Genomic DNA, 282862 nt, shown 5'->3' on the forward strand with positions numbered 1-282862 from the left:
AAATGATAGGGAAGGAGAGAGGACATTGAGATGAGATGGACTCAAACTTGTGCTAAATATGTTACGTATGCATCCAAAGCAACTCACAAATGACAAAGTCTGTCTGTCTTTTAGTGGCAGCTCGAAGCTCAGGAATACTGTCCCAGTGCAAAGTTGGTGTTGGTCGGCTGTAAACTCGACATGAGGACAGACGTCAACACCTTACGAGAACTGTCCAAACAGCGGCTCATACCTGTCACACATGAACAGGTGAACACACACTCGCACAAAAAAGGATTGTGTGTTGTAAAATTACTGTTTACCATAGCTGCTACAAGAAAGAGCATGAGAGAGAGAGAAAGAGATTTTAGCCTTGACATTAAATTCAGCTTTTGCTGTCATTTATACAAATATTACTTTAATAGCAAACTACAGATGAGAAAATAGTACAGTTTTGCTAAACAAATAAGCAAAATGCTATCATATTTCATATTAGTTTCTTTCTTTCTGCTGTTTCTTTTAGGGGAGTCTACGAGCTCGTGAGCTGGGCGCTGTAGCGTACGTCGAATGCTCTTCCCGCATGTGCGTGAACAGCGTGCGAGACGTCTTTCACATCACCACTCTTGTGTCCGTCAGACGTGGCCCCGCCCCTAGCCTCAAAAGAAGCTCCTCACGGCGCACTCTCAAACGCATGTCTAATCAGCCTCTAATGCCTGTCAGCTCACAAGCCACGCCCCTCGAACCCGCCCCAACCCTGAGGGAGGACAGAGCCAAGAGCTGCACAATCATGTAGCCCAAAGCACGCACCAAAACGCACACCTGGACATGCACACTCAGCCACAGTGGTGCGTATGAACTAAGACGTGTGCAATGTATTGTGTGTTTATGGGACATTGAGGGTCATATGTGACCCACAGGACTGTACAGTTGTGCGATATACATTATACAGAGGAGTTCTATTTATTAACTGTATCTTCTTGGCCTTTATTTTTATCATTGTGGTGTTACGTAGCAGACCTCAAAGCAAAGAGAATCAAAAGAATAAAAAAAGATTTGGAATTTTAATGCCTGGACAGCTTTTGTTTTGATAGTTACAAAAGTACTGTGGTCAACAGCTATAAGATAAGGCTAATGGAAATCAGCTATTCTGCGTTCGTGTTTAAAATGTTTTTTACGTTGGTGTCTGAAAATCATGCGAGTATTTTTCATAGTTTTTGTGGACCGTTTTTTAGTATAATACTGTCATTGTGTCATTTTCCCTTTTGGGACACACCTCTCTAGAGATCACAGATCTGTCACAAGCTCATTTGCATGGAACTAAATCACTGGAATCCTGAGAATCTTTTGCCAGCATTAGCAATGATGAGCATTAGCTTTAGCAAAACAAAGACATCTGTGACGTTTGCTGTTCACTCTTTTTAGAACAATCAGTCATGCTTTGGGACATCACAAAGACATCATTCACACTATAGAGGAACGCCAACGCGAATGGTAGACATTGCCATTTAGTATGTATATAAAGGAACTGTTCACCCAAAAATGAAAATTCTGTCTTCATTTACCCACGCTCTAGTTGTTCCAAATCTGTATAAATGTCTTTGTTCTGATGAACACAGAGAAAGATATTTGGAAGAATGCTTGTAACCAAACAGTTCTTGGCCCCCATTGACTACCATAGTAGGTAACATTGCTTTATAAATGTCTTTGTTCTGTTGAACACAAAAGAAGATATTTTGAAGAATGTAGGAAAGCAAACAGTTGTGGGGCACTTTTGACTACCATTGTAATTGTTCTCTAGGGTTTTCTAAAATTCTCCTGCTAACTTTTTAATGTCTTCATGGTTTGATTCCTCCGGATCTCAGCGACTTGCTCCTCCCACTCTGCTGTGCAAATAACTTGTCTGAATTCAAAACATTACTCAAAATTCACCTATTTTCAGATTGTTATTTCTCTTAAGGTGTTTTCTGTTGCTCTGATGTTTGCCTTTATTGTAAAGCATCTAGCTCTGGAAAGGCGCTATATAAATAAAACATATTATTGTTATTATTATTATTATTATTAGGGTGAGTAAATGAAGACAGAATTTTTATTTCTGGGTGAACTATCCCTTTAACTTCAATTTCTCTTGGAAACTAAGAGAGTCAGATTGGTGGATTAAATACAAGTTTAATTTTATAAACAGAATTTGGATCATGCTGTTGTTTATCATATAAAGTACTTTCAAAAAATGGTCTCAGTTACATTAAACACTTCATCATGATCTTGTAGTATAATAAATCTAGTTAAACTGATAACAATTACAAAATGTGCAAAGAAAACAGAAAAGGGACCAACAGGAAAGACACTCAAGCCACAAAAATATTTAAAAATGGTTAAATCCTCCACATGTGCTTTAGGAATGTTTACTGTAAAGAATGTTTTTATTTCCCTCTGTGTTATAAGAGTTGCTCTCCGTTTCTATTCTAATAAAGCCATAATCCAAACTCAGTGAGGACCAACTCAAGAAATCCGGCTTTGTACAAGATACAACTGTAGTCATTTCTGTATGTAAATTCTCTTGGAGGCAGTCAGATGCACAAAAAACACCACGGCTTCGTTTATCAGCAACATGCAGTCATTGCCAAGGCAACTGTGTACAGCCTTTGTGACATCATAACTAGTCTAGTCTAGTGTGTGGAGAATGCTGTTGCCGTGGTTTCTTAAAGCTCAATGAAAAGTCCATCTGTTTGACGAAAGACACACGCACAAAAGTCACGCATCCAACCCTGTATATAGTGACAGTGTTAGAATTGTGTGCGTGTGTGTGTGTGTGTGTGTGTGTGTGCGTGCGTGCGTGCGTGCGTGTGTGTGTGTGTGGCTGGCAGTTAGTCATCGTATGCTTTCTGAATATTCAAAGACACTTTCCACCTTCAAAGACCTAACTAGTAGAATGTAGAATGTGAAATTGCACATTTCCAAAGCAAATACTATAGAAATTCAGATTCAGTCACGTGTATGTTATCCCTGGACCACAAAACCAGTCGTGCAGGGGTATATTTGTAGCAATAGTCAACAATACTCTATATATGGGTCAAAATTATGGATTTTTCTTTAATGCCAAAAATCATTAGGATATTAACTAAAGATCATGTTCCTACTGTAAATATATAAAAACTTCATTTTTGTGAGTGGAAGCAGCAAAATTGCAAACAAAAATGGCAAGAAACACGCCTACAAACTTCTCTCGCTGCTGCCCGCTATTTGGGAATTACCCACTCAAGTTTGGTATCTATGTAAAGCTTAGAATTTCAGCTTTCGGGTTCATCTACTCTCCGCAATGTCTTGACAGTGGTATGCCAATAAAAAATCTGTTTTATCTTAGTAACTGCCTGCTACAGTGCCTCTGATGGACAACCGTATAGGCGATTTTCTCAATATTTGATTTTTTTTGCACCCTCGTGATTCCAGATTTTCAAATTGTTGTATCTCAGCCAAATATTGTCCTATCCTAACAAACCACACATCGATGAAAAGATGATATATTTAGCTTTCAAATGATGTATCGATCTCAATTTTAAAAAGTTGACCTGTATGTCTGGTTATGTTGTCCAGGGTCACATATAAACGCTTGAAGTGTCTTAAAAAGTCCCCATATTAAAACCAGAAATCACCTACTGTACAGTCCTTGTGGGGAAAGACTAAATAAACATAATAAATAATGTTGTATTGAAAATGCTGACACTGTATGAAAAATATTAGCTCAGTATAAAAACAATATCAGTCGATGGAAGGTCCTCACCGCGGCAGATCGTGTTGAATGACAAAGCGCCTCCTTTATCTGGCAGAAACCACACGAACAGACAACAAGAATAAATTAATAACAGGTGCGACAGAAAAAACAAACAATTTAAATATGAAATCCTTGTTGACAAGGTGACGTGTTGTTCATCCGTGCTCTGATTGTTTATGAGTCCGTCTGTCTGTTCTGCCACTGAATATCATTTTAAAGTCACGCTCTTCAACTGTAAAGTATGATGCTAGCTATTTGTGACATCTGCTGAAAATATAACTTAAACCAGCTTATTGTGCTTTGCTGGTCTCCCAGTCCGGTGTCCCTGAGAAGTGCTCAAAACCCTTTTAAAACTATTTAAACAGACCAGCCTTGAGGACCAACCACCTCAGGCTGTTTTTCAGCAGGGTTTGTTCGCACGCACTTGTGATTTGTGACAGCTGCCATCGTGACTGTGTGTCTGTGGGGGTGTGTTTTGATTTAGCATTGTCAAAGAAACACACATTGGCCAGATTGAGGGCTACTAACACGAGTGATCTAAGCGAGTCTGTAAGCACACTTTACCCTCTGCGCGTGTCCACACACCCTTACAGTGTTAAGTAAATAATAAACACCCGCTTTGGTGTTGCCTAGGAGACTTTCTGCCAATATTCGTCTGTGTGCGTGTATGTGTGCCTTGACATTACAGATCAGAAGCCGAATGACGGATGAGAATGTTCATGTATTTTCCAGATGGATTTCTGCTTCTGTATTTCTCGGCATGGAAAGGTTTATTGACGTCACCCAGACAAGAGACTAAACTGTTTTGTAGAACGAGACCAGATCTGAAGAACAGACAAGAGAAACATTCACATACACAAAAACACTGTCCGCATTCAAAAGCAAATATTTAGACTTCCTCTTTGCTTGTTTGCCAGTGTTGTCGCAGTGGCATGATTGGTTAAAGGTGAAGGTTCAGTGAAATTCTTCATGCTGGCTGTTAACAGTCTGAGGTCTGGTTCAGATCAGACACGAGTCAAGGGTTATAATCCTTCTGTTTGAAGGTGTCAATGAAACCGAGGTGCTCTAGTCTCACCCTTAGACAAATACTAAAGGTTAGTTCACTTAAAAAATGTATATTTCCTGTTAATTCACTCGTGTAAAAAATACAATATGAACTGAAGAATCATGATATGACCCTTACAGAACAAAAATATATGGGAATTGCTGGAAAACATGCAATATATTTCTAATTATACAACAGTTCTTTCTGGTTCTCGAATCTCGCAAATTTAAAAGAAGTGACGGTTTGGAATTAGTCAGGGAGGTTTGTTTAACTGTTTTGCTGGGCTGGAATTCCTGCGGAAGAAAGTAATTTCCCATTTCCTTTAAAAACCGTAAGGTTTTAAAGACACTCCGATGTTGTTTCTGATTTATCTACACACTTGTGCCATCGAACTGTTATATAAATGCCATACCGCTCTCGTAGTCATGTGATGGGGCTCTATATCAACAATTTTATTTAAAAAATAGATTTGAAATGGATGCCTTAGACCAAATTAAGCGTTCTACAACAATTTCTTCATGAAGAAAAAGCAGCCAGGGTGAGACCTCAAAAGATGATACAATTATTTATTTTACATGATTTTAGTCACAATCCCACACTTTAATGTGTCCTCCATAGTTTTGATGAGTTAACTATTATTAAAGGTGTAAAAATCTAAATAAGTGTTTTTTTGACTGGTACTGTAGGCTGTATTATTTTTGACAAATTTTTGACTGGTACTGTACATTAAACTATTTAATATATCGACAGTTAATATATAGAAAAATATATTTTCTTTTCGTAATACAGTAGTAATGCCCTTACGTTAAACATGCACAGCTTCATTCATTTTATATAGCTCAACCAGACTCCATGAATGAACTGTACAGTAGGTTGTCTTGGATTTATAAGTTACACAAATGTATACAATGAACACACAATGTGAAGAGTGACTCCCATATCTCAACAATGTGGTGATACACACACAGCGACTGACGTGCGCCTGAGACCAGTTTGAATGCAACTGGAGAGAGCGTCGTGTCCATCATGGCTCCCAGCCAATCAAATGCCCCATGCCAGGTGATTGACACAGCGGGCGCATCCCCACATAGGCAAACACCTGCTGATATACAATATGTCATCCTGTTCCTCGGAGAGCAGAAGAAAAATGACGCTCATTCACACATCAGACCTCTCGTCTCACTTCATGTTCACTCTGTTTGCTCATCTAGCTTTCACACACACATACAGTGCATCTGCCTGTAAATCTCTGTGTGGCAAAACCCAATCACCGGGGAAATTAAAGAAACTCAGTCAGCCTTTACACCTATGCATGATCACAGCTTGAATCATGCACCCATATCAGTGTTTTTTCTTACCGCACATTCTTTTCCAATGCACGCTCAATCATATTTACCCTGCACTAGCCCCTAATTCAATCACAGCAGGTTATTTCTGTTTGCTTTAGATAATAGCCTACTCTTGAGGCAAACAGAAAGAGACAGACACAGTGTGCAGTGTATAGTGATGCAGACCGGCAACCACTGCAGCCTGAGGGCAGTAGCCGACGTAATACTAATGTACACATTTATCTGCCCTGGGACAATAAAAACATTTACTGTCACCCCCTCCGTCTCTCTCTTTGCTGATAAACAGCAGACGGTGTGTGCAGTGCGATGCAGTGGTCTGGTTAGGCAGCTTATGTTGACAAAGCATCTAATCTAAGCTCGTTTTTTGCCCCTTAAAGTCTGGGGAGCCGCCTCTTACAGATGCTGTGTGTAATTTGCAATATAATATGCACGACTGTCTTCAGAGGTGTATAAAGACCTTACATGTTGAAACGTTATGTTTTTATGACTTTAGTATGAGCTATTTCTATCTACATGCACCGCAGGTCCCAGTTTCATGTTTTAAGGAGTTCTGCAAAACAGAACTGATTATAAGAAAGTATATGCAATTTAAGTATTACTTGCAAAAACATCATTGGCAAACACCAACTGAATAGCCATCAATGCAAAAAGATGCTTTTGCAACCAGATGGTGTAATTATAACATCCACCAGCAGGGGCCAAAAGGGCTCGTCGACATACTGTGTACAGGGTAAAACACACACTTATTTCAATAATACCAGCCAGGTGGTAAAGACATTTTATTCGTGGTATTAAAAATAACTTGAACATTTAAGGTAAAAAAATCCCACTACTACAGTAATAAAAAGCAAAAGCAATGTTAATACTGGACTAATATCAAAAAAAGGCACTTGATGCCCATCATTCTCTCTCTCCCCTCTCAATACAAATCTGTATTCATAAAATCCTCTCAGCTGAGCTGTTGTTTGCCACTTCACTGGAGGAAACCACATCTATTCATCTTTCTCTCTTTGTCCTCATTTCTCTCATTAGATGTTGTCCATGTTTCTGTGGTTGTGTGTTTTATGCATGCAACTGTCCCCGTATAAACTGTCAATGAGCTTGTTGGAGCACAAACAACATCATTCTCTGTCACAAACACACACCCGCATGGGGCCGCTTCAGGAAAGAGTGTAATTAACATAATCTATCCTATTCATGCTCACACGCTTCTCTTTGTTTAAATTAAATGGACAACAACCCTTTGCATCACCATTGAGAGCCACATACAGTACACACACATCCCTGTAGTATAAAGAAGAACCAGATATGAATGATATTAAGATGTTGATATTTGTCGTTTTGATTACTGTCTGTTAAGAAAATAAATTTGGTTTCAATACCATTATGAACCATCAGTTGTTTACCATTGAAACCATTACAAAACTCTTTTATGTAGTGTGTTTTCGGCCTCATTCTAATAGTTCTGTTGATTCCCATCGGCTAGATAACATCCTACCCAACACATTTACATTTATTGCATTTGGCAGACGCTTTTATCCAAAGCGACTAGCATTGCATTATTCTATACATTTGTTTCTAAGTATGTGCAATCCCCTGGGATCAAACCCACGACCTTGGCGTTGTTAGCGCCATGCTCTTACCACTAAGCTACAGGAAAGCAACACATTACCAGAGGCCCACGCAGACAGAATTACAGTTTCCATTAAAACCCAAAACAATTCCCATTGTAACCATTAAACCCATTCAAATATCTTGGATGTTTTTCATCACATTATTTAACCCAATTTTGTGTGTGTTTCCATTTGCTGGTTAGAAATATAGGATGACATACAGCTGCGGAAAGCAGCATTTCTAGATGTACTGCAGCCATTCCAGTCCCGTGTTTGTTGAATTTTAAGAAAATCAGGACCTGACCTCAGGAGTGACAAAGCCATCCAACAGCAATGTGAAAGACTGAAAGACACGACACATGAAAACTATTATAAAAGGTCATCACATAAAAACATTTTTTCCTAAAATACATGTACAGATATCACTATTGTATGCTTATAAGTGAATGTGAACTATTTGAGGTCTGAAAAAATACAGAGCATCTTTTCTGGTTTTTTGACCTGTTTCTCCAGTTTTCATTTTCTGCAAAAAGTGCAAATTCAATATTGTTAGTAGTTCACAGAATGAAACAAAAATAATCATTTCTTACATTAAGAAAAACTGAAAATAATTTTGAAATGGTCTCCTAATTTTTTCCACGGCTGTAGGTGAGAAACATATTTTGGACTGATTGGTCTATATCTAGGCAGCTTGATAATCAAATGATATGAGTTGCCGTGTCCTTGAGCTTCATTCAAAGTGCACTCTATGCTTTGGATGGGAAAAACATTTTCCAAATGAATATGAATAAATGCACTCAGCACTTTTCTGTGAACCTATACACTGCTGAAACAGGCATTTCTGTTTGATTGGTTTTGAGATCAGGGAATATAGCACTGACACACGGCCATTAAGATAGACAGATCTAAAATGAACTGTCACTCAAATGAGATGATGTGCTGTTAACACCAGTATACACACAACCTTTTAAGGTTATGTAGTAACATTTCCTAAATGAAATGACTTTCATACAAAGATCATGATATTTATGAGCCTAACATGTAGGTCTTCAAATATTGAGGCCCTTTTAAAACATTTTGACGTTCATTCACGGTATACACTTAAACATGCCCTGGTAATATTCAAGAGCATACTCTGCCCCCTAGCGGCAAACGTTGTTTAGCACAACTGTTTCAGCACGGTTTCACTTGCATTTTTGTTCTGTACAGTTTACATATCTATTCATCCATTCGTTTAATAAACTAATTACATGTATCCAAAACTATAACCAACCAGTCACACAAAACTGTGTCTTCATCACATAACTCTATGACTACAAGAAACGTTCACCCCAGCTTCAAATCCAAAATCTTTTAAACAAATATCGCATGGCATAACCATTTTTATGAAAAAATAAAGGTTAGGGTTATTGTCAAAACAATCATTTCAGTCACATAGCAAACATATCCTTTATTCATTTTTAAAGCAAATTCATTAAACAAAATATCCAAAACAAACAAAAGCGAACATTTGAATCATCTTCACAGGGACTTAAGTTATTTCCTTCCAGTAAAAAATGCGTTTCATATAACTCGACTAGTTTATGTTCAAAACCAAAAAAGAAAAAACCAAGTGATTTATAATTGCAGAATCACATGGCTGTGTGCAATATGACGCTAGCCATGAGTGACATCATAGTCCAAATTTTCATGTAATATTCAGGGGTGTACCATCTGCATGAAAATACAGTCATGTATGTTATTTTATATATGGTTGTAGCAAATTGGTCTGTAATTTCAGGTCATATGTGATATTATGCTTTTTCTGTAATTAACCGTACGGTCATATTTAAAAACATCAACAGTGAGCAAATAAAATGTTACCAATGAATAAAAAGCCGAAGTGCTAAACTGGTGGCACATCTACTCTCAAACAACGTCTCTCTATCAGAATAGACAAATGAAACTAATGGTGAGCAATCATAATGGGTAATGTTTTCTGAGGCTTGCAGTTACGAGCTTCTCCCAGAAACATGGGAGATCTAGATCTGGTCTAGTATACAACCACCCAGAACAACCTAGCAAGCACATAACAACACCCTGACAAATGACAATAGCCCACAGCACCCTAACATTGTGAGTTTGGCATCGGCAAGCACCCCTCACATGATTAGAAATGTATAGTCTTGTGGGTTTCCAAACACAGAATGGCTAGACAGGCTATATATTGTTCCTCAAAAGCATGTGAAGCAGTACTGTGCTTGTTTTCTAAACCATTGTGACCAACATGTGACATTTACACATTAGTAATGTTGACAATTGATTTCTTTGGCAAACAGCACAGCAATAAAATTCACTTAGACATTGTGCAAATATCAAGTAGGGGGCAGTATTTTCCTTACAGTCCCAGCGGTTCCAGTAACTCCTGCTTACTTAAAGTCCATTTCTCATCCAAACTCCACCTTTTACTGTCTCCTCGTGACTTCTCCTCTATCACCCTATTTAAAAAAACATTTAAAATCTTCACCATTCCTCTCTCTCTCTCTCTCTCTCTCTCTCTCTCTCTGTGTGTTCTGATTGGTTCCAGATCTCTTCTACTAGCTGACTCAACATTCCACAGCTGGCCACAGCACTGTCACCTAAAGGTCTTGCCAAGAAAAGGAAAGAAACAGTTGCGAACCATCAAGAATGAGAGGATTACGAGATGTATTTAAGGCTCGTTTTGATGCACTTTCATCAATTTCTGTCCACGTTTACTTCTGTTTCCACTGTTTTGCACCTCTAAACTTTAACAAAGTTTGATTTGATTTTTAATACTTATACTTTTGTGAGGGACCTGGCTTCTGACCCAAAGAAAAGTGTCCTGATGAACACAGATAAAGATATTTGGAAGAATGCTTGTAACCAAACAGTTCTTGGCCACCATTGACTACCATAGTAGGAAAAATGACAATGGTAGTCAAAACTGTTTGCTTTCCTACGTTCTTTAAAATATCTTCTTTTGTGTTCAATAGAACAAAGACATTTATAAAGCAATTTTTCCTACTATGGTAGTCAATCGTGGCCAACAATGGTGTGTTTATTTCGCTATAGTTTGATGACAAAACTGTCCCCAAAAATCTGACAAAACATCACTTTATGGATGTCGTTTTAAAAATGTCAACATTTTTAATAAAAATTGCATAGTTTAATATGTAGGTTTTATAATTGTGATGTTTCCCCAGTCATCTAGCTAAGTGTGTGTATGTGTAATATGGAAATGCAATAATATTTTGGAGAGAGTTTGGCACCTAAGGATAACTATAGTTTGACACAAAAATGATCTCAGGATGTGGAAAAACACGATTACAAACTGTACCTCCATAACCAGATAAAACAAAAGGTAAAACAAAAATGAACTGTAACTGTTGTTGCATCCCACACTAGCCAATCCACACAGTTCCTCTGAGATGATGATGGTTAACAGAGGTTTAGATGGGGTGTGGTCTGTGAGTACTGAATGGACGTACCTTTGGATAAAAGTCATCAGCTGCGCTCTACACAGCTCCTCGAATGTCTTAAAAAACCAACAATGTAAATTTTCTCAGTGAGTTGCTGCCTTTGCAGTTTTTCCTCAGATATTCAGTTTGAACACATACAGCATTATTCTCCCTGTTCGTTCAGCTCCATGTCCGAAACAAGAATGTTTTTCTCCGTTTCTTCTGAGGGGGCGGAGTTGGTGCGGCTGTATCGAGCCCCCTCATAGGAACCTGCGGAGCCAAAGCTCTGCCTACGATACAGATAAATCCCACCCACCACCAGAGCAATCAGAAGAAGCGCTGCAACCAAAACCTGAATTAATACATGGAGACTGTTCACCCCAGCTGGAAAAGAGAGAAAATAACAACTTTAACAGACGTTTTCATTTGACAGACCAATTTGAAACATGTCTCAAGATGACATGTATGAACTTACATTGAACTACAGGATCTGCTGTGGGTCCTGCTGAAAATAAAACAGCGAACAAAGAGAAAAGTTGGACTCAGGGTTGTTTATGTAAGTACTTTACATGCCTCTAACAGGTGTGACTTCTCATACCTCGTGGCCGTTTACAGATGACACCATGCGTTCTGTTTTTGCAGGATCCGGGTCTCCAGAGACCTGTGTTGCTCTGAACCCAGAAGCAGCTGTTGGCAGACAGCATGCTTAGATTCGCATCTTGCTGCTCCCAGTTAGTGTAATCCACCGCTGCACTATCCGACCACTCCAGACCACCTCCTGTACAACCACACACATACAGCTTTGGACAAATCACATTTTGGGATCATTTAAGGAAATTAAGGTTATTGGTTAAAAGTTCCTGCCTTTGGAGTTAAAGGTCATTCCGAGCCAAGCGCCTTGGGCTTGTTCTTGAAAACTTTGCATGTGTTCCCACACAAAACCGTTTTCGTTTTCATCCACTATTGACAACAGCTTAGCTCCCACTGTGAGAAAGAAAGCTCTTTTTTAATGTATTGAAAACAGCCATTTTGGACATCCGAGTTTTCTAAAGGCCAGCTATGAAATAAAAAATAAAAATAAAAATAGAGAGACGCAAAGCATCTACATAAATGATGTGTGTACTTCACTGTTTTAATAAACACATTTGTGTGCGTTTTGGGGAAGATGTTACCTTTGCTACAGGTGCGCATGGCCTCATGTTTCAGCTGCAGTTCATGGAGGACGAATGAGTAGCATTGATTTCGGAAAGGAATCCAGGACCAGTTGCCTACAGGCTGTGGGCAAAAACCTGGATACTTCCACTTGTGGTCTATTGTTCTCTCTGATAGAGACAAAACAATACAAAAATAAATGTTATTTCTAATCATGTTTTTAAGACTTAAAATGTATGGAACTGAGTTAGACTTGGAAATGGAAGTTATGTAAGCGCATTGCATTGTGAGATATTTAACACTGTAAACTGTGGTTGCATACGGCACATTTTAGAAAAAGGTATTTTATGCATACATAATGTGCAAAAATAGCATGCCATTGTGAAGCAATGTTATTTTAATTAAAACAAAACAAAAATCTGTTTGCTGAAAAATCTAATGAAATAGTGGACTAATTATCATTTAAAAAACTTAAAGAATACAAAAATGTGAAAATTTAAACTGTACATAAATTTGAATTTTAAACTGAAATAAGTTTAAGCTGAGGCAATAAAATGATTAACTGAAAATAAATAAAAATGAAATAAACATAAAATATGCAAACCTTAATAACAACATGAAAAATAAACAGATAACAAAATGACAAAAGCACATAAGGTAAATATTAAACTAAAATGAACATAAAAGCTACAAAAATAAAAAATATACTTCAAAAAGTTAATAAACCTATAATAAAACTGAAAACAAAACCAGAATTGTTTAAAAAAACATACTGTAATATTTTCTTACCAGTGTTAATTTCACAAATGGCTGCATTTAGTTTCATATTACAAGCAGCCACACTCCATTGGCCCTCGGTGGTCATGTGACCACATCCATACATATTATTGGGCTCTCCATCCCGCCAGTCACTGAAAGCAATCTCCTCTTCACCCAACCACGTGTAGCTCCGCCCCTAATAATACAACAAGGATTTGTTGCAACTTTGACATGTTCAGTGAAGTGACACAGCTTAAAATCATACAACACAATGTCACTTACGCCATCGTTGTGTAACGCAATCCAGGCTGGTTTGTGGACAGCGTTGAGGAGGAGGGTGAGGTAGGCATGTTGCCGAGGGTCCCGTGCTGCAGCCAGTGTTCCATTAACAGATTCACACACCTGCAGAGCCGCGTGCCAGTCAAGACGCTTCTGCAAGACCCGGTACTGAACGCCATCGAACTGCAACGGACCATTTAATGCTGGAGGTAGTGGGTCCTTACCCGAAGGAAAGCCAGGGTCTAGAAACAAAGATTTGCTGTTGTAAGCATGATTGAAATCAAACTTCGATGCACCTAATCTCATAACTAGACAATGACAGCAACAAACTATGCAACTTAACAGTTTTCTACTAGGGTTTCTTTGAAAACTGTTTCAGTGTGGCTTTTGTGGTAGGCTCCGCGTCTATGCCCTTATCCTCTGGCAGGCTCTGAGGTTCAAACACAAATCCGTTAAGCCGTTGGACAGGGATTCACGCCAGTAATATGGTAAACTCATTTCGCTCCGAGTCATTCTGGTAGAAATACCATGCACATTTATGACTGCTTGGAAAAGTGAGATGTTTCCCCACCTTTGTCCTTCATGCAGATGAAGCCGTGTTTCTCTGCTTCACACTTGCGAGATGCCCACGTGCCCATCATCCGGTGAGGACTGCCATTCAGGAGCAGCACGCAGTTACCCTGATGACACAAACACGTGCATGTTGACCACAAAGAGGGAGAGTAGGAGAAGGAGCTACAACAGACAGTCACGCACAAGCTGATACGAACAAACAAACAAACAAACAAACCAAAGAAGACAGATGCAGTTGTTCATTAACGAAAGTTTGTTTGTTCAATCATTCTTGAACTATTAAAGCAGTACCGGGCTTTTATTTTGTTTGTTGTCCACTGGTTCTCCCGGGGCCCAGTTAGTATAGCTGAGTAGTCCAGGTTCAAACCACCTAAACTGAGCTTGGGATTCTGAGGTAAGCCCCACCCACACATGAAAACTGCTGTTGGGTAGCAGGGTAACAAGGAATGCTGTTTTAGGAAAAAAGAGAAAAAAAGAAGTTCCTTTGTTTTTAATAATACAAGCTAACACAACACGAAGCCCATATGTTTTTACGGTGCACACATGCTTTACCCTGCACTATATGATTTGGCACTGTCACTATCATGGCTCCTTGTGTCAGGCAGGCCTTAGAGGCGGAGTCCCAGGTGCTACGACTCGACAGCTCCTCCCCAAACGTCTTATAACACTGTTGTCATGAAAACAAGAATAAGACAAGAAAAAATAACAAAAAATGTTGAAATAAAATGAATGCTGATACATGAATATTAGTGCTGCACCGGAATTTCGGCTGCCGAAAAAAGAAGAAAATAGGCCAAAATAAAAGCCGAAATATCTGACGCCCCCGCCCATCCCTTCAGTGCTTGCGCTCACTCTAGCTTTTATCAAAAGACGATCATGCAAGCCCACCGTAACAATGGCTAAAACTAATAAATAGAACAAGAAAAGCTCAAAACCAGCGGACAGAAAATGACACGCATGCTCTGTGTGATGCCTGCCTTTATGTTTCTTTATTGTCGGAGATCAAGCGCATTGACTCGTGCGCGTTTTAAAGCTGAGGTTTAAACGCAACAGATTCTTCACATATTGATGTGAATGAACAGCGGAACGATCTGCCAGTAACTAATGATGTAGCTCACATGGACTGCCATCCGACAGGTGCTGATATCACTGAAGCTCCTTTAAAGCCTGTTTACACGAACAGACTCTGTTGTTCTTGTTTTCATTAAAATGAGTGTGCACCATATATAAACTTCTTGTATCTAGCTTGACGCATATAATACTTCTAGAACTACAATGTTTAGATGGTTGGTAAAAAAAAGTTATATTTGATTGTAACAACCAAGTAAGAATAATATATTTAGAATCGTTTTAAAATATTTTCTTTTTAATTTAGTGGTTTACGTGTGTGTGTAATTAATACAATTATATAAAAACTATTTTAAAAAGTTTTTTAAAGTCATTTTCAATTTCGGTTTACGCCCAAGTGCATCCTGAATTTGCGGTATCATTTCAGCCCAGAATTTTCATTTCGGAGCATCACTAATGAATATATACAATATGGCTGTACAAAATGAAATTATATATAGCTGCTGTCCTTCTGAAACCTCGTATCTCTAAATTTCCCGTTTTTTTTTGCCATGAAACGTTATTATTCACCCTTTAGGTTTGTCGCTGGGTTTTGCAAATATCGAACCAACGGAAAGTTGAATTGAAAAAGTGATTGTCAACTTCAACAACACAGTATTAAATCATTTAAAAATGATATGCTCTCCTACTTGTAAGTCGCTTTGGATAAAAGCGTCTGCCAAATGAGTAAATGTAAATGTTAAAAGCAGTGTTTTTTCCATTCCCCGAAAAACAGCGAAATTGGACATACAAGGTTTTGGAAAGACAGTAATGCTTTTTAGAATACAGCTTCTAAATGAAAAAGATGGGGAATTATAGTAGCCTTCAGCCTTGCAAATCCTCTCATAATACTTTGCTCTAGTGAAACAGTATAATTGTGTAATAAAGCTGAGTGAAAATGTGTTTCACCTTGTGTTGGAAAGGGCTCCATCCCGGAGGGCAGCCGGCGGGTTTGAGTGGAAGAGAGGGTGTGGGAGGGATCGTACCAGTCACATTTACCCTTTTACACACAAATGGAAGATCGACATGACACTTCTGATCAGACCACTCGCCTGAGGGAAAATAAACACAGAATTCACTTCTGAATCAACAACTTCTCTTACTCCACAAATGATTCCCTAATATTACTGTATAGTATACTTTTGTTCATTATATGGCTCACTGGAATACTTGATTCTGATTGGTCGGTTGTGACATCCGATGTACCAGTACTTTCCTCATCCCAGGTTTGAATTTGTAACAAATAAGTGAATAGAATATCTCAAATCAATGTTTTGCGTCCAATGATTGCGTCCACATGGTTTTGCATTAAGCACTACATCCAGTCAGTATAAAGCAAATGATCAAACTCAGTTTATGTCAAATCAAAGTAAAGAGGTGTGTAAATGTAAGTGTAAACAATCAAACCTTTTGAGGCAGAGACCTGGATGCATTTGGGCTCTTTGCTGATTGGTCGAGGCTGTCCTAGCCCCCAGGACACGTAGTTGAGCACAGAGTGATCAGACCACCTAAATCGCCCATCGCTTTTGAAAGTATGTAGCCCCATCCACCATAGGTCATCTTCTTTGCGGGACATCTGGAAAGAGTTACATTTTATAATTTTCACGTATTGTTGCTTTTTGCCCGCTGTCTGCAACCCAATCAGACCAACCAACAGACATGCGTCTGATTTTTTCTTAGAGAAAAGTATGTGACTGCGTTATGCATGTCTTTACCTTGCGCAGAGTGTCGACCAAAAACTGATTCTCTCCAGGAGAGTGCACGGAGACCAGAGAGGCGTCAAACCAGGAGCAGATCCTCTGAGCTTGGTCCCACGTGGAGCGATGTTTCGAGAGTTTATACTGAGCTTCCTCAAAGATGACCCACTCTAAACCAGCGTCTACAAACACACACAACCTTAAATTACATTCAAAATCATATTTAACTATCCGTTTCTATAGGTGAAAAAGATAGCATTGACAAAGATAATTGTGAGCATTACCTTCATTGTTTTCGGGTTCCTCTTCCACCTTCCCTGCAACACACAAATAAAGATTTACAGACTGTTCAGAAATAATGTACAACCTGTAGGCATGTGCATTTGTTACCTTTTGGTATTTCACAGATCCAGTCGAGCTCAGATTCACAATGTGACACCAGCCAGTTGGTATCAGCCATGTTTGCTGCTCCACACTCAGCAGACCCATAATTCCCCCTGCCAAAGTTCTGATAGGTCACCTGAAACAGCGGGGTGATACCATTATTCAGCGGTGGTAACAGCTGACAAAACAATGGTACTTTTATATAAGTTAAAGCAGTAAATGATTTCCAGATTTACATATGTTACTCTAATGTAGTTTCTATGGTTTTGCTATAGTCATTTTTCGTTTATATATATGGACTTCTACTACAATAAAATACTGATTAAATTCAAAGAAATGTAAAAAACTCACAGCTGATCCATCACTCCATGTCCAGCTGTCGCTATTCCGGCGAGAAATCCCGATCCACAGCCAGTGCTGCTCATGATCCTCTGCCTCCCTGCCCACACAGCCAATCCGAAAGTGTTACTGTTAGTCACTCATCAAATCAAGGACATAAGCTAAACCATTTAGCCAAATGACGATGCTAAAACTTGCTAATTTTAATTTACTTGCTACTTTTTTAATTTAAAGGTACAGTGTGTAGTTTTTTTAGAGGATCTATTAACAGAAATGCAATATAATATACATAACTATGTCTTCAGAGGTGTATAAAGATCTTACATAATGAAGCGTTATGTTTTTATTATCTTAGTCTGCGCTATTTCTGTTTATATACACTGCGGGGTCCCCTTGCATGGAATTCGCCATGTTGTTTCTACAGTAGCCCTAAACGGACAAACTGCTCTACAGAGCGTGTTTGGTAAATATGTTATCTCCTTCAACAAAGAAGCAAAAATGTGACAACATCTTAGTCCTGTGTCAGCCGTCGTAGTGCTTCGAAAGGGAACGGGAAGGGGTGGAATGAGCCAGCAATTTGCAACCTCACCACTAGATGCCGCTAAATTCTGGTGTGGTCAAATAGTCCCACACACATACCCAAATGCTTCATGGAGAATCTGGAATACAAAAGCCTCCTCGTCCGGCGTGCCGAAGCTGGCGAGCTGAGCTCCATGTTTCTGGCAGAACCTGTGAGCTTGAATCCAAGTCAACCTCTTCTCCAACGCACCTGCATGAAAGACCTACGAAAGCACAGGGATGAGGTAAGCGCACACCCGAACACAAATAAAAACAGACATGTGAATACACGCGCACCTTGAAGCAATGACGGAGAGCATTGGTGCTTTTCCAACCCGATGGGCACGCTCCTGTCAGGGAGGGCGTGGGTTTGGGAACAGGGGGGCTGGGGACGAAAGTCGAGTCCGAGTTCTGTTTGCAGATGTATTTGGAGCGGATGCTGGCACAATCCTTTACCTCCCACAGCCCCATGGCCTGACCGGCCACCATCACCACACAACCACCTTTTATCTGCGCTGCGAGACCAGAGAGCAGGACATCAGGCAGATACATGATTAGGTATAAAAAGTGCATTTAGGGCAGTGGTTATCAAACTTTTTCTTTGTAAGGCCCCCTTTGTGTTAAGTGCATCGCTTTGCTGCCCCCCATATAAAGACGTATAATCTTAAACTTAGAATTTTAATTAAACCAAATACATTCAGTTATACAATGCTGGAACCTCAATTCTTTTGGTTGGTGGTGTCATTTTTCTGATGTTTGATTGCATAAAATCTATGATAAATTTCTATATTTCATAAAATGCCACAAAATCTGTGGCCCCCTGGTTCCATCTTGGGGCCCCCAGGGGGCCACGGCCCCCAGTTTGAGAACCACTGATTTAGGGGAATCTACTTCTTACTTTTGAACATCTCGAGTGTGTGTGTGTTTCTGTACCTGGCTCATCTCTGTTCCAGTTGGTGTAAGTGAGCTCCTCTCCTGTGATCCAGTGGAACGGGCCGGTGCTGTTCTCATTGTACAGCCCCATCCAGAACTGATCGTCAGAGCGTCCTAACACCAGACTGCTCACAAAAGCCTGCTCAAATCTGAACACATACACATTTAGGACTTCATTTAGACACAGAGTTTACATTTCTGAAAGCATAGAAAAATACAAGTGGTGAGGCTTGTGTCAGTACCTGTTATTAATAACGACAAGCGTGGCATTATTGCTATTGCACATTCCTTTGGCATCGTTAAAAGTTAAAGATTCTTCTCCAACTTTGAAACAGGAAGGACTGTGCCACCTCCAGCCCTGAGAAAGAGAGAGATTTTAATGTATTATCACGCAGGTTTGAGACGTACTGCATTATAAGATCGTTTAGGATGACGTAAACAACGCTGGTCCTGAAGAACTTCCCGTTTCAGTTTTTAACACTACACAAACGTTTGAACAAAAAACAACCAATAGAACATTTATAACCGAATCAAAATGTTAAACTAATACAGTGCAATTCAAATTTTATTACATACATAAGATGTAAAAATAAAATAATTAAGAATGAAACCGGAAGTGCCTCTGGACAAGTGTTTATATCTTGCAATATGGTCTATAGAGTTTGAGATGCTGGTTTGATCTCGGCCAGCTGTTCAACCGCAGACTTAAAGTGGCGGTGTGTATTTTGTTCATTAAAAAATCTTTACAATTCTCCCATTTCAATTTATGTGAAAAAATCACAGACATTTCTCGATCACATTTCGGTGCTGCTTGCACCAATAGACAACTACGTCCACCATGATTTCATACAACAACACAAGCTTATGTTGCTATACCAGCTAGAACAGCACCAAAACCGACTGTTTGACTTTATGAGCCCAAACCTATGCTAAAAAGAGCAAATTAAAATATTCACAATACGAACACACACAGTGACACAGATATTTGAAAGGAATGTATTCGGTTTACACATCAGCACTTGGCAGGAGGCAGTAACTGGAGCCGTCTGCCAGCTGTCTGCTCTAGCGTTGAACAACAACAAGACAGATGTTCCTTATACTTGTGTGACAATATTGGAATCACAATCGCAGCTTCAGAAGGATTAATATTAGTCATAAAACTAAATTTGCTATTGCATATCCTTGTTGGTGTAACATCTGATCTAATCTGTGGACGCACTTTCCACTTTTCCAGTATTTCCAAAACATTGGATGGGCAAGCGCAAATTTTCTCAAATGATATAAAATCTAGTTCAAAAATCTTTTCACGTTAACATCCTCTGTTTAAAACGTCCTGATTCAACATTTTGTTTGTGACACCATGCAGAAATTCACTGAAAAAAAAACACGGAAAAAAATAAGAAACCATTCCAAATTTTCAATTAATCAGCATTTCTAGATGAATTGGGGCCATTCCAGTCCAATGTCTGTTGAATTTCAAGAAAATCAAACCTCAGGATTGACATAAAGTCATCCAACAGCAATGTGAAAGACTGACAGCATGACATAAAAACTGTGATAAAAATCCAGGTTGTCACCTAAAAAAATATTTTTTTTAACTTTGCCTAAATACAAATATTACTGTTCTATAGCATTAAAGTGAATATGAACTTGTTTTCTTAGCGGTATTGAGGTCTAAAAAAATGCAGAGCATCGTTTTTGATATTTTGCTCTTTTTCTCCAGATTTCATTTTGTGCAAATAAATGCAAATAGAAACAATATTTTTGTTCACAATTTGGGAGAAATATTGTTAGTAGTTCACAAAATGAAACAAAAATGATCATTTTACCTAAACACATATCGATAAATAGTAAATTCAGAGCAACTGAAAATGGTCTTTGAAATGCTCTCTTCGTTTTTTCTGCGGCTGTATACGCGTGTTATTACGAAACCCTTTTCATTTCGTAAAAATAACTGTTTATCTTGTTTTAGTTTTCACATTAAACAAAGTTAAACAGTTTTTACATTTTACTTTCAAACACTACATTTAAAAAAAAAACGAAATACCTTCAAAATGCTGAAACTCACCCAGTGCACAAAACAAACTTCAAATGTTTGGTGCTCACTTAACAAATGGTTCTAAGAGTGTGTGTGTGTGTCAGACACCAGTGTTTACTGTATGCTTGTGTCAGGTCTGGGTCTACTGACCACATCTGGAGTTTGAACAGCATGACACAGCAGTGGCTGTGAATAGAGTCTTTATGCACACAGAGAGACAGAAAGTGAGAGAAAGAGCAGGCGAGAGAGACAGCAAGTATGTGGGTGGAGAAATCCAGCTAAACATTTCCAACCAGAACACTAGAGGAGCTTCAGAAGATAAAACAAAGATAATAATCAGAGGATTAAAACTAATTAAAAAGGGATAAGGTACAGAAATAAAAAGCTAGAGATTGAACGGAAAGAGTGAATTACCCGTTTACAGCCGTGATCCTCTATGTGTTCATCGGTTTTCTGTCCATTTTTCTTACAGATCGAAGGTAAAGAGTAATTGCATGGGCTATCGTTCCAACGCCCCTCCTACAAACACACACACATAGAATAAAGGGTTGTCATTATGAAGCGATGGCAACAGAGATGCCATTCTTTAAAGATCAGGGCCCAGTTGCGTAAACTTAGCCGCTAAGTTAAGATAGGACCAATCAGTCTTACTTTTCATATTTCAATTAGCCCAATCAACCTTTTTATGTAACTGATTTAAAGAAGGTATTACCAGTCTTGAAGAAAAAAATTAGATGACTAACTTCTAAGACTAGTCTAAGCAGTTTACGCAACCGGCCCCAGATCTATAAAGGATAAGACTCAACTCACAGGTCCCCAAATGGTGACACAATCCTCATTGACGCTTCGGAAGTTGTTGGGCTCAAACGGGTGCCAGTAGGTGAAGATGACCGGAGTGCGATCCGTCCACTCAAAGTTCATCTGCATAACTGTATCATGCAGACCAATCCACAGCTCCTCTATATCTGACAAACGGGAAGAGAGACGTACGGTGACAACTTTGACATGTGAGTCAATGAATGTTTCCATATACTGAGGAAAATCTGTGATTTTATATCTAAGCGTACCTCTCTTCATATGCTTGGTAATAAATTCAAGCTCCGGGAGCGTGTGGATGCTGACAAGGTTAGCCTCCATCTTCTGACACGTTTTGTGGGCGGAGTTCCAATCCAGGTTATCTGTGTTCAGCCAATAGCAGCCCGCCTGGAAGTTCTGCCAGCCCACATCGCACTGGTAACGCCCATCGTCTGCCCAAGAGTCTATTACATACAAAAACATATTCATAAATGCATACAGACAAAGAGACATACTATATTTCAGACATAAGAAATAAATGGAAGTGTAACTCCAAACAGCTGTGACATTGCTGTGTGCATCCATATGTGAACCACAAGCACACATACCCGTGGTGAAGGGGTCCAGAGTCGCGTTGGGCCGTTTCTTGCAGATGTAAGGCAGAGCAACTGAACAGTCCCGGTTGTGCCAGCGACCCTGAGCATCAGTACTGATCACCCCACAATTCTCCTCCTCGTCATAGCTCGGCATATCTGTAACATACATACTCACTAGATAAAAATACATCACTCCAACAGTAAGGCAAGACACTATATTATTGTTATTGTTATATATTCCAAAACTTGTCTCCTAACAAGAACCAGTAGGGAGGTAGTTCGTTAGAAATGAAAATACAGTTTCAAAAACGTCATGGTAGGTGTGGCTATAAAAGGGTGTTGCCTCACCTGCTTCCCAGTTTAGATATTTCAAGGGGGCGGAGTCAGCCCACTGCCAGCCACCATTGAGGTCAAGATCATTCAGACCCATCCACAGGGTGGAGCTGTACCCAGTTAGCAAACCTACAGTACACACAGACTTTATAAACACATTCCACAACAAAAGTGATGTACATTATACATACTTCTGCTTCGTTATGCATTTTATTTTTCTCTACCACAATTGTTTAAATGATTTTTTGACACAAAAATAAGAACTGATTCATTCACAGCTCACTAGAGAGCAAACACCCAAGTGAGTAACAAGTTAACATGGCTTTAAAAGACTTTAAATATAGCGCACAAATCACATGGGCTATTTCTGGTGAGGGTTTTTGTCTTTTTAGAACTCCAAAGAAAAAAATGTTCATCATGCACTGTGTGCGAAGAAAAGTACTTTAATTTTGTGTGTAAATTTTTTTTTTTTTCATTTAAATTCAAGTTTTTTAAAGGCATTTCTGTGCCACTATATCCAGACAAGTTTCAAACACTCCTTCCATTTGTCATTGGTCAGTCAAACAAATATTCCTGCCTCGAATTGGTTGAATCACTGTTGTTATGTCTGGTCCAGACTTTCATTTAATACACCAAATGACATCAGACATACGTTACCTCTGACAGCACAGAAATGACACACTACACCTTTAATGTAATGAACATTAAAGCATCATCATATATTTTATTTCTTGCTTCTCACCATTGATATAGATTTGTTCTTCTAATTTAGTGATGCTGAGCAGGTCTGCTCCCTGCTGGTGGCAGCTGGTCCGTGCTTCACTCCAGGACAGTGTGGCTTGAAAGTTGAACTGGTAACAATTATCCATCAAAGGGTTTATGTCCCAGAAAGTCTCACAGCCAGCACCTTTGACAAAAAGTGAAAGAAAACAGACAGACAAATTTACAATATGATAACACATATAATCTCGCACGATGAACTTTGTGATTTTACTAAACCAGGTCTACATATGACACGAGGCTGACTTTACTTTTCACTGGACAGAATCCCCAGCGCTGGTCTTTTCCATAATCATGGGTAGTAGCACACCAATGGAAGCCATCCTCCCTGCCCACGCTAGTGCAGCTGTGGAACCACTGACCATCGTACAGGAAGGGGAAATAACATGGACTGCCGTGAGAGTTTCCCTGGATGGTGTAGATTTCTGTGGAGAAGCAAGTGAACTTAATTCCCAGAATGCATAGAATTTGAAAAATGCATTTTCTTCCTTGTTCATCTCTTTCTATAACTTGGTAAAATAAGCTTGTTTAGGGAAAAGGTAAGCACATTTACAGTCATATCTGATAGAACGTCTTGTCTGTGGAATAAATTATCAGAGAAAATAAAAAAATACATGGGAAAATATAAAACAATGCATTAAATAATACATTTCCATATATCGGAACCAAGTGCTTATATTTTTGAATATATGAAAAAGACAATTTCTTAGGTATTATAGAAGCAACATAAACGCAACACCATCTTTGCAAGGCAACTATATGGTTAAAAGGATAAAAAAATCAAAGATTAATCATAAAAGAAGTTTTGATGTACAAATATTCAATGACAAGATTTTAGAATGGAGTCAGTGGAAGAATTTTTACCTTTAATCTTCAGTTTAAGACTAAAATGGTCTACAATGGAGCCTGAATGTGAAAAGGTTCAGGCTGAATTCATTGCAGAACGTTTTCAAGACAAACGTCAAGACATGCTTTGAAGTTGGTTGGACAAAGCCTTACTCAAAAGTTTAAAGATGTTTAAAGTCTGAAGGTTGCACAGGCTTTATGTACTGTAAAGACTTTAAGATCTGTACAATGGGATCAGACAGACAGAGAGAAAGACATGCTGTATAGATAGACAGCGAGACAGACTAATCAGACAGACAGTTGCAGTACAGTGCTGTTAAAGGCCAGCGGTGAAGCATTGAATTGAATGCCTTTGTCATAATCATAGTCTCCCGTCCTTAACTCCACTGCCCCTCTTCCCTCTTTGCATTTTCACACTTTCTTCCTCTTCGTTGCCCCTCTGATGGAATGCAGCTGTTACTATAGAAACCCCTAGGCATTCTGACTGTATAGATTAGCTTTCGGTTAACAAAGACGGAGAGAGAAAGCGTGTGAAGAAAAAGAGGATTAGGTATAGGAAAAGCTGAGAGCACATTTCTGCCAGAGGAACGGAGTGTTTCTGAAGTTCGGAGATATGGAAAAGTAGGACACTCAATAAAAACAAACACATCTTGCATATAAATACTCTGAGAACTTTCAAAACGCACACAGCTTATTCTTGAATACACACACACTCGGATCTGTGTTTGCATGATGTCACTGGCAACTGTTTGTCAAGAACACTTCAAAAGCGATATGCTTCAGCACTGAGACCAGGAAACATCAAAGAGGAGGAAAATATGCTGCGAGGTAAATCAATCTGATCCACAAATAGTGCAGACTAGTGATAATAATTGAACAGTTCTCCCTTTGAATACACTATAATACAATAATAAGTATATTAAATAATAAATATTAATTCCTTAACAACTCCATTAATTATTCTGTAAGTATGATTTTGAGAATACTTGAGTACTCAAAAACTTATTATGAGCTTTGACATTATATATATAAAGTAGGGTTGTCAACGATTAATCGCGACTAATCGCATTTATAAACGTTTGTGTTTACATAATATATGTCTGTGTACCGTGCATATTAATTTTTTATTCATAAAAACATACACATACATGCATAAATTTCAGAAAAAATCTAAATTAATAAACAAGTATATATAATTGATAAATTATTGGTAAATATAAATAAATACATGTTAAAAAAATTCCTAAATATGTATTCATTTATGTGTATGTTTTTATAAATACAAAATGTATATGCACAGTACAGAGACATATATTATGTAAACACAAACCTTTATTCTGGATGCGATTAATCGTTTGACTGCCCTAATATAAAGAAATCCTTAATCATTGTAAATCAAGTATACTGCAATTTAATTACTAAATGCATCATGAATGACTGATTTCAGAAGTACATTTACAACCACGAGACAGGTTGTCTGATGCAATTCACTGTACACAAGCACAGGAGAGACTTTTAATTTGCTTTTTGGTACGTAGCCAATCTGTACAAGTTTAGTGTTGCTCACTGCCAAAAATCCTGTTGAATAAAAAAATGTAGCCTAAATATCACTGAGGTCCAGAGGACATGTGGGTATTGCCTCTGTCTGGAATACCTTTCTGTATTTTCTATACTTTCTATAATTCTAAAGCAGAAATCCCAACACTGTTACATAAGCTGACCTTGGTAGGACTTGGCACAAAGGTCCTGATTGTCGCCATAGACTCGCCACCCTGACTTTTGGTGTGTGCCGATGACCGTCACGTTGCCACCGCTGAGGACCAATTTAGGGGCGGGCAAGTACGTTTCGAGCGTATCCAGGAACCTGCTGCAGCTCCAGGTCCAGCGGACTCGCGGGGGCTCATAATCACACCGGAACACGCCCAGCGGAGACCTGTTGCCCAGTGAGCTCACGTTGCCGACGGTAATTCCAAGGCAGAGGGAGGAGCCCATGTTGAAGAGCCGCCCTCTGGTGACCCATTTCCAAAGCTGCGATTCATCCGTGCAGGAAGAGGACATGTACAACACGTGATCTCGTACCCCCAAGCAGCCCTGCTCCAGCTCATGGAAAAACGCGAAAGTGTTCGATTCATCGGAATGGGCTGTGGCAGAGAAAGAGAGAGAGAGAGAGAGATTAGCTGAGTTCCAATACCCCTAAAATAGCACACAATCAATAGCCATGGCAATGTCTGCTTTGACTGCTGTGGTTTTTGTTTTCTGATGGTGTTTTGATACCAATAAACATTTACATCGGTCTGTAGCCAATATCCATCGAAATCGCAATGCCATCTGTTTTCATTGTGTATTATTACTAGAGCAGAATAAGCAAACCTGTTTTGATTCCCTTTCACCAACTCGCATGTTCAACAAAAAAATAAGTAATTCATAGCCAACACAAGCAAAGCACAAACCCAGCATAAACCAACCCGCAGTTTCTTTGTTGTTGAGTGGTTTTATGTGCATTGACTTGCAGTGATTGGTAAAAGCCGATTTACTTTTAGCAGAAAAATCATTTCTAAAAGGAAACCTGGGGTTTTGGCTTATTGTTTATAGTGTGCATGCTTTGTTTATGGCTTTACTTCTGATCTGTTTTTATCTCTCATGGTTTGGTTTTGGACTAAGTCTAACTCCAAAAACATCGGTAGTAATTTACGAAAACAAACCCCTTACTGGAATGACCTGAGAGAGAGCCGTGACATTTGACAATATGGACCATGTAAAAATTTGAGACAATGCATTGAATTACTTCATTATTACCCTAAAGTGGTTATGATAAAATATATTTTCTGTATATTTATATATGCTCTCTTTTTATACCTCAATTCTTGCTCTTTTTTCTCACTCTCTCCTTCCTGCAGGGGGAACGCACAGTTATGACCAAAATTCGGAGTCACAGAGTGAGTAAGAGAGAGAGAGTGAGAGAGAGACCAAAACTTTATAAAAACGGGCAGATAATGGGAAATGGGATTAACCCCAAAAACAAACAGTTTGTTCTCCTGTATTCTGAAAGCTAAAGAAAGCCAGAGAGACCCTGGGAGAGTTTCTGTAAATCCTCAAGCAATGCTTAAAAATACTCTTCCATTATCAATAAAACATTGAAGCATTACATAAAAAAATCTGTTCGGTTTGTGAAATTTGATTGGAAAACATTAGACTTGCTGTTTAGAAATGTTACATCTTCAATTGTAAAACAATAGACTTGCTGATTGTTTATGCTAGTTGAATGTGAGCGGTACACGATCATAACAAATAGCAATATGGGATACGGTTTAAGCCGATTTTTACTTCTGCGTCGGACTACGGCGTAGGTCTGACGCAGAACCATAATTTGGTCTTTAGGTAACCTAACTTGTAGTTACTCTGGCTATACACTACCACATATATCCACGACCACTATAAATCATAATAAAGGCTGTTGATTCAAACTCATTGCACAAAAATAATTGGAAGTTACAGTAGATATGAGAAGTGGAATAGCGTTGCTTATTTGTAGAATACCCTGAATTGATGTCATCAGTACGGTCCTATGCACTCATCTCACTGCTGTGTCCTGCAGCTGAGAATCATGTCTGATTAACATCACGTTGCAAACAAGTCCAGAGCCTGGCAACAGAATACCTATGGAAAAATCCTAAATCAAGTTTAACTAGCGAGACGTTAAATAATAAAGGCTGAAAATGATCCAGCTATTTTCCACGAGCCTTCCACTTACTAATGAAAAGCAATCGTGACAAAGCGGGATTAAAACAATTCTCTCTTTCTATGTTTTTCAGCCTCTCTCTTTCCTTAAATCAAACGGAATAAGTTTGGGACATCACGTGACCTGAGTGAGCCACGTAATTGGTGGGGGTAAGACCCTGGGGAGAATGATGGGAGGTACAGAAATGTGGTTACATAAACATCAAAGAGTTTGTCAACCAGCCTCTGACAGATAAAGGGCAAAGCATAAATTAGTCATTGGATTTTAGCAAGCTCAGACATTTCCTGAGCGTCTTCTAAATGTCTTTGTTTTGTGTGAACCCTTGGTAGGTCACGCTAACAGACCCAGAGCAGTGAAGCCAAGCATTTTACACTGCAGACCAGGTAAAAAGAAACAAATGAAATAGATGTTAAGCTGATGTGGCGTAGTGGTTAGGGCTTGAACCAAAAGGTTAGTTCAATACATGCAAGGAGAGCCAAAAGATCATCATTATTGTACCCTATACTAAGTTTACTACCCTAAAGGAGTAATTCACCCATATATGTATACTTTTGTTTTACAAAATAAATAAATAACTATAAATAAATTTATATATTTAAATAATTTAATATCCAAATATAGTTTCTCTCACGATTCAAGAAAAGTTTCTGCGAAATGAGAACTATGGCATAGAAAATATATAAAAAATAACTAAGCCAACTGATCGAAGATGGTCAGTAAACAACATGTAAAAACAGCATGCAGCAGAAATAACAAAAACTAAGTGTTTTAGTGTCAGTAAAACAACTGCAAAGCAGCAGAGCTTGAGAATTACAAAAACAGACAAACACAAATGTTTTCTATGATACATTACGGATACTGAAAGGGGCTATACAGTGTATTTAAAGGTTGTCAGACATAGTTATTGAGTAGCCTTAAACCTTACAGGAAGAAGCTTTTTCAGTCTGCGGTTTTGGCATGAACATTTTTAACCTTTTTCCAGATGGCAGATGAAACCACTCTATGGATGATGCTGCACAGTCCTGTGAATTCACTTAGATCGCTGAGAATATAATGTTGATGTTGACATTGATACGACTAGTGTGGGTGAAATGAGTCTTTTCATCACTATCAATGGAATGTTTCATTAAAAAGTTTTTCTATGGGTGTACAGTGGTCTAAATACTCGAACAGAAGGTTTGATGCAAGACTTCACGTCTGGTTAGCATGCAAACACAAAGTCAAAACAATTGGCCAAACAGCTTTAGCCTGACAGATAATATTGTATGACAAAAACAGATATACTTGACAGGATCATTTACCGGATATTCATAAACAACTAGGCTATTTCACACTTTATGGAGGTAACTTATGCACATTCTTCCAGCTACTAACAATGCCAACATATAAGAAACCATATAATGTCTTCTAAATTTGGGATACAAGCCCCTAGAAATAAAAAAAATAGAAGAAACAGACTACGAAGGGCTTAGAACCCTGATTTTAAGCTACCAAAGCTAAACTTTTATTATTACAGATGCTTTTTGTTTATCTGTCACTTTCAAGAGGAGAGAGCGTGAGAGAGAGAGAGCGAGAGAGGGGGATTACAAGCCAGCTGGGAGACAGGGAGAAGAGAGAGAGTTGAAAGGGGGAGCAAAGGAAGGGTACAGAGAGAGGTCAGAGTTAGATGATCCTTTTGTTCTGTAAACACAGTGATTGACCAACACACCAGAAATTCAGGCTGGGCATTTGTTTCTTTTAGCTCCTGCTACTGCACTGTCAATCCAGTCAGGACTGTGACCTAAAATCTAACCCCAAGCAAAACAGGTCTAATTCGAGGATTAGGTAAAAACAACATTTGTTCAGTTTTAAGGTATTTTGATATTCTGTATCCTCATGGGAGTCTGGGATTCAGAAATGCATTTTGTAGTCTGTGGAGGACACAAAACGTGAGGATGAAAAACACTAAAGGATGCTGTTAAAAAAACAAGCAGAATGTTTTGATTATTCTCTAAACACTATGATGAATTTAGAGACGCAAATGCAAAATCTGTTATTTGGTTAAACTGGTTTCAGTGTTTTGTGTAGTAACTGTATTTTCTAAACACAGAGGCTTTTCCCAGTTGCTTGGAATTCATAGATAGTAGTGTTGAAAAATATTGTATTGACATGATTTCTGCACACAAAATATTTTGTATCAAACACTAAACATTGAAAATATGTGAGATGTCCCTCAGCTTGCAACTAGGCCTACATCAATTTTCTCCCGTCAAGTGTTAGATGTAGTATTCTTTTCTCACATCTGACATGTGTACAACAGCTTACTGTTCCACTAAACGACTTCTTTCTTTTTAATAGGTCCTTGCAGTTCCTGACACATAGGTGCAAAAACATCTCGTTTGTCTGGCTTGGATGAACTGTGAAGTTGTGAGAGGCACTAAAAACGATAAAAGACCACCGAGACGGCGGTCAGTTGTCAGCTGCGACTCGTTATTGTGCAACCGGATATTTAGGGCACATCTGCTCGCGGGGGGTGCAAATAAAGCGCAAGAGAAGCCAGGTTAACAGAGCGACGCGAAGCTAACATCTGCCAACAAGCATTACAACTGCCACCTTATAACCGACCTAAAACTGTCCCATTACTTACAAAAGTAAGTTACTCTATAAAACATAAAAGCGACCAGAGCACTCCCCTCCCCCGTTCTCCCTTCCTCCCTCACATCTGGTTCCACTCAAGAGTTTGGACTTTCGTGGCATTCCTTCACATCGGTGCGGCCACAGAGCCAACACAACACCACGACGCTCCCAAAAAGCGAAGTCTTCACGTTATTAACATAATTTTACGCATGTGTATGAACAAAAAGGCTGCAGTTGCATAAAGGCGTAAGGAAGGGATTCATAATAAACCGTAAAAAACGTGTCTTACCTGAGTGCGCGGTGCTCCACTCCAGACTTAATAGAAGAAATAAATATAAAGTGCATTTGCAAACATTTATCCACGCGCGCTCCTGGTGCCCGTCGTCGTGATGATGCATGCCTGCAGAGCGGAGAGGTGAAACGGAAAGAAAAACAACGGATTCCTCTTCTCGTTAAAAAGAGAAGCAGGAACGGATGGATTGTGTCAGATGGGATGTGTGGAGCTGTGTGCGTGGACTGAATGAGCGCCGCAGACCGTTCACTTTCACTGGACACGCACACACTCACACGTCCCAGGGAAGGGAAGTGAAGGAAGGCGGAGAAATAAGTTTGAATGACTACCCGACACCCAGGATGTGTTCAGCTCAGAGAATGCAACGCAAGTCTGGAGCTTTGGGCTCTCAGGGAACGGCATCGACGTGTGCAATTGTTCGTTTTGTGCATTTATATTTCATTTGCATATTTTCTTTACAATTTATATTGAGATAAAAACGCAAGGACAAAACGTGCATGAGTTATCTAGCGGGCGCCTTTTTGCAAAGCGACGTAAATGCGGAACATCAGAAGTAATTTAAACTTTCTATAAAAAATGACTGTGGTTTTAGCGTAATTTAAAATAACCTACATTATTTAAAAACAAAGCTAACCAGCGAATTTAAATATACATTTGCATATTTGGGAGATGCATGCATTTAAATGTAATTATACCATGGTCTGTTTGAATACTTGATTCTGATTGGCTGGAAGGTGTGCATTAAAACCGTTTAACGCAGGGGAAGTTAGTCAGTTTGATTGCATTTGAAATTAACTGACACAAATAACTGCCATTACCTGTCTGGTCAAAAATTACACTATAAACATCAATTACAGCTTTAACTTGGCAAATTACTATGGTATAAGCGGGATAAACCACAGCTTGCCGTGCATTAAAGTATTTTATACCATGGTCTTTTTGAATACTCGATTCTGATTGGCTGGAAGGTGTGCATTAAAACCCTTTAACGCACAGGTAGCTCCAGTAAGTTTGATTTCATTTGAAATTTAACTGACAAAATCACTGTAATTTTCACCTGTTTGATCTAAAATTTCACTGTAAACATCAATAAAAGATTTTAAATTGGCAAGTGACCATAATATAAACGGGATAATCCACAGCTAGCCGTGCGTTCCACTTCGCGTCGGGTGGTTCTTGGCCTCCACGTCGTGCATTAAAACCCTTTAACACACGGCTAGCTGTGGATTATCCCTTACTTAATGTACTTCGCAGATGCAACCACCTCCACATCGTGCATTAAACCCCTTTAATGCACGGCTAGCTGTGGTTTATCCCTTACTTATTCCAAATATTATTTTTGTCTTTTTTTCTGCTAGATTATTAAAAGGTAGGCTACGTACTGACGTTCCGCGTTTACGTCCCTTTGACGCCTGACAACACGTTCGTTGTTTAAACACGTTTAGCATTGCATGAGGCGTGTATGGCTCATGCAAAATTTAATATTTCGCAATCCTCACAGAAAAATGATTCAGACAGGGAAGCATCTGATAAATGAACTGCTTCAAAACTTATGCAGGAGAAACTGGCTTTGTTTCCTAGCATCTGCTTATTGCCAGTATGAGCACAAATTAGACTGTCTAGTCTCCTCTCGCATCCTTTTCTCTGCAGTCAATTTCTTCTGTCATATATGTGGCAGGAGAATACTGTAATTAATTTAGACAGCTATGTAACAATCCTCAGATTATTAAAGACTATTTTGCATTGCACGACATGTTCCTTGTAACCTAATCATGCAACAGACCACTATGACTGGATGAAATAGTTTGGCTTTGGACCGTTAGACAGGCCTGGTGTGGTAAAGCAATCAGCCACAGGATCAAGCTATTGCTTGCCTTAGGATTTGTCCAAAACAACCCCCAAATCCTAAATCTACTGAGTGCTGATATTGAATGTCTTCCTTATGGCTGGAATACACTACAAGACTTTTAAAATCTGATCAGATTTTTTTAAACTACATTCACTTGCAGACTTTTTGAAAGTTTCAGATAGAAACACACCAACTGATCAAATCTGCAGACTGGCACAGACTTTCTGCAACAAGTCCAGACTGAAAATCTGGATCAAAAGTCGTGTGGTGTATTTTAGCCTTAAACTGTAAAGGGTAGATTAATTTTTGATAATAAATGTTATACCTGTAGCTGGAAAATTTGAACCAGAGAACCAGGTATGCTGCTCCTGTTTGTGACAAGAAACATTACATACAGAATGCACTCATTCCTTTAACTTCTATACAGATGGTTAGATTATCTGAAGACTGTACAAAACCAGTGAAATGTGAAAAGTTTATTTGCAAGAAAAACAACTCTATTTGAACATTTTTTTAAAGTAATGTTTTTATTATGTTGTGTTTTTGTAAATTAGCTGTATTTTTATTGTTATTATTACTTAATCAAAACTACCCAACTGGAGTTTGATTGATATTAAGCGAAATTGCACACTAAAAAAATAGCAAAACAGTCCACAAAAAACAAGATTTTTGAAATAAATTTAAAAAACGAGTTCTCTGTTTTTGCAAATAAACTCTTCATTTGTAATTATTTTTTGTAATTATTATTCCCCATCAATTTAAACAGGTGTTGAACACAATTCAACAGCCAATGCACATGGTTCAGCTTCAGCACGAATGGGTCAATGATTCATTCAGGTACCCATCCAATCTGTTCCTGATTGAAATGGAAATTTTCGGGTTTCAAAACCTATTTCCAAGCACTAAATACTGAACAGAAACACCCACATTTTCTCAAATGTCACAATCCACAAGTATCAGCGTAATAGTTTGATTGTGACACTTCTTCCAGCAGAATTCCAATTGAATTTTACTAAACACGGTCTACAAGGTTTGAACCAGAGCCGTTGAAATACAGAGTTACGACACTGCCATAGACTTCCATATAAGAATGCGGAAGTGCTGGTCTTTGCACATACAATCCGAAATTTTCGTATACGTTATTTCGTATTCGTCATCCTAAAAATTCGTCACGGACAGAAACGTTGCACACTGAGTCCGATGCGTATTTATTAATCCGTTGCGAAAAAAATCGCAAAACAATACAAAATGGAGTCTTCAAGCAGTGATGACGATTTTGTTGTCCTCTCTCTTCTTCAAAAGAGAAAAATAAAGAGGAAATATTGAGTCCATCCAGTCCGGGTTGCGTAACGAGGAAGAAGAGTTCCACCTCCTTATCATGGAACTGCGCGATTATCCTGACCGATTTCAAATTTACTTCAGGACGTCAGTTGCTCAGTTTGACGCTTTGCTAGCGATACTGAAGCCACATATTATAAATAAGACCACCAATTTCCGTGAACCAATTGATCCTGAACAGAGACTGGCAGTATGTCTAAGGTGTGGACACACGCGCGCACACACTCGCACCATGTGGCATCAGACGAGTTTTATAGGGACAATAGCCAAAACACCTTTGAAAACGATTCCTACGGATGCGAAAAACGCAGAAAATCGAACCCAGTCCGAAATTTTTTATGACGGACGAAAATATCGGAGGCAGTGTGTAAATGTGATTGACACAACGTGAGGTCGTATTTATTTTTTAACGTCCGAAATTTTCGGACGCAGATTTCGGACTCAATGTGCAATGGGCTTAACTCGGGTTATGGAGCGACCAATTGTTTCAAACACTGCACTTAAGCCCATTCATTTCAGCGTCTCCCAAACTCATTTGCTGTAAAGTTGGTGAAATAATTTCATGTTTATACAGATTAAATATCTTGCATTCATAGATCTTATATTCAAATTACTCCTCAGACAAAATGCTGCTATAAATGTCGTCAACGTAGTAATCAGTGTACACAATGTGCTAATATATTTAGCAAATTTTATGCAAATATAGTTGCTGTTGTCTGTCCCGCTAAAATCCATTAAAATATGTTGACAGCACGGATTTGTTTGGAACTATTGAGCGCTCAATGAACCACATGACCACACGGCGGCATGAACAAGTGTCGTAACTCTGTATTTCAACGGCTCTGCTTTGAACCAACAGATAATACAGATCCAGCTTTACTAAGGAACCGGAACAACACAGAATCTGCATTGCATTCTGAATCCAATCAAAAGCACACATATCTACTTTTTAAAGCATTGTAAGTGAGGCAAGAAGGAAGCAAAATATGAAATAGATTAAACTAGAAATATGGAGGCCACAGATTAAATGCCAAACCAAAAGTAACAACAAAAAACTGTCTTTAGGGCTCATTTAAAAACACACCTTCAACTTCTACACTTTTTGCACTAGGTTTTTGGTGGCGTTTTTATTTTATTGGACTTCTGCATCTATTTGTCAGGTGTGGATTCATTTTTTACTTTTCAAAACATTTTCATGTGTAAAAAGCACACATGTAAATTACAGCAAAGTTTTGATTACCATTTTAGGTCAAAACAAAAATAAACCTGAACAGCCAAAACTCTTATATCAAGAGATGCAAGAACAGCCATTTCAAGGAACAGTTCACTCAAAGATTTAAATTCTTTATTATTTACTCACCCTCACGTCATTCCAAACCTGCATGACTGACTGACCTCTGCAAAAAACAAGATAATCTGTAGAACATAGTTTTCAAACCTACAGTACCACTTACTTTCATTTCACAAACACAAAATCGCCGAAACATTTATCAAAGTATATTTTGTGTTCCACAGGAGACAAGTCATATTCAGGTTTTGAAAAACATGAGTGGAAAATAAATTTCGGATTTTTATTTTGGGTGGACTTTTCTATTAAAAGCCTTTTAAATTAAACATTTCAAGCTTTTGCAATTGCATCAAGTTAAATGGAGGACAAATGAACCAGACAACACAATATTTATAACCAATAGTATTTAATGAGCATTCCCAGTTCTGCCCTGTACCTCTGAAGTAGCTCCACCCCCTCTGTAGAGAGCTTTCCCACAGTAAACCGGATCCGGCAACCTGCCATTTCACCAGATCTAAACATGTATGAATCCATGTATTTTTGAATGCATGTGTATCTGTGTTTCTAAGCAAGGAACAAATTAATTCAAGAAAAATTCTCATTTTGAAATGTTAGATTCCGTTCAATTACACAAAGACAAACAGAACATACTTGGGGCCATCGGTTAGCATCGCTAAAATAACCTAAGAATACGCTCCCTAAAAATGCGCTTTCAAAACAGCATAAAGCAAAAATAAAAGAACATCTCAAGTCGAACAGCACCACCTACTGGTAGAGCTCAGCTTTGGTCATAGAACAGGAAGGGGGCAAGACACTAAGACAAACATCTCCAGATACAGCTAGACCTTTCATTACTCACGCAGTACAAATATCTGATTCCCAGCACATAAGATTAGCTTACTTCAAGGTCCAGCGATGCTGAATCAGGCTCATCAGCATTTATTATTTCATCAGACAACAGTTTTGATTAAAATGAAACATGAACTCGTTGCCATTATTGCTTCTATAAGTTTAAAGATCTCAAGGCAAAAGGAGGAGAGAGAGAGATGTGCTGGGACGAGCTGTGTTGTCACAATGGCATCTCCAGGTTCTTCAGGAATATCGTATGAAGAATATCAGAATGCACAGGCGTATCCCATCAATTAAAACATCAATTGAAAAATCAAGCTGACCTCATTATAATGTGTCCGTGTGAGTGTGCGCGCATTTGTGTTGTGGGGTGCAGGGCAATATACCAGTCTCTCCACCTGTCTGAGCAACTGCAGTTTTGGCCATTTCACTCTCACAGGCAACACACCCTTCCTCTGGCTCCCTCTAAGGAGTGCTTTTCACTCCGCACCATCAAAAAAAAAAGAACCACCCCCCAGACTCCTAGGAGGGGAAGAAGGGTGGAGGGGGATGCGTCTCGTCTTCATTCCTCTCAGTTCCCTTCCTCCTGCTCCCTTGCTTGGCAGGTCGGGGTCAGGCTCCCCTTCCAGTGGACTTTAGAGAGGGGCGGAGCAAAAGCACCACTCCCTCTCTTCCAATCAAAACAAGCGAGGATGGGCGGGACGCTCAATTTGAGGCGCTGCTGTTAGAGGAGCTAGAAGTGGAGGCGATGGCCATGCTGGAGTTACCCGTGCCAGCCACTGATTTACGTATGTGCGGGAGGAGGTAGGGATCGCTGGCCAGCTGGTGAACGTCAATACGATCCTCCTTACGGTACACCAGACATCTGCGAACGAAGGCCTAAGGTAGAGAAGAAAAAAAGCCAAAATGCATTACATTGTCACATTCATTAGATAGAGTTTAGCCTATGAAAGTAATATCAAAAAAGCATGAAGATACAGGTTCATATTACATTGCAGATTTAATGCATGAGTTTAGCAACACATCAATAAGGGAATAAGAAGCACACTGCAGAAATACCTTGGCCTCGGGTGAGACTCCGGGTTTGGGAGGAAACTGCACCTCTGTGGCTTTGAGAATAGTGTTCTCCTGCAGGATGTCTTGCTGGGACTGGTTATGACCGAACGGCTGTGTGGAAAGACAAAAATGGAGTAATGAGTAGACAAAGAAAACCTTAAACGTTTCAATGGACAGACAGATGTCACAGTGTCACTTACCTTCTTCCCATAGAGGCACTGGTAGAAGATAACACCAACAGACCAAACGTCCACTTTGTTAGAGATCTTGGGTGGCTCTTTTCCAACCACAAAGCATTCTGGGGGAAGATACCTGGACCACCGAAAGAAATGTTCAGTTTGAGGAGAGCTCAGTGAACTTATATTTATCTTTTCCCTTAATCAATCAATTCTGGTAATGACAATAAGTGCACATTCACTTACCAGTACGTTCCCGCCCCCTGTGATGTCAGCTCCATGCCATCCACCCCATAGTTATCGTCGTCCATAATCTTAGACAATCCAAAGTCTGTAATTTTGATCTCTCCACATGCTGTGCCATTGACTAGCAGGATGTTACCTAGCCAAACACAGGGGGTCTTGGGTACATTCATCTTGGGTGACATCCCGTTCATGCAGCGTAACAGGTAGATCATGTGGTCATGGCCTTAACTCCCATGTGAATCAACATATCAATAAAAACCTCTGGGTTTGTGAGTGTTATACCTGGTTTGAGGTCGTAATGGATGACCGGTGGGCGGATTTCATTTAGGTACTTGAGGGCGTTGACGACTTGCATGATGATGGATCGAGCCTCTTTCTCTGACATAAGCTTGTGTTGCTTCAGGTAGAAATCCAGATCGTTCCCCTCACAGTACTCCAGAACAGTGCAGAATCTAGACACAAGAAAGCATTTGCCTGATGTTATGTCACATTTAGCAGGTTTAGCTATCTGTTCACTTTAAAGAGTTACAGGGAAAAGAAAACAGAACAGATCAAAGTACACATTTGAACAAATATTGGGGAAAAAAGGCTTTACAAAATGACCACATTTACATTTCAACAAGACCAAGAATACTCACGAGTCAGTATCCAGGGAGAAATAGTCATAGAGTTTGACTATTCTGGGGTGGTCTAGCTCCTTATGAATCCTATATTCTCGACATGCATGTCTGAAACATTAAGTCCATTTCAATTCAAAAACAGATTCATGGTTTAAGACTTTTACTAGAAAGACTTTTGTCTACAATAATGCAGTGACCAATAGCGAATAAGAGTGGTAGAGGCATTGCATTGGACTTACTTGTGATAGTTCTCTTTCTTCTCATCCCTCCAGTTTTTATTAAGCTGGTGAATCTTCACAGCCACATACCTCTGTTCAGTCAAATCAAACGCCTACAGAAAGAGAGGTTATAAAAAACATGCATAGGAAAGCCTTAGCATAAAATCAAAGCAACGGCCATTATTTACCATCACAGATCTTGTCTCACCTTATAGACCTCACTGAAGCCTCCTCTTCCCAGCAAATGCAGGAGCAGGTAACGGTCATTTAATGTGGGATGATCTTTAAACCTGTCAGAGACAGTCACATCATTGAGGTAACAGATAAAACTCCAGGTTCAAACACCAAATAAACTTCCCTCTAAAACTACAACCATTGAGGATCTAAATGTAGCAGAATGCTTCGTAAAAAGCAAGTGACACCAGTAAAGGAAGGTACTTTGAGATTACATACTGGGAATTATCTTCATTGTGGATTCTCTTGAGCTCTCGGATGTGAAGATTACGCACACGCTCTAACCGTTCCAACTCCACCTGAATCTCAGCTTCCTCCTGTCACACACACCACAGACATAAAGATCAGCTACCATGACAATGTGAATTTTATCACATGCTTAATACGAAGACAAGCATACCTTCTTCAGGTGGCCGAGTCTCAGTTTGAAAATTTCTTCCTGCTCGTGGTATTCTGCTAACGATAACCTGAGAGCACATCGAAAAACAATATATAACCAGAACGACAATAACTTCAAAACCCCTGAAAGCCCAGCAGAAAGCAAGCTTACATCTCGTTCTCTGCACCGTTGCTCTTGCTCTTTCGTTTGTTGGGTTCCAGGTTTGGGGGAGGAGTCTGATTGGCGTTGGGTGGCTTCTTCTTCAGCAGTAGTTTCCTCTGCCTCTCGATGTCCTCTCGCTGAGAATTCACTCTCTCTTGTTGTCTATATATAAAGAGAGCAAATTATGATTAATTACGTGCAACATTTAAACTATTAAAATATGGCAAGCTGTCAAGAGTGACTATATAAATATGCAAAAAGGTTTCTTTAAAATCAATGGGCTTTATCAAGACAACATGTCAGCTATGTCTGGAGGCATTCAAACGTCTAGAAAAGGTATGTGCGCACACAGAAATCCCGAAAGCGGCACATTCATACAACACAATCCTCAAAAGCTTCATGATTACATTTATGCGCATACATGAGGGGCGTGAAACTGACCAGATTCTGCAAGTGTGTGTATGCAACATTGAAGTTTGTGTGTGTACATACTTGACTAGATTCTGAAAGGCATAGCCATCTGTCCACTGCTCGGTGAAGGACGCTCCATGTCGCACAGTGGTAAAATGGCCCAGACGCAGGCGGTCCTGCATGCTCTTTTCCCTGCATGCAATTTTCTCCTGCTTGGACTGAGGAACACCCACAATTTAGGAACGATGTAAAATGCACCAGAAACATCAACCTCTGTATATTCACATGCACAAGCACATCCAACTTTTGAAGACACCATGAAAATCAAGACTTTGTAAAAACAACCATGACATTTATCCTTAAAATAACTTTAAGGCACACATTCACACCACTGGCACGTATACAAACGCATTAACTTTGTGATCTCATCACACAGGCACCTTTTCAATAAGCAGTTTCTTGCTCATGGTCACACATTTGTTGAGTCGTTCTTTACATCGTTCCAGCATTTTCTGTTGCTCGTCGATCTGTCTGCGCAGGTCGCAATTCATCTGCAAAACACAACCCCCCCAACATGAGTGCTGCATTCCCCAATAGCTCAAAATAAAACCTGTCACAGGTAACTTTCATTTCAGTTCCCTTGTTGTGAATTGTTGGCCATTATAGCACATTTATAACTTACTGTGTTTATCAAAGTACATACCCTGAGCAGATCATCAATACGTCCCTCTTTCTTTTCCAGATCTGAACTCTTACTGCTCTCCAGTGCTGCTAACTTCTCCATTGTCAACTCCGACTAAACCAGCAAATAAAAGTGAGGGATGGGTTAGAGAAAATACATTGTGTCTGCAGGTGTGCTGTGTAGGTCTGTAGTAATGTTGTGTTACCTGTGTGGTTCGGTGCTGCATGTGTGTAGAGGCCGACTTGTGGAGACAGGAGGAGTGGTCTGTGTTTGCCGAGCTGATGGAGGAGGGGCTTCCTTGCTGCACCTGTCAATCAAAAACACATTTTCATCACACAGTTCGAGAAGGTCACTGGCAATTCTACGGGGTCAATCAGCTGTACAAGAAATACAAGCCTATAATAAAGCCAAAAATGCATTTTAACAGGTACAATAACAGTATTTAATTAGTTAACTTAAATATTTTTTAAATAATTGTTTATTATGAAATCTTAAAGGGGTCATATGACACGGCTAAAACGAATATCATCATTTGTTTAAGATGTAATGCAATGTGTATACACGATTTAAGGTTAAAAAACGCTGTATTTTCCACATACCGTGTATGTTTGTACCTCCACTTTGCCCCGCCTCTCTGAAGCGCGCAGATTTTTCACAAAGCTCAACGCAAAGGTGTGCTATGATTGGCCAGTTAACCAGTGCGTAGTGATTGGTGGAATACTGCAAGCGTGTGACGGAAATGTAACGCCTCTTACCATATTTGGAACATCAGGTTCTAAAGCAATTGTACTGACAGGTACGCCCACCTTACTTGCGTATACATTTGGGTGATCTTAGTCAACTCATACCACGAACTGACGTAGATTTGTGGGGGTGTGGTTACACGAGGCGTTTCAGGCAGGTCTGGTTGAGTATTCGCTTATATATAGAATACAACTTTTGTTCCCACACTTTAATTTTGGCAATTTTACGTGTCTAATACATGCATGGGCAACTTATAACACACCAAAGACACCAAAAAACACGTATTCGCGCCATATGACCCCTTTAAAGTGTTCACAATTTGTGATATTGTGACACTATAGAAATCTTGTAGTGCGGGCTACATCAGATCAGTGAAGGAAAAAAAAGGGTCAAGTGGAAGAAGGCTCACAGCAGCAGGAGGGTTTGAGAGAGAGTGTTGAGGCGAAGAGCGTACCACTGGAGGAATACCACGTGCTGGGCTAGTGCCAGTACCACTGCCCCCTGCAAACTGGATGCAAACAAAGCCATTAACTATTAAAGCTTGATTTAATCGCTTATGATTAAATCACAAGTTAGTGTGCCAGCTTTAAAATGGCTGTTAATGTGTTAATTGAAATAAAATCAGCTGATCACAGACACAGATAAGAAACAAACGCACACTAGCCTACCTCAAAATAATCACTGATTTTGTGTCCTCTTCCTCCTTTGCCTAAGAAAAAAAAGCTTCCTATATTAGGAGAAAAGCCACTCTGCAACATTCATAAAATAGCTGCAGAAGACGGTCATTCTGGTTTTACACTATTTGCTTTTACATGGACCAATGTAATCTCATTAAAAGTCCAATCCGAATGAAAACGCTCCATATAAACACGTCGATCAGATTAAAAATGCCCAAGCCGATTGAAATTTCAGTCGGATTGTAATGGGTGGTTTATGCCGTTTGTAATCCGCTTGATAGGACATGTAAACACTTGATCAGATTTAAAACCGAAGTAGGAAGTTGTGCGCATGTGCAAAGACGATGCTGGCTCATGCAGACGTAAGGGTGTATCACGCACAGAACGGAGCAGCTGCTGCAAAAGAAACCAAAAACCATAAATCTGACAAAGCGGTACAAATATTCATATGCTTGTCATCTCTAAATGAACATATTAATGTTTCTATGCATTTAAAATGTCTTAACTGTTTCCCTGAAGTGAGTTTTTAACCACAATTTCTCAGTTCCTTTTTAAAACATGATACATTTGCAGATGTACAAACATACTGTAGGCTAAAATATCTAATCATAAAATTTCATTTATATTCGTAGTAGGCTACTGAACATTTATTTGATTTATCGTTTACTTACATGTGCTTTGGAAGGATTAACTGTTTTTACCATGGTAAGTCGCTGTAAAGACCTTGCTTCATTGAATGATAATGATATTTTACGTTTATGAATTGTACATTATTATGCTGGTGTCTGTGATATAAAATAAACACATCTGTGCTTACAACATTGAGTAGCCGTTTTGTGAATATTACAATGACACCCGCGTCCACCGCGCCCGTCTCTGTTTACCGTTAATGCTGATATATGAATCCGCATATTATCACTTCTAAAGTTCGGTACTAGCTGTTGCTAAACATTTATTTTAATTACTGTTTGCCTGCAGACGCTCTGGTCGGTCTTGGTAGTTTTGTCATGGTTTTATACCATGGTAAAACCGCATCAGATGTGCTCGTGCTTCATTGGCACGAGACATTACTCTGCCTTTATAAACTGTAAATTTTTTTCGTGCCGTTTGTAAAATAAAATATACACAACATGTGCTTTAAAACACTGTTTTAGTGTGTATTTAGGTAGGGATGTAACGATTCACCGTGAGCCGGTTGAAAATCGGTTATAATGAGTGACGATTCAATTCGGTTGAGGCTTGAACTGAATCGCAATACATTTTTTGAACAGCAGGGGCCGCTATTTTCACTGCAAACCTAAACGTGGATGCTGATATTTCTTAAATGCAAAAAAATCCAAGAAAAGCACAGACAGTATTAGTTTGTTTATATTAAAGAGACTTTTTCTATTATTAATTTGTTATAAAATCGCAGTTTACTTTTGTTATTTGAAATAAAACATTATTTTATTATGCAAAGAAACGTAAAGCATTTAAGAAATAATGCAAGGGAAGTTGTTCATTTCTAATTTGTTTCAACTCATTTTTTTTAAATAAATCGTGAGTAAATCGTGAATAAATTGCATCGTGAGATCAGAATCGTGAATCGCATCGCATCGTGAGCTGAGTGAATCGTTACATCCCTATATTTAGGTGAACACTTGTGCAGTGTGCGCATGTCAGCAGATTATATCGGATTTTAAGTTTGTCATGTAAACACGCACATCAATCAGATCACTTAATTTACATTTCATGTAAACACTACATTCAGATTGCACAATCTGATTAAATTCAATCCGATGTGTTCATGTAAACGCAGCTAATGTGGATGGAATGTAAAAGACTGACATCAGAACTAGCGCTGAGCGATTAATCGAAATCGAATCGCGATGTGAGACGTTGCGATTTGCTAATCGCAAGAGGCTGCGATGTGGAAGCGATGTGAAAAATATGAAACGCGTCTGTTCCAAGCCCGCTTTGAGTGGCATTCTTGCTAACCAACTGAGTGAGCACACCTCCGTTATGCCTAATCAGCACTGCCCTAGCCAACTGCGTAAAAGTCCGTCATTAAAAAAACAAACAAACAGAAAGCAGGAGAGACAGAGTGTGTGTTATGGCATCTGCAGAGACAGATCGATCATATTAGGCAATAAATACTAAATAAAATTCCAATTCAGAAAACCACACACACAGCCTGTGTCATACTCGCACGTCTCTGCCCCGCGTTGCGCGTATCACAGACGAGCCGTTTAAACTTGACGCGCACACACAGCCTGTGTCATACTCGTGCATCTCCCGCATCTTGCGGACGAGCCGTTTAAACTTGATGCGCACACACAGCCTGTTTCGTAATGAACGTTTATACATTTATAGTACTTGAGTCCGGCTCCACACTGCAAGTCTCCACAAGTGCATCTGGCAATATGGACGAGGCTTGACGCACGCGCGCACCCTGTGTCAACTCACGCCTGGCTCTGCATTTCAAACCAACGTAAATTCTATCCAACTGTTTTGCTAATTTCACTTGGATGAAATTAAACATTCAGCACATTTTCTACTTGTTTTAAAAAATCCCACATACTTAAAAATGAATAAATCCGCCTCTGTAACCTATGAACTATTTTAATAATTCACTAACACGATAGAAAATGTTATGGATTTAAAGGTTACAATGGGAGTTGTATTTGTTTTAATGGAAACTACAATAGTGTACACTGGTATTTGGATTCTATTGGTGTGATGTAATCTGGAAGTTGGGAACCAATTGAACAACAATAAATCCTATTTGAATAATGCCCAAAAACTTTGGAATTTTGTAATGGTTTTTATGGAAACAATTAGAATTTCTGTAATGTTTTTTTTTTGTTTTCTTTCAGCAGGGTAACTATACCCATACTGTGCTCCACACAACAATATTGAGCTGAAGCTTGAATTAGAAAAAATTTAATCGCAAATCAAATAGCAATCGCAATGTCTGTCAAAAAGAATCGCAATTAGATATTTTCCCCAAATCGCACAGCCCTAATCAGAACATTATGCTGCTTTCATATCTACTTCCACCATGCCAACTACGATACACAAATCAACTCACCCTGGTTGTCATATGGGTCTCCTTTCCTTTTCCGTGTTCTCTGGTCATTGGATTTCTTCTCGGGCGTCTGGGGAGAAAGAAAAAGAATCCATGACATCATCTCATTCCACAACCTCATTCATTCCTCAGTTCCAAATGTTTCCATTGAAATGTTCAAGGCAACAGCCTCTTGCAACCAGAAACACTAAGAGACCAACATCTGTAAACTAAACAGATACACGCCTTAAGATCTGCACGTGACTGTTTTACCACTGCTTAACATTACAAACACCAACTAAAATGTTTTTGGACAAGGTAGATGATGACCTTCATTTATTATTCTTTGTGAATCATACTTTTATCTCTGACACTGTAAAATATTTTTTTCAAGGCTTCACTAAATATATGCTCAAAAATGAGTGAATTTGAAACAGGATGTCTGTTTGGCCAAACAATGGTTGACACTAGCAATTGACCTGCAGTAATAAATAGCGCAAGTAAATCCAGGAGTTAAAGGAGCCATTCTTTTGCTGTTTTTGAAGCTTTGATTATGTTTTTTGGGTGTTTAACAATGGATGTTCATGTTTCTGTTTTCAAAAAACACTTAATATTTCAAGTCTATTGTTCACCGCTGTCCCTCTTCTAACAAAACGACTGGATTTCGTCCGGTCTATATAAAATCCCTCCTTCCAAAACGCTCTGATTGGTAATGCTGACCATGTCTGTCATGATTGGTTCCCCGCTTAGAGCATGTGTCTGAAGATGTCCCACCCATACCATATCAGCGAGCTTACGCTTCTCAGGCTGTTGTGATTGGTCAGTCACCCTCTCAGTGCACATGTATTCATAAGCTTTGGCTTTTAGCAATAAACAGTAACAATGGCGTCAACTTCACTTCAACAGTTAAACACATGCGGATCGATCGAAGTGTAACGGAGGTCTGCTAGTGCATGTGCAAACGTCAATCTTTGTTAGAGATCGCGATTTTTCCCTACTATGGTGAGGGAAATGACACCGGACCGATTGGGTCAGACTGGTTATATTAATTAAAACTAATAACAGAAGCGTTAGTTTTGCCTTTTTATATTCGACCTAAGTTGGATAATAAAACAAGCAGATTGACTAGGATACATTTGCAAGCAGGACTTCAAAGGACGTTTCATAGAAGTGTTTTAGAGGTATGCGCACACATACACACAATATCAGTGTGTTACACAGAACAACTTTCACAGCCGATGTTGAAGTCATGGTAGCTGTTATTTGACTGTTGGTTATCTTAGAATGTGTGTATCTGATTCTTATTACCAGCTGTAGGACTGGGATGAAAGTGAAAGTCATTAATTGCGCAGCTCAGTCAAATGTTTACAATCTCTGATAACCAAACACTACTCCAGCGGCTCTTCCTCTTCTCTAAGGAAGGCCTCTCCCCTTTTTTGACATATTCCTTTGGGGGGAGGTTTTTCAAAAACTCGGAATAGTGACAATTTACCCGGGAAGTATAGGGCTGTAGTCCGATTCCAGCCGTTCTCTGTAGTCCTTGAAATGCGAATTCTGTTAAAGACAATATCTCGCTTGGCGTTGAACTTTATCATTTTGCAGATATTGTTTATGCTCTAACAGCAACATTACACACTAACTGAAGTTTGAAAATTGGCATCACAGGAAATGGCCAGCTTAAAAAAACAAAAAGGAAACAGCCTTTTCTACTTAACACTGCTGGGTGAAGTAAATGAAACATAGAGCCAAATTAATAATTTGAACATCGCACTTCAAGACGGACCTCCCTGACTCAACATAAAACATGACAGCTGACAATTACATCACTTACTCTAGACAAAACACATGCATCCTTTTTGGAAGTTTGGAAATCAGCCCTGTGATATCAGAACAGCTTTACATCACAAGCACCAAATTAGTACTAACCTCCAGCTCTTTGTCACTGAGAGAGCCCACGCTGCAAAGGCTCTGGTTAGATGACTCATTTTGTCCAGAACCCTGCGGAGAGGAAGGCAAATAACTAGACTTTTTGAAGGAAATGCCTGTGTTTAAAAGGCTGCAAAATGTCTAAAATCTTAAACTTAAATACATAACTTTTTAGAGTTTCAAAATCATTTCGTTTTTGCAAAGCATTGTAATATGCATATTGCGACATGCACATTTGCATTATTCCAATATATCTTGCAGCTCTAATGTAACTAAAGTCTGAGAGTGACAGATGCTTGACATTCTGGTCATGTTAAAACCCTCCACAATCCAATAACGCAGTCATAAATACTCTCATGCTGTGCACCTAGACATTTCTTAAACATTCACAAAGAGAATGCAACCAAGTATTTTTTCAGGGGTTCTCGAATACTTAAAACAACAACCACATTAAATTTCAAGCAGTGCAATCTGTGTTTATTAAATAAAGAGATTGTGACTGAAATGGGACATTATACACTGCTCCAAAAAATTAAGGGAACACTCAATCATCACAGCATAACACCAAGTCAGTTAACCTTCAGGAATATCAATCAACCCGGTAAGGATGCATAAGTGATTGTGAACCATTTTTACTTGTTTTGGTGCTAATAAAAGTGACAACGGGTACACTGGAAAGGCAACAGCAAGGGTGGTTTGGGGAGGATGATCCTTAGAGGGTCTCACAGACCTCCACGTGCCATTAAGTATCAGGGTGAAATCCTCAGATCTATTGTCAGATCTTATGCTAGTGCAGTGCAGAGCCCTCCAGGTGCATGATAATTCTTGCCCTCATGTGGCCAGAGTCTGTACACAGTTACGGGATGATGAATGCATTGATGCCATTGACTGGCCTTCATTTTCCTCAGACCTAAATCCAGTTGAGAACCTCTGGGATCTCATGTATCCGAAGCAGTCAAGTAGCGCCATTGACTGCCCAGGAGCTCAAGCATGCTCTGATCCAAGTCTGGGAGGAGATCCCCCAGGACACCAGTATGCCCAGACATTGGTGGGAGTTCATATGAGCAGGGGGGGGGGGGGGGTTGTGGGGCATGCATATTAGCCTACTGACTAACATTTTGAGTTACTGTTATGAAATTCAAACAAGTTGAATCAGACAGTATTTTAATTGTTTTACAGTGTTTTTACTGTAATTCCTTCCCTGAATGAGCTTTCATTGCTCATTGTCACATTACTTTGTTCTTAGAACATCATGCAAAGTATAGTGAAGAGTTTTAACCTGGATATTTTGTTCATTGAGATCTAATACAGTGTGATTTAGGTGTTCCCTTAAGTTTTTTGAGCAGTGTATTTTCTAAAGGTCTTGATGGGATAAACACAAACCTTGCATTCACAGGGTCAATTTATTCCGCAAATTGCATCCTAATTCAGTGAATACATGACAGAGAATCCGATAGAAATGTCAGCAGCAGACGTTTAGTCTGTCACCCTTCGTCCAATTTTAATCTCATTAAATCTGATAGACCTCCAACAAATGAGAGCAAGAATTCAGCAAAAATAATTGGTCAGTGTGACTTCCTGTACCAAAATAAGAGCTGTTCTCAAGGGGAGCTGTCTTAACTTAGCAAGCAGATCTCTTTTTGGCTAAAAACGCTCGACTTCAAAATGACAAGTATCAGCTTTTGTGGAAATGGCGGAAGACAAAGGCGTTATTCAGAGAGCAAAAGCAGTGAGGTCAGGGAGAGGAAAAAATGTACACTTAATTCATGAATGCAGACAGGCACAGGGCCTAAGAAAACATACAAATGAGTGCTGGATTAAAGAAGGGAAAGACAGAATGATGCCACAGACGCAAGGATGGACGGATGAGGTTGGATGTGCAGGAATTAGGAATTATCATAAACGAATAGAAATCGGGGCAATGAGGCAGAACTATTTCAGCATGAGACCGGACAGACCTTGGCAACTCCGACTCCAGTGAAACGCGCCTCAAGCAGCTCCTGCCTGCGAGGATCCAAGCTGTGCAATTCCTCCATCATGGCTGCAAAAGAGAGGAAGAGTTTGCATTACATTATGTAGCCATAGCGATGTTGCCAGATTGACAAGACAGTAATGTGTGTGACATGTTGAGTCATATGTACCTAGTAGCTTACATGTTTCCAAGATCATTCTGAGACTGAGTCACCCCCCTCATACCCTGACTACCAGTTTACTCATTAGCTCACTCCCACCCAAAGCTATATCCTACAGACAATCAACGGCAACAAAAAAAACATGCAAAATCTTTAGACTGTCTGTCCAAACACAACGTGTACACTACAAATCACTACGGTTTAGTCAATCAATCAGTTCAGCTTTGATAATTGTTTGACTAGAAAATAAAGGCAATTAGCGCAAAAGTCAATAGAAAATGTATATTATATGGCCTGGTGATATGTCTGAAGTAAAATAAAACACTCTGAAACCCTGGATTTCCCCATTCAACAAGACGAAGTATTAAAACATTAGAGCTTTTACAGAGTTATGTTTTAGTTTAACGTTAGTTCACACACATCTATTGCACGTCCAAAATGTTTTTAAACAAGCAATATATAAAAAAAGACAATAATAAGTAACCATTTATAGTATATTGTTTAATCTAAGAGGGTAACATGATGAATTAGCATGGTTATTAAGATAGCATCCTAGCTACATCACTGGTGTGTGGCTGACTAAAGTAATCGGCAACTGAAAGAATATCACAACAAATAACATTATATAAAAAATATAAACGGTAAAAACACAATAAATATCAACTAAAATTGTCTTTCAGTCTCGATTTACCCATGTGTTTTGCGTCTATTGTCTGTTGTTCCCCGCAGCACCGAAAAATAACGTACTCTTCTAGCCTGCTTAAACATGCACACTTGTTTTACCTCTGATATCGCTGTTCTTTCACCGCCTTGCTGATTAATTCAATCACTTTTCTTCGACCGTTCTCCTCTTGTGGTCTCCCGACTCGCCCTTCCCGCCTCAGCCCGACATTTCAGCGCTAGGCCTCAGTCGAATCCACGACCCTCGCCCGCGCTTAGTGCCTGTAATGTCGTTAGGGGACGCCAGCTCCGCGTCCTACTGTGGGCCGAGGATTGCGAGACCTCCGAGGCCTTGATATGGGGTTTGATCTCCCGAACCCGCCTTTCTCCGCTGGCCTCTTCGATGTCAATTTTCTTCCAGATTTAAGACATGTGGCACTTCACAGCAGATTTTCGCCTACAGATTTCCCCTCCCAAGTTAATCACAACGAAATGAATCAATCTTGATGTTTTTTTCGGATATCAGTTTATCTTGTTTGTCTTCGTTACTTCGGGTCAGCACCGAACCGGGATCGAGTCCTGGAATGATAAAATTGCTCTATAAATTCCGTTCCACCCGAACACCACCTTTGGGATTTCAGATGATGTAGATTAAAAGATTCCAATTAGATTCCTTAATTCAGAATCGATTCGGTTCTCATTTTTTGCAATGTAAACAATAATCGGTAAATCTCATATTTTCTCGTGAGATTGTGTAAGATTTTTCTACCTTTCGACCACGCCCATATCCACTGTTCAACACACGAGTGAAACCCTTTAACATCATTTGTGTATTTTTTTTAACATGGTCTAAAAATATTAACTTTACAATATAAAGATAGCCCATTGACAACTGCATTGTACAGTGATTGTACCAGATGGTAATAATTTTATATGTGCCATGGTTTTGCTATGGTAGTCAAAACTATTTTACAATAAAACCATAGTATAATGATACTTATTTTGATGTTGATGTTTGGGAATCACTATTCACTTTGAATTGTGTGCAGGTGAGACTTAAAATCAACTGAAGACATGAAACTGGTAACGTTTAGACACATACTGTATAGGCAATGAACAAAAATGTTAACTTTAGACAGTGGTTCAAATAGTATTTTATTATCATCATTAGGACGATAAAGCTTTAAATAATATCAGATTAGAGTGATGTCACAACTGACGAGAATGATTCAATTATGATTTGGGGGAAACTAGCTTTAAGTCTATTCATATCATGTACTCAGATTCAATTACTGCATAATTTACAATCTCTAAAAAAAATACATGAATATGTGTATAAACCTTATAATCAGCATAAAATTGTAAAAAAACTGATGAAAGTAGTAAGAGAGCTGCCTCTGCGAGGCTGTTACTTGTTTAACACCATCCTCATTTATTATAAGATTAAAATCTTGAACATCTATAAAAACATCAGTCAATGTCATGGTCAGGCAGTTAAGAGTCCACTGGTGCGTTGTAGGAACAGAAGCCCTCCACCAGCCTTTCTCAGTAGACTGCATAAGATCGAGTCTCATTTCACTTCCATGTATTCAGCATGGTGGTCCATTCAAACCAAATATGCACGTCTCTAAACTGTTGCTAAAATTGATGTCACAACATGACAACATTCTTATGGGACAACACAGTCAAATCTCACCACAACATCTTCGATTTTAAGAGGGTGCCAAAGCCTTGCGATACTTGCATTGCACCCAAACTCTGTACATAGTCAACTGCTTCCCTCTGTTCACTTGCAAGCGCCGGTCAACCATGTTCTGCACCTTTTCCAAGCCAGCACTAGAGAAAAGATCATGCAGCTCATCTGCAAGAGGACGAAATATCATGAAACCAGCCAAAGAGGCTATAGAACGGTTGTCCTATGGTGTAAGAAAGTACAACACAAGCTTAAACATGCATTTACCTTGCGTGAAAAAGTAGACGCGTGTTCCATCTCCTCTAACATAAAAATGTTCAGACAAGCACCTCCCTAAATAAGCAAAGAGCAAAAGTATGCAAATTGCATCTATTGTGCATTCCGGTTGTAAGACACAGACAATAACAAACAATTGACGTTTTGAATGATGAACAAATATGCCAAAAAAATCTAAATGTACCTTTTTTGAAACGAAGCTGTGCCATGTCGTAGCGACCATAGTCTCTGAGTAAAAGCACTCCTTCTGGCTTTAGCAATCCTGCTAATCTATTAATAGCATTCTGCATCCTGGAAGAAAGTATGAATTAAAGTATCGCCTGTATTTACAATATATTTACAACAGATATACACATTTTTATCTCTAAAAAAATTGTAAAAACTTTGTAAACATATAGCATTTCTCATATAACTTATATAATTTCCCTCACTATTTTAAGTTGCTCTGGATAAAAGCATCTGCTAAATGCACTTACTTCTGAGGATGCAGAGCAGAGAGCACAAATATGAGGACGATGACATCCAGGCTCTGGTCTGGCATTGGATACTCTGCGGACTCCTCACTCATGTCATGGACAAACGCATGGCAGTGCGCTGGGTCGTATTCTGGATTCGACTGCCACAAAATACATGGGAAAAAAGCATAAAACACTTAGATTATTGACTAAATATCAAAGAAATATTTTGTTTCTCCTCACTTACTTTGACAAGATCTATAGCTGTATTAGAGAAGTCACAACAGTAAACAAAGAGTCCTGGGTCACTACAATGCAAAAAAGTAAAAATGTTATCTGAGTGAGAGACACCAATGTGGACAGAGAGTTAGTTTATACCTAGATTCACTCACTTGTTAGTTTTCAAGATGGGAAACACTGTATTGCCAACTCCACAGCCTACCTGAAAATTCCAAAACATTGAAAAAAAAGCGAAAATGTGCTTTAGAAGTTGGGTGTTTTCACAAAAATCATTTTAGTATTTCAAACTGCTTTGACTACCAGAGACATTTAATCGCAAGCTGCTTCGAAACTCACCTCCAGGATCCGATAAGATGATGAGTCTCCAGGAAATGTACATTTACTGTGAGGCGAGGATAGATGTTCACCATTTAATAAATGCATGGGTTCATTATTTGTGGTTTTCTTCTCTTCTGTGTTTTGTAGATGCTTTTGTTGAGGGGCCAGCTCAGGGAACTCTGTAAACAGCCAGTGGCGATCCTTGAAGAATCGGTTCTCATGAATAGTGTAGAAATCATTCCAGTATTCATTGGCTCTGCTGTCAAACTCCTCTGAAGGAATGGTACCAACAAACAGAACATTAAGCAATAAAGTTACCAAGAAGCAGCTTAGAATAAGACTGTTTTACTGTTAAGACCTGGTGTTAAAAGGTCACCTACATTTATTCAGTATACTCTTGAAGTAAATATGATAGATGTTCATACCTTGTTTTTCTGCAGGGATAGGCTGGCTGTTTTCCTGCACTTTTTTCTGGGCTGCAGCTTCCTGCTCTGCTGACCACTCCACGTTATCCCTACAGCAGATTAACCAATCAGATGTCAGCAAAATGGACCTTTAAATCATACAACACCGACGCGAATAACTACTGCTACATAACGTTACTTGTAAACAACATTTACAGAAACAGTAGCCATGCACTTATGTTTCAATGATGTAACTGAATACATTCTGTTATCTGTAAATGGTAATACATACTCGAAAGGTTCTCCATAAATGACAAACTCATTGGATGCTCAGACAACATCAGCATCACAGGGTATGAATGAGAGAGACTCACCACGCGTTGTGCTGAAACACCTGTCGCGGGTCTGTCAGGAAACGAGTGCCGAACTGCGGTCGTTTCTGGACGTCAGAGAAATTCTCCACGGGTCCATCAGAAGCTTCGGACACGTTTTCCGCGGAGGAATGCTCAGCAGCTACAGCAGCCGCCATGGTCACGCGAACCGGATGCACATGGTAGTTGAGTGTAACTCTCCGCCCACTTCAGCGGTTCATCAGGGAAGATCGCCATCTATCGACCTTTATTAGACACTGCGCATAGGCTGTCAGTATCGATAGACTGCTAATGAACAATTGAAGGGACGGTTCACCCAAAAATGACAATTCTGTCATCATCTGCTCACCCTGATGTAATTTCATACCTGTATAAATGATTTCTTCTGATGAACACAGACAAAGATATTTGGAAAAATGTTAGTAATTTTCAGTTCCGGGACATCATTGACTACAATAGGAAACAATAAATGTTATAGGTTTGTTTTTCTAAATTCTTCAAAACATCTCAGTTTGTGTTCAACAGAACAACAATTATTTTCCTACTATGGTAGTGGATGATGTCCCAGAACTGAAAATTGCTAACATTCTTCCAAATATCTGTGTTCATCGGAACAAAGACATATTTAGGTTTAAAACAACCTGGGGTGAGTAAATGATGACAGCGTTTTCATTTTTTGGGTGAACTGTCCTTTTAAATCGAAATAATTCTTAAACTTGCGAACCCACACATATTGATAAAATGTATATCTGTTAATGCACTGTACGTTGCTTTGAATCAAAACGTTAAATCCATTAATGTATATATTTAAATTAAAGCGTCTGCCAAATCCATAGGCCTGTATAACTTGCTGCTATTTATTTATGTAAAACACAATAGGAGAAGATTGAAGAATGTTTAAGCCGCTCTTTTTTTTAAATGACCTTAGTTAAAAAAAACCAAAGCATCGCGTATTGCACGATCTGATACGGGCAATGATTATGTTTGATAAATCAACACGTGACATTTATATTAATTTCCTGGATAGCTATTAATAATGTTTCAAATAACAACATGGAAACTCATGTTCAACTGCTGCCATGGAAACTACACTTCCAGCCACAAGAGTTCGGAAAAATCCAGAAAAAAAGTGCACGTCAGTATCTATGGCAACAAAAGTTTCCGAAGCAAGACATGTTGATACAGAATATGTCAACCAATAATGTGTTGTGGCCATTTATATTATTTTTTATATTTTTAAGCCGCGTATTTTCAATTATGCTGATACGGAAGGAAATTATGGCAAGGAAATCATTTTTCTAATTCACAAGGTAATTCACATAGGAATTTTTTTTTCCAATGGGTTTTGACACTTTATGCTTTAATAAAACCAGCTGTGGTTGATAGATATCTGGACTGTTGGTGATATGATCATTATGTGTGCCTGAGTGCATGACAGCTCCCCACATCAGAATCCTCAGGGCGCTGAAAATAGACTGTCAGTCTGTTATTATGTAACATATAGCTTCTTGATTCAATGGCTTTCTGATTTCTTCTGGATTCACAGTTTTTCTGCATGCATGAACCAGGGGTTCAGAGTGACTCAGAATAACATTTGACCGCTTCTTGTCACATAACCTGTTTCTGTCTTCCCTGCTGCACTCTTCTTACCTGGTTCTTTAACACTGTAATAAATGGATCCTCAATGGAATCTTTATTTTACCTCACTTTTACTTTTTGTGAATATGTAGTAATATGTACCTCCTAAGTGATTTACTTTTTGCAATTAACACAAGGTGGAAGATAGTGACTGAATTGATGTTTTTGCATAATAATAAAAATAATATTATTGCATAACGTTTTCTATAAGCTTGCATAAAGGTTAGAAGCATAGGATGTGCATGTGAGGAAAATGTGGATTTATTGTAGATCATAAAACATAAAAACTGCAGTAGGAGATTTAAAATTGAAATGTTAAAAGAGAATAAGTTTCATTATCATGATATGATCATTGTGAAATGCATGATCATCAATCACAGATTCAACATAAAACAGTTTAATGAAGCAAACATGTAAAACCATTCAGTTCAATTCAAAACATGAGCACATGTAAAACATAAAACCGCAGTCACATACATGTTATGACATTTAGTTATGATGAAAGTACTGCAGCACAAACAGCTCGAGGTAGGAAAAGAACAAAAAAAATCATTCTCTCTTAGAGTTTTTGGTTTGAGCTTCTCAGGATGTAATTTGTTTTATTTTTAAAATGCTTTTCTCACCACCATTCTGTTGAAGCCAGATTTGAGCACAGATAAAGTGTGTGCTACTGTTGCATGCAAAGTTACATCGAGGTCACTGATAGCCAGAACCCCCGCAGAACTCCTTAGTTGCATTCAGATGAATTTGTTCATTATCGTCTTACCTTTTGACTATACTTTATTAAATTCTTACACCCTATTCTCATACCAATGCTCTTCCTGTTTTTCACATGAATACAGAATGTGTACAGTATATGTTTACGTTTTCATGCATAGCTTCTGAAAATAGCTTTAAAATATTTTTGTCATGAATTCCAGAAAAATACTTCTGATACAACACAGTACCTCCCCAGCCAAACCGGTGAATTTGACCAAACACATATAAGTGTGTGCGTTAGTGTGAATCTTGTGGAGAATGTTTCACAACATGTCACAACATGTTACATGTAACAGTGTCTCTCTCTGCCCTCGCCTGACCTGCTTCTATCAGATACAGGAAAGACTTTCCGCTGGCAACTTGATGATGCAAGTTTAAAATGTATTATCAAATTGATACCAGCAGTGCAAAACAAAAACAAAATAGTGCTGGAAGGTGCTCAGTCATACCAATTCCACAACAGCTTTCATATCATACGATACACAAAAATTAAATTTTTAAAACAATAATTTTACACATATATCTATTATATGAATCTTACATGTATGATATATTTTTATCATCACAGTGGGAAAATAAAGCACAACAGATTACAACAGAGTGAACCTCATTCATAATCACTATGGCAACAGTTGCAGAAGAGTTAACTAAAACTCCAAAAATAAGCGCATGTGTTGGATTATGTGAATCTGATTGCCTGACACAAGTTCTAAGGGTGTCGATTAATTTCGTTTTGTCATGTTCTTTATGAATTTATTATAAAGTTCAGCTTGAGCTGTTTCTAAGCAACATTTTAAATAAAGACATAGGAAGGGGTAAATAGGGAAGAATGTATGTAAAATGTCATGAGATGCACTAAATTTGCATCTCAAAAATGAGTGAAATGACTGACTTTGGAGCAGTGAATTATTATTTTAAAATGTTTCAGTTCAATCTTATAAGTCCACTAAAACCTCTAAATCCATTTTCATGGAGAAAAACCCTGATGTGATAATGTCAGATAATTGTGAGATGAACTTTGAGATGTGATGTCATTCCTTATTGCCACTATATGCCACATTTTGGAAGGTGCTGGTGGCTCCTTTGTAGAGCGGATTATTAGCCTATAAAAGAGAAGAGTGATCTTCATTATTGCTTAGATACTAAAAGTGATACTTGTGGCTAGATACCTGTGAGTAAAATACAATGTTCATATGCATATGCTTTCCCACAAGCATTCTAATACAGTATCTGTACTTCCCACTATGTCCACTTGGTGTCGAGATGGCGTTGAATGATAATAAATTAGATCACTGTATGGGTTAAATGTGTAACATTTGATCCTCCTTGCAAGAAGAACCCAACATTTGAAGAAAAAGAGAAAAGAGGTTTTCAGTAGGCTATATATTAAATCTATATTAATATGTTTTAATATAAACATTTTAAACCTTGGACTATTATAAAATTGTCTAAGCTCAGTGGAATATTACAATAGTATCTTAGTTTTTGTTTTGTAATGATTATTTTTTATGAAGTGTCCAAAAAAAACAATGACGCTGTTTATGTCTTTTTGCAATATCTTGCCACACCTATAGTAAAAATGTTCTGGTACCTCTATCAGCGATTGTGTCATTCTACCTTAGCTTAAACACGGCTAGACTGTGCATGCTGAATTTAAAGTCTTGCACAATATCAGAAAAAAAACAGATTGTGAAATGATATTGCAGTTTTTTAAAAATTGGATTACACATTGAATGTGGCAAGTATCAGTTAAAATGTTAAAACAAACATGTTGCAAAACTCTAACCACAGTTCTCTACATTAGACACGCCCATTCTAAACTTGTGTTTGTTTTGTCTTTTACTATTCATCCCAACATCAAATACAATGTTTTGAAATATATACTGATTGTGCACATTACTGTATATTGCTAAATACTTCGTGTTTTTGTGTATAGTTACTATGCAAAACCACAGTTAAAAGCATGATGTTTTTCAAGTTTTGTGGTTGTGAGTGTGAAGAGAAAAGAAACTGAAGTAAGTGTGGGTTAGGGGGCAACTTACCGCTTCCCACTTAGCCTTGGCTTTCTCCTCCTCAAACTTAGCAAACTCTTGGCGGTCATGAACGGTGATCAGGAGCTTCCACACCAAGAGAGCAGCCAGTCCAAGCAACAGAATAGCACCAACTACAGACAGAACAACTACCAGGACATCAGGACCCTTTGGACACTCTGTAAAAACATAACAGGACCAACAAAGAGAATGACAAGAATCCTTTGTTTTTATAATTTATAAGACAACTTCTTTGATTTGGTTGTTCTCACTTAAACAAACAGATTGAATTCTGGTTCACAGAAATGACACATGTAATATCTAAATATGTTTAGTTGCATCTGCCCACATGAATACAGAATGTGTACAGTATATGTTTACGTTTTCATGCATAGCTTCTCAAAATAGCTTTAAAATATTTTTGTCATGAATTCCAGAAAAATACTTCTGATACAACACAGTACCTCCCCAGCCAAACCGGTGAATTTGACCAAACACATATAAGTGTGTGCGTTAGTGTGAATCTTGTGGAGAATGTTTCACAACATGTCACAACATGTTACATGTAACAGTGTCTCTCTCTGCCCTCGCCTGACCTGCTTCTATCAGATACAGGAAAGACTTTCCGCTGGCATCTTCATAATACTGGAAGTTCTGCACACAGTCATCCTCATCTTTGTAGCTGCAGTTCACTGAGTTCTTCTCACGAAAGACTGCAGAAAACAGACGAATCAGAAGATAAACAAAACTTGTGTTTCCTTGAGAAAACACTGCCATTCAAAATGCATTTGTTGATCTACAGTACAAAATCACATGTGAAAACACTTCTAGGTCACTTCTAGCTCACTTTAGGATGGCTTTCTTGGTTTGAAAAAACATGAAAAGTTAGATGAAGACAAGAGAGAGTAAGAAGAGAGAAAGTAAAAAGAAGAGGAGTGAGAGGAAGAGGCGCACCCATTTTTTTTTCATTACAAGAACAAGCTTTACTAAGTTTATTGTTCCTTCAAATGTACCATCTGAAAATATGGTAAGGAGATACTATATGATGGGGATTGGTTGGATGTTGGCATTGTAGGTTACAGATTTTCTGGTTTGGAGAAGAGATTACCCAGCACATCCGCCGGCACAATCTCATCTCTGCAGATGTTATTGCAGTTCTTCTCAAACAGATCTCCTCTCTTGTAGTGTTTACACTCCACACACTCCCTGCAGTTACACACATAGACAAACAACATACACTTGTATAAACACCTGCAAATATTTTTTTCTTTACATCTTATAACTTTTCATTAAAAGTCTCTCGTTTCTTGGATTGTTGCCTTAATAGTCTGATATCTGGTTCCTCTGACGTTTAAGAAAAATATGCAAAAGTCAGATATTTCAAAAGAGACTCAAACATTGCTTATGAAATTATTCCATGATCAAATTATTTCATTTGTATCATCATCATTTCATTGAAAATTCCTCCTAGAAATTATAGGAAAAACATGTGACAAAATGTATTTATAGAAACAGAACTATAAAGGAGTTCCAATGATTATTTATGAATAAATAACAGATCCTACAGATATCATCCTCACCTAAATATAAAAAACCCAAACAAACTGAAATATATACTTGCGAAACTAACTTTTTGATGGTACAGGCATCTGGGCAGGTGGGACACTTCTCACAGGTTAAGCCATAAGCTCCTGGTTGGGTGCACTCACAGACACCACACGAGCAGTGGCCCCGGCCACTACAGAGCAACCCTCCACTCCCTATACAGGTGTCGGTGCGGGTCGAACAGTTACAGATCTCACCAGACCACCCTGAGTTACACTGACATGACCCACAGTTGCACTCGCCATTACCTAACAGAGACAACACATGTGCATTAACAGACCTAGGAAAATCATTTGAGGACATATGTGAAAGTGATTGTAAAGATTTTTAATCAAGTTACCTAGATTTTGAAGGGAAGAGCTCATCCAAAAATAAAAATTCTTAAGTCCTCAGTGACTCACACATGACCTTAGAAAGAATGCCAGAGGTGGACAGTAGCGAAGTAGTTTATTCTATCTATTTGTACTTTATCAGTGTTTATACTTACCAATTGCATTTAACAATTACACTACATTACACTACACTGTGAAGCGTAATATCATATTTTTACTCCACTACTCCCCATTGGCCACCATTGACTACCAAAATTACAATGCTAGTCAAAAGTGCCCCAGAATGGTTTGCTTTCCTACGTTCTTCAAAATATCTTCTTGTGTGATCGACAGAACAAAGAAAATGACAAAGAAATAGAAGGGTGGCCAAGAAGTGTTTGGTTACAAGCAGTCTTCCAAATATCTTTCTCTGTTAATCAGAACAAAGAAATGTCTACAGATTTGGAGCAACTTGAGGGTGAGTAAATGATGACAGAATTTCCATTTTTGGGTGAACTATTCCTTTAACTCATTTGAACTGCTTTTATGGTGGGTTTTGGTCATTATTTTGAAAAGCTTAGTCTTTGTTATTAAGGCTTAAAATAAAACCCCATAGCATGTCTTAAGTCAAACACTTAAAATCCACCTTTGTATGAGGAGCTTGCAGCAAGAGTTTGCATTACTAAGTGATTTTAAACCAGTTTGGCCACTTGTTTGTGTGTGTTGTATGTCTCTAGCATTTATACCCAAGGGGCACACTAAATAAAACAGCGGCACTCTGCATCCGTGTTAATGTTTAACCAACAAAATACATATTTTAAATTTTAAATAAAGCATTGTAAAATACTGTACTCGCTGCGACTGATACAAATTTAGAGCTAACATTTTTGCCACTACAATTGCCTGTCTCCCCTACTTTAAATCTACAAATCTAGCATAAATCCAGCATATCTGTTTGGCTGTGAATGTGGATGACATAACCTAATATGGTGAAACACATTGGTGAGATGAGAGTGAGATCATTGGGTAAAGGACAAGTACAAAACGCAATGTATAATCCTCCCAAACATGCCATTAACAACAACTATAATCACATTGTGCTCTGTATTTCAAGAATTCCTATCCTTACCTGAACACAACTCTCCTTTAGAACGAAGACAGCTAAAATCATCACATTCACAGTATGGGCCCCAAACCTTCCCAAAATCACTCGAGCGACAGGCACACTGGCCACACACGCAGTCTCCCCGCCCATTACAGGCCGGTGTCTCCGGGTTAGGGCTACACCTGTCTTGCTGGGTGGGCTTATATTCGCCCTCGGAACACTCGCATCGGGAGCCCAGTCGGCCCGGATCGCACAGACACATGCCACACTCTAAGGTTCCGTTGCCATGGTGACAGAAGGGGCTTGCGGGTTCAGAGGACTGCTGACATGTACAGTCGCACTCAAATTCAACAGTGACCTCAAGAGTATCTTTGAAGCCCATTGTTTTTACAGTGAAGGTTCGGTTCTTCTCTTTGGGACAGCCGTGAAGTTTCGCTTCAATGCTGAATGAGACCTAAAAGAGACAAGCGAATACACATCTTGAACTACAAAACAAACAGTGTTTGAAGTGATTGTGGAGAATATTTGAACCTCCAATACTGTCTAATGGCAGGCTAGTTTCAGTTAGTTCAAACTTTATGAATTATGAAGTTGCATTAAGTTTAGAATTTAATTGAGTCACTAAATTACCAAATGAGTAAAACATCAGGTAAGCTGACCTTATCCCCAATTTTGACTCCGGCACAGGATCGGACACCAGCAATGACTTCTCCATCCAGACAGGTTGCGTTGATGAACAGCGATAACTCATCCGGAACATCCAACAGCTCCAGCTCAATCTTGGACCTGATTTTCTACAAAACCAATGACTATAGAATGATATCTGAATCACAGAATGATACCTGAACACTGCAATATAAAAAGTTGCATTATGTTTTCTTTTTAAAACAAGTTAAACCTATTCTCAACAAAACTAAATTAATGGCATAGTTCACATGAAAACAAAAAAAAGATGTCAACACAAAAGAAGATATTTTGATAAATGTTTTTGCGTCCATACAAAGGATGTTCAATTAACAGAGTTCGGGGGGAGCAGATAATCAGCTCGTCTGATCCCCTATCAGCATCCACAGCATCTACCCTATCAGCTCAAGCAAGCTCTCCTATAAATAGACAAAGCTGTCTTGCCTGCGTTCTCTCCTCTCCTCGAGCCCGCTTCTCCCGCAGGAACACGGGGGGTGCGCTCTAGGTTTGGGCTCTAGCTCTGAGCCCGCTCCCCGGACAGCACGCCAAATACGCATACCATTTTCTACCCTTGCTCTATTGTTATTATCTGCATATGGGAACTCGTGAAGGGAAGTCAATGGGGGCCAGTGTTGTTTGGTAACCATCATTCTTCAAAATATCTTCATTTTGGGGCGAACCATCCATTTGACATAAGATTTAAACAGCCATTGTGTTCACAGATTAAAAGCACAGAAAACAGTGACAAGTAAAAAATAGAACCATTATATTACAATATATAACTACTAACTTACTGCATAAGCATCTAGAATAAGTTGAACGACATTTTCGGAATTTCTAGATAGTGTCCCCACTGCAGAACCAGGAATCAGCTCACTTTAATTCTGTAACAAGGCAGAAAATATGACAAAATATTGCATTCATAGTCTGTGTGTATGTTGTATATGGACGTGAGATGTATGTAATGTATGTGTTAAATAAAAATGCATAAACTCACACGATACAGTGACACAATATTACTGGTTACAGCGAAGATGAGTTTGACATTATTCTCAGATATCTTGTCTGTGATTAGACCAAGTGAAGGATAGTCCTACAAAACACACACTTTTAAATATCAATGTATTTCATTATATATTAATATATCAAAACATATATATATATATAATATATATAAGGTCGCTCTTAGATGTTTTTATAATTTGTATATTGTATGTATTCTGTAGACTGACCAGTATAGTGGACATGTCATATTCATTGTTTTTGTTGATATAGCATTCCCCATCATGAGGCTGGACAATTCCAGCGAGTCTGGCTTCCAGAGCCAAATGACTCCTATCATCACTAGCGAAGACCAGCAAATGAGAGGCATCAGGCCTCCAACCAATTTTATCCTGGATGAGAAAGAGTGATGATTATCTGCTTTTCTGATGTATTTCCAATGAACATGTTTGCATGTATTAGAAATACAAAATACAAGAAATGTATGATGAGAGCTTGAGACAGAACTTAAAACCACACAAGTGTGTGAGAGTTGACACCTGTGTAGAACCTTGTTTAAATCTTCTGTTTAATTTTTTGTTTAATTTGTACAATGTGTGTGTGTGTGTGTGTGTGTCACCTTGCATACGACTGCTTGCAGTATAGCATCAAATCCTCCTTCTGGAGCATCTCTATTTCTGGACACTTTCTGTTTATTCACTTCCTCTGTGAATCGTTCCACCTGCTCCGTCAGCGACAGCACATTGTGATAGCCAAATTGCGGGGGGCAGGTATCATGACTCCTATATCAACAGAAACACAGCAGGTTCTCATATGGTCCGCTACTAGCAAAGGTGAAATTAACACAACTTTGGCTTACTTGTAGCAAGGGTTCGTGATGATTTTTTCGGGGTAAATGTACATATAAGGTGAGAGAGGTTTGTCTACAAAAGCTCCAAACCCCATTCGTAGATTACTGGTGACACTGCCTAAAGCACGAGGCAGGTCACTGCCCAGAACAAAAAGCTTCTGCAGGTCATCTTTCATGGTGCTTGTCATATCCATCAGGTAGTAGAGGTCAACGGGGTAATCGGCTACTTGCTTTACATTGACGGTGAAATGCTTTGAATCGCCTTAAATAAAGGTGGAAGAGAATATGGAAAGAAATATGGAAGAAATGTAAGTCTATTATACTAATCAAAGTGGATAGATAAATGCACAGTTTTCATTAAAAATAGATTAAATAAATTGGAATTGGGAAATATGAATATACAGTATATGTATAATGTATGTGAAGCACAGACCTGGCCTGAGTGTCAGATGTATTTTTTGTGGTTGCATCTGCACGATGTCACTCGCTGAGCCCCACGCCCTGTCACTTAAGGCGAGGTCCTTTAGTATCTTAATGCTACTAACTGGAAACTCAATGAACTTAACACCACAACCAGACTGAATGAGACTGGCCCTCAGATCACAACGGGACAAACTGGACACCCCCTTTCCAAAGGTCTGACACACACATTGTGAGACAGTGAGATGATTCAATGAGCCACCTTAATTAAACTTTAATGGACATTTATGTCTATGCACATGTTTGTTTGTTTGTTTGTTTGTGTATGTGGGTATTTGTTACCTCCTGAGAACACCAGGCACAGGTAGGATGGATAGACAGACATTCTTTACAGGTACTCACTCCTCTAGAAGTGCAAATGTTAGAGTCTGGAAACATGACCAAACTCTTACACATAATTCATCAGGATTTTGGTTAATGGTGCAGTTGTTAACGGTTCTCATGAATTGCATTGCACAGACAATATCAAAAGATCAACTTACCCACAGCCGTGGAAACTAGTGCTACAGACATCCAAACTTGCATCAACGTAACTCTCATTTTAACAAATCCAAAGCTACGGGCCAAAGAAATAACAGCCTCCTGTTGTGGTAGTTTTCTGCCTCCACTCTGGCTAATTTATGGATGTTCAAATGGATGTTCAAAGTGGGAGTGGAAACTGTCATTCCGAGGCATGTTACAACAGATGACCTAATGCTTTTTCAGCACTTTGCGATCTCGTGTGTTTCTGAAATGTGTGGCCCCTAGGCAGGATGAAACTTACCAAATAAATACTAAATGAAGGTTTGGCTCCCTTCATTTTTTTCCAACAGTAAACACCTAATTTAATAAAGTTAACATACCATTAAAATAAATAAACTGAAATGTTTAGAAATAGTCTCTTACCCTCCATATTTGCAGTTTTATAGAAGTTATTCCATTTCAGCTTAAGGTCCTGTTAACCCTGTGGTTTAATGTGTTTTCAAAGTGTTGATTTTACTGGATATTTAGTTCAAGACGCATATTTTTGATCTGTAACTGCCGAGTATTTAATAATTGTTTAAACACTTGCCACTTCCTCAGGCACTATACTGAACAAGGTGTTTAGCACCATCTATTGGTAATATGTTTGCATTACACAAGCACGTCAAAAGCTCACTTCTACACGAGATGATTTTTGTCTGATGTAATTTATACTTCTGAAGAAATATAAATATGTATGAATAATATATTTTATATTATGTATTTCTTTTTTTTTACATTTATAAATTTTGTGTTAAAGCAGGAACTGACATAGTAATAAAACTATGCAACTGCTCAAAGGCATCGAAATAGATACAAATAAATTAAAATTCAAAAGTATTAAATCAGAAAAACGTATGTACATTTAAAATAAAGTAAAAAATAACATAAAGAGCATTAGCCACAATTCTTTACATAACCGTCCAGCGCTGACACATGCAAGGTTGACAGATTCATTACTTTTACAATTAAATATTTTATAAATCTGGTCTAAATGTTAGCCCAGTCAAAGTATCTGTCTGTCTCACAATCTTCTCACTACTCACTACTTCTCTCGTCTTCATTTTACAGTCCATTAAAAGACCCGTGGGACTGGAGGAAAGACACAGTTGAGTTTTTCTCTGGATAAAATAAGTGTTGTCCATGTATGAGATCTCAGAAACCTTTTTACACTTTATGTTTTGGTTCTTTCTCTTTTTCGTACACAGAATGTTACTTACTGTTCCTGATGTTGTGCCAATCATAAGATGAGTAGGCCTAACGATTATTTTAAGAGGTGTGAAGAAGAAACTGGTTCTACACTGTAAAAAATGATTTTTTGAGTTTGTAAATAAAGCTAGCATTACTTGAGTATGTTTTACAAGCAAGTTGTATTTAGTCTTTCTACTTTAAAAGGTTGCATTTAATTCAATGTGATACTTGAGGTTCTTTTGTAATTATTTGTGTTCTAATACATAAGTACATTTAAATGAAAATGCCAAGTAATATTAACTTGGTGTTTTGTCATTAAATTAAGCGATGTATAAAACTGATGAACGCAAGTAAGATATACTCCACACAGCCGTATAACTGCTGCACATGCGCACTTCGGACATTACAAATGGCGCGTAGAGCCTCGGGAAGCTTCCCCAACGGAACATTTTCAGCGCCTGAGGGTATTAAACTATGGTAAGTCATTAAATGTTTTATTTTTAATTCATGTAGTAACATTTGCAGTATAGTGTTACGTTAATAAACTTTATTTTCGCTTGTTATTGAGTCTCGGTATTGCTAACATTTCTGGATAACGTTTGCAAACGCGGTTGTTTTTTATTATGCACATGGATAATAGAATTAACGTGATGCTAAATTGAGCTATTAATATGTTGACAGTGTTCAGTTTGATAAGTGCCATGTCTCGCATGTATAACATTACGTAACTTAGACAAATAACTTGCGTGTAATGCATATTCATCAATTTAAATCAAGTTTAAGCTCCGTATATAACCAAACCAATATGATATTGATAAACTTGCTGTAGCCTGCTGTATGTGAGTGTTAACTTAGCCGTAGCTAACTCTGCCTTAGCTATAGCTCTGAACTGGCGTTGTTGTTACAGATAGAATGGTGGATCTTGAACTAATTTGTTCTAACATTTAAAAATTGTTATAACATTAGCCTATGTTCAATGCATTAAGGTCAATAAGTTCATTTGAATTGTAAATGACAAATAATCTAATTGTGGCATTAACATCCATGTTCATCTGTTCCACAGGTAACGTTAATTTAACGTTAACGGATTGGACTCTGATGCCAGAGGAAATGTGAAGGTGGTTTAATGGATCTGAATTGTTTTATTTGATTAACTTGTTTTTTTTGTTTCTCTGTTTTTTAAATAAGCTGTTAAATATTTGAATTCAAACTCTGAATAAAAGTATTTTTGTGAAATGCCTGTCAGCGTTTTTGAAGTTCAGATACATTTAACTTAACACATATTAATACCTCATATAAGATTTCAAGTAATATTTACAAAAAACAAACAAGTAAAGATTATGGAGGAAAAGATAACTAGGACTCTTGTAATGTAAAGTAATATTAAGTATATTTAGAAGCATTACTTAAATAAAATTTACAAACAAACGATGAGTAAAATTTACTTGACCCCGTACTTGGGAATTTCTATTAAAAACTAATTCGACATGTGTTTAGCCTTTACTTAGACAGTTCTGATAAATGTACTAACATTTCCTGAGTGAAAATTGCTTCCTAGCTTTTTTCAAGTAAACTTAACTCCAAATTTGTTCAGTGTATGTGCTGTAACTATATTATAGTTCTTTGCTTGTAATCGGGTTTTCACCACTTTTAGTGCTATATAGAACCATGTTTTGGTGCTTCAGTGGTTCTTCAGCGGTTCTTTGGGATGACTGATGTGCTATATAGAACTGCTGAAGAACCACGGTGCTATAGCACCTCGGTTCCCCTATATGATTTCGAGCAAAGAACCACTTTTAGTGCTATATCACCATTTTATTTTAGAGTGGGTCTGGATTCAGTTAAACTTGTATTGCAATATTTTCAATTATTTGAGTACATGTTATGCTTTTCTCATCTTTTTGCAGAATCCTTCAAAACAATAAGCACTAACTCAGGGGAAACAGATCACACATTTCAGCTTTCATTTCAACATCTGTACACTTGTTTCTTATGTTGCTAGATTTAAAAGTAGGCCTACCACAGGTCTATACAAACATATCGCCTATTAGTATAACAAATATTTTTGGTTTATACTCTCTAAATACCCAGCTAACACAGTACGTTCTGACGACGTCGCCAGTTCGTCTTCATTTGTTCACCGTGACATTACTTTATGACCACGTTTTGAGGACGTCTTTGCAACGTTCCGTTTCTTAGAATGTTTGCTTATGTTCCTGAAACGTCCTAGCCACTTCCTCAAATAAAGTTGTGAATTAATCCCATGGAGAACGTCGTAGCGACGTGATGTACTGGTCTTCAGAAAACCTGGACACTGGTCATTTGATTAATGAATCTGGTCATTTCTATTTATTATGTTATTGTGTGGAAAATGTATGATGAGAGTAAAATCTGTTATAATGTCAAGACGAATGCAATAAATCCAACTTCTGACAGCTATTAAACAGGAGTTTAATTCGATACCACAATTAAAACTTCGTTTCTATTTATTTAGTGCGCGCTTCTGATAGGTGCGCGCACGTGCCTTTTCTGTTCTGCAAAGAGCCACGCGCTCGCATCATTTAAACGTTAAGGGTCTTTTTTTTCTTCACTGCCTGATATTACTTTAGCGGTTTATTAATATTCTTTCTTTACTTTATACCTTAGAGATGTGAGAGTAAACACATATTTTAGGGATTTTCGATCGATTTGGCGCGCTTAAATGAACGGACCCTGATGTTTGTGAATGTGACTAAAGAAGCTTTTGATGTTGTTTTTAAAAACGGACAACCTGCTAAACGTATGTGGTAAGACAACAATATAATGTTAAGCTTAAACATAATGTTTATTCATCTCTTTCAATAAATATCTACTTTAAATCCTCTATATTGAGTTGAAGTCTTTGATTATTTATGTCATGTACTACAGTATAAATAAAATATCTGATTGTGATGTACAGTGCTGTGTTGAGTTTTAGAATCGTTATACTGTGCTCTATACATATTTGAATAGAGAATTACTCCAATTGTGCATAACATGGAATCTTTAAAGCACAGATTCAGTGTTGGGTAAGTTACTCTCAAAAAGTAATTAATTACTAGTTACTAATTACATATTCAATAGTGTAATTAGATTACTGTACAAATTACTCTCTCCAAAATGTATTTAGTTACTTATTACTAATTACTTTCTATATCCTACATCAACATGAAAGGGCTCTTTTAATTCATTTAAATAAATAATATTAAACTACATAAAGTACTCTTATTAACTGACCAACGTATTACAAATGTGAGAATTATACATTAAAGCACAGATTTTAAAGTTAGACTTTGAATTTTGATGTCAATTCCACTATTGCACACATATATATTACACAAAGTATTTAGTTTAATTACATCAAAAGTAACTGTAATTAAATTACAGAAAAAATAAGAGTAATCCCTTACTTTACTTTTTCAAGGGAAAAGTAATTAAATTACAGTAACTAATTACTTAGTAACTAGTTACACCCAACACTGCACAGATTAAATCACAAATTAATTTAATCCTCCATATGAGGGATGATAATTGTTTAAATTAAATTTTAAAAAATGATTTTAACAACGTGACTGTTTGGTCGGTAAGACATGCTCATCACGTCCCAGAAACGTTTTTTGGTACGTCCATGCGACGAATATGGAACGTCTCAGGCATGTCTTCAGGAGGTAATCACCATGTCCCAACAACGTCCAATGTTACGTCGTCACGACGAATATGGGAATCACAAAGTTACGTCGCTGGAACGTTATTATACGTCGTGGCAACGAATATGGTCCGGTCCAGGTACGTCATCACAACGTAACTGTGTTAGCTGGGTATGCACTGATATATATATACCGTATAAATACATCATATATATATATATATATATATATATATATATATATTAATATATACAAAAGTACAATCTAAACTGCAAAATCTAAAGCTGTGCAACACTTGTTCTTACAGTTACAATGTCTGACCAAGGAGTAGCCTACATAAAAGAAATGCTTTCAAAAAGTGTTTGACATCTTTATTCAAAGCATGCTGCACTACTTCAAGTTTCAATATTGTTTACAAAATACAGCATGCAGTAGAGGTCTTATTTAGAAAGTGCAGGACACACCGAGCATCGCGCATGCCGAGAGGAGAGACGTCCGCAGGTGCGAGCAGGGAAAATAAACGTGCAAGTTTCCCCATCAGACGCGCGCTTCTCCTCTCGCGTGCTCTCGGTCGAAGAAAAATACATCTGGACATTTTAAGATCAAAACAGCTGCGATACCAAAATGCAAAAGTTACCGTTCACAAAACATGCTCTTAAAAGTGATTGTCTTACAAACAAAATACAAATAATTATACGCTGCTTATTTTCTGAGGTAAAAACGTGTGAACACTTCACTGCAATATCTAAAATGCAAAAGCTATGTAAACATGAACCAACAATACATTATCGTTTGGTAAACGTGCACTCTGTCATCTTTGCTTTAAACGAGTAGAAGTTGCATATCTCCACACAATCTGAGAACAATCGATGGTCACTGGTGCCATTCGGTCCGGCAGCCCGATTACAGGTGACACCAGTGTCTAACTCAGTCCGATCATTACTGCCTCGACGTCTTTGGATGGCCTCCGGTCCTTGACCAGAAAGTTAATCATACTTTCTGACTTGATCATGAGGTTGCAACCCAGAAAGAAGATCCCGAACATGACGGTGAGCGAAAGTACGCACAGCACGGCAATCTGCACCACGCGCGTCACGAACAGCTTGCGCTCGTCTTGCGCGAGAACTAAAGACCCGCCGCCGTCGTTTGCGGTCACTTCGCTCCCGTTGCGTGCGCAGCAGTCCACCAGCGTCCCCGCGAGCTCTTGGCTGCGGTTGAGCAGAGCCCCACGCGTAAAAGCTGTATTGTTGAAGAACGTTCCGTTCATCTTGAGCGGGGACGCAAAAACACTAGTACAACACTAAATCAAGCCTCTGATGGCATCGACTGACTTTGTGCAACTGCCTGTTGAATCGGCCAAGTTTCATGAGGGGGAAAAGTCAAACAAGTATCTTCTAAAGTCATTTGTGATGGTTCACACCATCACTGCGCAAGCAGGTTTGAGGAAAAAGTGCTCCGTTTACGTTGCGTTCTCTCACACCCGACTGATACTAAGTAACGTAAATCAGCGCAGCAAAGCCAATGCAACTGAGCTGAGACCTGTGCGCAGGTTTCGTGTTGTGTGGTCCATGTGGAAGGGGTGGGGGTGGCCACGAGAGAGCGATCAGCCTCAAACGTCGCCTGGGAGACCGTTCTCTGTCAGAGCTGGAAGATGCTCTGCCCAATGGGGATTTGAAACATTGGTCAAAAACGGGCAGCAACCCACATGACGTAAAGTTAATGATCATTAATATATAAAAGAACGTGCTTTTGGAAACATCTTTACACGTGTGTAGAGAAAGCAATTGCAGCCCAAAGTGGGCTAGAATTATGAAACCGAAGTCTGTTAGATTTAATTCATACGGTAGGCTATACAGAATTCTCATCGAAACGGTGACAAAAAGAAAGTGAAGACAGCGAGAGATGCTGCCAGGCGAGTTTGTTGAGAGCGCGCGCTGCAGCTGGCAAATGTCACACTGACAGAAACCCGTGGGAGAGATAAGACCGAGATAATTTAAGAAACGAAAAACGGAGTGTCGATTAAACTTTTCTGAGACAGTCAAGGCGTTCACTATTGATTCCTCGCTTTCTTTGCCAAACAGAAAAATATTTGAATGAATCGAGAAATATAATAACAGGATTACATGATTATTTCACTTTTGAGCAGAATAATATATATGCTTTTAAAAGCTGTTTCAAACTGCCTGAGAAAATAACGATTTTAGAAAATTGTTTAATAAATTTTGGCAAAGGTCACTAAAAGACAGACATGAATTCCTTCACCCATATGACTCGCTAGATTACTGTTTTCAATGTAGTCTAAACAATTTAAAACAGCTTTTATATAATGCGGATTAAAAAGCATGCATACAGAAGCTTAAACGTCTCCTTATCTCCCACACAGCTTCAGGGGACTTCACACATATTCCCTCTGTGCATTCTTCTGCAGTCTATACAGAACAAACATGTATCTTTTTGGTTTGAGAAAACACATAGGCTGAATTAACAATTGCTATTTTTATGAGTCTGTAATATTAATGTAATATTGAAATGTGGTGCTTGAACATATTGCTGGTTTGGAGTGCTCCTAGGCAACAGGCAATCTTTACGCATAAAGACAGATGGTTGTCTTGGTTGGAAAACCTGAAGAATTGATGGAGAGAGAGGGTTGAAGGGTGCATGGTCAGAAAAATGGGGAGTTGTTTCCACTTCACTGAGGGAATTGGCAGCCTAGCAACAAAATTTAAGAGATGATGTCCCCTAGCAACCAATAGGCTTCACTGCCTTTTCATAATGCACGTAGACACAACAACTAGTGGTTAACTTTAACCATGCAACAAGCCAGCGACGTAAAATTTGGCATGTCCGCCACAGCCTCACACGCAGGCATACGCAGACACAGTCACAAATAAATACTTTCAGTTAAACAAGACACACTGTTCTCAAGCTGTTCTTTCGGTGTAATTATTTTGGTTGATTCAACTCAGGGACTGAAGAAAACAGGAAGAATACAAATGCTTAACCTTCCCTTGCCACATACTTAGAAGTGTTTCGTGTCTGTTGGAGGTGCAAACTCGTTCTATCTTTCTAATTTTCTTTAACACAGTCTCAGCGGCACTTTTCTGAGATCGCCCGGTGAGGTGTATTAGCAGTCAAGCACTAACCAAAAGACCCGGAGAGGTCTCACAGCATGATGCTGTGTGTGCACTCACATCTGTTTCAGTGAGTTTATGTTGTGAGTCAGTGATTACAGTCACTTTCACTGTCATCATTTATATAACAATTACAGTCTCGAATTGAAAAGATGTATATACGTGTGTGCATGCATCTGCTCTACTGTCAAAATAAATAATTACATTATATTGTCAAATAAACATCATGTAGTTTGATTCATAAGTGGTTTATCCATTGGGACCAAAAATGTCCCCACAAAGTCAAAAATTACTTTTCCAGGACCCCACACACCAGCACACACACATTCTTTCTTGTCTACCTCCAGCCATCTGCTGGGAGCACACGTCACACACGCTCACTTCATCTGGTCAAAGATCGGGTTGTTCAGCGGCGCTCAATCCAAACATGCATTATGTGTTATTAGCCCATACTGACCCCAGACCAGCTCTGGAGCTCAAACAATCTTCTAAGCATCTCTAAGCACAATGTGTATGAATGAAAGTGGTGTCACAGGTGAGTAATAGATATCATTCAGGAAGTATTGTCAAGAGAACTTAAATGCACACACACAACGGAAGCGATCACGCCTGCACGGTGGCTTATCCCTCTGCCTCTCAAACACAACTCCACAATTCCAGCACACAAGGCAGTAACTAAGCAACAGGCCAGAGAAGGGGAGCAAAAAGAGAGAGAAAGGATGGGGTGACTATTGTTGGGTCCACTGGTATCTGTGGTTTCTTTAGCATTGATCTAATCAGGCCCCACCACTCAAGCATTTTTTTAAACTCTCATTATTTCTCCAAACCTCCATTGTATGGAAAATATTAAGATCTCACGATAGAAGTGGTTCTGTCTCTGGTTCAGAGACAGGTTTGTGTTGAATAGAGCGGTACTAAATATGACTTTATATGGAGAATATTCTCCTATGTTGTCTCACTTTAGTCTTTGCTTCTCAGTTTTTTTCGTACTGTCTCCTTTCCCCTGCAATGTCTTATTATAGCAGGGCTAGATTTCAAGTTGACAGACAGATGCAATTGAAGCAGGCTTTCAGAAAAAAATCAGCATTAATTAATGAAAACAAATTGACTGTTGATGTCAGAAGAGTACTTAAATACTGAAAGCCATTAAAGGAATAGTTCACCCAAAAATGAAAAATCTGTCATTTTTTCACCCTCATGTCTTTTAAAACCTGCATACATCTCTTTTTTTCTGTGGAACACAAAATTAAATATTTTGAGAAATGAGACACTGGTTTGGTGTCAATGCAAAGTCAATGGTGGCCAGTGTTGTTCGGTTACCATCCTTCTTCAAATATCTTTTGAGTTCTGGAGAAAAAGAAAGTCATTACAAAAAAATTGTCCTTACATTCCCTCCTGTAGCCTAAGTCTTGCCTGATTGTTTTTTTTTTTGAAGAGAGAAAAAAGTTTTGAAGATTTTTTTACCAGAATGAAAATTATGAAGTCATAATCACATATGACGTCATAATGCATTATTATGACATCACAATGATTTATTATGCCATAATCGACTATGAGGTCATAATACTTTTTATGTCATAAAGCATTATTGCTTAGTCGAGTATGATGTCATAATTTTTGTTCTCTCCAAAAAAATCCTCTTAATTTTTTTTTGAAGGGAAAAAAAACTGATGAAGAGGAAAAAATTGAAGAGAAAAAAATGTTGAAGAGGATTTTTTGAAGGGATTAAGAACTTTTGAAGAGAAAAAAAATTTGAAGAGATTTTTTTCTTCACAAAGATCTTTTATTTACATTGTGGTTCAGGGCTTCCATATATTTTCTAACTGACTGTTTAATACTCCTTTTATACTTCTGGTAGATTATACTGTATACAATCATTCAACGCAACATTACCTCCAGCATATGCCAGAAAAACACTAGAAAAATCCAAGACTAAAAGAGTCACTTTATTATATTTAAAACCAAACAATTAGCAGTGACTGTGATTATTTGAGTTTTAACAAACACCATATCTATGACTTGTAATCTCAGAATACTTGAATTTAAACACAGTATAGTTTACTTGTGCTTCTTTCACCAGCCAATGGAAGGAACTGTACCAAAATGAACCTAGAGCAGTGATGCATAAGGAGCGCCAATGCCTGTGGGCATTTAAATGAGATTCCTTCAGTGCATAGTGGGACCTGATGTCTTAGCAAGTAAAATTGAAGAAGACAGTATGGAGGGCAATATGAGTTCAGCAGAACACAAAGTGAAAGAACCAGCCAAAAACATCTCCAGAGGACACAACAGGAGCATGATAACTTGAACAAGAGGTGGAGATGATGGAATATGAAATAACCCTGCGTGCATGTATTTCCGTTACTGGTCACCCAGTATCGTCGAAGTTTATCAAAGTTAAGATGAGGCTGCATAAAGGGAAACTTCAGGAAAAGAAAAGAGATCAAAGTTTGACGCCCTGCTGGCAGATGTCAAAACTACACCATGTGATCTATAAAGAGCATCCCTCTCCATTGACAGCCATTCAGATGTACATTTATGAATTTGACAGCGCTTTTATCTAAACTTTTTACAAAGAACATACAAATCCTAACTTTTTTTGTTATAGCAGATGTCTCATCAGTGTTTTATAGGGGTCTCAAAAGTGTGAAATAGAAATGTATTTTGACTTCTGCAGCTTTTCACGTGGTTTTGGGTGCACGTTGTAATGGTGACAGCAACAAGCATTTTTCCACATTTCCTGTAGCTCCAGAGCAGTTTGACATTTACAGTTTAGGTGATTGGCTCAGAAAATCTGCATGTGGGCTGAGTGCCCATGGGCAATAATGGCAGTGTATTAGCTTGTGTTTGGTTTTACATACAAACTGTGTTGGCTGTTCCCCTCTGAAGGCACAAGAGTGACATCATTATTTTTCAAAATAGCAACTGCAAATGATCTCAATAATCCATAGCTTCAGCACCATAACTTGTATGTACACACACACAGTGTCATCCGCAACTAAAGCCTGTCAGCTCAGGTTAGGGTTACCATAGCAACCAACAGAGATAATAGCCATATAGTTGGGCACATGCCGCAGGGTGTGTGTAAGAAAGAGAGAGAGAGAGAGAGAGAGAGAGAGAGAGAGAGAGAGATACTGTATTTCTGTGTCAAAAAGTCACTGAGACCAAGTGATGATAGCTATCTGCCATCTGTTATTAAACATAAACTAGTTTAGACCTCAATACTTATCTGAATGAAGAGATATTAATCTATCCAAGTACAGTGGGCTGTTCATTGATACTTTTATATTGTGTTTTCTTAGAAAAAATATATTTACTGCTCAATGCAACAGCATTTAGTGTCATGGACTTGCATTTTTCTAAAGAACCGCCATAACCAGATTATCTAGGATGGATGTAAAAGGATTGTCAAATTTTTGCCTTGAGAATGAGGTACTTTAAGTCGGTGGTTCTCAATAGGTTAAGACCCAACTTGCATTGCGGTCTGATGGGAAGTCATTTGGGCAACTGTCTATTTTATTGACCTTTCCAGGATTTATAATTGTGGTACTGGTTTGGGTCGTAATTTAATCTTCATCTAAAATGTAGGTGTATGGATTAAATAATGATGGAAAAAAATGGAAAAGGATACAAACGCTGTAGCTGCTCATCATAAATCTTCTGTTGATTTTTTCCAGTATATTAAGGGGAAAACACACGCTGTGATGACTGAAGACAGAAGGCATATGACAGAGCCACATACACACTGTAAATAGATTAATCTTGTTCCTCTCTTTCTGTCGCTCTCCTCGCGTTTCTCGATGCCCCCTCAGAGACAGGGCTTTTAAAAATAGCCGTCCCTCCTTCAGATTACGGCACGCGTCTTGATTAATTACAGTGTTTGAGGTGTTACTGTGTGGTGGGTGTGATGGTTTGTGGGAGGGACGCATAGAAACGAAGGGAGAACGGGAGAGTGGGAGCAGACTGCAGGAGAAAATGAGGTGCCTTCAAAAGTTTGCGGCTCAAACAATTGGATGTAAAGGGTTTAGCATAAAAGCGTAGGATATAAACGTTAAAACGTATCACCAAGTCGTTGCCAAATCATGCATTAGGATAAACTGTGGTGTAAAGACCAGGGTAAGAGTAATTCATTGATAATCTGATTGTCAGTCATTTAAAATGGCAAGGCCGCATTCTCTTTAACACTCATAATGGCAAAAATGGAACCAGGTTGGATTTTTCTTTATAAAGGTATTTTCTGTCAAGTCAAGTTTTATTTCTTTCCAATTTTCTATCTTCTGTCTTCTTTCTCAATGTGAGTCTATTCTGGCGTCAGGGACATCTTTTGCTTGATGAATATACACATTTTTAAATGGTATATTCCCTGGGAATTGATCCCATGATTTTAGCATCACTTAGACTAATGGTTTACCTGGTTTATACAGTTTAAGTATGTTACTATAGACCTTTGGACATCTGCATGGAGCTTATTTTGTTAAAAACAATTGTGTAGTGCCATCTAGTGCATATCATATATAGTGCATGATGTGCCCCCTGAATTCTTTTATATGGTTTTATTTCTAGCAGGGAACACAAGCACGATGCTGTTTTCTACAGAATGGATGTAAATGGAGACCATGGCTACCTTTGGTCATCATCTGTTTTTATTGTTTCAAAAAGTAACATACTATCTAAATATACAGTATTAAATGCCATTGTAATCTCAATTAAAACATCTGAAAATGTTTTCCTCCATTTTCCTCATGAACCTCCTTCACAATACCTGTGCTTACAATATGAAAAATAATCTAAACTTTAAAGTCCCCCATGTGGTCGATAATTTTATCCTTTAAAACGAATCTTTTATCATCAAAATATTTAAACGTTTTTCCTTTGAAAACAAATTTTCCTTCCTTAAAATAGCTTGAATGTAACTCTACATCTCAGCTTCATTAAGTATACGCAGATACATGAATATGCAAAATAGCCCCGCCTCCACTCAATCGCACTCAAACGCAAAACTGAAAGTGAAACTGAGACCTGACACAGCAGTGCAGCGATAATTTTAGCCCACATCTGTGCGCCACTTTGCATATTTATGCCTCAAACTGCTTGTCCGCAGGGGTCAAATGAGTTGATGTGATCGGTTACAGGTTTATGACATCATTGACAGGAGCAGTTTCAAACCGCATTTTTTAAATTGTCTTTGGTAAACTGCAGTTTTATGGAGAAAATATTCAGCATGCAATGGTTTAAAATAAAAAACTGGCACATGGGTTGTCTCAAAACATTAAAAACACCTCATAAACATAAAAACCATTAGTTAGTAGGCCTAGCAGTGAATTATACAGTTGGTACCTTCGCAGAGAAATCTATTAAAATTAAAAAATGCAGAAAAATACATCGTCTAAGCTCAATTGTCTGTGATTTAAAGAATTTTACATTAGAATTCATTTTGACTTGTGACATCATATAGTATGAAGGTTTTATCTTGCTTTGTTTTGGAAAATGTGTGATCATAACAAAAACTCCCCTAGCTGTGTCTATGTTTTCCACAAAACATTCCTCTTGTTTGATATTATTTGGTTTCTTATGAGAACTTATGCATGAAGGCTATCAATGGCATGACATCAGATATATTCTGGTGCTCACTATGTCAAATGAGTGTTTGGCAATATCGACAAAAGAATATGTTTGCTCAAAATCAATGATTTATTCTGTTTATATTGAGTGATTACAGCAGTTAATGATTAGTACATAAAATGAGTCAAATAAAATCTTGAAAGCTATCGGATCACATTGACTCAACACTTTGTTGATGAATGCAAAGGTCGAGTTATTCAGCATTCTCTCAAATGATCTTTTCTTAACCAAGCCCTCTGCTGAGCTATATAAAAGGATACATTTTCTATCAACAGTACTGATAAACCCAAAACTGTAAACCCAAAGCTACTTTTCAAACAAAAGAAAAAGAAATCTCTCTTCATCTATTTATGACAGTGTGTACAGACATCTTGGTCACTATACAAAGACTATTACTATAACCAATAATAGTGACTCAGACCACAATTAAAAAAAGACACAGAAGATGAGAGGGATGATGGAGAATGTGAGAGAAAGGGAAAACAAGTAAAGACTGGGTGAGCTTCCACTGAATATAACATAAATATTACTGTGGAATGCAACAAATCCAGGCTGGTTACTGACTATGTGACTCTTGATCCAGTCCTGATACTTAGACACTCTGGCATACACACCAGGAAACCGGGGGTCCGCACAAACAATACCAAAGCTCACAATTCCAGACTGAATCCACTTGGAGTTCTGCTTACTGACCAGTGGCCCTCCAGAATCACCCTGCATAGAAATATTATACGCTTTATTATACAGTATTTACACCACTGAAGTTAAATAATCATGAGCTGTGCAAATGTGTCATAAAATGAACGACTGGAACCTTACCTGACAGGAGTCTTTCCCTCCGACATTTATCAGTCCAGCACACAGCATGTTGTCTGTGATATCACTATTATAGGCCATATTGCAATAAAAGTTGCTCACAATTGGAATCTCCACTTCCTGCAATATGTCAGGAGATGTGCCATCTATAACATAACAAAGAGATGCAGTATAGTTTAGTGGAAAAGTTGTACACTATAGAACAAATGTGTCACTTTAAAACAATGTTCACTTACTTCCAGTGTCCCCCCATCCTGTGACCCAACTTGAAAGTCCTTCATCAAACACACTACCAGCAGCAGCCAGACAGACTGGTTTAATATAATCAGTGAAATACACAGAAGAGGAGAGCCGGAGCAGTGCTATGTCATTGTCATTAGTTATTGTGTTATAATCAGGATGGTTGATGAGCTGAATTACCGTTCTATTAATCTCATGTGGATTTGATCCATTTTGGTTCTGGCGTCCCAAGTAGATCATAATGTGTGACCTGTTAATGCTGTACATAGCAGTCAGTTTTAATCCACATGCAACATAATGATGTTGATTTGACACTTAAATTTAATTTATTTTTGGATCACTACATACCTCTGAAAGCAGTGAGCTGCAGACAAAACCCAGTTCTTATTGATGAGACTCCCACCACAGAAATGGAATTGATAAGCATCGCAAATGCTTACTTGCCAGGGCCAAGACCCTACAATCGCATCCACCCCTCCAACAATCTTGGTATTAAATGGAGCTTGGCCACACACTAACAAGAGACGAGAGCATGTGAGAAATGAAAGGTTCAGAACAAAGTGCTCAAAACAGTTTGTGTGGAACATCTTGAGTGTTGAGGGTCACATATTACTTACCATCAAGCTGACAGAAAGAACCTATATTGGGAGAATCAAAGAAAACACAATAAGAAAGCGCAGTTTTGTTACATTGTAAAACAACTAGTAAGATTTACTTAATTTTTTTATTTACAAAATTTGCACAAGGTTTTTTTTAAGTAAGTTTTACTTTAAAACTGTGTAAAAATGTAAGAAAAATTGTGTGCAAAACCTGCACAAATTTACACAAAAAATTAAGCAAATCCTATAGTTGTTTTTTACAGTAGGGTTATTCATATTTGTGATCCCGGACCACAAAACCAGTCATAAGAGTCCATTTTTAGAAATTGAGATTTATACATAATCTGAAAGCTGAATAAAGAAGCTTTCCATTAATGTGTGGTTTGTTACGATATGACAATATCTGGTCAAGATTCAACTATTTGAAAATCTGGAATCTGAGGGTGCAAAAAAATCTAAATATTGAGAAAATTTCCTTTAAAGTTGTCCATCAGAGGCGTTTGAGCAGGCCGTTGCTGAGAAGAAACAGGTTTGTTTTAACGCTCTCTACTGGCTTGCTGTAATGATGTTTTGGAGAGTAGAGGAACCAGAAATCTGAAATTCTAAGCTTTACATATATACCAAACTCTAGTGGGTAATTCCCAGAGGGCAGCAGTGAGTGGTGTTTGCAGGCGTGTTTCCGGTCATTTTTGTTTGTGATTTTGCTGCATCCACCCACAAAAATAAAGTTTTGATGTATTTACGGTAGAAAATTTACAAAATATCTTCATGGAACATGACCTTTACTTAATATCCTAATGATTTTTGGCATATAAGGAAAATCGATCATTTTGACCAATACAGTGTATATTGTTGGCTATTGCTACAAATATACCCGTGCTACTTATGACTGGTTTTGTGGTCCAGGGTCAATGGACAATACCAACATGAGAATGAAAAAAACAGCAAAACTTGGCATTGGTGAGAGATAAAATGTTCAGAATTAGACATTCCCAATTTAGGAAATTATTAGGAAATTATTTAACAATCAAGCTCCAAAACTAAACATATTACTTTAATAACATCACTTAATTTCCCACCACATTCTGATAACAGCAAGTTACAGTATATACAGACATTTATTTTCAGTATTCAAATCTCTTTTTGAATGTTTCAAAATATGTTACGTAATAAAATATTTAAAGTGTTAAAAATACATATAATTATTAAATGAGATCGTTTCTTCTTGATGTTAGTTGAAATAACATTTCAGTAAGCGTCTGCCTACCTTTCAGATTGAGAAGTACAGTCACAGCGACACACAAAACTTTGATAGACCTCATTGTCATGTTCTGAATGCTGACAGATGACATGTGTACTTTTTATACATGGATTTTGCCACCTCCCAACATTTTTTTAACTGAATTCCTTTTGAGATCATAACCAGTTCAGCAGGAAGTGACAGTAGCCAGGGGCGCATATGAGATTCTTTTACTGGTGGGGACCAAGCTGTAAGCAAATTATTTCAACTCAGTTAGTTATTTTGCGTAATTTGGATTTTAACTAGTGCTCAAGTAGTTACTTTGCGTAATTTGGGCTAATGGTTTGCACTAAAAAGCCATTGGAGGATTCTTATTTGAAATCATGGATAAACAGCAATGCATGATCAAACTGTTATTTGTCTACTATGCCAGTCACCCACCAAAACTTCACGCCTCTGCAAAATATGTTTTATTTAAATATTTAAACATAAATCAGTAAATTTACCTCAGTCAACTTATACAGTACATTACGGATAGATGATAATGTTATGCCAGGACCCTAATTTAGTCTTGCAAGTCCAGATATTTGCAATTTCCTGACGATAAATTGTTGATTTATCCAACCATTCTTTTTCTGTTCATTCGCTATTTGCCTCTGTCCACTCACCTTTGCTAGTCATGCTCTCCAGGTTTTGCTGTGTTTGCTAAGTGCAAAAGACTAGCTATACAAATAAATAACAGAACTAATCTGCCACATGGGAAAAGGCAACAGCCATAGGATACTTACATTGTTTGTTTTTTGAAAATACGGGTGATTGTCGTTTGTCTCCTCATTGTCTCTTTATTTTTTTTTCAGGCAGAAAAATCACCATTTGGCACCAGCTCAGTCATAGATGTTGGCATTTGATCACTCTACATCAGGCACAATGGGCTCTTTTTGCATGCGTGACTTCCGCGTTCCTATTTAAATTAAGTAGGTGCTGTACATTGCGGCACGCAATATAGTAGTATTTGAAATGATACTTTCATAAATTAACATTTGAGATTTACTAAACAGGGCAACATAGTGAGATGGAGCAACTTCAAAAAAGCACCGATGGGAGAGAAAAATTGCCTAAAAATGTTGACTGGAGGTATTCAAACAAGTTTGTCAGCTCTTCAAGTGTCTGTACTTTGCCTGAAGGTATGGCAGTGATCCAAAAAAACATTTTTCATATGGAGAATATTTCGTGTTAAAGGGCTCAGCTGATGTCAAATTCAATGTTGCACTGAATATTCTGACAGAGTTAAAAAAAATATGAACAAAAACACTAGTAGGCCAATGCACACAGATAATTATTATGCACTTATTAGAACTCTTAAAAATAAAGGTGCTTCACGATGCCAAAGAAGATCCTTTTTTGTCTAAATGGTTCAATCTTTCTTAAAAAATTCTTTGTGGTGAGAAAAGGTTCTTCAGATTATAAAAATTACTTTATAGCGCCTTTATTTTTAATAGCGTAGGAGTATTGCTTTTAAACGTATTATTTTAAACCGACTTGTTTTAAACTAACATTGTTTGTAACTGTAGGCATTTAATAACTTCTACAAGCAATTATCAAATTGCAAGTGCAAGATTTAACATTCATGACAAGCAGAAGAAATTTACAATTTACAAGTTTCTGTGTTTATAAACGTGTCACACTGGACTTCTCGAAAATATTTCAGGTATCAATCAGATATAATTTTTGACAGAACTTAGAATTCGTAAACTAATGTTTTAAAACTGCTAAAGTAAGTGATAAACTACCTCATTTTTAATTGTGAGGTAAACATTTTCACATTTTAATGTGGGATTATTCACCATCTTCTCTCACCACTTTTAATTTCGTTTTTCTATATTGTACTATTTTAGACATTAATCACAGAATATTTATGCAAGACTGCTGCTTTGCAATCAACAAGTTTCAATTTGTCCTGTTTCCACAAAAAAGTTTGAGTTACTTATACTTTATTGCCTTCTCTGTCAAATCATATACAGGTGCTGGTCATATAATTAGAATATCATCAAAAAGTTGATTTATTTCACTAATTCCATTCAAAAAGTGAAACTTGTATATTATATTCATTCATTACACACAGACTGATATATTTCAAATGTTTATTTCTTTTAATTTGATGATTATAACTGACAACTAATGAAAATCCCAAATTCAGTATCTCAGAAAATTAGAATATTACTTAAGACCAATACAAAGAAAGGATTTTTAGAAATCTTGGCCAACTGAAAAGTATGAACATGAAAAGTATGAGCATGTACAGCACTCAATACTTAGTTGGGGCTCCTTTTGCCTGAATTACTGCAGCAATGCGGCGTGGCATGGAGTCGATCAGTCTGTGGCACTGCTCAGGTGTTATGAGAGCCCAGGTTGCTCTGATAGTGGCCTTCAGCTCTTCTGCATTGTTGGGTCTGGCATATCGCATCTTCCTCTTCACAATACCCCATAGATTTTCTATGGGGTTAAGGTCAGGCGAGTTTGCTGGCCAATTAAGAACAGGGATACCATGGTCCTTAAACCAGGTACTGGTAGCTTTGGCACTGTGTGCAGGTGCCAAGTCCTGTTGGAAAATGAAATCTGCATCTCCATAAAGTTGGTCAGCAGCAGGAAGCATGAAGTGCTCTAAAACTTCCTGGTATACGGCTGCGTTGACCTTGGACCTCAGAAAACACAGTGGACCAACACCAGCAGATGACATGGCACCCCAAACCATCACTGACTGTGGAAACTTTACACTGGACCTCAAGCAACGTGGATTCTGTGCCTCTCCTCTCTTCCTCCAGACTCTGGGACCCTGATTTCCAAAGGAAATGCAAAATTTACTTTCATCAGAGAACATAACTTTGGACCACTCAGCAGCAGTCCAGTCCTTTTTGTCTTTAGCCCAGGCGAGACGCTTCTGATGCTTCCTGCTGCTGACCAACTTTATGGAGATGCAGATTTCATTTTCCAACAGGACTTGGCACCTGCACACAGTGCCAAAGCTACCAGTACCTGGTTTAAGGACCATGGTATCCCTGTTCTTAATTGGCCAGCAAACTCGCCTGACCTTAACCCCATAGAAAATCTATGGGGTATTGTGAAGAGGAAGATGCGATATGCCAGACCCAACAATGCAGAAGAGCTGAAGGCCACTATCAGAGCAACCTGGGCTCTCATAACACCTGAGCAGTGCCACAGACTGATCCACTCCATGCCACGCCGCATTGCTGCAGTAATTCAGGCAAAAGGAGCCCCAACTAAGTATTGAGTGCTGTACATGCTCATACTTTTCATGTTCATACTTTTCAGTTGGCCAAGATTTCTAAAAATCCTTTCTTTGTATTGGTCTTAAGTAATATTCTAATTTTCTGAGATACTGAATTTGGGATTTTCATTAGTTGTCAGTTATAATCATCAAATTAAAAGAAATAAACATTTGAAATATATCAGTCTGTGTGTAATGAATGAATATAATATACAAGTTTCACTTTTTGAATGGAATTAGTGAAATAAATCAACTTTTTGATGATATTCTAATTATATGACCAGCACCTGTAAGTAAACATTTCGTTTATAAGACAATATTTTTTCAGACTATTTGCTACCCTATAAAATAATATTTAAGAGAAGGAAAAATAAAATAGATGGTTTCATTGGAAATTTATGGTTTCATCGGACACCCAAAAATGGAAATTCTGTCATCATTTACTCTCCCTCAGGTTGTTAGAAACCTGTATTAATGTCTTTGTTCTTCTAAACACAAGGCAAGATATTTGGAAGACTGTCAGTAACCAAACAGATCTCCTCTCCATTTTCTGCCATAGTAGGGAAAATAAATACTATTGGAATCAATGGGGGATGAGATCTGTTTGGTTACTGACATTCTTCAAAACTTCTTACTAATAAAAATATAAATAATTACAACTCAGGCCCTCAAACTATGAAGATTGTAAATCACATTTCTGCGGTTTTATGCATTTACAAAATTGTCAATTCTACCAATTTTTATGTTTATACAGTTTTATATAGATAGATAAGAACAGATCATATGACTGCATTTAGTTTGTTTGTGTCATGGCTCTGCTTCCTTAGTCATGTTTGTCTTGGTCCTGTAGCAGAGCCATGACAAAGTCTTTGGTTATGTGTGTAGAGAAACATATTATTGTCCTTTTGACAATAATATACGTTCTCTCCAGTGTCTCGTCATTGGCCCCGCTCCTCTCAGTTTCCTTGTGATCTTTCCCTGAGTGTTTCATTACCCACACCTGCCCTGTGTTAATTATCCCTCGTTTGTCTTTCCTATATATATACCCTCTTGTTTCTTTGTCTTGTGTTGGTGGATTGCATGTGTATGTACGTTACTGTGTTTTGCTTTGCTCCTCGGCCAGTGGTCCTGCTCCCAGCCTTGCCCCTGTTTTGTGAGTTTTGTGTTCTACCCTGTCGTGTCGTGTTTGATTTAAGACGTTTGGTCGTGTCCTATAGTTTAGTTTTACTGTTCTTGTTTTCATTTTGCCCCCCTCGTGGGAAGTCTTTTGTTTAATATATATTTCTTAGTTCTGTTTTCCCCCATTGTGGTTGTTTTGTTTTGTGTAAATAAAATCTCTGTTAACCCCTTCACGGCTGCCTGCGCTTGGGTTCTTTCACCACGATCGTGACAGTTTGCAGCTGAAAAATTCAACCTCAAGACCACAATCAGTCTTATCGGATTTGTTTTTTTAATTTTATTTATGATGTACGAATCATTTACTGTTGCAATTCCTAATAATAATGGTTATGAGAATGCGGATTCTTTTTTACTGTAGGTATTCAAACCAGTTTTTCAGCTCTTTAGGATTCAGAACTGTAATTTTATGGAAGTCATCCAAACATTTGTAGATCGTTTCATTTGAAGGGCTAAGTTGAAGTCAAATGCACAACTTTAGCAACACTGTATGTACATCAAACTATGACTGCTGGCAATTTACCGTTTGTCCCTACTCCAGGGAAAAAAGACCCAAGAAAAAGTTAAGGAGAATGTAAAATGAATCCTTTATTTTATTCTTAAAGCCCCTTTTCAATATTTAGGACACTTAAATTTTGTAAACGTTCAAGTACAAATAAACAACTATAAAATGCACAAAAAGACGAAACAAACTTGCTGGATCACATCCTACAATAACAGAGGATGCACGTGTTACAGGTTACCAGAGGGCAGTGATCACTTCTGTTCAGTTTGCTATGAAATAGAGCGTGTGAACTTACAGAATGATCGTATAATGCTCTGAAAACACAAACTGTAGTTAAAAGGCACTTCCCACTCAATCACTCTCTCCATCATCACTGATGATTCCTTGCAGGTTGCTCCAAGCTGCTGTTCTCTTGTGCCCCCTGTTTATGTGGCTGTCCCCACTATCTGAGTCAGAGTCCACAACACACTTATAGACAGAAGAGGGAGGAGAAACATTGGGACGAGGGGGCCATGCTGCTCTCCTTTTGGGACGTCCTGAGTGTCACGTTTAGGTGCGAACAAAGTAACAATGAGTGTTTGTTTCATTGAAAAGATTGAAATTTTTCAGTTGATATTAGGTGCAATTACCCTGAGTTGTGATGATGTTGCTGACGTCCAGCTCAGCCACCTCCTGTGCTTCTTCTCTCTTTAGTCGAGCTTTCTTACATTTCTCTATGGTCGGCTGACCTGGAACAAAGATAATTTAGGTTGAACACACAGTCCGTTACAACACCATATCAGTACCGTTGAACACAAAAGATACGGATATGAATTATAGGTGGTTTTTTATTTCAGCAATGTAGGAAGATCACTCGCTTGGAAAGCGAGAAGCATTTGGGTGGTTGACAATTAATCGTACATGTGTCCTATGGTGTGACATAGCAAATTTAAGAAAACAATTACACATTACATTGTTTTATATTATTCATATTTATCATATAAAATAGCAAAGGAGAGATTTATCTTCATTGTCATTTTTGCTGTCACAACATAGGACAGCTTTTCAAATTAGTCTGTCAACTACCCATAACACTCTGTGCATAACTAAAATCCAGCAGATGACTTAACATTCAATTACTAGATTTTTAATTTGCAGGTATCTCTTGGCGCAGCATTATAATATGTCATCAAACACACACACAAGCACTCAGAGAGACACTCACCTTCAACACCCAGCTCCTCCAGCTCTTTTTTCAGCACAGCCACTTTGGCCTTTATTGATCGACAGCAGTCTAAAAGCTTCTTGTAGTTCCGTCTCACGCCACAGAGGGCGATGTATCGCTTCAGCCGGGCCACTGTCTTATTCTCTTCATCCTGATGGTCAATGGTTATTTTAAATCATGTTGAATAATCATTACATTATTTATCAATTGCTGACGATGGGACTGCAGGTTTAGTTTACATTAAACAATTTAGAGAAAGAACGTTTTCTGAGAGAGATTTGCAGAAAAATCTGCAATTACCAACCGATTTCAACACAAGCTATTAAAAAAATGATAAAAATCTTTTTCCTTCAAGGTGTCAAACATTTAGTGAATTAGGGTAAGGGTTCATTAGCATTTGTGCCGAGATTTCTTTTTAACCCCGTTTAAAACAGAGGGAAAAAAAGATCTTGCCTTTCCTCTGGCTGTCTTCTCTCTCTCCTCACTACGTTTCTTCTTGGTCACACTCTTCTGTTTCCCCTCATTCTTGCTCTGCTCTTGTTCTTCCTCATCCTTCAGTGAGGGCAGAGAGGAGGAGTCAGAGTCCTCCTCTACCTTCCTCCCGTGTTCCTCTGGTGTCTTCTCTGGTAAGAAACAGAGGGATAAGCAAAAGTACGGTTTATGTCTGGTTAGTGTATAACTAATAAGAGTGTAATTGACATCATGCTTACCATTTTTCTTCTCTCTGACGGATGACTTGTCAGCATCCTCCCCTTCACTCTCTCCAGTTCTCTCGCTCTCAGAATCGCTGCTCTTCTTGGTTTTAGTCGTCTTGGTTTCCTCGTCCTCACTCTCAGAGCTGCTCCCAAAAACCTGTCTTTCCACTTCTTTCACAGCATCCATCTCTACTGGCTTCTTTTTCTTCGTATCTTTTCTTTTCTTATGTTTCTTCTCTTTGCTCCTCTCGCTTTCATCCTCAGACTCACTGTTGCTATTTTTTATCCATCTATCACTTGTTTTTTCTTCGCTGGCTGAATCTTTCTTTTTTAATTTATTCATTTTCTCTGTGGTTTGTAACTTTTCCTCATCTTCATCTGAATCCTCCAATTCCTCCTCATCTTCACTTTCTATCATCTTCCCTTGTTTCTTTCGTCTCTTTTTCGTTTCACTTTCATCTTCGGACCGCATCTCTCGCTCTTTGGTTTGCTTGCCCTTTGTCATCTTCTGTTTCTGCAGTTTTACTTTTTTCCCAGTGGTCTCCTTTTCCCCCTCACTGTCTTTGTCCGTGTTTTTGTCACTTTCTACCTCTTTTTGGCCTTCTTCGTTCATAGCCTTGACTATTCCAGAGTCGGGGGAATCTGGACAAGAGAACAGTAAATGTGAGCCACATGTTTTAATACAGAAAGATTATGAAAACATTTAGCACAACATAAATCTCACTTCAATAAATAACATTTTGCTTGGCAATGAAAAGTATTGCATGGTCACCTGGAGAAGACTCCTCGTGCCGCAGTCTCTTTTTCCTTGCCATTTCATTCTTCAAGCCTTCGTCAGCACCATCATCATCATCCACCCTTTTTCTTTTTTTCTCCACCAATTTAACCAGAGGCTCGTCATCGCTGCTATCCTAAAAAAATAGAAAGGTTAAATTGACTCTTCGCTAAGCCCTATCCTAAAAACGTCACTGACCAATCAAAGTATGCAATCCGCAAGCACAAGTCTGAGGTCCAGCGTTATTTTGACATTTCAAAGCAGCACTTTTCCAGAAATACAGTGCAACATTCAACACTTCTCAAGTCAAACTCAGTATTGCCACTGACTGTATAGATGGTTTCATCGGACACACGCACTGACCCTAAGTTAAAGGGATAGTTCACCCAAAAATGAAAATTCTGTCATCATTTACTCTCCCTCAGGTTGTTAGAAACCTGTATTAATGTCTTTGTTCTTCTAAACACAAGGCAAGATATTTGGAAGACTGTCAGTAACCAAACAGATCTCATCCCCCATTTACTGCCATAGTAGGGAAAATAAATACTACATGGGAGTCAATGGGGGATGAGATCTGTTTGGTTATTGACATTCTTACAAACCTTACTTTGTGTTTAGCAGAACAAATAAATTTAAACAGGTTTGGACCAATCTGAGGGTGAGTAAATGAGGACAGAATTTTTATTTTTGGGTGAACGAACCCTTTAAATTTTATCTTTAATTTGTATTTTTTCATAGTAATATTTTATTGTATACTAATTGTATTTAATGAATTTACATCTACTCAATAGTTATTGATTCTTTGCAAAGGTCTACCGGAAGTTAAGTTTGGGCCACATAACGTTTGTTTATGTTGCTTCTGAAACCATCTATAGCTACAGGATTATACCTATAGTATCCTATACTCATAATATAGACACACGAGGTAACCAGATTTTATTTTCTTTGTCCAAAATATTTAAATACATTTTGATAAGAGTATGCAGGATGTTAGTTTGCCAGTCCTCTTTTCAAAATAATAAAAAATATTTTTTTCCCCAAACCAGACATCAGGAAAAAATCTGTCTATACACGTTTTTAATGTAAGATGAGGGAAATAAACGATATTGTAGAATTGCTAAGAACATTTTTGTTCACTTAATTTTATTGGTTGTAATAAACATCTTATTTTTTCAGTATGCATCAATGTTATTTATTTATACCACTAAATTAGCACGTTTCACTAAAATAAAAATCAAGTTCTTCACAAAACTTAAATGTAGTCTTATGGAATATTCTGTGAAGTTTGTCGAGTAAGCCTTAGTATCTAGGCAGAGCGGAGTACATTTCTCAGAGAGAGGTGCAGTATTCCTGACAGTAGGACCACACGAGTCATCATGACCTCCTCCTCACCTGCATTTTCAAGAGTTCCTCCTCAACAATTGTCTTCATCAACTGTCTATCCTTGGTGCTGAGTGACTCTCTCCCCACTTGCTCGAGGTATCTCCTTCGTAGAATGCCCAAGGTCAGTGAACTGAAACATGGCAGAGAAAACGGTTCAAGATTCAAAATACTTCGACGGACTACTAGAAACGTCCGTGACATGGTTTTGACTTTATATCAAGCAAAGCATTTTCCTAAATTTTCTGTGCAGTCCCAACTCTCTTGTACTGTGGTACCCTCTTCTGGGCATTGACACTTCTGACAACATACATCACGTAGCGTGCTTTACCTCGCTTAGAAATCGTACTATAGTACACATTGTAAACCGCTTATCTAAATGAACCGTTTTATACCCTCATGCTTGCTTAGGTTTTTCTGACTAGGAACAGACCAAAGTTAACAACACAAAAACGACTAAGTTAATGATACAGGCCTGACGTTGTTTGATAGCTGGTTATCATACCATCATATTTATTGACGTTTCAAACTGCAAATTCGATACTTTTGCCCGCGGTTTACCTGAGGTCCGAGCAATGAGTCAGTTGTCTCACAACGAACTTTCGGATAGCGTCCTCTTCTTTCACCATGTTTTACACATCTACAAATACGGTACACGAACGGTAAACATCCCTGCGTAGTTAGCGCGCAACCCTGCCTTGGCGCGCTTTGTTGTGCACGCTCACGTCACATACGTCATGACGCACAACGTTCAATGGACGCTTTGACGTTTTAAAGGGGTCATATGTCGGAAGTACGTGTTTTTCTGTGTTTTTGGTGTGTTATAAGTTGCCCATGCATGTATTAGACACGTAAAATTGCACAAATGAAAGTGTGGGAACAAAAGATGCATTCTATCTAAAAGCGAATGCTCAACCATACTTGCCTGAAACGCCTCGTGTAACCACACCCCGGCGAATCTACGTAACTTCGTAACATGATTTGACTAAGACCGCCCAAATCTACACGTAGTTAAGGTGGGCGTAATTGTAAATCTCATTGTATCGTCGCCAGCGCAGCCATGTCGCGGAGACGATGTGTGTTTCGTTGCGAAAAGAAAGAGTCTTTGTTTGCCTTGCCAAAAGATGAGACGACTAAAACGGAATGGTTACATTTTATTTATAACACTGTTCCAGAGAAGTACAATCAGAATGTTCAAGTTTGTGCAGCGCATTTCACCGACGAATGCTTCACGAACCTGGGAGAGATCAAGACCGGCTATGCGCGAAAGCTTTCGTTAAAAAGTGGGTCAATTCCAACCATGAATACTTCGCAAGGAAAGTCTGGCGCTTCAGATTCGCAGCCTGTAAGTATATTTTCATTGTAAAATACTTTGTTACGGACTAACGCGAGTTGAGTCTGTTGTGTGTTTGTAGCGCATGTTGTTTCTTTGTGTGATCCGTAAATGCAGACAAGCACGTAGCGAAAAGACAACATAAGTCCTAATAATCAGTAATTATGTTCCAACTAGAGGCAACAAATGTTGTGTTTATAATGGGGTTTGTTGTCTTTGTTGTGTCGCGACGAGAGGCGTAGCACGTTATTAATTGTGTTACCATTCCCTGCTGTAATGCGAGCTTGTTTCTCTCTCACACAAACTCTGTGTGATGTATATGGTTGTTTGTTTATAGTCAATTAATCTTAACACCGGATTTTTTTTGTTTTTACAAACAATCAATGTACATATGTTTATTTTAGGGTACATCTCATCAGGGCCACAGTTCCGCACAATTTCACATGTCATCTCGAACAAAAAATGTTGGATCTCAAACAGACAGTATAGAAACACTGCCTGCACCGTCTCCAATGACGCGATCCTTTGGCACACAGTTGTCTTGGGGCACAATAAAGGGAACGCACGTAAGGAACAAAGGTATGTCACATTCAGTAATGCTGAATATACCATTTTTCATTTGGATTTCAGGCACCCAGGCAACGGTTTCTTCTTTTAATGTAGGTACTGAAACTACACCTAGTTTCCCTATGGTGCCATATTCTTCAACTCCCATCAAAGCACATCCTTTCACACCACGCAAAAGGCCTTATCTTGACTTGGAAGAAGAGGAAGATACAGATATTTCTGAAAGCATCGCTGAACCACACGATTCCACATATAACCCTGATGACACAGTTGTTACAGAGGAGTCCGAATTAGCGTATGTTTTGAAAACCTTTGATTATTATATTCAGTTCAGTTTTATAATTTATAAAAAAAAGTATTTCGTTTTTTTCCTACTTTAGGCAACAGACCACAAACAACGAGTCAAAGTACATTGTTTTTGAAAGCTGCCTCCGAGAGCTGTTTGAAACATGCCCAGTTTGCAAAACAAAGTGTGATGTTCAATTTAGACGAGTGGGCACCTATGTGTTGTTCATCCAGCTTTGTCCAAAGTGCAGTTATCACAGAAAGTGGGAGAGTCAGCCTGTCAATAGAAGTACCCCTGTTGGAAACTTACTGGTGTCTGCAGCTATTTACTTCAGTGGTGCATCATTCTTTCAGTTTGAAAAGGTAATTTTAATACCCTTCTGATCATAAATCTGTTTTAATCACTCTTTTATTAATATACTGTATAGTTTATAATGTTTTTCATAATTTTTTAGATTTGCAAGGCCATGCAACTTAAGATGTTCCACTACGATGCATTTAGGAGACATGCTAGGAACTACCTTGAGCCTGCTATAATACACAGGTGGAACTTTCTGCAGACCGATATGTTCAAAAAGCTGCAAGAACAGAGAAAAGTTGCAGTTGCTGGAGATATGAGGGCTGATACACCGGGTTAGTTTATATTTAAGAATAATTTTATGTTATATGGATTCTTCTGATTGCCATTTCTATGTTAGAGTAGAGACAGGACTAGCAAAAACTTTACATCTCATTTCTTTAGGGCACTCAGCAAAGTTCGGCAGTTACACCTTGATGCACCTCGAAAGCAACACCATTCTTGACATTCAGCTTGTTCAGGTAAAATTAATTTATATAATACATTTGTCAATGTAACCATGAAATAAATATTAATTTCAAGGTTTATGCCTTTTACATTTTATTGACACCCAGTGCAACGAGGTAGGCGGTAGCTACCACATGGAGAAAGAGGGCTTGCAGCGTTGTCTGGACCATCTGGAGAGTAATGGTTTGGAAGTGGAATACATCATAACGGATCGTCATCCCCAGATCCAGAAGTTCCTTAGAGAGCGCAATGTCGTGCAGTTCTACGATGTGTGGCACTTCGAAAAGGGTAACTGCTAAGGTTTATGTATTATGTGACATATATTTCTGTGTAATTACAAACACAGTGGGGTTTTTTTTGTGATTGTTTTATGAAGTTAATGTATGTATCACCAATACACAACATTTATACCTTTTTACAGGTTTGTCTAAAAAATTGAACAAACTTTCCCTAAAAAAAGAGTACTACATTGTGAAGATGTGGTTGCACAGCATCAAGAATCACATATATTGGAGTGCTACGACGTCTACTTGTGGTCCAGAAAAGGTGGCCAAATATACTTCCCTGCTCAACCACATTCAAAATGTCCACACCCATGAGAACCCTGTATTCCCGACATGTGCACATGCAGGCAAAGTGTCCAGAGATCACAAAAAATGGTTCCAACCAGGTATGCATCAGAACATTACATTAGTTTATAATGCGAATAAGTTATGAAAAAAAACTTATTTTTTGACATTAGGAATGTTCCATTTTTTTACTCTTTTTTTCTTGTTCAAGGGTCAATGCCACTCCAAAAAGTTGAAAAGATCATGAACAATAAGCGAGTCCTGAAGGATGTGGAGAGGCTCAGTCACCATTACCAGACATCTTCACTCGAAGCCTTTCACGGTGTGATCCTGCGTTTCGCCCCTAAGAATGTTGTTTTTCCATTCATTGGAATGTTGTGCAGGTATTGCACATTTTGATATTAATAATATTTATTTTTTTATGCATGATTACCGTAGTGTTTTTCATGTTTTGTATTTTATTTCATGTGTGTATTGCAGGTTGTACCTTGCAGCAATTCACTACAATGAAAATAGAGACCGTGAGCAGGCTGTAACAACTTCTGGACAACCTATATACAAGGTTGTGTTCCCCAAGTCAAAAAAGGGTGAAGCCACTACAAAGCCACTAAAAACACCCCCTTCATATGGTATGTTGTAAAACATGTTTTATTGTCATACACTTACGGAAAAATTTTACATTTAGTGATGCATCGAATTGTTCTACGTACGTAGGTTGTGTATCAATAACATTTCTTTCTGTACCATTTATTTACAGAATATGTAACTGACTTGATGAAGCTAGTTTTTGAGGAGGTGTTTACAGACCCCGCACCATTTGTGGAGGAGCTAAAACAAATCCGCGTTCCTGCTTCTATGTCCTCGCAGTTTGATAGGCCTTCAATGGAGGAAGTTGTTGGCCGGCATGTGTCACTCTTCAGACAAGCGGTGGTCGAAAGCCAACATATTGTCCATCCGGATGTGGGAACTCCTACCGAATCCGAAGCACAACACAGGATGGGATAACAACACTGACGTTCTTTCCTAAATATCCCCAGCACCAGTTTATGAAGCTTCGATAGGAGAGATACCTGTACCGCCTGTAAAGAAAAATGTCAAATATTATATTTTTATTTAACTGAAAAAAGGTGTACATGTTTACTATTGTATTAATTGTTTTTACCTATAATATTTGAATAAGATACCTTTGTTTTACTAGTAGTTGCTTTGGTGCCTTGAAAATAAATGTTTTTTGTTTTATAAAATAAAGAAATCATATGACATCAACAACTTACTCTTCAGCTGTTCTACGCCTCACGGGTCCAAAATCAGCCCTGTAAATGTTATTAATGTTCTGGAGGACGTAAGGATTTAAACAGTTAGATTCGAAGCCTGGGTGGTGTGTCATGCATTTCAGAGGGCCTGCCACCTCATTCATTCGTCTCACAACCTGTGGAAGACGACACTTGGTATTTGTAATCCAGAAAAATATAAAAGCATGTGTTATATTTACAAAAAAGTAATTACTTCGTACCTTTTGTATTTCCAAGCAGCATACATTTTCAACCTCAGTTAGCATTTTATTACTGTTTTCACATTTTCACCTACACATAAATGGTAAAAGAATAAAAGTAGGTTTTAATATTTTGTTATAAATCACTATGATTTTATTACACTGACGGCAAATCTTTATAACGTTGTATATAAAAGGTAAAAAAGTTAACTATAGTTTTAAACTATTTAACATAGATTTTTAATAAAACCTTACCAATCCTTGACATCCTGCTCGAGTCGCGCTGGCACAGTTGATGTATCGGCTTGATTGTCTTCATTTTCCGGATGAGATTCGGGCTCGAATTGATAGGGAAGTACCGCTGATGTTCCGAATATGGTAAGAGGCGTTACATTTCCGTGAAATGCTTGCAGTATTTGACCAATCACTACGCACTGGTGAACTGGCCAATCATAGCACACCTCGCTTTTCAGAGCGACGAGCTTTGTCAAAAATCAGCGCGTTTCAGAGAGGCGGGGCAAAGAGGAGATACAAACATGTACGGCATGTGGAAAATACAACGTTTTATAAACTTTAAATGGTGTATACACATTGCGTTACATCTAAAATAAACAATAATATTCGTTTTAGCCGTGCAATATGACTCCTTTAAAATACAACAACACAAGGGTTTCAAGAAAAAGAACAACTTTATTTGAAAATGTTAATAAATTGTTCATTCATTTTGAGTAACATGCCGTCACAATATTTGTACGTCATTCTGCGTATTAGTTTCATTGGCAGCGTTTTAAGCAGGGAATGCGTGCATTTATGGCTTACATTAGTCTATACAGATTAGTTTAAAAATGGGTTTTACCTTAAATGAAAAATGTACTCTTACCGTCATCTCATAGCCATAAAAATTAAGTTACAAGACAATAGTCTTATATTGTGTCATCTTGCCCATACAAATCAATTATGCTACAGTTGTGTAAACAATGTTTGTGTTTAAGACTTTTAAATCCACCCCCCCACCACCATTATGTTTATGGCTGTAACGATTAGTTGTGCACATTTTTGTCAGTTTCACAGAATATCTGACCTATCTGTACAATATTACAATTCCACCAAGTACCACTCACCCTGTCATTCAAACACATACATCACAGCTTACCATTAAACACTTTTACATGGTCAGGCAAAACAAAAATGAACTTCACATTTTTTTTTAAAGTGAAAAATCTGGACAATAAATTAACTGAATAATAAATTAAATGTAACAAAAAAGGACAAATAAGCAATTGTACCACACTGTGGCAATTTTAGGACAATTTCTAAACTAGCCTATAACCCTCCCCCACCCTTTCAGTGCAGTATTAAATGTATCAAAGTTAAACTAAAGTTATTCCCATTTTTATTTACATTGGTACCGGTTCACAGGACCCTAGTACTGGAAGGCCTCCACTCTCCTAAAATGACAATTTCTCTGTTTCTTTGTACCTTTTTAATGTTTAGTCTTTGTAGACAGTCTGCTGTCCATGACCTCTTTCATCATGCATAATGTGCCTCCGAACATGGATACGTCTCACCCGTCTATCCCCGCCCCCTATCCCTGCCCCATCCTCCTCTGATTGGCCAACACCTGATGAGACACCCCCTGATTCCAGCAGGGCCATGCTTCCCGAACCTGAGCCTCGACCATTTTCATAGATTAGGATGTTGAGCGTTTCCTCAAAGATACGTGCTTCTGGAAACTCAACCTAAATGAAGAGAAGTTGAAGAATTACGTCAGGAGTAAAAGACGAAGAGACAAAACAAGTGCTCCATTTCTCAAAAAATGTTTTTATAGGAGATGCAATTCACCTGTTGGAAACTAATTTTAACAAGGTAATAATATATAGGCAAATATGTAAATTAGACTTTTTTTCACCATGCAGTGTACTTTGTGTCTCACTGCTGGCCAAAATCTAAAGACAGACCGCAATGCACACACAGAAAAACAAGCTGTTTAATTCCCCGCTGCTCACTTTGGTCTGTTTCTTTTCAGTGGCATAAACAATGGAAGTACAGCAGACTTCAGCAATCTTGCGTCCCTCGCCATAGAAAGACCAGCAGCATATCTCGTCTCCCAGCACGTCTTTAATGAACAGCACTCTGCCATTAAAACGCAGCCCCAGCTTATCAAACAGCTCGATGTTCTTCAGGAGGTTATCATCTGAGTTGCTATGGGAGGAAAGGGTGACTTTATAGAAAACTGTGTTTACATCGTTTTACGTTTTTTCAAAACTTTCTAGAGACTAAGGCCAAGTGTCATTAACTTTTCTTACATTGAAAAATCATATAGCGTCAATTTTTACTATAGTGTGAAAAAACTCCTTTAGATCCAGAATAATATTCAATCACATTACAGTTTATTTGCTTTCTGGTAGTTAACACAGAGTATAAGAGTAAATGCTGAACGTGTGAGAATGAGTACCTTGTATAGGAATATTTATTGTTCCCTCTGTTGTTTTGCAGTTTCACCACTGGCTGTCATAAGGAACGGAACAAAAAAAAAATTGCCACCCCAATTATTTTTATACACGTGTCATTGCATTTGTCTCTGGTACTTCTCTATTATCTTACCTTCCTGCAGGTGGCTATTATCCTCTGCTCCTCTTTGGCCGAAGTGATCATAGGAATGTGACATCCCCTGCAGTTATCCCTGTGTTTCTGCATCAACATCAAACAAGCCATAAGTAACTGATAATACCGTTATCAAATACTTTACAGTTATCAAACTAAGAACCACACATTATATTAGTTCTACTTTGGACCAATACTGGATTTGGTATGTGGTGTGTGTCTCCATGGGTTCAATTCCCAGGGAATACAAATACTGGTCAAATATACACTTTTATGCATTTGGTAGATGCTTCTGTACAAAGCAATTCATTGTGATCAAATAAATGCAATCTAATGGACTAAACATGCTCTTCCTTCAAGTCAGTGGATGAATGAGGGATTTCACCTGTAAAGTGGTAAGGCAGTGCTGCACAAGGCCCTGAAGCCTGTAGTATTGTGCCTCCTTCAGCACCTCCTCCAGCTCCCGTGAGTTCTCTGGCAAAGGAACTGTCCCGTCCCGCAGGAAGTTCAGCACCAGGGAAAAGTGTCTCCCACTTCTGTCCAACACAACCCAGCCTTGGGAGAGAACACACACATTTATACCAAATCTGAATCACAGTTGTAATATTATGTTTAAGGGTTATTGTACATGTTGGTCAGATGTGTTGAATGTTTTTCCTTACCCTCTGAGTCTATGGTGACCTCCTTGCTCCCATCACACATGCTCCTGAGCAGACTGTCCTCCTTGCTGAGCGTCTGGACCGTGGTGTAATGGAGAGTACCTCCCACATTGAGCTTCACATACTTACTGCTGGTCAGGCTCCTGTCAGACTTTTCTTCCCCAGCATGGCTAGTGGAGTGTGAGGCAGAACCGGTCACGTTCACCACAGTCCCTCCGGATGAACCAGACGCCTCGGCAGACATCAGAGGAGTGGAAATCAAACCCTGCTACTCTTCTGCCTGACGTTGCAATATAAAGCACAGAATTGAACCACCTTCTTGATGATAAGTGATACTGACTCACATCATTACAACATGGAACGGGGCGTTAACAGGAAGCATGGACAGCAGGACATCAGTGTCATTTCTGGCGATTGCTCACAAGTGTACATGCACAAAAAAATGTAAAAATTTATGAGGGGCACATAAACTAATAAACGTAATGACACCTCTTCAGAGATGCGTCGCCGAAGTGTAATTAAACCATTAAAAAAGTCATAAAATGTTTAACAAACACCTTAACCTTTCCAGAAAAAAAAACGTTTAGACCCATCAGGCTACGACATAACCGAACAACATCAGGCATATAAAACAATGCATTGAGCAGCTATCACGGGAGTATCTTTGAAAATGTAATTTATACGAGAAAAAATGTCCTCAAGAGAATATGAATAATTCTCTACTACAGAAGTGTCACTGTAGTAATACAAAACAAACCTATCGAATTAGGTCAAAACACTCTTAACTCCAGTTGAGAAGTTCTAGCTAACGTTAATCCTCACACAGGCCACTCCAAATTTGCTTCTCTGTGATCATTTAACAATTTCACCACTATAAATTAACGTTAGAAGAAAACCACATGTAACGTTACGCAACCTGTCGATGATCACTAGCCGTCAAGTTTAGTTAATATGATGTCCACATATTGATAAGCTTATTAGCTATGCTAGCTGAGGGAGTGTCGATGAGCATAGCACTCACCGAGCTGCGTAGCGAAAACTCCTCACGACGAGGTGCACAATATGCAGAGTAATCGCGACGGACGATTACATCTACTACAATAACCCTGTCATGTTTTTCACAAGATCATAATTTCCTCTTGTTTCTCGGGCCAAAACTGTCTTCCTCTTTCTTCTTGTTGTGGGTTGACAGACAATGGCTGCTTCCCCTCGCAAGCACTGTCTTCCGTAAACTGTTTGGTCCAAACTGACGTCTGTCAAGAAAATTAATCCCGCCCCGTGACATAGCGTACGTGATGTGGTGAATGCAGCCAATCGTGGAGGGTTGTTTTATTACGTCAGCGTTTTCTAAAAGCACTCAAAACGATGGAAGCCCGTTTCCGCCAGGGTTGGGGATTCTTTTAGATTTTATAACTGATTATGACTTAGTGTCTCATAATAATGAGAATCTAAGTCGAAATTTTGACTTAGTAACTCAAAATAATGAAACTTTCTCATAATAATGAGTAAGTAACTCATAATAATGAGAAACTTTCTCATAACAACGACTTGGTATCTCATAATAATGAGAAACTTAGTCGAAAGTTTGACTTAGTCGAAAGTTTGACTTAGTTTCTCATTATTATGAGTTACTAAGCCAAACTTTAGACTTAGTTTCTCATTATTTTGAGTTACTAAGTCAAAATTTAGACTTAGTTTCTCATTATTTTGAGTTACTACGTCAAAACTTCGACTTAGGTTCTCATTAATATATGATTCTCATTCATAGAGATACTAAGTCAATGATTTATAAAAAAATTACTGAACTTTGGCGGAAACGGGCCATACAAAACAGTATTAGAAATGCGGATCAGAAAGAATTGAAGATGTGATGTGGGTGCTTCAGCTCCACCTAACAGACTTCTGTGTAATACGCATGGGTAAAGCACCTTAATGCACAAATAAACAGTAAATATATGAAAAAATATTTTCACCATCCAACAGAGACTTTTATTTAATCGTCAATCTCAGCAAATAAACAATGTCTTCATGACAAGTTTATGTTGATAAATAAATAACAATCAAGTAATACTATAATGTAACAAAGCCCACAACACGGGCTCTGGTAATGGCACAGTGGAAAAGACATAACTCACTGCATATTAACAAGAAACCATGAGATAAATAATAAAAAAATGCACTTTATAAAAAGCATTTCAATTTGATTACTGCATCACAGCAAGCAGTTTTTCAGTATATATTTTCTCAACATAGTGCATATGCAACAACGTCACCTGTGATAACAATGACAGTAATTATAATTGATCGTGAATTCTAAGCTTGAAGCGGTAAAATATACAATCGTCGCGTGCCATAAGCGAGAGGACGGTCAGTTCCTCTGAAACATGGTCATTCAACATCAAGCAGAAAGAGATTCTAAGAAACAGCAAAGAACAATATGAAATGCTGGCATTGTCCTCATTATTACATAAAATTGTGAAGTACTATGGCAACCAGTGAAACATGAAATGAAGTCACATTATGGGATGGAATTTTGGCACTGAATCAGTTGTGTATACAGAAGCCTCAAAATATTTACATTCAATATGTTCTTGTCATGTATGTTTGAATGTGTGGGCATGTGTCTGTATACAAATATGTGAGGATATGGTTTTTGTACTTTAGATTATATAGTTTTGTGTACTTGTCTCACCCCTTCTGAAAAGACCAGCTTGACTGTTGACCAGTATATGCCGTGGTTTAGATGCTATTACAACTATGTGTAATGCTGGTGCTTGGTTTTCCCACTAAGCTTTTTTATTAACCAGAAAGATCTTGTTAGAGTCGACCACCACCAAGCCAGCATAAACTGTCTTGAAAATTCTAAGATGGTCTTTCCAGCAGGGACTTTGTGTGAAGTCTCTCTCTTTCTCTCACTCTCTGAATCCTGCATTCTTTTCCGTTTCTCTCAGTTACTCCTTTACTATTTTACAGTCCTTAAGGCACCAAACCTGCTGTTAGAAATCATGCCGGACTTTACCGTTATTTTATATTTACAGACACACACATGCATGCAAAGCATGCAGATGTATGTACTTGCAAAAATGTACTTTCCAAAAGTCATTTCACAGGCACACATACTGTTTGTTACATACGTACATTTGTGATTTGATAGAGAGAGAGATCATGAGAGAGAGAGAGACTGTGTAAAGTGAGATTTATGTCGTAGAATTAATATAATAAAACCAATGAATATCTTGCGGAGAGAAAAATAACAGTATTCCTTCATCTTCTTTCCATTCACCCACAATTTGGATTCATTTGAAGACGTCTCAGATGGACACCTCATACTCTCGTGTGTCCTACAGGGAAAGAGAGGAAAATGCAATGCATGCGTGCGTTACCGACAGTCATGAAGGAAAATTTGAATAGTTTGGATCATCGAAGGCCTAGCAGTGTTGGGGAAGATACTTTGATGCTGTAATGTGCCAAATACAAGCTACTGCAAGTCAAAGTGGTTAGCCTACAGTCAAGCTACTGTTTTGAAAAAGTTTGTAAACTGCTTACCAAAAGTAGATTACTACATTGAATCTATAAAGGGACAATATCTTATTAAATAACAATATCATATAAAATAAAATGTATAACTCCAATATAACATTGCTGCTGTCCTTCTGAAACCTTGTATCTCCATATTTCTTGGTTTTTATTTTCGGCCATAAATCATTAGTATTAGTCACCCTTTATGTTTGTCCTATTTAAAAAGTACTTTGGTTTTTACAGTTCCTAAAAAACCTCCAATCTGGACCTCCGAGGCTTCAGAAGGACAGCTACGATTTATTGTATTATTAAACGGTGCTCTGGAATACTTGATTCTGATTGGCCAGCCACTACTTTCCAAGCCTCCAAGGTTTAGGCAGTTTACAAGCAACAACATAAACAAACGTTACTGCGCATGCGTGCTTTTGTGACCCAAACTCAACTTCCGGTACACATCCGCTAAGAATAGAGTCCCTGTAGATTATTTCTGATAACAAGCAAAAGAAATAACAAGTAAATTACATTAGCTATCAAGTTAAAAGAAGGTCTAGCCAGTCTTAGGGCGTTTTCACACATAAGGGTTTGTTTCGAAACCTGGTGCGTTTTCTCTCTTGGTTCGATTCGTGTATGCATATGTGAACACGGCAATCGCGCTAGGATCCGCCCTAAAACAATCGCTCTGAACAAGGTGGTCTCGACCTGATTGAAAACGAACTCTGGAGCGGTTCGGTAGACGTGTGAAAGTCATCCGACCCAACGGACCAACGAACCAGACTGTATCACAATGTATGATGAGTAATTATGTAAAGTTGCGTGACGCAAAAGGGATTGTTTTGCTAATGGCTCCCTGTAACAATGTTCAAAGTAAGGAAGGAAGGAGGCGGGAAACGGCGAACGTTAAACCAAACTTTTAATAAAATAAACAAACAACAAAACGAAAGTAAAGTGCTGACAGCTCCCTCACAGTCGAATGCCGGCCACACAAACACAATAAAACATAACATAAAATCCAGGCCTGGTTCTCTCTCGTCCTTCTCCTCCATTTATGCTTCCTGAGCTCCGCCGTGAGAGACGCGAGACAACGCGCAGCTGACGCTCATTATCACCCGCGTTACCGGCCGGAAAATAAACAGATGCACTCTGACCAATCGAATGAGAGTTTACTCGCACGTGACTTTTATTAACAAAGTTTGGTCCGTTTGGAAATATTGCCTTGTGAATGCGAACCGAACTAAAATAAATTTAAATATTGTAGCGATTTAACCCCCAGTTTCGGAACAAAGCAATTGATACACAGGTGTGAAAACGCCCTTATTTTGTGTTACCAGTAGAAGAACCTTTACTTGGCAAAACTTAAATGCGATAAAGTCACACGACCCATTCAAATTGCTTGTTTAATAACATTAATATACAATAAAATATCAATATAAATGTATATTTTAAATAAAATATAAATTGTTATATTATTAGTCACTAGCCAGACCGATCAACAAACACAGACCGGAAGTTAGCATCTGGCCAGGCGCATGCGTCCGATGAAACCGTTTGTATTATTCCCCAACAACAACTGCCTTAAACTTTGAACACAGGGTCATCTAGGCCAGTTTAAAAAATAATTACAAATCATAATTTAGTTACAAATGAATTCAATATAAATGTGCCTAATTAATAACAAACATGGGATTATATTTACAAATAATTAAACAAATTGCACGTTTGTCTTTTTTGAATACTTAAAGGGATAGTTCACCCAAAAAAGAAAATTCTGTCATGAATTACTCACTCTAGTTGTTCCAAACCTTTATAAATGTATTTGTTTGATTGAACACCAAGAAAGATATTTGGATGAATGCTTGTAACCAAACAGTTCTTCAACCCCATTGACTACCATTGTAGGAAAAATTACAATGGTGGTCAGAAGTGCTGGCTGTCCATTATCCCCTAATTTATATTTAATAAAAATACTATTCATTTGGTGTGACTGAACAAGACAAATTAATCTCTTTAGCAAAGTCAGGGCGTGCAGACGTAAGGCAATATTCTTCTGTACTGTAACCAGTGAGTCACTGGAATGTGTTTTGCTAAATTCTAGCCATCAGTAATCTGAATTGCTCAAACAGGAAATCAGAGTAGGTGCTTAGTTACAAACCCGAACAAACAAAAATTCTTCTTACCCCTGCCTCATAGAGTGGGTTGTTGAAGTCAGATTCCACTGTAATGGGACTGTAAGAGTGGGTGTGAGAAAGAGACTTCCAGAACAGCGGTTTCCACTGCCACCTACACACACTGAGAGAGACAGGAGCAGGTGTGAGCAAACCAAAGAGCAGCCGTGAGATTGAGAATGATCAGTGAAAATAACCAAATCTTAAAGTCATCAGTCAAAAGATGTTCAAAACTTGGTTTGCTTTATTAAATTCTCAAACTTACTTGGTGTAGTACATATAGATTCCACCAATCAGTAGGATCACCAATAAGATTGGCAGAATAATAGCCAATGCAATGTTCTCACTCAGCATTTGGTGGGACGCCTCTAATGACTGAGAAACTAAATACAGGGGAAATTAAAATGTAGAAATCATTAGTAACACACTGGGTTGTATTATCAAACAAATGTGAATAGTATTGATGCTATGATGTTCATCATTACCCTCCAATTTGTGATCATCCAGTAGCCCTTCATAGGCCACTGCAAACAATAGAAAACAAGGATTTTGACTTGAACATGATGAACAGAAAATCTCTATTTAGTGGACTAGTTGATTTCCTCGTACCTTTACAGAAGGGTGGTGGGCTGTTCCATTGAGATGGGTGTCCTGGGACACAGTTAATGATGACTTCCCCAATGAGCTCATAGCCCTCATAGCAAAAGAAACGCAGAGTCTCGCCTGCCTGGTAACTGTGCTTATATAGTGTCTGGTAGCCATTGTCTGGTACCCCCGGGTTTGGGCATGGATCATATTTTACTGTTTATTAATAAATGCACAAAACACACATTACACAGATTACGTTCCATTTTTAGGTTTCACGATCCCTTTCAAATGTATTAAGTAAAAATTAGACGTGATGTTAATTTATCAAGCACGTCATGCACATATCACATATACTCACAGACACACTTGGGGCTGCGGTCGCTCCATTTGGGCATGCCAGTGTCCCTGCCGTGGCATGAGATCTGACTCGGACCCTCCAACTGATAACCCTGGTTACATGTGAAGCGTACCACAGTTCCTACAGTAAAACCAGACTCGGGATGTACTGAACGTGCTCCGTTCACCACCTCACCTGGATCAGGACACTGCTGGACTAAAGAAGGATAAAAAGGGACACGGAATATTAAACAATCAATCAATAAATCATCAATCATCCATATGTGCAAACAGTGAACTGATGTATTTATTTTTGACTAGTAAACATTATACAGTACACTATATCACAATACTTTTTTATTATTTTTTGTATTGTTGTATATTTGTATATTTATATATAACGAAGAATAATTATTTGCAATTATTAAATATATTTATATTTGTATTATAAAATAATAATAATATATTCATATAACTCATCTCACTTTTCACACAGGTGGGCGGGTTGTTGCTCCAGGAGAGATCCCATTGGCAGGTGATGATGTCAGAGCCCACAATGTCATAGCCAGGCTGACACTGATAGGTCAGCACACTGCCCCTCACCAGGGACGGGTGGGAGGAGCTGCTCCAGCCGAACTCGATTGGTGGTAGGACAGGGCACGTGTCATTAGGCTCCACCTCTGCATAAAAAAATGAAAGGAAGTGACATCATAAACTACATAAACTGCATATATTGTATTGTCATTGTGTTGAATGTCTGTACTAGAAGCTTCCAACACCAAAGAAAATTCCTTGTGTGTGCAAGCACACTTGGCAATAAAGCTCTTCTGATTCTGATTCTGATAACTACATCTGCTTTGATATGTTTTTACCTCTGTAGTGAATAAGGAAGCCCTGACTGAGGATAAATGTGGAGTCGTCTGGATCGCTCTGAAACTGAATGGTGACCTCTGAACCCCCAGATACAACCCTGAACCTCTCTCTTGAGCCCAGGTATTGTCCAATCACATGTGACATCAGGTCATGTCCATCAAATATAGTAAGAACGTCATTATGGCGGATGTTCAATCTGCATGCACAAGACAGGAAGTGAAGGTCAGGGTTAGTCTCTATAGTCTTAAACATTTACATACAAACACTAACACCTACATTTGTACATCCAATTCGATACGCTTGTCCTCGCTGACGTGCATCTGCCACAAACAGTCCTGGCCTTTAGAGTAGCTCTGTGGCCATTCGGGTGACAGCACTGTTCCCACTGGGTCTGTCAGATCCCCACCACACAAAGCTAAGCAAATAAAGAGTAAACAACATAGTGAAACAGCATTCGAATGTGTTTGTATCTACGAGACTATTAACACAACTGTAAAAACTATGCACGTCTCATGCAGTGTTGCAATGATCCAATGATAGATAGATATTTGATGTCATACCTCTGCAGACAGGCTCACTCTCATTCCAGTGAGGTTCACTGGGGTCAACACACTCCATAACTCCTGAGCCCTGCTCCATGACGAAACCAGGAGAGCATGAGAAGGTTACTACGGTACCCAACGGGAAGGTGATGTCACTGCTGCTGAAGTTGCCGTGAGGCAGGTATGGTTCATAACAGTGTTCCCCATCGTAGGCTGGCAGAGAAAGACAGTTAGGAAACATTAGAATGTTATGGAGTAAGGATGAAGGAATTTGTAAAAGCTTTATATGAAACATTTCGCCTGCATTAATAATAAAAGTGTGCGTAGTGTTGAAAATAGTCTGATGAAGTAGAGGCAAAAATTATCTTGTTTGGCCCTAACTTTTCACTGAATGGCATAAGATGTGGAAACATTTATACACTGGAATTGTATTTACAAATTGTTTAGACATTCGGTCTGACTTATTTAACAGCCATAACCAAGAAACAAAGAAGTATACGGTTTTCTATGTGGTTTTCTAGTTAAAAGGATAGTTCACCTAAAAATGAAAATTCTTAGTTTATTTATCATGCCATTCTAAACCTATATGACCTAAAGAAGATGTTTTAATAAATGTCTTTTTATAAATGGTGTTTGTGTCCATACAATGTCAAGGGGTTCAATGCAGTTTGGTTACCAATGTTTTTCAAAATACATTCTTTACATAGGAACGAAATAGTCATAGGTCTGGATTGACATGAGTTTCAATAAATGTAAAGTATGTTCATTTATGTTTAAGTATGTTCATTTTTGGATGATCCCTTTAACTTTATTATGTGCTTCAATAAATCTCTGAAATCAATCATCTTTTTAACTGATACATAAATTTAATTTACTGAGGGTAATTTCATCCCCAGAAATAATTTTATTAACCCAGTACCTTAAAAATATGACTGTTTACAGCGGACCAATAAAAAATACATTGTGAGCCCTGTGACTCCCAGAGGTTCTGTAAAGTCATCCAAAGAGATTTGCCAGACTGCGAAAGAACTTTTCAGTTTGTGGGATGTGGGAACAGCACACCTGCGACAGCTACATAATATATAAGAACTACAATGTTCATATTTCTCACAAATCTTTTTCCTCTCTAATGCACATACAGACTTTCACTCTCTTTCTCTCCTTTAGCGCCTCACCCTCATAGCGGAGCGCCAGCAACAGAGGAATGGATGAAGAGTCTGCAGTGAGTTCCACAAAGAGAGAATTTCCCTCGCTCACGATTCCTCGTTCTGGAACGTCATCCAGATCCGAGTCGAACAGAAGAGGAGCTGTAGAGCTATTCCCACTGCGCACAATCAATCTAAGAAAGGAGAGGGTTTACAGAGAACACTGTGACATTTAGAGAACAGAGTAATTCTAGGAAACTCAAGATAGACGGCACGTCACAAGGTTGCTGGCGGAAAAGTTTAGAGAAACCACTTCTTCCTTGATTAAACTACAGTTTCAAAGTTGCATCACTGACTGAAATTCTGAAATTTACAGAAAAACACCTGAGTGACAGGCTACTTACTTATCATTGTCTTCATCAAGAGCCACCCTCTCAAAGTGAAGGTGGAGCCTGTGTCCCTCCTTGGCCTCCATCAGCCAATGGCAGCTCAGGTTGCTGCCGCTGCTATGGTTACTTGCAGAGGGGAGAGTCGGAGAGTGTATACGGCCCAAAGTGGCGTTTCTGATCCATCCTCCACAAGATACAGCTTTAACACAATGCATGCACAGATGCTTACACACATGGCAATAATTTCACAATTTTTTCAATTATGCCATGGGCGCAACAAAGGTTTTGTTTACCAATATTTATAGAAATTTAGTAACATTCCACGAGTGACCAGTGGTTACTGAGATAAAGTGGTATTTGAATGGTCATGTGATCTTAACATGTCTGCCCCATGAGACGACCCACTTCTTATACTATACATTTAACACTAAGCTGATGCTATAACTGGTGTCCTATGTAAATGTTTACATGAATTTAAATAATCCTATTTGTTTCTTTATGTGTAAAATTAGATTTGGTGTACCTTTAATGCAGTACTGTTTTGAAAAATGAGGTATAATGCAAATACATAATGCAAATATATACTATATATATATTATATTATATAGGCCCGGCTTCACAGACATGGCTTAGCTTAAGCCAGGACTATGCCTTAGTTGAATTAAGATATTTATGTCGCTTTTATAAAAATGCCTTAGAAGAATACATTACGGGTGTGCATCCCGAGACAAAACAATGGCACTGATCTATATTAAGATATTTCTGGGCAAGTTATATTCAGTTAAGACAGGTCACACATTCATTTTAGTCTGGGACTAGCCTTAATTCTTGTCTGTGAAACTGGGCAATAATGTACAGTATACTAGAGGTAGCACTTTGTAGCACTTAGCCAGTAGTACTTAAGCTTGTAACCCCAAGTAACCAAAATGAAGTCAAAACGACAGTGGGGAAGAGAAACTAAATTAAAATATAATATAATAATTGCAATAAAATAAAATATAGTGCAACCTACCCACACACTGAGGTTCAGGGGTGCTCCATTTGGGTCGAGTGGAGTTTAAACAGGTTGCAACCTCATGACCTCTGACCTCAAACCCAGGATCACAATGAAAGTGAGCTTGACCACCAGGGTGAATATCTGTCACGGTCACTTCACCGCCCTCAGGGGAAAGTGGGAATGAGCAGGACAGAAGGAATGCTGGATTGTGATAACAAAAAGCGTTACTATTTTTATCTTTTTTATTATTTTTATTTATTGAATCCTCTTAATACACAATATTGTAAACTTTCATTAGAACGTGATACCTTGGTAGTGAAAGCTGAAGACACCATGATTGGCTTGTTTCAGGCTCCTATAGTGAATCTGCACCTGATTGGTTGAGCTACGGATCACCTGACCTTCGCTCATTAGCGTCTCGTTGGCCAAAAGCTCTGGTACCGGCCCACCCAGCTCCAGAATGGTAAGCGATTCCTCCTTGGACAAGTTCACTTTGTTCACCTGAGACAGATAGGATGTGTTACCATGACAACAGCTAATTATGATATTCACTCAGATTGTGTCAAGGGCAAAGATTTCAGAACTCATTAGAGTGGCATTGCCCATGCAAATGCCAACAAGCTGAGCTGCACTGAGTATTTGTTAGCAGCCAGTAACCATGGTGACCTACAAAGAGGCTATTTGAGTTACAGTGAAAACCTTGGTAACGGTGAGGCTGCCATACCTGTATTTCAACACCATATCCAGGATAAACAGTGATGCTGTAGGTGCATTCCAAGGGGGAGAATAGAGATGAGGAGGGGAGTGTATCAGGGGACTCGACTATTCCCTCCATTCCTGACAGACTGGCGTTACATTGCACTGGAGAGAAAGAGAAAGACAACCTTTGGTTGCAAAGATTTTTCATTCAGAATTGTTCTGTCCTTTCCAAATTGCATGCGATTGTTTTAATGCAATATCTTAATTAAAGTGTATTTTCACAACAAGAATAAATCTGCAAATGATATTTTATTGATAAATTTAGGAAATGCCTTTGATTATGATACCCGGTGTGTGCACTGTCGTTATTGTTGTTGTCGTAATTAGAGTGGTTGTGGTCTCTTCCTCTGCCGGTGGTGATGTAACGCTTAACCTCACAGCTTGAGGTGCGGCCGATGAGGTCACAGCTGTAGTGAGGATACCTGGTGACATCATTGTCGAAGTGACGTCTGCTTCTCTGATGGAAGGAACAGCCTGGGTCGGGTTGGTTGTTGTACCTGTAGGTTTAGATTGAAAGATAGCTCAATAAAGATGTTTCCTTCCATATTAAACCGAGTTCAACAGGTAGCTCAGGTTATCTTCAGAAAAGACTAACCTCTGCTACCAGGTGTGTTGCCAAGGTAGTCCTTATTCATAAGTGCAGCATGGATGAGTTCTCCCAAGGGGCGAGGGCTAGAGGTCACGGTGGCCAGATCTTCAGGGTCTGATGTCCCTAAGGATGCACCTGAAATCAAGAAATTTGTCAAGCTTTGTTTCTTTCTGGTTTTTAGAAAACATCTACTACTGTATGTGCATTCACTGGGGTTGAAGAGTTAAAGATTCTCACACATGTTTGTGCACATTACCTGAGGCCAGATGCAGCAGTGTGACATACAGTGTCACAGCAAAAACTGTGGACACCATTTTTAATATGGGAGGACAACCTAGACGCAAGCACACACACAGGTAAATGCATTTATAAAGAGAATTATAAAAAAAAGCAAAATATCAAGACACTATGGCAAAGTGATCCCAAAGATGAAGTTAATCATTTTTATGACTGCAGTGATTATTTATGTATTCTTATTTGCTCCTAAATGGCTTGCAGAATTGTACGACCTCTTGTAATTATTATCTCGTTTAAAAATAAATTACTAAAATGCGTCATCCCGCAAAACATTCTCCAAGAGTCTTTGGTTCGTTTGCGGTCTATTTAATCGTATTGTCCCTGCGTGGCCTTGGGGGCCTGACAGTGCGCGAGACAAATGCCCCCCCGCCGTGCCCACCCATCAATGATGTCACCACTAACACAAGACCCAGGTAACCAAGAGCAGGTCTTGGCTGCCAGTGGCCCAGTCGCCTCCAGGAGCTTCACTTAGTATTTACCGCACACACCAATGCTGATCAAAAAGCTTCATAATATAACTGTTAACAGTTGTAAGCAGAATATGTAAAAACATACTGAATGTGGATCTATATACGCAGAAATAAAACATACGGGAAGATGCTGTTGCTGACACTGCGGGCTGAACGTTTGGATGTCTGGTAATATATTCACATCGTCTTCCCCTCGTCTGCTTCAAAAACATCTCTCATCCTTGCCTCTGACGCAAGACGCCCATTCCCCCCCCAAACGCATTAGAGAACAGTCTAGACTAGATAAACATACATCTTTCTGACTAAGACCAATGCTTGTTAAATAGAAAAGGTTTACGTTGATTTTACCAATGCGTCTATATCATCATTACGCATGTGACTGTCGCTTGATGTAACGGACGCGCAAACACCGCCGACGGAGAGAAACATAAATATACGCACCCGCAATACGCAGTCTCTACTTTGTATTCGTCAAAACGAATCCTGTGGGCTTCTTCTGGTAATCCTGTAAATATTTTGTGTGTGTTTTTTTCTCCTGAGCCCCGCTGCTCGTTGCTGCGTTTCTAGCGCGATCTTCCGTCTCTCGCTCCTCCACCCCCCTCCAAAATACAACAACTGGCGTAGCGCGTCAAACGCCTGTTAAATAATGATTTGCACGCTCCCGCCCTCGTCAGCATCAACTATGCGTTTTCCATTTAACGTTAAACCCCACAAAACACAATACACCTTCCAATGCACGGAAAACAGTTCGTTTTCATGCGTTCTTAGCTCTGTGTTATTTTCATGCGTTATTTCTGTCCGTCTAGGCCTAAGGCGGGCTCGCAGGTGAGTGAAACTGGCAAAGATGGTTGTTGCTACCCGTTCGGTTGACGCGTTGACTGTCAATGTGTTTGGTTGGTTTGAGGGTATTTTGTGTTCATATGCGTAGCGCCGCCCAGTGGTCGAACTGCGCTATGACAGAGACGTCGCTCTGCAGGAGCTGTCCAGCAACTCGGTCCTGAAACTTGTCCCGAGGACCTCGATTGAAACAGATTCCAATGAAGGCTTAACTTTTTAGCAAAGAGTGACTTGTAAATGTTAATGCGTCAGTACGTGAACAAAGGTAATAAAATATGTTTGGTATGTTCCGTAAAGGAAGAGTCGTTCGCCCGTATTTACGGAAGCACTGAATGCGGAATCCACTGAGGGCTGCAGACTGGAAATAAGATCGACAGACGTGTTGTGAGCTAAGGGGGAACGAGAGATTGAGTAAGGTGTGGAGAACTGGTGAGTACACAAGCTTTGCGTTACGTAATGGTTTGAATGTTCACTTGTAGAATTCGACCCAAATCCGTCGTCACTCTCTTCCCGGAAATCCTTGTACCATGCTACGTGAGTACGTCGAATGAAAGCGAACATATACACTGACTGCAGTATGAATCATTATGCAATCGTGCAAGAGATACATTTTGCGTATATATAGGGAAGCCCTTGGTGTTTTTGGATCCTAGAAATTGTCACTGTGATTGTTGTGCTCAGCTGAATTGTATTTCCGCTATGCTAATAAGTCAAGGTGTATGTATTGATTTTGTAGTCTGAAGAAGTAGGCCCATCATGTAACAAGTGCTGGTCATTCAGTTCATAGCATAAAGAAGACAAACAGGCGTCTGCTGGAGCCTGCTCATGAGAAATGCGTTTGCATCAATATCCTGATAATGAAATTTTAATGCTCGCTTTCTCTGTCTCTCTAAAGCTCACTCTCTCAGCATTATGTCCTGGTCTCTGGACTTAGTGCCTCTTCCCCCATGCGCACTGTTGGGTGGTCCCCCCCTAAGCGGGCTGCTCTGGACCGTACTTCTCCTCTTTTTATGGTACTGCTACCGTGTTGGTTCTGACCCACCGTCTCATTCTGGACTGCACAAAACCAGCTCCTCGTTCTCCCGGTCATCCAGCCGATCGCCTGTTGACCCCAGGCACTCTGCACCTAAAACATCCGCGGCGATCGGCATGGAAACGGTGGAGGAAGAGGAGGGGCCCGAGAGCTACCTGACACCTGTGTTGAGCCATGCCCCTTTCCCCACCGAAGTCGCCGCAGAAAGCAGGAAGTTGTACAGAGCCCTGCAAGAGTACGCAAAACGTTACAGTTGGGCCGGCATGGGTCGCATTCACAAGGGTCTGCGCAATCAGGTCAGAGTTTGGAAATGGATAGATCATTTATGTCATCATTTATTCACCCTCATGTTATTTAAAACCTGTATATTACTCATTTTTCTGTGGAACACAAAAGAAGATATTTTGAGAAATGTTTCAGTGTAATTGTGTCTATACAATGGAGCCCAAAATTGTTTGGTCACTGGCCCCCATTTGCTTCGATTGTATGAAAACAAAACCAGTGCAAGTGAATGGGGGCCAGTTGACAACATCAACTTCAAAATATCTTCTTTTGTGTTCTGCAAAAGAAAGAAAGTTATACAGGTTTGAAATGACAAGAGGGGGAATAAATGATGTATAAATGAATAAATGAAAAAAATATATATTTTTGGGTGAACTATCACTTTAATAAATGATCATTTTTGGGTGAACTATCCCTTTCACTGGAGGGTTTGTCCTTTACCTGTATACAATTTGTATTGTAAAATAAAAACCATCATTGATCTCATTGCTGTCTAGGCTAAAATCACTGAACGCCCGTCCATTCAGAAGCCTCATCTCTTCTACCTCCCAGATGTTCCCAGCATCCCTTTCTTTCCCAGGGATGCTCATCGTCATGACATTGAGGTTCTGGAGGCCAGTTATCCCATAATCCTCGCTGAGTTCCAGGCAGTCTACCAGAGGGGAAATGATACAAAGTTTGGGTGGACCTACCAAGGACCAAAAGTAACTAAATGTTGATGATTCAAAAGAAATGAGCTTCTTTACAAACATGATCACAAGCAACTGTCATAACCAGTACATGTGTTAGGAAATTACTTTAAATGTCAAAATTCTCATATTTGGGTGAGCGGTTCCTTTAAAAGACATTATTTTTATCACCTCTGCATCAGTCTTTCACATTATCTGTCTGTCTTTCTCTCTCTCTCCATAAAATATTTGAATCAATATTTTTACTGCACCACTGTTTAGGATCTATTGCCATCCTGTTCATACCATTCACATAATCGATATATAAGAACGCAATAAGGCCATTTACACAAACAGATTTTCAGCCGTTATACACTCATGTCTGAAGACACGATATCTGCATCTGTCATTTGTTTATCTCTTAGGGCCAGGCTGTATTCCCTCTCTATAATGCTGGGGGGTGTGTGGCCGGTAACTGCCGTGCATGTCCGTGTACATATCGAACCCTCCTGTCTCTCAGAACCTTCATCAGTAGTAACTCTCTGGGGTCTGCTGGGTTCTGGCTCCTGGGCCCTGGAACCACACTGGGAGGGTCATACGGTCCTACAAACACCCGTCTGCGCTGCCAGCTTGGTACATGACAGAAGAATTGTTAAATTTTGTTGTAATAAAATGTCATGATCTATTTATGTGAAAAATACGACTGCCTGCAAGCAGTGCCTGATGTTGAGGTGGTCATATAATCTCTATGTGCTGATCAGGCTGTAACTATAAACATCAAATTGATATAAATCAAATTTATCCCTGAGGCAATACAATGCCAGACACAGTCAGGATCGTATTAGTGGTTGGTCATTCATAGCTTTTTCTCGATTGTTTACATTTATGTCTTGGAAATGTGGTAATGCTTTCACTCTGATTATCTCTTCTTTAGGTCTTCAAACACCTGCTCAATGTGAGCTGGTGGTGGGTGGCGAGCCACAGTGCTGGTCAGAGGGACACTGCCTCCTAGTAGATGACTCCTTCCTGCACACTGTCTCACACAATGGTTAGAAAGCTACACTGTCCAAACCTTTATAGTTTATAATAATTCTAAATGACATAAAAATACAGAATGAAAGCTATAACAGACAGATCTGACACTAGATTTAAAGGGCCAGTTCACCCAAAAATAAAGATTCTGTCATCATTTATGCACTCTCGAGTTGTTCCAAATCTGTATGAATTTCTCATGATGAACACAAAGAAAGATATGTGTAAGAACGCTTGTAACCAAACAGTACTTGGCCACCATTGACTACACTCTTAAGAAAAATGTTTTTTTAAATAGTATCAAAAAAGGGTTCTTCGGCTTGTAACAATAGCAGAACCCTTTTTGGTGCTATATAGAACCCTTTTTAATAAGGTTCCATGAAGAACCTTGCCCTGAAAAGTATATAAAACCTCAGTGGTGCTAGAAAGAATCCTTTTATTATCAGAAAACAGGAAGAGTTTTATTTTTATGAATGAATGAATTAATTTTATTTATTTATTTATTTATTATCTTTGTTATTTATTCTGTTAGATATTTTATCTGCATTTCTTTTTCCAAGATAAGATGTTTTACAGCTTTAAAGCAATAAATGTAAATAATAATACACAAATACAAATGTCATAATAATACACCAAATAATACTTTTATTTCCTACTGCTCATTACATAAAACATGTAATTCATTGCAATATTTTTGAACACATTAACAATTTCACCTGTATATGCTTAACAAAAAAAATGATAATCCTGAATAATTGTTAAGTTAGATTCTAAGTTTTTAACCATAAAATAAATAATTGAAAAATCATAAAATATATGATTAAAAACAGTCTGAAACTTACCTGTGTGGTGTGTCAGTCTGCAGGCACCTCAGCAGGACTGTTGAGTCAGGACATTCCTTTCCCAATACAAAGAACCATTTCAGCAGAAAAAGAGTTCTTCGGAAGACATGGTTCTAAGTAGAACCTTTAGCATCAATAAAGAACATTTCAAGAACCATAATAGTAGACAAATAGTAATTTGTCTACAATAGTAGTAGTCAAAAAAGCTGCCCCAGAACTGTTTGCTTTCCTACATTCCGACATTTATAAAGCAAATTTTCCTACTGTGGTAGTCAATGGTGGCCAAGAACTGTTTGGTTACAAGCATTCTTCTAAATATCTTTCTTTGTGTTCATCAAAACAAAGAAATTTTTACAGATTTGGAACATCTTGAGAGTGAGTAAATGAAGACAGAATTTTCATTTTGGGTGAACTGGTCTTTTAAGATTCACTAAGAATGACAAAGTAAAATCAACTAGACACAGCTAAATGACTAAATGTAAATTTATGCATTTGGCAGATGCTTTTATCCAAAGCGACTCACATTGCATTATACAATACATTTGTTTCTGAGTATGTGCAATCCCTGGGATTAAACTCCTAGTTCCAAGATCTAACCACTGAGCTACAGGAAAGCTTTATAAACACTGTATGTATGTCCAAGAAAATCTCTGATTTTATCATAAGCCAAGAAATGAGTTACAGCTCTGTTGTAAATAATGTGACCACTCCAAATTTGCCAGAATTTTTTAATGTGGTCTTTCTGAAAACATAAGATCTTTTTTGTTATTTGAACCAGTTTGCCCGTTTTTCATTTTCATTTTCATTTTCTCCCAAATTCCAATTATATTTGGAATTTGGGAGAAATGTTGTCAGAAAACTGAACAACAGATACTATTTTACCAATACATATTCCTATAGTAAATTAAGAAAAACTATTTTTCCAGAGATGTATATGTAGCCAACGTATATATGTGTCTGTCCACTAGGGGGAGCTGAAGACGGTCCCAGGGTCATCTTCAGCGTGGATCTCTGGCATCCTAATGTGGCTGCAGCAGAGAGACAGGCCCTGGACTACATCTTCGCCCCTGAGCAGTAGTTCCAACTTAATTTCCCAGGATGCACTAGTCAAACCCCTCCCCCATGGTGAAACGCCAAAATGTTATTTATTTAAAATTTGAAATTTTCTTAGTTAAAGGACACACTGTGAATATGTACCAGTCAATTCCTGCATATTCAGTGTGTGTGTCATTGTTCAACACAAACGTTCATTTACAACAGCAGTTTCCTAAATTTCTTATCAACATAGGCTACAACCAATAATACAGATCAGACAGTTTATAGACTACGTTGTGCTCTGTGATTCTGAGCACAGAGATACTGTGATGTCATACAAACAACTATTTCCGAACATCTTATAACTGACTTGTGCCTGTTTTAAAAAATCCCGCACTCGTGTTACGTAATTTTTGTGCCTGACTTCCTCCTCTCCTGACCTCTCTGATGTATACTGTGATGGTTCTCCGTAAATACTGTACAAGTGTGACTCATGCCTACGCTACATTGTTTTATTACATCAGATGTAAATATATTTTCAGACCTGTGAAGCACACACTGAAGACAATATACTGTATACGACCGGACTACTTGCATGCACATAGCCAACAATGCATCTAATGACTTTTGTGTAAATCAATTGTGATGAACTAAACTGATGTGATTACAAATAAAACTATTTGTTTAAAGTTAAAAACTTTAGTCGCTGGTGAGTTACTGGCATGCATCCCTGCAAGCAGTTGCTGTCACTCAATGTCCAGATAGAGACCTATACGGAAGGGGGGGTCTCCTCTGTCACCATTTTATTATGGTGCATTGAAACCTGTAAGAAGGATAGAATGTAAGAGGGGTCCAGGGGTCTGCTATAAACTAAAAAATACATGAGACGAAGACACAAAGAGAAAGAGACACAGTGGAGAGGAGAGTTTGGATAATGTGTTTAGAAATAAGGCTGGCATCATGAGGGTTAGAATTACAGAGTGTTAGTGGAAAATGATGTAACACTGTAACCAGTGACCTCAGTCTTTAGTAGCCTACTCTGTTGTACAACAGAATATGAATAAAAACAATAATCTTCCATTTATGAACGAAGAACATTTTTCCAGCCCTTTTCAAATGCTTCTTGTCAATATACTTCTTTAAATCAGACAATCATTTTATTGTTTTCTATTCGACTGCCACTTAATCCTCTTTTCAGACTAACTCTGCTCTTCCTCTTTTCTGTCAAATATGGGCTGTTAATCTTACAAGACTATATACTAGTACTGCTGGTGAGCGCGGACAGCTCTGGGATTACTGATCACTGTTACGCAAACACATTTCAGGATTCAAGAAAATGCTGAGCATTAGCAATTTACATAACTCACTGACCGATATGTACATGTGTCAGTAGTATTATGATGTCATGCTATGATGCTTACATAAACCTGCAATGCAAAACTCACATGTAAGCTTTAAGATACGTGACATTTGATGTAAAAGTACATATACAGGAAATTAATTTAGGGCATGTTTTGTGGGAAAATAGATATACTGTAAGTATGATGTGAATATTGTTTTTAACAACAGATATTGAAACATATCAGTGATTTAAAATAACAAAAACTTTCGAGAATCCACCTCTCTCTCTCTCTCTCTCTATCTCTCTCTCTCTCTCTCATTGAATTATTCAGAAACTGTTGAATGACATTGAGGAAGGTTGTTTTGGCTCCTCCTCACAACGTGAAGAGAGGGAGAGAGGGACACACACAAACCAGAGGAAAACTGAGCACAGGTGCTTTACTTGCAACGTCTGCAGAACAGAGAGGAACTGAGGAAACAGGTGAGTGATGGGCTTGTGTCTGGGACTTTAGAAATTTGGTTCTTTATTTTAGTTTGAGCAATATAACAGATATGCAAGTACAAGTTTACACATTTTATACAGCTTAATTCTATTTCTTACTTTTAATTCTATGTACATTTACATTTAGACACATACTTTTATAAACCGTGACTTGCTGTGTCAGTATGCATGTTTCTTTTAAACCCACAATATCTGTGTTGTGATATTCCTGTATAAAAAGGTTCTTCAGATATAAAGATAAGAAAGAGACCAACTTTTAACTGAATGGTTCTTTTAGCATTGCTTTGTAGAACCTTTAAGCGCTTCTATTTTTAAGAGTATTATGTTTGTACAAATACCGATTTGTATTTTAACACATTTAAACAGAAGGGAAACATAAGAGGCTGTCAGAAATGAGTCTGGGACCAGCGTGCATTTTCCTACGAGGAGCTAAAACCATTGTAAGTTTTTATCATTTTTATCTGTCCATTCAGTTCCAGCAGATCATTCTTTGCAGGAGTTTTTCAATGGTTTCAACTGACAATAACAACAGCTTCTTTCCTATGTAAGATATTACATAAAAGTTAGCTTCGTTTGGCTGAATTCTATACTGCTGGTGAATAGCCTATACGTAACATTGATGAATGTACAAAAACTAACAGTAAACGTTTTACAGGACCGACCGCTGGCTGATGAGGAAATAGACGGTAAGTCATGCATCTTACTGCCTTCATCTGAAATTAAATACTAGTTTGTGTTTTAATGTTGATCTTAAATATAATTTGATTAGTATTTTTTTTAATACAATATGATTGAATAAACAACTGTTTATTGTAAATGTTTACCTTCAGTTGTCAGAGTTGTTCTAGGTCATTTACGTAACCAGATTGTAAATCATTATATATAATGTTTACTGTTAGTTTATATTATCAGCATAAAAATTGCAGTAAAAAGCTAAAAAAAAAAACACACTAAATATATTGAATTCCCTATAGTGTTTGGTATGCCCCCTTTTGCTCTAATGACAGAACTGAGCTGGCATGGACTTCACACATTCATGTAAAACATGGTGATTCGTGTTATCCCATCTCAATCCTTGCAGAGCATCTTGCGTGTGTCAGTGACAGAAAAAAATTCTAGACTTTCAACAAATGTTTGGATCCCACCATTTATTCCTAGAAATGGAACAATCCAGTCCTGATCATTTATTATATTCATGATATGTTTATGTTTTTGTGTGTCCGTGATAGTCTAATGTTTCTGTGTGTGCTCTGTGTGTGTTGCAGAGTTACGGGAGGCATTTAATGAGTTCGATAAGGATAAAGATGGGCTGATCAGTTGTAAAGATCTGGGCAACCTGATGAGGACGATGGGCTACATGCCTACTGAGATGGAACTGCTTGAACTTAGTCAGAACATCAACATGAACCGTAAGACATCTGTCCTCTTGCGTTCTGTATCTCTCTCTCTCTTACATATAGATAGAGAGTTGCTACCAGCTGTTCTTCCCTTTTCGTAATTGTGATTTTCCAATCCGGTTGCTGCCCTGTAGATTATTCTAAATCCATTTCATCTTTGTATTTGTCATGTGTCGATCACTTACTTTGTTCTTGATTCTCTGCTCATCTCTGTCTGTCTCCATGTCTGTTGTGCAGTTGGTGGAAAAGTAGATTTTCAAGATTTTGTTGACCTCATGACGCCAAAGCTGCTGGCGGAAACAGCTGGAATGATTGGACTGAATGAGTTAAAAAAAGCATTTAAGGAGGTAAATAGTACTTTTAATTCACGAGATTCTACAACTATTCCATATTTCTTATTTTTTAAATGTGTGTGTAGTTTGATATAGATGGTGACGGCTCCATCACAATAGAAGAACTGAAGCATGCGATGCTAAAGTTACTAGGTGAAACGGGAAACAGGAAGGAAATTGAGGCTGTGGTCAGAGAAGCAGACAACAATGGAGATGGGACAGTTGATTTTGAAGGTAGAAAATTAAATATTTAGCCTTTTTATTGCATAAACGCACAATTAAATACTGGCCATTTAAATTAAATTAAATTATGTAGCCCCCAAAATATTTTGCGTGTGACATTTTCTCTCATGAATAGATACAGTATATTAAAACGTTAACGTATTTTTGTTGTAATTGTGGAATTTATTTGCCTAATTAAACTTAAAAATTCTTCTAACTGTTTTGCAGTCGGCTCTTGTTAAGTGCTATATCACCTGCTATACAGTCCAATGGCATGTTTCTACAGTAATTATACCAACAGATCAGTGTAGCGGGACCGCTTTCTTGAATGTGACACACATCTCATGTTACCTTGACCTCTCATTTGAACACACTTGCTTTTGAAGCTCGAACTGACTTTGCCAAGTGAAAGATGTTTTTGGGGCAATATACCCCTTGACCCTGAACAACATTTTTGTACAAAAAGCCTTCGCTTGCTATGTCTGGCAAACCACTTTAGTCTGGTTTGAGATGGGCTTTTTTCTCAGCAGGGATATCAATGATGCATTTTAGGTGTCCGTTGCCACTGTTTCTAAGAAACATCTGATACTGATAATCTCACATCCTGGGAAAATGTTTGCATAGTTTACTGGTTCTAATTATGGCTTTTTTTGATCTCTCTCCATGCAGAGTTTGTCAAAATGATGTCTAAAAATTGAGAAGATACCCAAGTTGTTGAAGAGGGCATGAAAAAGTCAAACCAGAGAAGAAACTATCAAAACTATTCAAGATTACACAACTGTGTATATGGGAACAATATTTTATACCACGCTGTGTTTACTGCTTACTCTTTGAGTGCTGTTTTACTTGATTGTTATATGTACCTCAAACCCTGACGTCTCTTTATACTTTAAACTCTGTATAATGATGTCAAAAGTGTTATGCAACAATTTTTTATGCATGTCTCATACAGTATATGAGAATTGGATTGTGTCTTTCATTGCAACTTTTGGGATAAAACCTAATCAAAACTGTTTCTGTGGCTGCTTCAGTTTTGTGACATTTTTGTGGTGTGTGTTTGTTTGTGTTTGCATGCGTGTGTGTATTCATGCCATTTTTGATATTGCTGTACTTTGATCATATCAGCTTTAGTTCAGCTCATCAGACATAATGAAAAATGACAAATCACAGTCTATCTATAGTCTCCAATCTTTAGTCTATGCAAGTTTAATTACTCTGGTGCATCTGTGTGTAAATATGTGTGTGCGTGCATTTTTTTTATTAAAAGAGCATTAAGAGTAAATTTGACTGACTGGCTATTCATTAAATGGAGAAGAAAATGTAAAATGACTTCATTTACTTTATAAATGAAATAATGAGATACTGTACCAAATAAAAATGATAATTATCCTGTCTGTAGACTGGGCCAGACTGGGAGTCTCACTCTCATCCAGCCAACCATCACAACATATTTTAAAACCACTGTAAACCCCAATTTTCAACTAAAAAGTGCTTTGCTTAAAATGTTATTCTTTAAACTAAATGCCACTCGATTGACATTCGTTGCAAACAAAAACACATTTAAAACATTTTAAAGTGTGTGAACAAAAATATAGAAAAAAAACAGTAATATCTGCATCAGTGACCTACGTGAGATGATTAGACAGATAATCCTGACATTGAAAGATCATTGGTGCTCATATGTTGCATTATATGGTTTGAAAATACCATTAAGGTGAAAACCTTTATAACGTAATATTGAAAATATCAAATCCTGTAATCTGTTAATCTCCTTAACCTCAGCAGATGATCGCACATTTCCACAAACTCTGCATCACATCTGCTCAACACTTCTCAAGCAGGTCTGCTAAGCCTGTGTCACTGCTACAAAACATCTGCTCTTAACATTGTTGAAAACAATTAGTCTATTTGTTATACGTGATATAAAATCTTGCATTTGCTTAAAACAGCACTGTCCAGACATCTCTACAATTGTTGATAATGTACTGTATTAGTTTATCACGTGTTTCTAGACGGTCAGCTCAGATCAACCTCTGTGGCAGATGTTGCCAAAAGACCCATACGCCAGTGATGACATCCGTCAGCTGTCGCCAGTCTGTTTCTCTAGAAATGCAAAGCAGCGGACTGGAGACATGCACTAATACACACAACTGCATGAATTTGAGGCACCATTGTTATGCCAATTGGTTTTAACATTTCCTAAGACTTTTGGAATTTTACAACAGAACTGCATTTTTCATTTTTTTGTAAATAAACAGCGTACTCATTAGAGCCACGATAACATTAATGGAAACCGACTGATTGCATACTACAACTGATTTAACACATTTTACAAAAAAATTAATAGAATCTTGTTATGGGGTTTAGATAGCAGTAATGTCAACACAATTTTGTGTATAGCCTACACTTAAAAAATGCTGTTTTGTTTCAATTTATTGTCGGCTGAATTATGGAAAAAAAACTGTTAGGTTATAAATGAACAAATTACCTGGTTTGTGTGGTTTAGGGTGGTTGTTTACAATGTAAAACAGAATTTTGCATAGATCCCCTTTAAAGTATGTGAATTGTGGAAAAATAGAAATATGCACTTGTCATGAAAATCAATGACTATTGTAGGATATATTATCATAATGCAAGAAATTACATAAGCGCACGTCAGTGGTAATGCTGGCTGCTTTCTTCTTTTTTCAATCCCATGATAATCCCTTATTTATATATAACACCGCTTCTCTGTCTGCCACGTTTGCATGCATCTAATCCCGTATTTTAAAGCAGGATGTTTTTCTCTGTTTAAATATTCCAGTTAGATGATATAACAGGATTCTGTTCTCATGGCTCTGTTGAACTGTGAAGGGACTTGAAAATTTTTTTTTCCTTGGCCAGTCATAATCTTGCAGAACAGTTTTATTCCCGCAGTGAAGTCAATGACTGTTGTCTGAAACTAAACAGGAAGGCAATGAAAGTATCACATAACATTCTCACAAAAATCCCACATTAAAAATAATCAATCAGTAAAATAAAAACTGAGCATGGATGAGAATTACTATCAAAAGGATGTCAGCACACAATAGCCACAAGAGGCCGCTGTTTTTGTGCTCAATGTGAGATTTACTTCATTTGTGATGCCATACACAAGCATATACAGATTATGAAATGTACACTATATAATTATAAATTATAGATCCAAAATAAAGATCTAGTTGTCATCTATTGTGAATTTATCCAGGGAGTCTCGAAGAAAATATAAAGATATGTGGAAAACAAAAAAAATCATATTCAAAAGAGGTCATTTTTAAAAATGTACATTTAAAAAATAAATCATAATTTTGGTATTCTAAAGAGAACTGTGATATAAAGCATAAATTGTATTATAATTTTGTAATTGTATCATGTAATCTTTGTTACACCCGAATAAAAGGACCCAAACTGATAAGAATCAAACGCAGGCAGCTCATGGTAGTCGATGACATTTTTTATTTGTTGTTACATTATTGTAAATTGAACTTTGAAATTCAGGCCATCCTCGTCTAAATGGAGAGGCATGTCCTGCGGCATGTCAGTCAAAGGTGGGAGGGGTTTCAATGCTCTTACACTCATCTTAAAAAAGAAACAACCATTCACTGCACTCCAACCAGTGCAGAGCCAAACCAAAGACTACCAGAAAACCGTTATGCTTTGAGCTTCATATGAATAAAACAAGCTCCTTTATTCCATTTTTTGTCCATTTTCTGATAATGATCCTTGAGGCATTTCCAAACAACATGACAAACGTAACAGAATTAGGAAGGAAATTTCTCAGTCATTTATTTATTTATAGTCAAAATACATGTAGTGAAATGTTTCATTGTTGAAACAAGCTTGGGATTCATTACTCCACTTGTGCATTCAGTAAAAAGCTTATGGTTGCAAAATGAACCAAAAACCATTAAACAGTTATAATAATTATAAAAAGAAATGCCGGCATCACTTAATGTATCTTAAGTGAATCCCTAAGAAATTGGCAGCAAATGATGAGGTGTAAAGTCAAACTGCACAACCACAGATACACATGCATACTGTACACATTCACACCAACATTCACACTCAATGGACATATCCTGGGTGAGGGATGACAATTTCCTGTTCGGAAGGGCTTGGTGATGTGGCACGTTGCGATTGGCCAATGAGGACTGAAGGAGGTCAAATAAAAAGTAGCCCCTATTTTGTTTTCCTTCAATCTTTAATCTCGTCTTAGTCCTCTCCGGCTTTCATCCCTCTCACAGTACCTTGGCTGCGCATCTAAAAAAAACAAGTTTTTTTTATAATAGTGGCATTTAGCCTAAATGTGTACCATATAACCGTTTCTCCCCTGTGTCTATCGCAACCTTGTTTTGGTCGAATTTGTTATTTTATTAAAGTAAATTATTAACCAAATGAACCCTGTCGCTATTTGTTCTGCAATATAAATCTAATATAAATCTAGGTCCTTTCATTACTCGCAGGACTGCATTACATTGTTCCCACAGTAATAAGTACCTGGTCTAGCTCCCTCTGCGTCTCTTCTTCCATCCGGCGAATGTCGTCCATAGTTAAGTCCACCCAGCGGTCCAGCCAACAAAACAGCTGCCGGTGGAAATTAGTAAAAAGCCTTTTCTCCTGCTACTCAAAAGAAAGAGATTGGTGTTACTGTAAGTAGATCAGCGTCATGACAACAGCAGACTATTATGAGATGCTGACGGCTCACCTTATGAATGAAGTTCTCCACACGTCCCTGTAGTCCCCACCAGCGGAAATGAACCGTCACCAGTTTATACGCTGTCATATAGGGACAATTACCATTGTGAAGCTCTTTCTGGGGAGACATGGATGCAGATGACAGTTCGGCATTCTTTAACGCATTTCATTCATTATAGACATTCCTATATGGACGTGTGTGCATGTGGTCATGATTACCTTCCATTCAGGTCCAAGAGGTCCTCTGCCAGTTTTCTCAGAGTGATAGATGGCAGGGTCCTCATCTGGTTTATAATCCTGAGAAATGAAACGAAGAGTGGTATGACTCCGTGCTTAGATGTTATGCAACATTTATGGGATCCAAAATAAATGTACACCAAGACAATAATAAAAAATTAAAAAATAAACTCTAATTCAACTCACCACATCATCCACTTGAGAGCGGTCGGCTATATCGATCGGAACAATCTCGATCTCCTCCCACTCTTCAGGAGGAAGACCGTGAGGCTGTGTGAGAGGAAGATCAAAACGTTATATTAAAAATATACAATTGGTTTTTCTAGCAGTTAATAATCCAAAAATGACTAAATAAATGCATTTCAAATAGCGAAGCATAACGCATTTGGAATTTAGAGTTCTGTCAACAACTCTTCCACAAGAAACATTTAGTTTGCCATCATTTAATTTTCAACAGAGACAAAGCATTTTATCACAAGTTAAAAGGTGAGCCCAGAACATCACCACACAACAAATGTGACAAGTAACAGAGAAAACATCAATAACCGCATAAATTAGAGCAGCAAACTGTAAAACAATAAATCCATAACGGTAATCGCATAAATTAGTCAAGCTGCAATGCATGCTGGGAGTTTACAAACTAGTGGAGACAACATTTATGGGAACTGTGAGTATATAATTTATTTTTATATAGATTGAAAGCAAAAAAAAACATTCATATGAACATTTATGGAACATGTACACTAGATAAAACATATTTTTTACAACTTTGTATTAAACTTACATTCTCAGTTGTTCCTATGTCAGGTTTATGCCAGGTTTCAATTTTAATGAAGAAGTCATCTTTCATATACTCATTCTGAAAAGCAAAAGCATAGCATGTCGATGAAAAGCCTGTATTGCTAATTAATAATGCAATATTTAGATATAGTCCCCCAAAACGGCTAAACTAAACTGTGATTCAGCAAAATTGATCTATGATTAGTCTAAAATGACCTCAGAGCATGACGGTGTCAAAATTCACTTACTGTAACAACTGTAATGTTCCACAATCAATTTAGTGGGAGAGAAAAGAGGAGATCGACAGTCAGTATAGGCATTTTGTTTCAATACACAATCCCAGTTTAGCAACACAAGCAAAGAGCATATAGACCACAATCTCATGCAGCATCAGTCCAGTACAACGCATGTAGTACTAACTAGTACGACAGTAGGGGTAGGCATTCCAGGCTTTCTCGTGAAAAACCAGGGCTCCTTCTGGCGCAAACATCTGAATAAAACCTGGAACCTTGCTGCAGAAGACAAATATTAAACAGACAGGAGAGATTAGTAAATGTAACATTTCTATTACTGCAGTGGAAAACTTTGTGGGGTAAGTTGTCACAATGGGAACCATCATTGTTTGTGAACTCTTTCCATGTAGTTACCTCAATGTATATCATTGTGTTTTGATTGTGTTTGGTTGTTTTTAACCAAAATATGATGATGTTATTGGAGTTGCAGTTTGGAAAGTTCTGTACAGTATGTTTGATCCCAAAACAACTGTTAAATTGAGCGTTGGAAAGAAAACAGCATATACCTGTGTATGTGGTAGATCTTGTGGGTATACTGGCCCTTCTCCCCATCCTTCTCGTAAGGTTCATTTCGAAGGACCTCGATTCCCTCTCCTCCACCTGTGTTATTCTTACTGGCCTCTGCAACAGAGTACAGTTGGCCAACCTGGTACTGGGAGGGGGATGAAGTGCATTACATAAGTAACTAATGGCAACCGGCAATCTTGTTTACACTGTAGATAAACAAAGTCAAAGCAGAAGACGAGGCTTGACTTTACTAAATAGACAAACAACAATAGAGTTGTCGGAGTATTTGTTCAAGCAAGCAGAGAAATACAGCGAAAATATTCAAACGGTATTGATTCCAGAAGACGTAATAGCAATGAAGCTTGATCTTACCTCTTCTACTGAACATGGCAACAGCACCTGGCTGTAAAGAGAAGTGATGCGAGAAGTTAAAAACATTAAGATCACTATTAAAACACAGGCATCGTATATTACGAACGCAGCATCGCCCTGCGCCCATGTAACGGGCGTGTCATTAACCGGCCCCGGTTTCTTTATAAATAAATCAGCGCTTTACCATCCGGCGGAGTTTGAACGCGATATATCTGTCTTGTTAAGATGCATAGTATCAAGCGTTGGTTAATAGCAGCACTGGCGGGGGAACGGTTCGTAAAACACTGTTGATTCTGTAACGGGAAGGCTAGGCGGCTAGTGACCACCAGCCGATCGAAGTCAGGGGGTTTAAATCCCCTATTTATTATGCCATTTATGAATATGCGTAAAAACGGACACCGCTTGATGCATGTCGTAGAATGTATAGCGTAGGTAAAAAATCTAACTGAGGTATGGCGCAAAAGCTACTCACTATTGCTTGACGAGTACCATCCCGAATCTGGACAGAACGGTACATTCAACAACAGACTGCGGTCGCCGGAAATGAGAGCAGCGCGTCATCAGTGGAGAGGGGCGTAAGAGGACGCACAGGGGTCTGATGAGAGAGACCATGATGGGAAGGGAATTTCGTGGGATAAACGCCCGTTATAAACCGCGGTAAAGTTAGTACGACATTCGTTAGACATTCGTTGACAAGGAAAACTCTTTGCGCCTGTAATGTTTTGCCCAAACTAATTTAGAATCAGATAGACATAAATATATGCCCTTTACGTTGCACATGGCTTAATTTCTAGAAAAATATATAGATCAATTAACTATGCAAATTAATTAAACATTTTACTATATAACATTATGCTATAAAACCAGTACTAAAATGTTAAGAAAAACATCCCTGTTATTGCACAAGGCTCCGTTTTTGGAATTAGCATTTTATAATAATTGTACAACTTTTGATGTATGCAATTATATAAATCCATTATAACAGTAATTGAGATAAACAAATCAACTGTACAATATTCAGAACATTATTCCCTATAATGCAAGCCTTGTGCATTATATAGTGAATAATATTCAGAACATTTTACAGTTGGTTTGATACCTTTATCTGAAACAGCGTCAGAGTTTAATGAGTTTAAGTACAGTGTACTTAAAATATTAAGTATTAAGTAAAATATTACTAAATATTACTATTACTAAATATTACTATATAAAATGTTACTTAATTAAGTATTAAGTAATATTAAATATTAAACATATAAAAATAAGGAATCAGTACTGTATATAAAAATATCTGATTAATAATCAGAAAAACAAGACTTGTAGAGAATAAAATTCTAAATATTTTACAGTTGGTTTGATACCTTTATCTGAAACGGTGTCAGAGTTTAATGAGTTTAGGTACCGTGTATTAAACATATAAAAATAAGGATTTAGTACTGTATATAAAAGCAATACAGGCATAATCTTGAAAAACAAGCCATGTGCATTATAGGGAATAATATTCTGAATATTTTACAGTTGATTTGATACCTTTATCTGAAACAGTGTCAGAGTTTAATGAATTTAAGTAGGTACAGTGTGTTAAACATATAAAAAATAAGGATTTACTGAGATCTTCGGACCATCAAGTTGTAGACCTTGCACAACTTTACATGGCACATAAACGTTTTTTTTTTCTGTGAGTGAACATTTTGTAAGATGAGCCTGCTTTTCAAATTTCTTGGTTGTTTTTGCAAATGTGTTGTTTTTTTACTTTATAACCTGCTATATTTTTTCATTTAAGCAATTAAAAAAAACATATTTCTTGAATGTTTTACCATTTTTGTTTGAATGTTTCACTGTTAGGTATATTGTAAGATAAAGGTAATATTTACACAACCAGTACTTTCAACTATTTCATGTCATTATAGATTTAAATGATAAATTAGCAGTCTAGTGTAACAGCCATTTAATTTGCAAGTTTATTGAAAATATTCAGAAATATACCATGAAACAAACATATAAACTGACATTTTCAAATATGGAACTTAATACAATGTATTGTCTGCACTTAAGCTACAACTGAAATATACATTCAGAAAGCTTTCTCCATATTTTTCTTAACATGCAGATGAAACAACAGTAACATTCTGACAACACTTAAATCTGTTATATATATATTCTTAACAGAAATACATTTTTCATATGCAATATTCCATCTCCAATTCTCAAAGAACAACATATTTAACAACATTACTATATACTCAGTTCAAAGAAACAACTCAAATCAACAATCACCTAAACTAAATGTATAACAGAGAATCATTGTATTGATCCACAACAATCAAAATAAATGGTCCACCACAGGGTTTACACAGCAACTTTTGGAAATAAAGAAGCATACCCACAGAACAATAACACATACTCTTCCTTGTCTGCCACCTGGTTGTTCGCAATTTATCTATCTTGCGATCTGCCAGGACCTTTTACTGTTGCCAAGTATTTCAGTTTTTCTAAGATCGCGGTTTTCCGGCAAGCTTTGAATGGCCATTTGGCATATTTTTTAATGCAAATCTGGCAACTCTGGGATCTGCCCCGCTAAACTAATGTAAACGTAGGCGCTGCTACACTGTTGATAGCGCTCTAAAAAGGCAATTAGAACAATATTAGACGAAAAAGGCACATGTTAAAGTGTGGCGTAATCATCTGTGGGTTACGATCAGTCAAAGATCGTAGAAACATTGTCATGAAAATGATCGGCATAACGGCTAAACGGTAAATAAGCATCACATACACCTTGAGCTACACGTGCGTGTTAACTTCTGATCTGCTGCTATATCATTTAAAGCGATTTGGAAAATGAATGATGTTTTTACTGAAGTAACTATAGTTGAAGTATTCCTGTTGAAATAAAAACAATAGAACCCTGCCCAAAATACAACATAAAATGTAATGGCTTTTAATGGTTATAATGGGAATTGTACTATGGATACTTGTTGTCTACTTGTATGTGTGATGGATTCTATTGGTGGGATGGTAAATCCTATTGGAATAAAACCCAAAACACACTACAAAGGGGAATTTAATTAAAAAATCTCATTCTAATTAAAAAATTCATTGTTTTTTTCCGCAGGGATGGTATTTGCAGTAAAACCACAGTATCCACAAATTTACCATTTTCTATATATAGGAACCATATCCAATTAATAATCTTTAGTAAAACTACAGCACCTAAAAATACCGTAGTTTCATTTTACTAGCTATAGTTTATGTTTGTAGTTAAATTATGGTAAGACAAATGGTAATAAATCCAACAAACACATGGCTTCTACACTTTACTATTTACAAGAACCTTACTACTTACTGGTAAATTGCTGCTAAAACTGGTAAAGGGAATATTCAAAATAAAAGAACACTGCTCATAAATACATATAGGCCTAGGGGGCTAATGAGGATAATTAGGCTAAATGATCATACAGGATTATATCTAAATTAAACATATATGTGCTAAACATATAAAGCTCTTAAAGGAGTTGCTCACTGCAAAATTTGCCCCCATTGACTTTCCATAGTAGGAATAAAAATGACTATGGAAAGTCAATGGGGGCAAATTTTGAAGTGAATTACTCCTTTAATACAACTGATACTGTGAGCTACTCTGTGTATTCAGTAGGTTGCTTCAGAGGCATAAGGTATACGACAATAAAATAATGCACAACTGACATAAAGGAAATTTACTTTTAATACTTGAGTACTTTTAAAAGCACGTACTTCTGTACTTTTACTTAAGTAAGAATCTGTCTTTACAACTTTTACTTGTAGTGGAGTAATATTTGACCAGTAGTATCTGTACTTTCACTCAAGTAAGGAAGTTGTGTACTTCGTCCACCTCTGCGTGATCTTGCCTTTCATGTTCTCATCTATCACACCGTTCTTCATGTTCATGGCATAAGACTCCAGCGAGTTCTTGGCAGCAATCTTCTCTCTTTGAAGATCATCATCTGCTTTGTATTGTTCAGCTTCCTGCACCATTCTCTCAATCTCTTCTTTGCTCAGTCGGCCCTTGTCATTGGTGATGGTGATCTTGTTATCTTTGCCGGTGCTTTTGTCCACAGCTGACACATTCAGGATTCCATTTGCATCAATGTCGAAGGTCACTTCAAGCTGAGGGACTCCACGTGGTGCAGGTGGAATTCCTGTCAGCACAAACTTCCCCAGCAGGTTGTTGTCTTTGGTCATGGCTCTCTCTCCCTCGTATACTTGGATCAGGACACCGGGCTGGTTATCTGAGTAGGTGGTGAAGGTCTGGGTTTGTTTGGTGGGATGGTGGTGTTGCGTTTGATGAGGGCAGTCATAACTCCTCCTGCTGTTTCAAAACCCAGAGATAGAATAGCAACATCCAGCAGCAACAGATCTTGAACGTTTCCAGATGTGTCACCCATCGTCTGGGTTGATGCTCCTATTCAGCTCTCTTCCATTGAAGAAATCCTGCAGAAGTTTCTGGATTTTAGGGATTCGTGTTGATTCACCAACAAGAACGGTGTCATTAATCTGAGACTTGTCCATCTTGGCATCTCTCAAAGCTTTCTCCACCGGATCCAGAGTTTCCCTGAAGAGGTCTGAGCACAGCTTTTCAAACCTTGCTCTGGTGATGGATGTGTAGAAGTCAATGTCCTCATACAGAGAGTCGATCTCAACGCTGGACTGAGAGCTGGAGGAGAGTTCTCTTGGCTCTTTCACAAGCTGGACAGAGCCTCCTCGGGGGTGTCTTGTTCTGATTGTTGTCCTTCTTGTTTTCTCTTGTATTCTTCTACAAAAGTGATTCACCATGCAGTTGTCGAAGTCCTTCCCACCCAGGTGTGTGTCTCCAGCTGTGGCTTTCACCTCAAAGATGCCATCTTCAATAGTCAGGATGGACACATCAAATGTGCTTCCAGCCAGGTCAAAGATCAGGACGTTACGCTCTGAACTTTTGCCTTTATCCAGCCCGTAGGCAATGGCTGCAGCTGTGGGCTCGTTGATGATTCGGAGAACATTCAGGCCAGTGATAACTCCAGCATCTTTAGTGGCCTGCCTCTGGGAGTCATTGAAGTAGGCAGGCACTGTGATAACTGCATCGGTCACCTTTTGTAAGCCTCTGCAATCTCCTTCACCAAGACCACAAGATTTCCTCAGGGTAAAATGATTTGGTCTCTCCTTCGTATTCTACTTTAACCTTTGGCTTTCCCCTATCGTTGATTACTTGGAAGGACCAATGCTTCATGTCAGACTGCACAATTGCATAGTCAAACTTTCTGCTGATCAGCCACTTCCCATCAAACATTGTGTTGTATGGGTTCATGGCCACCTGTTTTTTAGCTGCATCTCTAATGAGTCTCTCTGTGTCTGTGAAGGCAACATAGCTGGGTGTTGTTCTGTTTTCCAGGTCATTAGCAATGATCTCCACCTTTCCATGCTGAAACACAACCACACAGGAGTAGGATGTGCCCAGGACAATTCCAATGCCAACACCTTTTGCAGATGACATCTTCGTTTAACGGGTAGGTAACAGCTAATCGGCTATTAAAAACAATAAACACAAAAAAGTATTACATTTCATACAGAATTTTATACAATGCACAAAAAGCAGCACTTCTAAGAAAAATGAATATTAATCATTCAGTGTGAAACCAGCCCATATAAGGAAAGTTCTAGACAAAAGCTTATTAGGTTACATACACATAAATACCACACACTAACTTTAAAAGTGCAGTTTGTCATCTAACAGATATAGCATGTGAAATGAAATATTCTATAAAAGTATAGCTTTAAAATATATTTTGTATGTAATTCCTATAAATTCCTATCAAAGTCACAAAATATTTGTACTTAAGTACAACGTGTCGTGCACCTATTAGCCTATGAAATAGTGGGGTGAATAGGGGTCTCAATACACCTCAATAAACCCTACTTGTAAAGTAAGCAAAAAAAACAAGACTTAAAATATTCTTACTTGGAGTATTGTGGAGTACCGGTTCTTCAACAGGAATAAGCATAAGCAGAGGGTAGATTACTTGGGAATTGTAATCAGTTACTGATTACAAACTACATGACAAAATTGTAGTCAGTAACGTAATCTCTTAGATTACACATTTCTTGTTATGCAATCTGACTACTTTTTGATTACATTTAGATTACATTAGTTTACAAGTGTCTGTTTTATCTTTACCTGGTGTATCTATTTGTCCACAACACTTTTCTTGTTAAATTTTAAAACATTAAAATTATATTAAATTAAATTACATTTATTTATAAAAGTACATGAAGTACTAGAAGTTAGTCAAATGCCTTTATACAGAATGAGTGAAATGTGACATCAGATGTAATAAAAATGTTTAAAGAATAGAAAAAAAGGCCTCACAGTGCAGATATCAATTGTAGATACTGTAACAAATCAATGCAAATGGGTGTAATATTCATGCAGTGATGGGCAAAACAAAATCTGCAACGGCAATCTGACAATAAATTTATAATCAATACCATAATCTTTTGTGTACATAATATAGATTCATATAACCCTCCTTATTTTATAGCCACATTAATATCATGATTCTGCCCCATCATGTCATGTCTTTCTTAGTCTTGTGGCAGGATCATTGCAAAGCCTTAGGTTTTATGTGGAGAGAGGCGTTTTGGCCCTGTAGGCCTTCCATATACTCTCTCTCCGGTGTCTCGTCTTTGGCCCCGCCCCTCTCGTTCTCTCGTTAACTTCCCTTCAGTTTATCGTCCCCTACACCTATTCCCGTGTTAATTATCCTCTGTCTGTCCCCCTATATATTATCCTCGTGTCTATTTTCCTGTGCTAGTTCGTTTTGTGCTTTTGTGCTTACCTGTGTGCTTGTGCGCTTACCTGTGTGCTTGTGCGCTTACCTGTGTGCTTGTGCGCTTACCTGTGTGCTTGTGCGCTTTGTTCCATGTCCTGATGATGGTGTCTTATTGTTATCTGCTATATTTCCCCAAGTCAAGTAAGTCTAGTCTAGTGTTAGTTTATTGTAGTGTTGTATTTAGTCTTTGTTAGTTTAGTGTAGTCAGTTCATGTTCCTGTGTTTCCCTGTTATCGTGTCTTGTTTTCCCCATCGTGGGTTTTTATTTTGTTCGTTGTTTATTAATAAAAGTCTTTGTTAACCCCTTCATCCCCGCTGCCTGCAATTGGGTTCTTCCCTGTGATTCACGACACATTAATAACAATTTGCTAATAGGAAATGTAAATGTTCACAACAGAAAGACTGGATTACAAATGACAGGTACACACAGTCGCAAAACAACAAAATCTTTAAAAAAAAAGATTCAATTTATCACCCGCCTGTGCTTGTGATTATCTTATACAAAATCCAATTTAAACAATGAAGAATATATCAATATTTTCCACAATTTATTTACCTTTGTGAACCACAATTTTGAAAATAGATGATATATTGTGAATGCTGGGCATGGACAATTCAGCAGCACAAATATGTTTGGATTTACAGTATGACTAATGCAGTTTCGCAATGAATGTTGTGATTTACACTAATCGCGCAAATCATAGTATTTGCTAGATTGTGAAGATTAACAGCTCTTGAACAATACATGGCGAACATAAAGGCTTGTAAACAAAAACATGTCAGACTCGCTATCGTGGGTTGTAAACAAAATGCTTGTAAACAAAAACATGTTAGACTCGCTATGGTTAGTTGGTTGTCTTAACAGTTAAAGTTGTAGGGTTACCAANTTACAAGTATTACCATGCTTTAGTAACAATATATACACTAAAATATGCAATATACAGATGCACTACAGCTCCCCCTAGTGTCTTCTATAGAGATGTGCAATAATTGCGATGATCTGAAACCATCACGATGAGGTCAAACAATCGCGATGAGACGATTATTTAATAATCGTGACAGCCCTACTCGCTATCGTGGGTTAGTTGGTTGTCTTAACAGTTAAAGTTGTAGGGTTACCAAAAAATAAAAAAGTAATATGTAATGTAATCTATGTAATGTAATCTGTAACAATAAAAAAGTAACTGTACTCTGATTACGAGTATTTTAAAATGTAACCTAATTCAATTGTAAATTACAAGTACTTGATTTTTGGAATCTGATTATATAATCCAGATTACAAGTAATCAGTTACTACCAAACTCTGAGAATAAATTAATATCGTCAGGGAATGCCACCATCAGTTTCGCTCTGTGGAAACTCTTCTCATCCTCAGCATGCGCTGCTGTTGATACAGACCCGGTGAGTGTTCTGCGCGGTTCTCGAACGCTAGAGCGGAGTTGACCAATAAAAAGGCAAAAAACGTGAAAGGTTCCGCCCATTGGATGCTGTGAGAAGAAACTTCGTCCACTTTCTGGAGCATTCGTTCAGAACCTGCCAAATATCGGGGTGTCTTTTTTACTTTTTACGAAGAATGCAGTTGTTTGTTTTGTGTGTGTACAATGTCATGAGGATTTAATATGTTAGGGAAACAAAAAATATCCAAGAGTATGGCAAGCGTGGGAACCATATAGCTGTGTCTCGTTTCGGAAGGCTGCGTCCTCCGGAGGTCTCATTTGAAGCCCGCCACGTCATCGAGGCTGTCTCGTTTCATAAAAGCAAGTAGGACACTCCGTATGCACCCTTCTAATGCGACCTACTTTCACGAGAATTCGGAGGACACAGGACTTCGTTGCTAGAGATAACCCGCAATTCTTTGCGTCGGCCAACGTCTGTTATTTGAATAAACGGCAGCAGCTGCACATTCAATCAAATATGTGGTGTTAAAACGTTAACAGTTTACAATTTGTGTCACATTTTTTTATTTTAGCAGGCATATGTAGTAAATAGGTTTACAAGTGTTTAGCGATTTTTAAACGTTTTAAAACAGTAAGGCAAAAAATTTGTTGAACTCTTTTGTTTAGGGTAGAAAGTAACCAACTTTGTACCTCTTAAAATCATGTAGTAATCATTTTTATTAATTTGACAGGTGTGCTAGTGAAACGTGTTGTCATAGCAACGTGGTACTTCCTGTTTCTGACAGCATGTCCTACAAAGGATGTCTTGTTTAATTCAAAGTTGAGGATCCTCTGTGTACCGCATCCTTTAGAGGAGGACACAAGGACACAGCCTTCCGAAACAAGACACAGCTAATAATCCAAGACCCCTCTGGGCGTCTCTTATAATTATATATAGTGTACATTTTATATTTCTTATATCTTATAGTATTTTAGACACAATCTTAGTGTTGGTATTTAAACCAAAAGAAAATTCCTACACATAAAATTCACTTCTGCATGATGTACTTTATTATGCGTTACTAGGGTGACGTACCGCTTTGCGCTGTACCGCACAGCACTTTCACCCCTTGTCCCGCACGTCGCATATTGAGAAAATGTCCCGCATTTTCATCAGTCTGTTGGTTTTTTAGTTGTCACATTAAGAAACACATTCTGTAACCCGAAACGCACACGAGACACTTGTTTGCACTATTGTTTATTTAACTATTTTACAGCGCAGTGTCAAAAGCAGCAATCCGGTGCACACCAGTGTCCAACAAGTTCATTCAAACGTGATTTTTAAAGCCTTTTATCCAATGTATGAGAAGAAGGCGGTGATTTCAGTCATCAAGAGGCTGCAACGTCTGTCAGTAGATCGGGTGGCGATCCTCCCATGTCAATTTGCCGAATAAAAAGTCATCGTAAACTGTGTGGCTTGTTTAACAATAATACATTTTAAAAGAGAAACTCTTTTTAATTATTTGTTTGTTCTTTATTTCTCTCTTTTTGAGAAAATCTTCAAAGTGTACAACGTGATAACTCCACGTCTAATCTGTGCTCAAAATTAAAAGAGACAGTGACCCTTAAATTGAAATCGCCATTAAAATTGTTTTATGTTATATAACATTTTATCTATGCTTTAATTATGTTGTAGTTGGAATGTACTAAAAACAAATCATTTTTATAAGCTAAAAAATTATATTAAAAGGTTTTCATTCCGTTGTCAGTTTCGTGCTACCTTTCAATGGTGTCCTACATTGTCCCACACAAACGGATTACGTGTCCCATATTTGGTTTGTTGGGTGGTGGTCTCCCTATGCATTACTCTTATGAGTTTTTCATGGTAAGGGTTATGTGGGTCTTTCAGATGAATTTGAGAAGGGCTGTTCTGGTCTTTGTCTTTTCTTGGTCTCGACACACTCGAGTCTTAGTCTTGAATTGGTACCACCTAATGCCAGTTTGTCATTATTCTTAACTCTTAATTCTTAAGACGCTTGCTGAACATAATTTTCCAAGCATTTGTCAATAGAGGGCACTATATGCAAGTGAAAAGGTGACAATCGAGTTTCTTGTTACATACACCTGTCTGTAAGAAAACTGTATATCCAAAACGTGATAAAAACGTTTTTCTAGTTTCTTTTCATAACTGTGGTTGGTCCAAAGTATGTTTGCACACAACTTAACTTGTATTGGACATTTTCCTATTTAAAAGAAAAAATTCTGAGAATTTACATATTAGTTTTATAATTTAAAGACTGACAATGATTTTGAAACACTAAGCATGTCAAACTATAGTCACAAATGCTAAACAATCTAAATACTGGGAATGAAGGACCTCAGTGTCTCAATATCTGTTGTTTTTACAGTACCATTTAACTAGGCTAAATAAAAAACAATAAAATCTGGCATAACCCTCAGGGTGTTGTATTCGTAAAAAGGAATATTTATACCATGTTTCTATCATTTCTGTTTTAAAGTAAACATTAATGGATTGATAAATTAGCTGGAAAATCAAGCTTTAAAGCAGCTGTTCTCTTCTGTTAAACGTTTTTGGCAGTTGCTGCATAGTTCCTGCTTTGTTCTTGACCATTCTGGGTATATCTGGATCTTTCTGTATCTCTGGTGATTACAAACAATATGTGTTTGCACCAGTGTTGGGTTTAGTTACTAAGTAATTAGTTACTATAATTTAAGTACTTTTCCTTGAAAAAGTAAAGTAAGGGATTACTCTAACTTTTTTTGTAATTTTAATTTTATATGAATGATGAAATTAAACTAAATACTTTGTGTAATACATGTGTGCAATAGTGGAATTGACATAAAAAATCAAAGTTTAACTGTAAAATCCGTGCTTTAGTGTATAATTCTCACATTTGTAATACTTTGTCAGTTAATAATACTACTTTATGTAGTTTTATATTATTTATTTGAATGAGCCGTTTCTTGTCTATCCTTGAATCACTTAACTCAAAGTTGATATAGGATATAGAAAGTAATTAGTAATAAGTAATTAAATACTTTTTGGAGAGAGTAATTTCTACAGTAATCTAATTACACTATTGAATATGTAGTAACTAGTAATTAATTACTTTTTCAGAGTAACTTGCCCAACACTGGTTTGCACGCATGCATGCAGAAACAGTACTTAAAAGCAGTTAAATGTATTTGTGGGTTTCCAAAATGATCAAGAATGATGATGATGCATGAACAAAAATAACTTCAAAGACAACAAAAAGGTATACGTAAATTATGTGAATTCAGTCTACAAATAAGGGTTATAAAATCACATTTTAAAACATTTGCATTTATATCTGTAAATAATTTACAAATGTACAGTATCTTGCTACAGTAGTGCCATTATTTGTTCTTTATTAAATGTACAACTCATTAACATGACTGAATTCTCAGAGCTTCGCTCATCTAGTGTATTATATAGGAAGAAAAATCCTTTTTAATATCATTTTTGTGGGATAGACGTTTTTTTTTGCAACTGTTCTCTTTGAGACTCGAATGTTTACTGCAAGAAAGTCTTCTAAATGCCTAGGCACCATACTTAAATCTAACGAATGTTTATTTGAGTTTTATTGCACATTGGAGCACAAATTCCTTACCCCTTTGATGTAAACAAAAATAAACAGAATGTTCTATTGGCATTGCCCTGTGAAATTTCCATGGGTACACAGATACACACGCTCTGATTTACAGAAAATGAATGGAGAATTTGAACACCATAGAAAAAAATGGTCACAGCAGCACAATAAGAGAAGATTGAAAGAAAACCAAATGTATCATCTTAAAACAATTTGGTTCTCCAAAATATTCTGTAGAAAAGTTAATACAAAACGTATTACACTATTTAACACTTTACAAGGTCATTTAAAAAAATTGCCAATCAAGCTTGGGACATTAGACAATCAAATATGCTTTATCTTCCTCCATAAATCTTTATAACAACTTGTTTAAAATATTTATGGCCCTTTTCCTCCTAATCTTTTTTCTACTATTGAAAATCCCCGTTCTACCACTCTCCCTGTCCCCCAACCAACTCCCTCTCCCACTATATCGCGAGAGACTGATTGGGACAGCAGGCAGAGAAATATTCATATACCTGCAACAAGACCAATTGCAAAATCCTCATGCATAAGTAGAGATCAAATAATAAATCAATAAGTTTAGCATCAACAAGGGACAGCTTATCCGGAGAGGAATGAATATTAGTGTTAACATTGGCAGACACACTGTCTGCTTAGCAATACAGCCTGCTAGCTGACCAGCTGCTCAAACTTGGTAACGTTAATTTATGAGCAGAGCTGGGCTAGCTAGTTAGCACCACGGGCTATTCAAAAATCCCTTTGTACCTCAACTTATTTGGTTTTAACACAAATCGCGTGTTTACGTGCAAAAGGTGAGTTAATTTATCATTTTATTTCTTTTGCACATGCTTGTTAGCAAACTGGCCAACGTTTTTATGAGGTTACGTTTACAAGCTAAGTTAGCTTGAGTTAGCTCGGTGTGTTGACATTATGAGCGTGAGCGCAAATGACAATTAAACTTAACAACCAGACAGCTAGCTATGTTGACTTGTGTTGCTATGCTTTGTAGTATTCCTCGAATCTCACGGTCATGTAGTAAAAGCAAATGATAAGACAGACATCGAGGTCTGTGGTGCTTTTCTACTCATTGTTACGCAGCTAGCAGCATCGGCCTCGAGTTATACACTAGCCTGAAGATGGTTCGTTATTACCGAGGCTTATGAGCATCATTTCTGCGTATTCGGTTTATGTACACCGACTCAGTTTTGTGTTCTATATGGTTTGGTTCGCGTTCAAATGCTTCATACTCGCCAATTGTGTGGCGTAGATAGCTCTGTTATGACAAGCACGTTCTTCTGAAATCAGGTGCAAGATTGAGTCTCGCAACACATTGTAGTTCAACCAAAACACGCGTTCATCACCAGCACTTTTACCAGTGCGAAACAAACACGGTGATTATACCTATAGTTTATTTGTCTATGTAACGTTACACTATAAAACGTTAAAATGCAATTCTAAACTCTTTGCAAAATCTAGAATAGAAATGCGGACATTTTATATATTTTTCGAAAGTATGTGATGCCTTTGAAACTTAATATAACATTATTGCATGTAAATTAAGTGATAGTTCAGCTAAAAAAAATGGTCATCATTTACTCACCATCATGAAGTTAAAATCATGTAAACGAATCTTTAATCTGTGGGACACAAAATGTATTGAGAAATGTTTTAGTGGTTTTGTATCCATACAATAAGGGTCAATGTTGTTGGTGACCAACATTCTTCAAAATATCTTTTGCGTTCGAGTCATAGGAGTTTGGAAACATAAGGGCGTATAAAGGATTGAAAAATTGAGTGAACTATTCCTTTATTGTAGATCCCTGATCACACATGTGTGTGTGTATATATATATATCAGGGCTTGACATTAAGTATTGTCATGTGGTTGTCCTTCGGACAAGTAAACTTGTCATTCACTTGTCCGAGTACAAAAATTACTTGTCCAACGATAAAAAAAAAAGATATTTCATTTGAATTCTTAATATAATTGTTCCGGATCTAGATTGGTAAAGTTTGCTTCTAAGCATTTTAACTAGTGTCCGCTTTGGCCGCCTGAATTTGGTTATAGGCCTACTCTCTGTGACTGCTATAAAACAAAGGCAAGCAGTAATTATTATTAGTGTTAAGGCTGTAGGTTAACTTTTTTTACACATAGCACTGGTGCTAGAAAGGTTTAAAGTTTGGTAGCTCAGGCCAAACTGTAGGAGTATAAATCGTCTGTTATCATCATTAAAAAAAAATATGCAAGTGCAGTTCATCATGAATAGACAGGTAACTGACAAAAGACATTAATGTTTCATACAGATGAATAAATTTGTGCCGTGTCATTTTTAGATTACCTAAATTTGTTTGAATATTTCTCAGTTGTGTATTTTTCCTTTTTAACTATACAACAGTGGTATATTTGTCCACATAAATTACTGTAGTATACTATAGTAAACTGCAGTAAAATTCTTAGATACTATAGTGTTTTTGAACTTTACTATAGTATGCAGTGTTTATCAATTCACTACAAGGGCACTACAATTTTCAAAAGCAAATACTATAGTACACCACAGTGTTTTTTGTCTGAGTGTTCAATTTAACGGGACTTTTATTTTGACGGGTCTTCGGGAAGACGCTTGTTTGCAGATAGCTTCACTCAAACAGTAAAACGCTCGTAAAATAAACTCTCAAAGCAACTCTGACAGGAGATGAAGTTCATGTGTTCATATCCTCATACAGTGCAGACGCAGACAAATTCTCGACCATCACTCGTGTTGTATGTTAAACTGTGCACGTAATTCATTCAGACACGCAGAACAGCCATATGACATTTAAATAACAGGATTCCGCATGTAGTTACATGGACTCGGTGCGATGCGCCATTGATTATTGTCACACACAACAAGCACCACCACGACAAACGCACTACACAGCTCTGTCTAATGCACATATTCTTATTATTCTACATATATGTCGCACTGTTGTTATTTTTTTCAAGTTACTTGTCCAGTCGGGCAAGTAAAGTTATCTCTCACTTGCCCATACAAAACATTCACTTGTCCCGGACAAGCGGACATGCATTAATGTCGAGCCCTGCATATATATATATATATACTGTATATATATATATGCATGTATACTTGTATATATATACATGTTCATGTAGAATAATTTTGTGTGTTAAATGTGTAGACTGTAAATAATTTATTATAACACAAATTCTAATATTATTTTTCTGTATTTATCAGTCATTTTAGGTCACAAATCTGTACCTCAGGATCCTTGCAGAACCTTAAAAAACACCTGAGGACCTGGTGCTCCTGACATTTGTTTTTGCGCACAGCCACTTGTACATACATTTACACATTGTTATGTGTAGAATGTAAATTATTTTAGAACATCAAACTGGTGAATGACAAAAAAGATCATTTTTTTAAATGGGGGAAGACAGTTATCAGTCATTTTTAGGTCAAGTATTCAATATTCACGTCTGTTGTAAAATTATAGCCCGATGAACAGAGCCTACATCCCCCATGCCCACATAGATCGCAGCGATCGCTTGATCCAACATCCTTGATGATCAGTTGGTCTTAAATTGATCAATCTGTTTGTCAGTCATGAATGGCTCCCTCTTAACTCCGCCCAGTCCCCGGGCTGCGGCTAATTCGTCTCCTCTCCCACCCTCCCCATCTCCCTCCCCGTCTCCTCCATCCCCATCACTGTTGCCCCTCTCCACAAGACCCCCGCCACTGCCTCCTCCGACTCCTGCTGGTCAGCCCTTGTCATCATTATCTGACACGCCCACACCATCTCCATCTCCCTGTCTTAGCTGGACCGAGTTCTGTGAGCTCCACGCACGGGTAGCCGCCGGTGACTTCGCCCGTCATTTTCGGGCCTTCTTGCAGGAGAACCCGCATTACTCCCCTGATTCTGCTGCTGCTTTCTGTCGCCGCTTCACTGACAGATTTGTTCGACATTTCGAGAGTGAACTCGAGGGGACTGGCGTTGGCAGGGAAGGAACAGGAAACTGGGTCGCCCAGTCAGATGTTACATCGCTGGAAGAGGATGCAACATCCCCGTCCTTGCTGCCACCAGAGATCACTACCCCCTGCCCGTCCACTCACATGCGGGCCCCGCCCAAACCTCTTTTGCCCCAACATGGACAGGAGGAAAGCCGCGGTGCGGAAAGATTTCAGAACCCTGCAGCATTTCAGGACTCGTATGCCCATACACAAATTCTCCCCCCTTCCTCCTCATCTTCATGCTCGTCCTCAATGGGCGGCAATAATGGGCGGAGGGAGGAGAGAGGACTCACAGTTAAACAGTATCCTCACAATCCATCTGGCTACAAGGACCTGGAAGAAGAAGAGGACAGCTGGATGGGGCCTGTAACTGGAGAGGAGCTGGATGCAGATGCTGTAGGGAAGGACAATGAGGCAGAAGGTGAGGATACCTCAGAAAGAGCTGATCTCAACCAGACTCCAACATGCCCCAACCCCTCTGGCACACCAGCAAGCTCTGGGTCAAAAGGCAATGGTACCCCCATGGGGGGTCACTCCAAAAACAAACTAAAAAAGCGCTTTTCTCTACGCAGCGTGGGTCGCAGTGTCAGGGGGAGCGTGCGAGGCATCTTACACTGGCGCAGTTCCTCCAGCGACTCCCCTCAGAACTGCACTTCGGGTAACTCCGCCCCTCTTCCTTCCAGTTACAGCTACACTACAGGCCTGCAAGATGGCAAGAGGAACTCCAGCTCCCAGGCTGTTCCCTCTTCTCTTCCTGTCTCTCTGTCCCTCCCTCTTTCCCTGCCCCACTCTTCATCATCATCGTTGCCTCCATCATCATCCAGCAGCGCAACTTCACTCTCCTTTTCTGAGGCCCGTGATTGGCGGAGGAGTAACGGAGATGGGGAGAAGGAGAAATGGAGTCACCGGTTGGAGAAGTTGCGACTGTCTCGGTCACCGCCACCCACTCTGTCCACAGCTGCTCCACCCACCTCGGCCATATCTCCCTCTGCTTTGCCCCCCAGCAGCGCTGGTGCCCCTAGGAAAATGGGCAGGCTGGTCCGGGAGGGAGGAGTGACCGTGTGCTCATCTTCGGATGAGTTTTCTAGCTCTCTTGGATTCCCTGGGTTCTCGTTTGGACTGCTGCACCACGGTACGGACAACAGCAACTCTGCATCAGTGCATCCTTCAGCCATGGGGGGAGCTGTTGGTGGACGGGGGGCCCGTTGGCACAAGTGTCGCCTAGTTCTGAAAGAGCGAGATAAGGACAGAGGGGATGGAGGGCTGGAATATTTCCTGGAGTTTTACATCCCACCTAAGGTGAGGGAATTAAATTCCAAAAATGTCACGTTTCCGAAAAACTCATGTTCAGTATACTTTGGTGATTTTGTTTTAGTGACAGTAAATATATATATTAAGCTCTACAGACTTGATTAGATCTTGACTTGACTTTATGATTTTTTTTCTTGTTTGTAGTCCTCCAAGCCCAGATTGACTATCCCATGCTGCTCCATTGTTGATGTTAGAAGCACTACAGCCATAGAGGTGCCAGACAAAGAGAATACCTTCCTTCTGCGAGTATGACCAAGTTCCTCTGTTTTTAGTCCTTATAGTGTAAATGAGACCACATTGCATCCATTAAACCACACATTTGATCTTGTTTTTTTTTTTCTTGCAGTTAGAAGGGCAGGTGCAGTACGTGATCGAGACCAGAGATGCAGTTCAGATGAGAGCTTGGCTCAGCGACATCAGAAATGCCATTTGTCTGAGGTAGAACTTGGTTATTAAATAGTGAAACCACATAATTATATAATAAACTCAGCAGGAACCCGTCAAATGTGCTTATTGACCCTTCCCATTAGTGAGCAAGAGGATGTCGAGGGAGTTTGTGGCAGTGCTCTCACTGACCTCAGCGGAACGCCGGATTTCAGCGACCGTCTGTCTCAAGGTAAGTGGTGTGGGGATGATGTCATCAAGCTGTGGTTAACTGCATTCAGGACAGCATGTGTAATGGGGCATGTGCTTGCACCCATCTACATGTGTTTTCCCATCTTTGAATGAGTCTAGTTAAAAGTGGTTTAAAAATAGCAATGAGGAAGCTGAAATGATCGTTCACAAAACAAATGTGTGTATTGAATATATATACACGAGAGAATTGATCAGGTGTTTGTGTTTTTAATCCAGTGTGCTATGGTGGAGTCGGGGGTTCTCCCCAACTGGAGCCTCTACCTCCTGAGTTACCACCACGTGCCCCACTTGATGAATCGGACAATCGATTACTTGGTGGGGGCGGAGCAGGTCTCGGCACGCCTTTTGCTGAAACTCCTGATGCAACAGGTATTATGCTGCATTAAACCATTAACAATGAATGAGTTTTAATGGACACTTCGAATTTAAGTGCATATAGATAAAGTCATAGTTACATGAAATTACATGAGGGTGGATAAATAATGAAAGAATTTATAAGAAAATATATTTATTTAAAATGTACATTTTCTGCATTTCAGATGCTTTAGTCCAAAATGATTTGCAGTGTATCCAAAAAACTTCAGTTTGTGTGTTGACTTGAAACCTATTTAATGCTTTACCATTTGAGCTACAGAAACCAAATCACATTCACTCACATTGCTTCTGTGCCCCACAGGGTCATTCCTGTTCTCAGAAGGTTCTGTGTCGGAGACTGTAGAACATCCTCTGAGCGAGTGTCAGTGGTTCCATGGCACACTCTCCCGTCTTAAGGCGGCCCAGCTGGTGCTGTCGGGTGGCATGGCCAGCCATGGGGTGTTCCTCGTCCGGCAAAGTGAGACACGCCGTGGAGAATACGTTCTCACCTTCAACTTCCAGGGCAAGGCAAAGGTAAAAAAGTGCAATCTGTCCGATAAGTTTTTATACTTTTTATATAAAGATGTATTGTCGCAATTGCTATCCAAACTTTCACTGATATTGGTATATAAGGGTCAGTGACAAAACAGGGTTGGTAAGGTGAGAAAATTAAAAATCGTTTAAAAACTGGTTTCAAAAGTATGTATCAGATATTTTTTAATGTAATTAGTGCATTTATATAGATTTTTTTGTAATTACAAATAACATTTGCACCATTTCTTATAAAAGTTAAGACTGAAGGTTCCTGAAAATGTCAAATTGTGTAACTGGCAAAGAATGAGAAATATTAAACATTTTATCCACCTAGATGGAATGTAAACGTATTCATAAAAGTGAATAATTTATTTTTAAATATATTAGTTATCTGTAAATATAAAATTTAATGTGTTTTTGCAACATTTATTGGGACATATGCTGAAAACAACTTTAATTTCTTAATAATCTTGGTCAAATCATGTAAAAATGGCTAAAAACCATATTAATACACTACATTAGATGCTTCAAAACAAAATGACAAAATGTATGTTTCATCATAATTACGCTTAGATGTATATTTAATTGTAAAATTATTTAATCATATACAGTGAAATAGTAAGAAAAGCTGCGTTAGACAAGCTCGAGCTGTGAGGTTTCTCTGAATAACAGCGCTTTTACAGCCGGCTAACGAGAACTCTGTAAACTGCGTGTCTGTATAAAAGGTGTTTTACTGTGTATGAACTGATTTTGAGGACTGCGCACTTGGAGTACTTGCGAGTGTGCGTCTGTAGACCGCGTCACATGGGGTTGAGTATCTATAGCTGTGTCCCAAATGACATACTATACACTATGCACTTAAACTATGCACTCAGCTAAACAATGCACAGATGGGTGTGAAAAACGGGAGACTCCCGTGAAAAACGGGAGTGTTGACAGGTATGCTGTAGCCAAAGATGGGCAGTATTTTAATTAAATGTATTTGAAATACGTATTTAATTACTTTTGAGTATTTTGTCATTTGTATTTTCCTTAACACAAAAAGTCAAATGTAATTTGTAATTAAATATTTTGAGAGACTGTATTTTGTATTTTAAAATACTTTTATTACTTTTTATTCATTTTATTCTTGCCTACAATAACTTCACCAGTCGGTGGGGAAAATTTTGATACTTTTGAGCTATCAATAATAATTTGAGCTAAACCGCTTGTGGCACAGCAAATGCAAGCAGAACACAAATATAAAAAAATTATTAAAATTAATTTTATTTTAACAGTAAAGAACCCTGTTCTAGACTTTGGTGATCTTTCATTCCATTAAAGGATACTTCACATCTCATTTCCCTTTACTGCCATAGTAGGGAAAATAAATACAATGGGAGTCAATGAGGAATGAGATCTGACATTCTTCCAAATATCTTTAGAAATCTTTAGAATCTCTAGAAATTTATACAGGTTTGGATCAATCTTGAGGGTGAGTAAATGATGACAAAATATTTAAGAAGATAATATTTTAAGGCATATTTAAGTATACTGTGCCTTTAATACCTTTAAAAATGTAGAAGTTATTAATGTGCTGTAACGGATAGAAAAACGGATAGACATTCATTGCTAGATTTAAAGTGATTCTACATGCATACCTGACTGTTTCCAGGGAAATCAGTTTAATCATCTTTTTGTCTGAGAGATGTAGATGTACACCTGTCATTTGTCTATAAAACATACTATGCAGTTTGCTTTTAACGCTATACACTCTAAAAAAATGTTGTTCCTGTAAATGCTAGCAGAAATGAACGGACAATCGTAGCGCATCTGGATGAGCGTCAAAGCGCGGGTAACCCACCCACTAGCTCAATTAGAAGTTTTGATTTCGAGTCAGACCTGTCTGTTATTAAGTGTGTTTGACTTGTTCCGAGGCTTCGCATGCAGACCGATCGGCGTATGACATTAACGTGTCGCGAGAGTGTTTCAAAAGCAACCTTTTCCAATCACTCTCGCGGTACTTTGATTTAAGCAAAGAAAGTAAAGAAACTGCTTTTGTGCTTAAAGTGCTTTAAGGTAAATTATCTAGTAAAATCTACTATCAGATATCATTCACTGAAAGTCATAGGACAAAAGATTAGCACAAATAGCTAGAATTTATCTGCTAGCTAAAGAGTGACTTGTGTTGTCTAGTGATGCCGCAGTTATATCCGTGGGCAGGTGGTTCAAGTAACAAAAAATAACATTCTGATTAATTGCGGGTAGGTCACGGCAAAGATATTAATATTAACAAGATGCAGAACTGCCATTACAATTAATGGGGAGGAATGCAACGCTCAATATTGCCGCTCTAGCGAAGGAAGTCCACCCTCCAGTGATACGAGCCAATCGTCAATCAGTATTGACTGACGATTCTCTGGGGCGGGGCTCTCGTGAGGCACTTGCCAGGTTGTGCACATGCACAGTAGATGAAGCGATCTCGAAAAGGGGGATTTTTAGCGCAATTTAAGTTTAGCAAACCCAAGTTATGGTACAGTTCATGTCAGGTTTAATTATTGATAGGACATATGCTGTTTAATTGTGATTTTTGCCAGCGATTTAAAAAATATCTGCCTTCCCCCATTAAAGTAGATAGTACTTCGAGATAGTAGTGTCTCGAAAACTGTTAGTCGCAGTCTGGAGCCCTTGAAAATAGTTCCAAATAGTATTTTAGTTTATTTTACATCTTTAATTAGCGTCATAAATTAGTGATATTTGACTAAATTGGCCCCGAACATAAAGGTTTGTTATAGAAGTCCAATGGTGTAATCGCTTACACTATTTGAGATTTCAATTTAAAATCAAATTTGACAGCCATTAATGGACACCTATGTAAACACCTATGGCCTTGATGGGAATATTACATATATACATGTCAAATTATCTCACTTTTTAAAAAGAGTTTCTAACAGCAGTTCATGCAGCAGTTAGCATCATGAATTAAAACCAGAATATCAGTCTTGGTCCTCAGAAAAGAGAATGTATGCAAGTAATTAGCAAATTTATTTGGACATTTTAACCCTTTTAAATGTAATAGGCCCTTTTCACAATGACGTCACTTAACTTCAGCCTTTTCGCAAAGCAGTGTATCATAACATCCGTCTTGCAACAAACAAGAAGAAGAACTACTTACGTTTTGCCGTCGCGCTGGAATTTAACAACAGTGGAAAAAAAACTGACAGAACACGTATTCAAGTACTTATCCTAGCACCTTCGCTAACACAAAAAGAAAACAAAACACTTACCTTCGTAATCAAACAGGTACTGTTCAAAGAAGAATTTGTTTCCTTTCTCTAGCTTTGATCTTGTCAATAGCGAAAATTTGTCTGCAAGACGTTGTACATCATCTAGCCGTATTTGTGGCAGATGTGCAAGGGACATGGTAAACTCCATCCTGAGGCGCCAGCGGAAGTAACTTCTTCTTCGTGAGTTTTGTATGCCGGTTTTACTGGCGGTTGGCAAACCAGCTTATAGGTCCATTATCGCCACCTTATGAACTGGAGTGCTAGCGGAAGTAACGATACACTGCTTCGCGGCAGAACAAAAGATGCGTGACGTCATGTGAAAAGGGCGTATTAAACCACAGACACACAAAAAATGAGCGTCACGTCAATATGCCCTTTTCACAATGACGTCACTTAACTTCCGCCTTTTCGCAAAGCCGTGTATCATAACATCCGTCTTGCAACAAACAAGAAGAAGAAGAAGACGAAGAAGAACTTCCGTTTTGCCGTCGTGCTGGAATTTAACAACAGTGAGAAAAAAAACTGACAGAACACGTATTCAAGTACTTATCCTAGCACCTTCGCTAACACAAAAAGAAAACAAAACACTTACCTTCATAATCAAACAGGTACTGTTCAACGAAGAATTTGTATCCTTTCTCTAGTTTTGATCTTGTCGTTAGCAAAAATTTGTCTGCAAGACGTTGTACATCACCTAGACGTATTTGTGGCAGATGTGCAAGCCACTTGGTAAACTCCATTCTGAGGCGCTAGCGGAAGTAACTTCTTGAGTTTTACTGGCGGTTGGCAAATCAGCTTATAGGTCCATTATCGCCACCTTATGAACTGGAGTGCTAGCGGAAGTAATGATACACTGCTTCGCGGCAGAACGGAAGATGCGTGACGTCATGTGAAAAGAGCGTATTGACCTATAAACATTTTGGTATGATGTATGTGTGCATGTGGAGGGGGTTGCTTTGTGTAAATGAGGAGACTGAACACAGTCAGAAGTGGAGAGCAATTTAATGCATGCTGTATTTACTCACGACTCTGTTTTGCTTTTATTCTGACATTGTTTTCTCAGCACTTACGTCTCTCCCTGAATGAGGACGGACAGTGTCGTGTGCAGCATCTTTGGTTCCAGTCCATTTTCGACATGCTGGAGCATTTCCGTGTGCACCCCATTCCCCTAGAATCTGGGGGGGCCTCTGACGTCACCCTCATCAGCTTTGTGGGTGCTACAAATGTCCGGCAACCAGGTATGAAACGAAGGGCTCACCTCTGAGGGTGAGAGTTCACAGCGGAGAAAAACTGTAGAGGAACACTTATTTTTGATGGCAGTTATTTGAAAATGTTCTCATGTGAGTGGTGACTGCAGGTGCCACTTACATCTCCCTGAAAACAACTGATTGACTGAATTATAAAGATTCTTTATTTCTAATGGTCTTTTCTCAAAAAATGGAGAATATACTTTCACACATGTTTTCGCAACACTTGCTAGATTAAAATAAACAGAGACATAAATGTTAAAGTTGATTTGCATCTAAACGGCTGTTTTGGGGAGATCCTAGTGGCCCTTCAAGAAGGACAAAAGGTTGGAAGAAAAGATAACTTTTAGTTTTGTCAAACTACTCATCTTGATTTGAATCCTGGAACTTTGACACAAAGCTTGTTTGTATGTGTGTCATGTAAGTGGGATGAATCTGGAGTGAATTATGTGTATTTGTGTATGTGTGCCTATCAAAATCAACATGGCCACCGCATGAGTTGTCCGCACCTGTCACAGAGATATGACTAAATGTGGGCTTCACCCTGTGTATGAGGTCACTTCCTGTCACTAGTCATGGCATGCTTTTGAAAGGTCACACTGTGCAAGCGTCTGCACTGACTATTCACGCACACATCCCTCACTGCTGCCAGAGTCTGCTGTTGCCTGCCTGTGCATGGCTTTGTAGTTTTATCAATATCAATTTTTTCTGTGAATTTTGATTTGTATGTGTGCATGAGTGCTTCCTGATGTATGGCCCCTACAAATCCCTCCCTAAATCTTCAAAACGGCTCTTTCCTCACACCCCTGGATCTCTTCGGACTCATTTTCTTTTTCACATTGTTAAAACATCTTAATTCTTAACATTTATCTCTCCCACTACCTCATGTTTAATTTCCCATTCTTTTTCCTGACATCCTATTTCTTTCTTCCTCTCATCACCATTGCTTTATTTCTGTTTCATCACACACTAATTCATACCTCTGCTCCCCTTCCTTCCTCCCGTCCTGCTTCAGCCTCTGGCCTTCCCCATACTGCATATCAAAGCTCTGATTGGCTTTTTCTGTTGTTGTTTGTCGTTGGGTCATCTTCGCAGGCCGGGAAAGGGCAGGCAGCCGCCCCACAGTCTGTGATGTCATCACCACGCGCCACCCTGACTCTCCATCAACCCCCATCTCTGACTGTGTGTAAGTGAGACCAGATTCAACTGAGAGAGACAGACAGGGTCTGAGAGAGACAGAAAGTAGTGGTGATAAAAATAATGCTGGTTTGCAGAAGAAAGCCAATCATGACAAAGGTCATACATATAGAAGCGCACGGTACAAAAGCAAAAAACCTTTTGGTAATAATTTGTGGCTCATTTAAAATATATAATATTAAACGATGTTCGCAACCCATTTTGTTTTCAAAACTACAGGATAGTCAATGACAAGAAAAGTGTGTATTGGGAATTGATTGGACTGTGGAAAGTGCATGTTAAAGGAGTAGTTCACACAAAAATGAAAATTCTGTCATTATTTACTCACCCTCTTGTCATTTCAAACCTGAATGACTTTCTTTCTTCTGCAGAACACAGAGTTATTTTGAAGAATGTTGCTAAACAAAAAAACGTTGGTCCAATTTGGTTACCAACCATTTTAACATTATCTTCTTTTGTGTTTTGCAGAAGAAAGAAAGATATTGATTTACAGTGGATGAGTAAATGATGACAGAAATTTTGTTTTTAGGTGAAATATCCCTTTAAATACCGAAACAAAGCCAAGTAAAAATAACCTGCACTGATATATACAGTATACAGGTGCTGGTCATATAATTAGAATATCATCAAAAAGTTGATTTATTTCACTAATTCCATTCAAAAAGTGAAACTTGTATATTATATTCATTCATTACACACAGACTGATATATTTCAAATGTTTATTTCTTTTAATTTGATGATTATAACTGACAACTAATGAAAATCCCAAATTCAGTATCTCAGAAAATTAGAATATTACTTAAGACCAATACAAAGAAAGGATTTTTAGAAATCTTGGCCAACTGAAAAGTATGAACATGAAAAGTATGAGCATGTACAGCACTCAATACTTAGTCGGGGCTCCTTTTGCCAGAATTACTGCAGCAATGCGGCGTGGCATGGAGTCGATCAGTCTGTGGCACTGCTCAGGCGTTATGAGAGCCCAGGTTGCTCTGACAGTGGCCTTCAGCTCTTCTGCATCGTTGGGTCTGGCATATCGCATCTTCCTCTTCACAAGTTAAGGTCAGGCGAGTTTGCTGGCCAATTAAGAACAGGGATACCATGGTCCTTAAACCAGGTACTGGTAGCCTTGGCACTGTGTGCAGGTGCCAAGTCCTGTTGGAAAATGAAATCTGCATCTCCATAAAGTTGGTCAGCGGCAGGAGGCATGAAGTGCTCTAAAACTTCCTGGTATACGGCTGCGTTGACCTTGGACCTCAGAAAACACAGTGGACCAACACCAGCAGATGACACGGCACCCCAAACCGTCACTGACTGTGGAAACTTTACACTGGACCTCAAGCAACGTGGATTCTGTGCCTGTGCTCTCTTCCTCCAGACTCTGGGACCCTGATTTCCAAAGGAAATGCAACATTTACTTTCATCAGAGAACATAACTTTGGACCACTCAGCAGCAGTCCAGTCCTTTTTGTCTTTAGCCCAGGCGAGACGCTTCTGACGCTGTCTGTTGTTGAAGAGTGGCTTGACACAAGGACTGCGACAGCTGAAACCCATGTCTTGCATACGTCTGTGCGTAGTGGTTCTTGAAGCACCGACTCCAGCTGCAGTCCACTCTTTGTGAATCTCCCCCACATTTTTGAATGGGTTTTGTTTCACAATCCTCTCCAGGGTGCGGTTATCCCTATTGCTTGTACACTTTTTTCTACCACATCTTTTCCTTCCCTTCGCCTCTCTATTAATGTGCTTGGACACAGAGCTCTGTGAACAGCCAGCCTCTTTTGCAATGACCTTTTGTGTCTTGCCCTCCTTGTGCAAGGTGTCAATGGTCGTCTTTTGGACAACTGTCAAGTCAGCAGTCTTCCCCATGATTGTGTAGCCTACAGAACTAGACTGAGAGACCATTTAAAGGCCTTTGCAGGTGTTTTGAGTTTATTAGCTGATTAGAGTGTGGCACCAGGTGTCTTCAATATTGAACCTTTTCACAATATTCTAATTTTCTGAGATACTGAATTTGGGGTTTTCATTAGTTGTCAGTTTCACCTTTTTATGAATGGAATTAGTGAAATAAATCAACTTTTTGATGATATTCTAATTATATGACCATCACCTGTATACTAAGACCAGGAATGTTTATACAAGTAAATAGGATTGATTTAGATTTCATGTTGACTTAGTTGAAAAGAGAAACAGGATGTAAGGAATAAGACAGAAAAAGAAGACAGAATCCTGTGTAGGTGAGACAGGTCATCCGTTCACGTCAGTGCACATCTGTCTGCTTAACTTCCTCATTCACAGCTGGGTTTCAGTTGCACACATCCATCCTGAAATGTGTGTCACGGGGTAATACATTCATTGAACATTCGCTCACAATAGCCTGCCTCAGTCATAAAACAGACGTCTTTTAAATGTCACACATTTTATGGACAGTTAGCTCTGTCTCCATATAAACGTGAGGGGCGTCTCATTTTCAGTGAGTCCCTGTGTGATGACTGAGCAGACATTTCTCAATCCATGACACTTTACGCCTGTTTAGTGGAGGCAGGGTGTAAACAGTCTTTGCGCAATGTGTTGACCGATTCCATTACAAGCATGTGTCACAGCTTTATTTCTGTGGTCTCTTCTGTTTGTATTTTACAATGAACACTGCTACTTACATTTTACAGTTAATTCTGTGTGCTTTCTCCACCTCATTCCTCTCTCTTCCTCCTCTACTGGACTCTCTTCCTTTTCCTTGTTGCCTCTCTGTCTCCGTTTTCCTCTCAGACTTGACCAGCAGACCCCGTAGTCCTCCCCAGCCACCGCCTCTGCCTCCTGGACGCCCTCCGCCCCCAACCCCACCGCAAGACCGAGGGAGCGAAACGGAGGCCACGGGAGGAGGTGGAGCCAGCAGTGGGGCGGAGGAGTGCGAAGAACGCGATAGGGATCCACCTCTCCTCCAACTGGAAGGAGTGGAGGGCGAGGAGAGGGAAGGAGGGAGGGCAAGAGCCATCGACAACCAGTACTCCTTCTTTTAAGCAGAACAAGGTTGGATACGAAGATGAAGAGGAGAGCCTTTCACAATCAGTATTTTTCCTTTACCCGAAGAGCTGACAGAGTGTGTTCCAGAGTCATTAACACTATTGAACAGAGAGAGAGAGAGATGGAGAGAATGTGAGTGAGACATTCATAAATATAAGCATATACGATATTGACGGTACATCATTGAAACACTAAATAACTTTGAGTAAAACACTAAAGTAAATTGAGGGTGGATTGTGAAAATCAGCTTTTACTAATCTGTTCTCCGGTGTTTGTCAATACTAAAGACAGTTCCTTCTCTGGTGCTGCTGCATAGGAAGGTACGAGAGCTTCGCCAGTGTTCTTCAGACTGCAGTTCCTATGGTGGTACCACACTGGTGTTGTGTTTTTAAATACTTGTTTCACGAATGGAGGAACAAGTGTGTCCCTTATCGCAAATTCAGATTGTTACATTGTGTCGGACTCTCTTATTCATTAGTCTAGTGTTGCCCGGCCCATCACACTTATTCAACAGGAATGGTTTTTATTATTTTTTCCTCAGGTGAGTGGATAGTTTTACTTCAGAGATTGTTACCCACCAGCACTCTTATTATACTGGAGCATTGTTTGTGTTCTGCCACTGACAAACTAAGAATGTCACAAAGTAATAACTAAATACTTACTGTTAATTTCAGTTGAATAGCAGGCATTGCCTTTGCCAAAAGCCCAATTTTTTTAAATCTAGTATTACTTCTTAAGGTTAATGAAAATATTAAACATCTCTATAGATTCCATTATTACCTCAGAGTCCTGATCTGTTACCCAGCTCCTCTCCATGAATGAGAGCACAACATACAGAGCCAGGACGAATCCTCTGCTCTCCCTCTCTCTTTCATTAATTTTCCCATTACTTGTAGTTTCACAGCCTTGCTGTGCTACAGGTGCATTTATTTGCATTGAGGTGGAGTCCAGAGGAGGGAGAGAGAATGCTCTTTGTTTAAAAGAGGACTTTGTTGTCAAGTACAATAATAACTGCTAATAATAATTTTAAATTTAATAATTGTCCAAATAATAGTATTATTTTATTTTCAAAATGCCTTTATTTTTGTTGTTTATTATATTGACACATAATATTTGTTCTCCGAGATCTGTTTTCTCTTTTTTTGTGTGTGTGCCTTTTTATATTTCTAATCTAACCCTGTCCCCCACTGCGGTCTCTTTCAACTTTGCTTCGCTTTCCACAGATTTCAGGAAAACGTTTTAAAAAAGGAAAAAAATAGTCCCTTTCTTCCTGTGCCTTTTCGTGTTGTTACTTGCCATTTCCTCTTGTTTTGTGCCAGTCATTCTTCATTTTTTTTTTGCCTCAGTCTTTTGCTGCACCTGCCATTCATTTGAGTGCCTCCATCTGTAATCTCCTTTTTAATTCATTTCTCTTTTTCTGTCTCAACTTCTTCAGATGTTCTTTTCTTAATCCCACGGATCATTCAGTACGATTTGTTCTCTTTGTTTGCTTTGTGCGCTTCTCGCTCCATTTTATTCTTTATTTAAACCTATTATTGTGCCTTCTCTCTTCTCTTCTTTATCTCTCTGTCTGTGCTGGGGCCGTGTGTTAAGGTGGACACTGTTGCCCACTCTGTGTAATTAGTTTCAGGTACTACATTGAATTTAATGATGATGATAATAATAATATGATATAATATAATTATACTGAAACAATGTTTGTGTTGTGTTTGTGTAATTGGGATGGATGGATGGATGGATGGATGACATGTATGGTCATAAACAGAACTTTACTTCCAGAAATCCATTGTGTGCTCATAATCCCATGATGATTTAAGTACATTTAAAAAAATATATGTGCGATTCAGTGGAAACCTTTGAGATAACGTGGCCAGTTACATTTTTGGTTATTAGACTAGATACTTCGCTCTTTGCTTCCAATATAAAATCAAAGACATCCTTTACAAGAACAATATGCTTGGGAAAAGAAAAAAACAAACATATTAATAAGAGACTTTGAAAAATGAAAACGACCATTTAGAGACCGCAAATCTATACAGTTGCGTGGTCAGTGTCAGTCACGATTTTTGGTTATTTGATTAGCTACTTTACTCTTTGCTTTCAACCAAAAAAACAGACATCCTTTACAAGAACATTATTCTTGGGAAAACAAAAATATCAAACATTAATAAAAGATATTGACATTGAAATATTGAAAACAAACATTTAGATACCTGCAAATGCATAAGGCTGTCGCGTAAGGAATTGTGTTTGGCTAATAATGTTTAGTGACATTTGACTTTATTAAACTGTAGCTAATTAAATTAACAAGGCGCTTCGAAGCATGTGAGCGTGTGGCTGTCGACGTGATGTGGATCTTGTACGCCATTGCGTATTCACGCTACGTTTCACGACCTGGTCCAATGACAATCGAGGAATGTTGAAAAAACCCACTGCGTTGATCGCTGGCTAATTCGCGAGACGTGGTGCCGGTGTCATATTTAATAGAAAAATAAGGCTTATTTTCCTCTTCATGTTCTATTCATGAAACAATAACAGACTAGACTGGACTGGGCTGTAACAAAAAACAGGATCGAGCGGATTTGAGAACCCGGCGATATAATATAAAATAGGACTGTAGACAGGCTAGTCCAGTTACTAGCTTGTCATAGGCAACAAGGGGAAATTTAGCGGGCAACTCAGCGGCTAGTTATGTCCTTTCGCCGACAGAATGTGAGTAGCACTTTTGAATATCGCTAGATATGCTTTATAAATAAATTACACACATTTTAATTGTGTATTTTGGATCATATATGATTTTCAGATCCAAAGTTTGTCACACCCCTTAAGCTAGCAACTTTAATACTTAACGTGCTAGTAAGCCGGCTAACCATCGTTGCATTAGATAGATTCTTTAATATACCTGGACGTTTGGTAAGTTATATAATTTGTATCAACATGTTTTGCTTTGTGACAGCAGCCTGGACCCGGCGGCCGCAAAACATCTAATGGGACGTCAGGCTCCATGGCCCCATCAGTTCCGGGGAGTAACTCTAACAGACCCATCCCTGGAAGGTAATCGCACGTCGGGTACTATTCTCAGAAAGTCCGGGGCTTGGCATGTTAATGTGGGGCCTACCGGTCAAAGTGGGCGTGTTCAGAACGCATACTTCATTATCTTAACGAAAGCCAATTGCATTGATCTTTGTTAAATTAGCAGTATCACCGGCCAATCGTTGCAAACCATTTTTGATCGACACGCTTCTGGGCCAATGATGGACGAGACTGTCGCCACCATTACACAGCCGCCCAGAAAGAATAATGTAAACCAATAGAATTTCGCTTTTATATAATTGCTATCTTTATGGGCCTATAACTACATTCGGAGGCGGGGCATGGAGAATGCTCAGCAGTGTTTTGTTGTTGTTTTCGAGCCCATATGATTCAGGATTGTGTGCTGTGTTTGACTTTCAATTTGAGCCATTTCTGAAAGACGACTTCAAAGGAGAGCCGGGATGCATATGACAAAAAAGTACAAACCTCGTGTTTGTTTTAATCGGGGTTTTTGCTTGTGTTGGGGGACCGATCGCGTGCGTTTGCGCACATTAATGTCAAGCTGTTTGTCTCCGATACGGCATTAGGTTGTAGTGTTAGCCAGCGCCGCTAACCCGCTTTGCGTTCTGACGTAATTAAAACACGCGCTCTGTTGACATTTACACATTTGTCTTACTTGATGATCTTTTGTTAGATTATGTAATCGGCTTCAATCCAAATATTGTAATTTTTTTACTTCTGTATGGTTGTCCTTTTGTTACACCAAACGCGTGTTGCAGTTGTTTTCGGAAGAGCAATATTGGCAACACCGGAGCCATTTCCCGGGAGCTGCCTGCTTGGAAAACTAATTTAAGAAACCATATTAGTGTACAAAAGCTTGACCGTTCGATTTTGTTGGCTTTTCGTGAGTTCTTATGATTGTAGAAAAGTTAAAAAAAATTATGTTAAACTTTAATAACTGTTGTTGTGTCTTTAGGAACAGAAATTCTGTGAAGACATCTTCACCCTCACCGCCTGTACGTATTTCAATTATTTGTTCTTATAGACATCTTTAGACTGAAAATCATCTGAATAACACTGCATATTTGGCCCAGCAGGCTCATGCAATAATATAGTGAGACAAGCGCTGGAATACTTTTTTTTTTTTAAAGAAATCATGTTTTGAGTGCATCTAACAGGACTTTTATTTTGTGTAGGTGTTTGATGGTGTGTATAACAATTCCCGAATGCTACATTTTCTCACCGCTGTGGTGGTGAGTTTTGGCATGAAGTAATTTGTTCTGTAATTGCAATTGTTTAGTTCTAATTAGTAGCCAGTTTTAAATAAAAAAGAACTGTTGTCTTTTTTTACTAGTAGTAATATAATTTGAGTTCTTACTCTGATCACTTGCTCTTCTTCATTCAGGGATCCAGATGTGATGTCATGGTGAAGAATGGTAGTGTGTATGAGGGAATATTCAAGACTTTAAGCTCCCGTGTGAGTTTGTCATTTACATTACATTTACATTTGTACCCAAAGCAACCTAAAAACGCAGAACATTTGTCCAAAACGAGAGCCGACAATAACTTACAGTACTGCAATGTCAAGTATTAAGAGTACCATATAGCTCATAAACTAAAATAAGTAGATATGCCTTTATAATTATTAATTTATCGTATACATGTGTTATCTTTCCTATTGAGTAATAAAATACATAGTGCCTTATTCTATACAATCCAGATAAACTGCACTAAATTTGATTTCTAAATCTTACACTAAAGACGTAGCATATTTTGGCAATTATTTGACACCCATAAATCTATAAAGTTTACCTACGATATAAAATCAATGAAACCTCACTCTGTGTTTAGTGTGAACTGGCAGTGGACGCAGTGCACAAGGTGAAAAATGAGGAGGGGGATGGCGGTGGCGGCGGTACACCTGCTCACCCCAGGCGAGAGGAGATCACCGATACGATGATCTTTGGCCCGAGTGACATCATCACTATGACCTGTAGGGATGTGGACCTCAACTATGCTACCCGAGGTGTGTGACTGGAGAGTGGTTAGTCTACAGTTTGTGTCTGGTGTCATAGGTGGTCCATTTTCAATGCTTTGTGTACTTTTTAGATAATTTTACAGACTCTGCGATCAGCTCAACAAAAATAAACGGCGACCACAGAGAGAAGGTCCTTCAAAGGTGGGATGGAGGTGACAGTAATGGAGAAAACTATGATCTAGAAGCAGACGCGGTAAGTTCTACCCACATGCGTCTTAGTATAAAAAAGTACATAGTCTTTATTTAGTACAGTCCTGAAGTTCAGTTACAGGTAGCATAACATATTTCATGTCACTTCTTTTATGTCAGTCTAATGGCTGGGATGCCAGTGAGATGTTTCGCTTTAATGAGGAGACATATGGGGTGAAGTCCACCTATGATTCCAGTCTCTCCATGTACACGTAAGTTGTTTCTTATGTTGCTTCGCATAAGCAGTGCTTGTTATGTTGGGAAAAATTCAATTATGATTTCTCCTCTCTTAGGGTGCCTCTAGAGCGGGGCAGCTCAGAGGGCTTCAGGCAGCGAGAGGCTCGAGCCGCCCGATTGGCCAATGAGATTGAGTCAAGTTCACAGTATCGCCACCGGGTGTCGTTAGAGAACGACGATGGAAAAACTGAAGAAGACAAATACAGCGCTGTGGCGCGGGACAGAGATGGAGAAAGGGAGAGAGGAAGAGATAGCCCTGGATTCTCCAGTACTGGAAACAGGTTTGACACATGTTGACTCTCTTGATCTCATTTCTCTTGACCAGTCACACTTGTATCAGTGTTTTAATAACTATTGCTGTCTCTGTTTGTTCTAGGGAGGGTAAATACATTCCTCTACCTCAGCGGGCACGTGAGAGAGAGATGGGTGGAAGAGGTGAAAGAGGAGGAGCCGTTTCCACCCTTCCCAATCGAACAAATAGACCTGGACCTTCAAGCTCCTCCCCCAGGCCCCTCCCATCTGGGAGCAGTCAGCCCATTCATCCCAGTGATAGGAGTAGCCCTCTGTCTGTCAGAGGAGGGTACTCTACCTGTAGCCCACCTACACAGCCCCGCCCTAATGAGCCGGGTCACTCTAGCCCTCCCTCTCCCCACACACTCCCACATTCGCTCTCGCACCCGCAATCTCTTTCTGATGCTGGCCGGCCTGTCAATGGAGGTAAACTGTTTGTCTATCTGCGCCTATACTTATGTTTCGTGTGCCTGTGTGTGTTACTCATGTATGTTCCATTCGTCTCTTATAGTGTCATCCAGAATGTCACCCAAGTCTCAAAGGCCTGGACAGAACAACAGAAACCTGCGTAACTCAAACTCCCACTCGTCTCCTACAGGTGATAATACACATGCATGAGTGCACACAAGATGTATCTTTAGGGATCTTGTTCAAAATGTTGCATTCCGTACATTTGGTGCCACAGTCTTTAATTCAATGTTGCTGTTATTGTTAAAATTAAACGAAAATGCTGTTTATTACAGGAACTTCCTTTTTCACAATTAACATGCCTTCCTTTCTGTCTTTCTCCAGTGTCTCGGTCCCCTAAACCAGATGCTCCTTCCCAGGACCCCCCTTCAGCCACTTCCCCCTATCTGGGTACCTCAGCTAGCATGGTGACCCCCAAACCCACTGGCCCCACCCCTCTGTTCCCTGTAGATGGTGAGATATAAACCTAAGTGGTTACCCGCTGCGTGTGATTTGTACATGTGCCCAACTATCTTACTTTTCCTTTGACTTTTTAGTGAATGAAATTCTGTCTAAAGAACGAACGGAGAGTCCAGCTAGTCCCCAGGAAGGAAAACCCAGCAAGGGTAATTCTGACCCGCATTTTAAAGTGTTTAAACGTCGGCTACTTGCATACGTGTCATGTGACTAATCATTTTTGACTATTTCTATTCAGGCCAGCAGAGATCGCAACACATGGAGGAGCTTCGCAGGTTCGGTAAAGATTTTAGGGTGAGTATGAGAGCGTCCTCTGCTCAAAGCCTTCTCCTGGGTCACTTTAAAATTGAGCGTCTCCCTCTGGTTTCAGCTTCCATCTAGCTCCAGCCCCAACACTTCAACTGTGCCTGCAGCCTCTGCTCAACAGAACCCCTCCCACAATACGCAAACAGACACCATCCCACCTACGGAATCAAAAACGGCCCCACCCACAACCCTAGAGCTTCTGCCAGAGGAGAGAAGTAGAGAGACAAATGCAGAGGATATGGCAACCGCCACTCCTCCACCAGCCACGCCCATTTCTGCTCAGCCTGGCCCTGCCTTGCAAAATTCAACTGCAGATGGGCAATCGGCTGAGACTCCCCAGCCTGCGAGGACCCCAGGTAGTGAGGAAGGCAAAATGGAAACATCTGAGAGATCAGAGGGCATGGCTGAGTGAGTACAACATTCAGGGTTGGTACGGGTGCTTTAAATCCTGTAAAATGATTGAATTTGAATAGTCATTTTAAGGTTAGAAAAGTGATTGGATTTGGGATCAAGTGCTTAAAACTGCCTAAAACTTTAATTTCGTTGCTTTCATAATAATTCGCAATTTTACGGAGAATTTTTCTTTTGAAATAAAATATACATTTTGCACATAACGAAAATACGAAAAAAATCGGCGCGTGGCTTTAATGTTATCTGCCAGTCTTTTGGATGTGCGCCCTCTGTTGGAGCAGAGTAGGAGATGAAAATATGCCGGGCGTTTGCCGTTTCAATGCTCTTTGGCTGGAGGACGAAAATTACAAATTATGGCTAAAACGTGGACCAAATCCTCGAGTGGCCACCTGCAAAGTATGCAAAAAGGACGTGCAGCTCTTAACCATGGGGCCAGCTGCGCTTTCAATTAGGGCTGTCACGATAAACCGACGATAAATATCACGTGATTTATGCACAGCTTTTGAGTGAAGTACGGGAAAATGCTGCTGCATCCGAAAGCCAGAGGGCGCTCTCGTGCGGAAACTCCAAATACGCACTACAGAAGAAGACCATGACACCTTCTAGAATCTATGCCTATGGACATCTTTTTATCACTGTTACTCAAGCCTCATCGGGTATTTTTATGATAATAAAGTATATAATGATCATGTTTGACGGGTGTTGCTTTTTCAAATGCACATTATAAGCGACTCAAACTCGCACTGCTTTTAGATCGAGCAGCATTTCCTACTGATCTCAGAGCCGTGCTTCACGGACAAGCTACGCATTAAAAAATTGACACATTGCATATCGCAGCCAGCTCGATTGCAATAGGATTTAGTGGTACCGCAATAAAATATCGTGCAGCCTACTTTCAAGCCACATGAAAGGTAAGTTTTTCGATTATTTCGAAATTTTCGATTAGGCCAATTAAGTTTAAGGTAGATGGAAAAATTCGCGAACTAATTAATTTTCGAGAGGGATGTAAAGTGTAATTGTAGGTCTTTTTTGCCAGATATGGTCGGAAATGAACAGGGACTCGGGCAGAAATTAGCCTATCTTACTTAAAAACTACATCAAGTTGTGTGTGTGTGCTCACCGACTGAATTCTGCAGTGTCGCGAATTCTTTCTTTCATCAAACAACAAAGTGCTAATACGATGTTAACGATATCAGGGATTAGATTTTTTTCGTATAAATAAAGATTTTTTTTTAGCTCGCTGGGATCACCCGCGTAAAGTGCAAAATGTTTTTGTGACGGGTTGGGGGTTGGGTGCTGTGTGGTATAAATGGCGTAGATGCGCCATCTAGTGGCTGTGTATTGAAACAGAGAAATACATTCCTGTTTTAGTTTTTTAACACTACACAAAAGTTTGAACAAAATACAATCAAGGGAACTTTTATAACGTAATGTTAAACAAATATCTTTAAGATTGAAAAATATGATAACCAGTTCATTTTTTTTTCTTCTGAACCGTCACAAATTTACAGGTGGGGCATTTTCCATACTGTTAAAACAGTTCCTTAGTCTTATCCTAAAGTAATATTGACAAACTAAATATATCAATTGAAAGCTTACAACCTACTGTTCCCACATTTGGTGACAAATTTTCAAAACAAATGACATAGAACAGTATTATATTAATTGCATTTTAATGAGCAAAAATTGTTTTAAATTTAAAGAAAAACTTGATCGATTCTCTATGTGATGCGGCGGCAACCTATAATTCGCACCCATGTTCTTTCCATGTTTCTTTTGTGTTGTTTTATGTGGTCAAATCATATCAATTACAAATAAGTGCCCACAGTACTGTATAGGATGTCTGCTTTGTGAGTTAAATGACAATTTGCTCAAGTCTTTTATGGAATAAATTTAGTATAGTTAGTATATAGTATAATTACATATAATTGGCATACAGTATAACTATGGATTATCTACAAAGGAACATACAGTATATGTATGTCAGCATGTAATTAACGCAGTTGTAAGTGACTGGAAAAGTATAAAAACACACATTAAAAGTGCTTTTAAAGTGCTGGATTTTGAAGTTGGAAAAGGTGTAAGAACCCTGAACATTTGTAGGGCTGCGTTTGCTGTATTTGCTTAATGTTATTTGTTAACTTGAATACATTTTATATGGCTTTCCTATTCAGTCAAGTGAAGAAGTCTACACTGAACCCCAACGCCAAAGAGTTCAACCCCACCAAGGCCTCTCTTGGCATGGTGAGAGCACTCATTCCCAATGTCTAGCATCTCCTACACAGCTGTTGAAAAAGTATAAACAATCATCCCTGACCCAATCATGCAGGTGAAGCCATCGGCCACTCCCACTCCACCACGGCCGACCCCGCCTAGCCCCACAGTGGTGCTACAGCCCCCACCAGGCCAGGGAGCCATCTACAACACGCAATATCTGAGCTACGTCTCGATGCAGGGTCATTCCGTACAGGTGTCTATGCTACAGTCATATTTGCCCTGCACACATCTGATGTTTACTTGAGGGAAATATTTTAAATGGTAATACTTTTTTGTTTGTTTATAGCCACATCAGATGTATCAATATCCCATGACAACAGTCAGTCAAGGAAAATACCCAAGAGCTAAAGGTAATGTGTATTTTACACATAAGTGGCATAATAACCGCTCAAGACTGACACATACACACTCATTCATTTCTCGCTACCTGTCTCAGGTCCTGTGGGGAACCCTCGTCCAGACCACAGCTCTTCAGCACCCCCTATGATCCAGGCTGCAGCATCAGCAGCCGGTCCTCCTCTGGTGGCCTCTCCGTACCCTCCACCTTATGTGCAGTATAACCAGGTCATCCCAACCATGACCCATTACCCTGGACAGGTACATGCATGCACACTTTCAGTTGATCAAATGATACTGTTTGAAATGTCCAGTCCATTCAAGGTGGATGTGCTTCATATTTTAAATGATCAGCTTCTCCACAACTTTGGTATATCCTTTTCTGTCAACTCTCCAGGTGTATTCTATGCTCCAGGGTGGACCAAGGATGTTGGGTTCAGGAGGGCACCCGCAGACGCTGGGTCACCCTGGGCCCCAGTATCCTGGCCAGACTGAAGGACCACCAGGTCCTCAGCAGGGGATGTATGGTGAGTTGAAAGAGAAACAGACTTGGAGGTCATGGAAGGCTTAGAATTAAAGTTGCAGAAGTATTAATGGATTTTGATTCATTGCAATATTTTCAGCCATGTGTTGTACTCTTTCAGCTCCACAGTCGTTCTCTCATCACTCTGGTTCCATCCACCACCCTCAGCCCTCCAGCACCCCCACAGGCAGCCAGCCGCCCCCTCAACACCCAGCTCCCAGTCCAGGACAGGTACATTCACACGTTTGTCATTAAAGATGGGGTAACACACGCAGTTTCTGCCAATTTCATATTCATTTTGAGTACCTATAGAGTAGTATTGCATACTTCGTATCTTCGAAGAATATTTAGTTTGATCAAATTTATAAAAGAGAGATACAGCTGTACGATTATTTCTGGGAAAAGACGAGTTGCTGGAGGCAGGCAGGGGGTACGGAACTACAGCACGAGCACTAGGGTTGGGAATCGTTTCAATTTTATCGATTCCGATTCCAATTCTGATTCTGCTTATCGATTTCGATTCTTATCGATTCCCAGTTTCGATTCCACAGTTGAAGTAAAACATTTAGATATCAACCTGTATGGTCATGTAGCCTGCTTATTGACTTGTTTGCAAAATATTAATAATACTTTATGTAGTTTTATATTATTTATTTGAATGAATTAAAAGTGCCGTTTCAAGTCTGTCCTTGAATCACTTAACTAATCAAGGTTGATAGGATATAGAAAGTAATTAGTAATAAGTAATTAAATACTTTTTGAAGAGAGTAACTTGTACAGTAATCTAATTACATTATCGAATGTGTAATTAGTAACTAGTAATTAATTACTTTTTCAGAGTAACTTACCCAACACTGCTGTATGGTCATGTAGCCTGCTTATTGACTTGTTTGCAAAATATATATATATATTTATGAGCACCGTTTTGTGTATATTTACTCATAGAAACACACCTTTTCTGATTTATTACAATTTATATTATCATAGTTGAACAACATCATGGTTAAACTGCAGTTACTATAATGCAACTATGGTTAATTTGTGATTCCTGTGCTTTAATGCAAATTCTATAGCTAAACTATGCTTACTATAGTAAAAAATATAGATAATTTTCATAAGGGCTTTTATTGAGATATCAGCAGATCATGCAACACAAAAATATGCAGACAGGAATTGATAAGAGGAATTCAAATTTTAATCTCAAGTATCCGATTCCTATTCCTTTCGATTCCGATCCGATTCCTAGCCTTTTGATTCCGATTCCAAATTGGAATTGATTTTCGATTCCCAACCCTAACGAGCACACAATACATCATCGTTTTATCCCTTTGTGTTGTTTACATTATCCACGTACGCGCCGATTGCCAAACAAAACTCAGACATATGACTTAGTTTGACTTAACGTGTGCAGTTCATGGCCGGCATCTTTTGTGAAAAAACTTTCCGAAACAAGTTGGAGTGCTGGGACTGGGAGAGTGTATCAAGCACAGAAATACTACATCATAAGTCCAACTCGTTTTTTAACAAGTTGACCATGTTAAGCATGAGAAGCCAGCACGTTTAACAGTGTAAAGAAGTCAGAATGCATGAAATAGCATGTTACACCATCTTTAAACTTACTAGATGTTCATTAAGTAAGTGTATGAAATGAATAAAATGACCTGTTACTAAAGTGTTGACACTGTGTCTATAGTCTGGCCAGTCCGGTCCTCAGCCTCAGTCTCTATATCACTCCGGGCAACTGTCAGCACCAACACCACCTAATCTACCCCCGGGACACAGCTCCCCACAGGCCTCCTACTCACTTCAGGGCTACAGCCTGCCCGGACACCAGCCCCTGCCTCATCCTTACACATCCATAGGACCGCTCGCACAGGTAACAGCTGTTTCTGCATGCAAAACAGTAATGTAATTTGTGTTCTTTTTAGAATTCTGAGATCTCAGTGTTCATATGTTCACAGTTAATTACAAATTCACATAATTATTTCTTCAGCTGACATCAACATTTTCTCAGGGTCATGTCCCAGGTGGTCTCTCAGGTCCTCACCACTCAGGTGGTCATGGCCCACCACCAGTGATGCTGCTTCATGGTCCTCCACCTCAGCAGGGTTCTGGCCCCCAGCATGGACCACATCCACCCCAACAGGGACACCCTCCATCCTACACCTTCATCACATCACCTCAGGGTAAGGTCCTTGCACCAGAGAACATCTGAGGTGGCAAGTATACGTAAGGCTTTTCAGACACAAGCAGTATCTGAGATTTGATTTTAATTTGTTTTTGTTTCCTTTTCTCCCACCAGTGCAGGTGCAGGCCCACCAATTCCACCCTGGAAACTGACAGCCTGACCGGAACAGAGCCCATCACCACAGTGTGACAAATGAGCACCCCCACCTGGACACTTGTGTGTGCGACCACGCTCATATGTACATACTCTAAACCTGTTCTAAGAATGGAAAGATTTTGTTTTTATTCATACCTCTGGCAAGACTGAATGTGCTCATTTTATTTTTTTCTTTGTGTTCTTTTTAATTTGAGTGGGCGGGGACACATAGTGTTTAAAACGGACTGAGGGAAATTGTGGGGAGAGGGACAAAACTCAAATGGAAAGAACGAAGGACTTTTTTATAATAAAAAAATACAGTGACCTCTCCCTTTATCCTCAACCCCCTTATTATAGTAAATAATAAATGGTTTAAAAAAAGAACAAAAAAATAAAAAGTGTATAAAAATAAATAAATTTTTAAACTCTCCCTACTTGTTTTGTCTTGAATGATTTGTCTTAATCACACACACTAGATACTAAGTTCAGTGCTGACCAGTCTACCCTGAAGATTTTAGTTTTATATACCCTGATACTGTAAATCCTGCATTAAATGTCAATCTAGTATTTGAAACATCTCCCTATTTCAATACAGGGTTTCATTGGTATGTTAAGTGGTTTAACTTATCTACATTTACAGTTCACGCTCATGTTTGACAGCAAGTGAGTTGGTCATGCTTTATTTCCCCCAGTCCCAAACAAATAGATATTAACATTTGACAAAAGCTGTATATAATACATGGCATATTCAAAAAGTAAAAAAATGTCATTAAAGTGGTGTGGTCATATTAAAAGTTAAGGCCAGGATGCAGTACAATGTAAACAGTAAAAATACTTAAAAGAAAAACTATTAAAAACATTCTCAGGTATCGTCAGCAGATCTGTTGTAAGGGTTTAAGAGGGGTTTTTTTTAGATGACAATAATTCTGTATGCTCTTCGTGCACTCTAACTTCCAACACAAGAGCATTTGAAAACTCCCCAGGTTCTTCTAGGCTTCTGGTGTCCGGTCATCCTCGGGTAAAAAGTAAACGGTATACTAACCAAGAAACAAATTGAAGAGAAGAAAAATGGTTTAGGAAATATGAGATACAATGTGTGAGATATTTAAAGAGCATAGACCGTGAAAGTGTTATACCTTGATTATGATGCATGAGGGTCTGTGTTGACATAATCAGAGCTACCCCGGTCATCACTGTTTATGCTGCCATAGGACAGAGCTGTTGTGAAACAGAACGAAGAGGATCGTTGTTTTTTCTTATCCTCAATCATTTTAATAATTATTCGGTTCGTCCGACTTCAATGTTCCGTCTGAAGCTGCGCGCGTGAGCGCAGTGAGACTCATTGTAGGTCCTGCACAGTGAAATTTTAGGCTGCGCACAAAAGCTTAATATCTACAAAGTAGGCAAACGTCCACTCAGGAAGCAGCAGCAATTACCTCTACATCATCTTAAGAAACAGGTAGATCATATTAAGTATGTTTGTCTTTCAGACTGTCATATTTTAGAATAAAAGCGCAAGTCTCTCTCTCTCCCGATGAGTTCAGAGTGCGCGTGATGGTGGCGTGTAAATAAAGTGCATTTTCATATATTTTTTAACTTGGACGGCTGTTTAAAGCTGTTGACAGTTATTAAAGATGTAAAACGCTTTTTTCGACAGGCAAATGACACCACACCGTGTCTGTTTAATAAACTGCGAATAAACTCGCTCGTGTTAGAATCATGAAAAGCGCACCGTTCTCGTGATCTGTCAGATTAATCCTTTTGGAATAATGCCCAAAACACTACAATTTTGTAATGGTTTGAATGCAAAAAGCTAATGGTTCACAATGGTATTTTAATGGAAACCATTCATTTCTGTGATGGTTTCTTTTGTTTTTATCAGCAGTGTTGTTACATTTATAATCTGATCTCTGGTGATCAATCTATCATATATTTTTTGCTTCTTTATATATAGTTTATATATCTAACATATTTTTAAAACGCCTTATTCACAATGAAGACTAATACAAACGTAAATAGTATTATAGCATGTGTAGTGTTTCATTTGATTTCAAATTTACCAGGGGTTTGGTTTCCGATGTGGAGGTTGTCTTTGAAATTTTCATAATCAGGGCAGTCTGAGTCCGAGTCATTGCGCCCGGCACGTGTGTCACATGAAGATTTGGTCGCGTCTTCGTTTTCTACATTAATGTAATTTTCTCCTACAAAGTTAACACAATGTCATTATCACATCATTTTAGAAACACAAAAGGTGATCCAGATCCCTTTGTGTTAGAACTTTGAAAAAGCCTGCTTGTTTGTGTGAATGTAACCGTTTTATTGTAACAAATAGTCACTTTGGTGTGTTTGGGGAGCTTGTGATTGTCATGGTAAATGTATGAAAAGGTATTTAGTAGGCTGAGAATAATTATTAGACATGTAAAATTCAGGTTTATACTATTATGAAGGCTTTAAATGTTCCCAGTCTGACCTGAGCTATGAGATGATGCTCTGCTGGTTCTGTTCGGGGAATCTGCAATCACAATTCTGAGGAAAAGAGAATAGACTTGTTTAATGTGTTCCATATGTTTTGAGGTGGGTGTCTGTGGTCAATTCTAAATTCCACATTCTGCCTGGTCCGAAATATCTGTGGTATTGCTGAAAGTTAATGTAAGAGTCTGATGAAAAATGCTCATGTCCCATATGTTTTCAGGTGGGTGTCTGTGGTAAATGAGATCAAACACCACCATTGGTTAAATGTTTTTGTGTTTGTTTTGAGTAACTGATTTTGGATCGAATAGATTTGCTCTTACATGTAATTATTATCTGGCTCATCTGGGGGCTGAACGTATGGCTCATCTTCACTGTCTAAATCAGAAAAAAAACAGTTATTATAATTATTATATCACAATTATTTACCACACACAAATCACTGCTGCACGTGTAAATTACTCAAACCAAAAGAATAATCTACATAAAATGTGTCATTTATTTGGTAGTTGGTGATTCACAAAAATTCTCTCCTCACCATGTTGGTTAACGTAACTGGCTTGACTCCCAGCTTTTGAAAAAAAAGCAGATAGGCTTAATGATATACGTGTGATTAAACAATGACAGATTTCTTTTATGTAAAATCATTTACATTTCCACTAATATTCTGTGATCATAAATACTAATATAAATAATGTGATGTTTTTTTACATTAGAGTTTGTTTATTATTATATTGTCTTAAAGTTAAGTTCGTGAAACTCACTCTCAGAGGGAGGACACGAGGGGGCCTTCACTGCTGTCATTGATGGAGAACTGAGAGAACTGAGGGAAAGTGATTATTAACACAAAACATAATCAAGTCTGTATATATATATATATATATATATATATGTGTGTGTGTGTGTGTGTGTGTGTGTGTGTGTTTGAGAAGAGATCAGAACTCACTTGGGTAGTTGGTAAGGTATGGTGGTGATTCTGTGATGGTCTGGATGGGGTGCATCTGATGAGAGAGAAGAATTTTTAACCTTACTGGATTCAAGTAGCTATAAATACATTTAGCTGAACATAAACCAGACATTTCACTGTGTGTTAAAAGAGATGAAAAGTCTTTACATGTTGACTGGGGATGCCGAACCACAAAACCTGCACTGTATAAAGAGAGAGAGAGAGAGAGAGACAACACTGGGTTTTTTACGTACACTTTTATACTCTTACTGGCTCTTTGATTGGTAATTAAAATGTAAGAATATTATTGCTTACGTTGGGTTGTATTCTGGGCTGGAGTCACTGGTCCTTTGATGGATGGATACTGTAGAAGAAATTGAAAATGATTCCAGTCATGATACACATGCAAAGCATTGGGATTGGGATGTGTGAGTGTGAGTTTTTTATTTGAATTGGAAATAAACCTTCAAACTCATTTTATCATGCAGCTCAGATGAGACAAAAACTGTCTTTTATTTCAGACGTATAGGGGAGGTTTTTGGGTCATGACCCTTTGTCTTACTTGGTTGTTTGCTCCGCCAGCAGTCGATGCAAAGGCTGGAAACAAAGATGATTGACAGGAGGACAGCCACGCCTACCACAGACAACAATGCAATGGAGTCCATAACTGAACAAAGCAAGAACATCCCATTAATAGATGTATTAGGCTAGACTTTTTGAAGCAGGAAACTGAAAAATGACTGTCACATACAGACGTGCTCAAATTTGTTGGTACCCTTACAGCTCAATGAAATAATGCTTCATTTCTCCTTAAGAGTGATGAAATTAAAAGCTATTGTATCATGTATATTTGCATGCCTTTGGTATGTCATAGAATAAAGCAAAGAAGTTGTTGAAAGAGATGAATTATTGCTTATTCTCCAAAGATATTCTAAAATGGTATGGACACATTTGTTGGTACCCCTTAGAAAAGATAATACACAATTGGATTATAGTGATATTAGTTTCTTTAATTAGTATCACACATGTATCCAATCTTGTAATCAGTCATTCAGCATATTTAAACAGAGAAAAGTAGTCACTGTGCTGTTTGGTATCATTGTGTGCACCACACTGAACATGGACCAGAGAAAGCAAAGGAGAGAGTTGTCTGAGGAGCTCAGAAAGAAAATAATAGACAAGCATGGTAAAGGTAAAGGCGGCAGGACCATCTCCAAGCAGCTCGGTGTTCCTGTGACAACAGTTGCAAATATTATTAAGAAGTTTAAGGTCCATGGAATTGTAGCCAACCTCCCTGGACGCGGCCGCAAGAGGAAAATCCACCCCAGATTGAACAGAAGGATAGTGCGGATGGTAGAAAAAGAACCAAGGAAAACTGCCAAAGAGATACAAGCTGAACTCCAAGGTGAAGGTACGTCAGTTTGAGCAAAAGTGGGCTCCATGGAAGAAGACCCAGGAGGAAGAAAAACATAAAAAAGCCAGACTGGAATTTGCTAAAATTCATATTGACAAGCCACAATCCTTCTGGGTTAATGTCCTTTGGACAGATGAGTCAAAACTGGAGCTTTTTGGCAAGTCACATCAGCTCTATGTTCACAGACGAAAAACACAAGCTTTCATAGAAGTGAACACCATACCTACAGTGAAACATGGAGGAGGCTCGGTTATGTTTTGGAGCTGCTTTGCTGCATCTGGCACAGGGTGCCTTGAATCTGTGCAGGACACAATGAAATCTCAAGACTATCAAGGCATTCTGGAGCAAAACGTACTGCCCAGTGTCAGAAAGCTCTGTCTCAGTCGCAGGTCATGGGTCGTCCAACAGGATAATGACCCAAAACACACAGCTAAAGAACTAAACATTGGACTATTCTGAAGTGGCCTTCTATGAGTCCTGATCTGAATCCTATGGAACATCTATGGAAAGAGCTGAAACTGCAGTCTGGAGAAGGCACTCATCAAACCTGAGACCGCTGGAGCAGTTTGCTCAGGAAGAGTGGGCCAAACTACCTGTTAACAGGTGCAGAAGTCTCATTGAGAGCTACAGAAAACATTTGCTTGCAGTGATCGCCTCTAAAGGTTGTGCAACAAAATATTAGGTTAGAGGTCCCATCATTTTTGTCCATGACATTTTCATTTGTTTTATTATTTACAATATTATGTTGACTAAAAAATCAAAAGCAAAGTCTGATTTCTAATAAATATGGAATAAACAATGGTGGATGCCAATTCCTTTTGTCAGTTTCAAGTTATTTCAGAGAAAATTGTGCATTCTTCGTTTTTTGTGGAATTTGAGCACGTCTGTAAGTAATAAAACCGCATATGAAAAATCAGGTGATGTTCAGTGAAGTCGGTTATATTTAACATTCGTACATTTTACAAATTGATTTATTCACAATTCGCAAATGAAACGTGTATAGATGTATGAGATGGTTAGCTGAGGCTGCTGGTCTTTGATGCCTTACAACTTTTTTAAACCTTCTTGTGTAGCTCTATAAAATCTCAATCGTCGACATTAAAGCAAAACTAACTCCGTTGTACCTTTCCCGACAACTTTGTCTCACGGAACTCATAGGCCTCCTGACATTATTGATGAAAAAGATTTTAGAGAATCATTTTTCAAGTCTTTTTCAGACATTTTGATAATACCTGAACGTCTTGTTAGCCTAAACCTTAGTACATGTATCATTTTATGCCTTGTGGTGTACTTTGGTGTCTTTTTGGAAACGCTGACACTTCACTGTGAACTTCATCATCGACCTTTTGGTGATTTTTGCGGTAATACACACACATATCTTCCGGTCTCCGACATTTTGAATACTCTGAGCCATTGCACTTCTTAGATGAAGTGTTAGTTTCTCTTATTTTTATTTACCAGATTCTCAATCTGTGAGATTTCACTCAGCATCATCCACTTTGCAAGTTTTCGTACGTGTGTGTGTGTGTGCGTGTGTGTGTGTGTGTGTGTGAGAGAGTGAATGTCTGTGGTTGCATTTACTGCCAGGAAACGGATTTCCTGTATTTTGCAGTTAGATGAGAAAGACGACATATTACGAGAGGCTTCGGCCTCCCTTATTCCCCTGTCAAGTTCTAGTGCTGGCGGTTCTACCAACATTTTCTTTCAATTGCTCTAAATTAGTCTAAATTCAATTAAAGTAGTCTAGTACACCCTAAGCTGTACATAATGGCAAACAATTTAAAATGTCAAATCATGAGCTCATTACAGACAATTGTAGTGATTATCCTTTAAAAACATTAGGCTATACTTCAATATATAAAATTTGAAAAATTTTACGTATGAAGAGTTCAGATGCAAAACTATTACATTTATATTTAAATTAGATTAAATGTTGAGTGGATGTATACGTTACTCAAATAATTTTGCTTTAAAACCTGCTAAATTCCACATTCTGCCAGGTCTGAAATATCTGTAGAATTGCTGAATGTAAATGTAAGAGCCTGATGAAAAATGCTCATTAAATGAAAAGTCATCAGATGGATTTAGAGGGTTGTGCATCTGAACTCACATGTAAATCACACTATATTACTATATAGTTTGCTTCAATGAGAAAAGATGGCGGTGGTGTCAAAGGCAGGAATGATGTAAGTGGTCTGTAATTGACCTGATAAAGTGTTATGAGGTGTAATTTGTGGTGTGACATTGCAAGACATATTGACCCTGTGATCTTAATCAAACTATTATCATAATATTAATAAGCGTAACAGTAACAGTCAAGTCAGCGAGTCCTGGCCAGTAAATAAAATGTCTACATAAACATGCATTAACACATTTATTTTGTGTTAATAGGGCAGTTCAGTGCGGTTTATTTCTACTTTTCACAATATGTAGCCTGCAGTTGTCAATAATTAATTTAATGAATAACAAATTAGTTAGATAAGATGTTTAAAAAGATGAGGAAGAAACCTAGCAACAAACCAAGATTTAACAAATGTTATAAACCGTTGAATGTTTAACCAGATTTGGATGTCACTAATACTAAGGTTACTAACGCAGAAAAAAGCAAAGTATGGACAGAAAGGTATGGACTTGTTACATTGTCTGCTAATAATTTAGAAGGACAGAATATGGAGGATTGCTTATATAAAGGCCTATTTCTCTGGGTGTATATGCATCATATCATAAAAAAACTCTACATGCAAAGTATCCCACTGATTTACTTCACACCAAATAGATTTAAAAGTTTTGCTTACCCTATAAGTAGCAGCAGACAAGTCAGTCAAGACACCACACGTTTCTGCTCAGCAGAAATCTAGAATCACACCGGAGACCAGTTCACACATACGCTGCAGACTGTAAACTCACACCTAACTCACAGCTCACACTGAGGATGCCATCATGTTTTTTAATTCTGACACCTACACAGCTTGCCCCTTCTTGGGTCTAGTCCACCCGCCTCACTAGTCCCTGACCCAAATTTCAGCAATCCCAATATTCAGCTTTCTAATATGTTCATATCTGCTTAAGTAATCTAAACCTTAAGTTTCACTGTTTTGTGTGAGCCGTTACAATGTGTCCTCATCTATAAGGCCTTTGCCGCAAAGAACTCTACTTTTGGGTTTCTCCTATTGCTGCACTTGCTATCTCTCCTCTCATAGGCCGACTGAAAGAGCCGCTCCGTCACCTGCACCACTCAGCATCTTTTTTTCTCATTTTTGGCTCTCTAAGTGGCTGCTCTGCCGTTCATTTCACCATCCTCTTTATCTACCTTTCATGTCTTTTCTGTCACCTTGCATGTTTGTTTTCATTTGATTTGTCATCTAAAGGCAACGACGCAAAAATGTCACTAAAAGAAACATTGACCTACTTTAGGCAGAGAATGTTATACATTAAAACAAGCACTTTTATGGTGTCTAGATCTTGTGTTAAACAATAATAAATCATTAAAAAATTAAGAGTCAACAAGAGCCATAATTGATGCAAGTTTCTCAACAAATGAATATTAATAACTTGAAAAATAAAAAAAAGAGTTCTAATAAACTTAATGAAAAATTGCTTTTAATTTGCCGTTACTCTGAGCTACATGATGGCGGACAGTGAGTCATAATTTCTCAATCTTGCCACCCACTCTCATGGCATTTTGTGGTGTTTTTGTTGCCTACACAAACAAGCACAAATTACAGGAACGATACAGGTAAAGTATATTCTCACACGAGCGAAACAACATCCAACGAATGTTCCACCACACAAAGAACGATCGTTTCGATTCAAGCGTGTAATTCCTTCACGAGACATTTTTCTGAGCACATTTACCAAACGACTTTTGCATCTCTATATCCCACCTACAAACAGGAAAACCACAGCAACTGAAAAAGTTCTGATCTACATTTGTGCCACTGCAGAAAGAGAAAGTGTGAACGAAAACAATCCAGAGAAGCGAAGCAGATAAAGTAAAAGACTTGATATTATTAAGATGAGCCCTGTGAGACTAGGAAAAGTACAAAAGGATAAGAAAGTTTAAAACATGGACAGGACAAAATGACAAACGACACAAAGGAGATCAAAATTTGTCATTTAATATAATTTTTTTTACAAAATAAGATTGGCAAGCAACATCTTGTGAATTAGCCCAATGTATTGCCTTTGGGAAATAAATCTAACAAAGAAAAAACACAGGAATGCACAAGAGCCTGCCCTCAGTTGAAATCCTTAAAGTTTAGAGAGTTAAAAGAGCATTCTTAAGACATGCCAGGAGCCAGGCCATTGCAACAAACATGTAATGTAACAATATTAATAAAATAATAAAACAAGAATAATTCCAATATTTGAATCATGAATAGACAGCATTAGTGTTTTTTTGTTTCCATCCTAAAATACCATAAAAAGCTGAAATGTTGCATGAAAGAATATAATAAAAGCAAGGGCAGATCATAGACAGGCCTCAGTGCGTTGCTTAAGTCTGATTCTGCTTGTTTTTAGTCATAGTCTGGTGGATAAAATGCTATATTATTTTGACAGTGCTTTGGTTTTCAGTTTATATCATTGGTTATGAGGACAGATCTGTCTAACTGACCTCTGACCCCACAGACAGCAATCTGAAAAATCCATTCAGACCCGATCTACAATTCACATGGTTTGAAATCTAAAACACGACTGCATCTCAATTAAAGGTAAAACAAAATATAACCATTTCCATGTCACCAATATACGTTCCCCATGTGCCTTTCGACTTCCAATGAGCGAAAAGCAAAACTCTGAGGAAAGACAATCATACATTTTTGTTACTAGAAATGCTTCCAAATCAATGGTTTGATGTTAAGGATATAAACAAAAAAACAGAGCATAATAAATTACTATAAAATTCCCCCATGGTGGGGATTGTCCAATCAGTGATTATTTGTCTGACACTGCTGCAGGATTGGCTAGGGATGGACCAATCACAGTGCTGGTCCCCGTCTTACAAACCATTCCAATTCTTTTGTCTTCTCAAATTAAAACGCTTGCAACTGAGACTTTAGTGGACCTGCCTCTCTTTGGAACAACAATTGGTGCATCATCTGAAAAAATAAGAGAACACACATCAGTATAATAGACTTCCATGTCAACGTGGCCCTACATGACAAAATCAGAACATGAACAGACGATTATTAACACATATCCTTATATTCCTCAGAGTGTGGAGTATTGTTTATTTTCAATTTTCTGGTTAGGGCCAAGATCAAAATTTTACATATCAAGACAGAGTGTGTGCTACTCCATCAATTAAAATATTTGATATCCCTCAAAAAACAAAGAATAGATATCAATTGACATTAAAACAACCTTTTTTGTGAGAGCAAGATTATTAATGTAGAATTAAATCAATTCCTTCAACTGAAATACATTGACATAATAGCAAACCAGACTTCACAGAAATCATAGCCTGTGTAGAGGGGTCATCAATAATTTACCAAAACTCTAATCTTACAGCCGACTGTGATGTCATCACTTACCAGAGGGCACATAATTCTCAGCCAGATGTCGGTCCTTTTCAATAAAGAGGGCAGTAGCCAGAAAGAAAGCTCCGCCCCCCACTGCCACAAAGGAGCACAACAGGAGTGACATCTGAAGAGAACGGAAATCCCACATGTATGAGTCTGACGTCTTCATTGAGTCTGACACCTATGAAAGAAACAAGGACAAAATGTTAATCACTATCTTGATGAATAACCTCTTTAAAACCCTCTATGTGTGTGTGTGTGTGAGAGAGAGAAAGAGAGAGTTAGAGAGTAAGAGAGACGTACCACTCCTATGAGGTAAGGGCTGACAGCATCACCAAACAGGTGTGAGAGGACGATCTGAAATGCCTCTGCCGTGGAGCGCCGTGTGGGGATCACGACATACTGAAAAGAGTGGGAAACAAAGAAAATGTGACACATACTCAGACAATGGCTGTGCCATGTGTTTTGCTGTTATAAAAAAAAAACACGTGGTCTGTATGCTCTATATTTCTATATAACAGTTTAATGGAAAAGGAAACCCACCAACAGAATGTCTGCAACTATGGCCCAGTTCATACACAAGAACGTCTCGCCCAGGAAAATAAAAACCTGACGAGAAAACAAACACGCACGTGCATGCATTTAGTCATCATCGGTGTACAAAACCACTCAGTCAGCATAAAAACTGCCCTACATCCAACCACTGGAATAAGACTGCAGTATCAGTAAAAACTGCAAACATTTCCGGGAAATATAACTAGTTAAGACTGACTTAGATAAGATAAATGAGGGTGACTGGGATAGGTCACATGCACAGATTTGGATAAAGAATAGGACTCACATATGTGGCAACTGTGCTAGCCTGAGCAAACATGACAGACAGATAAAGAAAAGGAGCGGCGAGGAGGAGTGCTGCCGCGCAGACAAGCGGATCAGCGCGTGGTGTTTTAATCCTGAGTTTCTTGCTGACCTGCACACCACTCGCCACACCCAGGATACCAGACACGACTGTGACGCCTCCAAATATCAGGCTACAGGAGAGTACAGGAATATTATTACTGTGTTATATGTAGACTGTATGATAAGTTGAACAAAATAGAGCGAGAAAAGTCTTTAAAGGTCCAGTTTATGATATTTAGTGGCATCTAGTGGTGAGGTTGCGAATTGCAACCAACGACTCTCTCCACCGCTCCCTTCTGAAACACTACAGTGGCAGACACAAAACTAAGATCAATTCTTTGCTGAAGGAGATAATGTATTTATGAAATGCGCACTGTAGAGCAGTTTATCCGTTTAGGGCTACAATAGAATCAGCATGGTGAATTCCATGTAAGGGGACCCGCGGTGTATGTAGATAGAAATGGCTCATTCTAAGGTAATAAAAACATAACTCTTCATTATGTAAGGCAAGGGTCTTCAACTACTTTTCTTTGAGGGCCAGATTCCAAAAGTATAAATAGCTGCTGTTACATATCGATCATATATTAAAACATGCACTCAAATATTGCTTCCAGTATGCCTTTTCATTATATTTAATTAAAAGAGATATTGTCTTTTTAATTGTATTTTAGATTCCTTAATGCGTTATAGTTTACCCAAAAATGAAATTCCTGTTAATTTACTCAACCCCCAGTACTTCCAAGATGGGGGTGGCATTGTGTTTTCAATAAGATATTTATGAAGATATTTGGTTGAATTAGTGAAAGTCGAATTAATAAAAGTAAAAAACGCTAATACATTCAGCACAAAAGTAATCCCTGCCCCTTGACATTAAATTGGCGTCTTATAAAGCGAATCAATTGGTCTGTGCAAGGAACTGAACGCTACTATCATAGATATGGCTGTTTTCGCATCTTCGGGTGAATTCCAAATCGCATTCATGTGCTCCACGCACTTAGAAGGGCAGATCCTTTGAAGTGCAAGTTATGAATAACGTTATCTATTTTCGTAAATATAGCTGTTTAAATCATACATAATGAATGCAGTAATAAAAACAAAATAGTTTTCCCCTTATCTGAGACAACAGTTCACGTTGTGTAGTACCCTTCCTGCAGTTACTTTCAAGGGCAGAAGACGCGTTTTGGCGTGCGCAAACCGACTGCCTGTGGCTGTGGATTGCCAACTATAACGTTGTAAATAACGTCTCTTGGACAGACCAATCAAATGGCTTCATAAGACGTCAATCGTTATGAGCCGCAGGAATTACTTTCGTATTAAATGTAGCAGCGTTTTGGACTTTCAAAGATGTGGCATCTCAGGACGTGCAATTCTTAAACACCGCTCTTAAAGTCTCTCCACTTATTTGAAATGTTAAGGGGGGCCAGGTAAAGATGATTGGCGGGCAGCCAGTTGACTAGCCCTGATCATAGGATCATGTATAGATCCTCCAAAAATTACACACTGGACCTTTAAAGAGCAAGTTTGTGTCTGTTTGTGAGTTGGGGGGACTACCTGTCAGAGTTGTCACAGGGGTCCTTCAAACATGGCTGTTTCTCTCCAGTGAAGACCCCTGCTCTGAATAAAAATGCAGGGGCCCACAGGGCTAAAGATCCTGTCACAAATGCCACAGCTGTGAAGCCAAATGTGGACAGAAGAAAACTTGGGCTAAAAAACAGAGAGAGAGAGGGATATTGAGGTAGAGAAAGGAAAGAAGCAACATTCAGCCAATGCAACTAATCACAAGATGCTCAGTGATCTTACATGATATGTGAATCCCCATAATTAATTCAATCCCCCATACATCTGTTAAAAATATCCGACTTGTTATTATAGGTTACCAGCCTATTTGTTTTATTTGGATAATTTTTGACAGTAGCCATGGCAGTAGTCAACAACACGATGACTAAATATCTGCCCAACAATCTGCAGAAAAAAAAACCTCGCTCCAACAACAAGATCAGATATAAAAAACTTCCCTGCTTAAAACTAAAGGCAAAGGGCGTGACTTATAAATGATGCTTCAAAGGCAACGTGAGCTCTTGATGACTCACTTCCTGCAGAGTGCTTTCATGTCTGCCAACCAGCTAGTTCTGTGCAGCATGTGCTCTGGATGAGCTTCGATCGCCCCACGCTTTGGTTCCTTAACCACAAACATCAACAGGATCACTGCCAGCAGCCCCAGACCAGGGGTCACCTAAAAAAAAGAGCAAAACAAATCAAAAGACAGAGATCAGATTTCAACAGATTCAGTGGTCAAAACAAAAAAGCATTATAGACACATGTATGATGTAAGATATATAAATTAATTGGTGAGAGATCTGGTGCTGTAGACATACCCGAAGAGCCCAGTGCCAGTCTTTTGCCACAGAGACCACCTTTGAACCCACTATATAACCCATACCACTGAAGGAAGAAAGCAGCAGATGTTAATGAGAATACTATCCTAATCAACCCCATCATGTTCTTTACAGAGTAACCGACTTTTAACAATGATGTATGTACCTTTCAACAACACAGACCTACATACAATGAGCTAGGCAATGATATGCCATAGTGTGTTGTTTTTGGCGGCCTGTTTTAATTTTAGTTTTAGTCTAGTCTTTGTGTCAAGCTGTCATTTTAGTTTTTATTAGTTTTAGTCACGTTTATACTCTTTTTAGTCTAGTCAAGTTTCAGTCGACTAAATGTCTGCGCATTTTCGTCTTATTTTAGTCAGAATTATCCATGACTATTTTTACTTAGTTTTAGTCAATGAAAATTGAATTTTAGTCTCTTTTTAGTAATGCAATTCTATTTAACCCAGTCAATACAGTATACGTACCTAGTAGTATAGACGAAACCAAAATTTTCCAAGGTTATCTTATTATATTATTGTTACCTTATAAACTCAAGAATACATCCATTCCAGACACGAAAGACGCTCTGATTTGAATTTACGGTAGGGGTGGGAATCTCTAGGCACTTCACGATGCGATTCGATTACGATTCAGAGGGCTGCGATGCGATGATAAAACGACTCTCGATACATCTTTTTAAAATTTAAATTTTTCTAATTTGTGTGCTTTTCCTTTTTTACTATACAATAGTGGTATATTTGTCCACATAAATTACTGTAGTATACTATAGTATTTACTTTCGTAAACTGCAGTAAAATTCTTAAGATACTATCATGTTTTTGTGACCTGAGTTGACTTGAGTTTTTGTCTTTGACAATAGCTTCACTCAAACAGTAAACGCTCGTAAAATAAACTCTCAGAGCAACTCTGGAGATGAAGTTCATTTGTTCATATCCTCATACAGTGCAGACGCAGATAAATACTGTGCACATAATTCACTGAACAGCCAGATGACATTTAAATAACAGGATTCCGCTCCGCATCTAGTTACATGGACTCGCAAATCGTCTCGTTTTCATCACGTGATAAAGGTTCATTGACGACGATATTTAGTCATAATTTTCGTTGACGAAAGCAACACTACGTCTCACTAAATCTTTTATGAAAATCAATGGGAAAAGTCCTTGTAGAAACAATGTCATTGCTTTATAAAGGTGTTTTGATTGTGTTTGTAGTCCCACCTGCCCACAGGAATGGCGAAGTAAAAGATTGACAGCATGTTGGTCCTCTTCTCCTTGACGAACAGATCAGCGATGATGGTGGGAGCGATTGTGGAATAACTGGCCTCCCCCACTCCCACCAGGCCCCGAGTCAACAGCAAGGCCCAGAAATACTGAAAAAAAAGATTATCTCATTATTCCAAATCACACTTTAAATCATTAAAACACATATTCAATAGAGGATTCATTTACTAGCAACTACTATACAGATGTGTAAAATTTTTTTTAAATCAAATGGTGTTTGAATAAAAAGGTTAATTGTTTTTGAGTAAATATAATAAGCATTTCGCCATAAAGGGATACATCACTCAAAAATGAAAATTCTGTCATCATTTACTCGAGTTGTTCCAAATCTTTATAAATTTCTTTGTTCTGATGAACACAGAGAAAGATATTTGGAAGAATGTAATAACCAAACAGATCTTGCCCCCCATTGACTCCCATAGTAGGAAAAATTACCTTTTTTACACAAAAGAAGACATTTTGAAGAATGTAGGACAGCAAAACAGTTCTGGGGAACTTTTGACTACCATTGTTTTTTATCCTACTATGGTAGTCAATGGGGGGCAAAATCTGTCTGGTTAAAAGCATTCTTCCAAATATCTTTCTCTGTGTTCATCAGATTTGGAACAATTTAAGGTGAGTTAATGGTGACAGAATTTTCATTTTTGGGTGAAGAATCCCTTTAAGGGGTTAGTGCAGGACTTACCTCTTTGCTGACGTAGGAGCTGGCCAGTGTCACTAGAGACCAGAAGAAAATACCGACACACATGATCACCTTCCTATTATACCTGTCCCCGAGGTAACCGAACAGAGGAGCCAGGAACATGTAACTGCAGATGAAAACTAAGGAGGAAGAAAGAGTCAGGGGAAATATGATAAAAGAAAAACGTAAAATAAAACAATATCTTTTCATAACAAGTAAATCCCACACATAGACAAGAATCCTCACCTGTCTGAAGCAGCCCTGATTTTCCATCACTAATGTTGAAGAAATGCTCAATATCTGTAAGTACACCTGTTACAGAAGATATCACAACTTTATTATTCTTTTCTACGATTCATGTCTTTATGCAGTACATTTACTGCAGAAAACCAACAAAAGTTTATTAACAGTTCTACTCAGAACTCAAGCACTCAACGCATTCTGATGTATTCTATTCCATCCATATGGAATTTTATGCATGTTAAATATTTGTTTTTTTGTTGCCGATTTCTGCTGTTTTGAAACAAAGCAACATTGTAAAAAAGCAGTATATAAATAAAATTGAATTGAATTGAATTACAGGTATGTGTTTTTGTCTTATGCTTTTTTGTGACACGCCAGTGATGTTTGGTTCAGTATCACTGCCAACACTTTGAACTGAACGTCTATAAAACATTGATGGCACTGGTTACCTGCTACAGTGAATCTGTCCATATAGTTCAGCAGGTTGACAAAACAGAGTACAGCCACAGTCAGTTTAGCTCTCCTATCTGACACCCCACTAGCAGACTCCTCCTCCTCCAGAGATGGCACCGCCCCATTATTTGTAGGTCCCTCCTCCTCGTTATCATCTGAGAAGAAGGGCGTGGTGTCCGCAGATGCATCTGCCATCACTGCTGCAGGAGGAGGGAGACGAAGAGGAATAATAAAGCAAAGGCCAAATCTTTCAAACAACACAAGCAAAATGTTTTGGAATTAAGAATGCATATATAAAGATACTAATTATCCATCAAAATATAGTTGGATCTGCCTGTCATAAACATACACCCCTCCCAGAGGCAAAACAAAAGCATTGTGTGACACTATTCACTAAATACAAACTATTGATTACATTTATGATCAAACATAAGAATGCAACTTCCATGCGAGTAAGATGATCCACTTACAGACAAATCAGACTGGAACGCTGGCAAAGAATGCTTTGTTCTAGTGCACTAACCTACAGCTGACTCCTCATGGACAGAATGCATGAAGTGCGCTTCTAATCTAATCTAATTCATCAGGAGTGCATCTTACATGCAAAAGGCAGACACTCAAAGAAGGAAGTAGGCGCAGTCACCAAGCACGTGATGTCAATTTTTCTATCCACAATGTCATGTGAATACAGTGACTGGGGAAAGGCTCAGAGTATGTTATGTTTAATAAAAAAAGTTTGCATGTGTTATTATTAAAACACCTGGAAGTCTGGGCATATAGTAAGGTGTGTTTACATCAACCAAGGAATAAAAATTCTCTAAACCTATTTTGACAGAATAATCTTTATCCACTTTGTGCAATCTGTTTTTTTTACTTAGATAAGAGTGTCAGCTGAATCCAACTCAAGCCAACCTATTTCTGCTGACAGATCACTGATCGTCTGATGACTGCTGTTGACCAATACTAGTCTATGTAGAGACATGAAACTACGTTAGCCAATATGCCATTGACACTGTTTGAAGTAAACAAAAACACAAAGTTCGACGTTTTCTAAAGCGTCCTCTCTGTTAAAAGGCAAAACCACAGAGTGACATTTGTTTAAAACACGCACAGTATTTCCACAACACTAAGAAAAGCAAAACATCATATAAACAAGAAAACCAAGGAACAACATTCCAGATCATTTCCATATGCAAAGCCCTAACTCGTAAATAAAGCGATATGAACTGTCGCCATGTGAAATGCGTTGTTTTGTGTATAAGTGCGTTAAACATCTGTGTTGTTGTTTACCTGGAAAATGCAAAGCGGAGTCAGACGCGTCCTCAAGTTGTTCCCCGGACGCTGTTTGGATCCCTCTGAATTGTCGAGACGTTTCAGGGTGTTATCTTTACCTTACCTCCTGTGCGGACATCTTCGAATTTCGGTGAAGGGCTCTAAAAACGAACTGTGCAGCGGAACGACTTTATTTTGTTGTCCATTTACAAGCTCAGCACGACGCCATATTGGTATGACGCAGTACTTCCGCTGTCCAGTCACGTGATACCCACTCAGACCACGCAAGTCAACACATCGCCTTGTGTGGTTGTCGCAATATTTTAGAGGTATAATTATTGATATCGCTAATAAAGTAAAAATGAAAGGAAATACAATGAAGAAAAAACATTTAACACGTAACCAAAAATTATTTCGACTTTGGTATTTATTTCTAAATTTGTGACTGGGACAATGGTCTAAATTTGGATGGTCTACAACTAATTTGGTCTTTATAGTTTATTACGTTACTTCATCAAGCACTAACAAAATATTCTAACAAAACCAGCAGTGAAATCAGTAGTGTTTTATCAGCATGACCTATTGGTAAAGCAGTGATTAATAGTTTGACCTGATCAATAGCGTGAGATAACATCAGTTCACATGAATAAAGACTAACACCTGGGATTTAGATCCACATTTAGGTCATAGACAGTAAATGAAGTGCCATGTTAAGAAAACTCAATTTATTAATTTCTTTCAATCATGTCAACACTATATTAACAATGATGTACATTCTAAAAATTCTTAAATAAATCTGGTTTATGTAAACAATGTAAAAATTCCTTGAATTTTATTTTCACAAAAGGACGTCAAATTTATATAATGTATATGAAACCTAAAAAGAATTTCTGTGGTATGTTTTTAAGCATGGTCGATAAGACGGTCTGACCTCCAAAAACCATTCTTTTAGACATTTACAAATATTACATTACATATAGAACATGGTGTTGGGTAGTACACCAAACAACACGGACAGTTAAGCCCAAACTTCAATGACATCACCATCCTCCATGTCCAGCTCAGCTGGAGTCTGATTATGTGCGACCCTTGACCCATCAAAGAGGAATTTAACCTTCCGCCTAGCACTGGCAGCCAGACCAGAGACATACTGAGACAGGATGGATCCTAGAGGAGCAGTCTTCAATAAAAATTACAGTAAGTAAGTTTCATAAAAATCTCTACGCAAAAACAGGACCAACATGCATCTAGAGTGACATACGTACCTTTTTCACTGAATAGGCCTGTGCCGATCCTTTCTCTTTGCCTTGAAGTCGTACGGTAATGACATCACATTCTTTTCTCACTTCTTGTTTATCCTCTGTTACTACACAGTCTGGAAAAGCCAGCAGAGATAAATGGTGATCAGAAAGTTCTATGAAGTATAAAAGCAATGACATGAATGCACTTTGACAGTTAAAAACCTTCAATCAGAAGACATTTTCTATTACCTATGATGTCAGCTATGCCAAGTCCCAGCTCACTGACTGAGGAGTGAACCGGAAGATCAACATCTTTCCTTAATAACAAGATTTGGCTGGGCAGAACATGAAGTTTAATCGACAGCTGTTCCACAGCTTTACTCAAAGGAGCTGTCTGCAATTGAAAATCACATAAATGTAAGAACACTCATCTGTCAGGAAGCTTGAATACATTTCTATCTACAGTCTAAGTGAAAAAAAAACAAGACACATGTTAACTCCACTTACAGAAAGTATTGGGATTTTGTGCAATTCTGTTCGGCAACGGAATTTTAGTGAAATTTCCCGTGCCACGTCTCTGTCCTCAGTACTCAGGGGGCGTTTTCGTTTCGTGTCAGAAATGATGATGATCTCATCATCTTCATCATAGTCGTTTACGGGAGAAGGGGAGTTTCTATATTCAACGACAGGTTCTTGATACGCAGGTGAAAGACACACAAGAGAGCCAATAGCATCCAATTTCCTGTTGATTTCTCTAGGACAGCACAGAAGACAAAATGTCAAACCCTTGTTTGTTCATTTTATTACTTCTAATACTGATAATTTCTTATGCTCCTTGAAAGCTAATATTATTGTTTGGCCTGAAAGCATTCAAATACAACAGTACAACGAGAAAAGTCATGCTAAAAATGACATCAGATGATGTCACAGAGAGATCATTACTTATGATAACACTCACTTGATTTTTCGGTTTGCTTGTGTGCTCTGTTTGACTGGTGGACTGCATGGTGGAGGGGGTGGAGAGGGGGACCGAAGAATTTCCCTGAAGATGAGGAAGTTTAGACACAGCTTAAGATATAATATAACAGAAATTAGAAGCAAAAATGGTAATACATACAATCAATTATTTTTGACAGCCTGTTATAAGACACATTTTGATTAGAGACCTTAAGCGGTTGATAAAGCATAAAACCGATAAACAGTACAATGTAGTTAGAGCAAAAGGGACACAATTTTTGAAAATTAATATTTTTGATAATTAAAATGGTAATCTATCAAGTAAGGTTATTAACAAGAAAGACTTTTTATATTATGTGGTTAGCCAAAATCAGTCCAGGGCTGGGTTTCCCGAAACCTTCTTAGCAATACGTCATTCTTAAGTTATACCTTAAGAGTGGTAGCAATATATTCTTAAAGGGGTCATATGGTGCGAATACGTGTTTTTGGGTGTCTTTGGTGTGTTATAAATTGCCCATGCATGTATTAGACACGTAAAATTGCAAATATTAAAGTGTCGGAACAAAAGATGCATTCTATCTAAAAGCGAATGCTCTCCCAGACCTGCCTGAAATGCCTCGTGTAACCACACCCCCACAAATCTAAGTCAGTTCGTGGTATGATTTGACAAAGACCGCCCTAACTTATACGCAAGTAAGGTGGGCGTACCTGTCAGTACAATTGCTTTGGAACCTGATGTTCCAAATATGGTAAGAGGCGTTACATTTCCGTCACACGCTCGCAGTATTAGACCAATTACTACGCACTGGTTAACTGGCCAATCATAGCACACCTCGAGGCGGGGCAAAGAGGAGATACAAGCATGCACGGTATGTGGAAAATACAGCGTTTTTTAACCTTAAATCTTGAATACACATTGCATTACATCTAAAACAAACGATAATATTCATTTTAGTCGTGTCATATGACCCCTTTAAGAACTACGTAGTGATATGAAGGTTTCGGGAAACCCAGCCCAATTCCTTACTGAGCTTTAGTCTGTTGTGGCTCCTCCTCTGAGTCGCTCAGATGAATGCTGGTTGACTGTTTCTCTGTTTGGGATGGAGAAGGAGACCAAAGAGGACCACCTTTTTCTTCCTCTAGCATTTTAAAAGAAAAAAGTAAAAGTGACATTAGATTTAACTAGTGCTGCAACGACGCGTCGACGTCGTCGATTACGTCGACTACTAAAATACGTCGACGTGCGGAAATGCGTCGACGCTTCGTATTATTTACGTTTATCTGCTGTAATAGCAGTTTCTGTTCCCGGGCGTGTGTAAATTAATCAGCAGAACAAGAGAAAGTATAATTCACCCGACAAAAAGCGATCGAGAGCCTCGGACGCAGTAAGTTAGTGAATGGACGGAGGAATTCCCCCTAAGGTTACCCTCGGAATGCGATCATCACAGCATGGACACGCAATCACAAACGGACGGAGAGGGGCACCTAGATGTAGACTTTCATAATAAATTACTTTTTTGTAATTTACTCTTTTGTAATGTAAAACTACGCTTTACATTAATGATTTACATTAACGCTATTGTACTAGTGTAAGTTAGTGTATGTGAACCTTTGCAGATTGTGACCCTGCATAAATTACTAAGCTTCAAAGGGGACTGACTATCATGAAACCACCAATGCACTTTTTATGTCATTCGATAGCTTTATGCGAGGAATAAACCAATATAGCATAATTAAGAAACTCTGACCTCCGCTGGTGCTGTCTGTCAATCTCCAGTCAGCATGCGTGTGTACGGTGACGGTCAGGACGCTACTCTTTCCAAGATGTTCCAATGTTTTCATTATTCTTCATAATGACAAGATGATATTCTATGGTTTTGTTTAAAATGTATTTTGCTAGAGACCGTGAGTTAACGTTACTCGCTGAGTATAGCTTAGCTTATTAGAAGCACTGGAAGCGGTCTGAATATGTTGCGTCTTCATACGAAATAACTCTTTTTAAACCTCTGATTTAACTGTATACTGTCGGTTTGATGCAACGCACTATGTGTTAAACATGTAACATATCATCTCTTCTCGTTGTGTTCTAACTATTATTTACTTTGGGGAGCAAAATGATCCCCGGGACGTCAGAAGGAGTAGGTGCTTTAAGCGCATCATTGTGCGTCCGGGATGCGCATAACTGTAAATAACGAAGCGAATGCATTAAGCGCATTATTCTGAGTTCCGGGTGCGCGGGCTCGCTTTAACGCCACTCTGCATTAGAGTCTTTTATACGGTGATAGTTTTGTACAATAAACAGAGACAGATAGTAGTATTTTACTTTTACTAAATTATATTATGAGACTGAAATTAGAGTCGGATATTACTTGGAGGAAAAAAATACAGAGCATATATCATGCTCTAGTATTTCATATACACATTTTTTAATGTTTTTACATTTACATTTAGTCATTTAGCAGACGCTTTTATCCAAAGCGACCTACAGATGAGGGAAACAATGGAAGCAATTGGAACAACATAAGGACAACAAAAAGCATTAGTGCAATAAAACATTTTTTTACCTTTTATACAGTACTTAAGTACATAAAAAATCAGTATTTTTTTACTTTTAAAATTAAAACTACTTAATTAAAAGAAGATGGTGATTTTAATGTAAACACGGATTAAAATGTTAAAACAACAATATTTATTTATAAAATGTAGTGGAGTAAAAAGTATGATTTGCTTTATAATGTAAGAAAATACTAGAACGTATTGTTTATTTGCAAAGTTTGCCAAAGGATTAATCCAAAAAATCTTTATTAGATTAAAAAAAATCGTTAGATTAGTCAACTAATCGAAAAAAATAATCGTTAGATTAGTCGACAATTAAAATAATCGTTAGTTGCAGCCCTAGATTGAACCTACAGAGGTTTTGAAATAATCAATAAATATATATAAAAAGGGTCTATTGGGTAATGAACTCACACTTAAAGAGAAGCAGTGCTACATGAAGGTCAGATTATAAATTATTTACTTACATTAGCACAATTGCATTACCTGTGAGACTGGTTTGTTGGAAGGTTACTGACTTCAGATTTAAGGAACTGTTTACCTAAAGCATAATAAACATGTGATTTACCATAAGTCAATTTGTGGTCATTAAGGACTTGAAGGATACACGGTTGTGGCATTTAACCCACCTTGTTGGAGTAAACAGGTACTGTTGTGATAGATGAGGGGTCGATAATACATCTGCGTTTGGGACGTTGTTTCGGATGACCTGATAGAGGAGCATCCTCATCACTGTCTGATATCTGGAATAGGAGTCACAGAACATCGGTATTGATCGTCAATAACCGTGATATCAAACCACGATAGTCATTATTGTGTTAACACCACCCACGTATATAATGATATTGAAAATATTTCAGCTACCATTTATATTTATCCTTAAGAGTTACAATGGCTACAAACTCTCTCTCTCTGCGTACCTGCACTCGTATTTGAGTGCGATTCATTGGTCAAAAATGAGACACAAATTAAAACAAATAAAGATGAACTTAAAAAAAGCACTACGTGTTTACTTTAAAACATTTTTTAAAGGATATCACAGTAAAATCGTCATCGTGAATTCTGTGGCCACAATAAAAGTTTAGTGAAAATCTGACATTGGGACAGCCCTAATCTGGAATAAAATTGTATCCCATGTTCAGTCTGTGGATGCCTAACGTAACTGTACGTTAACTGTAACATAATAACTAACGTTACTAATAGCTGCACGCGCTCACAAACATAAACCGGAAAATGAAATGGACAAATGAGTTCAAGTTGTACTACTCATTTAAATCTGTCAAACATGTTTTCAAAATGAAAACAGATGGGAGGGTAACGTTAAATGCGAAACAAGCGGTAACGTTAACTACAGGCAATGCTAATAACGAGAACAATCACCAACTGATGAACACGTTGCTATTTGTTACAGCGTGACGACGTGAAATGTTTTGTGGTGTTTTCTGACGATCACCATTCGTAAGTGTAGTGAAGTTAACCACGAACGCGGACCAGAAGAACTCTTTAAACTTGTAACGTTACTTAAGAACAGTAGAGACATCTCACCCGTTCAGCCATGATCCGCTTCCGCGAGCTCATTCTCATGCGCGCGCACGGAGTGACGTCATAAAACGAAGGTTGCTTTCAGCCAGTGGAGATTTATTTTCAAAACAATAACAACCGCTTTTAAACAATACTACTATGAAATAATGTTAATCCTTAAGATTTTGATCAATTTGAACACCAAATATGTAAACAAAATGATTATGTAGAACCAAATTAACACGTAATAACCCTGCCAACTACCATTTAAAATTAACCACTCTTGTAGATGTTATTATTGGTCTTCAAATAAAACAAAAACAAATGATTTGTGTAACTTTCATTCATATATGAGGGTTTTATTTTAGCACATTTCACCTGCAGTGAGGTTCCATGCTTCACGTGAACATCATACAAAACAATGCAGTATAAAACATACCAACACTATGTACATGGTAACTGGGAAAAATACACAAAAAAATACAACAAAAAGACTGGATGCTCTAAATTCACATTCGACCCCACAATCACAATGACCATGCAGTTTACATTACCAATTAGTTTCTTTGCAAACAATGTCCCATATTGTATTATTTTTAAGGTTTTTATTGTTTCTATTTTGTGTCTCTTTCACTTCTTTTTGTTCTCTTTGCAGGCCACTACATATCGCTGGGCAACGTTGAGAGGTGGAGAATAGCCATCGGCATAAGATGTATCTTCAAACAGCACGGAGTAGTCATCCTGGGGCTGGAAAGAAAGTAACATTTGTATATCTATGGGGGAAATACCTATATACTTGTATAAACAGTCTAGCTTATCATTTCTTGCGTCTCTATGTACTAATAACAAATATTAATTCAATCACCATTTTCTAAGGGTTCAGAAATGCACCTTTACAAACAATTTAACAAGCACATACAGGAGTGATGTTTGGGTTTGCACATACATTTTAGGCATAAAATGGATCATATAGAAGTGTATATATAATGCCTATAATAGAGGGTATGCACGTGGCGTCACTTTCCCATGTGAACACTCCAAAACACGCTCCCTTGAGTGGCAAAACACTCAGCAAAATGGCTGCTTACAATATCAGGAAACGCAATATTGTAACGCAATATCAATATCGCAAAACGCAATATCGCAAACGCAATTAGAAAACGCAACATAGTGTTCAAGCACCTGGTTCCTTCGTAAGTCGTAAGGATCACCTTCGAGTCCAACAGCTTTTAATTTAAGCAAACAATTGCGTGTTTTAATCCCAGTTTCTTTGTTTCTCCTATTGAAAGCAGCCATTTTGCTGCATGTTTTACCACTCAAGGGAATGTGTCCTGGCACTCAAGGGGGTGTTCACGTGGGAAAGTTAAGTCAATGCATACCCTCTATACTACACTTCAATTCTTGCTTTTCTGGCTTGTGTCTCTCACCCGGTGTGGTGGCGTATGGATCAAGGCTCTGTAAAAGCATGTGGTTTGTGGATAGAGGGCCAGCACCAGCTGATCTTTACTGAACAGGGCCTCTGGGTCAGTCTCGGGGTTTGCTTTCCACTGTGGAAGAGGTATAATTCTCCTCCTACTCAGTGTGTGCCTCCTGGATTCAAGAACAATAATCATATTTTTGTCATAACTTTTAATAATACTAATGTTATGGATTTATCTGTGACGTATTAGTTTTACTTTTAGAAGAGGAAACTATACTTACTCTTTACCCTCTTCATCAATGTCATCCACTTCATACCTGATTAAAAAAGATTGACATCACCGTCAAATATTTATTACCATGCAATTTGATAGAACATTTCATGCCACCATGCAATCTGATAGCTTAAAATTAAAAGTGAGCCAGTGGCCTCTTGGCTGAAATCAACTGATATATTACTTGTTGGTGGAGTGGTTGTAGCTGACCACTTCCGCCAGAATCCACTGCTCATCACCGTCCACGGCCTTCACACGGGCCGCCACCTTGTCCCCCTGCTTGGCCACATAGTCACTATTTGCTGGTATAGCACCACACAGTGGTGGCGGACTGAAAGAGCAAGAGATGTTTGAATTGTGAAATATAAATTTGAGATGTTTAATATAGTGTAACAGAAAATCAAGAAAACTCTATACAGAAAAAGTACCTCTCTCCAGGTTTGCCAATCCAGAGAGGCAGGGTCATAGCTGACTGCTGCAACAGGGTCATGAGGACGCCTCTGCGCATGGTCTTTCTTGGGGGGTCGGTATCACTGTACACTCCCGCCATCCTGGCAGCTGCAGAAAGGGTGGAGTAAATAGTTGGCTTCTAAAATCATCCACATCCACATTTATGGCACCCAAGACTTACCAATTCGCCTTTCTTCCAAAAGGGATTTGATTTCTGCAATCTTGTCAAGCGCCCGTCGAAGTATACTGAAGGAGGGATGCAGATAAATTCTATAAGTCAATATTTTCAACAAGAAACCACACCTGTCAGTCTGTTAGTTTTCTTTGGGAATTTGATGCATTTGAGCCCGAGGCAAAACTACCACAAGGTGGGGCTATATAACTGCAGTTTAACTGTTCCTTATGGTAAATGGCTGAAATGAAAACATCAACAAACATCCTGGGTATAAGAAAACGCACCTTTGCAGTTAGACAAAGTGATACATCAATATATGCTACAACAGTCACATAAACATACCTGCATTCAGCCTCAGCATCTGCTTTAGCAGTAGTGTAAAGACCCCTTAGTTTTGTCCGATAGTATGGAGATGCTGTGGAGGTAGATAAAAGTAAACATAACATAGAACAAAAATATTAGATTAAAAATCAGAGATGAAAGAGGAAGAACTCCAATTTTGGAGACATAATGAATTACGTGTATATGAAACACATTAAACAATAGCATGCTTTATATAATTTAAAAATGCTCATTGGGGAGCACATAACATGGAACCATGTCTTACTCTTATTTTCTGTCTGCATCCTTTCATGTGTCTTCTGGATGTTGAGAAGATTGTGTTCACTTCTTGACCGCTCCTCCTGTTTTTTGAGAGATGAGGGTATAAACAGGGTTTACACAGATATGGGCCACACATGTATAAAAAGTGTATGTTTCCCATTTCACGTAACCCAAAGTGGTACAAGTGGTCACCTGAGTTTGCTTTATGAGTTGATGTAGCTCATTGAGTAACTCTGCGATTCTTGTGTCTGCTGATACTAAAGCCATTGTACCTGTGACGACAACAACAAACAATTAACGTTATAGTACACCGGAAAAATATGGAATTCAATATGGAATTCCAACAATTTGGGTTTTGGGTTTATGCCTGGGATTTTAAAAAAAAGTATAATACATGAACAATATAAATAACAATGAATAATGTAACAATTCTAATAATGCATCTAAAAATCTAAATAAAGTAACGTTACATTATTATTAAAGTGACATTGACCAGAAGCCACTCATTGAACAGCCTCCACGCGCGCTCTAAACCACGAGAACCGTGAATCTCACCTTTAACCACACAGTTCGTCGATAAACTTCAAATACGCCTCCTATTTTAGTACACTGACTACAACAAAATAATTTATGTACTATGTTTCGCCTTTGTTAGAAAATTCTAGGTATTGTTTTCGTTTTGCTATGTTTGGTGAGCCTATCTGCTAGCCCTCGTACGGAGACGTCAAAAGGACAAACTTAAACGCGTTTTTGATTTGAGGCACAACTCGAACTTCGTGGTAAGGAGCGTGTTTACAAGCCTTGCTAAACTCGTTAACGCAGTTTAACAAGATATACACAAACAAATACAAGTGATGCAAATGTGATTCGATGCCAAAATTTATTAGTTAGTTTAATATATTGTCACTTATGACATTTAGGGTGTATTTAACCACGAAAGATAGGATCGTGTGGTCTTAATCATCACAATAGTACATATATGTATTTTGTTAGCTCTACGATAATTTACCATAGTTTTATTGTACTGAATAATAGAAGTGTATCTATGATCCATGACATAACCTATTGATTACCATTTGTATTACCACAATTTTAAATACCCTGGTTGAACTATGGTTACTACATGGTTAATTTGTGATTATGGTTAAAGTAACCATGGATTTTTTTTAGTTGTATTAAAACCATTATGTTTTTTCATAAGGGTGGTGCTAAGTTCTCTTGTTGGTGTGGGGGAATGAGCACCTGTTAAATAAATATTAACCTGAAATCAGTAGGTCATTCAGACAGAAATAATAACAAATTTATCTGACCTGAACTTTAATATGTCCAAAGAACATGAATGATGAGATAATGTGAAGTTAATTTTCTACAGAGAAGCTTTGAGAACAGTGTGATAAACAAAACAGAAAGACTGAAAGAAACACAGACTGTGTTGTCATAGCTGAAAGCACAGCTTTGGCCCACATAAGAACTTTGTAAATATTTGCTCTACAGAACACTCTCACATGATATGATTTTGCGAGCCAAGAAAAGAGTGCAAGGTAAAACGGTATGAGAAAAACCTAAAAGGAAAATATGATTAAAAAATAAAATTGCTTTTATTAATGAAAAGATAATAAGGATTAAGAACTCTTAATGAGAGCGCTCCATGTGCTCAAACAGAAAAACACTTGTGTTTGTATTGACACACTGACTGTACAGTATGTACTACTTCAGTATTGTTTATGTCTTTGGAGGTGGAAGAGCTGTGTAATCTCTTTCGTATCTTGCCAATGACTATCTTAGCAACCTCATTTCTCACGTACTTCATGCACACTCATCACAGAACCACGCCATGGAATGTTTGAGCACAGGAGAAAAACTGAGTCGGCTGCGCTCTTACACTGCAATTACAGCAGCTGGTGTTTAACACAAAACCACAGGAGTCTTACTGTAAATTACAATAACTAAAAATATTCTCAGAAGTCAGACCCCATACAATATATGCACATGCACAATAAAAGTCTAAATAACTCTGAACTAACTATGAATAACTATGTACTTTAATAACAGCAGATACAAGATAACTTTGACCCACTTTATTTTACTTACTATATTCTGTTTTTATTTACTTTACTTACATGTACATATGCTATATAAATCCACTATAGTATATCGTTGAATATTTATACTTTTGAATAGCTGCCATGTAAAAATGAATTTTGCCAGCAGAATTTAGTACACATATACAAATATGTGAGTTGGCTTGGCATATTGCAAATGCTATTAGTAGTAACACATCTTTAAGTCTGGTAGGCTTTGCATTTATGAAAAAATCAATGTTTGCTAGAAGATTATGTACAACAGATTGGACTTTGCAGCAGATGATGTGGAATCCATCAATGGATGACAGATTGTATTCTGTTTGCTTTAAAGTTTTATTTTGCTTGGTTGCATCACACAAGCATGTGATGTGTCAGTAAGTTTTATTACGCATTGTAATAGTGCCTCTGTATTTTCACACAAGCAATAAACAATAAATCATTATGTGAATTTACAAATTAAAACACGAGAGAATACAGTCAATGTCATTACGATACAAACAAAAGACACACTTCTTTTGCTGGTTTGCTAGCAGGAATTCAAAGACAATACTGTTAGATCTCATTAAAACACCATCAGTCAAAATACACAATACAGTAATCAGATTTGGACAGAGTTAATGGTTTGGGGTAGATCGGCACCAATAACCAAAACAGAAAATAAAGAAAACAGACAACCACACAAAAGGCTATTGAAGGCACACATCTTGCCTGAAGGCAATGTGTAAAATATGTCTTTTAGAATAGAGGAGCAGGTTAGTTTTGGTAATCCACAAAGGGACGTGAGAAGTCAGAGCACAAAGGCAGGTGTAAGCATTAGAGAAACATTAACTGTATTAAACTAATCTTTAGATGATGTAGTAACACACACAGAATGTTTTAGAAAGCAAATACTTTATAAAAATGCGCTAATGAAAAACACATGCAATTATTGCCATTCTTATTACATAAACAGTTGCTTTTTTCATGGCTTTTTTAATTTACATTTTTATCATGTGAATGTAAAAGTGTAAGTCATAACAAAAACAAGGCCATCTGATATGAATGACATCCTGTCTGGCAATGGTTTAGGTCTACTGATCAAACATTAACTTTCTGATGCAACCTTTCTTTGTGGTCATGTTGACCGATCTACAAGTGGGGAGGTGAAGAAAACGAGGGCGGAGCGACTTCTTTAAAAAGAGACGAGCCCAGACATAAACAACGCTGAGCTGAGAATAACAGAGAAGTCTAAGAGCAGGTCTACCACTGAACATCGCCTACTTTTATACAGGCTTTTCATGTAAAGCTGTTTTCATTTCTGTTAGGAGATTTTTCTCGTTTGTTACTCTTAAACGTTTTATTTGATTTCAAATCTGTTGCCTTCAAGTGTGAAAAATGAGTAGCCACGTTGACGTGAAAAACATTGAACCTACCAGCTTTGAGGACCAATACTATGATGAATATGAATATTACAACCTAACAGATCGATATACCGGTAAGTAGTTTATATGCTTTATAAAGTTGAACTTTTTCCAAAGTTGTGCCTTATGGAAAGGAACGTATAGTTGACATATCTGCCGTGTTTTCGCTGTGTGATCTGTAGAGGGCGCCAGTCGCAAAGGCAGAACGAAGAAGGAGGCGAGCTGCAACACGAACAAACACAACGCCGCGGGACACGAGAGAAAAATAATGGTAAAACTCCAGAACGCTGAAAAGAAAAGCAAAGAGTGACACTGAAAAGGTTCGTCAAGCTAACAATATATGCTTTAACTATCTGAGCCCGAAATATTAAATGTTCTGTTTTTACAGATTCAATCGGACGGCTATAACTGGCAACCGACCACGGGTGTCCCTTCGAGAAATGGGCTGTGAGCTTCGGCAGTGACTGGTTCTTGAACCTCAGCCTCAGGGTTCGGATGAGATGAGTGGGTTGAGTAAAGCACCTGGGTCCCGGGTATCACTTTTGTGAGTGGGCTGGGCCATGCAGGGCTCGCACCTGTTCGCACCTGAACTGATGTACTTGGGTGATGGTTAATACGTTTTAATGTGTACTCCATGGCAGATGTTTTAAAGTTATTTTAATAAAGACTTAATCAAACCATTGACACCATGATTCTTTAATATTTTCCATCCACATGCACATGAAGCACAGCTGAGAATCTAATAGGCTACATTTGCACAGAAACGAATGCCTCGCTAAAACATGTAGGCTATGCAACCCAGATATCTGCTCATGCCAAATGAGTAATAATTGCCATTTACACTGTTTCTAATTCTAATTGAGTAAATTTGTAAAATATTCCTAATTAAAGAAATACTGTGTATGTACCAAAGTATTGCTCGTGTAATGTAGGCTACTTCTAGATCCGCACAGTCTGCTAGACTGTCATGTGTTCAACACTTAACATACAACCTAGGAAACAATCTGCCACGACTTCACTCAAAAGCCTGGTGGAACTATATCTAATTTTGTGAAAGTGAGAGCAATAGCAAGAAACGGCAAGAGAAGTGAAGCTGAATATATGATGTGAAATTGCAGGATTATTCATAAGGACACGTATATACAGTATAGAGAGCAAGTTCAAAGCAAATAATTTTTTATTGGTCCCTTTGTCAAGTGGCGGGTGAAGTGGAACAAAATAAACTACTTCATAGCTCAATAACTGAATGGATATGTCTTTATATCATATGCCATAAGTCGTAGTATTCACATGATTAACAAAACGGTAAAAATAATAAGGTAAAAAACTATTTAACTCCAATAGAGTTTCAGCAGCAACAACACAAAACATGTGGCCCAAACTTAACTTCCGGTAGACCTCCACAAAGAATCAATAACTGTTGAGTTGTTTTAATACAATGAATATACAATAAAATAATAATACAAAGTAATATTTATATTAATTATATCTTAAATAAATTGTTATATTACTAGCCAAACACAAACTATCTATACATGGGATGCACAATTATACGCACATACCGTAACAAAGCTGCAGGAACTGTCTGAAACATATCCAGTTACTGAGCATGAATTTACCACCAAAGCATTTTGAAATTAGTTTTTGACCATGATAAGCAATGTGGGCACTTTGAATTCAATAATTTTTTATGAATCCTATTAAGCTTATTCAGCACGTAGAGATATGCACACAGAATCAACCCATTAGATTAAAACTTAATCAGTTAGTGGGCCAGGGGAATCATTCAAGGTTTACAAGTGTTTAACTCTCTGCCCTTATTCTCTTTCCAAACGTGCGATGAATGTTATCAAGATTGGAAGGTAAAGCTTGTGTGGTGTACAGTCAGCTGAAGGCTAACAGCTTACCAGAACCACTTGGTTTACAGAATACTCTTCAATGTAACCTGATTGATAAGATTTACAAAAAACGCTGAAAAAAGTATAATGATGATGACATAAACTGCAAGATTAACATCTTGTTTTTATTAAATAACAAAGTTCAAGAAAAATAGTCTGATTTGCAATCACGTTTGAAACTGATATCAAGTCCCACAAACACACACACACACACACACACACATACACGGAAATCGCACATTCCCTCAAAATATCTTCCCTGTACTTTGCTTGGACAGTAACACAACATAATCCATTTATGTCCCCCACAGACACGCTGCGGCATCACCCTTTTTCTTCATTCTCTTTGTTCAACAGAGCAAACATGAACATAAATACACCTGTTAAAGCAAAAAAAATTAAAAGCGCTGTCTTTATTTTTTGTATGCATATATTTAAACCATCCAGTTTATTAAAGGACGCTGCATTTAATGACAGGCGCCATTTAAGGGTCTATTGCTAAATTAATTCAGGATGAGTTATATGCTCATAACTGAACTGTGATGTAGTTTTATTTAAGTGTACACTGGAATTGCATGGTGATGGATGACATACGATAAACAAGATGAAAATAATCATATTTCGATTTCACATTTTTAAAAGTAACGTGGCTGTTAAGAACTTTATGGAGAAGTTTTATTACATTTAAAGTGTTGTTCCCCCGTCAATCTCTCCATCCTTTTCCCTATCTCGTATCGGTACTTGTGGAGATGCTCCTCTTGTTGCCTAGCAACAAGCCTTTGGAAATTCCAAAAGAGACCACAGAGACCATAGACCACCTCTCTTCATGGTGCATGCGTGCTGTTGTGTGGATGCATGTGTAGGCGAGGATGGATGGGTGCGGAGTGTGTATGGAGTCAGAAACTGCTCCACTGACAGCTGTGCAAGTGTGCAAATGTGTGTGCAATTGTGAGAGTGTCTCTCATTGGTTTGGGCATCTAGTCAGCCCCCGCTGTCACAGTAAGAATGTGGAGTTGGTGTGAGTGTGTGTTTTCATGCAGGAGACCACTCGGGTTAGCAGTCATGTCACACAGTGTGTGTGTGTGTGCGTGTGTTTACTCACGTGAGAGTGTGTCTATTTCTCAGGGGTGTCTCACTTTCTGGTTTTTATTAGACTTCTGAAAATCCTTTAATGTAAATCGCATATATAGACTAGAAAAAATAACATAAGAAAGAGTCTAACCCCATTAATTGGTTTAATGAACACTGCTTTATTTCCTCTGTACACTACAGTCAGACTCAAATAGAAACGTGGACTAAAAAGAACTGTGGTTTTATTCTTTAAAAGTCTTTTAAACACCATTAACACAGCATTAAAAGCTAACACATGCCCATATGTCTTCATAGCTCATGCCAATGTATTCTGTAAGTCAAGACTGAAATAGAAAAATATGCACAAGTTACATTTGTTAATTCTTCGTGCTTAAATGCCATGTTATTCCGTTTTCCTTCCTGATTTCTGTAACCTCCATAGCTTTGGTCTTTTCATACCGTACGTTTCTCTTCTTGATGCTTTTTCTTACATGTTATTTCCACCAAACCAATTATCTATCTATTAATTTTTTGCCACCACCTGTAAATTGTTTTCTTTTTGCTCACAGAGAAATGCGATGGGTAATTCTGCTAGGCTGGAATAATGACACTCAGCTCTATATTAGACACCAGTGGCTTTAATTAATTGATATGATAACAATCTAGTTTTAATTTCATACACATTAACTGCTCCACTCTTTAGACCTCCTGCCTCTCCTCCCCCCCACAGGTCAACAACCGCCCCACCTGTTTGCGATCCAAATGACTTCAATTTGCTTTCCTCTCTGACAAGATGAGCAGTCCGGTGTACAGAGTCTAATAAGTGAGAAAGTGACGAGAATGACACGCACTCCGGCAACAGTTGGTAATGTTGTGCTGCAACTCATTACCATGGTGACAGCTAGGTCAGGAATGTGACATCATTGCTTTGCTGTCTACTAGTGTCAGTGTCACTGTAAAGAAAACGTAGCTCTCTTCTGTTGCTCTTCCCTGAGCTGTGTCTATAAAAATACCCTGCTTTGTTTTGTTGCAAACTATATCTGTTTTGGGATCAGTTCCACTTGAAAGCTAATACAGCAAACTCATTTGAATTTGAAAGCATGCCAAATTATCACAGAAATGATTTATGTAGCACATTTGTTTTTAGTTCATTAGTCCGCTCAAGTGAAACATTGTTTTACAAGAGTAACAAATTAAAATTTACACTGGCACAATTTTTGTCTTAAAGGCGTTTAATCTAGTTTTCTAAAATTTCCAATGAAGTTCGTCCTATGACAATTTTTTGTTATTATGTATTTAAACATATTTTATTATTATTTTATTTTCTTGAATTGAAAGAAAGGTTAAACAGAGGAGTTCAATTTTTGTATGTACCTTAATACACGTGCAAATTAACAATGGTCCAAAGCCTTTCTTGCCTATTGTGCAACAAAACAATGACAGGAAACAGACACAATCACTAATCCCTGTGTCCAATTCAAACTGCATGACATTTGCAAATTTCAATCACCTTACAGCAGCTCTAAAACAAACAGTACCTTGTTGTTGAGTGCTTTGTTTGTTGTGCTATTTCAAACCCTCTAGATGCATAATTTATTAAATCAATGTTCATTTCTCTCCTTCAAAACAAGAATATGCTTTTTTAAAATGATCTGTTGACATTCTATGTTGCAGGTAAGCGGAAAAAAATATGCCCATTAAAATCATAGTGTACAACAATTGTGTAAATTACAATTTCTCACCTATAAGAAAATATTACAGATTTTATCAATATATGAGTGATTTGATGGACTGAAGGAAGGCAGATGTTTAATAAAATGTACATGTTTCATACCTGACATGTATTTTTTTAATACCGTTTTTCAAGAATATGTGAAACTTATGCAGTTTTTGGTAGAATAAAACAGTAAATTCCATAAAATTACACTTTTTCAGTCCATAATGAGTAAACTAAATACAAAAAAAAATGTTCCACCATAAATAGTTAAAGATCCAGTTTATGAAATTTAGTGGCATCTAGCGGTGAGGGTGGGAATTGCAACCAACGGCTCACTCAAACCCTCCCTTTCGAAGCACTTTGGTGGCTTACACAGAACTAAGATGTCGTCGCGTTTTCGCTTCTTTGCTGAAGGAGATCACGTATTTACTAACTGTGCTCTGCAGAGCAGTTTGTCCGTTTAGAGCTACTGTAGAAATAACATGGCGAATTCTATATAGCTCATTCTAAGGTAATAAAAAAAGGCTTCATAAGCTCTTTATACACCTCTGAAGACATGAGTATGTTATATTGCATTTCTGTCAATAGATCCTTCAGAAGATTACACATAGTACCTTTAAGCACCTTATAAACATCTGTCAGCTGTGGAGGACATCAGAGGGTTAATGGTAACAACAATTCTGTGATGCTCTCCTGTGATAACAATCATGTAATATCCGCATCATGTTATGAAATATGAATCTTGACTGCTGCAACGCCAATCCCAGGCTGCCAAAGCCGTTGGCTTTTGAACTCATCATAACCTGTTTGATTCTTCTTAATAGAAGCTCTAATCCTCAACAATCCACAAACCACCCCAAGCTTTGCCACCGCCATGCTGCAACTTGACCCCCTCGCCTTACATTAAATGATAAGAATTACGGCTCTTCAAGTAGACAGCTGAGCATGTATACTGCAGCGCATTCAGATGCGTACTGAGGCTGCAGGGCTGGTTAATTGGCACACCGTAGCCTGTATGTGTGGTATTAGAAGGCTTTCTTCACTGTGCATCTCTGCTGCTATCTGCCAGGCGCTTCGCTTTCATTACACCTGGGACGCAGAGCTCTCTGATCAGCGTGATAGGGCCCTAAAAAGAGTCGCATGATGAGGGGGAACAACACGAGTGATTTAATAAGCAGCCAATATATTCAGCCACAAACCTGCCAAAGAGACGGAGAGGCCAAGGTGATAAAATAAAATACAGGATACAAAAGAAACCAAGAGGAACATCACGCAAAAGAATATTCTCTCTCTCTCTTCATCTTTTTTGCATTTATTTAAACAACTGAAAATATCCTCTGGGAAGAGATGGATAGAAATGGGGGGAGAGACAGGAGTGGGAGTGTGTGGGAAGAGAGATGATGGAATGCCTAAAAAAGGAAGAATCAAGAAGAGATTTTTATAAAGAGGAAAACCGGTTCGTGCTAGAGAGCATTTTAATCCTATACAGACTACAGAGGGAGAGAGAGAGTTAGAGAGAGACAGAGAGAGAATAAGAAAGAATGTTATAAAAAAAGATTAGTTATTCGCTCTTTAAAGATCCTTTCTGTGTGTGTACGCTAGTGTCTTTGAGCATTCTGATGTTACCGTGTGTGTGCAAAAACCTAATATTGTGTGTTCTCTTGTTATAATGTAAGTGTGAAAGTGTTTTTAATAATGTTCTGATGTATCGGCGTGTCCAAACACGATCTGATATTGTATTCCGTAAGTGTGTGTGTGGAGAAGTGTGTTCTCACGCATGTATCATTAGGCATCATTAGAGCAAATTATATGGAGGGAGAGAGACAGATGCTGCCTTTGGCACATGTATCTGTAGTGCTGTGAGGAGCTCACGCACCTCAGCAGCATTATGCACGGACCGCACAGCTAAGAAGCTAAATATTTGTAACACACCAAAACATGCAGAAATACACTCACACTGCATATACTGTACATAAACAGTACATTCACACATATAAACACTCCAGTCATGAAATAATGTCAAATAAAACATGTAAATGCACATGTAGAGAATGCATGTGAAGAATCTTAATCCTTCATTCTTACACAAACTGGTTTCACTACATCAGTAAAATAATCTCATTGACTTCCATTGATTTCCTTCCAGTCTTATTACAATTTCTATCTGCTATCCCCACACAAACCTGTTGACATTATTAGATTTTACAGATTTATTGATTTTTTCCTTTTTCTGTTACTAGAGGAGCACTTATTATGTCCTTACAAATCAGTTTTTGACATGTTTCATTATAACTATCTGGATGTTTGTGAAACATTTGGCCTCGCAGATAGCCAAACCTGCATGTACACGCTAACACACAGTCACTGATTAAGAAGCCCTGCTTATTGATATAGACAGTAAATATGAATGCAGATACATCAAAACAATATTGCACAAATTGCACAGAACGATGAGAAAGTGAGTGAGTGAGTGAGTGTGAGAGAGAGAGAGATCCCTGAAGCACAAATTACAGTACAACAATAAACAAAAAAATTATCACGCAAAATTGAATGAGTTATTTTGTTTAATTTTTTTTAACAGAATTAAAAGATTAAACTTTTCTCTGTTGTGTATTTGGACGTATTATTCCTCCCATTTCTGCACACGTAATCCTATAGATTCTTTGATGTTATGATAAACACTCACTCCTCTCCATCTCTGCCTCTTCTCCTCTCTCTCTCTCTCTCTCTCTCTCTCTCTCTCTCCCGCTCCCCCTCCCTTCTCCTCTTCTCTTTCTCTCTCTCTCTCCCTTTCTCTATCTCTTTCTCCTGCACCACCTGTTAGTGCAGATCCCTGTGCTTTGGAATTCACTTGTTTATGAGGGAGTCTTTCACACTCACAATCACAGGTAAGTGAGAAATAAATCTTATTTCCTCATCCTATCCTCCAACTTCATTGTATTGCCATTTTAGAGGAATTTAATCTCCTAGTATTTCCTTTATTTGTTTATCCCTCTCCTTCCTAACCCCTCCCACCCTCGTCTCTCTCTGTTAATTAGGCAATCCATCGTTAACTCTTTCGTGCTGTTCGGTTGCTCGTACATGTTTGGGTTTAAAGTTTTTTCTGCTTACCGCCTAACCTTTCTGTTTTCTTTCTTTCCTTTTTTTGTGTTCGTGCCACCCCCTCCTTAACCTGTACACACTCATTAAGTATTAATGTACTCATGTATGCATGCCGTTAACCTTTTCCATCTCTTCCTGTTTCTTCATCACCCTTGCCCCCAAACAATCACTTCTTAATTTGGGTTATTTTTGAATAATCTCATATCAATCTGTGATACTGTGCATGCTTTTTGAAGCTCTTGCGGGAAAACGTGATGCGGACAGCTCTCTTTCTTCCCTGGTAATCCATCAGTGTCTCTGTGAAACAGCTTCTCATCAGGACCACTTATCTGATGTGAATAAAAAAGAACATGATAAGAGGATATAGATAGATAGATAGATAGATAGATAGATAGATAGATAGATAGATAGATAGATAGATAGATAGATAGATAGATAGATAGATAGATAGATAGATAGATAGATAGATAGATAGATAGATAGATAGATAGATAGATAGATAGATAGATAGATAGATAGATCGATCTATCTATCACTAAATTAAGTCTAAATCTAAGCACTTTGTTTCATGAGTTTGGCTTCAAGTGCCAACGGTGTCATAATTCGCTGTGACAGCCCATTGCCAAACATGTCAGTAATTTACAGTAGGCTACTGAAATATCTTACTTCCTCTCACTCCCACACTATTCCCCCCCACCCAGCCATGCTCAACTTGAAGTCATCTTCTCAACAGCCTCTTCATGTCCTGCTGCGATCCACTCTTACGCACTGCCATTCATTCATTCTCTGAACACTCTCATGGAGTTAGCGGGCTGGTGCGCAATGCGCACCGTTCAGAAGAGAGCATGCACACTGCAGAAGGTATGAGGTGCAAGTTTATTAGAATAGTGCAGGTTAAAGGAATAGTTTACCCAAAAATGAAAATTCTTGCATTCCCCTTGCATTCAGTCTTTAAAGAGTATTGTCATTGTCCTTCTGAAATCCCAGATGTCCAAATTCGCTGTTTTTCTGAGAATGGAAAAACTCTGTACTTTTTAAATTATTATATACTGTGTTGTCAAACTAAGCAATGGGACGAAATAGCTCACGTCACAGTCCACGTCGCCGAATACCTTGAAAATGTTTAAATAAATAATGAAACAAGCAGTATCATAAACCACCATAGACACACATTATTATGTACAGCAGGTGGTTGGAGGAGATTTGATTTGAAAGCTGAGAAAAAAATTGAGCTTGGCATGAGGTAGTGTGGTAATCGCTAATCTTGTTAGCGTTCGTGTGTCATGATCTCATTAGCCGTGCTGCTCCGATGCCATTATGACAACTTACCTGCCTTCCTCCCTACTGTCAAACGGTGGACAGTTTGATAGATTGACAAGCGAAGACGCGCAGTCTGAAATGACAGCCATGGCATGTTATGATGCCAAATGGGGCGAAATTACCTTAAAGGTCAACAATGCATGAATCTCTGTCCTATTTCTGCTATTCTCTTTTTGACATAATGGCTGCTGGTGTGTTTCCTCACTGACATGGTACAGACAAAAAAGTGCAGACACACAATCGGTATGGTATTTAAATTTTTGAGGTGCTTTTAAAGTACGACGTAAATACCATGATATGGGAATAAATTAATCAGTACTAGACGGTTTCATCGGACGCACGTGCCTGGCCCAAAGTTTACTTTCCGCTCTGTGTTCGGTTATAATATAACAATTTATTTTATATTTAATTCATATTAATTTAAATTAATATTTTATTGTATTTTAATTTTATTAAATTAAATTAAAACTACTCAACAGTTATTGATTCTTTGCGGAGGTCTATACCGTAAATTAAAGAGTACATAACATGAGATCATGAAAATTACATTTTATGCAGTGTGTAATGTTGCCGTGTGTGAATGTAAGCAGTCTGCCAATTTGTAAATCCTAAGGTGAACGAATAACAAAGTTATTGGCTTGGAAAAAAGGGAGTCGACTCTGAATCACGCAAACAAGTCGTCCCTAGTCCGATTTGCGAACCGCCGCGGATTTACGTCACTACATACAGTCCCCGCCTACGTTTTGCTAGGACTGCCCATGAAAACTTCTCTCTTCTCCCCCAAACACCGTAGCTCTTGAGCCTCATTCGCAGTAGACCAATCACAGCAGACTAGACCATCTGACCAATCACATCAGACTAGGCTAGCGGAAAGGAGGGGATTAGACAGATGAATCACGGAACTAATCATTTGAGAGTCAGTCAAGAAGTAAGGTAAAAGTAACTAGCTATTATTACGTGTTTTTACACCCCAAATAATAGTGTTTTTACACCTTCTATGTACATAAACTTGTTGTTGGACACTCCATAAACCAAAGTAGGACCTTAAAAATCCCTAGTTATGTACTCTTTAAGTTTGGGCCATGTAACGTTTGTTTATGTTGTTGCAGTTGAAACCATCTACATTACTATATATATTAAAATACCAAGGTACTACCATCTGATACCATTATTGTACACAGAAATGTGCCTGAGAAAATTTACTCAGAAATTTTGCTCAGAAATTTTATCTGAAACCTTTTCACACAGAAACCATTAAAAACGTGGATTTTGTAATTATGCTTACTATTTCTTCATTATTCATTATTATTCCTAACAAACCTTTATTTGCATCTTAAGTGCCTGGCAATAGTCAAAATTGCATTTCCTTTGTCTCTTATCAAATTACACATTCATTCTCTCTCATGGCCTATTAAACTGTTTCCCATTCTCTCTTCGTTCTGGCTCGCTAACTCTTAAAGCTAATATTTTGTCGTCCACTCCATTTACAAATCCCAATGGTCCTCTAAGCAAAGCTCTAACTAAAGTTGGCAAACCTTCCTCCGTGCTTTGCTCCATCTCAGCTTTCAACTCACGTGGGGGGCCAAAAGAGCAGGTTGAAGGTTTTGGAATTAAATATGTATTGTGGCACGCGAGTCTGGCTTTTCTGAGACAGTTTTGAAAGGGAAGATCAATTCATATCAATCTCTAAAGTCTCTAGAGATGAGATGAAATCCATATCTGACAAGTGTGTCAAAACAAAAACCAACGAACAAGGCTTCTGTTTAAAGGACAGGTCTGCGGAACAAGACCTTAAATAAAAAAACGGCTACACGTGGCTTTAACAACAGTTTCAATTTAAACCAAATAAGAGAGACTATCTCAAAGCCTCGAGGTGGTCTAGCTCTGTGGGGAGGTGGAAGTCAGCACAGCAGTCCAAGCATGCTTTTGGCTCCGAGCATAGATTTCTGCTCACAACTTCTAAACAACTCTGAGCTTAGATGGCATGTTCAGCTTGAGCTCAGCACAAACTTTTTAAGCCACAGCATCTATACACCCACTCTCTATCAACTTTGAACTTACAGATTCGCTCTTTCCTAGCTGCTTTGTACCTACTCATGCTCATAGCCTGCATATGCTCTCGTATACTGTATGTAGCTGCTCCGCTCAGCAAGTTCTGGCTCTTATGTTTATTTATGTCTGTATAACACATGAGGCTAAATTCGTGCAGAAGACACCAAAGAGACCTTTGATAATAATAGAAAATTTCTTGCCCCTGGTATATAAGAGAGCTCGAGAGCCTACAAAATGCAAAAATATGGTACAATTTATTTGATATACAGTATATGCTTGATCTCTCAGATGGTATTGGTGACTGCAGATCAAGAGGTGATTTGTTCCAATGCTCCAACAATCGTGAATTTGAGGTTAAAAGCATTTCACGCAAAGCAGGTGCCCTCAAGCTCTAGGTGGTGAATATCTGCTGTGGACTTTAGCGGTATGTGTGAAATGTGTGCTTCTGAAACAGTTTCTAACATATTTTCTTGAATCTCTGTTTTCTACTTGATTGAAACCCCTTACAAAAAAGAAGTCTGTTTAAGTGTACTATTACACTTCTTTGTATGCTTTCAGTCTGCTTTTTGAGTACTTCTCAAAAATATATGTTGCTTCTGGGAAATATACTTTAATTACTTTTTAGTATACTTGACTTGTAAGTTATTTAAACCCATCGTTGGGTCAAAGATGGACAAACCCAACTGTGGGGTTAAATTAACTTAGAGAATGTTTACATTTGACCAAACGATTGGTTAATACAACCCAGCATTTGGGTTAAAACAACCCAACATTGGTTAATTTATAACCCAACAGTTGGGTTTGTACATTTTTGACCCAACACTGGATTGAAATAACCCAACACTTTTAAAGTGCATATTTGGTTGATACTCTTTTAATAAAGATATACTTAAAAGTATCATTAATTACATAATTATGCAATCAATTATAATTATTAAATATTATATTGTATTTTATTATAGTATACTATATTATATACTATATTATTAATATTTGTGTATTTTATATATATATATACAGCCACCGAAAAAATTAAGAGACCATTTCTAAATAATTTTCAGTTCAGTTCTGAATTGGTATGTGTTGAGGTAAAATAATCATTTTTGTTTCATTCTGTGAACTACTTACAATATTTCTCCCAAATTTCAAATGAAAATTATTATTTCTATTTGCATTTATTTGTAGAAAATGAAAAATGGAGAAAGAGGTTAAAATAACAGAAAAGATGCTCTGTATTTTTTCAGACCTCAAATGCTGCAAAGAAAACAATTTCATATTCACTTTTGAGCAATACAACTGTAATATTTGTACATGTATTTAGGAAAAGTCTTTCACATTGTTGTTGGATGACTTTATGTCACTCCTGAGGTTTGAGTTTGTTGAAATTCAACAGACACAGCAGTACAACAAGATAATATAGTTGTACATTTAAAGTAGGCTATACTTGGAAGTGGGCCAATTTAGTCCCTTTCAGGGCTTACTAAGTAGTGATAAAGTACACTTACAAGTATATACTACACTTGATATTAGTATACTTACTACATAGAAACTTATACATTTCTTTAAGTACACTTACTAAAATTAACTTTTTTACTTTTTTGTAAGGGAAGCATTAATAGTTTTTAAGGCTGTTAACATAAGGTTTGTAGGTTCATTCATAAATGTATCATGATGGTGGCTTTGGGCAAGGCACCTAACGACAGGTGTCTCTGGGGCGACTGTTCATGTGAATTATACTTAAAGTCGCTTTTGATGAAAAACATTGGCTGTCAAAATAACCTTCTCTCTCTGCTTTAGCTCTATGACGGTGCGTAAAGGAAAAAAGCTCACCATCTCCATCCAGGAACACATGGCCATAGACGTCTGTCCAGGCCCCATTCGACCAATTAGACAGATATCTGCCTATTTCCCTCGACTCTCGCCGACCGCTGAGCCCGTCTCACCAAACCCTTCTGCTTCTCCATTGGCTCTCAGCCCGGGAGGTGGGGCCTCTGGAGGAACGAGTGGAGGTCTCTTGTCCCCTCTGTCGGCAGGGGCAAGGGGAGGGGGAGGGACTCTGTCAGCAGCGAGCAGCATTGAGACCTCAGTGGACATCTGCAGTTCAGACAGTGATGACTGTAGTAAGTTTTGACATGTGTGACCTTGCACACACATCAACTCCATTCCTTGCAACACATCTGTCAAATGTTCATGCTTCTTAACTTTATTCCATAATGGATCATTTTATCTGCCGTATGTTAAGGTTTATTGTATTGTTAACTTCATTCCTCTGATTGTGTAGCTGCACTGGGTACATTAGAGTTTGAACTGAGGTATGAGAGGGCAACCAGTTCACTTCACTGTAACATCATCAGAGCCAAGGTAACCTTCATGTCACACCTCAGCATTTCACTACACACCCACACTAAACTGCAAAATCATTTGTGCTTTAGCAGTTTGTTTTACTTTAGCAGCACTCCATCACAATTCGTCTTCATATACATCCACCAAAAAAGAACTCCAGTTTTGCCTTTAATCAGCCTTTCTGCATGTATTGTGTCAATTCCAGTCCAGTGTTGAATTTTAACAGGGAAACTCAGGAATGACAACGTTATCTAACAGCAATGTGAAGGAATGACAGCATGACAAGACATATGAAAATTCTGATAAAAATCAGGCTTATTCCATCAAATTTTCATTTTTGAACTGTTACTAAAATACAAGAAAAACATTAGTATTGTGTTGTTTTAACATTAATATGAACTCGATTTCTTTGCCGTATTCAATATTTGCAAACATTGCACTTTTTTGTTATTGACCAGATTGTCCCGTTTCTGTTTTCTCCAAATAAATGCAAATAAAAACAATATTTTCATTTGGAAATTGGGAGAAATATTATGAGTAGTTCACAGAATAAACAAAAATATTTTTTCTTAAATACATACAGTACATATAAATAATAAATTCAGGGAAAAAAATAAAAACATCATTCATTTTCGGTAGGGTCTGAAACCTATGGATTTCAATGGCCTGGCAGATCCTTATGTTAAACTTCACCTTCTCCCAGGAGCATGCAAGGTGGGCACATTTAAGTTCTTGTATATGTGCAACAATAAACTGTTTGATGCATGAAATTCACTACAGTGGACAGATATTTAAAAGCCCTTTTGTGATTTTTTTATTTTTAATTATAAAGTTCATCTGAAATATCTACTGTCCTTTATTGCCATTTGAATTATTTCAAAATACATTTTGGAATAAAAATTTGACTTTACTTTTGTTATAAAATAAATCTGATTATTATAGATTTTTAATTCATGCATCAATTGGTAAACCGTTTAACACTCTCCATTCTTTAACCCTTTTATGCATGAATTTAGACAACTTCAGCAAGGATGTGTTTTATTGCTCAAACAAGATTAGACTTTTACACTTGTTTGTGATTTTATAAATGTATCGGTTACATACTGTCACTGGTTCAGATGATGCACTAGTGTCCCCTGTAGTGATTCACGTGCAACTATGCCATCAAAACCCACACTCTAAGAAGTGCTGGGTTGTTTTTGACCCATGCTGGGTAAATACTGGACAGAACTGGGTTAAAAATTACCCTGGGTTATTGCAACCCAACTGCAAGGTTGGGTAAAGACAACCCAGCAATTGGGTTCAAAATAGCCCAGAATTGGGTAAGTGTGTTCTGTCCAATATTTACCCAGCATGGGTCAAAAACCCAGCAAATTTTAGAGTGCGTGCATACTCAAAAAATGGCCACTGCAGTGACCTCTTCATATTAATAGGTTAATAGTATTTTTGTCTCACAATGACATATTAAAATCTGTCTATACCCACCTGGCTTTGCTTCTCCTCTTCTCTTTCCCTCTGCCAGGCTAATAAACTGAAAACCAAAACGGTTCGTAATTCTCTAAATCCTGTTTGGAATGAGACCCTCACTTACATAGGCATCACAGAAGAGGATATGCACAGGAAGACCCTGAGGTTAGTGAACAAATGAATGCCCTCACGAGTGCATCTTACTTAGGCTGTAAATTTATTCTGCATACGTCTGGTGAGAGTGGATTGCATGCGTTTCACCAGCAGATGTGTGACAGAAAGTGTGACAGCCTATCAACTTATCCTTCCACCTATAGACCTTTAGGAATGATCTGCTGTTGTCAGAATCTCCGCATATTTAGCCAGAATATTTTTTGCAGCGCTTGAATGCACGCAGAGTTCCATCATCTCCAAGATGCCTCCAAATAAGTGCAGTAACTTCTGTAGCACTCAGGTTTATCCAGAGAAAATTACCTGTGCGTTCACATTATAAACGAACAGCATCCCCATGGCAACCTGCTCCTGTTTTCAAACTTGCCCTTTTTTTCAATGCCAGAGGGACAGAAGTCAGAGAAAATTATTTAGTCGTTTATCTCCAAAAGAGAGTACAGAAGCAGAGGACGGTGTCGGTTTCGCAAACACGCATGCAGACCTTTGAAAAAAAGAGAGTTGGTGCTTACTACAAACCAAGCAGTCAGAGCCAGAAATATCACCTTAATCCCATTCATAAATATACATATCTGTCTGAGCCAATTCCGCCTCATGCTGTTCAGGGGATGGTATTTTTTATTAGCATTATTACTTCTGCCCATACAACCTTTATAGCTATTTCTAGATTTTCCTCTAAAATATTTTAATAACTTGCCTTTTCCTGAATGTTGCTGTTTTTCTCAGGTTATCAGTGTGCGATGAGGACAAACTGACTCATAATGAGTTCATCGGAGAGTCTCGCGTGGCCCTGAGACGTGTGAAACCAGACCAGACAAAACGTTTCTACACCTGTTTAGAGCATCCACCGCCTGTAAGACAAACGCATGGTCATTTAGACTATAGTTCAATGAGGACAGAACAGGGAAATGCGGTTTTCAGTCAAACAAACCAACTTTTTAAAGCAGTGGTGTCAAACTCAATTCCTGGAGGGCCGCAGCTCTGCACAGTTTAGCTCCAACCAATTCCAACCCACACCTGTTTAGAGGTTTCTAGTAATCCTAAAGACCTTGATTAGATGAATCAGGTGTGTTTGATTAGGGTGGGAGCTAAACTGTCCAGAACTGTCCAGAGCGGCCCTCCGGGAATTGAGTTTGACACTCCTGGGACAGTTCAACCAAAAAAAATTCCTTCATCATTAACTCACCCTCGAGTTGTTCCAAATGAAGGTTTTTGGCCATGATTGACTGCCATAGTAGGAAAAATTACATTGGTAGTCAAAAGAGCCCCAGAACTTTCCTACATTCTTCAAAATATCTTCTTTTGTGTTCAACAGAACAAAGAAATTTATAAAGCATTTTTTCCTATAATGGTGGCCAAGAACTGTTTGGTTACAAGCATTCTTCCAAATACCTTTCTTTGTGTTCATCAGAACAAAGACATTTAAACAGATTTGAAACAACTTCAGGGTGAGTAAATGAAGACAGTATTTTCATTTTTGGGTGAACTATTCCTTTAAGTAGGCAGATCAAAACCAGTGCAAGCTGCAATGTGAACGACATCATACACCTAATAATTTACATTTACACATTTAGCTGGTGTGAAATGCAAAAGTTGCACAATTTTTTTGTTCATTGCTCATTTACGCTGTGTGGATGTTGACAAATGTTGATTTGCAGACACTCTGCTTTATTAAACCGTATATTCTTTCTCTCTGTCTATCTGCCAGCTTCCCTCACCTACAGCAATGGGAGCAGCCCTGCGAGGGATCTCCTGTTACCTAAGAGAGGTACTCGACCCTAAAACCATATTTCTTCCTCTCTCCCAATAAAAGACCATTAATAAAGCCCTGACATTTACGCATGTGAGTTTGCGATGGGGTTTCAAATATTTCTGACTGATAATTGGCTGCTGATTAATGCTCTCACACTCAAATGTTTTCACTTGAGGATCTCGGCTCATTTGCATTTCAAGAAGAACATTGAACACATTATGATAAGTGGGTTGATAGAAATCGATTAGCATTTTCATTACCACTCCAAACCATTCTCAACGTGTTAAACGGGCCACGGCGAGAAACATTCATGTAAAGAAAAGGGCAGACGTGTGGATTTACTACCTGTGCATTTCAATTTAAGCAAATCCACGCACTCTGTCAACGGGAACGAATGTGGAATGCATAAATGAGGGCTAACCAAGCTGCATTACGGGCCCCAGAGAGATTAGATTTGTTCCATTTAACTTGCCGTACACCGTTTTCTAATGTCCAGTGCTGACAATTTCACACACCTGAAACATGTCTGTTCTTGACAAAATTTTCTCGTGCATCTAACACATTTTTATTTCATTTTCATCTCCACTCTGCCAATAAATTGTTAAAAGATAAATTTGAAAGGATGGAAGGCAGAACACTTTGCCACCCACCTGAAAGCATCAGAGTTTTCTGGGGACCAGAATAATCATACTTTCAAAGGAAGTGGGAAAATGAGGGAGGATTATGTTGAAAAAAGACACAAAAAAGCTGAAGATGAAGAGAGGAGAAAGAAGAGGTTACAGGGTTATGAATGGACAGGAGGTGCCGGATGAGTGACAGACGACACACTCACATTCTCCTCTGGAGAAAGAGAAGTACATGCAGAACTGTCAGTGGGAAACTGTCGAATTGCATAGAAGGATCACAGAGGCAGAGATGAAGGTTTGGGCTAGAAAAAGACAGCATGTGAAAGGGAAAGCAGAGATGGATACAAGAGAAGGAAAGAAACGGGAGAGAGGTTTTACTACCCCAAAATTAATTAATTTAGTAATTATTTATTTATTCATTCTCATGACGTTTCAAGCACCCAAGACTTTCTTCTTACAACATGAGACAATTTCGAGGTTGCCTAAGTTTATGCAATAACAATAAATGGCGACTGGAGCTTTCAAGCTTCAAAGAGGATGACTTTGGTCGTCCATAAGATTTTTGAGTTATTTTAAGACTTGTGCGGTATGAATTTGCAGGACAGTTTTGGAACAGATAATTTGCATTCACTCGAAATTTGGATATCCGCCCTATTACTCATGAGAGAGGTGAACAACTAGTTCTTGGCGTCAAATCGATTGCTTTCATGAATCAGCTGGTTTGGTTCACAAAAAATGACTTGTTCATGAATCAGATTATTTGATTCTTGAGAACTCATTGATTTATTGGCGCAATGTGGAGTTTTTAGTGGCATCTAGTGGCGAGGTTACTAATTTCAACCAAAGGCTCACTCCACCCCTTGCCCCTCCCTTTCAAAGCACTACGGAGACAGAACAAAGATGTTGTCGCGTTTTCACTTTTTTGCCACAGGACATAACATATTTAGGAAACACGCTCTGTAGATCAGTTTGTCCGTTTAGGGCTAGAAACAACATGGCTAACCCCATGTAAGGGGACCCGCGGTGTATGTAAACAGAAATAGCTCAATTTAAGGTAATAAAAATATAACCCTTCATTGTGTAAGGTCATTATACACATCTGAAAACATAGTTACGTGTCATGATCCCGCCTTCCTAGCAGCTGTTTCTCTTGTTCTGGCCAACGGGATCATGACAGCCACATTTCTTGTGTTTGTTTTGGAAGCACATGGCCTTTGATTGTGCCATGTGATCTCCCGTCCTCCGCCTTAGCCCCGCCCTCCTTGTTTCCTTATTCATTATCCCGTCATTAGTTTACGCCCTTCACCTGTTGCCCTCGTTACCTCCCCTTAGTTTCTTCCCTATTTAAAGCCTGTGTTTTTGTTGTCTTGTGCTGACCATTTTGTTATTCCCCCGCCACATCTTCTCTGCCATGAAAGTTCTTTAGTTAAAAGTTGAGTTTTGTATTTTATCCTGTTATGTTTTGGTCCGGTTTTTCCCCCTCAAGGGATTTTTCTGTTCAAGTTTTGTTAATAAAGGTTTTTGTTTAAAGAGCTGTTTGCAATTGGGTTCTGTCCTTGCAATTCATGACAGTTATGTATATTATATTGCATTTCTGTCAATAGAATTACACACAGCACCTTTACAACACAATTGCAAACATTGCCAAAGATTGATGCCAGCCCAGTTCAAACCCTATACAAATACAAATATATTCAGTGCTATACGGTTATGTGCAGATTTATAGAATAAGCCGTTGACACATCTTACCCTACACAGCCCCAGACAGAATTTATGGCACAACATTCACACATGTGTATTTAAAGCTCTTGATTTGGTGTCATGACTGGAAAATGTACAGATTCTGTTCGAGGCTGATGACACAACACACCATCTGCCTGCTAATCATAAAAATCTGAATATGAAAGCTCTGCGTGTGTGTGTGTTGCTGGCCCCATTGCACACCTGTTTACCCGCTGGTTACTCCCCCTCATTATTCTTCCTCAGTCCGTCTGCATGATAGGGGTCATTACTTTGAAACCTCAACAGAGCAGCCAAAACCCAAGCAATTCAAGCTAAACCAGCGCTAAATTGATTTATCTCATTCGGAAATACTATTTCTATTTTAATTAGTTGTAAAAGTCATGCTGTCAGAGGAGAGACACAGATACACCATCTGCTATACTCCGAGGCTAATTTGTAAGATGAAAAAACTTTCTTGCAAAGAAATGTCCATTCTTTTATATGTGGTTTGCAGATTTCTATTTAATGTTTGGACTCCTTCTTTGCAATATTTAACATTTCACATTTATGAAAATATAAGTATAAGAGTCATTCTTATGCATCTTAACCATAACCACTCACATTTGTCTGTCTGGCCCCATATAAACCCAACTTTGACAATTGCCACAACAATGCTGCAACAATTGCAACTGACTGTAATGTCAAAGTGATGATTTTTAGTATAATTGACCTCACGTGGCATTGAAATTACATGAGCACTTATTTTGTCCGTGTCTTGAGCATTAGACGACCGCTGGGATGCTCATCTCGCTGTTTGCTTTATGAGTTATTTGTTTATAACGCAGAGGTCGACCCACTGTCTACTCACTATCTGTATGTGTCTCCTCGCTGTTAAATTAATGAAGGTCTGGCAAACCAACTTTCACTCACTCCAGCTCTCTCTCTCTCACACACACACACACACACACACACACACACACACACACACACACACACACACACACACACACACACACACACACACACACTATCTGTGTCTTTCCCCATAAAATGACATTAACGAAACATCACACTTGCCAAAAAATAGGTTTGGCTTGGCATACTTCACACTAATGGGTGTACACACCAGCGTACACACACAAACACAGTTATTGTAGCAGACCGGGTTATAAAAGAGGAATTTCAGAGTGCAAGGTAAAGAACTAGAAATAACAAGGCCCTTTTTAGAAAAACAAACATAGGGAGAGAGAGAGACACTGTGATGATTATTCTATTGATCGTGTCCTTTGGCTTGTCAGTGTGGGTGCAGCAAGGAGAGAGAGACAGCTGAAAACAAAGGCAGGCTGTGATAGGGTGAGACAGAAAGAAATATAAAACTACAGCTTACTGCTTCTTCTATTAAGATTCATATGGAAAGCTATTGCATGCATCACTTTATTACACTTTATTATAACATTGTTATATCACATCCATTTAAAATGTATTAGTAAAACATATAAAGGCATTTCTGATGTGCAGTACTTTTCAAACTGTAAAAAATGATGACCTTATATAAACTAAGTAACAAAAACAAACACAGTGTAAAAAAAGTTGTTTCGCCCGACCTTTTTGTACAATTCTGTTTTGCAAGTTATTGTGGTCATTTTCATGTAGCATCAATGTTTCAGTATATATTTAGCCCAAGCTTATATCATTAATTACGATATATCGGTAAGGTATATAAAAAATAAGCTGGAGAGAGAGAGAGAGAGAGAGAGAGAGAGATGCTTGTCATTTAAATAGGGAAATTATTTTTGAGATAAAATTTGAGACTTGTCTTGTATTAGAATTTTAATAAAAACAAGCTGCCGTCAAGTCAAAAAAGGTACTTTCTTTTGAGAACTGAAAAATTCCATTTCAAGTCAGTCCAACTACACAATCAAGCGCATAGTGTCAAACCACAGCAGCATCATGACCAGCTGTTTATAATTGTCCATGTTGAACATTCTCTGATTTTATCCAGAGGGAATTCTTTGTCATTGGTTTGGTTGTAAACAGTGCGTCGAGCCTCCTGGTCTGTCACTTTCAATTCAGTTGATTAATTAAGTTTATTAGCTTGTCCTTGCTCTCTCATGCCGGCACTCACTTAATTCTTGGTGTTTCGAGTCATATCCGTGGGCGTGGCTTGTTGGTTTTGACTAAATCTTTGGTGTTTCAAGTCTTACGAAACCTTTACCCTAACCCACACCCTAACCCTAACCTTACTGTAACCATCTAAACTACCTATGATTGTTAAAATTGACGAAAAAACACGTTTGGGTGATCACGTCTGACTCGAAACACCAAGGATTTAGTGAGTGCCCTCTCATGCCATCAAAAATATCTTACTCTTTACCCACTGACCGATTCCTCTTTCATGCCAGAATAAATCAACCTCTCCTCCTGTTTGGACATCCTCAACTTACAAGCTCTGATTTGATTTTTCTTTCTGACTTCCTGCAGTGGGAGAACGAACAGTTAACCAGTTTGGAAGAAAGAGGCCGCATGTTGCTCTCCCTGCAGTTTCTTTCTCCACCTGAAGAGGGAGACGGAGAGGGTCAGCGAGGGGGATTGTGTGTGGGAGTGCTACGCTGTGCTCATCTGGCCGCCATGGATGTGAATGGTTTCTCGGATCCCTATGTAAAAATGTGAGATTTCTTAAGTAACTTCAGAAATGTAACAACTAACTATTGCCAGAGGTGGACAGTGCTTCAGTATTTTTACTTTACTCAAGTACATTTTTAAGTATGTGTAATTTATCAGAGTGTTTTTACTTTTAATGCATACTGCCGTCCAAAGGCAAAGTGCAGTAACTACACATTTGGTCAAAATTGAGTTAAGGTCTATAACGGGCTATGTGACATCTGCTCTGTCTTGTGACAAAGTCTCCTGGGTCAATCTTATCCCGTTTCTGAGAAACGAGAGAGTCAAAATTGCAGTAACTACAAAATCCAAGCTAATGCCAAGGCAAACCGCAGAAGTGAAGTTACTGCGTTCTGGTTTTGTTTTCCTGGCTTTGCCGCGTACTCTGTCTTGCCTTGGTACCGTAAAGGTCAGTTTATGGTTCTGCGTAGGACCTACGCCGTAACCTACGGCGTAGCCTACGCAGAGCCGCGTACCCTGTGCGTACCCTACGCCGTAGCCTGACGCGCACCTCTCCAAAAATGTAACAACGCGTCAACTCAACGCGGACCCTACGCGGACCGCAAGCGCTGTGATTGGTCGGTTTGGCAGCATCGTACTTCCTTCTACGCATTTCCGGCATCTTCTTCTCTGGTGTCTTCTTCCGGCAAGTTCAGAGTCCACAAAAGAACAACATGGTGAGCATCGACATCGACCAAGTTACTGAGCGTCTGATTGAAGAGGTTCGGAAATACACGCATCTGTATGACTCCTCTTCGGCGGACTATAAAGACTGTCAGATGGCGGCGAATTCTTGGAGAGAGATTTCCTCTAACGTCGGTTTGGCTTCCATTGTCGTTTGCAAACACTAGCATACACACACACAAAACATCGGCGAAGAAGAGCAAACCCATGAAAACACAAAGAGCCAACTAGCGTTTCGGCGGTGTAATTGCAGTATGACGCATACTCTCAACGCAGAACCATAAATGTTCACGACGGCGTCGTCTACGTACGTAGAGCTACGCCGTATGTTACGGCGTAGGTAGGCTGTCACGATTATGAAATTTGATTGACGATTAATTGTCTAATAAATCATTGCGATTATGGCGATTAATTGTCTGTTTTGGGCTTTGCGATTATGACGATTAATTGTCTGTTTTAGGGCTTTGACATTTAATTCTCATTCATTTTTGATTCAGCGATTGAAACGACCATATTGTTCTGAATACAAGACTATGTTTTTTTCTTGGAAATACATCGGAAAAAATTGGGTCATCATATATTTAAGGTTTAGGCTTTTACTGTCAATAATACAACCACCAAACACTTGTAAATGAAGTAAATTGATCAGGTGTGAATTGAAGCACTAGGGCTGTGCGATTTGGGGAAAATATCTAATGCGATTTTTTTGACAGACATTGCGATTGCGATTTGATTTGCGATTTTAACTTTTCTAATTCAAACTTCAGCTCAATATTGTTGTGTGGAGCACAGTATGGGTATAATTACCCTGCTGAAAGAAAACAACAAAAAAAACATTACAGAAATTCTAATTGTTTCCATTAAAACCATTACAAAATTCATTTTTGTAGTGTGTTTTGGGCATTATTCAAATCGGGCTTACTGTCGTTCTATTGGTTCCCAGCTTCAAGATTACATCACACCAATAGAATCCAAATACCAGTGTACACTATTATAGTTTCCATTAAAACAAATACAACTCCCATTGTAACCCTTAAATCCATAACATTTTCTATTGTGTTAGTGAATTATTAAAATAGTTCATAGGTTACATAGGCTGATTTATTATTTTTTAAGTATGTTGGATTTTTTAAAACAAGTAGAAAATGTGCTGAATGTTTAATTTCATCCAAGTGAAATTAGCAAAACAGTTAGATAGAATTTACATTTGTTTGAAACACGGAGCTAGTCGTGAGTTGACACAGGGTGCGCGCGTGCGTCAAGGCAACAGGCTGTGTGTGCGCATCAAGTTTAAACGGCTCGTCCACGAGACGCGCAACGCAGGGCAGAGACGTGCGAGTATGAAACAGGCTATGTGTGCGCATCAAGTTTAAACGGCTCGTCCGCGAGACGCGCAATGCGGGGAAGAGTCGCGCGATTATGAAACAGGCTATGTGTGCGCATCAAGTTTAAACGGCTCGTCCGCAAGACGCGCAACGCGGGGAAGAGTCGCGCGAGTATGAAACAGGCTATGTGTGCGCATCAAGTTTAAACGGCTCGTCCGCTAGACGCGCAACACGGGGAAGAGTCGCGCGAGTATGAAACAGGCTATGTGTGTGCATCAAGTTTAAACGGCTCGTCCGCGAGACGAGCGAGTATGAAACGGGCTATGTGTGCGCGTCAAGTTTAAACGGCTCGTCCGCAAGACGCGCAACGCGGGGAAGAGAGCGAGTATGACACAGGCTGTGTGTGCGGTCTTCTGAATTGGATGGTTCTTTAGTATTTATTTGCCTAATATGATCGATCTGACTCTGCAGATGCCATAATAACACACTCTCTCTCTCTCCCGCTTTCTGTTTTTTTTTTTTTTGATTAGGCATAACGGAGGTGCGCTCACTCTGTTGGTTAGCAAGAATGCCACTCAAAGCGGGCTTGGAACAGACGCGTTTCCTATATTTCACATCGTTTCCACATCGCAGCCTCTTGCGATTAGCAAATCGCAACGCCTCACATCGCGATTGCGATTCGATTTCGATTAATCGTTCAGCCCTAGAAGCCACCATTAAAATTTGATTTCAAATTTTTTCTCACTTGCAAGACTACAGTAAAATTTTACTTGTGTGTTAATGAAATTTTGGTAGACTGGTTTTCACACTGAGATTTGCTTAAATAATATTAAATTGTACTGCAGGTAATTTGTATATGTTTTAGTTTTTTTTTTAAGTGATTGTGTTGTGGTGTACATTTTACAAGTATTACCATGCTTTAGTAACAATATATACACTAAAATATGCAATATGCAGATGCACTACAGCTCCCCCTAGTGTCTTCTATAGAGATGTGCGATAATTGCGATGATCTGAAACATCGCGATGAGGTCAAACAATCGCGATGAGAAATTATTTAATAATCGTGACAGCCCTACGTAGGTCCTCACCGGACTAAACTGACTTAACACTCAACCGAACAACAACAACGCAATTTTCCAGCCATTAGGGGGCGGTGTGGCTCAGCCACATGACGTCATCAAATGCCGTTCTTTCTCTCGCCTCTGAGTTTCAAGTGCACAAGTTAGTTTTGCAACGGGTTTATCGCGAAAGTAGTAGCAAAAGTAAGGCGGGAAGATTTGAAACTGCAGTGACAGATTTGAGAGTTGTAGATGCCTATTTGTGGTTGCACTGCGAATCTGAATCTATGAGTAAGTACAAATGTGCACTACACATTTGTGCCTGTCGATTTATTTTTGCAAATGCCATTTTATACATTTGGGTCTATTTGTCTGCAGCTTTAAACTCAGAACACAGGTTTGTGATTATTGTTCTGGGTGCAAATCTCGACATTCAACTTCAGATATTTACTTTACGGGTTTTCACATTGGGGCTGCGAGTGTACATTTTAGCATACAAGTACAAATACTTAATTTACAAGTTTTCAATTTAAGATGTACAAGCTCTCAAGTTTTGCTACTGAAATACCTTCATACAATCCCGCGGTCAAATGATGGTTGAACTCGCGTAAAACGCAATATCCAAGAGACGGTAAGGAAGATAGAATATTAACTCCTAGCAAGGCAAATGACAGCTTTATAAAAAAGTACATTAACTAGGCCACGCTAGCAAATTAAACAGACATTATGCTACCTTTCCATTGATAGGCAATATCCACTCTGACACTCGTATGATAATCCGATTTATAATTGCGTTGATGTTCGTCGATTCGGACATCTTTCAGGCAGATAATCCAATGTGGTGACAAGGGTTACTTCCTCAAAAGTTTGCTGGCTCTGTAAAGTTATTTATGCGCAATTAGCTAACAATAGCTCCTCTAGCCCACAAGTGACAACCCGAAGTGCACCCGGCATCAACAGAAGTAGCTGTCAATCCACTTTCTTTCTTGTTTAATGAAATACCTCCTCAGGAGCATTGCGTAAGATGCTCTTAATCTTGACTTTTGAGCAATTTTAACATCCCAACGAGCAAACATCAATAAATTATTAAAGTTATTAAACAATCAACTAGTATAAGACACAAGAAAGCTGGTGATGACACATTTAGTTGTAGATATTGCACTTTTGCTTTTGCAATAGTGTTTTAGTGTGTGTGGTGCAGGTGCGTATCTTTTTGGTGGTGTCTACTTTAAGTGTCAAATGAGTTTATCTGCCCTAATAAGGCATTGCACATGTACCACTAATCTACCCACAACAGGCTTGAGCTGTGTCGGTACACGATCCGGGATGCCTGCACGATCCGTTCTGCGCATGCGCATAATGACGTAGTAAACAACGTCACGGTTTCCCTACACTATTGGTATCAAGCATGCGATGAAACACTTGACGGCCAGACGGCACAACTGGCGGCATATTTTTGTAGGCTACATTGTGTTTTTCATTTAACAGTTCATGGCGGGTCTATTTTGATGTTTTAAAATGTAGCTTACGCTATGCATTACGATGTGTTTACGTGGTTGCCAATCCAAAATAATAAAGGAGTTGTTACATGAACATACACGATTTTGGTTACATGTGGAATAAAGTCTGAGTCTTGAGAGTCTGTCACTGCAAACCTTCAGTTTCCTCCATACTCCCCTTTGCGATTCATTGCTGCATGGCATTAGGCCTACTTAACTTGCTGTGTTTCGATCTGAGGTCAGTAGTATTGTCAAAGACGGTTTTTATTAAAAGCTGCTAATATTAGTTAACTTTAAATCGACTCATTTTGTATTAGTATGGGTCTATATATAGGCTAATATATCTATCTATATAATCTAAATGAGGAATAATCCCTTCAATGGTGTTTACAGAACACAATAAGGAACCTAATATGCATTTCTGCCTAGACTATCTGCACTTACATGAAGAAAGAACTACAAATAAGTCTGGGGAAACGTTACAGAGTATTTCAACGAATAGTGTGCACACAGAAGTGACATGAGACCAGAGGTGGACAGTAGTGAAAGTCGCGGTACAAAGGTGCTCAAGCGTGGAACAGATCGTGCTGCAGTGTCGTCGCTAAACAGAATTATCTACTACGTCATTATGCGCATGCGCGGACGGATCGTGCAGGCATCCCGGATCGTGTACCGACAGCTGGTGTAAAAACTTTAAAGGCATTTTTCTCAGTTTCAGTGCATAGTTACTGCACTTTGCCTTTAGGGCAACATAGTTCACCCACAAATGAAAATTCTATCATCGTTTACTCACCCTCTTGTCATTTCATACCATTATGACTTTCTTTCTTCTGCAGAACACAAAAGAAGAGGGTGACTAAATGATGACAGAATTTTCATTTTTTGCTTCAACTACTAAAAATCTAGTACTACTTACTTACTTTTACTCAAATAAAGTTTTGGAGCATGAAAGTCATGTATTTAGGAAATGTAGTGGAGTAAAAAGTATGATATATGCTTTATAATGTAACATTTTTCCATTTTCAAGTTAAAACATTTTGTACAGATATTTTAAAATGTACTTTAAAGTAAAAACTGCCTAACTGTCCACCTCTGCACTGTAAAAAAATTGCTACCTTAAATTTTTAAGTACATTTAAATCGGCTTCACTATTTTAAATTCGTCAATGTTTTTACATTTTTTCAACTCATCAAACTCATCAACTCATCAATTCCAACTTTATAAGTTACAGCAACTCACAACTAAGTCAAAATTTAACTTAAAATGAGTTGTAATGACTTGCAAAGCCAATTAATTGTATCTAAAAATGTAGAGGCAGGAAAAAATATTTGGGTTTGAATCCCCTTTTTCATACCAATAATTAATTGACACAACTCGTTTAGTAAAAAACATTTATTTTTAGATTTGGATACATTTTAGTAACCCTTTTACTCATCCTCACATTGTTCTTAGCCGGAACACAAAACTGATAGCCTCAGACCCACTTTTATTGTATAGAAGAAGAAAAAAACGTTTCATCATTCACACGTTTTACAACGACCTGAGGGAGCTAAAAATAATGTCACAAATTTCATTTTTTTCGGTGAACTCTACCTTTAAATCGCATTCAACCTGAAACACGCTTTCAAGCACAAAGCTGAATAGACACACAGAAAAAAAGATGCTTCCTTTGGATCCTGAAGCCTGATGAGAAACTATAAAAAAGGAAAAGCAAAAGGGCACAAGAATATGAATGCCGGCAGGTTAGAAGAAGCAGGAACCATAATGACAGTTCTCTTTATGGATCAAAAATAGAAAATATGGTAGATGTGAGAGAGAGAGAGAGTGAAAGAGAACATAGATAAAATAATACGGCTTAAAAGAATCACCCCGCTCTTCCGATGTGTCTTCTCACTCTCTCATTTATGGCCCCCTCTAATCTCTCATTATTTTTCTCACATCATGTATTAAAATAAATGCTCTCAAACTGTTCCTCCTCCCCGGGCAAAATGGCATAAGAACAGACAGGACCCCCACCCACGTCACGTCCCCTCCAGTTACTATCTCTACATTCCCTTCACAGATACGCACACACATGCACATTCTCACTTTCTCCCAGGATCAAAGCCACATTCTAACTGTGTGCTTGTGTGCTTGTGTTTCTTGGTTAACAGCAGTACACAAAGAGAATCAAATTTTTATGGAAGTCTGTGGGATGCCCCCGCCAAGCTAAAAAGCAAACGGCTTTGTGCCAATGTCTTCAAATAGATGTGTGACAGTGCTGGCAGTAATGCTTCTTTTGTCTCGGCTTGTTTTAATCTCTGTCCCTCCAACTCTCCTACTGTCACTCTCTTCCACCGCCTGCTTCGGATATCCATCATGCACTTTGTTCCTCTGTCTACCTTTTCCTGACAGATATCTGAAGCCAGATGTGAAGAAGAAATCCAAACACAAAACAGCAGTGATTAAAAAGACCCTTAACCCGGAATTCAATGAGGTATGGGTTTGTTTGATGAACTGGCATGGACTACGACGCGCTCATTTCACTCGCGTCACACATCTCATAAGACTTTTGAGGGCCACCGAGCGTTACCGTGAGTGTTAATGAGATGTCTGGTCCAATCTTTCCATTTTCTTTCCTCTGCCTCTTTGCTCACTTCGAATTCCCACAACAGCTTGATTCACCATTCCATACATTCCTCATTTCCTTCATGTCCCTGTTTCACTTGGATGCTCCATTTTTCTCTCTCCTCCTTCCCTGCTGTCTTACACTGTCTCTGTCATGTGGGTGGCGGACAATCGCCAGTAAGGCGAGTGTTTTGCTTCCATTCACTTAGAAGTAATACACACACAGATTGGTCATATAATTACTCTTTGGCTCAGACCGAAGCCTGCTCACTCATTCTCACGACTCCAATCTCACACCCCACTATCTGCTAAAAAGCAGCTCTGCCCTCGGCTCTACGGGAGCCACGCTCGGCAAAAGATGATATCGCAACACCTCCAAACAGCTCACGAGGCAGAATTCCAGGGAGAAATAGCTGGCAGGAGCAACAGCATGTTTTTTAAGCGTTATATTTATAAGAGTTTAATTTAATTTATCAGAACTAGAAATAAAAGGGTGGAGTGAGAGTGACAGGAAGGTCCAGCAGAGGATGGACGATGGGGGGTGAGGAGTTGATCCCTGTGATCCCAGCTTGATTGAACTCGGAGAGCAGCCCGGGTTTAAAAATGTATTCTTGTCTATTTGATATGTTTTTTCTGCACTGTAAGTTATTCAAGCACATGCTTTGCTACAATCAGTGGGTGCGATACCACCAGAATAGAACATCTGTTTGACCGAACAGACAAATGCCACCTGTTTCTCACAATCCGTTGTCTGAAACAACTCTATATGGGGTTTCATTATTTCGATCATTCCCCAGGTGTCGTCTGAGTTCAAGGGGTCATACATGCATTTGTTACCAAATATATTCTGTTTCTATAAATGAGAGGAAATTACTGAATAAATAGCATTTATTCAGATGGAGGACAGAGCTGATAAAATCCTATTTCACACGACTGATTGTTATTGTGGCATTAACTGCCAGTCAGAGATAATCATCATGTCATATCTTACCACACACAGGAGTTCTTCTATGAGATCTCTCTAGCAGAACTGGTTCATAAAACACTGGAGGTTACGGTATGGGATTATGATCTGGGAAGATCGAATGATTTCATAGGTGAGAGCAAAGAACACTGCGCTCTTAGAGTTCATTTTGACTTTGGTTATTTCCATGAGAAGGGTACAAGATGCAACCTAGAAAAAAGTATCGTTTCTTGTTTTTAACAAATTTTTCATTTTGTTAAATGTTATTAATAAAAAAACACATTTGTATTTCACTAACTCCAACATCAATTCCATAGATTATGCCCCAGGTCATTAGGTTCACTCTGAAAAAGATGCTGTTTGTTTTAACCCATGATAGACAAACCCGAGTTATGGATTAAACTAACTTAAATTTTAGGCATTTCTATAAACTAATGTGATGTAAAACATTGACAAAATTCACATTTAGAAGATTCAAAACTTACAGTCTCTCACTTCAACCAATAAGGATCAGTGATGACATCATCCTGCATCTGATTTTTTTAAACTGTCGTCTCTTTAGAACAAAATGGGGCGCTTCTCAATTATTTGGCATTTTCAAACAATTTTAAGGAAGGCGATTTTCAATTGATTTTTTCAATTTCCATTTCCTTTCTCCCATTGGGCGGCTGAAAAATGCCTATCCCAGAAATGGCCAATAGAAATGCCGTGTTCTGCAGAGACCTGTACTTATTAACAATTTTTCTGAGCAATCAAAAGCTCTCTGGAATCTACAGAATCAAGCGTCCACTCCCACTACTAGCTATTTTAAAGGGGCACGAATCACTCAATATGTCCTGCCCTAATTTCCTTTTTCAAAGGAAACTGGCAATGCATCGAAGAAAGCTGCAGATTTCAAGGCACTTCAATGTTTAATGCTAGATAACAGCTAATAAAAAATGAACTGTGCAACTGACGTATCTAAAACCTCTGCGTTTTGTACCCTCTTCACGGAAAGTGTCATATATTTATTACAAATCTTAATTTGATTAATGGTATATGAAATGTTTTTACTCTGAAAACAACACATGAACACACACAGACACATATAGGCTAAGATGTATATTTCTGTTTGCAGGTGGTGTGTGCTTGAGCTGTCAGGTTCAAGGAGACGCTCTTCGCCACTGGATGGACTGCCTGAGGAACAAGGGTCAAAGGGTGGAGCGGTGGCACATTCTGACCAATGAGCTGCCTCAGACCACCTGCCATGACTGAGGAAGTTACCGGTCAGGAATGAGCAAATCAGTCACGATAGGTTCATCGATTTGATTGCTGTGAGGTGGACATGAAGATAATGATATGAGCTGGGAGGTCCAACCAGGGGCCAAAAAGTAAATTACAATCTTTGTGCTGTTTCAAAGGAGGCTGGGGATGGTTGTCTCTTGACTTGGTGTCACTCAAAGTGACTCGCCACCCCTTTCACACATTTCTCTCTCTCTCGCTCTCTGCTAGGGCTGGGCGATTTGGCCTGAAATCAAAATTTCGATTAATTGAACATTTTCTCTCGATTATTGAACGATTATTTTGTTTTGGTTTATTTTTCTTTGTGTTTTGCCCGCGTAGATCACTGACAATGTTTGTAGTGTAAATATGCCCAACTAAAGGTGGAGTATTTTTTCTAATTAAACATTTCTTATCTCATGTTATTTTTAGATAATCAAAGAAAATACAAAGTATTTATGGTTATTTATTGAACATTTCGAATAATAGACATCTTGGTGTTATTTTTTGGAAACGTTTCCTCTGCCACTGAAGGCAGGAGAACAAACGCAACACAAATCAGCAAATCACCTGTCTGCATGTGTCGTGAGATATGCGGTGTACTTTAGGACCCTGTCTGGAGACACCAGTCCTGCCGTCATAAGAGCTGTCACGTGAAAGAAACAGACGGAGTTTAACGGAGTTTTTAATAGTTGAACGGAGCTTAAAACTCAGTCTGTCTAAAGAAATATGAAGTAAACGTGTTTCAGTATATCTATATTTCTCACAATATGCACATTTTTGGACTAAAAGTCTTGTGATTACTAAACGGGAGCCTTTCACGCTTATTATCCTACATAAACAGAACATTTTATTTCCATTTGAATGGGGTAATTTAAAAGTAGACATTTTAAGCTTTATTTAGACATACGTTTGTGTGATAAGTATTTGCAGAGTTTTGGATCAATGACGCATTTCAGAAATTATTTCTGTGAGCGGAGTGGAGACGGCTGATAACGCGCCCTGTTTATTTTCTTTATTTTACAAAATAACAACGCTTTGATGTTATTGTAAGCGTACACGCGTAAAAGTAGACAACTTACAGTTTCTAATAATGTCTTGCATATATGTGTATGCCCAAAATAAATCGAATATTTTAATCTTTTGCTCTAGAAAAAAGTGAGGTATAGCGGCACGCGTCGACATGGATATTAAAGGGATAGTAATCGAAATAACCGACATTGAAAAATTACGTCGGTTAGAGCTTCTTAATATCGGTTTCGATTACTTTTTGATAAATCGCCCAGCCCTACCTGCTGCATGTTTTCTACATATTTTGCAACGTCGAAGTGAATTTTACTCTAATGAAATCGTGTGTAGCACACCACTCATTTTTGACTGACTGATTGTGTATTTTAATGTTGAGTGCTTTCGTAATGCTTGCAGACAGAATTAAGACGCATCTTGACGCAGAACATGGAGGTGCATGTAAACTGCCTGCAGTAAACTCATTACAATGATGAACACATGCGGAGGGTCCTTGAGGGCCTGTGCTCTCGATAGTGTCAGTCATATCTGAACTGAATACAATTACATGAAAAGACGTTTTGTGTGTACTGCTAACAAACAGACTATCCATTTTGTAGCATGATGCAATGTTTACATTTTTTACTTTGCGAACTGTGTTTACCAAGGTCTCAGATTTGGCAGTTGTAAATTTCCATTTCCTTTAAAGAGCGATTTTATGGACATGCTACGATTTGATATCACATACATTAAGTAATTGAAATATTTTTGGAATCTAATGTTTGTATGTGCTATATACTAAGATCATGGAGTGCGTCTGCATGCGTGTGAGTGCCGTTCGGTTGTTTTGTACAAAAAAAGTGTTGTATTCTTGAGGGTTTGTGCTTTACATTTATATCAAAGTGTTTATGTACAATTTGGAAATACATTTGAAATGCATTACCTCTTACAAATGTGCATCATTTCTTTGGACTGAGCATAGAAACCTCTTAAGAATTATAATCTGTAATCGCTTCGGCAAGCAGAACTTCGGCAAGCAGAACATCTATCGCTGCGCACTAGCAACATGCACCCCACCTAAATGATCTCATTTGCTGCGCTTTCGTTCCTGCTGTGATTGATCCATTGTTTAGCAACTGTGAATTTGTGCAGCCCTATGGCAATAAGACACTCTCAAACAGAGATTCCAATCCTGTGAGGAACCATAGCAGCTCTGCTCTGGTTCTTCAACATGCTTCTGGAATAGTTAAATGTTTGTAAATAGAACAGCAGTACACACTACACACAAATATATCAAGTTCCATGAGCTTAGTCTGGTTTATATGACCTTTCCAGTACCATGTACTGAAAACTATGTGTCTCAATTCGAAGGGTGCGTCCTCCGGAGGTCGCATTTGTAGACCGCATACGTCATTGAGGTTGTCTCATTTCAGTTAAAAAATATTATAAAATTAACATTGAATGATCTTAATACGTAATCATTGTCGTTAAAAAAATTCTACAACCTCGATGACGTAGGCGGCCAACAAACGCAACCTTCGGAGGACGCAGCCTTCAAAATGAGAGGCACCTAGCGTTCACTTGATGTTTCCTTTATTTTTGCATTCTTAAAAGGCACAACAATGCCACCCAGTGGGAACTTGCTCTTAATGCAGTTTAGTTCAAGCCCTGTATGACATGTTCTTGTAAACCTGAGATAAATGATAAACTGGTATATTTCCTATCTAGTACCTATAACAGTTCATTTACTAGTCAATTACTACACAATCTCTTGTTTAAAGTGATAGTTCCTCCAAACATTATTTACACACCATCATGTCATTTCAAACCTGTACAACATTCTTTTTTCTGCTGAACACAAAAGGAGATATTTTGAAGAATGTTGGTAACCAAGCAACATTGCCCCCCATTGACTTCCATTGTATGGACACAAAACCACTGAGACATTTCTCAAAATATCTTCTTTTGTGTTCCACAAAAGAGTCAAATACAGATTTTGAAATACTTGACTTCCATTGTATGGACACAAAAGACTGAGACATTTCTCAAAATATCTTCTTTTGTGGAACACAAAAAAGAGAGTCAAATACAGATTTTGAATAACTTGATGGTGAATAAATGATGACAGAATTGTTATTTTTGGGTAAAATATCACTTTATAAGGATATGCAAGTGACATATCAACATCAAGCTGAAAGACTATTTAATACTATTGTAATCTGGACGATTCATTACAATGCAGCAGAAAACGCAGCATTGTGTAGCTGGTATTGATTTATTTTTTGTTAGTGGCATCCATTAGACACAACATGAACATCAAAACTGCTTTAAAAACACCATCAAACGCTGTATTGATAAAAAGAAAGAGTCTCTTGTTGAAAAAGACAAGCTCTCCTTACTTCTTATTCATGTCAAATCAACATTTAATGTTGGGAGCAGGAAAACAATTGTACCGCTTTAAATAACTTAACACAACTGTACTTATCCAAAACTCTATCCAAAAGCATGTGATCAATACAATTTGATACCAATAAGAAAACCTTTACTAAGTTTCTAGTTTAAGTCCTGTTTAATTCGCCTGATGAGACAGCAACAGCGTAGACCTTTCGTGTAAACGCATGTGATTCCGACGCGTGTACGCATCCTTAAAGCTGCGCGAGCACACCGGACAGTCATAAAGACGCAACTGCAGATGCACACGTCTGTGGTTCCTCAAAGTTCCGTCATTGTTGAAACGTTTTCCACACTGGGCACAGGCATACGGCTTTTCCCCTGTATGAATGCGCATGTGCACCTTCAGCCGAGAATGATGAGGGAACAGTTTTCCGCACTGGGAGCACACGTGCTTCCCCTGACATTTGCCTCGTCCTTTTCCCCGTCCCAGCCTGGATTCTCTACCGAATGGTGTGATGTGACGTGGAGGATTGACAGCGACATTAAGATGACCATTGGTGTCTACATCGTGAATCCTGATTTTGGGTGATCCTAAGTCAGTGCTGGAGTTGATGTCTGTTTCAGGACAGGGGGTCTTTAACACACTGGGGTTGATGGACATTTGTAACGTTCTAGGTTTTAATGTGCTTATACGGCAATTGTTCACACAGTTAGGTGATTCTAGATCAACTGTAGAATTTGATATGCTGAAAATATTAAAATCGGACATGTGGTCAGCGGCTGACGCCTGAGCAGTGCAATGAGGTAACGGACTGTGGGTTGATGTGTTAGCGTTAGTGAACTGTGAATCAAAATTCTCCAAAGGCTCTGTTTTAATGTCACATGGAAATGTGCTTGTTTGAAAATTCTCATCTGTTGCTGCAGTGAGTGTGCTTCTTATTGGGGATGAGGATAAATGGGGTTCAGTCACCAAAGGGGGATGACTGGAGAACTCTTCCACTTTTGTGCTGGTGAGCTGGTCATTGAGTACCTGGTCCTGATAGATTTCTGTAGGCTCGGTTTCAAAGCTAGACCTCCACTGAAGGTGCTGGGGTAGAGATGCTGGTTCAGAGGTTCCTGCATCTGTAAAAGATGCAGAAGATACAATTACTCCAACAAAAACTACTCAAGGTAACAGAAACATACGGTAGTAGCATATCAATCAAACGTTTGCACGTCGCACACAACTAAAGAGAATGCTTTTGTCACTACCATTTGTGTTACTTCATAGTTTTGAATACAAAACCATTATCATAAAATGAGAATAATGAGTAAGTGTGGCCAGACGTAAGTTGCTTGTAAGGTAAAACTGGACCTACAACGCAAAACGAACAAATAACTACCTTTTTAAAGAACAGTGTAAACAACCGCGTAGAAGCGTTGACGTCATTGTTATGACAACACTGGAGCAACTTATTTTGTTGAACGACTGATTTTATGTTGAAGGAAGGGATAGTATACCGTTGGACTCGAATTGTTTCTCAATCTCCTTCAGTCTTCGTCTGAGGTACTCGTTGTCTTTCTGTATGCTCTCGAGCTCGGTCTCATACTGCAGGACAGTCCCGCCGATCATGTCCATGATTTCATTCAGCGCCGCCATCAAGCGTTCCGTCAGAAACGTGTTTATGATCTGAAGCTTTGTCATTTTGTTACTTAACGTTACGTGTACGTAAGAAACCGAGTTTATTACTTTCGGCGTAACGTTGGGGAAAATGAAAACACTCCTGCTTGGTCATATGACCACGTACGTGTTCCTTTATAAATGCAGAACACCGTACAACTGCAGTGATTCAGCGCCTACCCAAGGTGTGGAGTAGTAAGTAAAGACCCATTGTTTATCACTGACCGCGCACGATTCGGTTTTTGGCTTTTTTTGCAACCACTTTGCATCAAAGTACGAATTATGAGGTCTCATAGTGTGGGATTTTCTTCAAACTTCTGCCCTTTTTTCAAAGAAGTACGTGAATAACCTTAGATATTTTGAGGAAATTATAGTTAACAACATGGTTATTATTTGTCCGGTCAACTGGTTTAGAGTGTACTTTAATTATATTAATGTTCAACAACAAGACTTGATCTTTCATACACGGAACATGGCAATTTCACTTACACCGTGTCTACTCCGGACGTGTCCGGCGTAGACACGGTGTTAATCTTGTTTGTACTAAAACAAATCTTTTTTTATTACTTTATTAAATGTGCAGAGGAACGTAATGTGCAGAGACGAGTCTCAAACATAATTCAGATACATTGAGCTATTTAGTAATCTTGTTTTATTAAAAAGCCACATGATATGCTGAGAACTATAGAATTAATGTGGAAACCTTTTTGTAAAATTAGTCAAGATTATTATAGTTTACTAAACCTAAAATTACTAAAATATTTATTGAAATCAAATAAAACATTGCCCTAAATATTATTTTTAAAAAGTTAAAGCACTAAAATTATTAGCTGAAAATAAAAGAATAAACTAAAATAAAGGTTTCTTGTAGCAACATAACAAATAAATAATGAAATGAAAAATCAAATAGCTAAAATTAAATTAAAATCTAAAATATTACATTACAATAAAACTATAATAATATAATAATTCTGTATTGAGTAAAAAAACACACAAAACCACTTTCTGATTCTGAAGCGGTTAGTGTGGCATCTGGTTAATGTTTTGTGCATAACTTATTTCAATAATAATAATAATTCATTACATTTATATAGGCTAGCACTTTTTTGGGTAGCCTACTCAAAGCGCTTTACATTGAAGGGGGAATCTCCTCAACCGCCACCAATGTGCAGCATCCACCTGGATGATGTGACGGCAGCCATATTCCGCAATATCCACCACACACCAGCTAAATGGTGGAGAGGAGACAGCCTATTTGTACATATGGGGATGATTAGGAGGCCATGATGTATAGAGGCGAATGGGCAAATTTGGCCAGGATGCCGGGGGTTACACCCCTACTCTTATTTGAAGGATATCCAGGCTCAACCCTGTTTAGCTCCAGTGGGAAATCAGTCTTGGGTTACAGGGTGATATGACTGCCGGCAATGCATCCCATCTATTCATTCTTAGACAATTAGACATAATATGGCAAAATACCATAAGATTACATGTTAAACAAGATTAAATGTTAAACATCCCGTGCCATCCTCCTGCGAGAGCCTGTGGACTGACTGACCATCCCAGCTCAGGCAATTCCATCACTAACCAAGAGCAAAGACGGGCTACTTGTTGTCACATTAATTATTAACAGTATTTACAATATTTAATGCTAAACTTCCATCACATGACAGCAGTTTGAAGTTATAGCTGCACTCAGTTACATTATGCCATTACTACTTATAACATTCCTCTGTCGTCCTCTGATATCGGTCACAAAATTAGACCTAAACAGTTTCCACAAGTGAATTTCCTAAATCACAATTAATAAGCTCTCCCTGTTATTCACAAACATTTACTCAGTAACTTTTAAGTCACTGAGTGCAGCTGTGACATGTCAAATTGGACATGGCCCTCCCTGCTGAGACTGGTTTCTCCCGAGGTTTTTTTCTCCATTTATTTATCATTTCAGTTTTGGTTCCTCGCCACAGGGCCTTGTTGGCTTGCTCACCGGGAGACTGCTATGTTAGATTATCTTAAAGGTTCGGTACATTTAAATTCCGTTAACATCGCTTTATCTTTTCTGTGTTTTTATTTTCTCCTGTAAAGTTGCTTTGGAACAATGCACATTGTGATAAGCACTATATAAATAAAACTGCATTAAATTAAACCATGATTCTAAAAATGTAGTGCTGACCCTGTAGTGAGGCTAAGCACTCCAATACATTGCCACATAGCTTATCTTGAAAATGTGATGCTAGTGCATTTCCTGCAGAAATAACACAAAGTCAATGTTCCTGACTTCTGAATTTAATACAGCACATACATACTTAACATTCAAATAACAAATGATGCTAACATTTACCATGTTTCATCCGAAGGTGTTTTAAAAGAGCTGACGTGGTGTACTCTTTGCGGCCACGGGATATGACAGCTTTACACATAAGGCACACTGCTTTGCTACAATCGCCCTGTTTGAGAGAAAAATACTTCCATACAGGACTAGATTTGGCTATTGTCCTTTTTTGCATTTCACAGCATTTACTGTTACAGTTGTAGCTGTTGGTACATAATATGTTGTGATAGGGCAAGTGATGAGCACCATCCGATAAACTGCTATGCTGGGATAAAGTGGGAGGAGTTTCATTGGTAGTGTGTGTGGGTTGACTTGGGTGCTGTGATCTGTGGAAGTCCGCCATCCCTAAAGGGAGGTCTGGACTATGCGGTGACCAACTCTGATATGCATCCTCAGTGTTTCTTATATCATCGCCTGAACACAAGCTGTTTATTTCAACTTTAATCTTTTTGGGAAAGTCTGTAATTTCATCATCATCAGCAGGATTTGTGTCAGATGCACACAGGTCCTTGTTGTCAACTATCGATGGCAAAGCTGTAGATTCTTGGTAAGCGTCGGCGGAGCATGCAGGCTCTTCTGGTTTTATTTGTTGTTCGAGATGTGCCTGCCACTGGTTTTGTTGGATCTTTTCAAGATATTCCAGTTCTTCTTTCTGGCTGGGAATCGGTCTGGGCTGAAAGGACTGAAGAGCTTAAAAGTAGCATAAAACAGTAAAATTTCAGTACTGGACAAAGTTAGAAACAATGTATATGTTGACCTTAATAATATGTACATGCAATACATGACAGCTTCAACAAACAACAGATATTTACAAAACACTATAAAAAGATATTATTTCGTGACCACTAGTAAAACTCGTAAACCAAATCAAATGACAACCACGAAACGAAAACAAACTCAGAGCAGTTTGTTCATCTTATAAACGTAAATAAAAACTTCCTTTTCAGAGCCCAAACGTAAGTTACTGACCTATTTTAAGCACTGCGCAACAAAACATGCATCACTGAAGACACATTGCGCGAAGTTTAACGTCACTTCGTCAGCTTTAAAACAATCATACCTGCATTTGTGTGTTCAGGGAAGCATCCTGAAGCCCGTAACATTTCTTTTAGCCGTTCGTTTTCGGTTCGGATTCGCTCGGTTTCCTCTTCATACTCCCGCACTGTACTGCCGACTGTGAGGATGATCTCCTTCACCGCCTCCATTAGGCGCTCCGTCATAAAAGTGTTCAAACGATCCAGTTTAGTCATTTTATTACTTGGTAAGAATCGCTGTATTTTTTCCGATGAACATAAAAACAGGACCAGTACGAATTTATTAAAGTTCCCTCCTTCAAACATAAAAACACGCGACCACTACGAAAAAGGTTGATGTAAGTAAATGACGCCTAGCGCCATCTTTTGGACGGGAGGGGAAGTGCAGTTTTTAAATAAAGTGCCAAATAAATCATTACACTCCCTAAAATAGATAATAAAACGGATATATAAATGTAGCACACATCGTTTTGGTACTTGAAAGATCTGTCAAAAATCTTACTTCTGCATATAAAAAATACACCCTTACATTCTTCGAAACTTGAAGTGATTTATTTCAGCTTCTCAATAATAAACAGGATTTACACAACACAGTAGGTTAAAAAGCATTCCATAAAAAAGCATAACACATCAGATTGAGATTGTAAACATTTTTAATAAAAATTTCATTTAAATTAACAGATCAAATAACTGTTTTTAATAGGGATGTAACAATATTATCGATATCGTGTTATCGCAGTGGCAAAATTGTTTAAATATGATCATGGTCACATGACTGTATGAAACGATAGGTCTTCCGGGCCTAACATAGAGAATGTTAGAAAAAATAATAGATGTTACACCTTTGGCAAGGTCCATCTGGTGCAATTATTATATTTGATAAAAGGGATTTTTAGGTCATTTGACCCTCATATATGGCCCGGTTTAACAGACAAGGTTTAAGGCTGGTCCCAGACTTAAATGAAAAAAATGTCTCAACCGAAAATAACTTGCCCTAACATATCGTAAAATATGTTAGTGCTATTGTTTTGTCTAAAGATGCACATAGGTAATGTTTCTTTCTAAAGCATTTTTATATAAGTGACTCAAATATCCTAATCCAACTAAGGCATAGTCCTGGTTTAAAATAAGACTAGTCTGTGAAACCGGGCCTATAACTCATACCTCTAAATTATGATTAGAGGATAAGGAAAAGAGGATGCTTATGGCACGTTTCCAAATCATTATTTTTCATTTTAAATATTTCAATAAATATTGTACCGTGGACTTTATACCAAGGTATTATCGCACAGTTTGTTTATAAACAAGACTACAATACAAAATCACATAAATTGTGTCAAATCCGTGTCATTCCAGCTGCAACAGAGAACGTGCTTCTTCTGAATGGAACTCTTCTGTCTGTGTGTCTAAAACAAAAGAACCTTTAGTCAGGTTAAGGCTAAAATACACTACAAGACTTTTGCTCAGATTTTGACCAGCTTTTCAGTCTGGACTTGTTGCAGAAAGTCTGTGCCAGTCTGCATATTTGATCAGTTAGTGTGTTTCTATCTGAAACTTTAGAAAAGTCTGCAAGTGTATGATGTCTAGTTTAAAAAAAATCTGTACAGATTTAAAAAGTTTTGTAGTGTATTCCAGCCGTAAAACAGCATCAGTAAATAGTAGGGCTGCAACTAACGATTATTTTGATAATCGATTAGTCGGGCGATTATTTTTTCGATTAGTCGGATAAAAGGTTTAATTAGATCTTTTGCTTGTAACTAAATCAGAGATGGGAAAAGTATACACAACTGGGGGGGTATTCCAGAAAGCAGGGTTAACTTACCGTCAGCTAAACCCTGAACTCTCGGTTGATTAACCCAAACCATGCTTACTCGGGGTATGTCGGTTCCAAACCACCTGTGAAGAGTTAGTTTAATCAACCTCCCGAAAGATACCCATAGTTAACGCGCGCTCACAGAAACAACATGAAAACATTGTCAATGGATCACAGATTTCACGAGTCACCATGGAAATGGCCGGGAAGCTTAAAGTTTTTGACTGTAAAACAACGTTATAAATCAGAGTTTTTTTTCACAGACTTAAATCTGCATCAGTGTATAAAGTGTGGGATAAAAATCATAAAATCAAATTATTTAGGTTGTGTTTATAAAACTATAAACGCTATAAATTAATTCTTTAATTAAAGATATATTTTAAATATATGCACTATTTTTATACTATATTTAAAATATATACTCATCATGGCTATCTTTGTTACATAAACTGTAGATTTGTTGAGATGTTTGTAACTGTAATTTTAACGTGTTTACCATAGTATTTGACCAAAATTGTGTTGTGTATATGTATCACATTGGTAATTTTGAAGGCAGGCAGTATTAAACCTCTTTTTTGTTCCTTCTCTGTATGTTCCTGAAAAAATATACCTTTATTTGGTTTTCTGAAAACTGATTTTGCATCAGCTTTGTATCAGCTTTATTTGCAACAGTTGCTGATGTAGTCATATTAATCTTTTAATTCTAGAAACTACTACATTGGTCATAATTTTGGAAAAATAATTGTGCAATGCTAATAATCATAATCAAGTAGCCTTTATATATCCCTTTCAAATACACATACATTTAGTTTTTTTTTTTTTTCTTTTGACTTTGTTTGCTAAAAAGCCATGGCTTTCCAAATGTTAAAAGAGGTGGAAACGGCCTATCCTGAAAGGCTCATTGTAATTTGGAGAAAGGCCTTTACTAAACTGTAGGAGGAGGCTGATGATGAAAGACATTTTTATGTAATACAGTCAGTAGGAAAAACCTTAAGTCTAAATGTTTTATGTATTTTTTTATGTAAATGGATTTAAAATTATAATAAGAATTTAAATATTTAAATATAATAATTTACAATACCATGGTAATCCCATTGGGGGGTCATCTAATAAAGCCATGGAAACCTGCCAGCCTGGGTATCGAACTTGCAACCTTTGAAGTTTTAAATCTGGCTCTCTAACAATTAAGCCACAACTTTCTTTGACCCAATGCATCAAATATTGCATAATAAGTGGACAATGATATGCAATCCTCGGGAGTTAAAATACTTCACTATTAACATCCTTTAACTGTTGGAAATTGTAAGATGTTTATATTTATCCAGTGATATTTGGAGATGTTTTAATAAACCTAATTCAAAGTATATACAATATTTAATATAAATAGCCTACATAAAGTTTAACAATAACAGTTTACATTATTTTATTTAAAGATTATTTCATTTTACAAGGTTAAATAATAAAGTTAATAAAAAAAATTGTTGTGAATGCTAAATTGCGATGGGTGAGATTGGAAATGTAATTGTAATATTGCTGTAAAATTATAATATATTATACGTAATCTGTGTTTTCACGCCCACTTGACGCTCATCAAAAACGCACACATGCGCAGACAACCCCTAAAGCTTAGTAACAGTAACATTTCCTTAAAATGAACTAACCCTGGAACATAACCTGCTCCGGAGCAGGTTATCTTCAGAGAGTAAGTTGCTGTGGTTACTTACATACCCTGAAAGTTATCTCCGTTTTTGGAACCGAAAGTTGGGGTTATCCGCTAACTAACCCTTAAACTTACCCGGGTATGTCACATAACCAGCTTTCTGGAATACACCCCTGAGCTCATTAGCCTGCTCTCAAAATGTTGTGGATGTCTCCCTGATTAACACACCAAGGCTGATGAGTTGATTCAGGTGTGTCATATTAGAAGCAGGCAACAATAGTCTCTCCCAAATGTGGGAGGGAGGGGACGGTTGGCCAAGGAAATCTTTTTTTTTGTGGCATGAAAAGTGAGATATTTGTCATTCAAATGTAGTAAAGTACAGTAAACAGTATCCAGAAAAAAATATACTAAGTATAGTACAGATACTCAAAAAGTGTACTTAAGTACAGTACAAGTAAATGTACTTCGTTAATTCCTACCTCTGAACTTAATAAACCCCCCAAATCAGGGTATTTAGCCACAAATTTGGTTTTACTAATATAATCTTTAATTTTGTCATTTAAAACACCTCTCCGACTTTAAAATGCGCACCTCGTGTTGCATGGAGAGACACGTCTGACTTTAAAACTGCGAAGCTCGTGCTGCACGGAGAGATTGAGATCATTTTAAAAGGCAAGAAGACGCCCTTGATTTAAAACTGCGCAGCAAAAGTGACATCACAGACCAACTAATCGATAAAGAAATTTGTTGACAACTATTTTATTATCGACTAGTTGTTGCAGCCCTAGTAAACAGTATACAGAAGAATGCTTGTAATTGAACCATTCTTGACCACTATTGACTCCCATAGTAGGAAAAATTACAATGGCAGTCAAAAGTGCCCCAGAGCTGTTTGCTGTCCTACATTCTTCAAAATATCTTCTTTTGTGTTTAACAGAACAAAGAAATGTATAGAGCAGTTTTTTCCTACTATGGTAGTCAATGGTGCCCAAGGACTGTTTACAAGGATTCTTCCAAACATCTTTCTCTGTGTTCATCAGAACAAAGACATTTATACAGATTTGGAACAACATGAGTGTGAGTAATTGAAGAGAATTTTCATTTTTGGATGAACTGTTGCTTTAAGAGAGTAGAAGGGGAAAATGATGAGATTTACTTAAATTACTTTACCTTGATTTGTGGATGCAGTATCATCTTCTATTTTTACATCATCTGATAAGTGTCCAGGACTCTCCGCTGATAGCTGTATTGACACAAGTGAATGTTAATTATAATTAACTTAATTAATTATTATATTTGAAGAAAAACAAGTCTTATTACGTTTTGGCTAGTTTCATCTATGGTTGTTGTGTTTTCACCATGGACTCTTCTCTTTGGCCTTTTCCCTTCGTCTGTGCTCGATGGAGCACCCGAGGAACAAGAACAGCTTGATTTAGCTCATAAAAATAATCATAAATAGCAAAAATGCCTCAAGTGTAAATTCACTCACCATGGTATTTTAATGTATGATGTAAAAGGCGATACTTCTGAATGAAGCCCACATTACACTGATGACACCAGAACGGCTTCTCATCTGAGGAAAAACGGATATGTTGTACACAAGTAATTCAAAAGGGTTAAGGTTAGACATGCTTAGACATAAGCTGATGTAGCAGTTATCGTTAAACATTTTCATACCAGACGCAGGGTTTTGCACACTTACCAGTGTGAGTATATTGATGTCTGCGCAGGGTGTACTGCCTGCAGAATGTTGCCGTGCAGTGCTGACAGGCATATACCTTTGAGTCTGGTATAACACTCTCCACATCACCCTGCGAGTCATCATCCACGTTCCATGGCTTTAAAGAGGTAAATATTTGGTCACACTTCAGTATAGGGGGTAATTCTCGCTATTAACAAACCATCAACTATGACTTTTTCCTTACTTGAACTTGAGTCTGGTCATGCAGAATATGTGCTTTGTAAGTTCTAATAAACAGCCGATATGCCAATAGTAGGCATGCTAATAACAACTTAATAGTGAGAATGGCCCCCTATACTGAAGTGATACCAAATATTTTTTTGTTTGGAAAAAAATAAATATGAAAATGTGAGGTCAAAACGTGAGCTCAAGATTCTTTCAATGAATTCACACCCGACAACTCCATGTTTCTTAATACAATTTCCGCCATGTGTGATCTGCATCTGATAAACATGACTAAAGGTCTCAGTTTTGAAAAACTGTTAGATCTGTTCATTTACATTGACATTTAGTACATACAGCTTTTATACATAATATTACAAAGACAAGTTTTAATAGTAGACTACCATATTAGTATCACAGAAACAAGAGCAGTAGTAGAAAAAAAGCAAGTTAAAGGTATAGTTCACCCAAAAATGAAAATCCTGTCATGAATTATTCTCTAGTCGTTTCGAACCTGTCTAAGTGTCTTTGTTTGATTGAAAACAGAGAACGATATTTGGATGACTGCTTGTAACCAAACAGTTGGACCCCACTGACTACCATAGTAGGAAAAAGTACAATGGTGGTCAAAAGTGTTCCAGAACTATTTACTGTCCTACATTCTTTGAAAAATATCTTCTTTTGTGTTCATCAGAACAAAGAAATACACTGCCTGTCCCAAAAAAACACTCTAATATTTCATTGGACCGCCTTTAGCTTTGATTACAGCAGGCATTCGCTGTGGCATCGTTTCGATAAGCTTCTGCAATATCCAGAATGTCCATTTTTCCCATCCAGAGTTGCATTAATGTTTTGCCAAGATCTTGTATTGATGATGGGAAAGACCGCTGCGCAAAGTCTTCTCCAGCACATCCCAAAGATTCTCAATGGGGTTAAGGTCTGGACTCTGTGGTGGCCAATCCATGTGTGAAAATGATGTCTCATGCTCCCTGAACCACTCTTTCACAATTTGAGGCCTGATGAATCCTGGTATTGTCATCTTGGAATATGCCCGTGCCATCAGGGAAGAAAGAACCCATTGTTGGAATAACCTGGTCATTCAGTATACAGTATTCAGGTAGTCAGCTGACCTCATTCTTTGGGCACATAATGTTGCTGAACCTAGACCTCCAATCCAATGGGAGGCTTTTACCTATTTGCTTAGTTAAATCCAGGTGGTGACTTTTTTTTGGATGGGCAGTGTATAAAGCAATTTTTCCTTTTATGGTAGTCAATGGTGGCCAAGAAGTGTTTGGTTACAAGCATTCTTCCAAATATATTTCTCTGTGTTCATCAGAAAATAAAAATATATACAAGTTAGGAACAACTCGAAGGTGAGTAAATGATTTCAGATTTTTTATTTTGGGTGAACAATCCAATTGTGAACAATCTTTAATTGGTGATGGAGCAAATGTGTTTTCATATATAGTATACAGTAAGGTCTGAGAACATCAGTTTTTGAAGATCCTTTAGACTTGCCAAAAAAAATCAAAGTTAAACAATGATTAAAAAGATTTACTTGGTTTTGGATATGCAAGTGCCTTCTCTTACCTCTCCTTCCCAGTATTATGGGGTTTTTAGGCTTTCTTAGGCTATCTTTGTCTATGTCATTGTAAGGTGGGCTGAAATCATAACATGGACTTCCAAGGGCACTGTCAGAAGTCCATTTGGGTGATCTGTTTGGGTGGGTTGTAAGGTTGACGTCTGACGCTGCAGTCATTCTCGTTTCCTGATCCACACATACTTCATTTTTACACTTTACTGTCGATTGACTGACTTCAATATTTCCATGGCTTTCTTTTGGGAGAACTCTTTAAATGAATTTAAAGCAGAAATAACTTCATTTGTATAAATGAGTTGATGTTTCAGGACCAATATTTAGCTTGTCTATGTCATTAGTTATATTTAGACTAAGACTTGATGGTTCAACATTAGCATCAATTGTTTCTGGACTCTGTGAGGAGATGGGATTTGGACATACAGAGTCAGCATTGGGAAACATTTTATTACAGCTAGTCTCAGTGTTCGGACACTTTCCCTTGCACTTCTCTAAATGGGTGGCAAAAGACTTCTTGCTAAATAAACATAAACAGTTAATGCAATAAACATTGTCATTGAATGAGCTAACTGCTGCAAACTTTCTAACCTGATTTAAGTCTTGTTGACTAAGTTAAACTGCATTTGCATCGTGTAAAAAATTATCCTAGTTCGCAGGAGGTTCAAAATCTGCCTCCTCTCATTGAGTTCTTGTCAAAGCCAAGAGCTTTTGCCACCTCTGGCTCATCAGGATGAACTGTTTGAAGATGAGATATTATTTTAGAACTTGTTTTCTTGCAGTAGAGGCAGTAATGCATGTTGAACGATTTCTCATCGCTGGATTTGGCATGACATTCGGGACCTTTTTGAGTTTTTTCAACAGTTGATAATGCATCCTTATCTGACAATGACTGCAAAAAAGCAACATTAACTGTAATAAATCCAAATGTATTTTCAAAAGGCAATTTAATGTTTTAATTGTTTAACATATGAATAAATCTGTGTAATAAAGCTCAATAAAACGGAAGGAAGGAGGCGGGAACCGGCGAACATTCAAAACATTTAATCAAAAATAAAAACACCAAAAAAGTAACAAGCCGGCAGCCCCTCGCGGACGACTGCCGGCAACACAAACATAAACAAAACTTAACTAATGTCCGGGCCCAGTCCTCTCTCGCCGTATGCTCCTGCCGCTCGGCCTTTTATGCTTCCGATCTCCTCTGTGGGAGATACGAGGCCGGTGGCGCCCAGCTGACGCTCATTATCAATCGCATCACTGGTCTCGCTTCCTCCTCCCACGGCTTTCGTCACGCCTCCCTCGTCACATACCCCCATCGCCCCTCACAGGCCGGGGGGTACCCACAGGACTGTGCCTACTCCCCCCCAGGGGGCCAGTCCCAATGGCCCCAGCGCCTGGGGGTATGGACCGACGAGACGAGAGAATGGGGACGGAAGCACCAGGGGCGATGGGCAGGAGAGGGGAGAGAGGGAAAAAAAATTTGTCCGGTTCCCCGACACGCTGTCGCTCGGTCCTCAACCAGCCGAGAGGCTCTTCCTCGCGGTGCCATGTGGTGGTACTGGACGCTCCCTCGCTCCTCCTCCGACCCCTGGCGGCCGGCGATGGCTCCTCCGGATGAGGGCAGCCGGCAGGAAGTCCCCCGCCTCCTGCTCCTCCCCGATCCGGTGGACGGTAGCAGGCTCCGGCCCACGGCAAGCGGGGCTGACCTCTTCGCTCCCTCGCAGACGGCAGCCACCCCACCTCAGACCCAGGACACGGCGCGAGGTCTTCGTCCCGTCCGGGCAGCCGCTCGTGGACTTCTCTCGTCTGCGCTGCCCGAACTCTTCGGCACCGCGATCCCCCTCAGCAGCGAGTACTCTTTGACAGCATGTACCTCCTTCCTCCTGGGTTTCGGCACCACTGTAATAAAGCTCAATAAAATGGAAGGAAGGAGGCGGGAACCGGCGAACATTCAAAACATTTAATCCAAAACAAAAATACAAAAGTAACAAGCGGACGACTACCACGGCTCTCACATCACATCACCGGCCTCGCTTCCTCCTCCCACGGCTCTCGTCACGCCTCCCTCGTCACAATCTGTATATCAGTTTTTGCTTGATAGTCCTACAACTTTAGTACCAAAGAACAGCCAGTACTTTTGTTTTTATGCACAACATAACAAAAAGCCATGAACAGAATTTCACAAAAGGGCATTATCATCTAAATTAAATCAGGAATTAACCTGAGGGTGTGCACTTGGGTGCCTTTTTTTTGACTCCTCTTTTGGACTGATATTATCGGCTTCTCTTTTTCTCTTGTTATGGCCGGTGACTGATGTGGCAGAGTTTTGTTGAGCTTCAGCAGCATCATCACTGCCATCCCCGGTCATTTTGTACGAGTCCTCTGTGAGATCACAATCTTTGGATTTAGGGTAACATGTTTGACCTGCGGGTTTGATGTCTTGCACAGGAGGATTTAGGTTGGGATCTGGTGGAGTTCCTCTTCTGTCCGGGTCTGGACTTCCAATCCTTTCAGGCTGGGAATGTTGGGTATGTTCAGCATTACAGCTATCTGGATCTGTAAAAGTTTTCACATCAGAGCTGCCTGAGCCAATAAAGATGCCCCTTTGTACATCTGAAACTTGGGTTTGCTGTGTATCACCAGCAATGGCTGGACTGAGTGTACTATTTGATTGCAGATCTTGTGAGGAGGAAGAATCCGAAGAAACAACACCTGATGTTACCTCTTCTTTCGGCCTTGAGGAGAGTTTTATGTCTTCATTTAGCCCAGTATTGTGCAAATCACAATCAGATTGTTGAGCAACGATTTGTTGTGTGTCAGAGCAGCCAACGTTTGAAACACAAGGTTGGTTTACAGCACTCAATTCGCCATCAGGTTGAGGGTGATCTGTTTGGTCTACCGATGATCCCTGAAGAACGGAAGTACCAATGTCTGATTCTAAAGTCTGGCTCAGCTGCGATTTACATGCTGTTTCACAAAAACTATCTTCTTTATTTTGTTTCCAGCCGCTCTTTGTATACGTGCATCTGTCTTTGGAGCTTTGGCTGGTTGCGAGGGAGCTTGAGAGCATGTCAATTTCCTCAGAACTTTTCACATTTTTTACAGAGGAGTCAGTCTTCCCCGAGGCTCCAGATTCTTCTGAATCATCCCTATCTGACATCTTCAAGTGAGAAAAAGGATAAAAAAAGGATAAATATAACTTGAGATACTTCAACACCTCCGTTTATATATTTACATATTGCAAGATTGATGTAATCTCTCTTTGCATTTCAACAAGAAAAAAAATGCTACTTGCATACCTTAACGTTGACACTTGGTGGCTTATTTGTTTTATCATCGGCAATGATATCCTGCACATCTAGTAGCTTCTTATCAGCATGAGCTCGCATGTGCTGCAAGAGAGATCCTCGACCAGCCAATATCAACTCTGATGTTTCACATGATTCCTCCTGACTCACGGAGCCATCCCCATCAGTTTGTTGTGACACACTGTCAATACTTTTGATATTAGCGGCGTCATCAGCCTTTAAGGATTCAGCTTCAGAATTCAAAATTTGGGAGTCATTTGGTAGACATACACTGGGGTGATTTTCATCAAAACCTTTGGAAGAGTCTTCATCTATGTCGTCTTTACAATCTGACTTTGAAACTGCAGTCTGTTTGTTGACCCATAACCTTGTTCGCTTTGTTCCTCTAGGTTTCTTTGAGTGATTTTCAGCATCAGGTATTAACTCGGAACTGGTCAATGTTAAGCCGGTTTGTGTCACCGTCTGTTGTTGTTCATCATCTATTACTATCACTTCTTGAGTGTCATTTGCATGCTTTTTACTAGAGCGAGTTTTATCAAGCATGGCAGTTTTCTTCTTGTCAGAACCTTTGGAAGGACTCGTAGTAACATCCAGATCATCTTCGGAGTCTGAAAAGACAAGATTAGATACAAGACAAGATAATCTTGGATTGCTGATCTTTGTTGTGACTCTACGGGTGGTTTTGTGGAATGCGGACTTTGAAACTGCAGTCTTCAACTTTTTCCCAGAAATGTCTTTACGCTTAGTTCCTATAGGTTCTGTCTCTGGTTCATCATCTATCACTATATAGTGTTCCTGGTTTACTAACTCGGATTGAGAGTCGTTCTGTGGAGGTCCAATGGTCACACAGACAATGTCTGTCTCAGGTATAACACTGCAGATCTTTTCAACCTTTTTCTTCTTGTCTTGACTAAATGATCCAGCTGGTCTTGAGCAATGATCCGCAGTCTGTCCTTCCGTAACATTAACGTTTTTGTTATCAGCCAGAGCTGGGGATGAGGTATGTACAACATTAAAGCTCGATTTGCAGGCGTCTATGCTGGGGACTGTATTCCAGTACGTGCGTTTTGGCATGATTGGTTCCAGAACAACCTTGGGCTGCAGACTAAGGTGGCTAAAGAGGACAGACCCATATGGATTTTTGGGATTAGGTTTCTTGTTGCAGGTGGCAGGACTGATAGGCATTTTGGATCTGTCCATCTTTTTGTCACCTTCGGACTCTTCAGATGCTTGTTTCCTCGAAGGCTGCATTGGGAGGAAAAACACAATTAACAATTCTTAAAATTACATAAATGTGCACTTTTAAAAGAGTAAAAAAATTACAAATCAAGCAACACTGTGTCTACACCGGACGTGACGCCCCACAAGACAACAGCCTGTTCTTAATGAGTTTGGCGTGCCGCGCCATGCGACATCCATTGTGGACAAAATTTTACCCATTATAATGGGTTCCAAAGTCCACACCACGCCCGGTGTAGACACGGTGTAAGGCAGTGGTTCTCAACTCTGGCCCACGAGATCTATTTTCCTGCCGAGTTTTTAAATGCATCTATTCCTAAAGACGATGATTAGCTTGTTTGGGTGTGTTTTATCAGAGTTGGGGCTAAACTCGGCAGGAAAATGGATCTCGCGGGCCAGAGTTGAGAACCACTGGTGTAAAGGATAATCCACGGCTAGACGTGCATTAAGTAAAGAATAATTGATGACGGGCCGTTCAATTATTGGAAAGTAAATGCACACCCAGAGGTGGTAATGCGGACACGATACGAAGCAGAGTAACTTTCGAATAACTGAACGGACTGGAGTCAATTATTCCACTTATACCACGGTTACCACACTACAGGACATTGATCAAATGTTTAATTTCAACGTTTGTCATGTTATCATCTTTAAAATGCTGTTGATGGTAGGACTACTTTCTTGCGCATCTCATTTTAAGCGTCCGTTAAAGCGAACGGACTCGGAGGCTTGAGCCACTGCTACGTGTTGTGTGTGAGAGAGCGAGAGACCACGCGCACACCTCCGTGCTTGCAGTAATGTGACAGAAAAGCCAGTGATAATAATACTATTTATTCCTCGAATTGTTTGTATCAGCAGCATGAAGAGGAAAATGAACCAGTAGGCTATCAGTGTTTATTAATCCATTTTGTTTTTCTATGTAGTTATTTTATTTATTCGATTTCAGTATATGTATTTCTATATTGTTTTTTAAATTCTTTGTTTGTTGAAACGAAACTGTGCATGCGTTTCCATTATCAGTAAAGTTTGAGTGACATTATAAACATCAGATCAAGAGCAGGCTGCTGTGAGGTGATGACCTGTAGGCTACACTATAACCTTTCTGTTATATTTAAACTTGGCGAAGTGATATGGAACTGTAATGCGGTCGGCAGACCTGGAACTTCTTCATAGTTGTGCATTTACTGAAAGTTAATGCATATCCATAGAACATTTGTCAACCAATCAGACTGAAGCATTCAACAGCCCCGTGGTATAAAGGACTTTAATGCACACATGGAGGCCAAGAGTCGCCTCTGCGAATTGCATTAAAATCCTTTAATGCATGGCTAGCTATTGATTATCCTGCTTATACCATGGTCACTTGCCAAGTTAAAAACAAATTAAATCTGTTTTTTATGTTTACAGTGCAATTTTTGATCAGACGGGAAATTGAAAGTTATTTTCATCAGTTAATTTCAAATGTTGATTAAACTGACCAGATACAGAGGCACAAAAAGGGATCTTTTCTAAAAACCTTTTAAGATGAGAGGGCTATTACGAAGGACAGAAAAACTAAATGAGAGTGAAGAAAGGGATCATGACACACACACATACAACCCATGACAACATAGTTCTGACCAAACACCGATTGTTTAAAGTCTTACAGAAATGTACTTAATCAATCACGAATGCTCTCACAAGCATATCACTACTGACCTTCTGAAACCTTGTATTTCCATATTTCCATATATTTGTTTTTGTCATAAATCAATATTAGTTAAAACCCTTTATGTGTCACTGGGTTTTGAAAATATCTAATCAATAAAAAGTATTTAAAACTGCTTGTCAATCTTGACAACACAGTATCTATTCATTTAAAAAGTAGTGTTTTTTTCCATTTCCTGAAAAACATCCAATTTACACATCCAAGGTTTCGGAAGGACAGCTATGATATACAGTACTGCCCTAAAATATGTAGATTTAAATATAATGAAAATGCCCAGATGCCCTTTGTGAATACACATTTTTAAAATGTCCAAGTCGATAATGTGGTTTCAAGACCCACAGAAAAGACACCAGCTGAGGCAGCAATGTTTCATTCTTTAAACAAAGAGCGACAGCTAATTTACTTATTGAATATTCAAACCTGGTCTTGGCCGGGTCATAACAGTGAAAGAGGATCGTAATCTTTTCCATTATATAAAAAAGCATTTCTGTGTCGGAGCCGATAGCCTAGTGGGCAGTGCGCCGACATGTGGCGCGGTTGCGCATCGGGCGACCTGGGTTCGATTTCCGTCTCGTGGTCCTTTCCCGAACCCACCCCCTTCTCTCTCCCACTTCGCTTACTGCCCTCTCTAAAACAATAGCTGTACAATTAAAGGCAAAAAAACCCCGCCAAAAACTAATCTTAAAAAAAAAAACATTTCTGAGCCATCTTACCAACAAGCTATTATATTAATTATTTTAATCTTTTTTGGAAATATCAAACTTAAATATACCACACTTATAAATATACAAGGTTTTTGTTTCATCCCAGTAAGGCATTTGGTGTTCATTTTTCTTTTTTAAGCCCTCTGCATGGATAGGGTCATTAAAATGTAAAATAAAATATGTAAATAAATAGCTTTTCACTTTCCAAAAACATGAAGCTTTAATAACGTATACAAAAGCAGAGAGCACACAGATCAGTAAAGGACATAATCCTCAAATTTCTACAGTAACTGCAGCATGTAAATTTACGGTTTGTTCAATGAACGCAGTAATTTCAACCGTCTATTTCTAAGAAACTCATTAATTCGCCTTTTTATCAAATTGAAATCTTCTTCTGTCATTGGAACTTGAAAAGTCTGATCAATCGTTTTGAGAATCGTTTCCCGTACGTTGTTAGGCAGTGCGTTTTTTCCTCTGGAGCCATCAAAGTTAACCGTGTGTGTCCATTTCTGATACACGTCATGCGGGATCAAACTTTTAAACATAAGCGCAGCAAAGCGATCTGGTCTTGGTTTTCCATTACGTTTTGCTGATTTCACGTACAGTAGATGTCGTTTCTCCAGGGACACTTGATTTAAAGTTACATCAGGCAATATCCCTCCCCGTTTGAAAACCGGGGGCACACGATCCAGATATCTTGAAGATTTTCTTGATGTTTCAGGCAGTCTCAAATGGAACAATGACTTGACCGAAGAAGAACTCTGTGAAGTGGTGGACGGAGAAGAAAACGTTGAAATTAATAAGAAAACAGATCCTGCGAACTCCTGCGAGTAAAGATGACTGCGAATACCTGATGATAATTCAATAAAATGCTTATTTACAAAGCATATACATTAAAGATGTGATGCTCTACATTTATGCAGAGATTAAAATAACAGATCATTTTCCTTGGTCACTTTGACAGAATGAAAAATGTCTTATCCATCATGTTTCCTTCATTTCCCAGGGTCACAAAAAGCAGGCATACTGGTGACAGGAAGAGGGAACCCAAGCAAAATGATCAAAATGGAGTAACGCCATGGCTTCAGGAACTGCCGCTGCTTGTTCAAAATATTCCTTTTAAAAACACCACAATAAAACTACCAATTATGGAACTGGCTGTTTCTGGGAATATGGTGGACGTTTAGGACACAGATATTAATTCGAAAAATTTATGCGAAACCCGATAGGCACACCCATATTTTTTACACATTACCCCGATTTCACTCTGCATGTAAACACCAATGCTGGTTTTCTTGTGGCTTACTCAATGTGCGCATGTCCATTTATGTTCTGATTTCAAAACCAAAATCTAATGTAAACCTACACAATATGAAGCCCTAAGAAAATATTTCCATTTACCAAATAAACGTTGATATTAAAATGAAAGATATTATTTAATATAAATATTTTATATGAATCAACAGACAGCATTTGATTTCGCAAAACGTCACAAATTTCAAGGAGGAACATATGAGACTAATTTCAGCGGTTGAGTTGATGGATTTAGGCAAACAACATAGGCTTACCTTTTTATTGGCCCTTCCTTTCTTGCGCTGCATCTCACCAGTTTTTGACTCTTTTTTGAGAACAGGCTGCTCTTCTTTCCTGCTGATGCACATGTGCTTTATCAGCCATGTTGATGAAGCAAACACTTTGTCACAAATTTCGCAGATATGGGTGCCAGCATCGTGTAATGTTGCTTCATCAGCGGTCTTCATCAATTGCTAAAGAAAAAAACACATTTAGTTTTCATTCAAATCACGTTCATGTTTAAACCATGAAAAAATGACTAGAACCGTGTTATGACCTAATCACGTCATCAAACATCGATTTAAACTCCATGCATCTCAGCTGTGCTCATTATAAATTAATCATTAAGGCCTCGGCATAGTCCAGGCGAATTGCGCTTTCGTTCTGCGTTTGGGGGTAAAACGAAGCTCGAAAACATTGAGAGACGGCATAGTGTTTTCGAACAATCCAACACCCCTTTGTTTCTACAGGCGGGGTTTACATGACGTTTGCAAATAAAATGACGCGTTATTTCCCACAGACCAGGTGGCGCTACATAACACACCCACCTATTACGTAATGGCCATGGGCCAATGGTGGCGGAAGGGTGTTTATCGGCCAACACAAACTTTCCCGGAGAGTTCTGTTTGGTTTGCGGCGGCGAAGTAGTGAAACAAATTGTCGTTTGGACCAGATTTTGTTCGAAATCAGGTCACAGACGGTCGTTTTTCGATTTCTAATGTAGTATGCCGAGCCCTTTAGTGTGGTTTACTATACACAAACATACAGTATCTCACAGAAGTGAGTACACCCCTCACATTTTTGTAAATATTTTATTATATCTTTTCATGTGACAACACTGAAGAAATGACACTTTTCTACAATGTAAAGTAGTGAGTGTACAGCTTGTATAACAGTGTTAATTTGCTGTCCCCTCAAAATAACTCAACACACAGCCATTTATGTCTAAACCGTTGGCAACAAAAGTGAGTACACCCCTAAGTGAAAATGTCCAAATTGGCCCCAATTAGCCATTTTCCCTCACCGGTGTCATGTGATTCTTTAGTTTTACAAGGTCTCAGGTGTGAATGGGGAGCAGGTGTGTTAAATTTGGTGTTATCGCTCTGACGCTGTCATACTGGTCACTGGAAGTTCAACATGGCACCTCATGGCAAAGAACTCTCTCAGGATCTGAAAAAAAGAATTGCTGCTCTACATAAAGATGGCCTAGGCTACAAGAAGATTGCCAAGACCCTGAAACTGAGCTGCAGCACGGTGTCCAAGACCATACAGTGGTTTAACAGGACAGGTTCCACTCAGAACAGGCCTCGCCATGGTTGACCAAAGAAGTTGAATGCATGTGCTCAGCGTAATATCCAGAGGTTGTCTTTGGGAAATAGATGTATGAGTGCTGCCAGCATTGCTGCAGAGGTTGAAGGGATGGGGGGGTCAAGCCTGTCAGTGCTCAGACCATACGCCGCACACTGCATCAAATTGGTCTGCATGGCTGTTGTCCTAGAAGGAAGCCTCTTCTAAAGATGATGCAAAAGAAAGCCCGCTAACAGTTTGCTGAAGACAAGCAGACTAAGGACATGGATTACTGGAACCATGTCCTGCGGTCTGATGAAACCAAGATAAACTTATTTGGTGTGGTATCAAGTGTGTGTGGCGGCAACCAGGTGAGGAGTACAAAGACAAATGTGTCTTGCCTACAGTCAAGAATGGTGGTGGGAGTGTCATGGTCTGGGGCTGCATGAGTGCTGCCGGCACTGGGGAGCTACAGTTCATTGAGGGAACCTTGAATGCCAACATGTACTATGACATACTGAAGCAGAGCATGATCCCCTCCCTTCGGAGACTGGGCCGCAGGGCAGTATTCCAACATGATAACGACCCCAAGATAAGCTGAGGGTAAAGCTGATGGACTGGCCAAGCATGTCTCCAGACCTAAACCCTATTGATCATCTGTGGGACATCCTCAAATGGAAGATGGAGGAGCGCAAGGTCTCTAACATCCACCAGCTCCGTGATGTCGAGTGGAAGAATGGAAGAGGACTCCAGTGGCAACCTGTGAAGCTCTGGTGAACTCCATGCCCAAGAGGGTTAGGGCAGTGCTGGAAGATAATGGTGGCCACACAAAATATTTACACTTTGGGCCCAATTTGGACTTTCACTTAGGGGTGTACTCACTTTTGTTGCCAGCGGTTTAGACATTAATGGCTGTGTGTTGAGTTATTTTGAGGGGACAACAAATTTACACTGTTATACAAGCTGTACACTCACTACTTTACATTGTAGCAAAGTGTCATTTCTTTGGTGTTGTCACATGAAAAGTTACAATAAAATATTTACAAAAATGTGAGGGGTGTACTCACTTCTGTGAGATGCTGTATATGTATATTAACATGCCAGTGTCAAATGTGTAAACAAAATAACCCACCTGGTTTAAAGACCTCTGCGACCTTGTCCGACCGAAGCGAGACATGATTTGAAAGTAAGTACTTGTTATTTTCTTAGTGTGAACAGTCCGAATGTGTGTCCTCAAACAGCCTTTCATAGTATACACTTTACCACAGTGTGGGCAAGAGCAGATTTTCTTTGTTCTTTTTTGGGGCACTTCAACACTTTCACTTTCACCGTCAATGTCTTCTTGTTCAGAAAGCTGCAAGGAAAACAAATATCCAGACTTGAAGGCGCAGTTCTTGATTAACAGCGGCCACTAGCGTTGTATTATAGATTTGCCACGAATCGCTCAGTCCAAACACGGTGGTGGCCACCACAGTACAAAAAGATGTCGTTCTCATGTTGACGAAGGGAAGAGATTTTGCGGGCATTAGAAAGACTGTAGAAAGAGCTATGTCTTATGTATTACATAAAATTAAAGGTTTGTGGATTTTAAGTTTAAAAAGAAGGATAAAAGTTAGACAGGAGCTAGGACCTGCGCTAATATTATAAAGTCTTTCCAGCAGAGACGCGTTAAGACCCGCGGTACTAAGGCTTTTAGCAGAGATACTCACAGATATCTATGGAGATACTTTCCAGCAGAGAGACGTTGGAGAGAAAGATCGTCTAAGAATCACCCTTGAGGAGGTTGCTTTGATTCGGATCAGTATGTGAGTAACATACTAACATACAAAGACATGTTGCTGTTGTAATATTAGCTGTGTGACGGAGCAGTTTTGAGCGTCATTGTTTATCTGGAACCGCTTTAATATTGTACTTGTCCAGATACTTGAGAGAGTGGTAGAGAGCGAGCGAGAGCGCGTTTTACTCAATGATGAATAAACTTTCAGTTAATCCGCGGGTCACATGCGTTCCGCACCGGAGAGCACGATCCGTATGGATCACGGATCTTCCCGCGATCCGTTTCACCACGATACCGCAGCAAAAAGGGAGATGAAACGTGTGTTGTAGAGTTGTTTGTCCGTTTAGGGCTGCTGCACAAAACATGGCGGCTAATTCAATGTATGTAGGGCCGCTCTGTATGTAGATATAAATAGCTTATTCTAAGGTATTACAAACATAATGGTTCATTACGTAAGGTCTTTATACACCTCTGAAGAAATAGTTTTGTATATTATATTGTATTTCTGTCAATAGATCCTCCTAAAAATGCCGTATTGTTCCTTTAAACAAAGATACTCCATTCATTGGTGGTACAAGAAGATATCGCTGCTGTCCTTCTGACACCTCGTATCTCCATATTTCATTATTTTTTATAAGTAACCCTTTATGTTTGTCAATGGTTTTTGCAAATATCTAACGAATAAAAAGTATTTAAAAGTGCTTGTCAACTTTGACAACACTGTTTAATCTTTTAAAAAGTACAGTGTACTTTCTTTCCCTGAAAAACAGCAAATTTGGACATTCTGGGGTTTTGGAAGGACAGCAACAATCCAATGTTCACATATTAAAGGTGATGCATCAAATGAAGTTCGAAAGATGTTCAGGGACAAAATGACATAGTTTGTGCATGTCCGGCACATTTACATCAAATGGTTTATGTAATAATTATTTTTCACTCACATGTGACATCCTCATGTGGGAGTTGAAAGTGTGTAAGCGACGGAAGACTTTGTCACACTTTAGACAAGGGAAGCTGTGTCGACTTCTGGCCACCTTCTGAAACAAATGTAAGCCCATTTAACATTTAAGAGGAGCCAAAAGAGACATGTTAACAGAGACTTGTAATGTTCATTGGTTGTGAAAGTCAATGTTGGGTTAAAAAAAGTCTGTTACTTAAAAGTGCTATAGATTGCAGTATTACCAAGGCCATTTTACCTAGAGAACGTTTTCATTCAGATTTGGCCTAATATATGAAATCATTATGTAATGATAACAATACCGAAACTAATTAAAGGGATATTTCACAGTCAAAACAAAATGTCCCCATGTTTTACTCACCCTCAAGGCATCCTGACTGAATATGAATTTCTTCTTGAAGAATAATGCAGTCGAAGTTATAATACCACGTATCATTTTACTTCCAAGCGGTAGAATGGGAGGGAATGGGCATCAACTTTTTGAAGCTCCAAAAAGTACATCCTTAGATGAAAGAACTTCTGGATAATGGAAGCTAGACATCAACGTTAATAGTGCTGTCATTGGATATTTCTCTTAAATAAACGCAACGATTCGCTTCAGAAGACCTTTGTTAAGACCACGGAGCTATGTCGAGCAGTTATTTGATCGATGAATGCACTTTTTGGAGCTTCAAAAAGTTGACGCCCATTCACTCCCATTCTACCACCTAGAAGTAAAATGATATGTGGTATTATAACTTCGACTGTATTATTCTTCAAGATGAAAGTAACATTCAATTAGGATGCTTTGAGGGTGAGCAAAACATGTGGAAATTTGTTTTGCCTGCGAAATATCCCTTTAAAATGTATTAATGTAATGACATGATGTTAAATGTGTGAAATACATCAAAACAACACTATTTTAAAAAGTATACCCTTTTATAATACCTAAAACAGACAATAGTGTTTTAAATACATTTTGCTAAATCTACTACTCCTTATCACACAAAAAACGACTCGAACACTTAATTTCAAGTAAATCGTTTTATTATAAACGCTGTATAATAATTACACATATATATTGCATATATATATATACATGATTAAACCAATTTTTTAAATATGTAAAAAATAAAAAGCTGTGTGATTTCTAGAATGACTATATATACTGTGCAAATCATAAAAAAGACTTTAGCAGGCAGGGTCACGTTTACACATTTTCAAAGCCTGGTTCAACCTTTAATTCTTGTATTAGCTCACTTTCCACTTGCTCACAATATTCTAATTTGACCACATGGGTGTTCACAGTGTTGATCCACGAATTAATTGGTTTTACATATCCTTTAGCCTCCAAAAATACACTCCTATGTTTTACTCTAAGATGAGACCACATATTAGATGTATTCTTCTTAGCCACTTCTCTGGACCCCTGGCTAATTTTGGCTGAACACACATTGCAGACGACTTGGCCGCTTGCATCTTTTGTGTAGTAGTCCCAAACTTTGCTAAAACAACGGCTTGATATTGCCACCTGTGCAATGACAAAAACAAAGTTCATGTTAAATCTTAGTTGTGTTATTTCGGATATTATAAAACTGACTACCTTTAAAAGTCACATTACACAAGGAATGTATTTATTAGATGAGTAGTCTAAATCAACTAAGTCAGTCTACCTTTTCTAACAATTCTTATCTGTAAACTACAACCGCAGGACTAAAAACTACTAACAACTTGATCTATTCAGATGATTATTTTAGATAAATGGCAACCCCTTCTTTAGCTACCTAAAGACAGATTATCTAGCTAACTAGATATTACAATGTTAACGATATGATCGCAGTCTGCAACAAACCATTTCTTTTCATTTTAAAATTGGGAATAATATTCCCGACGCTATTCTAACAAGTTCTTCACTACTAAAATGTAAATATACCCATTTACAGTGACCATCAAGGTGCCAGGTTTGTTTGCATGAACAATGTGCATTAAGCCATTTTTAAGTTGCTTTTGTCCTCAGACTCACCATTTAAACTGCATCCCCTTCAGTAGTTGCTTTCTCGTTCTCTTCATAGATTAGCTGTACGTTCACTTCATCCTGGGATCAGCGCTTACTATCTTAGTTTTAACTGAACTACTATACACATACCACTTTTCATACACTTTGGGTTTTTTATTTGTCACAACTAAATTAAAACTAGTGTGGGATCTTTGGCTGTGCTTGCCCCACAAAATATTATAATATAATAAATATACATGTATAAATAAATCGTTTTATTTTATAACATAAATACATTTTTATTTATTGGTTTCAAACGTTTGTGATCAATGTCTATGCACAAGGCAGGAGAAAACATAATATGTCAAAGAAGGAACTGAAAGTCTAAAATCACTTTGAAAATCTTAAATATTTTTCATGGAAACCTGAAAATAAACAAAGCTATAGAAAACTGCAAAACTGTGACTAAAAATAAAATGCAAGTTTATTTATATTCACCACGTAAACCCTTTAGTATAGCATAAAAGAAGCGCTTTTGAGCATTTTCAGATCAAACTGGGATGGATTATCAGGTTTTGCAATGAGTCCGTGCCAGCTTAAGTGTATGCATGCTTGGGAGCAAGCAATTCTGATATTCATGCAAATTCAACTTTTTCACTCAATTTGTTACACTTATAGTCTGTAATGAAAATAAAACTTCAAAAAGTAGAATTTTCACCAGCGGTCTCAGACTCTGGGTATGCGCATGTCTAAACACACACCATTTATTATGCTAGAGAACATAAGCGGTACCTTTTGTCCTTCTTCTTTGCTTGGCGGGTTAGGTGACTTCACTGCATTCACCTCGTGGCTGTTCATGTGAAACTCCAGTCGTTCGCTTGTAGAGAATCTGTCACCACACATTGAGCAATTGTACTTCTTTTTGAGACCTTTTTTAACTTTTTTGCGTTGAAGAGGCTCAGGGTTGGAGGCAATGTTTTCTGGGACATTAGCATTGCTGGTTTGGTTACTGTTAGTAGACACGCTGTCTAACTCCTGTTCTTCAGCTGGATTTTCAGCTGACGGCCTACTCCTGTTTGCCTGACCAGAGCCATCCGAAACATCACCTGTATTTTCTCTTGATATCTGTGTGTGACAGAAAAACAAGTTTTTATAACATTGCTTTTGAAAAAGTAAAGCCTATCAACAAATGCTAAAGCAACAGTGCCTGCACTAGAAATTTCAACATGTTGAGGCTTACCTGGGAGAGCCCCCGCAGTTTCCTCTTTCTTAAACCGTCACCATAGAAGCATGCCTTGCGCCTGCGGTACTCATATGGCTTCGCTGCAGAATGGGTCCGCAAGTGAAACATTAGCGTCTGTTCCCTTCCAAAGACTTTACCACAATCTGGGCAAGCAAAGGACATCCTCTGCCTTTTGCCCCGCGCTGCCCCGTACGTGAACATGGTGGATGGAGTTGGATCAAACTCCAGGGGTTCCATGTAATTTTGGCTAGAGGGCCACTTCACACTTTCTGTCTGGCTGTAGGTAATACTAGCACTTGTCCCAGCAATGGGAAATCCCTGATCAGTGCTTTGAGGCAACGTGGCAAAGGCGTTTACAGGTCTAATATACAGGGGGTCATCAGCGAACTCGGTTTTGATCAATACAGTCTGTGATTCCTGTTCAAATTCAAAGCTGACAGCACACTGCTCCTGCTGGGATGGAGTCGACTCATCTAGGGTGGAAAGACTGACAGGGTCATACGGGCCTAGGAAAAAAACGGTGACATATGATGAGACCAAGTGAGACCCAATGGGACAAAAAATAAATGTCCCCATTTGATTCACCCTCATGTGGTCTAAAACCTGTTTGATGGAACACAAAAGATATTTTGAGAAATCAATGGTTTTGTGTCCATACTATAAGAGTCAATTGGGTACAACGTTGTCTGGTTACCAATATTCTTGAAAAAATGTTTTTGTGTTCTGCAGAAGAAAGTCATGCAGGTTTGGAATGACATGAAGGTGAGCAAACAATGAATAAATGTACATTTTGTGGTGAACTATCCCTCTTAAAGGTTTCTTTCTAGACTCTAAAAAGGGTGCAGCCCTGCGTCCCTCCCCCTGACGTATTGAAGCGAATACAACATATTCAACTCAGTGTGATAACATTGAAACACATCTGTAGCGGAGTGAACGTTACCCTGCGGTGACGCAGTTTCCGATTTGTGAAATATGCGGGCAGTCTAATGCAATCGCAAGCTAACATTATTGTTTAACAGTCGATGTTTTAACGATGAGGTCAATTTGCCTCTTTTGCATAACGATCAGGTATAGCAAAGCAAAACGTTGAATGCGCACAAGGTGTTTAAAGTTTTACTGTTTTAACAGAAAAACCGTGCGACATCCAAACGTAAGCGTCAAAGACTCATCGACTTGCTATTAGGTGCTGCAAACTCTTTTTGGATGGTATACTACTCTGATCCCGATCTTTACGCGCTGTCGTAGTACCTGGCCAGTTCGCGCGATTTGTGTCCTCCATCGATTGTAGCCTCCGTCTCAGAACTTCGTTTTCTTTCCGCACCCGTGCCGTCTCCTCTTCATACTCCAGCACGGTGCCACCGACCATCTCCATGATCTGTTCCACTGCCGCCATCATGCGCTCATTTAGAGCGCGATGCAAAAGCTGCAGTTTGGTCATTTTTGTTGTGTATATTTGTACTCAGAGAGCACTAATGGAGTAAGCTTGTAGCTTCCACCGTTGCATGCACTGCACACAATTCGTCTTTCTTCCAACCGCGACGAAAGACGCCTGGCAGCAGTCGAGCGCCACCTCCCGCACCGGAGGGACGAGAGTGTGCAGCTGTAGCTTTCAAAACATCGTATACGTAGCAAGTTCTAGCAAATAAAATAAAAAAAACTGACAGAAGAATATATATATATATATATATATATATATAAAACGTTTTTACAAAAACGTTAAATAAAAAAATACTTCAAAAGACACTATAAACATCAGTGACTGGAAGAAACTCAATTTAATAGCAAAGCTTACAAACACTTTTCCATGATAAAACTGATTTTATTGTTTGTTGTTAAACACAAAATGTGTTCATTGTTTTTGTTTTAAAATACACACAAGACACGACATCATCTCAAATGAGAAAGTGGGGATTTGACACTTGCCATGTAGTTTTTTTATAAGGAACTCTTTCTGTGAAGTCTACTATATTCAGATACATACTAGTGTGCACATCCTTATATTTCTACAGAAATCTGTTTGAGGGGTAAGCTTCAGCTCATAATTATTAAAATTCACTTGATTTAACAAAAAATATAACAATAGTTCAGAATAAAAATGAAATTCAACTGTAAAAATAAACAGACGTTCTTTCAGGTGACTTGAAGCAAGCCTGCAGTCATCTAGCAACAATTACACATCACACCATGTCACAATTTAAGTAGCGGTCTGTCTTCCTGCACATACGCTGTCGCTTCTTTAGTAAACCTCTGGCACGTGCGTTCATGTCTCCTCATGTTGCCACACTGGGTGAATGTCTTTGAGCACCAGTTACAGCGGTATGGCCGCTCTCCTGTGTGCGTGCGCATATGAAAGCGAAGATAATCAAACTTAGAAAAGTTTCTGCCACACCAGTGACAGCTGAAGGATCTTTCATGCAATTTTCTGTGCAACTGCAGTTTTGCCAAATCCTTCAGCTGCCTTCCACACTTGTTACACTTATACGGCCCCTCACGATGATGATCATCTGGGATTTTTGCTGAAACCTTATTGAGTTCCTTTCTCTGTATTTTTTTAAGCGTGTTTGATGTGTCACAGCTTGTTCTTAGCTGGTGTGTGGTATCTGAGCCCTGACACTGACCTGCATGGCCAGGACTGTTAATGACAGATGGTGATATTGTGATAATAGTGTCCTCTTGCTCAATCTTAATTGTATCTGCTCCTACAGAGGGCAAGTTCATATTCCGCCTCTCATCCACACTCTGAGAAACAAGCCGTTCTTCTGTAGGTGAATGAGATAATGTGGAGGATCTCTCTTTGAGATGTTCTGACTCTCTATCATTTGACTCTGTTTTACTGATTGGAGTCAGGTCCTGTATGCATGGCTTCTCATCTCTAAATGAAGCTGGACCTTGGCCATGATCCTCTGTTCTCTGAGTCTCTTGGTCTTCAGTTTCATTTTGGGAATAAGACCCACTTGCAGGTAGTTGTGTGGTGACGTTGTCATCAGGAATATTCTGAGAGACATTGTGGACTTGTCCTGGATGGAAAAAGAGAAAAACAGAGTGAATATGAATATGGAATGATATTGCACTACGGCGTAACAATACGCTCTGCTCACTGTTCAATAAAATACACATTACTGGTTTTATAATGCAATAGCATTACTATTTTGAACAAAAATATTTTGCTAAAAAACTGACATTTTCAACATTCCAACATTAAAGGGATATTTCACAGTCAAAACAAAATGTCCCCATGTTTTACTCACCCTCAAGGCATCCTGACTGAATATGACTTACTTCTTGAAGAATAATGCAGCCGAAGATATAATACCACGTATCATTTTACTTCCAAGCGTTAGAATGGGAGTGAATGGGCGTCAACTTTTTGAAGCTCCAAAAAGTGCATCCATCGATCAAAGAACTGCTCGACACGGCTCTGTGGTCTTAACAAAGGTCTTCTGAAGCGAATCGATGCGTCTGTTCAAGAGAAAAATCCATATTGACAGGGCTATTAACGTTGATGTCTAGCTTCCGTTATGCCTCTGCTGCGTGTGAACAAGAGGCATGTTTTTCCTGCTATAGTCGACGCCCATTCACTCCCATTCTACCGCTTGGAAGTAAAATGATACGTGGTATTATAACTTTGACTGCATTATTCTTCAAGAAAGTCATATTCAGTCAGGATGCCTTGAGGGTGAGTAAAACATGGGGAAATTTTGTTTTGCCTGTGAAATATCTCTTTAAAAATTCTCAATATATTTTTCTTGTACACAGAACTTGTTATAGAAATGACAACATTCAAGGTTAATTGAACATTCTTTATATAAATTTTAAAAAATAGGCTGTCGCTGAAAATTAAAACTGAATTTTAAAATAAAATATAGCTGCAAGCAGCAATCTCGGGTTCGAGCGATTTAAGGCATATAAGGCAGCTTTGCGTTCGTCGAGTAGGCTAAGGACTCTGACCCTTACACACCCACGATAGACGATACTCCACATGCCCAGAAAAATGACAGATACAGTCAGTAACGGTTCATACAGACTATGCATGGTTATAATCATATGCACATATATTACACATAAGGAGAATCAGCTTTTCAGGTTAATTCGGTCACATCCATTTAAGAAACGACAACGTTAAAAATAGCTGTGTTACAAAAGACAAAGTTTAACATGTTATGATAATTACACGAGAAGGTCTTTTACCACATTTTACAAGACTGAAAAAAATCTCATTCCTATATGTAAACCATCAACAGCCAAAAATGGCAATATACTACAACAATTGTGTTCATTAAAAGGTTTTTTAGAAGTCATATGGACCATAGGTGGCGCTATAAGCCATCGAGAGGGGCATCCACACCCTTTTTTTGGTGGGTCCTCAAAGTGTGACCATAACAATAAGTACATTTCATTCATTTAATTTCATTATTAACATTTTTGTTAAAGCATTATATGTATAATACACGCCCACACATGCACATACATATTTATTTATATATATGTATATATATATATATATATATATATATATATATAAATTATAAGTTGTAAGCTATAGCTTACAACTTTGAAACGCTCTGCAACGCTAAGTAGTTTGATAATGTTTGCTCCGCCCACTTCCGGCATGAGACTTCTGCCATGGCGCTGCTGCCTTGTGACTGCTGTGACGTGTGGTTCTGCTGTTCTGCAATCAGACGCATCTGAGTAGCGAGCAAGACTACTACCATCTGATCGAGTCTCGCCTCTGCCGGCCTTATGCAGAGTTCACACTGTATGATTTTTGCGCCGATTTCCAGTCGCCGACAAGTTTTGAGGAATCACAGACAAATTTCCTAAATCGGAGGGAAATCGGTGCTCGTTCACGCGAGTGACAATCACGCAATGTGAATGATCAAAGACGTGATCTGAGAGAGTGGGCGACGCATCGCAGACGCCCGCGAAATATTTGGCATGCTAAATATTTGCACCTGTCGGTAACTCAAAATCCTGCTGTGTGAAGTGAGTTCTGACTGAAAATTACAACGGCGATGACCTACAGCCAATGAGAAAATGAGGTTCGGGGAGGAGACCACTTCAGCAAGCATGCTTCCAATGTCACTCAAGTTTCCAAGTTTTCGGCGATTTTGACCTGTTGTAAAGTCATGCAGTGTGTAATCTCCTGTTGCCGATCCATCGTTCAATGTGAACACTGCTGCAACTGAATGCTACCCCAGATAGTCATGCAGTTTGAAATGAACAGTGATGCAACGACTTTGAAAATCGGGCAATGTGAACTCGGCATTAAGGCGGTCATACACTGTGCGATTTCAGCGATGTTCTTGTGAAATACCAACTCACACTGTACGAGTAAACCGTATGCGAAGTTAATATCAAGCTTGTGATTTATGTGCTCTCACTGTGCGGTCCGATTTTCGCTCTGCGACTTGCTGCTCTCTCACTGTGCGTGTGAAATACACACGTGGGAACTCCGATCACCTGGTGTGGCAGTTTACTACATGCATTCAACGAAGAAACGCACTGCCTTGGCGAAACGCCTAAAAAAAGAGAGACGCCGGCATATATGGATGCGCAGGTGGCTTGGAAGACGCGGCCAATGTGGTTTATCTATTTTGCAACGCGAACTTGAGATAAGCAACAGACCTCACTCTTTGCGTTTTACGTCGAAGAAAGATTATGCGTTTGAATGGATTGTGGCTCATCATAAGATCTTCAAGCTAAATATAATCTGTTCACAGTACATACCCAGACTATCACAAAAAGTGATACATACTCCTACCTACTTACAAAAAAATACATCATATTAAAGCTTCGCTTGTATGTTTAAGTCAGCAAACGTGTATTTCACTGTTTTCATGAGCTGATATCACTGTGCCATTTCTGGTCTTGAAATTGTGCATGTTTTAATGTAAATGGATGATATGAAGGGCGCGGGACCTTCTTAGAATGTCTGTGGAGGACTTTCATTTCCTCTTTGAGAAAGTGACTCCACACAATAAGACATGAATTTTGCTACCATAATTCCACGAGTTTTGCCTCCATCACTTCTGTCCACTTCACACGCCGCGAAGCCATGGTTTGGTTTTCGCGCAGGCGCAGTGAGAGAAAACATAACGAATTTAGAAAAATCGGCTCGTAGCTCGTCTTCAATAGTGCGATACACTCACGACCGGCGACCAACATTTCTGACATGTCAGATATTCGTCCGACCTTCCGATTGCCGGTCGGGAGTGGGTAATCGGCTCTCGAATCCCACTGTACACTGGACGACAAACGACGTACGAGAAAGGATAAATTCGGCCCGGCTCAAAAAGGAGTCGTCCGACTCAGAATTCCACTCAAATTCGGACCGAACTCGCACAGTGTATGCCCGCCTTTACGGTTTGGGCTGCCCGATCAGTTTTAGGGAAGAATAATAATAAAAATCTGAGCAATTACAATAGGTTTCTAGCGCTTCGCGCTCAAACCCTAAATAAAATAAAAAATGAATTAAGAACACTTGTTCCTAGGAGAGGATGTAAATCAGTAAAACGACAAATTAAATGTTATAAAAACAGTTGACACGGGTCACATGTTGACAGCTCAACCAATAGGACTAACAGACGGCAAAGCATTAAAAAATATTATAAATCTCTATTAAAATCTCCATTCAAAATTCAAAATCTTAAAACAATTAACCTTAGATTAGATGTTCTAATAAATAATAAGTCAACTTTGTCTTTCTTTCTTTTGAATAGCAATTCAACAAAGTATGTTTAAATGTTATTATTTTATTGCAAATACAAAGTAGACTTATAACATTCGTTAGGTGAGACAGTAACTTTATTCAAGAAAAATACATAATCGCGTGGCTATGTGTATCATTTCTAATAGAGTGATTGGGGTAGAATCTCATTCAACATTTACTATAGCAGATGGACCCAGCCAAATATAACATGTATTGTGTATAAATGAGAATTTACCGTTAAAATGTGTCTCTGTCCTGATCAAAACCTCCCTCAGTTGCCGTTTGAGCTTTGCGTTTTCCGCTCGAGTACGCACAGTCTCCTCTTGATAATCTTTCACCGTTTCCTCCACCTCCTCAAAAATCTCACGAATGACAGCAGACAAACGGTTTAACAAATGAGAGTGTAACAAATCAAGTTTTGTCATTTTACCAAGAATAAAATGAAAACAAATCCGATAAAAACACGCGGAAGAAGGCAACTGTTGTATATTGGCTGCTCTCGCAGACTAACATAGCGCATTACTGCCATCTACTGTACTGTAGTAGTCTGTTGACAACTAATGCTTAGGTTTATAAAAAAAACTGTTTGTTACATAAATAATTATTTAAGGACCACCGTATGGAGACAGTGTTGAACTTGTATAACAGTAAAATAAATAAAAAGGCATGTAAAACGGCACAAAGTCCCATCTCCAAAATCTTGTACATAATCCGCATTGTGCTCGTTATGTCTTCAACATTTGCAACAAGGAAGATGACGACACAAACGGGTACATTTATTATAGTATTGTGATGTGAGGGAGTCGTGTGAATGTGTCCCGTAGGTAATGTCAGTGGGCTAATGAAATTGAAGCGCACAGGTGATATGCGTTTTAAGCGGATTATAAAAAGGCTGTCTGACAGAATGTCTGGGTGCGGAAGCTCTGATGGGGTGTACGCTAAACGGCCGCTCGGGACAATAAGTGGCTCCGGCGGTGAAGACAGACAGACAGACAGTCAGTCAGTCAGACAGACAGTCAGTCAGTCAGTCAGTGAGTGAGTGAGTGTTAGCTAGTGAGGGCACATTTTGATGGTTATAGAGCCCTTGATTCCTTCATAGAGATCAGACAACGGTGTGGTCTTGTAGAGCACAGGACGATATTTTGCCTCTGTCAGCTGAACTTCGAATCCTGAGAGACTTTTTAAAGTTGCTGTGTCCCCTTTTCTGGTTCCTGGGAAGATCGGACTATTGACTGACCCCGAGTGAGACTGAGTTCCTGCATTCTGTCCCCGGGGACGTGGTCCGTCTGTGGTCATTCAACCCGTAAAAGGGGGGTAACTGTTAATGTGTCTCATATGACTGTCTGTGTTGCATTTGCCTGATTACTACAGTATGATAAATAACCTAAAATTACCAAAAACATTACATTTTGCAAATTAATATTTTGTAACTGTGCCATAAAATAAATATTAAATTGCATCTCGCCAAAAATAATATTATAGTCACAAAGTAGTCAGTTTTGCATGCAATCCACAATGACAGTAGAATAAATGTTGCTGATACTCAATACACGCATTTCCAAGAACAGCACGGCTCTTGATACACTTAGTCGAGGCCTTGAGTAACACATTAGTTTAAGACCTTTTACAGACAGCCTTCATGTGTCTCAGAGGAGCTGAGGTTTCCGTCCATTTAATAGCTTTGCCTTTCATCATAAAACTGCAGATTTTACTGCATTCAGTCTCTCAGATTTAAATTGAGCTCAGAGACCCGAATCTCAATCACTGTCTGCTGCTCGCACAGTTGTGTAGTCTGATACATGGACTTGAGGTTTTTGTGTATATTTTAGCTCATAAACTGTGAAATTTGAATATACTATGTTTAGGCTCAGAAATCTGACACGCATAATAACAAAAAAGAGATTAGTAAGAAAAGATGGCCTACTAACTGTTTACCTCTTTAATGCGTATAGGTTTTAAAATAAAACAAAATTATAAAGGTTTTCTGTCCATTGCATTAGTAGACAATTGTAAATATTTCACTGTTGATTAAAAATGGCTGCCATTAAAAACAATGACAGCCATACAGGAAAGTGATACATGTTTATGTTGTTTTGAAAAAAGTATTACACTGAAATGAGTTAAAATTACTTTTAAAGCTTTGAGTAAGAGATAATTCAGAGGCATAAATTACTGAGTTTGGTGTTTGTGGATTACTGCAACCAAGTGTTCTGCTTCTATTAACATCACAGTCAAATAAGTGGCCTAGAGCTTGCCAAAAGACAGAGATACAATCTCTACCACTTAGATCAGATTTAACCATCATGTAATTTGATTAGAATGTGTAATTAAATCCCACAAGGTGAAGTGTGCACTCTGTCTTGCCGTCTCCACTAGTTCTGTTCTCTGCTCTTATAGTGCTCTGTTTTATTTGTGATATCTCGCCTTCACTCACTCACTTATTCTCTTTCTCTCTCTGATCTAGAGAAGTAGTTGCAAGCAAATATTTTATCTGAATTGAGGCAAAATTCAGAGCATGAAATCATTTTTAGTGTCATAGCTGCTTTAGCAGGAATTCGTGTTGAAAATCTGGAGATGTGTAGGGTTTGAGGAAAAAATATTTTTATTTATAGCCTATATGCATGGCCTACTATTTTAGACGAGTGACAAATGATAGATTAGACAAGATAGGAATAGAATAGAAAATATTGTCTTGCACTGGAAAAAAGTTATTAGTTATATTAAATTATATTAAAGATATTAATTCACTATCAGATTTTTATGCTAATTAAATCAAACCACATTAGTTTAAATGATTTTACATGAGTTTACATTTATAAATATTAGTGTATCATATGCAGTGGCTGTGTTGTGATTCGGTTAGCTGAACCAGGTCCATCTTCAAAAAAAAGTCTGACTTCAGAGCTTTGCGCATTTGATTTTAATAGTACTGCCTGTGGTCCACCCCTCTCCTGTCAAACACCTTTGATTAAGATTTCGTCAACCAATTATCTTATTTTCTTATTATGGTCACTCTTAAATGACACATATTTTTATGATTTTGTTTTCTATGGTGTTAAATCCTTTGATTCCCTCAGCAACCCCAAATTTCGCTAAGACCCACCCCTTCCTCTCATTTCTCTCCACTGTGACACAAAAATATTCTTTTCCAGCCTCGTCTTCCAAAACCAGTCCGTCTCCATAGCTCCCATTAACCTGACTCGCACACTTTCCTGTGGTCTCCTCCCCCAGAGTCTTTTAATAATTCACACTGCTATAAAATTCAAATGAGATAGATTTTTTTAAACACACCATAAAGTCTGAGCTCAGACTCGCTTTCTTCCTACCCTGCTGCACCCTGGTCCCTCACTGTCCTCCTCGCCTACCAACCGTTGCCCTGGAAACTGTAACATCCTGGAAACACATGCGGTACAGGGTGTAACGAAACAGCAGAGAAAAGGAGTGCAAAGGATGTCCAGTATCTCACAGACTCAACAGACCCTTATATATGAGCGTATGGTGCTTTTATTGAGTACAAACACACAGAGGTGGCATAATGAGGAACAGTTTATTCACTGGGCTCATTAATGCATACTCAGTGTCAGTACAGAGCAGAATACGGATCGATACTGCGAGATCTATATCAAACGCTTCGTTCGGTTTGGATACAGTGTACATCACATAGTGTTGTTCCAAAGCATTTCATTAAGGCATGCACAGGCAAATCTGCACAAAATCAGGATTATATTAGCCACAAGAGTTATCATAACGTCTCTTATATCAAATATCAAGAAAATGTTTCCATTGACTAGGTAAAGTCGTGACAAAATGCAGTTGAGTGCTGTATGAACAAAAAGGTGAATAAAATAGATTCTGTTAACAGCAGGTAGAACTTGTAACCCAGACTCCGACTCCGAGTACTGTGCAGCATAGAAATTCTGTAAACATGCAATTAAGGTTCTCATACCAGCAAAGCACAAAAGGCATACAAAACATATGGCCACAGATTACGAGTTTTAAAATACATAGAGATACAAAAAAACTAGAAAGCACTGCATGGTTAACAGTCAAAATCTGCATTATGAATACTGTTCATGTCCATCGAAGAGATTCAGATCAGCAGAAGTGGTACAAATATGTACATAAACATATATACATACATATGTATATACAATCATGAGATTCAGCAGTGTAAGCAGGTTAAATATAAATAGCTGAGCAGAACAATTCAGTAGAACATAAGTCAAGCTGGCATTCACTGACTGCACGCAGTTCATATCAATGCTAATAAAAAATGTGCATGCTACGATCATTCATGTGTAATTGGTGGGGATGTGGAATGATCAGAAATAACAAGACAATTTTAGCTCCTCCCCCAAAAATGGGACCCAAACTGAGTTGCTGAAGATACATTTACAGAGTGCAACACAACAAAGGTTTTGCTCTTAAAAAATAAGAATCAAGCGCCTTCATCACCATCAAAAAGCTGTAAACATATAACAGAATCAATTGCATGCAAGAGACCTGAAGCTATATGAAAATCTGACAAATGTGGGGCAAATCACTAAGTAAGTGGTTCTCAAACTTACCTCTGTGTAGGGTGCATTGCTTTGTGACCCCCCAAAAAAAGAATTATGAGAATTTTAATTAAACCAAAAACATATTCTGTTATATAATGCTGCAACATCAATTCTATGATGGTCTTAATGTTTAATTGCACAAAATTTATGATAAATTTCTATATTTCATAAAATGCTACAAAAAAGATCTATAAAATGACTTCCTCAAAGTAACATATAATTATCCTCTCACATCCTGTCTCTATCACAAATATGCCCACTTAATCCGGAAAAAAGCTGTCCTATATGGAATCTTGGCGGAGTCTTGATTTTGGCACAGTCTGTGTGGCCTGACCAGGAATGATTTAGGTATTATTCTATTCAGCGAAACAAACCATTCCACCAAACAAACGGTTTTAGCTGTGTAAAGTGATTTGCCATTGTCAAAATGTCCTGCTGTTATTGTTGAACATGAAGGTTACTACTAAGGGTTCTATTGTAAACATTGTGGTATAAAAACGTGACTGCTTTCAAAACAGTCTGGATCGACATTTTGCCTCGAATGTGGTCACACATCCATACTGCTAAAACACGATAATAAATAAATGCTTTCTGTTTGTCTGAAAGGAACTGGCCGAGACTGTTAAAGCTGCAAAGAGGAGGGGAGGGCATGTAGGCGAGCATTATAATATCAGCTTCTTCAAACACATGCAAGCAGCCAATGAGAACGGGCTGGGATCCCTCTTGGCTCTACTGCATTCCTCACATCTCACCATCTCAGGGCTATCTTTTCATCAGACGCCAGGCTCCTCCTCCCTTATCTAGCTTTCTCTGTCTCCATCCCTCCATACGTGTGAAACAAAAGACCGCATCTCTGCTTTGACCCCTCCCACTTCCTTTTCTCTCTGTGTAGGATTGCACGTTACACATTTTTACTAACAGACAGAGAGAGCAAGAGAGAGAGGGGGGACAAAATGTTCTGATCCCTCACATCAACTGACATCTTTGAGACAATCATTACGTCTGATAAAAAAGCAAAAATGTTTAAGCCTTGGGTGCAAAATCATCTCTCTAACCGCACATCCACATCCGCACATCCATCAAAGGAATTAGGAAAACCTGGATTATAAAGAGCAGCTCTTGAGATAATCACTCTCTTCTGTAGGTGATGCTGATTCTGCCTCTGATTAACTGATCAATGACATTTTAATCTTACCATTTGACCAATAAAATGAGATCATTCTGGTGGTCTCCACACTGGCAATCACAAGTCCTTAGCAGAAAAAAACATGCATGTCTTCCTGTTTTGGTCAATATCCTGGGTCCTTCGAGGTGCTGAAGAGTCCCTGTTTTTCATGATCGTACTGGCACAACCGATTCTGGAGACAGAGTTCAAATGAACAGAAAAGCATTCGGGAGTTCGGGCGATGCAGAGAAATGCATGATAGATGAAAGATGAAGAAAATGGTCATCATGGATTGGTTGTTGATTTTGTCGTTTCCTTAATCCATTTTTGTGACCATCAGGTCTTCAGTATTACTGAAAGAATAAAAGAGGCATTTAGAGACTGAACCAGTCAATTAATTTAAAACAAAACACCTAAAATACTGAATTGTGATTAATTTCATAATCGCTTTATATCTTTTGTGTTAACACGATTCTTTTATCTACACACCTAAGAATAAAAGGTGCTAAAAAGATTCTTCACAGTGATGCTATAAAAGGCTTTTAGTGAAATGTTCTTAAAATAAAACATTTTTACGTTTTTAAATTCTGTGGAATCCACTAACAAAGTTAGTGCGTATGTGCACTTTGGTGGCCCAAACTTAACTTCCGGTACACATCCGCAAAGAATAGAGTCCCTGCAGATCATTTCTGCTAACAACCAATAAGCAGATTACATTAGCTAGCCAGTATTATTTTGGATTACCAGCAGAAGAACCGTTGCTTGGCTAAACTTAAATGCGAAAAAAGTTATTTAATAAAATTAATATACAATAAAATTCAACAAATTGTTTATTTAATACAATTATTATACAATTACATGTGAATATAAATTAATATTAATAAAATAAAATATAAATAGTTACATTATTAGCCACTAGCCAGACCGGAAGTTAACTTTGGGCCAGGCGCATGCGTCCGACGAAACCGTCTCTAAGAACCTTATGTCCAACAGAAAGGCTCTGTGTCCAGTTTATTTTCATAGCGCTTTTTACAATTTGCATCATATCAAAGCAGCTGTGGATGTTAAAGGTTCTCTATGCACCATGCAACCCAAGTTATTATATAGAAATCGTTTTCTATTCAAACAAATCGCTCCTGGACTAAACTGAAACATCATTTTTTTCTGGACACCACAGGGCCGTCATGCTTAATCAGATCCACTAGAACTCAATAATCAGTGTCACCTGTAATCAGATCTAATTCAACCCTGCCCATGAGCTAAACCTTCACTGTGACATTGACCCGAATCACAAAGTCAGCTCTAGGTTGGCATTCAATTTCACAAACTCTGCAGTCTTGGGAAGGATACTCACCACCCCAGTTGATGACAACAGTTACAATAATGATGATGATCCCGCCCACCAGCGACACGATTGACAGGACCTTTGCGTTCCGCCCAAGACGACGAGCACCATCCACATTCCCTTGCTGTAGACTGTTACGAGACTGAGAGAAGCAAAAGAGGTTACACTGATAGGAGATCATTGATAATGTTTACAAACAGCAGCTTCCACACACAAATAAAACACCCATCTCTTCTTAACAGAAACCATATCCAGACTGCCCACCCCACACTTTTCCCAATAACACACCATCACTGAGAAGGTCAAGCCTACGATGTTGATTGGCCAGACGGGGCAAAGGCAAGCCAGAATAGCCCATATGAGATAATCTTTGGGTTTGGAGCCGTCAAGTCCCACATCGGTGGCTGCACTTGGCTGTCGGGTAAGGGAAGGTCGCGGTGACCCCGCTAGACTTATTGACCCTGAGCGACTGCTCAGCCTGGCACGCCCGTTTGAGTGCCCGTGCTTGGCATGCTGCTGATGAGGAGGAGAGGAAGCGGATGGAGAACTGTCAATAGCAGCCGGGCAAATGCCATTACCTGGTGTGATGGTGAGAGAGAAAAATTCATTAAAATGATCTGACACAACAGAATTCACAAGCAAGTCCACACCGCAAGCAAAATGTAATTTACTCAAATGTTTTTTAATAGGCAAAAATTGCTTCTGAGTAAAACTAAAAAAAGTGTGTATTTATTATATAACTTGATTAGACTTTTAATCTGGTTTAAACAACAAACCTCACTTGAACAATCACTTCGGGTTAAGATTAAAACTAAATTGAGAAAAAAAGTGCTGACAGTTTATTTTTCATACTATAGGGGAAGCTCGTACATCACATCGATCACATTGTACATGACATCTTTCCTCTGTTTATCTTCACATGTGAGACAGGAGGTCTGGCTGCATCATTTTTACTTCACACTTGTAGAGCGCTGTTTTGCTACTTGCTATTGCCAGATGGAGGTAGGTGGTAGGATCATGAAGTGTGTAGACTTACCACAAAATTTGCATACTTTACTGAGTGCAAGATGAATCATCAATAGTTCTGTTCTATTTTTACAGAAGAAACATTTTAAACACACGTACTAAACTTAAAAAGTTCTACTAAAAGTTAATTTTGTCAGCCTCAAAGCTAACAAACATGGACTAAGTACCACAAAACGATATGATACTTTAAGTAACTTTAATAAAAATTGTCAGCAAGCAACTGGGAATACTACATGCTTATTGGTAACTGAAAGCGTAACAAAAATATTTAATAAATGTAAAAACAATCCTTGAACTTGGGCGGTGGGTGTTCAAACTCTGTAGAGCTTGCTGCATGTGCAAATTCACTGTGCACCTGTAAATAATACAGCAAATGCAAAATTAAAAATGAATTTATATTTACTTGTTTCCATCTTTTCATCAATGACTGTCAGGTGATCTTTAGGTGGGGCATCTTGAGATGTTGTGGGGTCTAAAGCAGGAGAAATTGTTTGAACAGGGGCTGGATCTTGCTGTTCACTTTTGACTGGCTGAGAGGAGTTAGGGGTGTGGTCCGACTCTGTGCCTGCTTGCTGATTGGTCTCTTGTTCTGTTTGCTGTCGTCGTGGTTCTTCCTCCACTGCACCTGAGGCAGCACTGGGAACTGTAGCATCAGCGTTCAAAGCCATGCCTAAGACGCCAAATTCCAGACGTACGTGTGCCCGAGATCACGCTTTTGTATCCTTATAAACTTTGGATTTCTGTTTGTTGAGAACTCTATGGTAAAAATACAAAGTTAGTAGACTAATGCTATGTAATGAAAACTGTATATTAATTGTTTATTTCTAACATAAAAAATCAAATCATATAGTATTGTATTGTCAACACAACCTGAGTAAATAATTACACTCTTTAAACTGTGTAACTTCATCTCCCTCAGAGAATGAGTCTGTCCAGAGACCACGCAAAGACAAAATTTAAACAAATACTAATTCAACCACAACCACTTTTGTGCTAAAACTGTCATCACGCTCTTAAATTCATTAAACACTGAGTTTTATGGAAGAAATGCATTGACCGAATGTCACAATTAAGCATGTACAGGTTTGGCTATTTTTTGTAAATGTCCTCACAAATGCAGCAAAGTACAGTACAGTAGAGGCCAAAAGTGATGTGCATTATTAATATTAAAATATTGTATATTAAGTTCGATCTTTTTTAATACCTTATTTGCTGACCTGATTTTGTAGAAATATTTTGTAGCCAGGCCATTGATTCGATAAGCTTTGCATATGTGTTGTGTATAATCTTTTATGCCAAACCTGCCTTTACTCTTCTCAAAGCTTCAATTAACAATCCAAGCACAACTGCTTTAATACATCTTCATTACTATATTTGGTGAGAAAAAAACAAAGAAATACATTTTCTGATGTTGGACATCACTTTGGCCATGTCAAAAATGCATTGTAAGGAATTTTTACGTGGTTTTCATTATTTACAAATATTATAAATCAGCCAAATCATGTTTGTAATGTCAAACAGTTTCAAGAAGGTGAATGAAAATAAAGGAGAACGTAAACATCAAGGAAACAATCCAAGTCTTTCTCCTCACTAATAGGCCTATAGTTAAACCACCCAGTGTGTGTATCTAACCTCTAGTCAGTGCCATCTTATAAATAAATCTTCTGCTGACTGCTCTTCATTTGATTACAAAACATCTAAAGAACGTTGCGTTTAATATTTTTTTTTACAATTACATAATAGAAAGCCTGCTAAAAAAATATTTTGACCAACACACAACTCACAAAATAAAACATCCAGGCAAATATCAACTTAAATTGGACAACAACTCGTTTCAGTTCAATGAAACCTTAACTGAAGAATTCAGGTAATGTTACAGCACTTCATGGCAACTACTGTACGCACGACGTCGGCTTATAGACTTTTGGTCACACCCCAAATCCCCCAAAACATCATAATTATTCAAAATATTCTTACCAATACTACAAGCTCTTCGTTATATTCATCCAGACGTGTAAATGCAATCCATTTCTACATATATTTTATGACAATGTGTATGTGTTATATCTGCGAGCTAGTCTACATGAGCATCCGATATCACAGTATCAGTAATAAAATCAATGTCTGTGAGAACACAAAGACCATCAAAAGACACACCCATGTATAACATCTCTGCTCATTTATCAGCTGTTTTGTTACAATGTTTTACTATATATTTAAAAAAAAATGCATGCTTCATAAACAGCATGCATTAAACAGCATAAACGTAAAACTCGGATTCTTATTCATATCATAATGAATAAGATAATCAATCAACACCACATCAATTACTTTCCCCTTTCATCCGTGTCACTCTTTGAAACTGAGAGCTTGTAAACACGGCTAACAAAGACACACACACGCACACACACACACACACGGGACACCCAGCCACGTTTTCTATGTATAGCAAATGGCTGTTATAATTTGATGGGAATAATCCGTTTGTAACGCATAGACACCAGTGCATGCATGCACACACGCGCGCGCGCGCGTACACACAGGGAATACGGCAGAAACAAAAGTGACACACCCACGGCACAGACACACTTCTTTCACTGGTGCAAGTCAAAAGGCCCATTAACTAGGCTACAGCAGCATGCATATCCAAAGCAAACCCACCTTAATCTACTGCAAGATGATCGCAAACATACTCCTTTTCATTTTGAATTAAAATAAACTGTAGACTTAAAAAAGCAAATTCTGTGGCGAATGCTACAAAAATAAATGTTAAAAGTCTTGCATTAACCTACGAAGCACTAGGCTACTACAAAACTCATGTCACGCCGGGTTTCAGTCTGTTCTCCCTCACTGCGCTGTGCGTGAGAACAACCGGTGTGCGCGCGCTCGACTCTGGCGTGTGCGTGATTTTGTGTATGCGCAGAGAAAGCTCGGATCACACTGTGCACACAGGCTATGATTAAACAGTAAAACCACACGCTGAGTGAGAAGCGAGACAGCTGCCGTGTTAACATTGTGTATTATTGTTTCGCTCCGCTTATTTGTGCAAACGAAGATAGATCGCATCTCGCAACTCCGCGTAAACGTGATGGCGCAGCGTGGTGCAGTAACCAAGTTTGCCATGTTGCCATATTGTAGAATGCCAGTAAACCAAATTGAGGTATGAGACCATACAATGCATTAAGCAATCATAAACTACTTTTGGATTCGACCCATAACATGCATAGTTTTGAACTATGCAATTTTAGATTACAAGCGTGGGTTAGGATTTTTGGATTACAAATATCACAAATACACTGGAGTTTCCTGAACTTGTGTGTTGCTTTTTTATATTTTAATTACCAACTAAAACAATCCTAACAAAAAATAAAAACTATAAATTACGTTTTACAATTTCTCCAATTAATCCATATTATTAAAAATATTAATTTATATTGTTCAAAAATGCAATGCATAGACCATGATATTTTTATGCTTCGCAGCTAAAAGCACCAAAATATAACATTAAAACTGGTTGTTCATTTTAACAGCACAAACATAAATAAAAATCATATAAAAATATACGGTTGAGACAGTCATTTTATTTGATATTTGATAATGTAATAGTCCTTTACAAGTGAGTACAGAAAAACATATAGACCTACTGTAGCAATTTAACCAAATATTCAAAAGGCACTTAATATTTTTAAAGTCTTCTGAAAAAGCCAATGTTAGTAAATGCAAAAGTAATCTATTGTTAAACTAGGTTTTGGAAGCGTTACAGCAGGTTCTTGCTATGCTGCATTTTCACATTTGTAATATCTTTTGGTGGTTTACAAACACAGTTATAGTATAAGGTATAAGGCCTCTTCATCTTAGTCTATTCCTTTTTTTATTAAATTTGGTCGTCTTTGCCCTGCAGAGCCCCCAGGAGGCCATTGGCAGTAGTAAAGAGATTAATAGGGGAGGAGCCATCTGTGATAAGAGTAGACTTCAGACCCAAAGACTGCAGGAGCTTCACCTGGAGGAAAACATGTTATATGTGAGATCATTGCATTATGCATTCAGATCATTCAAACACCCTTATTTTTCAGACACCCAGTTAAAAACAAATGTACCTGTAGTTCGGGTCCAGCACGAGCCATTTCCTTCAGAGTTTCGGTACCCAGACTGCTCACTAGCTGGCTGAAGCGCTGACTCTCAATCTCAGCCATCTTTTGTTGCTTATCTACCTCCAGGTGGTCCATCTCTTTCTTATAGCTAAGTTCTTGATCCCGTGCCTTAGACAGACGGGCCAGCTCAGCTTCCTGGGAAGGCAAGTGTATGTCAACAACCGCGGTAAAATGACAAATACTACAATCTCAGAACAAACAGAGTGAAGAAGAGTAGAAGCCATACAGCATCGATTCTCTGAGCTTCTGCTTTGAGTTTGGCCTCTTCGACAGCGGCCTCGCCCTGTATACGAGCTGCCTCGGCTCTGGATTGAGCTTCGGCCCTTGCTGCTCCTGTGCTCTCCACTGCAGCGCTGAGACACACAAAACAACATTACTGATTATTGGATTATTGACCATGAAGTTGTAAAATGTGCAGACCAACTTTAAAAAAGCGCAAAATCAGGGTAATGCTGGACTTCCAATTAAACAATCACAATCAAAACCAATCACAATCAACTAACATCATGACTGACATGACCTAACCTGGAAAGTGTCGTTTTAGCATTAGATTTTATACCTCTGGGCCTCCAGCTCCAGCAGCTCTTTTCTCGCCTTCTCTGCCTCTGCCTGGTCTGTGATCTTCTGCCTTTCTAGGCGGCCACGAGCCTCCTGCTCCAGACGCTCAGCCTCATGTCTGACAGAAAGAGACATAACATTAAAATAAGTATTTCAGATATTAAGAGCAAAACAGGCACAATTACAGATATTTGATCTTATTAAAAAAACAAAAAAATCTGATCAGTTGCTTTACCTTTTGTCATTTCAAACCTTTATTACGTTCTTTCTCTTTTGAAGAACACAAAAGAAGATATTTTAAATAATGTTGGTAACAGAAAAGCGATAACCATTGACTTACATTGGTTTTGTTTACATACAATAGAAGTGAATGGGTACCATCCCTTACAGAAAAGAAACCCAACGTGATCACTTGTGGAGACATATCTCGACATGTTGCACATGGAAATTTACAAGGGATTCACACAAAACTGTTCCAAAAACTCACATTTCACATGTGATCACGTGTGTTTTTTACACATGTGAATTTCGTGTGTCTTTTCTGTAAGGTATCGTTTTTTGATCACCAACATTTTTCTAAATATATTTTTCTGTGTTCTGCAGAAGAAAGAAAGTCATACAGGTCTGAAATGACAAGAGGGTGAGTCTCGTCTTTGGGATGAACTATCCCTTTAAATCTGAAATAGTAGATCTGGCATGATAGTAAATAAATAATGAAAGAAATTTTTTAATCAGGTTAGTAAAATAAATTTTGTCTTTCTACCGTGCTGTGGCTTCCTGTGAATTGGTGGTGATCTCAATGGCTAGTTGTACACTCTTCTGCAGAGCGTCACGGGTCCGTTGATCCACTGGCTCCACAGATTGAATGTCCACGCTGGTGATGACTAACGCGTTCTGATTGAACCGCAGGCTGGATCTCATCGCAAGCTTGTCATCGAAACCAAAGACAGCCGAACAGATGATCCTGTTGGAGTTCTTTTCGACAAACAGACACATATTATCATGGTGTTTAAGGGCAAAATTGCAGCTCCAATCCCTTAACCTATATTTTAAAACATTTTTAATAGACGGGAACACCAATACTGTTTATAAGCTTCCCAGCATGAACCCTAGAAGCTGGTTGGCAAAATGACAAGAGTACAATTTTACAAATAATTCCCAAAGTTACATTTGTGTCATTTCATAGTTTGAGTTTTTTATTATTCTAAAATGAAAAACACAGAAGGAGTATGCAACAGTAGTGAAAGCTTTTTGCCTATGAAATATTTGTGGTTTAGTATCACACTCTGCAATGTATGCAGTTTGAAAACAATGTGCTTTACTTTCAAATAAACATACTATATTGTATGCTTTATTCAGTTTTGTTTCGGTTTTAATCCTTTCAGCCACACTGCTGACTTCAGGCAAGTGGTCACTGTGTGGTCACTTTTTTCCTTTTGCAATGGCAGATATGATTGCACAACAGTCTGTCGACGCTTTATGAAACCATTATAAAGCACTGCCAAAGCAAAGCCTTAAGTCAAGCAACTTCTGCAACACATAATTCTACATTATTCTTACTTAGCGTATCAGAACACTGGTGCCATCATTATCGACAAAAATCTGAATGAAGGCAACACAGGTCGGGAAATGTACTTAGCGTACAAGTAAAAAGCACAAAATCCATGCTGCTGTCATGGTACTGAATCATGCTAATACAGAACCTAATCATTAAGGCTGCATGACAACTCAATGTGTAACTAACTCAACTCTACAATGGCAACATTATAAATAATCAAATGAATGAAATAGAAATCTGTGATTTAGAAGGTTCTCTTGTCTATTTTCTGATAAAAAAACCTTGTGATTGTATCAATACAGACAGGAAAAAGCAATACTGACCAACGTAATTAAGTCTTACTGTGATTCAAGTAAACTTGGTAAATAAAGTTATTTAATACAGGTGTGTCATGTACCTTGTGGAAGTCATCAAACTGCACAGAAGCAACAGCTCCTCTGATTCTTGAAGCAATGGCCTTACACGCATCGCCCACAAAATCAGGCACTGAGAACAGAGCAGCACCCTGGGCTGCATCTGCAGGCTGTTTGATATCAAAGTGCCTAAACAGAGAAAGAAAAGAAAATAAGGACACTTAACATCTCTTTAATCATTGTTCATACAAGGGTTTGAACCTACAACCTTTGGTTTTGATATCAAAACTGGACATGATATCAAACCATGACCACTCACTACTGGGCTTATCACACTTAAAATTGTTTACACGGTGACCTTCTTAAACCTACATTATTGTGTGCCGATTAGTCATCAATTCGGTCATCAGGTTTTACACTGTGTAGACTTTGACCAATGAAAGCCTTTAGAACTGATCTTCAAAGCACTGGCCAACAGAAGCATTACTAACTGATACTATTGCCCATAATAGACATACAGTGTAAAACACAAAACGTACCAGTTGTAGGAGAGCTGAAGCTGCAAGCGGGCATGGTCAGCTGTTTCTATGGTGATGATGTCAGTGCAAAAGTCTGGGCCGAGCAGGAGACAGATGGTTTTGATGACGTTAGGACGTTTGGGCTTGTCTCCAGATAAAGACATTACTGTAAACTGCTCATCGGGACCCAACATCACCAATTCAGGTCCAAACACAACCCTGTGAGAAACAGAAAGAGAGAAGGATGAAAAGAGTGCGAGATTTAATTAAAGGGCTATTTAAAACGTCCAAATCATGAAACTCATGTACAATTTCAAAGGAATTTGTTTCAATACAAATTAAAGTTGCAATCTATACATTTCTTTGAACAATGAAACGATGAAAAACAATGTTCAAAACTTCATTCAAAAAGGTAAGCTTCTAATTAAATTTGAGCTGTCAGATGTGTCAGTTTAATGTCATTTGACTTCTACTTGTGTAAAGTACCTGGCCTTCTTCTCCCTGT

General features: G+C 38.5%; 27 protein-coding genes and 1 pseudogene across 43 annotated transcripts in view; 8 read left to right on the forward strand and 20 right to left on the reverse strand.

The window, feature by feature from the left end:
- Window positions 1-2627, forward strand: part of rnd2 (Rho family GTPase 2) — a 9677-nt gene extending 7050 nt beyond the window's left edge. Inside the window, exons 4-5 of the mRNA XM_057346852.1 lie at window positions 115-249; window positions 503-2627. Coding sequence (XP_057202835.1) covers window positions 115-249; window positions 503-772 — 405 coding nt within the window. The 3' untranslated portion in view covers window positions 773-2627. The remainder of the gene's footprint in view (window positions 1-114; window positions 250-502) is intronic.
- Window positions 2628-8880: 6253 nt separating this feature from the next.
- Window positions 8881-31386, reverse strand: mrc2 (mannose receptor, C type 2). Of its 2 annotated transcripts, none has more exons than XM_057346730.1 (29): window positions 31027-31386; window positions 26104-26523; window positions 23788-23961; window positions 23499-23663; window positions 22772-22885; window positions 22436-22579; window positions 22100-22291; window positions 21843-21997; window positions 21447-21551; window positions 19237-19352; window positions 18995-19143; window positions 18359-18576; window positions 18143-18285; window positions 17516-17603; window positions 17171-17300; window positions 17065-17097; window positions 16799-16962; window positions 16491-16659; window positions 15993-16135; window positions 14529-14643; window positions 14268-14425; window positions 13975-14083; window positions 13407-13645; window positions 13155-13320; window positions 12386-12535; window positions 12078-12197; window positions 11812-11991; window positions 11689-11715; window positions 8881-11597 (listed from the first exon to the last, which is right to left on the reverse strand). In XM_057346730.1, exons 1-29 carry the CDS (start codon window positions 31133-31135, stop codon window positions 11377-11379), a joined length of 4416 nt encoding a protein of 1471 aa, XP_057202713.1. In that variant the 5' UTR covers window positions 31136-31386; the 3' UTR covers window positions 8881-11376. The 2 variants fall into 2 exon arrangements, with proteins under 2 accessions (XP_057202713.1, XP_057202712.1); XM_057346729.1 differs by having other exon boundaries at window positions 11689-11718.
- Window positions 31387-35539: 4153 nt separating this feature from the next.
- On the reverse strand, window positions 35540-50489 carry tlk2 (tousled-like kinase 2). Of its 2 annotated transcripts, none has more exons than XM_057346791.1 (21): window positions 49846-50489; window positions 48889-48971; window positions 46931-47002; window positions 45029-45095; window positions 41950-41990; window positions 41736-41789; window positions 40743-40844; window positions 40559-40651; window positions 40296-40406; window positions 39937-40073; window positions 39454-39606; window positions 39304-39370; window positions 39123-39220; window positions 38878-38959; window positions 38691-38782; window positions 38470-38559; window positions 38114-38283; window positions 37832-37967; window positions 37610-37721; window positions 37413-37520; window positions 35540-37232 (listed from the first exon to the last, which is right to left on the reverse strand). In XM_057346791.1, exons 2-21 carry the CDS (start codon window positions 48967-48969, stop codon window positions 37059-37061), a joined length of 2040 nt encoding a protein of 679 aa, XP_057202774.1. In that variant the 5' UTR covers window positions 48970-48971; window positions 49846-50489; the 3' UTR covers window positions 35540-37058. The 2 variants fall into 2 exon arrangements, with proteins under 2 accessions (XP_057202774.1, XP_057202773.1); XM_057346790.1 differs by having other exon boundaries at window positions 41691-41789.
- Window positions 50490-51134: 645 nt separating this feature from the next.
- mettl2a (methyltransferase 2A, methylcytidine) lies at window positions 51135-53670 on the reverse strand. Its single transcript, XM_057346825.1, has 9 exons — window positions 53483-53670; window positions 53130-53218; window positions 52723-52976; window positions 52539-52588; window positions 52394-52454; window positions 52168-52307; window positions 51876-51982; window positions 51683-51748; window positions 51135-51583 (listed from the first exon to the last, which is right to left on the reverse strand). Exons 1-9 carry the CDS (start codon window positions 53635-53637, stop codon window positions 51435-51437), a joined length of 1071 nt encoding a protein of 356 aa, XP_057202808.1. The 5' UTR covers window positions 53638-53670; the 3' UTR covers window positions 51135-51434.
- Window positions 53671-55498: 1828 nt separating this feature from the next.
- Window positions 55499-64867, reverse strand: itgb3a (integrin beta 3a). The gene is given in 15 exon segments (XM_057346784.1): window positions 55499-56979; window positions 57919-58085; window positions 58503-58619; window positions 59015-59112; window positions 59537-59759; window positions 60952-61381; window positions 61587-61721; window positions 62406-62495; window positions 62609-62704; window positions 62844-63005; window positions 63233-63395; window positions 63473-63725; window positions 63897-64101; window positions 64226-64311; window positions 64426-64867. Coding segments are annotated over 15 exon segments (2355 nt in total). The 5' UTR covers window positions 64484-64867; the 3' UTR covers window positions 55499-56907.
- A 4762-nt stretch (window positions 64868-69629) lies between these two features.
- Window positions 69630-70931, reverse strand: rprml (reprimo-like). The gene has a single exon (XM_057346867.1). It carries the CDS (start codon window positions 70565-70567, stop codon window positions 70223-70225), a length of 345 nt encoding a protein of 114 aa, XP_057202850.1. The 5' UTR covers window positions 70568-70931; the 3' UTR covers window positions 69630-70222.
- Window positions 70932-77068: 6137 nt separating this feature from the next.
- LOC130562041 (chymotrypsinogen A-like) lies at window positions 77069-81075 on the reverse strand. Its single transcript, XM_057346835.1, has 6 exons — window positions 80976-81075; window positions 79727-79747; window positions 79458-79623; window positions 79106-79368; window positions 78873-79015; window positions 77069-78767 (listed from the first exon to the last, which is right to left on the reverse strand). The coding sequence occupies exons 1-6, from the start codon at window positions 81058-81060 to the stop codon at window positions 78480-78482; spliced, it is 966 nt and encodes a 321-aa protein (XP_057202818.1). The 5' UTR covers window positions 81061-81075; the 3' UTR covers window positions 77069-78479.
- A 4910-nt stretch (window positions 81076-85985) lies between these two features.
- Window positions 85986-90690, reverse strand: hirip3 (HIRA interacting protein 3). Its single transcript, XM_057346797.1, has 8 exons — window positions 90531-90690; window positions 89982-90102; window positions 88587-88725; window positions 87830-88456; window positions 87573-87742; window positions 87120-87270; window positions 86545-86643; window positions 85986-86451 (listed from the first exon to the last, which is right to left on the reverse strand). The coding sequence occupies exons 1-8, from the start codon at window positions 90596-90598 to the stop codon at window positions 86267-86269; spliced, it is 1560 nt and encodes a 519-aa protein (XP_057202780.1). The 5' UTR covers window positions 90599-90690; the 3' UTR covers window positions 85986-86266.
- A 515-nt stretch (window positions 90691-91205) lies between these two features.
- Window positions 91206-94797, forward strand: LOC130562012 (uncharacterized). Its single transcript, XM_057346795.1, has 11 exons — window positions 91206-91314; window positions 91707-91881; window positions 91966-92164; window positions 92250-92517; window positions 92610-92787; window positions 92897-92973; window positions 93067-93247; window positions 93381-93629; window positions 93740-93911; window positions 94009-94157; window positions 94286-94797. The coding sequence occupies exons 1-11, from the start codon at window positions 91270-91272 to the stop codon at window positions 94531-94533; spliced, it is 1941 nt and encodes a 646-aa protein (XP_057202778.1). The 5' UTR covers window positions 91206-91269; the 3' UTR covers window positions 94534-94797.
- Window positions 94798-95690: 893 nt separating this feature from the next.
- On the reverse strand, window positions 95691-99525 carry kctd13 (potassium channel tetramerization domain containing 13). Its single transcript, XM_057346829.1, has 7 exons — window positions 99305-99525; window positions 98287-98563; window positions 98010-98179; window positions 97625-97711; window positions 97476-97528; window positions 97027-97222; window positions 95691-96759 (listed from the first exon to the last, which is right to left on the reverse strand). The coding sequence occupies exons 2-7, from the start codon at window positions 98525-98527 to the stop codon at window positions 96511-96513; spliced, it is 996 nt and encodes a 331-aa protein (XP_057202812.1). The 5' UTR covers window positions 98528-98563; window positions 99305-99525; the 3' UTR covers window positions 95691-96510.
- Window positions 99526-100258: 733 nt separating this feature from the next.
- sez6l2 (seizure related 6 homolog (mouse)-like 2) lies at window positions 100259-111813 on the reverse strand. Of its 3 annotated transcripts, none has more exons than XM_057346771.1 (19): window positions 111391-111813; window positions 110439-110516; window positions 110189-110317; window positions 109881-110090; window positions 109559-109695; window positions 109143-109335; window positions 108850-109035; window positions 107853-108036; window positions 107479-107642; window positions 106322-106516; window positions 106038-106176; window positions 105761-105957; window positions 105374-105568; window positions 104911-105105; window positions 104574-104765; window positions 104450-104488; window positions 104230-104347; window positions 103977-104088; window positions 100259-101624 (listed from the first exon to the last, which is right to left on the reverse strand). In XM_057346771.1, the coding sequence occupies exons 2-19, from the start codon at window positions 110494-110496 to the stop codon at window positions 101595-101597; spliced, it is 2673 nt and encodes an 890-aa protein (XP_057202754.1). In that variant the 5' UTR covers window positions 110497-110516; window positions 111391-111813; the 3' UTR covers window positions 100259-101594. The 3 variants fall into 3 exon arrangements, with proteins under 3 accessions (XP_057202754.1, XP_057202753.1, XP_057202752.1); XM_057346770.1 differs by lacking the exon at window positions 111391-111813 and adding an exon at window positions 111071-111362 and having other exon boundaries at window positions 110225-110317; XM_057346769.1 differs by lacking the exon at window positions 111391-111813 and adding an exon at window positions 111071-111361.
- Window positions 111814-111914: 101 nt separating this feature from the next.
- asphd1 (aspartate beta-hydroxylase domain containing 1) lies at window positions 111915-117344 on the forward strand. Its single transcript, XM_057346826.1, has 6 exons — window positions 111915-112215; window positions 112682-113115; window positions 113599-113805; window positions 114195-114402; window positions 114704-114817; window positions 116612-117344. Exons 2-6 carry the CDS (start codon window positions 112699-112701, stop codon window positions 116719-116721), a joined length of 1056 nt encoding a protein of 351 aa, XP_057202809.1. The 5' UTR covers window positions 111915-112215; window positions 112682-112698; the 3' UTR covers window positions 116722-117344.
- A 1079-nt stretch (window positions 117345-118423) lies between these two features.
- On the forward strand, window positions 118424-121732 carry cabp5b (calcium binding protein 5b). The gene is made up of 7 exons (XM_057346865.1): window positions 118424-118500; window positions 118888-118961; window positions 119177-119207; window positions 119787-119930; window positions 120156-120265; window positions 120337-120484; window positions 121142-121732. Exons 2-7 carry the CDS (start codon window positions 118914-118916, stop codon window positions 121168-121170), a joined length of 510 nt encoding a protein of 169 aa, XP_057202848.1. The 5' UTR covers window positions 118424-118500; window positions 118888-118913; the 3' UTR covers window positions 121171-121732.
- A 2191-nt stretch (window positions 121733-123923) lies between these two features.
- Window positions 123924-127943, reverse strand: pitpnbl (phosphatidylinositol transfer protein, beta, like). The gene is made up of 11 exons (XM_057346874.1): window positions 127847-127943; window positions 127375-127405; window positions 127002-127147; window positions 126623-126714; window positions 126451-126458; window positions 126207-126281; window positions 125609-125692; window positions 125405-125482; window positions 125196-125303; window positions 124988-125110; window positions 123924-124750 (listed from the first exon to the last, which is right to left on the reverse strand). Exons 1-11 carry the CDS (start codon window positions 127933-127935, stop codon window positions 124703-124705), a joined length of 882 nt encoding a protein of 293 aa, XP_057202857.1. The 5' UTR covers window positions 127936-127943; the 3' UTR covers window positions 123924-124702.
- Window positions 127944-128475: 532 nt separating this feature from the next.
- Window positions 128476-132880, reverse strand: LOC130561263 (heat shock 70 kDa protein-like; annotated as a pseudogene).
- A 6819-nt stretch (window positions 132881-139699) lies between these two features.
- sh2b1 (SH2B adaptor protein 1) lies at window positions 139700-156641 on the forward strand. Of its 2 annotated transcripts, XM_057346773.1 has the most exons (10): window positions 139700-140039; window positions 142460-144532; window positions 144689-144790; window positions 144891-144982; window positions 145075-145160; window positions 145397-145549; window positions 145857-146068; window positions 150398-150572; window positions 151677-151767; window positions 154543-154690. In XM_057346773.1, the coding sequence occupies exons 2-10, from the start codon at window positions 142829-142831 to the stop codon at window positions 154562-154564; spliced, it is 2637 nt and encodes an 878-aa protein (XP_057202756.1). In that variant the 5' UTR covers window positions 139700-140039; window positions 142460-142828; the 3' UTR covers window positions 154565-154690. The 2 variants fall into 2 exon arrangements, with proteins under 2 accessions (XP_057202756.1, XP_057202755.1); XM_057346772.1 differs by lacking the exon at window positions 151677-151767 and having other exon boundaries at window positions 154543-156641.
- Window positions 156642-157224: 583 nt separating this feature from the next.
- atxn2l (ataxin 2-like) lies at window positions 157225-168138 on the forward strand. Of its 5 annotated transcripts, none has more exons than XM_057346764.1 (24): window positions 157225-157509; window positions 157754-157851; window positions 158807-158846; window positions 159027-159083; window positions 159236-159307; window positions 159682-159856; window positions 159940-160061; window positions 160178-160269; window positions 160351-160575; window positions 160671-161011; window positions 161097-161183; window positions 161378-161506; window positions 161590-161658; window positions 161748-161803; window positions 161880-162223; window positions 164401-164470; window positions 164556-164696; window positions 164790-164853; window positions 164940-165100; window positions 165237-165366; window positions 165484-165593; window positions 167056-167238; window positions 167356-167548; window positions 167670-168138. In XM_057346764.1, exons 1-24 carry the CDS (start codon window positions 157489-157491, stop codon window positions 167708-167710), a joined length of 3021 nt encoding a protein of 1006 aa, XP_057202747.1. In that variant the 5' UTR covers window positions 157225-157488; the 3' UTR covers window positions 167711-168138. The 5 variants fall into 5 exon arrangements, with proteins under 5 accessions (XP_057202747.1, XP_057202750.1, XP_057202749.1 ...); XM_057346767.1 differs by having other exon boundaries at window positions 167377-167548; XM_057346766.1 differs by having other exon boundaries at window positions 157757-157851.
- Window positions 168139-168320: 182 nt separating this feature from the next.
- On the reverse strand, window positions 168321-176517 carry lat (linker for activation of T cells). Its single transcript, XM_057346855.1, has 12 exons — window positions 175310-176517; window positions 171663-171767; window positions 171416-171464; window positions 171269-171303; window positions 171101-171155; window positions 170919-170977; window positions 170693-170725; window positions 170478-170532; window positions 170156-170211; window positions 169746-169886; window positions 168822-168903; window positions 168321-168722 (listed from the first exon to the last, which is right to left on the reverse strand). Exons 2-11 carry the CDS (start codon window positions 171763-171765, stop codon window positions 168827-168829), a joined length of 663 nt encoding a protein of 220 aa, XP_057202838.1. The 5' UTR covers window positions 171766-171767; window positions 175310-176517; the 3' UTR covers window positions 168321-168722; window positions 168822-168826.
- A 94-nt stretch (window positions 176518-176611) lies between these two features.
- Window positions 176612-185518, reverse strand: spns1 (SPNS lysolipid transporter 1, lysophospholipid). 2 transcript variants are annotated; one of them, XM_057346799.1, is made up of 13 exons: window positions 185284-185518; window positions 183990-184190; window positions 183544-183609; window positions 183301-183437; window positions 182553-182704; window positions 181312-181378; window positions 181027-181169; window positions 180488-180640; window positions 178878-179067; window positions 178580-178645; window positions 178340-178438; window positions 178049-178217; window positions 176612-177613 (listed from the first exon to the last, which is right to left on the reverse strand). In XM_057346799.1, the coding sequence occupies exons 2-13, from the start codon at window positions 184186-184188 to the stop codon at window positions 177543-177545; spliced, it is 1512 nt and encodes a 503-aa protein (XP_057202782.1). In that variant the 5' UTR covers window positions 184189-184190; window positions 185284-185518; the 3' UTR covers window positions 176612-177542. The 2 variants fall into 2 exon arrangements, with proteins under 2 accessions (XP_057202782.1, XP_057202781.1); XM_057346798.1 differs by having other exon boundaries at window positions 183990-184193.
- Window positions 185519-185700: 182 nt separating this feature from the next.
- nfatc2ip (nuclear factor of activated T cells 2 interacting protein) lies at window positions 185701-191609 on the reverse strand. 3 transcript variants are annotated; one of them, XM_057346822.1, is made up of 9 exons: window positions 191473-191586; window positions 190649-190762; window positions 190506-190560; window positions 188491-188602; window positions 187465-187548; window positions 187014-187260; window positions 186756-186900; window positions 186531-186640; window positions 185701-186445 (listed from the first exon to the last, which is right to left on the reverse strand). In XM_057346822.1, the coding sequence occupies exons 1-9, from the start codon at window positions 191557-191559 to the stop codon at window positions 186284-186286; spliced, it is 1116 nt and encodes a 371-aa protein (XP_057202805.1). In that variant the 5' UTR covers window positions 191560-191586; the 3' UTR covers window positions 185701-186283. The 3 variants fall into 3 exon arrangements, with proteins under 3 accessions (XP_057202805.1, XP_057202806.1, XP_057202807.1); XM_057346823.1 differs by lacking the exon at window positions 190506-190560 and having other exon boundaries at window positions 185702-186445; window positions 191565-191609; XM_057346824.1 differs by lacking the exon at window positions 190506-190560 and having other exon boundaries at window positions 185702-186445; window positions 191473-191492.
- A 41-nt stretch (window positions 191610-191650) lies between these two features.
- On the reverse strand, window positions 191651-195194 carry sgf29 (SAGA complex associated factor 29). Its single transcript, XM_057346842.1, has 10 exons — window positions 195018-195194; window positions 194655-194734; window positions 194467-194542; window positions 194202-194274; window positions 193866-193930; window positions 193663-193792; window positions 193419-193565; window positions 193242-193277; window positions 192968-193130; window positions 191651-192287 (listed from the first exon to the last, which is right to left on the reverse strand). Exons 2-10 carry the CDS (start codon window positions 194727-194729, stop codon window positions 192171-192173), a joined length of 882 nt encoding a protein of 293 aa, XP_057202825.1. The 5' UTR covers window positions 194730-194734; window positions 195018-195194; the 3' UTR covers window positions 191651-192170.
- Window positions 195195-197727: 2533 nt separating this feature from the next.
- nupr1b (nuclear protein 1b) lies at window positions 197728-198625 on the forward strand. Its single transcript, XM_057346873.1, has 3 exons — window positions 197728-198020; window positions 198129-198266; window positions 198335-198625. Exons 1-2 carry the CDS (start codon window positions 197921-197923, stop codon window positions 198254-198256), a joined length of 228 nt encoding a protein of 75 aa, XP_057202856.1. The 5' UTR covers window positions 197728-197920; the 3' UTR covers window positions 198257-198266; window positions 198335-198625.
- A 6778-nt stretch (window positions 198626-205403) lies between these two features.
- Window positions 205404-231193, forward strand: doc2a (double C2-like domains, alpha). Of its 2 annotated transcripts, XM_057346812.1 has the most exons (11): window positions 205404-205520; window positions 210904-211226; window positions 211388-211467; window positions 212089-212163; window positions 212972-213081; window positions 213811-213937; window positions 214793-214852; window positions 219667-219851; window positions 226810-226891; window positions 228023-228119; window positions 229104-231193. In XM_057346812.1, exons 2-11 carry the CDS (start codon window positions 210908-210910, stop codon window positions 229238-229240), a joined length of 1272 nt encoding a protein of 423 aa, XP_057202795.1. In that variant the 5' UTR covers window positions 205404-205520; window positions 210904-210907; the 3' UTR covers window positions 229241-231193. The 2 variants fall into 2 exon arrangements, with proteins under 2 accessions (XP_057202795.1, XP_057202794.1); XM_057346811.1 differs by lacking the exon at window positions 212089-212163 and having other exon boundaries at window positions 205429-205520.
- A 1201-nt stretch (window positions 231194-232394) lies between these two features.
- LOC130562028 (zinc finger protein 134) lies at window positions 232395-234433 on the reverse strand. Its single transcript, XM_057346816.1, has 2 exons — window positions 234146-234433; window positions 232395-233767 (listed from the first exon to the last, which is right to left on the reverse strand). The coding sequence occupies exons 1-2, from the start codon at window positions 234327-234329 to the stop codon at window positions 232821-232823; spliced, it is 1131 nt and encodes a 376-aa protein (XP_057202799.1). The 5' UTR covers window positions 234330-234433; the 3' UTR covers window positions 232395-232820.
- A 2145-nt stretch (window positions 234434-236578) lies between these two features.
- Window positions 236579-261947, reverse strand: zgc:66474 (uncharacterized protein LOC327500 homolog). Of its 2 annotated transcripts, XM_057346731.1 has the most exons (14): window positions 261664-261947; window positions 260413-260921; window positions 259965-260297; window positions 257181-257276; window positions 255595-255816; window positions 253172-253369; window positions 247944-249197; window positions 246866-247804; window positions 242850-242985; window positions 242637-242720; window positions 242468-242538; window positions 242318-242390; window positions 237701-239080; window positions 236579-237330 (listed from the first exon to the last, which is right to left on the reverse strand). In XM_057346731.1, exons 1-13 carry the CDS (start codon window positions 261851-261853, stop codon window positions 239022-239024), a joined length of 4164 nt encoding a protein of 1387 aa, XP_057202714.1. In that variant the 5' UTR covers window positions 261854-261947; the 3' UTR covers window positions 236579-237330; window positions 237701-239021. The 2 variants fall into 2 exon arrangements, with proteins under 2 accessions (XP_057202714.1, XP_057202715.1); XM_057346732.1 differs by lacking the exons at window positions 236579-237330; window positions 237701-239080 and adding an exon at window positions 239179-239570.
- Window positions 261948-262180: 233 nt separating this feature from the next.
- zgc:66443 (uncharacterized protein LOC406856 homolog) lies at window positions 262181-267636 on the reverse strand. Its single transcript, XM_057346828.1, has 2 exons — window positions 267360-267636; window positions 262181-263432 (listed from the first exon to the last, which is right to left on the reverse strand). The coding sequence occupies exons 1-2, from the start codon at window positions 267547-267549 to the stop codon at window positions 262603-262605; spliced, it is 1020 nt and encodes a 339-aa protein (XP_057202811.1). The 5' UTR covers window positions 267550-267636; the 3' UTR covers window positions 262181-262602.
- Window positions 267637-270588: 2952 nt separating this feature from the next.
- On the reverse strand, window positions 270589-278125 carry LOC130562053 (trafficking regulator of GLUT4 1). 2 transcript variants are annotated; one of them, XM_057346853.1, is made up of 5 exons: window positions 277881-278125; window positions 275623-275975; window positions 274482-274771; window positions 274203-274335; window positions 270589-273201 (listed from the first exon to the last, which is right to left on the reverse strand). In XM_057346853.1, exons 2-5 carry the CDS (start codon window positions 275885-275887, stop codon window positions 273185-273187), a joined length of 705 nt encoding a protein of 234 aa, XP_057202836.1. In that variant the 5' UTR covers window positions 275888-275975; window positions 277881-278125; the 3' UTR covers window positions 270589-273184. The 2 variants fall into 2 exon arrangements, with proteins under 2 accessions (XP_057202836.1, XP_057202837.1); XM_057346854.1 differs by lacking the exon at window positions 277881-278125 and adding an exon at window positions 277197-277395.
- Window positions 278126-278780: 655 nt separating this feature from the next.
- Window positions 278781-282862, reverse strand: part of mvp (major vault protein) — a 10921-nt gene continuing 6839 nt past the window's right edge. For both annotated transcript variants that reach the window (XM_057346776.1, XM_057346775.1), the window contains exons 10-17: window positions 282844-282862; window positions 282379-282576; window positions 281884-282028; window positions 280692-280903; window positions 279930-280046; window positions 279597-279723; window positions 279317-279505; window positions 278781-279219 (exon numbers count right to left, since the gene is read on the reverse strand). The exon at window positions 282844-282862 is cut by the window's right edge and continues 217 nt beyond it. In XM_057346776.1, coding sequence (XP_057202759.1) covers window positions 279094-279219; window positions 279317-279505; window positions 279597-279723; window positions 279930-280046; window positions 280692-280903; window positions 281884-282028; window positions 282379-282576; window positions 282844-282862 — 1133 coding nt within the window. In that variant the 3' untranslated portion in view covers window positions 278781-279093. The remainder of the gene's footprint in view (window positions 279220-279316; window positions 279506-279596; window positions 279724-279929; window positions 280047-280691; window positions 280904-281883; window positions 282029-282378; window positions 282577-282843) is intronic.

The sequence above is a fragment of the Triplophysa rosa genome, linkage group LG11 (genome assembly GCF_024868665.1).
Source record: "Triplophysa rosa linkage group LG11, Trosa_1v2, whole genome shotgun sequence".
Lineage (NCBI taxonomy): Eukaryota > Metazoa > Chordata > Actinopteri > Cypriniformes > Nemacheilidae > Triplophysa > Triplophysa rosa.

Bases quoted from the DNA above. Each gene is read 5' to 3' on its own strand.
- mrc2 (XM_057346729.1), bottom strand. From the start codon at position 31,135: ATGCATCATCACGACGACGGGCACCAGGAGCGCGCGTGGATAAATGTT. The intron at 19,144-19,236 runs GTACTGACACAA...GTATGTGTTCAG, and splicing joins CTTGTCGTTATTAATAACAG to ATTTGAGCAGGCTTTTGTGA. The intron at 16,963-17,064 runs GTAATGCTCACA...GTGTGTTTGTAG, and splicing joins GGAACCCGAAAACAATGAAG to ACGCTGGTTTAGAGTGGGTC.
- tlk2 (XM_057346790.1), bottom strand. From the start codon at position 48,969: ATGATGGAGGAATTGCACAGCTTGGATCCTCGCAGGCAGGAGCTGCTT. The intron at 38,783-38,877 runs GTGAGACAAGAT...CTCTTTCTGTAG, and splicing joins GCTTCAGTGAGGTCTATAAG to GCGTTTGATTTGACTGAACA. The intron at 37,233-37,412 runs GTATTTCTGCAG...TCTCTACCTTAG, and splicing joins GAGTCTCACCCGAGGCCAAG to GCCTTCGTTCGCAGATGTCT.
- mettl2a (XM_057346825.1), bottom strand. From the start codon at position 53,637: ATGGCGGCTGCTGTAGCTGCTGAGCATTCCTCCGCGGAAAACGTGTCC. The intron at 53,219-53,482 runs GTGAGTCTCTCT...AATCTGCTGTAG, and splicing joins GTGTTTCAGCACAACGCGTG to GGATAACGTGGAGTGGTCAG. The intron at 52,589-52,722 runs GTGAGTTTCGAA...TGGAATTTTCAG, and splicing joins CATCTTATCGGATCCTGGAG to GTAGGCTGTGGAGTTGGCAA.
- rprml (XM_057346867.1), bottom strand. From the start codon at position 70,567: ATGAACGGAACGTTCTTCAACAATACAGCTTTTACGCGTGGGGCTCTG.
- LOC130562041 (XM_057346835.1), bottom strand. From the start codon at position 81,060: ATGTCATCTGTCAGCATTCAGAACATGACAATGAGGTCTATCAAAGTT. The intron at 79,624-79,726 runs GTAAGTAATATG...GTCTCTTGTTAG, and splicing joins TTCTTTCTGTCAGCTTGATG to TGTGTGGCCAAGCTCCATTT. The intron at 79,016-79,105 runs GTAAGTGAACAT...GTTATGTTATAG, and splicing joins AGGATGGGGGGACACTGGAA to ATGGCACATCTCCTGACATA.
- hirip3 (XM_057346797.1), bottom strand. From the start codon at position 90,598: ATGGTGAAAGAAGAGGACGCTATCCGAAAGTTCGTTGTGAGACAACTG. The intron at 87,743-87,829 runs GTAAGCATGATG...GTTTCTTACCAG, and splicing joins CGTCAGAGAGAAGAAAAATG to AGAAGACACCAGAGGAACAC. The intron at 86,644-87,119 runs GTGAGTGTCTCT...TCTTTGTTCCAG, and splicing joins GGAGGAGCTGGGTGTTGAAG to GTCAGCCGACCATAGAGAAA.
- LOC130562012 (XM_057346795.1), top strand. From the start codon at position 91,270: ATGAATACTTCGCAAGGAAAGTCTGGCGCTTCAGATTCGCAGCCT. The intron at 92,974-93,066 runs GTAAAATTAATT...ATTGACACCCAG, and splicing joins TTGACATTCAGCTTGTTCAG to TGCAACGAGGTAGGCGGTAG. The intron at 93,248-93,380 runs GTAACTGCTAAG...ACCTTTTTACAG, and splicing joins TGTGTGGCACTTCGAAAAGG to GTTTGTCTAAAAAATTGAAC.
- kctd13 (XM_057346829.1), bottom strand. From the start codon at position 98,527: ATGTCTGCCGAGGCGTCTGGTTCATCCGGAGGGACTGTGGTGAACGTG. The intron at 97,712-98,009 runs GTGAAATCCCTC...ATGTTGATGCAG, and splicing joins ACTGCCTTACCACTTTACAG to AAACACAGGGATAACTGCAG. The intron at 96,760-97,026 runs GTGAGCAGCGGG...CTCTTCATTTAG, and splicing joins CTGAAAAGAAACAGACCAAA to GTTGAGTTTCCAGAAGCACG.
- sez6l2 (XM_057346769.1), bottom strand. From the start codon at position 111,161: ATGTTTTTGAAGCAGACGAGGGGAAGACGATGTGAATATATTACCAGA. The intron at 110,091-110,188 runs GTTAGTCTTTTC...CTAAACCTACAG, and splicing joins CAACACACCTGGTAGCAGAG to GTACAACAACCAACCCGACC. The intron at 109,696-109,880 runs GTATCATAATCA...CTTTCTCTCCAG, and splicing joins AACGACAGTGCACACACCGG to TGCAATGTAACGCCAGTCTG.
- asphd1 (XM_057346826.1), top strand. From the start codon at position 112,699: ATGTCCTGGTCTCTGGACTTAGTGCCTCTTCCCCCATGCGCACTGTTG. The intron at 113,116-113,598 runs GTCAGAGTTTGG...ATTGCTGTCTAG, and splicing joins ACAAGGGTCTGCGCAATCAG to GCTAAAATCACTGAACGCCC. The intron at 113,806-114,194 runs GTAACTAAATGT...TTTATCTCTTAG, and splicing joins GGACCTACCAAGGACCAAAA to GGCCAGGCTGTATTCCCTCT.
- cabp5b (XM_057346865.1), top strand. From the start codon at position 118,914: ATGAGTCTGGGACCAGCGTGCATTTTCCTACGAGGAGCTAAAACCATT. The intron at 119,208-119,786 runs GTAAGTCATGCA...TGTGTGTTGCAG, and splicing joins GGCTGATGAGGAAATAGACG to AGTTACGGGAGGCATTTAAT. The intron at 119,931-120,155 runs GTAAGACATCTG...TCTGTTGTGCAG, and splicing joins TCAGAACATCAACATGAACC to TTGGTGGAAAAGTAGATTTT.
- pitpnbl (XM_057346874.1), bottom strand. From the start codon at position 127,935: ATGACGCGCTGCTCTCATTTCCGGCGACCGCAGTCTGTTGTTGAATGT. The intron at 127,406-127,846 runs GTGAGTAGCTTT...TTCTCTTTACAG, and splicing joins ATGGTACTCGTCAAGCAATA to CCAGGTGCTGTTGCCATGTT. The intron at 124,751-124,987 runs GTACTTATTACT...TGTTTTTTTTAG, and splicing joins CGCAGAGGGAGCTAGACCAG to ATGCGCAGCCAAGGTACTGT.
- sh2b1 (XM_057346772.1), top strand. From the start codon at position 142,829: ATGAATGGCTCCCTCTTAACTCCGCCCAGTCCCCGGGCTGCGGCTAAT. The intron at 145,550-145,856 runs GTATTATGCTGC...TGTGCCCCACAG, and splicing joins TGAAACTCCTGATGCAACAG to GGTCATTCCTGTTCTCAGAA. The intron at 146,069-150,397 runs GTAAAAAAGTGC...TTGTTTTCTCAG, and splicing joins ACTTCCAGGGCAAGGCAAAG to CACTTACGTCTCTCCCTGAA.
- atxn2l (XM_057346764.1), top strand. From the start codon at position 157,489: ATGTCCTTTCGCCGACAGAAT. The intron at 161,184-161,377 runs GTGATAATACAC...GTCTTTCTCCAG, and splicing joins CTCCCACTCGTCTCCTACAG to TGTCTCGGTCCCCTAAACCA. The intron at 162,224-164,400 runs GTGAGTACAACA...TTTCCTATTCAG, and splicing joins AGATCAGAGGGCATGGCTGA to TCAAGTGAAGAAGTCTACAC.
- lat (XM_057346855.1), bottom strand. From the start codon at position 171,765: ATGGACTCCATTGCATTGTTGTCTGTGGTAGGCGTGGCTGTCCTCCTG. The intron at 170,533-170,692 runs GTGAGGAGAGAA...TTTCTGATTTAG, and splicing joins CAGTTACGTTAACCAACATG to ACAGTGAAGATGAGCCATAC. The intron at 168,904-169,745 runs GTAAATTTGAAA...GTTTCACAACAG, and splicing joins CATCGGAAACCAAACCCCTG to CTCTGTCCTATGGCAGCATA.
- spns1 (XM_057346799.1), bottom strand. From the start codon at position 184,188: ATGGCAGATGCATCTGCGGACACCACGCCCTTCTTCTCAGATGATAAC. The intron at 181,379-182,552 runs GTGGGACTACAA...TTCTTCCTTCAG, and splicing joins TTCGCCATTCCTGTGGGCAG to TGGTATGGGTTATATAGTGG. The intron at 178,646-178,877 runs GTGAGTCCTATT...TTTTCTCGTCAG, and splicing joins CTAGCACAGTTGCCACATAT to GTTTTTATTTTCCTGGGCGA.
- nfatc2ip (XM_057346822.1), bottom strand. From the start codon at position 191,559: ATGTCTCTACTGTTCTTAAGTAACGTTACAAGTTTAAAGAGTTCTTCT. The intron at 188,603-190,505 runs GTAATGCAATTG...TTAAAATGCTAG, and splicing joins CCAACAAACCAGTCTCACAG to AGGAAGAAAAAGGTGGTCCT. The intron at 187,261-187,464 runs GTGAGTGTTATC...GTGCTGTCCTAG, and splicing joins CAAGCAAACCGAAAAATCAA to AGAAATCAACAGGAAATTGG.
- sgf29 (XM_057346842.1), bottom strand. From the start codon at position 194,729: ATGGCTTTAGTATCAGCAGACACAAGAATCGCAGAGTTACTCAATGAG. The intron at 193,931-194,201 runs GTATGTTTATGT...TCCCTCCTTCAG, and splicing joins GATGCTGAGGCTGAATGCAG to TATACTTCGACGGGCGCTTG. The intron at 193,131-193,241 runs GTAAGTATAGTT...TCTTGAATCCAG, and splicing joins ATTGATGAAGAGGGTAAAGA to GAGGCACACACTGAGTAGGA.
- nupr1b (XM_057346873.1), top strand. From the start codon at position 197,921: ATGAGTAGCCACGTTGACGTGAAAAACATTGAACCTACCAGCTTTGAG. The intron at 198,021-198,128 runs GTAAGTAGTTTA...TGTGATCTGTAG, and splicing joins CCTAACAGATCGATATACCG to AGGGCGCCAGTCGCAAAGGC.
- doc2a (XM_057346812.1), top strand. From the start codon at position 210,908: ATGACGGTGCGTAAAGGAAAAAAGCTCACCATCTCCATCCAGGAACAC. The intron at 219,852-226,809 runs GTGAGATTTCTT...TTTTCCTGACAG, and splicing joins TCGGATCCCTATGTAAAAAT to ATATCTGAAGCCAGATGTGA. The intron at 228,120-229,103 runs GTGAGAGCAAAG...TTCTGTTTGCAG, and splicing joins AAGATCGAATGATTTCATAG to GTGGTGTGTGCTTGAGCTGT.
- LOC130562028 (XM_057346816.1), bottom strand. From the start codon at position 234,329: ATGACAAAGCTTCAGATCATAAACACGTTTCTGACGGAACGCTTGATG. The intron at 233,768-234,145 runs GTATACTATCCC...CATCTTTTACAG, and splicing joins GAAACAATTCGAGTCCAACG to ATGCAGGAACCTCTGAACCA.
- zgc:66474 (XM_057346731.1), bottom strand. From the start codon at position 261,853: ATGACCAAACTGCAGCTTTTGCATCGCGCTCTAAATGAGCGCATGATG. The intron at 257,277-259,964 runs GTACCGCTTATG...CATTTGTTTCAG, and splicing joins GCAAAGAAGAAGGACAAAAG to AAGGTGGCCAGAAGTCGACA. The intron at 242,539-242,636 runs GTGAGTGAATTT...CATCGAGCACAG, and splicing joins TCATACATTAAAATACCATG to ACGAAGGGAAAAGGCCAAAG.
- zgc:66443 (XM_057346828.1), bottom strand. From the start codon at position 267,549: ATGACAAAACTTGATTTGTTACACTCTCATTTGTTAAACCGTTTGTCT. The intron at 263,433-267,359 runs GTAAATTCTCAT...TTTTCCATCCAG, and splicing joins GACAGAGACACATTTTAACG to GACAAGTCCACAATGTCTCT.
- LOC130562053 (XM_057346853.1), bottom strand. From the start codon at position 275,887: ATGGCTTTGAACGCTGATGCTACAGTTCCCAGTGCTGCCTCAGGTGCA. The intron at 274,772-275,622 runs GTAAATATAAAT...CCATCACACCAG, and splicing joins TGATGAAAAGATGGAAACAA to GTAATGGCATTTGCCCGGCT. The intron at 274,336-274,481 runs GTGTGTTATTGG...TGCTTCTCTCAG, and splicing joins GCTTGACCTTCTCAGTGATG to TCTCGTAACAGTCTACAGCA.